At 38.2% G+C, this 215173-nt stretch overlaps 5 protein-coding genes across 9 annotated transcripts; 2 read left to right on the top strand and 3 right to left on the bottom strand.

The window, feature by feature from the left end:
- The first annotated feature begins 23688 nt into the window (after positions 1 to 23688).
- cacna1ha (calcium channel, voltage-dependent, T type, alpha 1H subunit a) lies at positions 23689 to 131585 on the top strand. Of its 3 annotated transcripts, none has more exons than XM_059558310.1 (35): positions 23689 to 23982; positions 25002 to 25335; positions 77661 to 77773; positions 79688 to 79821; positions 80191 to 80288; positions 86219 to 86378; positions 87628 to 87940; positions 94480 to 94572; positions 95518 to 96307; positions 98536 to 98891; positions 106892 to 107043; positions 107531 to 107716; positions 107933 to 108050; positions 109264 to 109419; positions 111101 to 111188; positions 111504 to 111712; positions 112878 to 113255; positions 114624 to 114724; positions 114832 to 114949; positions 115053 to 115121; positions 115206 to 115390; positions 115692 to 115818; positions 115902 to 116027; positions 118196 to 118285; positions 118393 to 118606; positions 122890 to 123041; positions 123412 to 123521; positions 125223 to 125356; positions 125459 to 125529; positions 126331 to 126409; positions 126974 to 127095; positions 127175 to 127480; positions 128145 to 128313; positions 128413 to 128567; positions 128655 to 131585. In XM_059558310.1, exons 2-35 carry the CDS (start codon positions 25026 to 25028, stop codon positions 129642 to 129644), a joined length of 6972 nt encoding a protein of 2323 aa, XP_059414293.1. In that variant the 5' UTR covers positions 23689 to 23982; positions 25002 to 25025; the 3' UTR covers positions 129645 to 131585. The 3 variants fall into 3 exon arrangements, with proteins under 3 accessions (XP_059414293.1, XP_059414303.1, XP_059414312.1); XM_059558320.1 differs by having other exon boundaries at positions 118393 to 118585; XM_059558329.1 differs by lacking the exons at positions 128145 to 128313; positions 128413 to 128567.
- Positions 131586 to 133690: 2105 nt separating this feature from the next.
- ccdc97 (coiled-coil domain containing 97) lies at positions 133691 to 137430 on the top strand. 2 transcript variants are annotated; one of them, XM_059558353.1, is made up of 6 exons: positions 133691 to 133795; positions 134601 to 134750; positions 134817 to 135144; positions 136496 to 136735; positions 136805 to 136928; positions 137162 to 137430. In XM_059558353.1, the coding sequence occupies exons 1-6, from the start codon at positions 133697 to 133699 to the stop codon at positions 137280 to 137282; spliced, it is 1062 nt and encodes a 353-aa protein (XP_059414336.1). In that variant the 5' UTR covers positions 133691 to 133696; the 3' UTR covers positions 137283 to 137430. The 2 variants fall into 2 exon arrangements, with proteins under 2 accessions (XP_059414336.1, XP_059414326.1); XM_059558343.1 differs by having other exon boundaries at positions 133692 to 133795; positions 134598 to 134750.
- A 916-nt stretch (positions 137431 to 138346) lies between these two features.
- On the bottom strand, positions 138347 to 175463 carry llgl1 (LLGL scribble cell polarity complex component 1). The gene is made up of 23 exons (XM_059558366.1): positions 175239 to 175463; positions 173643 to 173740; positions 161201 to 161282; positions 160924 to 161054; positions 160669 to 160812; positions 154303 to 154465; positions 153883 to 154018; positions 152695 to 152749; positions 152458 to 152612; positions 151909 to 152126; positions 151304 to 151371; positions 150920 to 151073; positions 150065 to 150169; positions 148868 to 149160; positions 147416 to 147569; positions 147162 to 147303; positions 143510 to 143793; positions 143163 to 143427; positions 142952 to 143066; positions 141792 to 141868; positions 141374 to 141497; positions 141198 to 141303; positions 138347 to 139914 (listed from the first exon to the last, which is right to left on the bottom strand). Exons 1-22 carry the CDS (start codon positions 175317 to 175319, stop codon positions 141225 to 141227), a joined length of 3123 nt encoding a protein of 1040 aa, XP_059414349.1. The 5' UTR covers positions 175320 to 175463; the 3' UTR covers positions 138347 to 139914; positions 141198 to 141224.
- Positions 175464 to 176204: 741 nt separating this feature from the next.
- On the bottom strand, positions 176205 to 204321 carry myo15aa (myosin XVAa). Of its 2 annotated transcripts, XM_059558380.1 has the most exons (63): positions 204239 to 204321; positions 203945 to 204008; positions 203575 to 203684; positions 203339 to 203413; positions 202519 to 202609; positions 201750 to 201853; positions 201484 to 201547; positions 201266 to 201379; positions 201025 to 201186; positions 200788 to 200901; positions 198290 to 198348; positions 197132 to 197255; positions 196921 to 197016; positions 196691 to 196822; positions 196466 to 196591; positions 196288 to 196365; positions 196049 to 196203; positions 195881 to 195926; positions 195669 to 195793; positions 195485 to 195602; positions 194320 to 194495; positions 194156 to 194240; positions 194014 to 194067; positions 193776 to 193857; positions 192697 to 192827; positions 192426 to 192521; positions 191957 to 192192; positions 191695 to 191873; positions 191085 to 191157; positions 190646 to 190837; positions 189824 to 189930; positions 189623 to 189711; positions 188779 to 188902; positions 187409 to 187609; positions 187227 to 187291; positions 187033 to 187143; positions 186422 to 186500; positions 186191 to 186332; positions 185898 to 185988; positions 185647 to 185797; positions 185446 to 185561; positions 185281 to 185340; positions 184309 to 184384; positions 184095 to 184210; positions 183694 to 183812; positions 183453 to 183594; positions 183261 to 183372; positions 182273 to 182478; positions 182035 to 182177; positions 181846 to 181918; positions 181269 to 181341; positions 181084 to 181157; positions 180869 to 180951; positions 180658 to 180788; positions 180478 to 180572; positions 180312 to 180389; positions 180123 to 180219; positions 179165 to 179325; positions 178874 to 179007; positions 177811 to 177944; positions 177587 to 177720; positions 176910 to 177050; positions 176205 to 176761 (listed from the first exon to the last, which is right to left on the bottom strand). In XM_059558380.1, exons 1-63 carry the CDS (start codon positions 204319 to 204321, stop codon positions 176660 to 176662), a joined length of 7104 nt encoding a protein of 2367 aa, XP_059414363.1. In that variant the 3' UTR covers positions 176205 to 176659. The 2 variants fall into 2 exon arrangements, with proteins under 2 accessions (XP_059414363.1, XP_059414371.1); XM_059558388.1 differs by lacking the exon at positions 187409 to 187609.
- A 798-nt stretch (positions 204322 to 205119) lies between these two features.
- LOC132140904 (uncharacterized) lies at positions 205120 to 206412 on the bottom strand. Its single transcript, XM_059550001.1, has one exon. It carries the CDS (start codon positions 206410 to 206412, stop codon positions 205120 to 205122), a length of 1293 nt encoding a protein of 430 aa, XP_059405984.1.
- Positions 206413 to 215173: the final 8761 nt, after the last annotated feature.

The raw sequence follows: 215173 nt of genomic DNA on the forward strand, positions 1-215173 counted from the left end.
CATTTAATAAAATGAAGAAAGATGTTGAGCGATTTGAAGGTCAGGGAAGAAGCCTCTGACTCCACACAATAAATTTAACGGCACATTTCTGTGTAGGTAGGTAGTCATGACCTCATTTAACTGATGTCCATTTAAATTAGAGCCTGATCTGTACTTTTACTGTCCATTCCTGATGACATTTATGCTCGGCCTACTGAACCGCTTGCCCAGGAGAGCACATGACCGCAGATTACTTGAATAATTTGTGTCCAGTCAAAAAAGTAACATTATGTTCTTAGTAATGATTAGTGATCAGTGACCTGATATTAACCTTAGATACTAATGACATCATAGCTGAGGTGCTTTGCACTAATGTGTGATGAATATGCACATTTATTACACTGAATTAAGCTTAATTAATTTAAAAAAAAAATCTTAATTTTTTTAATGAATCAATTCTAGAAGTTGTGCAGTTACTTCTCATATTGTATTTTCAGAAAGTTTTGGAATATTTGTCCTCTCCCCTAATTTGTCACTACCGAAACACAGTAATAATAATTTAATTAGAAAGGTTATATTAACCTATTAAGATTTTGTTTACATCTAATTTGAATTATTTATTTATTTATTTGCTATTTTATTTAAAAAAATTTCTGAGGTAAATAAAATTTAATGTTAACAATATTTCAATTGTAATTTATGAGATTTGTTCTATTTTGAATCCATTTTTTCTTTGTAAATGGCCAAAAGTTGATCATATTGATTCTGAATTTAAGGATTCATTATTTTGAATATACATTGAACCTAAACTATCATTACATCTTAGTTTATATTTAATATAATATAATTTTGGTAGTGACAGTAATGCTTTGGTAGCGACCACATCACATTACAGAATTTTAACTCTCTACTACTAAAACACAATCAAAACATAATAGAATAAAAAATGAAACAAATTTTATAACCGTACTAAAATTGTTTATTTGTTCCCGTTTGTCACTACCGAAACAGTGATGACATATTTCGGTCGTGACTGTTTCGGTATTGACAGTTCTATGGGATAACACCCAAAAAAACGAAAACAAAGATGTCACTACCGAAACTCCACCAAATGTTTTGGTAGTCACTGTTTCGGTGGTGAATTTTTAGATTTTAAATTAAACTAGCTCAAAGATTCTAATCAGTACACTGTTAGCTAGCACAGTTCTGAACAGTGTTATACATTTAAAAGCTAAATGTTATGGAATAACTCCCAAAAAGTGTGCTTAATTGCAGAAAAAAAGATGTGTGGTAGTGATGTTCCTTAAAGTTACACACAGATTTTTTTAAACTTTTGAACACATTTAACTTAAATTGATGGGATGATGAGAGATAGGGACACTGGAATATATCCTGATCATAAATTTATGGGTTTAGTCAAAGTCTCTTTAAGGCAAGTCATGTCACACGGCGGCCATCTTTGAAACGCCTCTCGGGGATCCAAGTGCAGCTCCTGTCACTTTGAATGGGGAAACATCAAATCCTCTAAAACTGTTCACTAAGTTTAGGATTAAATATTTATATTTGAAATCCCCAAAGAAATCTGACAACAATTGCATCGTAAATGTTGTTACTTTTGCTCAAATAGCATTATAAAAAGCTAATTTCTCAGGTTAGATCAGTCAGTGCGCATGCGCAGTCCTAAGAGCACGTCTCAGAGTGCTCACTGTTTCTATGGCAACCGGGTCACTTCGGCAGCTGCAGTGAGGCGCTGACTTTACCGTTTAGCGATTGGCTCTTTCAATTCAGAAGGCGGGGCTTCCTGCGAATTGAGCGGCCATATTGAGCATTGCATTTTTCCCCATTCAAAACTACACGAGTGACACGTCTTGGGTATTCTATAGTCTTTGGTTTAGTTAAAATCATGCACTGTTTCGGTAGTGACATAAAAAGTGACATAAAATGTGAGACATATTTTTTACATAATTTTTTAACTTCACTTTTTAAGAGAATCAGAAAGATATATATTTTTTAAATACATCATTTTCATAAATTGAAATTAAGGGGTTAGGGTTCGGGACAGCCACCTCCCAACTGAAAGTATGAATTAAATGATGATTTTATACATAGGCAGAGCTTGTGTAAGGCATGGGGAAGGCTAAGCCCTTATTATTCAGTCCCATTAAAAAATCTGGTTCTTGCATAAAAAGACGCATTTATGATGTCTGTAGTTAATAGACTTGGCTGTTTTTAGCCTTAGCCTAGAGTTGGTTCACCCTTCGCCTATGATTTTATATAAATTAAGCTTACTAATATTTTAAATATAATATGTGGGTATAATCTTAATAAACATCTTAGATTTTAACACTTATATGCTTTTAACAAAAAAAATTTTTTTTTTTTTTTTTTTTGGTTGTGGGACATCATTTGGCACCAATTCTGTAGAATGGCCCATATATAGTTCTTTTTATTTTGTATATTTAAATTGATAAAATGCTGTTGTGAAAGTGCACCAATAAGCATTTATTAATATTAAAATGTTGCTTACAAATAAACATCACTGCAGCAGATATTTAGCCCTAAAGATGCTGAAACAACAATAGCCTGTTTTTAAGAAGTGTATAATATAAGAAATGGTAGGCAGAATCCCATAGGCGATGAAATCCATATTTCAGGAACTGCAGTCTACTCCGAACATGGCCTGTCTACTTTGAAGCCTGTATTCATTGGAAGGAGAGCCGCTTTGAGGATGCAGTTGTTTTTTCTAGATTTTTTTCTGCTCTCAGACAGGCCTCAGCTTTTTTCCAGTTTTGAACACTGTGTACACTGCGCTAGCCGCTATTAAGCATTCTCTACAGTGAAGTGCTGGCATGAGAAGGAGTTTGTGAGACTCGCAAACAGACCGCTCTGTCCTGCAGCATTTTGCCTTTGTTAGATAAGACCTCTGAAGAGAATCTGCAAGAGAAAATGAATCACAGCCCCCTTAATCTGAATTGCAAGCACTGGTTTTGTAAAACTGATCATTTGCTGTAGTATAGTGGCAGTGTGCATTGTTTTTGTGCATCTTTGTGTGTGCTCTCACACCAGTAATGCTTTCAGCATAGTCCCTGGCGAAAACAAACCCTGTCAGCATCTACCCCTCTCCTCTTTTCCACACTGAAAAGCCACTGCAAACAAATCCATCTCTCACTGAGTGTTTATCTCCTATAGTACCTGGACAATTCTACTGAAGATCCATGAAAAATCTTCAGGTGTGTTGCTATCATCGTAATAGAAGCAGCATGACAAACGGCATTGAATAAAGATGAAAAGTGAACAACGGGGGGGGGGGGGGGGGGCTTTTACTGGAAGAGTAAATATTTCGGTGAAAACCCAATAATTGTTTTCAAAGGAACGAGGTTGCATCACATCTCAATTTTACAGAACACAATCTAAAAACACACGCGGTTCAAAATACAACAACCGCTTCTGAGGGGACAATCTTATTGGCCTTGAAATGAACGCGATTGGAATCCTTTTGAAAAAACTGTAAGTGGAATGGTTATATAACGGGTCCATTTCAGACAGCCGGTAACAGGGTCAATGCTTTGACACGTCCAGATCGCGGCAGAAAAGAACATGGAGGCAGGTGAGTCTAGAGGAAGGGCTGGGAGTTTTGATGCCCAAGAGTTTTGATTGAAGTCTGCCGCGTGACTTATGTGACTGTTATTTCAAAGATTTCATTCACAGTTGTATATTCGCGACGTGTGATGAAGAGAGTCGGAGGCTGCCAAGCTGCAGTGTCTGGGCTGTGTGAAAAGGTATTGCAGTTGACAAAGGAAATCAATCTCTGTCCCTCGTAGATGTCTAAACTCTCAGTTGAAATTAAATGCCTGCTTTTTTCTTCTTCAGTTCTTCCAGTAGAACTTGGTGACCTTGGTAATGTCTTCACCAAAATGAAAACTCTGTCATCATTTACTAACCTTCATGTCATTCATGTAAGACTTATTTTTTTCTGTTTAACATGAAGATATGTTAAAGATATTTGAAGATATCAAATCTCCCCCTTTCCACCTTACATATGTGTGTGTGTGTGTGTTTTGCACAGTCAGTAGTTTCATTTGGTTTGGAACCCATTAATTTCCCAGCCCTTTCTCACAGGAAAACATAACTATTTTACAAGGTAAAAAAGTATCAACAATATTTTTTATATATTTTTTCTGAGCTATCCCTTTAACCTCTTATCTGTTTAGCACCATATTCATCGAAGGACTTATGCACATTAGGTTAGACAGAAACGCATCCCCAAAAAATAGACTTATTGCAATTTGCTTGGTGCAGTTTCTGAACTTGCGGGTTGGATTGTTAGCATTAGATTGCAAATCTGTAATGAGCCACATTTACATATAAAGGAGGCATGTTCATGCTGTACAGAAAGACAGTGACTTAATTTAAATATTAATGGAGCAGCACTTTTTCAATACATTAGCATGGAATTCATCTGAATTGCGGGTGATGGTTAGTGAATATAACGCATAACCATTTCTTCACTTTTAGACATTTCTGAATTTCCATCCATCACTTTTTGGAATCAAATTTGAGACATTTAATAGGCTATATTTAATATTTTTTTAAATAAAAATAATTTTAGAAAACATTGTAACTGTCTATGTAAATGATGAATTTAGGACCAACCTTTTCCAACAGGGTTTTCTTCAGTGAACAAATATAATTAATACTCATTATCTACCTAATTATTATGTATAAGCTAAACTGATAAAGTTTATAACACTACCTTTCAGATCTTTTCTACTTTCCCCAACAGTTCAGTGAATTCACCCCTGAGGCTTTTTCTTGTCTTTTTGCATCATAACAGGAAGTGAAGCGAAAGCTCACCGAAACCATTGATTCACATCAGTTAATGTTGTGGTTTGGGAGACTGTCAAAAGAGAAACCTGTCTGATGTGGATGTCTTTGTTAGTTCTTAAGGTCCTCTCATGGGAAGAGCGAATAACTGTGACAAACCATACTTGCCTGCCATCTTCACCGCTTGCTCTGATGCGTATTTCAGTTGGGATTTAGACGACGCTTCCAATATTCGCTCTTTATTTGGATCCGTTCAAGATTCATATAAATAATCGCTAATCTTAAGGGTAAAGAGATTCAAAACGCCTGTGTGATCGCTGATCTAGAGCGCCAGTGTTTTCATAGCACCAGGTTCCATTACAGAGAGGATGTTAATGCTTTCATACAGAACTGTCTTGTTGCATAGCAACTAACTTATCAGACTGCCCCCAACCTCCCCCTCCCATGCTAGTTCAACTACAATCTGAAAAAAAATAAAACAATCTTTACCAAAAGCTTTTCTTTAAAGAGAAGAATTGAATGCCATTTGCTACACAAATTTCAGTGTGGGAAGAAAAAAAATTGTTGGTTCAACTCGGCAATGGCTTTTTCCCCACTGAATCCATCAGAGCCCACTTCAAAGCATTCCACAAGAAATGCCAATAAGCGTCTGCAGTAAAGAGGGACGGCGATGGAAAGACAGAGAGAAATCAGGCATTTCAAATTCTGATTTTATTGCACAGCTGATAAGAAACAACACTTCTCTTTCTTAGCATGACCCAAAGCTAAACTGATATGAAAACCTTCCAGATATTTTTTTCACTTCGCTTTGCTGAGATTCTCAGTGGAACATCTGCGCTATGAATTCTGCATGTTGGGATAATCAGTGTTGCGCTGTCATGATTCTTTCCTCCCCCTCCATGGCCTAATTTGGAAATATATCCTCTGCACTCTACCTTCATTTTCTGAGCAACTGCAGTACGCCAGCACATCGTATGTAAATACGGTTCGTGTTGAGCTTCAGGTCTACAGGGGTTACGCTCCTCTTGTTTGTGTAGCGTGCTGCAACTCTGCACTGCTCTAATTGCTGTTTTAAATCAGCATTTGTATTGTATTCACCTCCTTTTGGCAAACTGGTTTTGTTACTCAATCCAGCATATTCAGGAATGGAAATAAGGACAGTTCTTCTCTGCCAAGTGAAATGCAGCAGTGTGATCTAGTGTAAGGCTTTCTTTTAACTGCCAAATATCATTTCGAAGAGTAGTTTATATGGATTGCATTCCTAGAGTTGCGTATTACTTCCCGTGCACAGTGGTTCAGTGGTTCAGTGGTTAAAGCGCTGGGTTCAACACACAAGAGGTAATCCAAATATTATCATCACGTGCCATTGAGCAAGACACCCAGGTTGCTCCAGGGTGACTGTCCTTGTGACTTGGGATAATTTGTCAAGTCAAGTTCTTCATTTTTCAGGTTCACTGGTTCAGTGTACAGTGCAGTTCTTACTTTGTGCTTCCCCCAGATGGGAAATTCATAGATAAAAACATATAAAAATGTATAGAGGAGAGTTAGAAGGAGAAAAATATACAATGTTGACTCTATATAAGCATCTGTATGTACACATATACAATCAGCGAGTTGGCAGTGCATATGAAATATGGATGAGAAAATAACTGAATCACTCATTTTTTCTCCACTTGCATGTTTACGCAGACCAAAAAGTAGGTATGCAATCAGATTGATTGAAAAGCCTTCAAGTAAACACCTCAATCTCAACCTCAAAGGTGTGGTGTAGACATGAAATAATCATATTAACAGAAAAATAAATTAAGCATGCTTGAATCCAAATATTTTTGATTCAATGTTTGCATATGTTTTATGTTTTATGTTTAAAATATATTTATTGCACATCATGTGCACAAATTTGTGAGCTGAGTCCAAAATATTAGGTTTGATATAATCAGAAATTTCAGAAAACTGGACTGCATTCATTTTGAATTGATGAAAATTAGTGCATGTAAACAGAGTGAAATGGCAGGTTGGACACCAGCTAGTAGTACAAAAAAAAAGAAATACTTGCATATCTAAAGCGGTGCAAATAATTTTAAGGGGCATGAACAGAGAAATCAAAATTCCCTTGATCTTTTGAAAAATAAAGAAGTCATTGTGTGATAAACGTTTCCTGTAAGTTTTAGAACTCAAAACGTTCTCGTTAGTCTAAAAACAGCTTATATTGAAGCCAGTCTGCAAAATCATCAGCTTGTGGAATGTTCTACTCTATGATGTAATAGTGAATGAACTTCGCCTCTGCAGAAGATGATCAACGCCTGCTTCTACATCACTGCCTGTTTAGCCCCACCCACTGATTTGCACATGTAGTAGGTAAATGACAAGAGCGGCAAATGCAGGTCAATGTAGAAAACAATTGATAAACTTTTTATATGATGAACTTTAATTTTTAATGAAGTTCCAGACCGCCTCAGTAAGAACTTGGTCCTTTGTTCACTTCACACGGATTCGTTTACAAATGAGGCACAAGTCAACGTGGGATTTTCAGAAAAATTAAAACGAAAAGATGATGCTGGGCCGACTATATTGGATCCAACAGTAATGTTTGTTATTACAGATTGTTTGATATTTAGTGACTATTTATGTGGTTTTAACCTAAATCACAGCAGCATCCATCTATGAAGGATATAGGTGTCAAACATACACAACTGTTAGCCAATCACAGCAGTGTGCGTTTACTTCCAACTCTACAATCTGTCATGTCTATTCAAACAGAGCATTCAGATGAGGGGGTTAAAACAGGACAAAGAATACATTCTAAATTATTTTTTTGATATAAAACTCTTGATAGCATTGTAAGTGGACCTCAGAGAACAGTGCAAAATAAAAAACAAAGACAGTTCATAACCCCTTTAAATCTTTGCAACCAAGGCAATGTGACTTGGTTTTATTACATAGTATATTAATATACACAAAAATATGAATCCCAAAAAATGTAAATGGTTTATTTAAACTATACTATTGCACAAAATGCAGTAGAAGTGTGTGATATACTGTTGCCCTACAGTCCTACAGTAGTGAAGTAGTAAGAAACAATGTGCAATCAGTCTTTGTAGTGCCACAATAAATGCCTGAGCTGAATGATAAATTAGTAATTAGTACAGCATTAGGTCTGTGTATGGCTTGAGTGCTAGTTTTGGACAAAGACTGATCGGTAATAGACTTAACTATGGTGAACTCAGTACAAGGTCACACCTCAGAGCAGAAATGGACATTTCTTCCCAATCAAACCCTCCCCCTCGGTACACGCATCCTCCACAGCACAGCTTTAACTGAGCATGACAAGTACATAGTAGTGCCAGTGAATCTGATCCTCTCACGCTATCAGTTATTCTTAATGCTCACATATAAATATGCAGGTGTTGTCATTTCCTTCTTCCTTGTCAGATAAATGATCCTGTCATCCAGATGGAAGTGGCGTTGTCTAATATATTTTGTGCATGTGATTCCATTCATTTGCATTATTTATTTCAGAATAAGTGAGATGTGTGATAACAGTGTACTACCACTCCAACAGTGCCTCTAGTTGCAGAGAACTGAGCCCAGGATCCTCACCGTCTGGCTTCCAGCCTTTGGCTAGCTCCAAGCACCACTGACTGTGCGTGTCATATTATGTAAGGTCACAGCATAGAACAGAAAGCGCAGTGACACTGGCTCCAGTGTGAAATCATTGTTACGGTAAGCTTTTTAACATGTCTGTATGTAAATAAAATTTCAACTCCATCCAAGTGCCCAACATGCTCTACATTCTGACAGATCTTCTATACGAATGATTTATGTATACAGAACCAAAAGCTACTTAAACGTCCTCAGAGAGGCAATTTCACCTTGAGTGCATACAGGTTCATAAATAAAAGAGAGTTTGTTGTTGGGATTCTAACCCAGGGTTAGTATGTGGCCTTAAGTAACACTGTGAAAAGCAGAAAATCCTCAGACCGCCCTCTCTGGACCTTTGATATCAGCTAGCACCTGTACCGTTCATTGATTTATCTAGCTAATGCAAATGAAGTAATATTGATGTTTGGTCTCTCAAGAGATTGACAACGAGCTGCTGATGTAACGTTCCGTTGGGAAGCAGATGATGATTTGTCTGTCAGCTGTTATCTTCTATAGTGATGATTATTTAGGGAGCGTGTGAAGGGATATCCATTGAAGGCATAGTTCACCTCATCTTTACTTAATGAAAATGAGATTTAACAATAACAACACTGATTTGTCAATGAGCCGTCTGATCTGGTTCTAGAATTAAACTCAACGATTCAAAATCCAGTCTCAGCAGTTCACACTAGAAGAGAATTTGTAGTGAATTATGACACATTTCAGTCTGTTCCTTAGACAAATCTACAGTAAAACATCTGTACGAAGACTTGGAATATAGTGCAGCAGTTAAATGGATCACTTTTTTGAAGAAAGGAGTCATATAAGTTGAGTAAATAATAAAAATTTTGCATTGGGAGGGGGGGGGGGGTGGGGGGGGTTGAACTCTTCCTTTAAAGGTGTGGGTACATTTACTGTAGCTCAGTGAAATTTCACAGACAATCTAAATCTGAGCAATCTTTTTCTTTTCCCCAATGAGAAACTGGTTCAGGTTAGTCAAAAAATGTGTTCACCATCAGAAAGCTGCATGGTTTGAAAGTGACTGTTCTGTTAACTGTGCTTCATTTCCCCATACTATTGACAAATAGACAATGGAATTTTTTTTTAGCCCATAATATTTTGCATAGAAGCACTGCTACAATAAGAAAATTCCCCAAATTGCCATTGATAATTTAAATTTTTTGTACCGTTGATGTTAGCATCTAGTTGGTAAAGAGATAGTAAAATGCTAAATTCTAAATGAAAATTCTGTCATTAATTACTCACCCTCATATCGTTCCAAACCCGGAAGACCCTCGTTCATCTTTGGAACACAAAGATATTTTTGATGATATCCGAGAGCTTTCTGACCCTGCATAGACAGCAATGCAACTGACACGTTCAAGGCCCAGAAAGGTATTAAGGGTATTTTTAATTCGTCCATGTGGCATCAGTGGTTCAACCTTGATTTTATGAAGAATACTTTTTGTGCACAAAGAAAAGAAAATAAAAATAAATATATCTCCCAGGACAGTCTGCCACCATTATTGTGTTCTGGAGATGAATTAAGGTTTTATGGATTTGAAACAACATGTGGGTCAGTTATTAATGACATAATTTAATTTTTTTTGGGAGAACTATCCGTTTAAGTTATCTAAAATAGCAGTTACTGGAAAAGAGTAATGCTGATATTTGCTCTCTGAAGAGATTCCCAGCATGTTACCAATGTAATGTTCCATAGGGATGACAATGCGTCTGTCAACTTTTATCACTGGATATCTTATTAAGGTCTTTTGAACACCATCTGCTCCTTTGAGCTCCATTGGTTGAGGTTTTGCAACAGCAGAGATGTTCCAGTGTGGCACAAATGAAGAGAGGGAGAGATGGTGTTAACAGGGCCCTGTGCTTCACAAGCCTCTAACCCCAGCACACCCACGCACTGTCTTCTCATATCTGACAGGCAATGGCTTCTCTCACTGTGATAAGAATCCTTCTCCATCACTGTGTCCTGTTGCAAGCACAAACCATGTAAACCCTGTAAATACATGGAGCCATTTTATTCTCCATAAAATAAGGAATCAATCTGTTTTCATGTACATTTCCAGACATTCTTATTAAAGCATGTGGTTCATGCAGAGGAATATGTATTTTTTTCCGGTGCTTATGTAAATAGTTGCAGTAATGATGAGCGAGCAGGCTAAATGTATTCACATATTCATTCCCTGTTGGATTTTAAATAAGATATGAATCTTCACATGGCAATCTGGAGGAAAGGGAGAGCCTTTAAGCATTCCAGCAAATGCTGCACGCACGTGCCGCTGGAGCTGCAGGGGTGGGAATGAGCGAGGAGGGGGCTGCTTGACCCATATTGGGTCTGACTGGTGTAAAACAAAAAAAGTCAGGGGCAGCATTGTGCATGGAGAAAATAAAGAATTTCCTGTGGAAATGCAGAAACTCATGCTAATTGCTGACTCTTGTTCACCTGTGTCATCACAGTCTGATGAAATATTTAATCGATGACATGTTTCTGCTGGTGCAACATGAACGCTGCATTTGATGGCATCCTAGCATCCCCCACTTTGGACTCTTGCTTGCGCAATAACTGTATAAAGGAAGGTTAGCAGCAGATATCACGTGTTTAAGTGTGTAGGTGGCTTGGTGACTGATGGTCTTTGTATTTCCAGTGTCATTTCTCGGTATTTCCCATTTTATCCAGGTACAAACGTAAAGAAAAGACGTTGTAATCTGCTCTATTGAGATTCCATGCTGATTTTCACATGCACACTATTTGTTGCATAACATATTTGCATTATGTAAAACTAAGTTTACATTTATAACAATATGCAAAATGTTCAATAAATATATTTATATTTAATATATTAAAATAAATATTTTATATATATATTTAAATATAAGAATTGATATTAAATATGAATACCCTATCCTTTGTTAATAAATACTTTTTAAATTCATATATATTTATATTCTTTTTATTCAATAAATTTAAATAAAAATATTCATATATTTATTTAATGCTTATCGGCATTGATATATTATAAAAAAATTTTTTTTAAATTATTACTTATTTAAAATAAATAAAAATATTTTAACATCTTACTTGTATTTATGTTTACTTAATTTCAACTAATTATATAATAAAATATTAATTTTTTTGTTATTACTATTTAAATAAAACACAAAAGTAGATGTTAAATCTAAATGTATGCTTCTTAAACACTAATAAACAGCCAGTATGTAAATAATAAGCAGTCTAATAAGCAACTATGGTGATATTGGTCCCTATACTAAAGTGTTACCAAATTGATTTGGTATTAATAAATATACAGTATTACATGTACAGTACAAAGTTTGAGAGGAAATTTTGTCAGCGGTGTTCTCTAATTTTACAGTTGTAGGGGGTTTATGATGTGGAATAAAATTGTACCCAAGCTCATGTTGTCGTAGCACTTTGACTTTTTTTTTTTTTGAATCCTGGATTCAACAATCCTAATAAACATTGATTTTCTTTGTCAGCTATATCCAACATGCAACATCTGACACGACTAGCTCTTGTAAACACACACCACACTATTTTTGAAAGCATATAACATATCCTTTCATATATAAACCGAAACATTATAATACAGGCAAAAAGGAAAGATATATCAAGGACAAAGGTTGCTAAGCAACTTTGCTTTCACCTGTCCTGCTTCACCGTAGCACAGTCACAGTTTAGCATGCAGCCTGGCTGAGTATTATTGCACCTTTTCTCCCCGTAACTGAAGCTCTCACTGCTGTTAAACTCTCAACGACATTAGAGCGGCGTTCTTTACACCACTCCACGCTCACTCGTGACCACAACAGATCAGACAGCACTCTGTCGAGGACGCACTTCCAGCTTGAGTCTATACTTTAAAGCTGGATAGTTTATATAAAATAGCCAGATTTGATTGGCCACTTCTGAACACAAAGCATTGGCTGAAAGGAGTCTCTATGGCGATGCAGTATTCCCATAATGCTCGGTGGAGATTTGCAGACGTGTAGATCAGAGAATACTAATTAAAGCAAAGTGAAGAATATTTCACTTCAGTTGTGGCGCGGTGACAGGCAACTACTCATGGCAATGGCATACTGACGAGCGCATTATAGACAGGCCAATAAACTATGTTTCCTAATCACATTCAGGGTCAAGAAGTTCACGAACTGGCCTTTAAAGAGACTGGTTAGCTTTCTGTGTGTGTTATTAAGGGCTGACCTCTTCCTTTGTCAATAAGGGCGTGTTATGAGAGGTCTGAGGGCTGGATAATGTTTCCTCTTGATGTGTACATTTGTGTACGTTTGTATAGGATAATCTCATACCATATTGATATAAAAATACAAAGAGAAAGAATATATATTCCATTTGTTGTTCTTAAAGGGATAGTTCACCCAAAAATGAAAATGAAAACAAAAAAATTTAATGAAAACCAAACCCATAAGATGCAAAATGCATCAGTGAAAGTGCGTAAACAGAAATGGTGATGATACTGTATTGACAGCATTATGCTTTATCAAAGATTTCAATAACGTATCATAAGCGACCCATTTGTTGAACCTGTCACAACTGTTCTTGAAGATAATGCAGGAAGATAAAAGCTGTCACTCCAAGAACAGCTTGAATACTCCCCTCCTCCACAGGCTCAAGCCAAACGGCGTGTTTACATAAAGAAATGCGTGTTTTTCTCACCGATCTCTTTTGCGCAGACATCTCACAGTCTGTGAAATCTCTAAGCCCTGACAGCTCAGGAAGGCAAAGCAGATCAGAGTCTGCCGTATCCCTCTCTCAAATCACCCGGAGTGGACACGGCACACATGCACGAACAGGAAACCACAGGTTTTATTGCGCGTTAGAGAGACGAGAAACCTCTCGGCTGCTGTACGCCATGGTAACCTTGGTGATCATCCTCCGAGGAGGCTCAAATAGGCCATGCTTGATCTCTGTGTAATGACGATTGTTGGACACTCTTGGGCAAGTGGCCCACAAACAGGGGCAGTCCACTGAGTCAACAGCTGATACACCAACCGCAAGACCAGATGCCTGCTTAACTCTGCCAACATAACAGATGCATTTAGTACATATGATCATTGTCGCTGCCTCGCAGTGAATGCGGCACTTCAGAAGGGCCTTCTATAGAAAAACTTTAGCTGGATGAATACATTTTAGATGGTCTATTTTAACTCTGGCTTCATTTTTAGAGGTTTATTTGATGTACATATGAATGGGATTTCACTTAGTCAGCCCAAAGTCGAGCCTGAGTGCCTGTGAGCACAACAGCTCCCTGTGTGTATGTGATTATGAGGAACGCACAAGCATAACCCTAAATGTACAACACTAAATATATTTAATATTAAAATATAAAATATATATATAAATATTTAAAATTAAATTGTATGGAATCCCAATATGTTAATATATTTAAAGTGAGAAATGGGATTGCAACATTACCAGGCCAGACTTGAGTAGGGCTAGGCGATATGAATGACATCTTTTCATTATATGACAAATTTAGTTTCACTGTAGCAATATATATCCTGAAATACTTATTTTTGATTTAAATAAGGTCCATGGATACCATGATACCTTGATACCATGGAAATTTCATTATTCTAGTCACCAGTGTCAATATCACACAAAAAAAGAATACTCACCAATATATATATATATAAACAAAACAATCTCAGTGAAGACAAGTAAACAGTCAGTGAATAAATAAGAATAAGCTATATAGGACAAATACTACAGTAGAATGAATCAAAAAGAAATGCTACATACATTGTATAAAGGAATCAGATATATATAAAACTGCATATTCTTCACTGTCTGAATTAAATATATATTTATTCGGTAAAACTTTATTTTAAAGTATCTTTTTTGCACGTTACATATACTTACTATTATAATAACAGTTAGTTATGCATATTTACGTGTAAGTAACCATAAGCCAAACCCTAATCCTAACAATACAGTAAGTACATGTAGTAAATTAATATTACTCAGTACTTAAATGTATAATAACACTGTAACAAGTACACCTTAAAATAAAGTGTAGAGTGAGAGATTTTCTCTATTTTGTTGTTTGATTAAGCAGGAATATTAGACTGCTGTCACTTTAAGAGCTGACCGGATCCAATATACTACTTGTTTTCTTTCTCAGCTGTTGGCTTTCAATTAATACCTAAATAAATGTATTTATTAGGTTACTCATAGACATTGGCATTTAAACAGATACAAGTGTGTGTGTATATAACTGTCCAAGTTCTATAAAGCATATAGTTACATATAATTATTAGGCTTACATATATTTAAAATGTATAAATATATTTACACTTAGGAATGAAATCACAATATATTTAAATTGAATAATGGGATCACAACATGGAGTGGAAATGGGATTGCAAATTTGGGGAAAGTTGTGGCATAATGGTTAGAGAGTTGGACTCATAATCCAGAGGTTGCGAGTTCGAGTCTCAGGCCGGCAGGAATTGTAGGTGTGGAGGGAGTGAATGTACACTGCTCTCTCCACCCTCAATACCACGACTGAGGTGCCCTTGAGCAAGACACTGAACCCCAATTATAACTGCAGCATAATTGGTTGCCCACTGCTCTGGGTGTGTGTTCATGGTGTTTGTGTGCGTGTGCGTGCGCTTAGGATGGGTTAAGTGCAGAGCACTAATTCTGAGTATGGGTCACCATACTTGGCCACATGTCATGTCACTTTCACTCTAAAAAAAAAAAAAAACAAAAAAAAAAACCTACACATCAACAAGCATCCATAACATAAATAAACAACACTAAAAATATTTATATCACACATATTGTCAATATATTGAATAAGAAATGTATAAATATATTTAAATTATGGAATAAAATTACTGTATGATCCAGCAAGATGAGACTTGAAACATGTGTGCCTGTGAACACAACAACTCCCTGTATGTCGTGAGTATGAGTAACACACAAACATAAACACACTGATAAAAACTGATACAAGTCCCATTGTCTTCATGGTTCTACCCGTCATGCTGTGCTGTAGTCTCATACATACAGTTTCCACTCATCCACCATTTAAATGTGTGTGTCACCATTGCAAATGTATTGCATCACTCGGTCGAGTAGTTTTCATGTGAAACCTACACCTTGTGTGATGCTTCAACACACTGAGCGCATAACCAGAAATCAGAAGGTTTATAGATCTGAAGAAATCCATTAGAAAGCCCTGCTGCTGGAAGTGGGTAGCAGCCCTGGGTTACATTGCTGACCGCAGTGTTTTGTGTCTCTGGTGGACACGGCTCTCTAAACGAGCAGGTAGAATGGGGTTGAACACCTCTACAAATGAACCTGCATTGCATGTATTGCTGATAGCATAGTTTATGTAGACATATTGTCTTCATTGTTTGAACCCAGTCCCTTACAAAACTGGGGGTTTGTCACTGATCTATAATAGAGAACATCTATAGATCAGTGGTGTTTGTTCAACTTTGGCACTTACACTTTTTTCCATTCACAGATTTATTTATCTAATAAATATCCACAGTATTTTACATGTGTTTGAGGAAGTCTCATGCTCACCAAGGCTGCATTTATTTGATCGAAAAATACAGTAAAAACAGTTGTGAATATTATTATAATGTATAATATAAGAAATATAACAAATTGTGAAATAATTTAAAATAACACATTTCTATTTTGATATATATTTTAAAATAAAAATGATTTCAGTGATTGTAAAGCTGATTTTTTTTAGCAGCCATTGCTCCAGTTTTAGTGTCACATGATTCTTCCGAAATCATTCTAATATGATGATTAAGTACAAATCTGTTAATATTGTCAGTGTTAAAAACAACTGTGCTGATTAATAAACCATTACACATTTTTTTTCAAATTCTTTGGTCAATTGAAAATAGAAATCTGAATATTTGCAAGATTACAAATTGCTTTAGTGTTAATACTTTTTAATGCATCCTTGCTGAATAAAATTATATCTTTCCGAGTGGTTGTTTTATTCTAAAATATTTTGAATGTCATTTCCACCCCCTCATTTCCATCACACAATAATATGAGAAGTGAAATGACACGGTGGATTTGGAATATTTTTTTTCATAATACTGAATTGCCTCTTTAAAAATCCATAAATGTGATTGGCTGCATTCTCAGTCTAGATATATGACGGTTATATTATTTAATAAATAACTGTTGCCATGAAGACTAGGAAATGCACATAAACACCTGCTTTCAATCTATAATGAGCATAAGTTACATGGAAAAGAATGGAAACGCCTTAATTTAAATGCTCACAACTCAATGCCGTTTCAGAGGATTTAGTGTCTGGTTAATCTGGATAGTGGATTCTTATAGATTTTTGTGCTACTGTTCCCAGCTGTTCAGTGAATTTGCCTTTCCCAAATTCTTAAATTGTCACTATTCCTGAGATCCACACTGTGGGATTCATTATCACTAAGTCCTGCGCTGGACCTCAGGGCTTGTCATTTTGGCATGCATGCACATATGTTTAATGTGTCAATTTCTCTTCATGTCACTGGTTTTCTGGTAATTCACACAGCTTCATAGATGCCTTTTTTCATGTCTGCATCAGGAGAGGATTTTAACAAGCTGACACGGGAGCCTGCCAGTTGTCTGGGAAACCCTTTTGATCTGTGATGCATATTACAGACATGCACTGGAAGCTGCTGTCGAGTGTGCGTCACATGGAGCTGCAAGTCTGCGTCATAAATCACTGCGTCTCCTTGTCATGATATGAGCCGGGCATAAAATTATCTTGTAAAGTGTTTAAAGGAAGTATAGTGTTGTCCTTTCTCATTACACAGACACTAGACTCGTGCCTAATCCAGGAAACGGCCATCACTCACTCTTGGCAGACAGTGTCTGCTGACAGGCTTTTGTGCGCATTACTCAGATGAGATGAATAGCGGCTTTGTGGATGCCTCTTAACTTGGACAGTTAAATCCTGGGACAAGGGTGGCTCCAGATTTTGGTCAGTCTGGTGGACATATAACATATATATATACACACACACACACACACACAATGAAAAGCTTTCATACAATATAAGAACGATTTGGTTTCAATTTCCAGAGACTGATATGAGAGAGTGGTCTCTGTGGTTTGATTCATGGAGACGGCATGGTGCCTTTTACATTGAGTTTAGCAAACAACTCAGTAAAACACAGTCAGGCCAGTCTGACACAAGTTTAATGAGCATGCTTTCACAAAGAAAACCCCGCTGGAGATCTCAAAGCCTTGGATTACCGCTCAGCACAGTGACTGATTTGCAAATGCTGTCCAACCCTGGCAGTGTGAACTGCTGTGACAGAGGGAAGAGGTGACTCATGTGTCTTCTGACAGATTAGTTTTACAATGATTAAGCGAGATGCTGTCGATATTTAGCCAATAATATTGAATTTAAATAGATATAGCTGTACTTCCACAGAAACGGCAATCACTGACGATCACTTTTTTGCATTTAATTATTTAAATATAAAAAAACTATTCACTTGAATAGTTATTTTGTTTTATAATTTTTTATCAACATTTTGTTTCATTTTTTTTCAATTTGCCCTGGGTCTGCACGCGCAACAAGTGGGCGGGCAATATGCTAATGTTTCATGTTGACGTCAACATGAAACAGCTTGGGATTCGTTTTAAAAACAACTCGTTTCAATGATCCAGTGTCGACATTTATTTATTTTATTTTTTTGAGAAACAATAACTTTATAACATTTGCAGGATGTTTTCGTTCACTTAGAGCTGTTACACACTGCATGAGAGGTCATTTTCAAAAATCCATAATAGGGGCACTTTAAATTTGGTTATTAAATGAGACTGGAAATGGTTATACTCTTATTTGTTCAAACATTTGAGTTAAGTAAGATTTTCTGATGTTTTAGAAATATATTTTAAAATGTAATTTATTATATAAAAAAAGTAAAATCATGCTGAATGTATGTTTAATTAATGGGTCAATGCAAACTAATATCACTTTATTGCTTTTGTCAAGACAATAGTTGAAGTACAGTAATCAAATTCACAGCGGTATTAAGGGTCCAGAAGCTCTTCCTGATCTTCTTACTTACAGTCTAAAGGGCAAACTCATGGGTGACCCTTTCCTGCTATGGTTTGGACATTAGATTACAAGAGGACAGTGAGGCAGTATATTTGATGGAGTCATCCTCAAGTCAAGTACAGTGGACCACCCCAAACCAGGAGAACTCATTCCAGCTCCTGCTACTACTACATGACAGTTCATGATTTAGTTCCATCATAAGAGTGGGTGATAGCTTGTGTATTACACAGCTCCTCAGCTGCTTATCAGTTTCCAACAGCTCCCCCAGAGCCCTGTGCACAGATTCATGATAGCTCTCGCAGTGCCAAAAAATCTGAAATAGGCATTATGATATAAACATGCCTCTGCTATGGAACGTTTAGCATTTGCCCCTCCTGTACTTTGGGGAAATTAGGTGCTAATGTCAAAGGTCAAGAGCTGGGATCTTATGTGCAGATTACATCATGTCTAACTATTCTACCTGAAAGAAAAACATCCTGTACAAATTATTTCCAGCTGAGCCTCCAGCTTCATCTGCAACAAAAAGAAGAAAGGAAATAATATTTACAAGATTTTGAGGTAATGGTGAAAAGGAAAAATGATTCGAGCATGAAATGAAAATTTAGCCAATCTGTTTTGTAAAAGCATGTTAAAGATCTTATTGTGAATAATTCATCCATGCATATGTTTCATTTTTAAACTCGCGTGCATGTTTGAGTGCAAAACCAGCATCTCAAAATCCAGTCAGCATCCAATGAATAGAACCAAGTCACCACATGACATTTTGACTTTTTTGGTAAGTTTCATTTCTCTTGGTTATATGTCACAATATGGAAGAAAAGATCAGAGTCTAATGAAATGAAGGAAAACCTATACATAAATAATAAGTGTTTTGGTAAAATCAGCTATAAACTCATTTACAACTGGTGGATTTGTTCTAATATATTTAATATAATATTGATAAATAATATGGATTTTAATTTGCTGCGTATGCCCAGCAGGCAAGCAACGTCATGAGGCATTGCTATTTGGTTACATTTTGTCAGATGAACAAAATTCAATGTCAATTCAACGTCTAATATCCATTAATGTAATTAAGTTAATTTGATGTCCAATACCGATGTTGATGTTTGTTTTGTTTTTTAGGTTGTGTTACCAAAACCCAATGTTAGTTCAACGTCAAATTGGCAACAAATATACTGACGTCAACCAAATTTTCATTCTCAACCAAAATGCGACATTTGTTCGACGTCAACCTGACGTTATATTGACATCCTGGTTAGTTGGATTTTATAGAACACAGGCGGGAGGGGAAAAAAGTTACTGATGTCAGCGTCCAATCATACTCTCAGTATTTTGGTACAAACTCATCTGTCACTTGTTAGAAGCAGCCAAATCATACAGATGCCAGCATAAACAGGTTTTGTGACATGCCCTCATCCTCAGACATTTAACAAAACCAGACTAGATTAATATGGGTTGGTTGTCACTTAATGGCCCAGTGTCAGACCTGACTCATGAAGCAAAACCTCTGTCTAGAGAACTACTGGCTATGGGTTTTGTGACTACACAATGCTGACAGGGGGCAGTGGCTTGGTGGATGAATATCAGCTTGATTTTTGTCTTCTCTTTTTATTCCAGTTTGTTATTCCAGCCTCAGCTTGTTAGTGAATAGGTGAAGGCCATTCTCATTACCACTGTTTTTCTTTCCATGGATGCTTGAAATGTTTCTGCCATTTCATCCTCAAAAAACTGAACGTAATCACTCTGTCCGCAGATGTTGGCGTTGCAGCTTTATTGTTGATATGTCTGGAAGATCAGTTATCTCTTTCTGTACTGGAGGATTAAAGTGTTCAAGAAGATCAAAACAAAAGAAATCTGCATTATGTCTGTGTAAAGAATTATTATCTGTGTTAATAACTGGCTCTGGATCCACGAGCCATGTTCAGATTGTCGCAGTAAAGAAAATGAAAACATGCAGCTCAATCCTCAACTAAGGAAGAAGAAAACAGGCTATTATACTAAATATCGGCACTGTTGGAGAACCCCTGATTAAGCAGATTAGAAAACCAGTACCTGTTGTATAATAAGGAATTGATGCCCTTTGGATTACTTATTTCCGTTCCATCAATGGCTTTAATAAATGATCTACCGTCTTAAGTCGGCCTCCCTGTATTTATAAGCACAACAGCAGGAAGTGATGACCCTGTCCAGATGGCTCCTCGACCACCGGGATAATGAGATGCGAAGCCTGGAGAAATGAAACTAGAGGGTTAAAGCAGCTTTACAGATCGGAATGTACAGCTGCTATTCAGAAGACACCAGTGACGTGACACGTTTGAGTGGTTGAAGGAGCTGAGTGTTTCGAACACATGATAGAACATTTGGATAAGAGCAATATTTGAGTACCTCCTGGATGAGTGCATAATTTGAGCAGGAAAGAAGGCAGCCCTTGAGATATGCAGTTCAAATCAAGCTGAACCTCCTCTCTGAAAGGTCTCGAAATGAAAAACAGACCTGTTACAGTAAATTGCTTGCAAATATTGACTGTGCATGAACCAGTCAAAACTTATAGAATCCTTAAAATCCAAGAATCTTTTAGAATGACTTGGAATGATGTAAGGGAAGGAATGGAGGAGCAACTGGGGGTGGGACAGGATTAAACCCCCAAGGGATGACTGACAGGTCGAGAGTGCTGCTCGCATCCCCCCATCTGTGAGCGCGCGTCAGATTCTCTCACCACAGATATTGGAGCAGCTTTAGTTGACACAGCACAACTGTTGGATGCTCACCAAACTGTGCAAACCCCTTGGCCCCAGCAATCATCAAATCCATTTCAGTTTAATTTAAGACACACACCTGTTTCCAGACTTGTCAATAGATCTATGATCTTTATCTTCCTCATTTAAACAAGTGATGGTGTAGAGTTCAATATGTCAGTAAGTCCTTAAAGACTAGTAATTAACTGTTCCTTAATACAAACTCTTCCTTATTAGAATATGAGATATGTAATAATGAAAATGCAAAATGAGAAATATACACACACGTACACAGAATGCATAGTATATACGTATAATATAGTGTATTTTTTAAATGTCATGTAATCATATACATATACAAACATTTTTATTGTAATAGCTTAAAAAGCTAAAAAAAAAAAAAAAATTGGATAGGCACATGAATTGATGCCTTGGCTTCATGTCTTATGTCTGATGTTAAGGTACTGTGAATTTCTGCAGTAGCTGGGCTCATGTGATATTCATTATAAGCATTTTTTTTTTCAAATTATGTTTTGCTGTACTCATTTACAAGATAACTTGAGCGTGGAAGGAAAGCATGTAGACTCGCCCACTGCCTCTCAATAATGCATTCAGTCCATGTATATTTCACTGCTGTTTTACAGCACATGTGCAATCTAAATCCAGTAAAACCCCAGTGCTGTTATCAGTAGGGAGCACATGCTTACCCCGAACTTAAGAGGTCATTCTCCTCGGAGCAGGGTATTGATTATCCATGTGAAATAATTGATCTATTGGAGGTGATCTTCTTCAAAATGACAGTTAATTTGCTGAGAGTCTAGATACCATGGAAACAGTGATACTGTCCTGTACAATGCTTTTCTCTGAGATTTTTTACAGAACGTCTAACCCTTTTGGAGGCAGTATTGATTTATACTGAAACAATGGCTTATTATTCATAACCATAGGAAAGCATGCAGGGATTATTAAAGATACTATGCAGAAACATATGAGACTATCAGATATTAATTAAATGCAAGAGCTTTGAATAAATTTTTAATGCCATATTTAACCAGCCTATAGCCAACTCTTATGAAATGTTAAAAACAACAATATCCTCATCCAGTCAATTGAAATTAACATTTTTAAGTTTTTTTTTTTTTTTTGTGTGTGTGTGTGTGTGTGTGTAATGGATATTAACTGATTCTTGGGACACTAGACAAAACATGTGCCCAACTTACACTCTCAGGGGGAAAAAAAAGTGTAAAAATTTTACCTTTACCTTTAGGGGTACCACATCTTGTCACTGGGGCTGTACCCTCAAAGGGACACCTTTACCCCTAAAGAAAGTACAAAGGTAAACCTTTGAGTGCACTGTCGAATAGTCTTCAAGAGTTACAAGATGGTACAACTATTGTAGTTTATGCAATAATAGCAGTATTTCTGATAGAAAGTGTGTTTTTTAACAAGCAATGTTATTTAATTGAATTTTCTCAGCTGATTTCACAGCTGTCTCGTTTTTTTTTTTAAACCAACATATATTTAAAAGCATTTAAAAAATAAATAAAATCAGGTTATATGAAAGTCATTCTTTATCCTGAAGTCTTCTTTACTTCTGCTTTGAGTTCAACAAAGGTCAACCAGCTTCTGATGATTTTGTTATAATAATAATAAAATAATTATTTTAATTCACACCCTGATTAATATTATTTAATACATTTTTTTAACTGTTATTTAATAGCCTAAATATTTAATAAAATGCCAATATTTTCTGTCACAACTGAATTGTCAGTTCCAACACATATTTGTTTTATTAGTTTGCTTCTCTTTAAATAGATTTCAGTAGCAACAAAAACAAAATGGTAATGTGCATTTAATACACGTGGGGAAAATATAGTTATTTTGTCGCCAACATAAAATTGTCTGACTGCGGTGACAATTCAGTAGGTGGAGCTGAAAATCGGTTTAAGTCCATTCTGTAGTCTCAAATCATTCATTAATTGGCGTAAATCTTTTATAAATTTGGTTGGCTATCTGACTGACACATATTGAGTGACTGGCAAGAGAAAAACACGCATTTTATGAGAAGCAGAGACTTGCACCCAAACAAAGGTGAGTATCTCTGAACATGTGCGGATTTATCCTAATTAATTTCTTTATGCGTAAACATTTATTCTTTTCAATAGGCTAACTGTAGGCAGATTTTCCCGTGTGGCTTTTCAGTGGATAGTCTACAGTTATCATCAATGTAATATAAAATTGCACGATTTAATCTCAATCTAAGCATGGTTTCAGCATGTCTGAAGATATCCTGTGTTAATAAGAAAGACAAAAGAGTATCATGTGTGAAGTAATGCGGGTAAAGCCAAAGGAAGCGTCACGTGCTCGCGCGCTCTGCTCACTAGAAGTTTGGCTTGTCACATCAAGGGAGAATCCCGACCAACATAGATGCGCCAAACCCTTTTGCAGTTTTTACTTTGGATAATGGCTTTGCTTGCTACACATCTGAGATACTCTGACATGTTTTGGAATAAATCTCTTAAGATTTGTTCATTTTAAAGAAAATCGAAGGACTTACTCATCGTTAAGAGGCAGAAACTGCATTTGAAAGAGACAAATGGATCGCAGCGAGTCTCAGTCTCTTACCAGAACGGATTTTTCTGCGGAACACTGAAAGTAAAGGAGATGCTTATGGGAACCTCCAATTCCTTATCTATAAGGTAACTTATTTGTTTTGTTTTATAAGTTGTGCTTAAAATCAATTTCCGTCGGGGTATCTTTTTTTGTAGAAAAATAGAAATACTGGAGGCAGATATAAATATTCTTAAAAGCATTGTTTTTTTTTACGGCAGCTGTGCGCAGATTTGTTGAGATATAATTTTAGAAACGCAACTTAATGACTATATGTACTCATGGTCCCTTTTATTTTTGTTTATGTAAAACTATAGGAAATTGTGATGAAGCTTGATATTGATCTATCTGATGCATCTTACAGGCGCTTTTCTCTTCACTGTACAAAACCGTGACAATCTACAATCCTTCATTTAATACATGCATGGCAAGCCGAATTAACATTCAACCCTATGGACTAATATTTTATTAGTACTTAATTTAATATTCATTTTTAATTGCTAATTGCTAATTTTTTACTAGTCACTATTTCACTAATAATTATTAATTTGATGCTATACTTATTTGTTAAACAATAGTTCTTATATCAATAGTGACTATCTGTCAATTGGTCACTATATAGTTCTGCTATAACATTTTTAATTATAGAATAAATGTGTGCTAGTAAAGCTGAAACAAACTAATGACTACAAATAAGTACTAGTACCTAATAGAAGTAAAATGCTACCAGCAACAACGGTTATACATACTAGTTATGAATAGTTGACATCTATAACTATAGATCTCTCTAGAATTCAGTGGCAACCATTTGTTACCATTGTACAGAGAAGTAGTTACTTATTAATGTTGAGATAGTGACTTCTAGCAAATTAAAAATTCCTATTTTTTAACTGAATAGCTAATAGCCGCTACTCTAGTAATTACCCATATCTAATGAATAGTTACTACTGAAATTGAAGAAGATAATAGTTACTGTTAGATCATTACTAGTATTCCAAAATAAATACTGGGAACATAAAAACAAATGCGTTAGTTTTAAGGAATAATTGTTAAATCGGCTTGCCATACAGTCATTGTTCATTGGGCATATTTGTTCTGTTAACTGTAGGATACCATTGTCAGACGCTTTATCATGACTGATGGCGAGGGGAGAGAACACTTTCATTACTTGGAGAGAGGAGAGGTAAGAGTTCCCATTTCAGCCCTGTACCGGGCGCCCGGTCCCAGTGAGGAAATCGGAGATGACGAGGAAAAGAGCAGCACATGGATCCCCGTCCATGAGAGCTCTCAGGCACAGGGGTCCGGGGCCCGGGACCCCACTCCGGATTTGGTCTCGGATGAGGAGGAGCAGCCCCCCTACCCGGCGCTCGCGCCTGTTGTCTTCTTCTGCATCAAACAGACCACTCGTCCACGGAGCTGGTGTCTCAGGATGGTTTGCAACCCATATCCTTTAAATAATGTTCCATCTACTATTTAGAAGTCAAGTATGTGGTTTTTGAAGAGTACGCCGACAACTCCGGCATTAATCATGCACAACAATCAATCAGTTACTATTTTGTTTTTCTTGGACCTCAAAGGACTTCGGTATCAATTAAGATCTGTAGGTGTATGCTGAATTCCTGGCTGGTTGCCGTGGCAGCTTGCAGCTTCCTGCATGTATTTTGACAGGAAACTTCAGCAAATAAGAGCTGATCTCGTTCTCCCAACGGTGCAGGCTTCCCAAAGATGCGTCCTTTTGGCAGTGTAGCAATTAAGAGCACTATTTTATAAATAGCTTCATTAGCTGTAGGGGTGGCTCAAGCTCTCTGCTGAAGTGATGCACAAAATGCAGCCTGGCACTTTGTAGATATTGCTTTATGATCTAGATTATATACAGGGCTTATGGTTTCTCATTTTTAATGATGAATTGGACTTGCTGGCCTCATTTGTGCCCTGCACTTCCTTCCATTTTGTGGTTTGCTTTTTGCTGCTTAGCCATAAAATAAATTACTTTTGGGCTGAAATTGTTTTCTTATTACATTTATGATGGCCACATTGTGGTCTGAAGTGCATTATGTATTTCATCACTTCTTGACTGACAGCTGTAAAGTGTGCAATTAGACCCATGATTAGTGTGGATACACTTAATGGATTTGTTGTCATGTTGTTCTGCTACAGAAAGCACTCTGTGGGATATTTGGAGGTTATGGAAAACCTTTTTTATTATTTCCATGATTGTTTTGCAAACTACTAAGTGTCGTGTGCAAATGCATTTTCCGTTGAAATCTTGTTTATGTTAGTTGTTAACATTTTTCATGGTGGGGCACTTTGCATATAATGCACATAAATGGCAGCTTTCGTTGCTCAAATGTATGTTGGATTATTATAATCTCCATTAGGATCTATGCACCAAGTATGCAGTTCTGAAACATTACAGAAATGGCAATGTGCCTCACTGCATCATTCCAATGACTATTTAGACAAATGTACTGAAACAACAAAAATTGAAATGTCGAGATCATCAGACATTTGTCGGCCCACATCAAGACACAAAAGGAAATTTTGATTTTTAAAATGGCTGGTTATTATATTTGTTTATTATTCATAAGTTTGGGTCATTTATATATTGTTCTGTCTTTCGATCTCTCTTCTGCTTTACTGAGCCTTCTAACCAAAAAAAAAGGGAGTTTTTTTGTGTGGCTGATTTTGGGTCAGTTTAATACGCTAGCATTAGTGTAGCAGAGCAGAATGAAGGCTTCAAATAAGCATGCTTGTCAGATGAAAGTATGCATCATCTTTATTTTGATTAGTCATACATGAGCTTTCCCGCCCTCAGGCACGTGTTGCAAGGCCATAACACTGAGGTGATGATTAATTGGTATTCTGACATATTGTAGACATCAATGGCAGAACTGGGACTGTGTGTGTGTGTGTGTGTGTGTGTGTGTGTGTGTGTGTGTGTTTTAAATCAGTGCCAAATCTTCTCCAAAAAAATTTATGTGAAATATTACTTTAATTAAACACAATTCCACTTATTTATATTATCATTATTGCCTAGTTTTTTTTTTTTTTTTTGTAAAATGTCAGCCTGAATAGCTCAAAATAGCTGCTCTCAAAACACACAATTGAATTTGCAGTCCTGTTTGCAGGGGCACTTGCCCTTCAAGCAAGAAGGCATAACTGTGTTTTTGTGAATTCAGATATAGATCATGTGTGCAATGTTCATGTTGCCATGCGAGTATCCTGTTGAGGAGTACACCTGGACCACAATGACAACATTCAGTCTGTTCAGAGCAGGCATGTTGCCATATGCGTGTGCACGCTGCATCCAAAGTCACATACTCTTAAGTAAATTTCTCTCTCTTTTACATTTCTGAAAATATGTTCTGTATAGTATTAATGTGTATAGCATGAGGGCAGTCCAGACATAGTGCATCAGTCATGTGATCTACCAGTGCCAGTTGCATCACGTCACAGGGGTAGTAAAGTGTCCATCAGAATCTTACAGGAACTAGTAAGTTATTTTTCACCTACTGTTTTATGAATACTGTGAATTCGGACATACTGCTTTTTTCACATTGTTTTATCACCTACTGTAGGGAAGCATGCAGTTTCAGGTGGGGAATGTATTAAATGGATATTTCACTCAAAAATCTAAATTATGTCTTCTTGTTCTAAATCTGTGTGGCTTTCTTCCTTTTGTGGAACACAGAGATTTTTTTGAATAATGCTTTCACTTTTTTTATACATTAAAAAGTCAACAGGGTCCAAAACAATACTACTTTTACTTTTTTGGATAGACAGAAAAACAGATGTTTTTCAGGATACAGGTTTAAAACGACATTTTCATTACTGAATGAACTGAATGTCTCTTTAAGAAAAGATGTGCTAATTGAGAAAGACTGTTTAACTGGGTGCAACTGGATTAAAACTAGATTAATTTCATGAGCTTCTGTGTTCATATGGAAACAAATATCATCAAGAGGCTTCATAGTGTTATATAATCCCAGATTTTGCTCAGCATCACACAAGGTGCAGAATGATTACCAATGTTTTCCTGTACACTAGCACAAAACCAGCTTGTCTTGCTGCAGGCTTTTATCTTTTTCCCCTTAGAGCAACTTCTCACCATTAAATGGAAGCATGTGTTCACGGTGTGCATCATTCGGTTTGATGGTGAAGCTCAGCGCAGTGGGATAGGTCATGGGTTGTGCATCACAAAAGAAACAAAGAAAGTCTGTGCTGGCAGAGAAGGGATGAGAGACAGAGAAAACACAGAGAGTTTGCAGTCTCTCAGCATGTTCTTGTTTTTGAAACCCCACTCAGGGCACACAAGGAACACAGACAGGAACAAATGCACTTATAGCTTCGAGTCATAAGCCTACCGTAAGATCTGATTTAGGACGATCATATTGCATCTGCATTGTGTTTAAAGGATTAAATTGGAGTGGACATTTGGAGATCTAATGCTGTTTTGGTTGAAGATGGGGACCGGTGCTTGTGTTACCTCTAGACTTTGAATGTAGTTATAGGAAAAGAAGCTGAATGATTTATTGGTCTAGGGCTTATGGAGAAGAGGAGTCAGTCACAGCCAAAGCATGCTGATTAGAGTAGCGTTTGAGGATTAATATCAGTTCAGCTGGATTTCTGTATATCCTTAGGCCTGCGGCTCGCAGAGTGTTTAGCGCAATGGTGTTGAACTAACAAGGTCCGTACAAATCTGCTGTCGAAGTCTTCTCGCTGTTTTATGACTTCAAATGTACAGAAGTGATAAAGGCACGGACGTCTGTTCCTTTAAAGGACAGCCTGTACACACGACGCAAATTTATGAACTGTTTTGGATCTGCAGCACTTGCAAGCTTCATGGGTCAGGTCACAAATATAAACATCAATGCAAATTTAAACTTTCATACTGATCCTCAGGGGTGGTAAAAGCTCTGGATGGCATTTTTATGATACTGTGTGTTTGTGTCTAGATAATGGTAATGGGTCTCAAACTTAACAATGATAGAAAAACAGTTACTTGTGCCAAAGTCACTGAGGGGTGACGATCAGGATGTGCAGGTTAGACTTGGCTTCAAGATTACAAATGATACAGTAGGTGGCAGCCTGTTCCCCAAAAGCAATTTGGACAAGTTTAACATGTTGGGGTTAGGATGGCCAATACTGTTCAGACTGCTGTTAAAATGCTGCTTGCTGGAACATCATTCTCTTGAGTGATTTAAAGCTTCTTAATTTAAAATCAGAGACAGAGTATGTAAGAAAATGTGTATCTTAGCAACAGTTCTCTATATTGATATGTGTGCAGAATTTTAATCAAAGTAAAATGCGAAACTGCTGTAATCAGTGCTCATCAATTTCATCAATAAAGACAAAGGTGCATGATAATAATTAGAGATTTTAATTCAGCTCTATTGACGATGAAAATAAGGTGATGTATTAGCTATTAGATTAGATTAACAATGCATTAGCAGTTAAAAAAGAAACACATAAAAACAACTGTTTTAGTTAAGAGCTAGTAAACTGAATCGCTTAGCTAGCTGGTTAGCATACTCAAACACATTAATGTAAGAGATTAATCAGCTGTTTTTGCACAGACAATGAACCAAATGGAGTCCCAGTCACAGCCTTTGCCAACTGAGTTTATCAACAAAGATGTTAGCGGTTATGCTAACATGACTAGAACCTACTCACCTGTTTTTCATCAAATCAGGGCACTTATCACATCACATAATTAATAAACAAGAGCCAAGCTTATATGCCCCTACTTTACTATCACATAATTAATATTCATTAGCAAAGAACATATGTTTTTGTTTTGTAATATTCCCCCTAGTTTTTTGATGCTGCGCCTCTGGTTAAATAGGCAATTCCTCTTGACTATGAAAACATATTTATGTATTTAAAAACCTAAAGTCCACCTGTGCATTCAGTTCTTATATTTTATTTGTTTATGGATATTGTATAATCTATTGTGTATAGCATGTGAAGTGAATAACCATCTAGCAAAAAAGTTCACTTTACTGGCATTTTTCTAAAGTAGATCAATCCCTATTATGACTAGCATCTCCTTACCTGCTTTTTAGCAAATCAAGACGCATATCACATCACGTAATTAATATTTATGAGTCAAGCATATAGATTTTAATGTATCCTCTTGATTGAGAATATGCAAATCCTAATGACTAGGTAAAACGGTTTAAGTATTTAATAGCCTGTTGCATATTAACATATTTATGAGTGAGCTTGTAGCACTGGGGCCAACAGGTCCCACAACAAGTCAAAATCCTCTCTACTCATTCACTCAATGTATATATCCTACATGTCACAAAAACTCCAAGGTGTTGTTGATCTCAGCGGTTATTGATTTGGTCATGTAAGGTGTGGTGCAATAGACTCGTGTGATTTATTCTCAACAGACGGTTATAAACAAAAGGCAAAGGGCATAATTGAAAAACTAAGTGGCAATCGATTTTGAAGGCTGCCATGGACGGGTCCCTCTGGTGAACCTCAAATCCACCTGGCTCTGTGAAGTGTTTATACGAGGTGAGAACTGAAAGGATGATATTTGAGTGGCTGGTGGGAGGTGGATGTTTAGGTCGCAATGGACCTCCCTGGGGAGCGGCGGCCAACTGGAACCCGCTCCATTTGAGGGGGACAGATATATTCCAGGCTCATGAAAGAGCCAACAGTAGCATGGAAAAATTTCCCATCTGTGGAATTGAAAGCGAGTTTTAAAAAGCGAGCAAAACCATGCTTTTCTCAATGGCACTCCTACTTTTTATTATCTGAGGGGCTGTGTCTGTATTTGAGTTTCTGTGAGTCTTGCTTATAAGCACTTCTGAGCTTCTGAAGCATGCATTCTCAAATCGCAGCATGCTGTGGGGCCGGGCTCCTCTCTGACAGAAGTGTTTCACTATTGTGTTGATTCAGCTGCCATCTCACACTTTGAATGTAGACCACACACAAATGACAGTGTGTTAAAAGCTACGGATCAGGTGTTGATGCCAGTTTGAAACGTACATTGAGAGTGACAATTGGACACAAGGAGGGCAAGGCTCAGTTGATTGAAAATGACAATAAAGCAATGTTTTATGTTTCTGGTTCAGCAGATGTTGAATGCACTCAAGAGTAAATTCTGATGTGAATTGAATTTAGTTGTTACATTGTCACCCTTCTCCTTCTGTTTGTCTTGGGATTTCTGTGAGGATAGTGAATAATGCCCTTTTTATGCAAGAGATCTCTTTAAGAGACTTGACTTCTAAATATTCAGTCTTATGGTGTCAAGCTTATGAAAATAATATTAATTTTTAAACAAGTTTTGGAGTCGCTTTGTGCAGCATTAAATCTACTGCCAGACATATCAGGATAAAAAGTAGTGCATGCTGATCTTTCCTGTTGTGATGAAATATCTGTCCATCTGATATCATTTCCTTTGGCCTTATCCAGAAATTAAATTATTAAAGATTACTGCACTGCTTGTATGGGAAGGAATGATTTTCCTGGGTGTGCAACATATTGGTCTCGCTCAAATCTTCACTTTAGCATCATTCTCTTATCTGCATCAAAATTACATCAATCTCTTGTTATTTCTTTTTTATATCAAACATAAAAGAAGATATTTTAAAATAATGTCTCAGTCAGTGAAAGTCCCCTAGTAAAAAATTAATACTTGTACAATAATTTTATTTCAAACAAAGTATAGGTCAAATCTATTAACATATTTACTGACATATCACTCAAGACCTACTGATATAAAAATGATGATTCGGAGTACTACTTTTGCACAATGCTCATTTCATAATATTAAGCCTAAAATGTGTTTTGATGTCACTATTGACGAGGACCGTATGATCTTTGAATAATATCCATCTTTAAATGCTAGATATTTAAAGTGTGCTTGCAATAGTTCTACTTTAAAACGATCAAATATACTTCAGTATATCTTAAGTTGGACTTCAGTACTACTTTCGCACAGTTAAAGTGCGTTAAGCACAAAATTATCTGTTCCAATTTAACAGACTAAACTATTACCAGTTTAGTGTACCAACAATACAATTGCAGGGTATGAGTACATAAATGTTCATTCGTTCGTTTCACTTAGCATGAAATACATTTATTTCCAATACATTTTAATATATTTATTTTCCACTAGGGTCAAAAGAGTCCAGTGTTGTTTTGGACCGCATTGGCTTTCACTGTATGGATGAAAACAATTGAAACATTCTTCAAAATATATATGTTATGAACAACAACAGGGTGAACAAATGATGACAGAATGTAAATTTTTTGGGGTGAAATATCCTTTTAAATAAGTCATAAGTTGAAAAGAAGTGCATTTTCTTACTCTTACTATAAGAAAAGCCTAGTGATTTCGTAGTCAGATAGAAACTATGAATAATGTTCTTTGTTGGGCACCGTTCCCCACATCTGCACACCTGCCTTAACTGGTCTTGCTGTTTTATGTAAGCTACAGCTCCTGCTTGGCTGTCAATCATGTGAGTTTGTGCACTGCATTCTCTGTGCACGATGAAAGCAAAAACTGATGAATAAATAAAAACTGCATTGCAAAAACTGGTGCTAACGGCAAGGTCTTTGTACGCCACACTGAGGTTGTCATGGCAATGTGGACCATTAGTTTATACAGGGCTTATGAGGCGTGTTCTCAGCACAGCATCGTATTTTGCCACATGACAGAAAGACAATGTCCGTTCTGTATTTAGATCAGATTTAAAACTGGGCTTTTATGGGATGACACATGGATACGTGAAATTCAGGGCATCCCATTACAGTGAAAACATTCAGATTGCACCTGCGTGCATTATTTGCACTGGTAATGAACTATTACTGTATGTAGTTTCATCAAAGGTAAGTTGGGAGGGGCATGTGGGCTGCACTTTGGGCTTTCACTGCATTATAGTATGAGGGGATTTCTCTGAGGAGAAGCACTTACTAGGAACAACCTGGTTGCCAGGCAACAGACGAGCTCATGCCTCACACTTCAAGATAAAGTACAGCACCCCTTCATCCCGAAAGCAAGGGCTTTGCTGAGTCAATATTATACATTATTAATGACCTGGGTTATGAAATGGTGTGGAGAGGGGGCAAAGGGGAATTGGGGTGGGAGAGGAAAAGATGCAAAAATAAAAATTCCATTTGGACCAATTTATACCCGCCGTGTTCTTTTGTGTCGGTCAAGCAAACAATAAACTACGATAGATCCTTCTGCTCTGAAGTCTTAAGGGGCTCACAAAAGGTCTCTGGAGTCGTGTTAGGTACCTCAGTTTAATCACTGATGTGATCATGTGTTGTTTTACTCCAAATGCTAGTTATCAGAATTTAGACTTACCACTTTTTCAGCAGCCTTGATTCCGGAGGTATTTTTCCCATTTGTTTTCTCCATAGGGATGTCAGGTAATTTCTTAATAAAGAGTTTAAGTCATGCATCAAATCAACCAGTTCTGAAATGATCACATTACAAATGTTGAATCAGAGCAAAAAGCCAAGGTTTCAAGACTGAATTATTAATACCTTTTATGAAGGAATGAACTATGGATTGGAAATAAAGCATTTGTTTCAAGAATAATGTATTTGGAAATAATAATGTACTTACACAAATACACAAAATAATGTATTTGAAATATATTCCTAAATATTAAAATATACAACTATATAAATAGTTTAACCTTGATTACATTCAAAATGCTTCATGCGATTTGGAGGTCATTGCTTTTTTAGCTTAGTTTTCGTTTTGTGTTTAGTTCTTTACTGGAAAATTGGCAATTAGTTAGATTTGATTTATGACTTTTACAAAAAACAAATATCATCACTTAATCTCTGTGCTGATCTGTGCTGATCTAGGGCTGTCTTGAAAGGTTAATGCATTATCGTAAAAAAGAAATCTATTTCTCTACACTCATAAAAATAATGTTTCTTTTTTGGAATCTTTGGTTCTATGAAGAACATTTAACATCTGAGGAAACTCTCCATTCCACAAAGGTTCTTTATTGTGGTAAACATTATTAAAATGTTCCAAAATATTGTTCTTTTAAGGACTGTTTGCTGAAAGGTTCTTTAGGGAGCCCAAAATGGTTCTTGTATATGGCATTACTGCAAAAACTCCTTTTTGGACTAATAACTCCTTTATTTTTTAAAGTTTATAGTGAAAGCCAATGGGACTTTTTATGTTGACTGTTGAATTTGACTGTTATACTCTACCGTCAGACTTGCAGCAGTCTGACATGTTGATAGATAAGAGCTTATACATAGATAATGAGGCTAACAAAATCTGAGTTGTTAACCAAGTTGCAGGTTCAAACCACAAATGAAGTGGTCATTGAGCTAGAGAACCCATTTTGACCTTGAGCAAGGCACTTAATCGAAGGCTACTCCAGGGACGAATCTCTACATTACTCGACTACATCTTGAAAAGTAATTCCAGTAATCATAGAGTGTTAAAAATTGTAGTAAATAGAATTCTATTATTTTTCTTGAAGTTCTATGTTCATTCCAAAGTGTTGTTTTAATGCAACGTAATTGCTTTTGACCTTGTAAATTAGCAAGCTGCTTCAGTGAAGCAAATCCAACATTTAGCCAGAAATCTGTGTAGTTTGGCTCCACATATATGAAATATAATGCAGCACTTATGCAGGGTAGGCCTCCCCACAGAGAGACTTGTAATGGCTAGCATTTTGTGGTAACTCAATGGTGTTTAAATTGCCATTTAAAAGCACATTAGCTAATGTCAATGATGTAATGAAAACATTTTTGATACTCATTAGCCTTCCCACTAGGCCAGATGGAGCCTTATTATTACTGTATAAAAGAGCTCACATTTGCTAGCTCGGTCTACCATGATCCACTTGTATATGATAAAAAGCTTTTTTGAAATGGCCCAAAAAGCAACCAGCATTTGTAAAATAAATGGCTTATTTTAGCTGAAGTGGCTACTAAGTTGCTGATAGCGATATGTTTGAAGAGGCAGATGCGGTCGTCTTATCTGTGGAAGCGCTTGAGAGAGCTGTGCTAATGTTTCGGGTAGCCATGAGGTACAGCTACATGCCACAGAGCATATATTAGCTTATCTGACAGGACGCCTACGCTTATGCCCTGATCTTGTTTGTTCCATTTCATGGCCCTGAAGTCAGTCCAGTGCTAACACTTCCTGTCTTGACCGTGTGCCGCCCATCTCTTTGTTTAGCTCAGAGAGACGGCCAAAGTTAATGATTTCTCATTATATGCAACAAGGAAAACTTGACTATTTCTGTCTGACCCCCTTGGCCACATGTCTCTGTTTGTTATGCTCTAAGGATATCAGATATTACTACCTTCTATTTTAAAGTACAGTGTTAAACAAAGAAGTTGTTCATGAAACATAAAAAAAATAAAGCTACAGTTTGCATGGATTTTTTATGGAAACCAATTTCTGACACTAGAAAGAAAGAAAAAACCCAAGTCGTTGTAATAAAAAAATAAAAATTTAAAAACTTAAATTATGACTTGCTAAGATAAAAAAAAGATGTAATTATGATATGAGTCAAAGTATCACATACTAAGTCATAATTATGAGATTAAAAGTCGAAATTATGAAACTTGAAAGTCATTTATTTCCATAAGTTACATTTTTATGTACGTAATGATTATGATTATTTTATGTCAGTTTTTCTATATACATGACTTATGTCATAATTTTTACTTTATAATTTTGTTTTTATAAAATGTATTATTTATAAATGTTTTATAATAATAATAATTATTATTATTATTATGTGGTGGAAATGGGCTTCCATACTTTTTTGAGTAAATTTTTTGTAGATATCTTAAAATGTCAAAAGTTGTGTTGATCTGCTATAATGATAACAATTATTTATATTAAGATAACAACTATTTAGATTAACAAATATTTAGATAGATTTAAGCGATTCCAGTTGTGTCAGTGTAAAGTCCTTAGCAAATAGTTCCCTCTGTTTACATGATTTTAAATTGTTCAGTTTGATTTGTTTCAGCCCATGTTTAGAGTTTTAATTACTATTAAATTTTTAATTAAATCATCACAAGACAGTCATTTACTAAATATAACAAAATTGTAACATTTACATAAAAATGTAAATAAACCAAGAAAAAAACACTATTAAATATAATACAATTTTATGTTTGAATCTATTTGCATTTATATTTTTAATTACATTTTATGTCATAGTGAACGTTGGACAGGGCCAAGGGGTAAAAGGGATTGAACCAGTTAAGTGTTGACCTCTTTGAAAAAAGGAATATATTCCATTTAGCTGCTATGCTTGTTGATTTGATATTTAAAATCAGAAGATATTGTAACAGAGATGAAAGTTTTATGAAAGTTGTATGCTGGAAAACATACTAAAATTAAAACTACAATAAACATTATATACTGTATGTGATCAGAGACTCAAGTTTTACAGGGTAGAGTCTCTAGATTATATCGGTTACACGTGGCACCACAGCAGTGGACGTTTGTTAACATGATTATGAGGGCAGAAAAGAAATACCCTGTGAAGCCATGTCACAATTCATCTTAGTGGTGCGAGTAACAGAAATGTCCTATGGCAGTGAGTGCTATTTTAATACAGCTGTCATATTTGCTCATATTTAACGATGTGCTTGCTGTGCCTCCCTGTGCTTTACCTTATTATTAGCTGAACTATCTCTATCTGAGTTTTCTGCACCTCCGTGTGCCACAGCCAAATTAGAGCGTATGACCTTACCATTATGTATAAATAGCTCACATTTGGCCTATTCATAATCACAGGTTAATGACGAATGGGAGATTTATGGAGGTTGACTTTAAAATCAAGACTCTGAGAGGCCACACAGGTGGATGGTCCTTAGCTGGCACCCTCACTAGACGGCCCTATAGCGTAACTCACCCGGTTTACAACGAGACCACCCGGGGGGCTCCAGAAAAAACAGACAAACGGCTCAGGCTGCTTGTTTTGCAGTTGCTCAGCATCAGGGCTATATTTACACACGTGTGTTTGTTGTTTTTCATTCGGCGCGGCTGGATGTTTGCATGACGCTCAGGATTCAATTCCTAATTAGGTAAATTATCAGAGCGTGTTAGCGTGTTCTAAATGTAAAATGGCAAGGTATCAGAAAATAAATCTTCCCTTACTCTAAACGCCACATTCCTTTGTCTGTGCTGAGTATAGAGTGTTACTGTTTGTAAGCATTCCTCCCCCAAGCGCTCTGGCAGACTGTCCAAGGAAGGAAGGATGAGGGGTTTCCATGCGGCTCTGCATACATGCGACTTTCACACAGCTGCTGAAATATGACGTGCCCTCATGTGTTGTTTATGATTCTCGATTTAAGCCCACCTTATTCACTTACCTTTCAAGAGCTCTCTCAAGTTTAGAGTGTATGTCATGCTCAGTTTAGTCTCACATGATTGAGAGGAGTCATCTGAGGGCCAGTGCTCGAAACTTGTGAAACTCCATGAGAGAAGACAGAGGAACATTCCCACTGTGTTTATATCCTGTGAAGTACAGTTTGTTAATCCTCGCTGTGAAGAATCTCTCCGTTAGGGCCTAATGTTTATGTGCTTGTATTGTTTTACACGGACGACTGTAAAAAAGGCATTGACCGACAATTAGGACTGAGATTTATCCTTACGTACTTTTGAGTAGCGTTCCCACGGTTTGATTACCTTGTAATTGAATCCTTGAAAAAATAATGAGAAGCTTGAATGATTTTTCATAGTTGCAGTGACGGCTGGATTGTAGCCCAGACGGGCCCCTGATAGTCCCAGATTGATCTGAACACGCTCTTTAAGAATTGTTCCCGATACTCCTGTCATTAATGGAATCTCAACAGCAAACCCAGTTTTCAGGGTGAAAATAGTGTTTGAGGCATGTGAGGCAAGGATTCAGCAGGTCAGTCTTTGTGAAAACAGACTTTCTCTGTGGACTAAAAAAGCCCAGTTGTATGAAAAAATCTTGATTACTGTTGGGTTTTCTCTTTTTAGCATAGAGCAAGATCTAAAAGTAAAGATTAGTATATATATATATGCCCTTACATAGACTATTTGGACTTTTTGTTAGTTTGAAAGTTTTCTTGCACTTCTTGCCATTTAAAAAAAAATAAAGCGTGCAATGTGTTAGAATTGGTTTTGGTATCTAAAACTGAGTAACTGACCAGTCGTTGGTAACTTTATAAGGACAAAATACAATGTTTATGAATTATAGAAAAGGGTAACGTACATTTCACAGAGAGATGGAGACATGCATATTTTAATTACAGTATATATACAGTATGTGTGTGTGTGTGTGTGTGTGTGTGTGCATGCGTGTGTGTGAAAAAGTCCAAGATGATTATGTATGTAAAACTGTATTTTGCATTATTTCTGTCACTATTGGTCAATTTAATGCCTCTGTGCTGAATAGTATCAATTTAAAAAACAATTATTGAATGCTAGTGCAGTAACATAAAATAAATGATTCATTTTGGACTCTGTAGAGATATTGGAGATAGCTTTGAAAAATGTATAGTATTAGGATGGTAATACAAGGAAGACTTGAAACAATGAGGAGTCAAGAGGGACCAGAATCAGAAAATATCTAAATCTGGACTCAAACTTTTATCACCCATATGAGCACCATGGCTCAATGCGTTACACTTAACACTAGACTGTTTCTCCAACAAAGATGTTTTTCATTGTGGGTGCTGCTGCCTTTATCTTTAAATATCTCCAAATAGCTCCTATCGCTCTGAAGAAGAATCTAGTCTATTCTGGGATGACCTGTGCCTCTAGACACAGAGCAATGAGCCGCTTCTTCACAGACAAAAGCAGACAGCACTTCCTGTTCTTCCAGGTATTAAAAATGCTGGCATTATTGAGATCCGTATTCTGCCATATAAGGTTTGCCAAGTAATGGAACTCAGAAACAGCTTCCAAACCACTCACAGTTCAACCTTGGGATGCGTGATAATAAAAGTTCCCTATAGAGATGGAGCAGAATGCTTTCATCCGTTTTCTGTCCCAAGCATGATGTGCAGTATTTGGCTCTGTGTCAGCTCTCATTTCTCAAACGCTGCCTCAGTTATGATAAGATATACACACCTGTCAAAAACAAAGCTGTAACTGTGTCAACGCTGAACGGTGGTCTCTAAGTTTTATCATGGCTGGATTTCTGTGCCCTCGTGTTGACTTACACATTGTTGGCCAGTAATGGTTATGGAAGTGTTGTTGAGGGTAGAAAGATAGGTGCACTTACAGAGCACTGAAATTAACAAAGGAATGGTTGGAAATCCCTAGATACTCCTCATTTAATATAATAATGTGCAGCGCAGTGGAACGTCTGAGCAGCACCATTTCTCCTTCTGAGGAAATGTAATTAAGAGGCCAGACTCTGCTGCCATGGCTTCTCACACACTCACAGCTCTATTTCATGCTCAGGTAGTCAAAAGCATTTGTTTCCTGATGGTTAGGGCCAGTTGGGTAATGAACACGTTGTATCATTTCCAGTCTTGGTTCTGTTTATGTTTATGTTGTTGTAATTATCCAGAGGACACAGCAAGTTAAATGAAGTACACAAGTTTGTTGTAACTTCCCTTCCTCGGAGGGTAATTTGACTTTTATAATGTATGCATCATTACATGTAGGGCTGGGAATCGTTAGAAATTTTCTGGTTCCGGTTCTGCCTAACAGTTCCGGTTCTGGTGCCATTAAAATCATTAAACAACTATTAAAAAAATAGTGGTAAGAAAAAATGCACAATATTCAACTACTCAATGCTAAATACTGTTTATTACTTACTGTCAACTTAATTTAAAGGATAGCAATGTCTAAATTCAGCATGTAATACAGTATACAGATCTTCATAAGTAGGGTTGGGCATAGTTAGAAATATTCCATTTCTTGTTCCATGTAAATTAAGTATTATTATACTTTTTTACTATTTTACCTTCATTGAAAGTAGTGCTGCTGGAAGGTAGTAAGTAATGTTGAGTAATGCTAGTCCATCAATCAGCATGTGTTTCAAAGTTAATTTTTTTTACACTATCAATAACGTCTCAAGGTTACGTATGTAACCCTAGTTCCTTGAAGGAACGAGACGCTGCGTCGAAATGCTTTTGGGGAACGTCCCTGACGAGACCGGCTCTGAATATCGTGTGCAATCAGTCCATCGGAAAGGCGTGACGTCACGGGCGGGGTGACGTAGCGACCAGGAAGCTATAAAAGCACGTGCCGTGCAGCTGGCTTCAGCTTCGAGTAGGGAAGCAAGCGCCGGCAGGGGTGCCGGGAGTATGGCTCTGCGACGCAGCGTCTCGTTCCTTCAAGGAACTAGGGTTACATACGTAACCTTGAGACGTTCCTTTTCAGGAACTCGAGCTGCGTCGAAACGCTTTTGGGGAACGATGTGCCCACGCTGCCAGACTTCCAAATCCCTGCCTAGTGTGTAGTCAAAAGAGCACAGCTAAGACGAGAGAACAGAAGAGCCCGGCGTGGCTCGCATGTCAAGATCGTAAAATCGGACAAATGTGGAGGGCGTGGACCACCCCGCAGCGTTGCAGATGTCCAAGAGGGACACACCTGCTGAGAAGGCCTTGGAGGCCGCCATACTCCGAGTAGAGTGAGCCTTGGCCCCCAAAGGAGGGGGAAGACCAGAGGACTCATAGGAGACGTTGATAGCCTCGACTATCCAACGACTAAGGGTCTGCTTGGTGGCAGGAGAACCCTTGTTAGAAGGACCGTAGCAAACAAGCAATTGGTCTGACTTTCTCCACAGGGCAGCTCTGTGGACGTATGCGTCCAGTGCTCGCACTGGACACATACAGTTTAGCTTCTCTTGGTCTGGCTCCCGAAAGGGAGGAGGACAGAAGGCCTGCAGTACGATAGGTTGTGGTGTAACAGAGGGAACCTTCGGAACGTAACCCGCTCGAGGGTATAAGAATGCTTTGGCCATACCAGGGGCAAAGTCTAAGTAGGTAGGGGCCACCGAAAGGGCCTGAAGATCTCCAACTCTCCTTAGTGAGGTGATTGCCAGTAACAGGGCAGTTTTAAATGTCAGATGTCTATCTGAGATATCTTGTATTGGCTCGAATGGAGCTTTACAAAGAGCCTCTAGAACCACAACCAAATCCCAGGGGGGAACACGGGATCGTACTGGAGGTCTCAGCCTCAGCGCACCGCGGAGGAAACGTGTAACTAGGGGGTGTCTACCCACTGACTGACCATTGAAAGGGACGTGGAAAGCAGCTATGGCCGCCACGTAAACCTTTAAGGTGGAGTGGGATAACCCCGCAGAGAGCCTGGCTTGTAAAAACTCCAGAACTGTACCAACTGGGCAGTCTGCTGGGTCAAGCTGGCGGTCGCTGCACCATGAAGTGAAGAGCTTCCACTTCAGGGCGTACAGTTTCCTCGTAGAGGGAGCTCTGGATTGGAGTAGGGTCTCAACAACCTCGGTTGAGAGACCAGCTGCTAACAGCTGTGCCCCCTCAGGGGCCACACCCACAGCTTCCACAACTCCGGGCGAGGGTGAATTATCGTGCCCTGCGCCTGTGAGAGTAGGTCTGTCCTGATCGGTATCTCCCACGGAGAGCCGTCGAGGAGCGAGACTAGATCTGAGAACCATACTCGGCCCGGCCAGAACGGGGCTACTAGTAGTAGACGGGCCCCGTCCCGGCGTACTCTCGCCAGAACTCCCGGGAGCAGAGCGATAGGGGGAAAAGCGTACAGACGAAGCCTCGGCCAGGTCTGTACCATAGCGTCCAGTCCCAGAGGAGCTGGATGAACTAGAGAGAACCAGAGGGGACATTGCGATGTCTCCTGAGTCGCAAAGAGGTCCACCTGGGCTGTACCAAATACTCTCCATATCTGCTTCACCACCTCGGGGTGAAGCATCCATTCCCCGGGCCTCGGCCCCTGTCTCGACAGTATGTCTGCTCCCACATTCAATCTCCCAGGAATATACGCTGCTCTGATCGAGAGGAGTTTGCCCTGGGACCACAGAAGGATCTGGTGTGCCAGCTTGTACAAGGGGCGCGAACGCAGACCCCCCTGGTGATTGATATAAGAGACCACTGATGTGTTGTCGGTGCGCACCAACACATGGTGACCTCTCAGGTCTGGGAGGAAATATTTCAATACTCGATAGACCGCTAGTATCTCTAGGCAATTGATGTGCCATGTTAGATGGCGACCACTCCACAGACCGCGGGCAGGGTGGCCGCTCATGACCGCACCCCAACCGGTGAGGGACGCATCTGTCGCTAGCGTTACACGGCGACAAGGAACTCCCAGCACCGGGCCCTGATTCAAGAACCAAGGTTTCCTCCACATGTCTAAGGCACGAAGGCACCGCCGCGTGACCTTGATAACTCGACGTGGATTTCCCCTCGGGGAAAAGCCCTTGGACTTGAGCCACCACTGTAGGGGTCTCATGTACAGCAGGCCAAAAGGTATCACGTTGGACGCAGCTGCCATCAGCCCTAACAATCTCTGGAATTGTTTGACAGTGAGTGACTGGCCTTCTTTGACTCTCTCGACTGATGTGAGGATCGACTCGATCCGAGCAGGAGACAAGCGTGCCTGCATCGTGGTCGAATTCCATACTACGCCTAGATAGGTGGTTCTCTGAACTGGAGAAAGTACACTCTTCTTGGCGTTTAGTCTCAAACCCAGCTCCCCCATGTGTGCGAGAACGACATCTCGATGTCGAGCCGCCATCTGCTCTGATTGAGCTAGGATCAACCAATCGTCGATATGATTTAAAATGCGGATGCCCTGCATACGGAGGGATACCAGAGCCGCATCCATACATTTCGTGAACGTGCGGGGTGAGAGTGCGAGGCCAAAGGGAAGTACTCGATATTGATAAGCTTTGCCCCCGAAAGCGAACCTCAGAAACTTCCTGTGTTGTGGAAGGATGGATATGTGGAAGTATGCGTCTTTGAGATCTATTGTGACAAACCAGTCCTCGGATCTGATTTGAGCTACAACCTGGTTGACAGTGAGCATCTTGAACTTCAGTGACATAACTGAGCGGTTCAGGAGACGCAAGTCTAGGATCGGACGCAACCCCCCATCCTTCTTTGGAACTATGAAATACCGGCTGTAAAATCCGGATTCCCTGTCTAGAGGAGGGACCACCTCGATGGCCTCCTTCCTTAATAGGGTATTCACTTCTTGTTCCATAACCAGAGCCTGCTGGGGGCCGACCACAGTCGGTGTAACCCCGTTGAACTTCGGTGGTGGATGACCGAACTGAATGCAATAGCCTCTTTCTATTGTACGCAGGACCCATTGAGATACATTTGGCAGTAGCTTCCACGCTGCTAAATAATCTACTAAGGGAATCAGTCTCTCGAGACTGACCTCTGGTGTAAGAGGCCCCCGAAGGGGCGGCGAGCATCCCAGCTCCGCTACGCTGACGGGCGGAAGTAACTGGGGGTGGCGCTCGCTGGAGGCCGCTGCGCCCTGAAGCTCTGGCAGGGTTGGCAGACCGACCTCCTGAGGGTACTGAGGTGAGACGGGCACCGTGTAATGAGGTGAACCGCGCTCTACCCCAGCAGGGGCTACCCTCTGGATCCTGGCGTCAGGATCTTTTCGTCTAGGACTTCCGGGCTTCGATGACAGATCTTAAATCGGTTTTCGCCCTAGAAGCCCCCGACTCAGAGCGTCGTTGCCCTCGGTCCCGACGTGGGGGAGCACGAGTGGCGACGCTCTGCTTTTGCGCTTCCCGGTGTGAGGAGCCGGTATGTGGCGTGGTCATCTCCCGCCCAGATGCACCACGAGAGCGACGAGGGAGGAAACTCTGGAACGCCGCCGCCTGCTTGTGCGCCTCCTGGAACCTGTCGACGACAGTATTAACTGTGTCGCCGAACAGGCCCGAGGCTTGAAGCGGGGCGTCCAGGAGGCAGACCCTGTCTCGTTCTTTAATTTCTGACAGGGTCAGCCACAAATGCCTCTCCGCGGCCACTAAGGCTGCCATAGACCGCCCAATTGCGCGAGCGGTCTCCTTAGTGGCGCGGAGGGAGAGATCAGCGGTCTTTCTGAGTTCTTCAATATCTTCAGACTTAATCCCCTCCCCCTCATCGACATCTCTCAGCAGGTCAGCCTGATAAGCTTGCAGGACTGCCATAGTATGAAGGCACGCCCCAGCCTGACCTGCTGCCACATAACCTTTGCCCACTAGCGATGATGTAACTCGAAGCGGCTTAGTGGGCAATGTCGGAGCCTTTAGAGACGAGGCCGAACCGGGTGACAGATAGCCCGCGAGCGTCTGTTCAACCCGTGGCATCGCTCTATAACCACGCTCTCCCAGCCCCATCACGTTGCCATAATATAGTGAATCAGGGCCAAAGAGGCGGGTCGAATACGGGTGATTCCACGATCTCGATAACTCATCATGGAGATCGGGAAAATACGGAAGGCTCCGACGTGGAGGTGGTTGCTTCGGCCGCAGAAAGCGTTCGTCTAATTTGCTTCTCTGCGGCTCAGTCTGTTTTTCAGCAGGCCAGTCGATTTTTAATTTATCTACTGCACGCGTGACCACCTCCAAAAGCTCCTCATACTGGGGCGACAGGGGTGGCGAATCCCCAGCAACAGTCTCCACATCGACCTCCTCGGAGGACGAGAGGTGAAGAGCTGATCCCTCACCCTGGGGGGAAGAAACCGACAAGCGTGCTTCCGAACCCAGGGCTTGGGCACCGGATCTGGCAGATGAGGAAGGAGATAAGAACTGGCCCGTCTCCATTCCTTCTGACAGATCCACCTGCGAACCCCACGAGTGCAGCAGCCGCTCTGCCTCGGCAGAAGCGGGGCCAGCACCGCGAGGAACGCTGGTGAAGGCTCCCTCCTCGAAGAGAGCCCTCCGGGATCGAAGCGTCCGCATTGGCAAACGTTCGCAATGCGGGCAGTCGGCCCCCTCGAGAGCCGACTCAGCGTGCTTCGATCCCAGGCAAGCCACGCACAGCCTGTGTGTATCCCCGCTCGTAATGTAGCGAGTGCAGGGAGGAACACAGAGTCTGTAACGCGGCTTGGAATCGCCCTTCAAATGTTTGGTCTTTTGCTTCTGCTTAGGCATATTGAGCTGTTTTAGCGATCTTTTTAAGCTAAGGGACAGACAACAATAAATAGGACCAACAGGACAGACTTTTGCACATGCACACACAGAGCGCTTGCTGACAGATTCGAAGCTGAAGCCAGCTGCACGGCACGTGCTTTTATAGCTTCCTGGTCGCTACGTCACCCCGCCCGTGACGTCACGCCTTTCCGATGGACTGATTGCACACGATATTCAGAGCCGGTTTCGTCAGGGACGTTCCCCAAAAGCGTTTCGACGCAGCTCGAGTTCCTGAAAAGGAACATTGGAATAAGCTGGTTTGCAAAATAGTCCCTTGAGGTCTAAGACACTTGTTAATTTCCCTATATTAGTGAAATATAAACTGTTATACTTATAACCATGTATACACACACCATAAACCCCATGTTTTACAAATAATAATGCAGTCAGGAGATGGTGTGATGCAATGAGTAGTTTCCACATTGTTTCACCTGTATATTAAATAATCGAACCCTCATACTTACATAACAATAGCAGTCTATTTATTTAGTCGTCCAAGTTGAAGTTGAAGTGTAATTTAGTGGTGGCTGGTGCTGTACGCTGCCGGTACATGCACAGTCAGACAAAACGATGTGCACAGTTATCAAAGGAACGAGAGATGGTACAGTTTTGGAAAAAAATGTGTTTGGCAGTTAAAGACACGACGCGTCATTGCAAACAACATGATTAATTCATTCATTAAAGAGGCAGTTCTGCATTTCGGTTATTGGGCTTGTGACATCTTTTACAGGAAATGCCGGCAAAAGGTTTCTCACAGCCGTTTTCAGAACCGAAACTTGAATCTTGCTCACGGTTCCGGTTCTTTTCCAAAAACAGAAATGGTTCTGAATAAGAACCAGTTTTTGGTTCCCAACCCTAATTACATGTCACAGTGGCTTGGAAGACTTCAGGTGATAACACTTGGAATGCCTACGTGGATAATATATAAATATTTTTTTAAAGAAATATGGCATGAAAGTCCTTTAATTTTGTGTGCTACTCAACACAATGTCAGAGGCCTTCTGCTCACTACTTCCTGCTGTGCTTTAAAGGGCTTGAGAGGAGTCTAGGGATTCTCATTTGTCATTTTACTCAAATTTTTGTTGTCCGTCGAGGCGTGGAGTGGAGTAAAAATCACAGGCAGCTTGTAATTTGAGTGTCTTTAATCTCTAAGGACTTTAAAGTTGAAGAGTTTTATGAACAGTCACATTCTGAAAACATTCTGCTCATGCCCATATTTAGGCACTAGAATAAAACTTTAAATAAAAAAAGGGAATTTATTACCACAAAAATCTGGATCTTTATCCTACTTCTTTGCTGCATTCTTGCAGTAAAAAAGAAAAGAAAAAGTTATCCATAAAACAAGATTAAAATTTACTTGAGACTTCCACAGAGCAAAATCGCATAATATATTAAAACTTATGTTCTAACAGCCATTTTACAGTAACGAAATTTTTAATTTTTTCAGATGGTATAGTAAAGATAATACATGTTACACTTTTGGAGCATTTTAGTTGTCCCCTCGAAGTTCAATAACTACACTAATCATGCTAGTTAAAATAACCTTTAAGAGTTGATTTCTGTTTTGATTATCTGACAAGGCAAAATCCATAAAATCCATCCTTTAATAATCCATATAAGAAAACAAGCGCAATCAAACACAGAGGAGAACACAGGGCTTAATTACTGGAAAAGGTTTTTAAGAAAAACTTAACGTTACATAAAACATAAAGCCAAACGAAAACAGAACATAAATGTGACACATAGCTATTACTGTCACGACACACACACTCTGGATGGTAACCGGAACTAAGGAGCGAGGAGACGAGGAATATACAAACAGTCTTTAATCCATGAGGCACAGGGTACATCAACACTGGAGACAATAGGAAACACATCCACGTAACGAGTAGACCTGACCGAGATAGATATACAGTGGATAATTAATAAACAGGTAACAGGAATCATAATTAAACTAAACGAGAAAAGGAACATGACCAAATAAGGAAGCACAGGAAGGCACATGGAGCACAACACACACAAAACACAGACAAGACTCTGACATTACCCACCCCCTAATATCCAAAATGGGGGGGGGCTCTCTGGAGCCCTCTAAGAGCAGGGTTACTAAACAGAAGTAGTAATCGGAGCATAGCTGTAATCATGGGCGGGCCTTGGCCAATGAAAGCTGCCATGAATTCCAGACCTTCAGCAGTCAGTCTGTAGGTCTGGCTACTCGAGACCATGGTGGATCTGGCAGCTCTGGGCTCTATGGCATTAATTGTTAAACAACAAATATTAATCAGAAATTAGCATGTCATTTTTCCTATATTCTATTCTATTCTACTGAATATAAATTAGCATAGCTGTTAAGGGAATTAAAAAAAATAATGTTAAACAACAAATAATATTCACAGAAACTAGAGTGTTATTTCTATTATATTATATTATATTATATTATATTATATTATATTATATTATATTATATTATATTATATTATATTATATTATATTATATTATATTATATTATATTATATTGAATATACATTAGCATAGCTACTACGGGAATTTAACAAATTGAAGCTGCATTAATAATTTTTAACATATTAAACAACAAATAATCTAAAATTAACATGTTATTTTTCCTCTGTTCTATTCTATTCTAGCTGTTATGTAAATATGGAAAGTCATATGTGCTCATGGTTGTGAAGTTAATGCCTGTTATAAGAGCTAGTTCAAGTTCATTTTACTGTATGTCTGTGTCGTGCTTCTTTTATTTCTAAAGAGAAGGGAAAATCCTGTTGTCCATGTTACAGTATGTCAGCTTTGAATAATGCAGTAATAGTGTTTAGTAATGAACATAACATGTGTGTATGTGTTGAATGGTAGCTGCAGCACTCTGAGCCCCTTATCCTTGTAGAATGTGTGTGTCTTCCAGCTGCTACTCTGTGCTACTCTCTGACAGGCTTGTCAGGCTATGGACACCAGCAGCTCTAATGTGGACTGGGGGAATTCTTCGCTCCCCTGGAACCTCAAAGAAAGCTGCCTTAATTGGACCCTAGGCAGGAGTAGCCAGATTTGCCCTGATACAAACACGCCGAATCAGGCACCGCTGCCGCAGTCTGCAAAGCTTGTAACCAAGGCAACGTTGGGATTAAAGTTAGCGTATATACAGATTTGGCTTCGGCCATGATAGTAACGAGTTCTGCTTTAACTGCAGGCCATTTCTGTAGTTCACCTGGGCTTGTGCAGACCATCGAGAGCTGATCGCAGTACACTAGTGTGTGTCGCCACGTCTGCTGTGGATGCATGCCAGAGAAGAGTCTGTAATGAGTTAAACTCACAGTGGATCACAGACTTCAGATCAGCCACATTATCTTTTACCTCTAATAAAAGGAAAAAAGCACCAGATCTCAGCCAAGAGGCCTGCCTGTCTCTATTTGTTCTGGAAGCGCTCATGCTCAGATAAAATATGCATAAACAGCTCCTCAAGTGCGGTTTCGTTTTAGATCCACGAGCTTTGGATGAGGAGGCTCCTCACAGCATCCTCCTCAATCTGCATGTGCCCTTACTTGGAGGACAGTGTGAGCACAGGAAGTGAGAAAATATCACTTTCTGAGAAGTATGGGGGTTGCTCTGAAATGCTTCACTGGCAAGTTACATCTGGTTGACAGAGAGAGATGTATTTGCTGAACCTCTGTGAATGGATCCGGCAGCAAACTATTATAACCATGCAAGTCTATGGCATCCCTCAGCTCAGAGACGGGATGAATCCGAGAATGAAGCTTTCTGTAGTCCCTTCAAGATGCGTTTTGCACTTGAAAAGTGTAAGTGACCCCGTGGTTGTGTGAAAGATCAGGACTGTGAACACAGCAATCAATAGCAGCCCCGTTTCAATCCCTGAGACGGTAGTTTTTTACAGCAAAAACAAAACTTTTCACAGGCTGTCATATCATTTTATAGGATTTGTTCACTTCAAGAATAAAAATGTTCTGATAATTTACTCTCCCGCATGTCATCCAAGATGCTCATGTCTTTCTTTCTTCAGTCAAAAAGAAATTAAAGAAAAAAATTCAGGATTTTTCTCCACATAGTGGACTTAAAAAGGAGCCAATGAGTTGAAGTTGAATAAGGGTTTTATCTAGTGAAACAATTGGTCATGTTCTAAAAAAAGTGCACTAGTTCTGCAATGCGCATGTGCAACGCCAAGTATTACAAAATCATATTGGAAAGGTCACGCGTGGTTTGTTCTTCGTCTGTGTACTTCGGTTAAAAATGCTAGTGTTGGGCAAAAAATTCCATCTCCTTTTCTCCTCCAACATTTTAAAGTCATCCAACATCCTTGTTTTGACTGTTTGTAGTGGCCGTTTTACTTTCTTTGCATTTTCGCCTTGTAAACCCTGGGACAGTATTTCCACCTATGTCACTTGTGACCTTTTCAACGTGATTACGTAATGTGTGAGGTCAAGCTAGTACAAGATGAGCATTTATGGTTAAAAAGTACATACAGTTGTTTTTTTTTTTAGAAAATGGATGATAGTTTAGCTAGATAAGACCCTTGTTCCTTGGCTGTGATTTGAAGATCCACTGAAATTGCAATTTGAACCTTGTCTCCCATTGAAGTCCGCTATAAGGAGGAAAATCTTGAAATGTTTTCCTTAAAAACTTTCATTTCTTTTCGACTGAAGAAAGATAGACATGAACATCTTGGATGTAAATTATCAGGACATTTTAATTCAGGAGTGAACTAATCTTTTAATGGTGGTCCACGTTTGGTCCGCGGTCCATGTTATTCAATAAAAGTGCCATAAAATCAAGTGTGCAGCTTTCTGTGTTTTTGCTTGTATTGAATTACATATTTATGCTTTTATATTTTCAGTAAGGCACTAAAGGGAACAACAAACAAATGCTGTCAAGTGGAAATGATTAGGCCAGCTAAAAGCTGTTGAGTAATGAATGCAGCAGTATACGTCTTGCACTGTGAGTATTATGGTGTACACTGCTGGCTGAAAAAGAAAAATAAGTTGATACATATTTATTGGTGCTGAACAAGGTGATGTAAAATGCTTTGAGAGAGAATTTCCATTCATCTCAATGGCAGTTGTAGCCCCCTTTGGAAGCATAGAATTTGTAATCTCATCAGTGTCATGTGACTAATCACTCTGGGGCTATGGACAAATGATGACATGAAAACACTGATTGGCTATTAGTTCCCTTCAGTAAAAAACTCTTCATTAGCGACAGTGCTGAGCGAAAAAGGAGTAGAAAATTTAGGAATTACAGTATGTATGTATGTCCATTTCACACTTTTAGGGATGTAGAATATGGTCATGCAGAATATGTGCTTTGTAAGTACTACTAAGCAGTCAATATGTTAATAGGCATGCTAATAAGCAACTAGTTAATAGTGAGAATTGGTCCCTGCATTAAAGTGTTACTGAAATATACACTTTTTTTAGTTTGACCTGCTCTGTGTAATTTTGTTTTGGTGAGACTGGCAGATATTCAACCAGCTTAGTATTGTTACAGTGTGTGTAGTACATGTAAATAAACAATGTGTACTCTTTCTTCACCTAGATACCCCATTTATTTGTCAGCAAAAGTACATTGACATGTCATAAAATGTCTTTTGAGAGCTCCAGGGCTTTTGTTAAAACTACAGATCAACTACTGGTTTTTTTTTTCACCCACGAAATATTCAGGTCAACAGCAATGCAGAGCCAATATTAGAAGTGAATTACTGTACGGGAGTTTTGGCAGAAGTGAACACCATAGCAATTTTTTCTGTTTTCTGAAATCACATAGCACCAATTTTATATGTTTTTGGATTTTTTACTGCATATACAGACAAGTTTTATTAAAATCCTGTCTTGCCAGCAATGAATTACCCCTTTAAGCAGGTACCTTAAGCTCCTGTGGTAGGAAAATTAATTATTGTGGAAATTACCTACAGGTCAGGGCCCATGAAACATTTAGTTTTTTTATCAGATAATTTTTTTTAAAAGTATTAATCACTCTAAATTAGCAGGTAAATTTGACAGTTAAATTATTATGCAATGGCTTGGCCTGCAGACAAGCATTTCATATTTGAAAGAACGTTTTTTGGGGGTGTTTTTTTGGAGAGGTGCACAGAGACATGTCCGCTCTGATTAATCACAACATGTTTGGGGCTGTCTGGCAGGACTGACCTTTCAGCGTACTACACTGATGTTTTGCGCCGAAGGGAGTCTGTTTGCTGGGGGTTGGGAGATGGGTGGTGTTGAAGAGAGAAAACGTAATTGTTTCCAAGACTGATGTGGTCCTTGTGTGACAGCTGAAATGGGAGAGGAGTGGGCCTTCTAGGCATCAATCACGCTCTGCACATGCTTGCATACCTGTGATTAACTGAGAGTACCTGTGAGAGCTGGTTCAGTACAGCACACACACCATCGAGAACACAAAGACATCATCCGACTCATCTGTTCTGGGAACATTAGTGCTCAGTGATGCTACACCTTATACAATGACCATTACTATTCCAGCACAGTGAACAACACAGCTGGCTACAGTACCTCACCGAAACAAATATATCGGATATGCATAATAAAAAAAAAAAACATATAAATAGATACAAATGAATATATATTATAAATACACTCTCATATGGGATCAAAAATATTTTAATTCCTTTGTTGTTGTTTTTATGTATTATTAGTTCCCTAGTGAAATATAAGTATACTAAAATGTATTTGAAATACATTTATCAAATACATTTACATATTTAAGTGCTGAATAAAATACCCTGCAATTGTTCTTTCAGTATACTAAACTGGTATACAGTACTTAAAAGTCTGCTATATTGGAACAACTAATTTTGATCTTAATGCACTTTAATTGAGGGAAAGCAGTTGCGACCAGTGGTGATACTGAATTGACTCAGGTTAAGACGTTCATCGGCATCACGTTGCTTGTGTGATATCCATTGGCTCGCCTTTATGGTTTAAAACTGAAATATTTCCAATGTTGTGACATATTAATCAACCCCAGTGATTTTACACTTCGCCACTGGTGCTTAAGTCCAACTAAAGATATACTGAAGTATGTTTGATTGTGCTAAAGTGGAACTATTGCAAATATACTTCAGGTCCACTTTAAATATCTTGCATTTAAAGATGGGTATTATTCTAAGATCATACAATCCTCATCAATTAAAACACATTTTAGGCTTAAAGGATAGTTCATTCAAAAATGAAAATGTGATGTTTATCTGCCTACCCCCAGGGCATCCAAGATCTAGATGACTTTGTTTCTTCAGTAGAACACAAACTAAGATTTTTAACTCAAACCGTTGCAGTCTATCAGTCTTATAATGTAAGTGGATGGGAATCATGGCTAAAACATACAATAAAACAGAAAAAACATACACAAACAAAACCAAATTAAACCCTGCAGCTCGTGATGATACATTGATGTGTAAAGACACAAAATGATCGGTCTGTGCAAGAAACTGAACAGTATTTATGTTGTTTTTTACCTCTGATTCACGCAATGTCCGAACTGTTGGAATTCTGTTGGCATTAAGAATGTCTTGTTGTGCGTGTTCTCAAGCAGGAGTATGAGGCGTCTTCTTCTTCTTCTTACTTTACAATATATTAATGTTGATTTCTGAAGGATCATGTGACACTGAAGACATTTGAAAATAGAAAATGCTTATTTTAAATTGTAATAATATTTCACATTATTTTTGGTTTGCTGTATTTTAATCAAATAAATTTAGCCTTGGTGAGCATTAGAGACATCTTTTTAAATAAATAAATAAATCTTGCCTACACTCTAAAAAATGCTGCGTTATTTCAACCCATTTTTGTATCAAATTTGGACTAACCCAACTGTAAAAATTTAACCCAACTGTTCGGTTAGTCCATATTTGAACCAAATTTTGGTTGAAACAACCCAGCATTTTTTAAAGTGTAGCCCAAATAGTAGTAATATATAAATTTACATACTATTTCTATACTATAAGTAATAGAAAATAGCACTGCAAAATGTATACAAAAGATGCATACAAAAATTTCTTCAGTTTTCATTTCAGATATCTGGTCACCTTAATAAAAACATACTGAGCACGAGGCAGACAGTACTGAAAAAGCAGTGCCAGCTTTTGAATAAGAAAGTCATAGAGCAAAAGAGATTAGCAGGGTTAGCACAGATATACACAGCACATTCACACGCTTTTCTCTGCCCAGACTGAGCTTCTCTGTGTCAGAGCGGCGTTATCTAACCGTGCACCAGATCTCCACAGGTGATCCTCTCTGAATCTCAGGTCCTGCGCATGGTGCCGCTGAGTGTGGAGGTGGCATTGGCACCGCCGCTGTGCCACACACCCATAATTAGCCTTGCAAACTGCATGAGCAATCTTGACCACCCATAATATTTTGTGTGGGCTTTATTGGTTGCAATGTCTAGGGGAAAAACAAGGTTTTGTTACACCATCATACAGGAAGTTCCTAATTGGCTGCAGAAATCATAGTGCTAGCATTGCATAATGTCTGCCACAGTGCAGTCTCTACAGAGGACGAGTGTGTCTATCAGGATTCGAGATTACATTGTGACAGCCGCGTCACTTTAAACGTATACTGGTTTCATACAGTCATGAATTTGCATAAGCCTTAGAGGAAGCTTGCAGGATTTTGTGTATTATGAACTGTTGTACAGAAACCGATTGTACAGTACTACATTAATTTGAATCTCCTTTGTATGAGTTTATTGGTCTACCTTAAAGGTTTTACACACCGGAGGACCCCTGCTGCTAAAATGCAAATGAAAACTCTTGTGTGATTCAGACCGCAGGAATATGTTAATGGCAATCCTTTAGCACCTCTTGTAGGGTGTTTTGCGAGCTAGCTTTGTGACAGCTATAATGAGTTTTAAGATCCTCTGTGATTATGGAAAAGTGACTTTGATCGCATGCAAACGTGGGTAAATCCATGAAGTGGGGCTTGACAATCTGCAGTGACGCACTTTTGGAGTCCTGTCAATAGAGTAATCAGAAAAATAGAGCCCTGGGAAACCCTGTCCATTTGAATGCATGGCAGTGTCTGTCTTTGGTTTGAGCTGCAGGATGTGACACCCATGTGTCTTGGCCTCTGTCATAAGAAAGAATGTGACAAAACACAGACCACTGAACACACCACATACTTAGAGCTAATGCTTTACTTCATCTGTGCCTAAAGGGGGAAATCAAATCATAATATTGCCCGTTGCTGTCAAATAAAGGATGACAAACAATATTATCAATTAGAAGCCGGGCAAATTCAGTTTGTAAAATGTAATCAGTGTCAATTAATGTTGCCCAGAGCAATGTGTAGCAGTAATATTGCTAAGATTAATAAGTAGCCTATATACTGTTGTGTTGCTGTTTCGTGTTTAATAATGTGTTTTATAATTGTGAAACTGTCCCAAAACAATATACATCTGAATATATTTAATATAAATAATATAATATAAATAAAATTATACTGAAGCATCTATTTTGTTAAAATTGATAATTTGTAAAGTTTAATATATATATATATATATATATATATATATGTGTGTGTGTGTGTGTGTGTGTGTGTGTGTGTGTGTGTATATATATATATATATATATATATATATATATATATATATATAAGTATATATATATATATATATATATAAATTATTATACATGTTGTTTTATGAGAGAAGCCAACACAATCCTGCAGCTCAAAGCAAAGACGGACACTGTTAGTATACATAATAACAATAATATTTTTTTACAGCAAGATAAAAGGTGCACTCTTTGCACGCTTACAAATTAAAAGTACCCTTGAGATTTAAAGGGGTCATCGGATGCCCATTTTCCACAAGTTGATATGATTCTTTAGGATCTTAATGAAACATCTGTAACATGGTTTGGTTAAAATCACCCAGTGGTTGTGTAAAACAACACCCTTTTTTACCCTGTCAAAAACAGCTCTTTTCAGAGCAAGCCTTTTTGTAGCAGTTTCCTTTAAATGTTAATGAGCTATGCTGACCCCGCCCCTCTCTTCTGAATAGCTCACTGAGGGATTGTTTACTTTAAGCTGCATTCATTGTGAAACTTGCTAATTAGCACATTATTAGGAAAGGTGATTTGCAAAGATTCATTAAAAAACCTTCCATTCACTTCTTCTGTTGGTGAAGCTGGATCACGAATTGCACAAACACAGATGCATTTAGGTAGATCGGGGGCGCAGTCCCTTCAGAAACAAGTGTAATCCACTGCGTCTTCAGCTGAGACGCTACTGTCAATCAAACTATCGTGGGAGGGGCCTGCTTTTGTGATGTCACACAGACAGGAATCTGAGGATTGTTCGATTTGAGAAAGGGCTAAAAGCTAAAGTTTAAAAAAAAAAAAACACTGGGTGGATTTTTATCATTATAGGGTGGTTGTGTACACACACTGCCAACTCACATCTCAGTTCAAACTGTTGTAAAAGTGCATGTAGCATCCGATGACCCCTTTAAAGTCATATACAAAATCATATCATATAGAAAAAAAAATTAAGTAATTATTTACTAGCCCCCCCCCCCCCCCCCCAAAAAAAACAATGTAACAGTACCCTTGAATTTTTTTTAAATCATGTACAACACAATGTAATATAGGTTAAATATATTTAGTTACACCAGTACACTAAAAAAGGTGCAAAACTTTATTTTACATGGAGAAGGTTGGCTCAGCATCTTAACATCACATGACTGTCTGACTGTCACTCTGTAACTTGTTGCAATTGGTCACTTTTACACAGAGGAAAAAATAAATAATGTCTGACAGTGAATAGATGTAACAATGGAATCAATAACTAAAACATTCATGTTCATGTGAAGATGCATCCACTCTTCTAGGAGTCATATGACTGCTATATCGATCAGCACAACATAAATAAAAAAAACTGCAGAGCAAGCCTTTTAACTAATCATAAACACTTTTAGCACTTGAACGCAGCGATGAAACAAGTTAAAAATATTACTGCAAGCATCAAAGTAAAAGACAGAGACGTATCTGTGCTGACAAGCTCAGTGGATTTCGTCTACTCTGCCTTTTAAGTCTTTACCTCATCAGCATTCTGACAGAGTTAATAATATCAGCATTTTCCGGTTACCTGTCTTCCTCTTTGTTTTTTGAGACACCTTAAAGTGTCTCTTTTAACATCGTGACAAATTATGCAATCTTGTTCTAATGGAGTGTATTTCCTCCCACCAGTCCACAGCCGAAAAGTTCTGCGGCGGCATCAGGAAAGCGAGTGTGTTGCTGAACACACACTCTCATACATGCCTCATACAGCATCTTCCAGTCATGACACATTCGTTACCAGCATGTAACTATATCATTTGACAGTCTAGGCCATGAGAAAAGTAAACAGTATTCACAGTGAAGTATCATTGTCACATTTTACTTGCACACCGATTCCATATCTTCATATTAGCATCATATTGCTGCTTTGGTGCAATGAACTAATCGCCTGAGATAAAGTGGCTGGGCAAAGAGATGGAGATAAAAAAAACATCAATGATGTACTGGAGGCTGTTTGAGCACAATTTTTTTATTAAAGCTGTAAGTTATTTATTAAGCTTGTTTCGTGGCACCTTGGAACCCACATCATTCTGAGGCTCATTACAGCTGAGCTGTGCAGTAGATTGACTGTAGAGATGGCAGATAGTCCCCCCACAGAACCAGACCTGAGACCTGTGTTCATTTTGACAAAGCATTGGTACCTTTCTTTTTCTTTCACAAGCTGAGGGAGTACCCAAACATGCTTATGTTTTTACGTACCCACTATTTATTGATTGATTGATTGATCGATTTTTTATTTTAATTGTATTTATTTATTTTTTGTGAAGCAGTATTGTCTTAGTTGGTGCCCTAGGCAAGAAAACACATGACGAAAGGTGGAAAAAAATCGTAGCAGTTGACTGTATGTAGGATGTGTTAGTGTTAGTATACAGTTAGAATAAAGAAGGCACCTAAAGACCCTCATGACAAAACTCCAAACTTAAATGATCAGATAATTTGACATTTGATGTCCTGTGACTTTCCAAAAAACCAAATTATATTAGTGAATTTATAATATATATTTACAAATATATAATTTAAAAAATAAAAAAGAATCATAAAATAACTTCCTTTTAAAATATATTTTAATTCTATTTCCAAAAAGTATACTGAAATCTATCTATCTATCTTATTTTGAAAAGATACCACCCCAGTGACAGCTTTTCTACCTTTATTTCTGCGAGCGTCTGAGTTCCATAGGAAAAGATGCGTAGGAAAAGGAGTGAATTAGAATGAATTCAGACAAGTGAATGGTTGATTCCTACCACAGTGTTTTAGAGAACCACTTCTTACTATAAGGCAGCTTAATTATCAAAGATACAATTTTTGGGTTTTCGCAGCAGGCTGCATTCAAAATCCACTCAGAAATTGGAGGAGGCACGTACCCTCTCTGTTGGAATGATCATGATGATTTGCCCAAGTGGGGTGTCTTTTTTTTTTTTATCAGCTCGGCTTGAAACTCAACCCACTGCGGGCTCCGGTCTCCCTCAGCAGTCTTCAGAGCCTGAAAGGGTAGCACGCAGGGTGATGATGCCTTTATTTGAAAGCCCACGCAGGTTCCTCTGTCCTCTCTTCCTCTGGTGTGGCTTACAGCTGGGATTGACCGCAGAAGCCCATTCATCCCGACAGGCATAAAAGGATGAGATCTTGCCTGGGACATCAAGGCAGAACAGTATAAAGAGTGTCTGCTGTGTAACACAGCTGCCCTTAAACATATTTAGGAGGGGGAAATTCAGCATTTTACATCCATATTTCCTGCCGTATACACATGTGTATACGTTTTCATATGTGTGAGCTCCCTGTAGAGAGAGGGGATTTGTTGGCTTAACTCGATCTAGGGTGTATCATTGCTAAGTCAGAGGTTGGGGCAGTACATTAAGGAAATCAAACCATCGCAAATTACATTCTTAAAGCTGTAAAATGAAGGAGAAATGGAGGAGAACGTTTTGGCAGACTCCATAGCCTGGGTTTCATAATCTGTACGAGTACAGTTGTAGATCTGGACACCATTTTGGAGATTATGTAGGAGTGTGAGACGTGACAGCACCTGCCAAATGTCTCCCCTGTTCAATCGACACGTGTGCATCCATTGGAAGAGAAACCCCAAGCCACGCTTCGTGATTAATACAGTCTGAGTCTCCGCAAACCGTTTTCCTCTTCTCCCTTGATGTATATGTGACTGAACGACCAAAAAATAAAAAGTTCTGCAGTTGTGAAAAGGAGTTAGACTGCGTCGCAGCGACACAGACTTTGTGGATCTGTCAGCATGCTCAAATATGCAGGGGAGCTTTCGAACAGCTCAAACGATACGTGGGCGTTTTAACGGACTGTGGAAACGGAATTTCTCATTCAAGCAGATGCACAGTCACATATCTCCATGGCAACCAGGAGTCGTGCTAATTGCGTCTATGTGATTCCCATCCACTGCGCTAGTGCACAAACATAGCCTCGGACCAATCGGATTCTGTGCTGAAGATGCGCTGGTATTGATCCAGTGCATCTGTTTAAATGTCTATTTACTGAGTAAAACTTTTGAAGAAGCTGTTGGGGCACTTAGTTTTAAAGATGAATGCATGTTTTATTTACACGACTTTTAGCAGTAAGCGAGGCATGGAAGTTAATGGAAGAGTGTTGATGTGATTCATTCAAGCTGGAAACATAAGCAGAAGTAGAAAGCCACATAAATACGTCTGAATTGATAATGTTGAAAACTATTTATTTCCATCACTTATTTACACATGGTAAGCTATCAAAACGAAATATTTCCAAATCATGAAAATCAAGTGGATATCTTATTGTCTGTTAGCTGTTTCGCACATCACTCCTTTAAAGAAATGGTTTAGCCAAAAATTAAAATTGGCTGAAAATTTACTCTGAGGCTGAGATCTGAACAACAGATTTGGAGAAATAAAGCATTGCATCACTTGCTCACCAACAGGTCCTCTGCAGTGAATGGGTGCCGTCAGATTAAGAGTCGAAACAGCTAAAAAAAAAAACACAATAATCCACAATTAAGCTGTTTGTTTGCATGAAACTAATACATCATGACATTTTAACCATCGCTTCTCAACAAAATGAATCCGTAGTCAAAAATAACTCTTCCTCCAGTGAAAAAATCCATCTCCCATTGTCCACTCACATCAGAATTATAAATTTCCTAAGATGTTAATTGATGAACTAAAGTTGTGTGGATAACTTGTGGATTATTGTGGTGTATTTATCAGATGTTTGGACCCTCATTCTGACGACGCCCATTCACTACAGAGGATCCATTGGTGAGTTAGTGATGTAATGCTAAATTTATCCAAATCTGTTCAGATGAAAAAACAAAATAATTTACACTTTAAACTGCCGAAGTGTAGGTACATTTTCAGCAAATGTTTTCAGGATTTCTAGGTGAATAATTCTTAATATTAAAAGAACTTGCAGAATCATTCATTATAATTAGCTACAGACTTGCTTTTTGATTACTGATCTCTATAGATAATAGATATAATATAAAAATCATCTACTCTAGATCAGTGTTGTTCTAGCTATGTTTCAAAATAACATGCTTCTTCCACAAGACATATGGGCAACTCTTGTATTATCTAGAATTCAGAGTTTCCCATTTGAAAATATGACTTCATTTAGTCATTCATGTGTAGTTACGAATATACCAACTCCACTTGAAGAGTGCATTAATTCCTGCTTTTAGTACCCTTGGTGCCGGTTTTTTCTAAATGTTGCGTGTTTATGGAAAGCGTCAGCTGATGAGCTTACTAGTGTACATGGGCTGTAATATTTGTGATTGATATCTGCACCTGCTTCTTTTTTTCATCATTGGTAGTGTCATACTGTATTATGCACACTGGTCCATGGCATGTTACTTCTGAAATGCTTGAATTAATGGTGCACAATAATTAGGCTGTCCTTTCCATCTCTGAACCATTTGTAATTATGTTACATAAGTTGCTAATTTCCACACACAAATCAGGCAAGGGACATATGGAAATATTGTTTATCATCAACAGATGTGGGACAAAATATAGAGAGCGCTTTCATCTCACACAGGCTTTCTACACCACTGTTGTGCCTGTCCCACTTTTAAAAGACTCCTAAAGAGCACAAGCCAGAATGTGACAAATCTTTTGTCTGGCTAAAATTCAATCTGCTGCACAAAATGGATCTCACTCTCTCTTTCAGAGGGGTTACATTTATAGTCACAGAAGCTGGTTGCTGAGGAAATCATAGTGTGCAAAAAATGTGATCACTTGCCATAAGCATCATTCACTTAGGCCAGTTTATCAACACTGGATTTTATTGCTAATCTATGAATATATCCACTCACTTCAAAATCCCTAGACAGGGAGTTGCAGATGTAGATATGTATAAGTATTTTACAAATTTATTTCTGTCAGGACCAGAATTATCAAAGATCTTAAAATTAAATGTAAATTTATGCATTTAGCAGACGCTTTTATCCAAAGCGACTGACATTGCATCCAGGCTATCAATTTTCTCCTATCATGCGTTCCCCGGGATTCAACCCCCCCCAACCTTGCGCTTGTTAACACAATGCTCTACCACTTGAGCTACAGGAACACTCTTGGCAAACGCATCCTGCCCAACCATGCAGCCTATCGTGGGTAAAAAGAACAGAACCAAATATAGCAGATATCATTAATGTTCCCCTCTCAGAGAACCATGGTTACAAGCATAACTCAAGCCATTCCCCTTTAAGTGTGTCACTCATAGTGTCCACGAGAGGACGCAGTGTCTCGTTCCCTCTCAGCAAAACAATGTGTACATGCATAACCTGAGACATTTTTAATGACAATTTAATTTACCAACATGATTCAAAATAAGGGAGTATGATTCGGGGAAACAAGGAATATGAAAAGGCCAAGTCCTGACTGTGAATGAAAGGAGGAACTGGGGATGGAGAAGGGTAATTAGCTGCTGAGCAAAATGGTAAAGCTGCTGGATAGTACAACATTTTAAAGGGATATTTAAGTGTTTAAAAATTTGGAATCTGAGGGTGCAAAAAAAAAATTACTGATAAAATAGCTACTGATATAGTAAGTACTGATATATTTACTGTAAGAAATTTACAAAATATCTTTAAGGAGCATGATCTTTATCGATATCCTTATGATTTTTGGCATAAAAGGAAAATCTATCATTTTGATCCATACAATTTATTGTTGTCTATTGCTACAAATATATCTGTGCCACTTACACGGGGGCAGTCATGGCCTAATGGATAATGAGTTGGACTTGTAACCCAAAGGGTTCGAGTCTCAGGTCTGGCAGGAATTGTAGGTGGGGGCAGTGAATATCCAGCGCTCTCTCCACCTTCAATTCCACGACTGAGGTGAGACCATTGAGCAAGACACCGAATCCCGGGCGCCACAGCATTGGCTGCCCACTGCTCTCGATGTGAGTTCACGGTGTGTGTGTGTGTGTGTATGTGTGTGTGTGTGTGTGTGTTTGATCGTTCACTACTCACTGCTGTGTGTGTGTGTGCACTTAGATGGGTTAAATGCAGAACACAAATTTCAAGTATGGGTCACCATCCTTGGCCACACGTCCTTTCCTTTACTTTTCCTTTATGACTGGTTTTGTGGTCAAGCGTCACATATAAGGATGCCATGATAGGCGTAGTATACCTAGATATGAATGATTTGTTCTCAAATTCTGATCTGATTCCTGGTTTAACTCAGTGATTCAGTTATCCGGTTGCAGAGGTTAACAGCTCACTGGAAGATTATTAGTGATTAATGACTTAAATGTCAGTCTGTTAATCAAACAATGCTTAAAAATTTAACTTTTTTGGTGCTTTCGTCATTTTTGAAGCTTGAAAGCTGGAGAAGAGCAAAGAGTGAAGTCAAGAAATTCATACAGGTTTGTAACATGAAAGTGTGTAAATGATGACAGCCCTGATGATATCCCTTTAAAATGTTGTGCCAAACCACCCTGCCACTTTTTAAAAGGTGATGTCCATACTCGCACTATCATTCAGTTGTTGAGATTCTTATCTCTGCATTTATTGTCTTTTTGAATAGAGCACTGACAGAGGAACAGTATAAAGGACATTAGACAGTAAAGCGCTCAGGGTGCAGAAGATTATAGGCCTGTTTTGTGAAATTACAGCGTTGGAGATATCACACACCATTGTTTACACTGTATAGATATAATTTGTTGATTTAATTATTAATACAGGCGAGCTGCAGGGTCTGCATATGATAATAGACAAATAACCACCAATGAACTTGCTGAACAATGCCAGCAGGGATGAGGTTGCGTTTACCTTGTTTAATGCAATAAACAACTTAAACCACGCGGCGCTTTTACAGAGCACTGTTTGTAATTATGTGTGTGTAATGGATACTAGAATGGAGTAACAGAAGATAGACACATTAAAGACAAGAACATTGTAATATCTCGAAAGGTGTTTAGCTCTCCATCTTGGATGTTTTTTTTTCGGTCTGGACTAATCCAATATTAGACAGCATGGATTTGTAAGAAGGGAAGCAGCTGACCACTTAGTGTGTTCCTGTGGAGACAACCAAAGAGGAAGCAAATTTGATTATTTTTCTCTGCGCTCCCTCTCTGTGGCTCCTCCTTATATCTTTTCTTCTCTTGTATGAGAGGGGGGTAATTTCAATGTTCTTTTCCTTGCTGCAAAAAGCATGAGATTATTGAATCTGGGGCGGTATTTAAAAGTGCAGAAAAGTGAGTCGGATCAAAGGAAATTTTTAATGTTCCATTACTTACTGTTGGTGTCGACATCTTTAAGACAGCTTCATTATGAATATAATCCTGCGATGAGAATTGAACAATATCCACGGCTTTTATTTTTAAATACCATAGATATATTGCATTGGCATTACCTGAAACAGCAGATTATGAATCCCAAATTGGATTACAATAGACTGTCAAATTTTTTAATTTTTTTCTTATTTACAGAGTTGGAAAGAGATTTTCTTTTTCGAGTTCACTCACTATGATATCTTTCCTGAACTAATCTTGCTATTTAAATAAATCTAGCATTGCCAAACTCTCAGCTAACAGGCCTGTTCAGAGAACATTCAAAAATAATGTTTTCATGATTTAATGGGAACGTTATAAAAATTTTCTTGGGACATATTTTGTTTGGTAGGAAATATGTTAATTCAACATTACAGTACTCACAGTATGATTATATTTAAAAAGAAGTAAAATAATAAAAGTTAGTAGTAACGGATTTGTTATAGCTAAGAACTGGATCCAAATACTCTATATGTTCAAAAAAAAAAAAAAAAAAAAAAAGGTTGAGTCAGAAACGTTGTTTGGATTTTGTAACTATAATCACATTAATGCGAGATTAAGCAGCTGCTTTTAAAAGGATTGCCAGTAAATGTATATTTCATTTAGCTTATGTCAATGAAAGCAAAGCCACATTTAATTTACTTTTTTTATGTTTGTAGTGCCTCACACCATATGTGACCCTGGACAACAAAACCAGTCTTAAGTCGCTGGGGTATATTTGTAGCAAAAGCCAAAAATACATTGTATGGGTCAAAATGATAGATTTTTCATGTTCCATGAAGATATTTTCTATATTTCTTATCGTAAATATATTAAAACTTAATTTTTGATTAGTAATATGCATTGTTAAGAATTAGTTTGGACAAATTTAAAGGCCATTTTCTCAATATTTCGATTTTTTGCACCCTCAGATTCCAGAATTTCAAATATTTGTATCTCGGCCAAATATTGTCCTATCCAAACAAAAAGCTTATTTATTCAGCTTTCAGATAATGTATAAATCTCAGTTTTGAAAATTTTACACTTAAGACTGGTAATGTGGTCCAGCGTCAAATTTGCTGCTTACTACTTTTTATTTCATATATATAGTCAATCAGCAATATTCATTTATGCAATAAATTAATCTTGCGCAGAAGACATAAAACAACAGCACTGAAGCTTCCCACTCTCTCGAGTGGTAGTCTAGGTGGGCTGGATCTCAGATGCCGATCGAGGACTTTAATGATAAAGTGTCAGTCTGTGATTCCACTCTCTGTTCCTGTATAAATCATTTCTCTGTTTGTGTGTCACACCGCAGATGGCCTGTCCCAGTCAACGGCTGCTCCTGCTGTTACCAAGCAACCAGAAAACTATAAAACGTTGTAGTCGGAAAGCCTTTTTTTATAAGCAGTGTAATCGGTGCAATCAACAAGAAGTATGTTGGATGTCTCTGTTGTCTCTGTTCCTGATAGCCTTTTTCATTTGCTGCACAAAAAGGGGCATCATGCACCCTTTTTTTTCTAGGTTGCACAAGCGGCACTCCTAAAGATAACACATGTCCAACTGAGAAGTAAAAAACAGTACTTAGTAGTGATTTACATTAGTGTAATACACAACAGTATAGTGAAACACTTTATTTGTTATTTTAGAAGTGTACTTGTGTGCCAGCCACTGTCCACTTGCATTATCCATGAAGTTAGAACATTGGAAAACTCGATAACCTTTTATTTAACGTCACTGCTGTGCCTGTTTCTTCTCCTGTTTGGCAGGGGAGTAATACTGTAATCCAGATTACTATGCACACAGCTGGCAGCGTCTGCGATGGTTCAGCTGAAATAAACGGCATCTCAGCTCAAGGACACAGTGGAGGGGCACCACACGGGGCTTGTTTAATTGCCGCTGCACGTCCTCTGTAAACAGACTTTGGTTTAGCAGAGAGGACAATCGGTACGTTAGCGAAGCCAGCGGTCGACTCAGGGGTCTGCTATAATTCCAGATGCTTGACTATTCCTGGATAGCCCAGGGCTCTCGCACACGTCACACATGTGCGTCGAGTGCTCTGACTTTCACCTTGGCCTGCTCTCTAGATCATTCGCACTAATGTGAACCTACACATGATGTATATAGGTGTAGAGTAGCACATGCCCAAAGGGAACGTCATGATAGCTTCAGCGCTGCACATAACAATTTCAATTCTCTTTTGGAAAAATGAGAAATGTGAACCTTTCGTGAATAATATTCCCTGACTCTCAGATGTACGCTGCATTCAGCTGAACGCTTTACCATGGAAGATGTGAGTGCTCATCATCTGTTTTGAGACAAATGTTTCAGCCAAAAAAAACTTCAGGGAAACAACAAGGTGCTAGTTGTTCTCCTTTGGTAGAATAAAATCACTTCTTTCAGGGAATGATGGTCTGGACCTTTTTGCGCAAGCTTTGAGTATAGCATGATTTTTGTATTACAGTATTGTTATGCTGGATAGGAGCCACAGTAATTGATTTTTAAAGACTGAAAATGTCATTTCAAGAATCATGGGCGCTGTGGTAATTGATCTGTTTTTGTCCATATAGGAAGGCCTTTTATTCAGTTGAAGACGTTTTCAAAAGGGTTGCCAGGTTTTGTAATTTATAGACCCTGGAGAAAGTGTGTAGATGGCAGCACTGGCTGAAATTTGCAGTGGTTCCTGTAAAAGGTTTTAAAAGGGTCATGACATGAGAAACATCCTTGAAGTTTCATGTCTTAAAACGTCCTTCTCGATATAAACAAAGTATTTATTTAATCAAGCTCCAAAAATAGCTAGTTTGGATCCGAGGTGAAAGGTGCCTCCACAGCAAGACATTGACGAATAGACTTTTTCTCACCATAAGCCCTGCCCACTGGCGTTTGGTCACCTAACGGCTTGACACTTGATTGCGCTGAATGTGAGTGTCACGTCGCATCAAAAGCAAGTAGAAATTACAAACACTGTCACTGTCTTGCTAAACTGAATAGAGTAAAGATACGCATTCGCTTTCTGTCACAGTCCACACGCTTGAGTCTGTAGTTAATTTTTTATTTGTTGTTAAAAATTATATTAATAAAAAAAAATTGAAAATGGCTGATTGTTTCGTTAGATATGACCCTTACTTCTTGGCTGTGGATCGTGCAGAGCCCTTTGAAACTACAACTTGGACCTTCGCCCCAATGATCCCTGTTGAAGTTCACTATATGGAGAAAAATCCTGGAATGTTTTCCTCAAAAAACATTTTTTTTTAATGCAATGGAAGAAAGAAAGAGATATTAGATGACATAGGAGTGAGTAAATTGTCAGGAAATTTTAATTCAAGAGTGAATTAATCCTTTAATACCAAATAATGCATGAATTGACCTTTTGCCCTTATTGCATATATTGCTCTATATATGCTGTATCAGTGCAATTTGTTAAGAAACTTGAGTTTTTGTTTCACTTTACTATGTTAGGAGTGACTTTGCCTGTCAATCAAACACGGGGACCTCTATTTTCTGCACACAAAAGCATTCACGGATTCTGGTTCACCAGTGGCTGATAATTTGAGTTCATCTGTGCTCCTGGGAGCGTTTCACCTTATTGTTCCAGCAGATGAAAGTATTTAGCAGCATGTTGTGGAGACTAAGAGGAGTGATGATGGTTTGGATGTGATCAGCAGGTTTTCTTGCAGTACAGCTGGCCTGGTGCTGTTCTCAGATCCGCTGGATCTCTTGTGGGAATTCAGCCACCTGACAATGATAAATGCCTCGTTTCTTGCAACTGCATTCTGTAAACCTTTTCTTATCCAGATCTATGATCATTAAAAGCCACTCAGCTTGTGGAATCTGGTACTTTATCACACGCCAAGCTGAAAAAGCCAGCTTAGAGGGAGTTTCTGTACTAGTTTATGCTGGTTTGTGATGGCTTATACTGGTTACTGCTGACATCTGGCAGTTGGCTAATTCCACCGCTGGAGAAACGGATAATAAAGAGGTCAGACCTTCAGCAGTATTTAATGTAAAGGATTAATGACGTTAAGTGGTGGTGCATGGAGAGCACAGGAAATGAGAATGAGATTATCTTATTTCTAAGAAGCCGCTTACAATATCACAGCCTGATACAGTATATCTATTAAAGCAGGAAGGCTTTATTGTATTTCAAGGCCGGGACCCATTCCCTCCCATCTTTATAGTGTCACAGTTCATGAATAGTATGCTGAATCAGTGTTTTTAAGGCATGGGGTTTGCTGTCTCCATTAAAGTCTCCCCAAAGTCCCTTTAAGGCAAGTCATTTCACTCAGCGGCCATCTTGCTAATGACCTTGACGGCTATTTTCTGTGTAGGTAATAGACATACATGTACAGTTCATATATACTTAAATGGAAACTGTAATCTTGACAAATAGTTTTGCAGAGTACTGTACATACATTCCATTAGCATAAATGAAAATTCCTACAGCTGCCATAATTGAGCAGTACAATTTCACTGATTAGATTTTCTATAGTGGTATATATATATATGTATGTATGTATGTATGTATATCAAGGGAGGCAGTGCCTCTAAATTATTGGATGAGAAAAAAAAATCTGTAATAGCCTACAAAATAAAACAACACCACTATTACAAAATATAACATTAAAAAGTGTATAAATCAAGGAATTTACCATGTATTGTGGAAAAACAATAGCTCATACATGAATAAATATATAGCCATGATTGTAATGTGTTTTGTGATGTTTTGTGGTATCCTGTTTGACAAAAATATTTTTATCTACATTAATTTCCAGTTGTCACCCTTGTGCAAGCTACTGTAACTCTCATTCTCTTTAACTTCAGCTCATTATTTACATCCAATTTTGTACCCTGTCAGTGTTTTCGCCATTGTGTAAATCAAGTTAAACTCAATAATTAATAAGCCTTAAGTGCCTGAGTTTGACAAGAGAATAATTCTGTCTGGTGCATTTTTGAATAAATACAATACATTTTGAATTACAACACAAGGATATTCTTAATATTCATATACTGTAAGTCACAGAGTTCGAAAGGTACTGCATAACAGGAAGAGTGCAACCATATTGTGTCTGTCTCTAGGGTTTAGACCCTCTGACCCTGCTGTAAAATATTATTACAGACTGCCTTGATTGAATTTGCTCTCTGCTAATGAACGCACAGCGGAGGGGAGAATTGTAATGATGAGCCAGAGACGTTCGAATCCAAATGCAGCGCTTTATTAAAGAATGGTCAAACAGGCAGAAATCAGGAATGGCGTCAGGTGTGTCAGGGATAACCAGAGTCGAAACCAGAAACAAGCAGAGATCGGGGCAGGCAGCAGAGAATCAGAGTCGGAGTAATCAGTCCAAAGATCAAACACGGGAATGACAAACACAGGGAGAAATGCTCGGAAATGTTAGACAGGCTAAACAAGACTTCGCAGTGAGTGAGAGTGAGTGTGCTGCTTTTATGTGTGTGTAAATGAGGTGCAGGTGTGGCAAGGAAATTGGCTGATGAATGAGGTGCAGGTGTGGCAGGGTGATTGTGATGCAGTGACTCATGGGGAATGTAGTTCGGGTGTGGTGCAACAGTATGAGAGGTGCTATTGTCCAAGTGACATCTGGTGGTTGATGGGTGTAATGGTCCTGAGTGGAGTGCCCTCTACTGAAGTTCATGGGCACTCCATCTAATGATCATGACAAGAACTGCATCTCAAGAACTGCATGAGTTGACTGAATCAGGAGAACCCGGTCAACCTTGTGTCAGTGAGGCCATTAGTCTAGGTGGCAGGCTGTGATGTTCCTCTTGGCTTAATCAGTGTGAGGGCTTCATCAATCCTTTTCTCCTAAATTAGCAACAAGCAAATAATCCAATTGTTAGCAGTGACACTGAATAGTGAGGCTTCCCATTTCTGTTGCTCAGAGTCCCTTTTTTTTAAATCATCATGATAGTGCCAAGTAAAGGTGAAACCAGCGCCCAGAAAAAGCCCATTTGTCATTGTTAAAGGTTTCACAGAAAAGGAAACCTCAGTTTAAGCTTTAGCATTGTAGGATATATTTATTAATAAAAAGGATGTTTTTTTCTGTATAGGTTGATTCCTTTTACTGTGCCATTATTAAAAAAGCATTAATCTTTTTTTTTTTTTTTTTTTTTTTAAGATAAAGATATTTCAGTTGCACTTTATTTTACAGTACATGTACTTACAGTGTACTTAAAGTGTATTACTTAAGAAAGTACTGGTAATATATGGTAACTAAACTGGGTAGGGTTAGGATTAGGGGTTCAGGGTTAGTACCTAGTTATTACCTAGTTATTGTAATTACATTAATAAGTAGTATGTACACGAGGAACAGGACTGTAAAATAAAACTGGTATTTCTGTTGTGAACAAATCTGTTTGGTCAGTATTTTCTCTTCATATTAATTTGTAGATTTTAAATTGACTGACATTGCATCTATTCTAGTTTTATGCAACAACGATTATAAACCAAAAATTCTAATATTTTGATATTTAAACTGTCACTTTTGAAATGTAAGACTAATTTTGGAATGTATCCAAATTCAGTCTTGCTTATTGCCACCTATTAGGGCTGTAAAAATGGCTGAAAAACTGAAATCGAATTTTGTACTTAAGTATTATCAAAATGAAAATTATTTTCACATTTAAAATGCATAATTTCAACTAGGGTGAAGAAAAGCTTTTGGCTTCTCTTCTGAGGCCACTAGAGGGTGCATTGAGCAAAATATTACTAATGCACATTTATTCAAAGGTATTTGAAGATAACGACTATCTGTGAAAAAAGTGCATAATGTCTAAAATAATTTTTATACACCAATTATAATTAATTAAGTTGCTTAAACAACTATAAACAAAACAGTATCATGTATGTATGCATCGTTTAATACAATGGTCGGAAAGTCAGTTACACAGAGTACATTTTTCATTTAAAAACATGAGATGCAGTGGAATGGGGAAAAAAACTACCATAAAGTCTCTCTTTTTTTTCAAAGTTAAACTTGCATTATTTTTGCATGGCTTCCTAAACATGCAGCTCCTTTGTGCGAGACGTGAGTGCAACGCTGATAGATGTCTGTCTAGAAAATGCGTGAAATATGCATTCTGTGTGAATGGCTTGGTTTCAGTTTTTATGTAAACAAGATCTTCTCCGCATTGATGTTCTCTTTTTTCACAATATTTTAATGAACGACGCAGCAGTGTTGCATCTAGTAGCTTCAACTGGATAGGCTAATAGAAACATTATAATGCAATGAAACTTACATCGTCATTGTATCTCGTGCGCCACTGATTAGGCTGCCTTCTTAACGTATGTCTAAAAAAAACTTTTTTGCATTCGAATGTCAATTTTTATTTGAAATATCGACGAATATTTAAAAACATTTCCGACAGCCCTACCACCTACTGGTTCAATAATTTAATATGCAGTTCACTGAACAAATCTCTTTTTTGTGAACAGATTCAAAATATTAACTGGGAGAAATCAAAAGTGAAGCAAAAATTACTCACCTCTGCCAGAATAATCTTTTCTGTATTTTTTACCAAACTGTTATAATATCAGCAGCTATCAGAGAAAATAAATAAAGGAACTTCTGCTGATAATCTGAACAGCAGTGCCAAAAACCCACATTAGCACCTAGAATATGTAATTGAACACCTCTGTTAATTATGTCTTATTACTATTACTTACTAATTGCCAACTAAATGCCTTATTTATTCAGCGACATGATGCCAACTGCTAGAATAACAGGAATTTAAGTTCAAAGTGTGATTTCCAAACTCAGTAGTTTTCCAGTGAGTCATGCATTTGCATGTTAGTGGGTTTCAATCAGGGCGGTAGCTGCAGCTTCCACAGAAAGGCAATGCTGAAGGTTTGTTCTAACACAGAGACATATTTTGCAACGCAGCCATATGGCAGATGTTCACAAGAGAACGTGATAAAGGAGCCAGTCTGCCGTGACTGTGTCCCACTTAGTTGGCAGGATGAGTACTTCAAGGACAGACAATCTCTTGCACAAACACTGTTCCATCTAGCCATCAAAGTCACGCAACTTTCCTGTGATGTTGCAGAAAGCCCAGTAAATTACTGCCATAAGCCCCATTACTAGAGCTGATCTGAAAACAACAACTGGAGGCTTTAGGTAAAAAAAAAAAAACACTTGAGACGAGCCAGGTTTTCTGTGTTACTGCTGTATAGAGAACAAGTAAAAAGTAATGTAATGCCCCATTCCCAGTGATAGCAGTTTTATCACTGCAGGTCACCAGATGGCTGTATTGTTGGTCGCTAGTAGGCGTTCATGCTGCTGGATGCCCTAATACTCATAATAAGATCCATTTTGACATATTATTACAATTGAAATATGGATATTTTTCTGACAAAAATGCACGGATTCGCTACAGGAGGCCTTCATTCACCCCCCAGAGCTGTGTGAGGTTTTATTATGGATGCGCGCACTTTATTTAACAGTTTTTGGACTGTTTTGGACAACTAGAATTGCCTGTGATAGACTGTTACAGTGTTTTTTGTAACTGGTATTGAGCTGTTACTCTGTGATAAATCCTGTAGTAGGGCGGTCATTAACAAAAAGTCAAATTTGTGTCATGGTGTTCGGGTTTATGTCTGAGTAGTGACACGCAACCTGGCAAGTATCTTCATTTACCAACTTGAAATACGCCTTGCTAAAACACACGTATGTGGGAGATGCGGAATGGATAAAAATGAGTCAAAAAATAAAAGAGGACTTGAAGTAGCCCATTAATGGCATGTTTGAGTCATGCTCTTAACGAACTATTTTATTTCCTCTTTCCATATTGTGAATAATAAATGTGTATCATTTTAAAGCCTAACTTACTGTAATAATTATTTGACGTAGCTTACTTTTACACAGAATTATTCCTTGGCATCCTCACGTACTAAACTGCGTTTTTTTTTTTTACATACTGGAGGTGCGCTATTAAGTTGTGAGCAGAGTAACTAAGCTAGCCGGTGAGAGAATATAATAGACTCTTTTGAACTTTTCAAAATAAAAGCTCTTAATTCATCTCAAAATAAAATCACTAAAGATGAAGTGATTGTGAGTAATCATGACAGACCTACTGTATTTCAGAAGCTAAATAATCTGACTGCCTCGTGGGCCAGATATTATTGCTGGCGGGACAGTTTTGGCTTTTGCTGTTGCCGACCACTGCTTTAAGGGGATGGATAGACCGTAGAGCTGGAAAACTGGCTAGTTCCTTTCATGAGAACAGACCATTATTTATAAAGTGACAGATTATCAATTTAAGCCGCTCAGACTGTAGACCGTAAGTGGGAACTGTAGCGTGTCTTTCACCATGAGTTACCCTAACTGCTCTGTGTGCCATTCAGGTCTCTTAACCTCTGGCATAACTTATTAAAGTCCGCTCCATTTCCCGCCTTTCCCTGGAGAGCGTAAACATCTTTGAGCAAGTCAGAAAGGCCTGTGAAGTGGGATTTGGGACCTGGATCTGTTTGGAAGAATGGCTGAAATCAAGAAACACTAATCAAAGCATTCCACATCCTGATTTATCACGGACCCCAGGGTGGCCACTGTCCATCTTGGGAAATCACGTCCAAGCCTAATTTTTACTACATTGTGTGCCAGCTGAATAGAAAATCTTCAAAGAGTGTTTTTAGAGATTTAGAGTGCTTTCTTCGTTACACCTTTTCTGTTGTTTGTGAAGCTCCGACAGAGTTGATGACTTAAAGATCCTCAGGGTTCATCATCAGCACATGATTTTCAGTCCCCTCTCCATTGTGAGGGAACACAACGTTTCAACGCCCACAATCCAAAGCTCTGTGATGGCTTATGGAAATGAGCATTATTCAAATTTCTCATTTGTGTGTCGCATAGCAAGTGCCAGTCTTTTGCCCCATTTAGATGAGCAGACCTGCATAAAACATGAGGTGCGAAGCCCTTGGTGTAACAAGGCTGCCGTTTTTAAACCCTAAGAAAGCTGATTGTCTCCTTGCAGGGTTCAAGCTCAGATGTTTTAAAGATTGTGTATGACTGGGGCCAGATGATTAGAGATGATCTGGAGAACATGGCATCCGGAAGGGTTTGTGGGTGTTGTTGGTGCTGATTTGGGCGTGCGTGATGTGTGACGGCCGCTGGTCATGATGGACACTTTGGTCGTGATCTTCAGTGTAACGGACAGCGCCGACGGAGGTGCTAATGGGTCGTGCTTGTTTCGGCCTCATCGCTGACAGCTCTTATGCCATCTGACATCTCAGACAGCGCTGGAACCAGCATAACCCTGTTCCTGTTGTACTCTCTAAATATTTCAGCAGTTAAGTAGTGAGAAGAAAATTTTTTGCCTGCTTGGATGCTGGACATGGCTGCTGTGGCCGTATAGTCTATTGATATATTAAGCATTAGTCCTCCACTCGTGATAAAATGAGGGGAAAGTATTACTGTTACTCATTTGAAAAAGAGTCTCGTATACACTACTGTATGGGGTCAGTACAATTTCTTTTTCATTTGTTTGTTTTTGAAAGAAATGAATGCTTTAATTTAGTAAGGATGCACTGAATTAATTGATAGTTAAAGGAAAGATATTTGTAATAGTTTTAAATGCTGTCATTTTGAACTTTCTGTCCATTAAAGAATCCTGAAAGAGGACTTCCGGCTTAACGATCTATGGAGTAGGACGCAACTTTCGGAGCTCCTGCAGTTAGCGTTAAATTACGTTCATTGGCACATTTTCACGTTATTTTTCTTGGTGTGTGCTCTATCTAACACTTCTTCTTTAACTATTGCTGAGTAAAATGCCTGCTAAACCCAAATCTGGCAATGCTCCATCTGCTGCGCTTCAGCGGCCTGCTGCACACGCTTCACAAACTTCCCCGCCTGGTAGTGATTCCTCCTCCCCTTGCGACAGTGCTGTAATGCCCGCTGCCCCACCCGTTTTCAAGGAGGAGCTGCTCTCATCACTTCGTAAAGACATGGCGGCTATTTTCAAAACCGAGCTCCAGGCTGCCCTAAGCGAACATTTTACGTCTATCAAGACGGAGCTGCAGGCAGTTAAATCTGAATTAACTGGTTCTATAACAAACATCCAGGCTAAAGTGAGTGCCCTGGAGAGCACTGTAGTTGAAATAGAAACTTCACTCTCCACCTACAGTGATGACATTGCTTCGCTACAGTCTAAAGTGGAACATCTGTCTGCCGAGCTGCTAAGAGTGGACAACAAATGTGAGGATCTTGAGGCCAGATCGCGTCACAATAATATTAGGATCATAGGTGTACCCGAAGACTCAACCAGCTCTTCCATGATGTCGGCTGTCTCCATTCTGCTCAAAGAGGCCTTTCAGCTGGATAAAGAGCCCATTTTGGATCGCACTCACCGCACCCAGCAGGCCAAGCCCAAACCCGAGGAAAGCCCACGGCCACGTCCCATAATCGCCCGGCTGCACTATCATACAGACTGTGTGGACATTTTGCAGCGAGCTAGAGCCCAACAAAGAATAAAAATCGGTGATATGGCTATACATATCTTCCCTGACCATGCCGCGAAGACTGCCCGTGCCCGTGCTGCCTTCAATGACATTCGCCGCCAGCTCTGTGAAATAACGTTGCCTGGGTTACGGTATTGCCTTCTTTACCCGGCTTGCCTCCGTGTTACATATGACGGTACCGAGAGAGTGTTCGAATCACCGGAGGACGCCAGAGCATACATTAAGACATTAACCAAGTAAGAGATCTGGTTTCTTTTCAGGCAGTTTTACCATCGTGGAAGTGGTTTGGACAATTACGATCTTTTTACTTAACACACTAAGTGCTTTGTTACAGCTGATGTTCATCACGTGTGCCTTGTTCTTATTTGTTGTAAGTTGCGGGAGCCCGTCTGAAGCTTAACTGTTTCCATTAGGCAAAAGCCGGTAGCCTTATCCTTAGGGAATTTACTCCTAGTGGAGTTAGCACTGGGTTCTCCATCGTTTGGGGATGGGGTCGATGTAAGTGCTTTGGTGAGGGTGGGAGGGGTGTGGCTAATGTTCAGCCTGTTTGGCCATCCAGTTTGTGTGTGTGTGTGTGTGTGTGTTGCCCCCCCCCCCCCTCTCTCTCTCTGGGGTGGTGTTCTTCATTCATCTACGGCTCTTAGTTAATAGTCCATAAATGTCTACTAACACTGGCAATTCAGGACCCACCATTAGAGGTTCACATATTAGGTTTGTGAGTTGGAACATCAAGGGTTTGGGAAGCCCCATAAAAAGATCTAGGGTATTTACTCACTTGAAAAGGCTTAATGCGGACATAGTGTTTCTACAAGAAACCCACATGCGCACCTCAGACCAGATCAGGCTAAAATGCCCGTGGGTCTCTGAGGTGTTTCACTCCAACTTTAACTCTAAAGCCAGAGGAGTTGCTATTTTAATTGTTAAATCAGTTAAATTTTCTACTTCTAAATTGATTTCTGACAAAAATGGCAGATATTTAATCATTTGAGGCACACTGTCGCACATTCCTGTATTACTAGTCAATATCTATGCTCCAAATTTTGATAACCTAGATTTTATGAATAAGGTATTTGAACGTCTCCCTTCTCTGCATGATAACCTCCTCATCTTTGGAGGGGACATGAACTGTGTTATTGATCCTAGGTTAGGACGCTCCTCTCCCAAAAGCTTGACCCCATCATTAATGTCCAGATCGCTCTCTGACTTCATGGCTAAAAATGGTTGCATTGATCCCTGGAGATTCTATAACACTACCATCAAGGAGTATTCTTTTTTTTCTCATATGCATAAATCCTTTTCTCGGATTGATTATTTTTTCATTGATGCTAAACTTATCTCCAAGGTGTCAACGATTAAATATCATCCTATAGTTATCTTTGACCATGCCCCGCTCTCTTTGGATATTCAGCTCTCTCCGCAATCCCGATACTCCTCACCATGGAGGTTAAATACTCTGCTCTTATCAGATGATAAATTTAACTCTTTTATTGTATCTTCAATTGATGATTTTATCATGATCAATCAAAACAAGGCTGATCCTATTTCTTGTTCACTGCTATGGGAATCACTCAAAGCATACTTGTGTGGTCAAATAATTTCCTACTCTACACATTTAAATAAAACTCGAATAGCTAAACTTCAAGAGCTTTCAACTAGATAGGACAAATTAGATCAACAGCTAGCCACTTGCCCCTCCCCTAACTTGCTCAAACCGTGTTGATTTACAAACTGAATTTGACCTTGTTACGACTACTGAGGCAGAGCGCCTTCTTTTGCGCTCGTGTTCCACATATTATGAGCATGGCGATAAGGCAAGCCGGCTCAAAGCCCATCAGTTGCGTCGCCAGGCTGCCTCATGTATGATTCTTCAAATCAAGGATCCCTCAGGCACACTGCATACTGACCCTACTGATATCCCCTTCAAATTGAGCCCCTTAGGTTTTAAGTATTTAGGAGTAAATGTAACCAGAAAGCTAACCTCTCTTTTTTCTGCCAATTTCTCCCCTTTAGTGTCTAAAATTAAGTCTGACTTTCAAAGATGGAAAGGCTTGCCTTATCGCTTATAGGTAGGATCAACACAGTTAAAATTAACATTTTACCCAAGTTCTTGTTTCTATTCCAAAGTCTCCCTCTATTCCTATTTAAGCGCTTTTTTAAAACTATTGATCAGGATATATCTAGCTTTTTATGGTGTGGAAAGGCATCCAGAATAAGTAAATCAATTCTTCAGAGATGTAAACTTAATGCCGGACTCTCTCTCCCACATATCCAATTATACTACTGGGCAACACATATTCATAAAATCTCATTTTGGTCCAAATGCACACATCCCCCATGGTGCAAGTTAGAGATACATTTATGCTGCTCATCCTCTTTGCCTGCTTTGCTCACCTCCTCTATCCCTACCAACTTCTCTGGCTTTACAGATAACCCAGTGGTAATTTCAACTCTAAAAATCTAAAAAAATTTAAATTTTAATAAAAATTTAACCTATCCGAAATGCACACACACAGAGCAGTGAACACACACACACACACTGTGAGCACACACCCAGAGCAGTGGGCAGCCATTTATGCTGCGGCGCCCGGGGAGCAGTTGGGGGATCGATGCCTTGCTCAAGGGCACCTAAGTCGTGGTATTGAAGGTGGAGAGAGAACTGTACATGCACTCCCCCCCACCCACAATTCCGTTTGAAAATTCTGTTTTACTAACACAGGAATAAATTAATTCATAAATTCTGCTTTTAAAAGTTAATATTAACATTGTTATTTTAATAATATTGTAATAATATTTCACAGTGTTAATATTTTTAATGAATTTTTGATCAAATGAATGCACCCTTGGTGAGCATGAGAATTGTCTTTCAAAAACTGTAACGTTGATTTCTTAAAATGCAAGCTATTTTTTTTCTTGAAATATGAATTATTCCCTTTCTTTTCATTAGTGCCTGTGGTTTGTTAAACTTTTAAGACACCCCCAGACCTTTAACAGTTGTCTTGTACCTTATTTTCATTTAATTTTACCTCTGTGTTTGTGTTTTGGCCTTGAGGAAACCAAGCAACTCAAATTAAAAGAGAAAAACATAAAACTTAATTTATTTAATCTGTGTATAATAGGCTTTGCACTTGTTAATCGTGTTTTAGAAGTTTAATTAAAATTCAGTCAGAAGGAAGGAATTTTTTGCAATAATGTCCTTGAATTTTTTTGTTTGCTTCGTCCGGATTGTTAAAATCATTTGCTCTGAGCTAAGTATAAGGGATCAACAAAATCAATATTATCTATGTATCTTTATGTTTTGTGGATTGACAGTGCTTTGCAATTGACAGAGCACAATCCAGAAACAATGAATCTCTGTGATATATTCCCTTGACTCTTGTGCACATGGTTTGAGCATGTGAGCATGCTGGTGATTCTGTTGAACTGTGTGACTCTGGGCATGTTCCAGCCATGTGAGGACCTCAAGTGCCAGTCGGAGTGGTGTGTCGTCCTACAGGTAAGTCTCGCTCCATTATGTAACGAGAGAAAGCTTGTTATGTGATGATGTTTTTTCAAACCTCATTCCAAGATACAGTATTCCAGAAAAGCATTTGGACACTTAAAACTGGAATTTATTTGCATTGCATTAAACAACATCAAACCATCAAAAGCTCCTAGAGCTTTTCTGGGTACTTACTTCTCTTCTCTGATGCATTACTTCAAAACAAACTAGTTTCAAGGTGATTTTTTTTGTGAAATTAATAAGTTCAAGCAGGTGTACTTGCATAATACTAGGTGTGCTTCATAACATGTTCCACTATGTTCCACGTTTCTGTTTTATCATTTGAAACCTAAAGGCATTTATGCATTTTAAGAGTGGATCATGGTTGTTATAGTTAAGTTAAACTGATGCTAAAACCATAAAAATATTTTTGTTACTAGAAAATAATTAAATATTAACCGAAGTAAAAGAAAATATTAAAAAATAAAATAAAAAAGAATAAAAAACAGCTACATTAAGTTTAAAATTGAAAATAAAAAAGTTATTTATTAAATCTTTCAAATGAATTTAAAATATAAATTGTATCTGAATAAAAATAAAATAAAATTGGTGTGGATTAGATCTCCAAGTACTTTTTTGGGGCCTCTGTACATCAGAATTCACATCATCTGCATTGGTCCTAAAATTTATTTCTTACCCTTTATTTTATTTGTTTATTTTATTATTATTGTGTCCAATATCTGTTTTTAGGACTGTCTCAGCACTGAGTTGGCTTTTGGCCCATGTTTTGTGGCACGCACGCACTGGAACCTTTGCCAGATATCAGAGACTGAGGCATTTTTTCTCTAGTTTAGTAATTCTCTGTAATCCTGCCCACGCTCCCACCAAAGTGAACTGGGTTTTATATATGGTACTGTGGGAAATTTTTATGTCCAGAAGAGCCTGACATCAGCATCAGCAGGATTTAGGAGATCGGGTCGGCTGAGGCCAGAGCTGAAAATACTACACAAAATGAATCATAGCTGATCTTCTCACTCTCTCCCTGTAAACTGCTCAAATGGTGCCTAAATTTATATACGCACATTTAAAGTTCTCTGCCCATTTTTAACTTTTCCAGCAACAGAAACAGAAATCTGTACAGAACCAATAAAAGGACATAGTGATGATGGGGGGGGGGGGAGAAAAAGTATACGTCAGTGCTTTTGTATTTTCTCAAAATGTTGCGTTCACCGAAATAACCTTACATCTGAAACATTTTTGTGATGAAAATAATATGAGGTGGGAGGAAAATCTATTTTTTTTGTTCGAGGGAATTAGTAAAAAAAAAGCAGTACTTAGAGAGAACAATAACCTTTTGCAAGAAATGCCTATTTTTTTTTAGGGGAAAGCTAATTTTTTCTAAGAAAAATCTTGTTTTTGGGGGAAAAATTTATTTTGCAATAGAGAGCAAAAGATATGTGTGTGAAAGCAGCATTTATTGAGGGAAGCAAATGCAAAAGCATGTATACAGTGTTGGGGAGTAAGTAGTTATATGTAATGGAATTCATGTAATTTAATTACAAAATAAATGTAACTAATCTGTTACAGTTGCTGAAAAAAATTGGATTATTTTCACATACATATGGATTTGATTGATTTCTTTCCCAAATTGCATCGACTGCTCTAAAATGTGAGACACCAATGTTTCAGGAGTTTAGGACACAGAATAGTACACATGCTGATTTAATAACTGTTTTTCTTCCTATTTTATATATGCAAATGCTTTATTTTTTAAGATTAACGGTTTTTGCCAAGGCATTGTTAGATGCCAGTATTTCCTGTTAAAGCTGTATCATAGTAACCTTCACAACACTGTTGATACATAATTGTTTAATGTAGTAAAATGTCTGTTCTACTTTGTAATTATATGAATGTGATCTGTGTCCACAGGCGTTTGATGACTGCATCTTCGCCTTCTTTGCTGTGGAGATGGTCATCAAAATGATAGCCTTGGGGATTTTTGGATCAAAGTGTTACCTTGGTGACACATGGAACCGCCTGGACTTCTTCATTGTCATGGCAGGGTGAGGAATCCCGCCTTTTTTCTCACTTGTCACTCATGCATTCAACCATTATCACCATGGTAAAGCTGGTCAAGTGGGACCCACCACTCGATTTTTAGACTATGAGTTGGGAAATAGAATTACTGACAGATTTAGATTGAAGAAATAGATTTCCCAGTGCTCTGATTCATTAACCATTTAATAAAACATTCCCCTTGTTGTTTAAAATGACCTTTAAATTGACAAGAGTGATGAATGCATAAAGACTTCACTTTTAAAACCTCTATTCTTTCATTATCCTCATGTAAGATCGACAGAAAGAAAGGCTATAGAGATTGACCTTTAGTGTCTGATGCTTGCAGTATGTTTCCTCTGCTCTGCTTTCTTCAGGATGATGGAGTATTCACTGGACGGTCATAACGCCAGCCTGTCAGCCATCCGGACTGTGCGAGTGCTCAGGCCCCTGCGAGCCATCAACAGAGTTCCTAGTAAGTGTCTGTCATGCTGGGAAATCCAGATAAAATGGGCTATTTATGGTGATTAATTGGTTCAAGATGGTTTATGTGCTTTAAGCTTCTGGTGGTGTTCGGGTCATTTTGACCCGGGGAGGATTTTCTTTTTCCAAAAAATAATATCATCACACTGAGCTAAAACTTGGCTAAAACTGACCCTGTTCACACAGGGTATTACAACTTCCCAATGTTTTTCCACCTTGTTACATTTGTGGTATTCACAGTCAAAAATGACCAGCATACAGAAAAGTTCATAAAATTCTCATTATGCTATTTTATCACCAAATATTGGATTCAATCTGGCAGCTTTTTTTCTTTCAGTTAGGACAGGTTTTGCATTTCTTTTTAGAAATGGATTGATCATAGGCCTCATTAATCTAAAAAATTAGCAGTTTATCACACCATTGTCCTTTAATGTTTAAACAGGAATTTTATTTTGAAATGCTTTTATCATAAAATGGAACAAAGCCATACTTCCCCAAATGGCCAATGACCAGGAAAAACTTAAGTGCTGTAGGGTTTTCAACATAGCAGGGTTAAACATATTTATCAACCAGGTTAAAGGGCTCATGAACTGAGAAATCAAAAGTCCCTTGATCTTTATATATATATATATAAAGGAGGTCATTGTACTATAAAACCTTCTGTAAGTTTCAGATCTCAGTAGTCTAAAAACAGCTTATACTGAAGCCAATTTTCCAAAACGAGAGAAGATCTACGCCTGCTTCTAAATCACTGCCTGTTTTGTCCCACCCACCAATTTGCGCACAACCGCTCATAGAGCCCTTTTTTAATTCTACAGTAAGCATGTGGACTAAAAGCGCATGGCGCAAGTGCACTCAGGGCATGTCCAAATACACTTTTGCTAGTTTAACGACGGGAAAATGGTCGGCGTGCCCGGCCGCATGGTCTAAACAGGTTTTCCCTATTCTCTTAATGAGAAATGGGTGTTTTTTGGGCATAATGTTCAGTAAACCAATCAGAGTCTCACCTCCAGTCCCCTTTAAAAGCCAGTTCCACTTGTGCCATAGTGGGTTCACTATTTACATGGCGGAATGTAATTTTTCATTCTTAAAAATGTTTGTGTGCCCTGTGTGTGTTATAAGTAAAGTGTACACAAAGTGTATGCGCATTGTGCACCTGCCTAGGCACATATTACTAATGCGCTTTTAAATAACAAATAAAAAAATATTGAAAATATTTAGAAACATATTTAGACCAGGTTTGAGTTGGTATATGGTGCAGTTTATTTTCAGTTTCTCAAAATAGCAATGTGCCAAACAATGCTCCTGAACACACCGATTGGCGCACAAATAGGCACAAATGCATATGCTATTTAAACAACGCAGCGCATGACGGGAAAATGATAACTGCATCGAGCTGAAATTAGCTAAATCACTTGTGCCGCATTGCGCCGGATGTATGATAGGGCCCATAGTAGGTAAATGACAAGAGCACAATTTTCACAAAGACAGATTAAAAGATGATGATGTACGGACTATATTGGATCCGATGTCACGCTACACAAGTGTGACTATTAGCCAGTCATAGCAGTGGGTGTTTTCTTCTGAGTCTACAATGAGCCACACCTGTTCAAGCGTTCTGATGAGGGGGCTCAAAAACTGGACGGTTTTTGATAGCATTCTAAGTGTACCTCAGAGAACAGTACAAAATAAAAAACTAAGGCAGTTGATGACCCCTTTAAGTCAACTATGTCACGTAAGCTAAGTTCCTGGAGATCCACTGAATAGTCTTATGATTAGTCACATGGCATTAACTCTTTAGTCGATTGGCTTAAAATGTTGCATATTTCAAATCGTACATTTCCAGGAAAATATTTTTCTCTGCTATAAATTTTCTTGTCGGCAACAAACCAGCTACCATGTTACAAAAATCAGCTTCAGCAACCTAAAGGCTGGTTAGACCTGGTGTTTCCAGCAGGGTGATCTTTAGTTGTGGATGCTGCCTGCCACTCAGGGATGTTATTATGTGTCCTTTCATCTGTGATGAAAGGAGAAAACAGCTGCCTGATCTATGACTTGTGAAGCAGAGATCATTTCAGCCAATCACGTGATGAGCCTGTGTGCAGTAAAGACAACTTACAGAACACACTAGTCCATAAATTACCCAGAAGAACATGCCCCACAAACTGAGAGAGGCATATTTCTTCCAGTAATGAGCCTCTGTATGGTGGACTGACAGTTATATTTGATCTCTAGATCCTTGTCTGTTAGAAAAACAACAAGCTAACATGTCCCATAAGTCAAAGACCATATAACATTATCATAGTGTCCCCTCTCATTACTGTTAACAGACTTCTACACAAACAAAGGTCTGCTCGAAAGTTTGTTCTTTTCTTTCTGCATTTGATTAACAATACAGTAAACGGTAATATTGTAAAATATTACAATTTAGCATAAATATTTTCTACTGCAATATATTTTAAACTGTAATTTATTCCTGTGCTGCACGTTACTACACTCTTCAATGTCACATGATCCTTTAGAAATCATTCTAATATGCTGATTTTGTGCTCAAGAAACACTCTTTATTATTATCAATGTTGAAAACTGTTGTTCTGCTTAACATTTTTGTGGAAGCCATAGTAAATTTACATTGAATAGAAAGTTCAAAAGAAAAGCATTCCCTAATATTTAAAAGTTTTGTAAAACTATAAATGTCTTTATAATGTTTCTCTTTTGTTCAATTTAATGAATCTTTGCTGAATCAAAGTACTAATTTCTTGAAAACATACACCGTATACGTACATAGATTTTTAAATGTAGATGTTGGTAGTGTATATAGAAGTGTACTGTACACAGTTAATTTCCCATTTGTTTTGTAACATTTTGGAGAGCAAACATTTTAGTGCACTTGAATTTCGACAGCCATAGAAATAGCAGAATCCCTGGTTAGTGCACTTACTACACAAGATGGAGTAAGACACATCCCTGGAGTGCGTTGGAAATTTAAAGTATGAGTAATTCTGCCCCACCACATCAGCTTTAATGACTCTGCTGTTGCCCAGATGGAGGACGAGATACCGTGATGTATTTGTCTTGGTGGAGTGTTGCCGCCAGCAGAAGTGCTTTTAGTATGGAATGATATTACGATTCTCTGGAGTGAATTGTGGATGTTAGTTGGAGTGTACTGTATGTCTGTGTCTATGTTATTTTGTTATTGCCGACATGTCATTTCACACCTGAAGCTGTAATTCAAATACCAAGCTAGAAAATCTCTATCTCTCATCTATCTGTTTACACAAGAGTGAGTTAGTGTGTTCATCCACTTCCACTGTGTGACCACACGTATCTCTAGGGGGCTCATTAAAAGTGTCCAAGCGATGCTGTGGCTCCACACTGTCTTTGGAGGGAGGGCTACAGGCCATCGAGGGGATATCCACACTCAGACAGGCCCATTTAAGGCCTCTTCTCTCCATATCATATACTTTCATTACATCAGCCACACACCCACCTCAAGCACATTAGTCACTCGGATCCACCGGATGCATCACTCCTCTCTGGGGGCACTTCTCACGTTGATGTTTGCCGATGTTTTTATGCTTTTTCAGTGGGTGTCTTTGTGCAGTTTTTTACCATTGTTGTGTCATCTCAAGAAAGTAGAGAGACAGGACTGATTCATCTGAAATAAGTATGAGTATCTGTAGGAAAACAGGCATTCATTCCGCTTGAGATATCCTGAACGCTGATGCTCTCGGGCATATACATTCTGACAGTTTTAGTGTGTCACTGAACACAGTTCACGCCGGTCTGTCTTGATCACTGGGCCATGTGACAGTGACACATGCAGCTGATTTACATATGCATCCATGACTTTTCTTTTGCTCTATTTTGTTTGTTTTCTAGGACTCAACTGACTAAAATGTTTTTGTGATCCATTTCACATAATCTCAAAAGTGAACAGCAGAATTTTATAGCAGATTCTATTTTCTTCAAACTAAAATCAAAACATGTATATCTTTAAATAATAAAATAACTTTATGGACTCCCCACATCCTGTCACATGCTTCAGAGAATTTTGAAAAATTATTTCCTGCTGTCCAATACCAACATTGGAAAACATGCTTCTAGCTGTTAAGTTTCCAGCTGAAACAAACAATCGTTGCAATAAAACACCAACAACATGTATTCCTTTTCACACAAATTTTGATTACAAGGGCAGATGAAAAATGAATGAAGACTTATTTCCTGTAACAATGCTCTATTGTGACCTCAAAACACTTTTAATTTAATTTGTAAACTGATACATTGATGTAGTAAACTTGCTCGTTAGCCCACCTGGTACAGCGTTATACTTGCATTGTGTTGAATTCAGATAAAAGTCCTGTGAAACATGAGTCATGACACTTAATAAAAGAGCTCATAGACTTTTAGAAGCACACTAAAATGTCCTGTTCTCTTCAGCAAATGTGTTTTATATCACTTTTGCTTTTGTAAACAATACCGGTTTAGGGATCCCTCGTATGGTCTTCTCGTTAATTTTTGTCCAAATGACATTTCACTTCTACCGCCAGGAATATTTTTTTTTTTTGACATTTCACATTGACAATGTACTGTACACGTGAGACCAAATTATACCCATTCATAATAATTTTTATATCAATATAAATATATTCTAACATAAAAGAGTGCAAACAGTTGTTTTAGCAATACCACGGAAAAGTATAAAGCAGTTTTAGTCAAATTTAATGTGTTAGCTGTTAAAAAATAACAGCATTAGACTAAATCATTGAATCACATACATTAATATGATAACTTTAAAAGGCGTTTTTGTATTCTTTAGAATAGTATCATTTTTAGCTGCCTGAAAGTTCTGATGTGAGTTTATATTAGCATGTGAAATACACTCCTTAAGCTTTTGCTATTATTTTAGTTTTCAGTTGTACACAAGAATTCTGTATCCACTCAAAATGTGAGGGTTTCTCTCACTTCCACAGTGCTACTGTAGGGTGTTGCCAGGGCCTTGTTATGTGGTTGATAGAGTGATTGTTAGCACATTGCTGTGTGGTTGCTAGGGTCTTGCTGTATGGTTGCTATGGTGTTCTGAGTGGTGGTTAGCTTTTATCAGTGGTAGTGGAAACCTGCAGTGAGGGATAATGGGAATGGACATTTGTTCAGTGGTTAAAGTCTTATATTTCCATTAAAGTCTGACCCAGTGAGTCCCTGTGATCCATCAGCAGTCCATTTAAAATATGCGATTTCTGTGCTCTGTCAAGCATTATGACAAGTGGGACCGATTTAAGTTAAAGGTGTCGTTCTACAGTGTAACCTAAGATTTGCCATTTCACCATATACACTGTTAAAAGGAATATTTGTTAAGACAACAAGAGTCGATGCGACATGATGCATTCAGATTTGGGGGTTTTCTCAACTATTGTTGTAAAATGTGCCTTAAGTAAAATTAGTTTATGTTTTAATTTGTTCATTCACTAAATGTAAAATGACACATTCAGAGAACAACATCAACATCAAGGCAACTACAGATTTTTTGTTCAATAAATTTTCAGTTAGGAACTAAATAAACTGATCTATGGTTTTGGTAGCAAAAGTATCTGAAATATCGTTTTTTTTTAATAATTTTTTTATGTTTGACTAATCTGGAGAATTCTGTTGGTCTAACATGTTTTTTTTTATGTAGTTTCAAGTAATTCACAGTTCAACTTGGCGATTGGTAGATTTTAATATAAATACAACACTGTTATTGGTCAGCAGTTATCAGTCGAGTATGATAACCTTAAAATATTGACTCGTTAATCTGTATACTTGTCTGTCAGCTGTTTATACTGGTACTTAAAAAAATTAAGCATGTTATGCAAACCCTAAAAGCAGTATGGAGTAAGCACACAACAACTAAAACGGTGTTGCGTCTGTGTTTCTGTATTTCAGGTATGAGGATACTGGTGACTCTGCTTCTTGATACTCTGCCTATGTTAGGCAACGTCCTCCTGCTGTGCTTTTTTGTCTTCTTTATATTCGGCATAGTTGGGGTGCAGCTGTGGGCTGGTCTTCTTAGGAATCGGTGTTTCATGCCAGATAACGTGAAAGCGTAAGTACAGTCCTGCTCTTATCTAACCGGCAGCTTTCTTCCCCTCTTCTCCTCCTTTACCCTCTCTCCGCTGGGAGCATGTCAGCGCTGTCGATATGATCCAAAGTGGCAGCCAACTGTTGCCAGAAGCAATGGCATTTCAGCCGCTGACAGTCTTGTAAACTGAACATTGCACCCTGGCATAAAATCAGTGCTGAGCATCGGTCCCTGAGCACTGAAGGTACTCACACCTCCAACAAAGGTATATGGGTAAAAGCATATTAAATTTAAAAAAAGCCTTGAGAGGCTTTGATGAGTGCAGACTGCAGTCGTCAAAATGAGTTGAATTATAAGTCATATATTTTGACGTAATGGGACAAATTACTGCTCTCAGAATGCATGTGTTTTGATTCTAGAGCAACAGCATTTTCACCTGTCAGGTCTTATTTAGAAATATGAGCCAGTGAAATGCCCCATTCTGAAGTGTTTTCATGAAAGTTATTTTTTTGAGTTTAAAATTATATTAGTATATCATATTGACCTGGATCAGCCTTTACATACATACAGTTGATTTCATTTTTTGTGTCACTTAGCAGTACCATTTGTGATATGATATTCCCAAACTCTCTGTGGCTCTCTGTGGTATTTGTTGATTTAATAAAAATGTTTAACCCTTATGTTCTATTTTGAATTAATGCCCCAGTTACCCCAGTTGTGAAATTTCCCTCTGAAACATCATTCTGACCTGATTATAACCAATTAGACAGATGAATCAGTTATGAGTAAGAGTTTCCATGAAAAAGAAAAGGAAACATCTTTTAAAAAAACTAGTTTAAAGCTAGTGCAATTACAAAACTAGTTTTTTTTTTGGTTTTGAAAAACATTAGTACCATTTTTAATCTTAAATTAATGACTCTAAACATGTCATGTGGTGTAACCGTAATAAACTGCAATTTTCTTCACGTCATGAGTACATGTGAATGTTTACATCAATATCATTTATAAAAATGTATAGATGTCCACTTTTAGGGGAGTGGCACCACTTGACATTTTACAACCTGCACCAACCTTGCCTTGTCATAAAAAGGGTCAAATTATCTGATATTTTAAGACACTTACTGGCCTTGACACACAGTCATGGGGGTCCTCTCATGTACATGACTCATGTAAAGATAAGGAACATGCTGTGTGGTCTCTGAGCATATAATGTGTGTCTTATTTAATAAGTACATGCCATATATTCCACATTGTTTTCCATGTGTTTCCACAGCCTTTATAATCTGTCACACATGAGTCCGTACTACATGAATGAAGAAGGTGAGGACAACCCCTTCATCTGCTCCGCCAATAAAGAGAACGGCATGTTGCGCTGTAATCAGGTGCCCCACCTCAAGGAGGGTGTCGAGTGCACTTTAAATGCATCTCCACCGGGACATGCCTACTCTGGCCTGGATGGGACAGGCAACAGCAGCTGTGTTAACTGGAACCAGTATTACAATGTGTGCAAGCCCGGGGAGCTCAACCCTCACAAAGGGGCAGTGAACTTCGATAATATTGGATATGCCTGGATTGCGATATTCCAGGTAGGTTCCTCTTTGAATGTTGTTTGTAATCCAGATTATTTCCATGTCGCCGATGGTCTTTTTGTTGAGCGCTGTCGAAATGGAAATGCGTTAGTAAGCATCATTGTACTTTTCCCTAAAGTCAAAGGCCCTAGTTATTCCAAAGATAGATGAGGCTAAAAACCTTTTATTACTCGATTTTCATCTTGAAAGGACAAAGTCTTGTTAAGCACGCTTCAACCATACCAAATAATTGAATCTTCTGTGAGCAAATGTCTGTTTTAGTCATTTCTGCCCCTTGCTCAGGAGGAGCTCTGCAAAGTGATGAGATTTTTCGATGGTAATGTGATATCTTATATCACATGCCTGTGGAAATTAAATCAGAAAAGAAAAAGCTTCCCGTCACATATTAACTCGTCTGTACTTTCAATCCATCCTCATCAGCAGAGTTGAATCACCACAGACGGACTGGTGGCACAAACCCTGTTTAAGCATATTTAATATGTGCAGTCATGCCCTTGTTGGAGGGGTGCATTGGGCCCGTCATACGGACATACAATGAGACCTGTGCTCCATTCTGTTGGAAATGAATGTCAGTCTCATTTGTCCAATCGTAACAAGTGGGTCAGTCACATGATGTCCCTTTTGGCTGGGTTATAATGACATTACAGGATATGCAATTATAAAAGAGGGCCTGAAGGGTTTTCACCTGTGTCAACATAAGACCTTAATAGGATCTGGATTGTACTTATAAGATGACACCTCCGAGAGCAGGTCATTCTAAAATAATGTTTCTTTTGGCACTTTTATGGCCAGATCTTTTTTCTTTTTGTTCTATAGTGGTTACTTTAAAAAATAAACTTTATACCATGCCATCATTTATTTTTGATTATTTTACAAGTTGTCCCAGATCCAGACTTTTAGTCTTAAAAAAGAAAATCCATTTTACAGCCTTTTACATTTTAAAACAAAGAGTAAAAATTATGTTGTTAATAATATTGTAGGGTTTAATGATATTTTGTGAAAATGTATTTATTTCATCATCTACACAAATTATTAGCATTTTGTCACCGATGAAGTTAATGTACTTGGTGAGAAGCATGTTTGAAATGAAATAAGACATTGTGTGTTTGAAGAAAATGAATTAAAATCAAGGTCAGTTTGACTTCTGTGCAGAATATTTTTATGAATCATTTTAGATCAGGTAATTTTTTTAATTATGTTAAGAGTTTGAAAATATTAATTTATTGACCCTTCATCTGGAGTTTGATTGACAGGTGACCTGACCAATCATAGCGCCACATTGTCTGACAAACAAATAAGACCAAAGAGTAGTGTGACGAGCGTCCCGAGGACAGATCAGCGTTGCCCTGGAAATGAACACCTTGCACCAGCAGAGCCTCATCACGAGCTGATCGGCCACACCTGAAGCTCATTTGCCGCCAGCCAGATAAGCCGTACTCGGCACAACAATGGGGAGACTGATACCTTCACTGCGGCTGAGACCTAACCTGTGTTTACTCCTTTCTCTGCAGACACCAGCGTGTGACCGATCAGCACCCGCGAAGACTGCACAGACGAGCACCCAGCACCGGGAGACTCGCATGGAGAGCACTAGAACACTCAGCACGCCCAATATTCACCTTTACTGCATGTTTGTGAATAAATCCAACCTCCGGGGTATTTATTTTGAGCTCTCCTTGTCGTGTGTTCCTTCCACCCCGTGACAGTTGGTGGAGAATGCGGGCATAGCAAGTGGAAGTACACCAGGGACAACAAGTGATCTCCGTTGACTCAATTATTGCAAATGTTCGAGAACACGGCAACCCTGGAGGGGTGGGAGCGCGATGACTGGGCGCGAGGCCTCGCTCCCCTGCTCACGGGAGAAGCGCAGCAGACCGTCTTCAGCATGCCCGCGGCCCTGGCAGACCGCTACGACGACGTCAAGCAAGAAACACTGGTTGATGGAGGGAGACCCCACGGCCGCCCAAGTGCTGGAATGCATGGTGATTGACAATCTCCTGCGTGCCCTGCCCCGTGTCCATCGTCAGGTGGTCGCCATGAGGAACCCGAGGACGACCCTGGAGCTGGTGGAGGCGGTTGAGCTGGCCGAGGCGGCCCGGAGCCGGGAAGTGGGAGAGCGAGTGCCGCCGTTTCCCCGGAGGGTGGTCCAGGGACAATGCGCGCCGGAGGGCCTCCTTCAACCCCTAAGTTTGGCTAAGCTCAGCGTGAGGACGACAGACTGAAACACTGCTGGGCCCAAGTGTGCACGCTAGAAGGCCAAAATGTCCAGCCAAAACCCCATCCTCTCCCGCACTTCATTGTGGAGAACAGCCTGCTCTTTTGGGTTGCCCAGCGGAGGGGGAAGGAGAAACGGTTACTGGTGGTGCCCCTGTCGAAGACGGAGGTGGTTCTGCAGCTGGCCCACACACACCCCCTGGCTGGACACCTGGGGGCAGCAAACACTGCGCAGCGCATTTGCGACCGGTTCCATTGGCCAGGGTTGGACGCCGAAGTCAAGCAGTTTTGTCAAGCCTGTCCCGTGTGCCAGAAGACTTCACCTAAGCCACCTCCCCCCACCCCGCTCATTCCGCTGCCGATCATAGGAGTGCCCTTCGAGTGCATCAGGATGGATCTGGTGGGGCCGTTGCCGAAGTCAGCCCGGGGACACGAACACATCCTGGTGATTGTCGACTATGCCACCAGATATCCAGAAGCCGTACCCTTTCGAAAGGCCACGGCCAAGAACATCGCGCACGAGCTGTTCCTGTTCTTCAGCCGAGTCGGCATCCCAGCAGAGATACTGACTGATCAGGGGACCCCTTTCATTTCCCGGCTAATGGCCGACCTCTGCCGGTTGCTCCGGGTGAAGCAACTAAGGACATCAGTGTACCACCCCCAGACGGATGGACTGACCGAGCGCTTTAATAAGACCCTCAAGCAAATGCTGGGACGGGTGGCAGCAGAAGACAAGCGCGACTGGGATGTAATGCTACCGTACGTCCTTTTCGGAGTCCGAGAAGTCCCCCAGGCGTCCACCGGCTTCACCCCATTTGAGTTACTGTTCGGCCGACAGCCAAGGGGGCTACTGGATGTCGCCAAGGAAGCTTGAGAGAAACAGCAGCCTTCTCCCCAACGTTCCGTCGTCGAACATGTCACCGTAATGCGGCAGAGGATCGATCGCATAATGCCATTAGTCCGGGACCACATGACCAAAGCACAACGGGCTCAACAACGACATTATGACCGGCCGGCCCAGCCGAGAGAGTTCCAGACGGGGGATCGGGTGATGGTGCTTGTACCCACAGCGGCGTGTAAGTTTCTGGCCACCTGGCAAGGGCCCTACACGGTCATAGAAAAGGTGGGACCGGTGACGTATCGGGTACGCCAACCTGGAAAACGAAACCCCACACAGTTGTATCATATTAACCTGCTCAAGCGATGGGTAGGAACCCGAGACCAAGCCGCTGCCTTCGCCCCTGTGGAACCAGTGACCGTGGACATGAACCCTGATCTGTCGGCCGGACAGAAAGCGGAGTTGCAGCACCTGGTCGGTCAGTTCTCCGATGTGTTCTCCGACCTCCCCGGGTGGACCAGTGTCCTCCAACATGACATCAAGACACCACCAGGAGTCATCGTTAGGCAGCGGCCCTACCGAATCCCAGAGGCTCGCCGGCACGCTATTGAGCAAGAGATTCAACTTCTCTTCCATAGCCGCCCCTCTGACAGACCTGACTAGGAAGGGGCAGCCCGAGCGAGTGATATGGAGCCACGAGGCAGACGAGGCGTTTAGACGGAATAAAACAGGTGCTGACCTCCGAACCGGTCCTCCGCGCCCCGGATTTCAGCTGCCCCTTCCTATTGCAAACAGATGCCTCAGAATCAGGATTGGGAGCCGTCCTGTCCCAGCTCCAGGTTAGTGAGGAACATCCTGTTTTGTTCATTAGCAGGAAGCTGACGGCGGCCGAGAAGAACTACGAGGCCGTGGAAAGGGAAGCGCTCGCCGAGAAGTGGGCTATCCTGGGGCTTTGCTACTACCTGTTAGGAAGGAAATTCACACTGTTCACCGACCATGCGGCCCTACAATGGATGTCCAGAGCCAAAGAAACCAACGCCCGGGTGACCCGGTGGTTCCTGGCGCTCCAGGATTTCCACTTCACAGTTCACCACCGCGCTGGCACCACCAACGGCAATGCCGACGGACTATCCCGGATCTGGTCAGCTTTCTCAGGTCTGTCAGGGGTCTCTCCCCTACCACCCCCAATTTCCCCCTTGTTACTGTCGCATCTCTCCACCAGGACCAGGTCAACGCCAAAGGGGGGGGGGGGGTTGGGGGGTGACGAGCGTCCCGAGGACAGATCAGCGTTGCCCTGGAAATTAACACCTTGCACCTGCAGAGCCTCATCACGAGCTGATCGGCCACACCTGAAGCTCGTTTGCCGCCGGCCACAACAACGGGGAGACTGATACCTCCAATTCGGCTGAGACCTAACCTGTGTTTCTCTGCAGACACCAGTGTGTGACCAATCAGCACCCGCGAAGACTGCACAGACAAGCACCCAGCACCGGGAGACTCGCACGAAGAGCACTAGAACACTCAGCACGCCCACTTCTCACCTTTACAGCACGTTTGTGAATAAATCCACTTGTCTCCTTGTCGTGTGTTCCTTCCACCCTGTGACAGTAGATTAATGTGGTGGACTTAAACTTTAGAAACGAATTGACGTCTTTTTCTGTGGTTGAAACAAGATACCTTCTGATGTTCATTCATGTTTATTTCAGAACTAACAAATATTGCTATAAGTGTGATTGCATCATATAATAATTGCTGTTAATAGTGTTTATCGTCTGGTTGACTATGTCTTGTATTAATTTTTCTGAAAATTCCTGTCATATGCACATAAACTGATAGTCACCACTAAAAAGCTACGGCTAAATATTGTAGAAACTTAATTTTTTGTTAAGTTGCTTTGCAATGATTTGTATCGTAAAAAGCGCTATACAAATAAACTTGAATTGAACTGAATTAAATTTAATTTTGCGATATAACTAGTAAAAAGAAAGAGATGATCGGTTCATGTGCCGCTTGAACTGAGGCGCTACAGCGATCTGTCATGACACATAAATAAAGAGCCACAAAATGGTATTTATTGTTTGAATTTCTTACAAAATGGCAAAATTTGGGGGCAGGTCTTTTGAAGGGTCAATTGTGTGGCTGGCCATTCTCAAAGTGTTAAAATTGAATTTTCATTCAATTTTCCATCATAGAATGCTATAAAGTATACTGTAATGCATTATTTGAGGTGTGGTGGAAACAGCGCTGTGATGGGCATGTTCATGACTGTCAGAAAACATGACAAAAGTTACAGAATTCTCCAGTGATGCAGGTTTGTTGGACTTTTAAGTGGACAAGTTAAACTAGTGAGAGAGTTTATTTTCTAAAATTCCACTTGGCCAAAAGTGCCAGTAGCTGAAGAAACACCCACATAAGGAAATATTCAAGAATATTACTGCTGTAACCAGCTGAAAACAATCCAACTCACAAGTTTTTGTTAGTCTGACATCCATTAAAAACTAAACCCAACTGGACTCTTAAGCAATATTTTGAAATTATGCTTGGTATGGCTGTAAAGTAGGCTAAATCCATAATAAATTATGTAAAAATGTGTGTCTAGCAGTAGTTGCATTTGCAAAATGTAAATGTGGATACGTTTTGAATCGGCTGTTTTAAAGCCAACTGTGTGGATGCACTGCGGAAATCTAAAAAAAGAAGACTCATGTTTTTGTTTTTATCTGAACAACAGAAAATTATCTCTTTAAATACCAAAATGTTTATTTTCTACAAGCAGATAATGAATCTAGTAGACAGCATAGAAAGAACTGGGGTTCAAACATGAGGTCTAATGCTAAATGATACAGCTGGATTAGAATGAAATGCAGTGCTGCAGGCGCAGAGCTTCCAAAACAAATTACTCAATGCTAACAGACTTAACCCTGCAATACTACTACTACTGCGATCAAACTAACAATCAGACCTCTGGCATCACTCTGTGCCATGAACTGTAAGACTATATATGTCATTAGTACTTTGTGTTCACTGGAGAGTATTTATCTCCTAAAAACATTTCAAAATAAATCTGTAGATGATGGGAAGAAGCAGTGCAATTACAAGTGCTTTAGTGTCTAACTCTTTGTGTTCAAGATACAAATTAGAGACGCCTTTGATCTGAGTGTCTAAACTCATGTAACTGATTGAAACTTTACCTCAGGTCAAGGTGCATTAGCAGTGCTCTACATTTGAATGTGTTTAACTCATTTATCATTTATTATTCAAAAACCTGCAGAAAAACAATATGCTAAACTTGCAAGGCTTTTCATTCCCCAGACGAACTCTCAAAACTCAGTGTTTGAGCCACCAGCCATCTGCACAGTTAGAAATGTGAGCCAGGCACCTGAGACTGCTATTCTTCTTGGCCAAGATCAAGATAATGATCATTTGGATCTTCTGTCTCGCAGCATTTTATCTTCATTTGATCTCTATTTCTCTTCTGTTTTTGCAGGTTATTACTTTGGAAGGATGGGTGGACATCATGTATTACGTTATGGATGCCCACTCCTTTTACAATTTTATATATTTTATATTGCTTATTATAGTAAGTATACGCTAATTGAAAGTATTTAATGTTTTTAGCCTGTTTCACACCACATACATGAGTAGAGTAGAGCAGCAGCTGGCAATTGCAACATGCAGAGTCATGTCTGTGAACTTAATATCAGGGTTAGACATAATTCACTCTTTGATTCAGTTTATGGGTTTGAAACGAAATCGCTCAGAAATTTAAATTGTAATTACAGGAAATGGTAATTATCAGATTACAATTGAGACAGATATGGCATTCTAGGGAATAAAATGTTCCTCAGCCCTGCTCTGTTAATATATATATATAGGTGAAATATTTATATTTATATATATGTGAAATTACAAATAGATCTGTTTGTCATTGTGCCATATTATTTAAAATTCAGAATTGAGAATGCCTTTTAAATTACAGCTTGATTGCTGAATTGAGCAAAATATACCTAAATATACACTACCATTAAATGTTTAGGGTAGGTAAGATTAAAATTTGTTTTAATTAAAATTCAGCAAGGATGGATTAAAACAGACATTTATAATGGTGCAAAAGATTAAATTAATACTGTTCTTTTGAATCTTATATTCATCAAAGAATCATGAAAAAATAAAAAAATGTTAAGCATCACAACTATTTTTGACATTGATAATAATGAGAAATGTTTCTACATTAGCATGTTAGAATGATTTCTTAAGGAAAGGATGGTGTGAGATTGAAGACTGGAGTATGCTCAAAATGCTTAAAATTCAGCTTTGTCATCATATTTTTAAATTAGGCTATATTACATTTAAAACTATTTTCAAATCTAAATTTAAAATTGTAACAATATTTCAGAATATAACGTTAGTGTATACAGTATGCGGCAATTACATGTACGGTGTAAAACAGGCATTGAAGAGATTCTTTAAAGACTTCTTACTTTAGCTCATGATGATAAACTAAAGTGGCTTCTGTGTGTCCCAGGTGGGTTCCTTCTTCATGATCAACCTGTGCCTGGTTGTAATAGCAACCCAGTTCTCAGAAACAAAGCAGCGTGAGAACCAGCTGATGCAGGAGCAGCGAGCACGTTACCTCTCCAACGACAGCACCCTCGCCAGCTACTCTGAGCCAGGGAGCTGCTACGAGGAGATGCTCAGGTACATCAGCCACCTGTACCGCAAGGTGAAGCGTCGCACGTCCCGCATTTACAGCGGCTGGCAGAGCAAGCGCAGAAAGAAGGTGAACCCCAACAGCGGGCTGAGTGGGGGAGGAGGAGGAGGAGGAGGTGGCGGTGGGGGGGTCAATGGTCACAGCAGGCACAGAGGTGGCGGTCACTGGCTTCGCTCCATCCACAGCCTCATCCAACAGCACCAACGGCAGCACTGTCATCTCAGCAATGGCAGTCCCAGTCCTGTGACCGCTACAGGGCCCGGTGAGGCTCTGGAAATGAGGTCCATCGCAACGGGGTCGCAACTGACCGTGTCTTCACAGCCAACCGGCATGCACAATCTTTCTTCCAGGACTCAGTCAGTGCACAGCATTTATCAAGGTGACTTTCAGGAGGCCCCGCAAGGGCAAACAAGCACCGCGGTGGGTGTGCCAGCGCTCGGGCGACTAAACGGCGGGATGAATTATCCGACTATCTTGCCCTCCTTCATTTGCAGCTATACAGGCAGCAGTTCTGCAGGAAAAGGAAGTAGAGGGTCAGATGCAAATATGGGATGTGATGCAACTGATCCCTTTGAGAAGCTGCACCAGCTCATGGGAGAACATAGTGAGTTTTTCATAGCCATGGTTTCCACTTCATATCAGATCTAGTTGTAGTCACTTCACATAGCCTGTTTCAGGATAATGAAAGGCGTTCTGAGAAGTGATTGTTAGGCAAGCCCTTTACCAATGTGACAGAAAATCAGTACTTCAAATGTTAAAGTCATTAACAATCTTTAAAGGAGTGAGGCGACTGCCAGCACTCCACTACTGACTGTGGCTAGCAAGCACTTTGAAATCTTATGCCAGCGTTTGATTTCTCTGGTCAGACGGATAGGCAGTAAGCTTACACTGTGATTGGAGGGAAAATATCAGTTGGTTTCCAATGATCTTATCTTCTGGGAATTCTAGTTTCTAGCAGTAACCAGAAACCCAAATATAAAAAGCCTCATTCTTAACCCATAGAACTTTTTTTTATTATTAGTTAATTCACCTTTGCATACAATCAATTATGTGGTCTTAGGGCATCAGTGATGCCAAATGTCACTTGCTGGATATCTATACAACTATTTAAACTTGAATGGAAATATTCTCTCAAAGTGTTATGCACTAGACTGAGGATCTTAATGCCAGAGAAATCAAAATGCACATTCAAGGTTTTTTTATTTATGTATTTTTTTTATGTATTGTATAACGGATGGGTTTTTGGGCACAGAATATGAGGCAAGATGCTGGACATGGAACAAAAATGAGTTAACAGTTTTCTTTTTTTACCCCAAAAGTCAGAAGTTATATGTCAATTAGTGGCATTCATTATGTGAGCTGTTTTACTCATTATAATTTTTTTATTTTTTTTTTGTCATTCTTTATTTACTCAGAAATACGCTTCAAAAATTTGAAAAACTTGGTTGGAGGCAGCAACTGGCTCTTGTGCATTTTGTAACCAATTGTGACATGTAGATAATATGACTATAAAGAATGGTTTACTCAGAAACTTTTCATCAATTACGCAACCTCATGCTCTAAGATTTTATGACTTCTGTGGAACATAAAATTATATATGTTTTATATACAATACATTCCATACAATAAAAATGTTAACCATTTAGTTTCAAGTATAATTTATAATCTCCTTTTGTGTTCTGCAAAAGAACAAAAGTCATTAAGGTTTAGAATGTCATGATGATGAATAAATGATGACAGAATTTTCATTTTTGAGTGAATTATCCCTTTAAAACACGGCCTGTTCCTCACATGAAGTTGTTTCTCACATAAAAGCTTCAGAAGTTGTGGAAGATTATTATAGATTATAAAACAGAAAATTAATTTGTTCTATTATCCCTTTAAATGTGTAACACTTTAAGGCATTACAGTGATCAAATGTACCACAGGGTCCCAGTACTGTATATGTTTGGAATGAAAGAGTAGAATTTAGTGCATTTGGTTTTGCGTTATGTTGTTTGTTCAGCCTCAGATAACCAAGGCATTTCTTTCATGCTCAAGCCAGTTTTCATTTCTATATCAGTCTGTTACAGAATGACTATTTGTGGGTTTCCATCAACAGGAATATATACTGCATGTTTACTTCAAACTCACTGCCTCTGCCAACAGTAATTTTTGATTGCAGCTTGAGTCACCTCCACTTCAGCTCATTACCACAGGCTAAAGAGGGCCACTGTGTATGATTATGTCTTCAGGAAACACATTAGTATGAGAGTACAGCCACAGACATCCTCTGATTAGACCGATTAGTTTTATTTAAGATTGTGAGATCATAGGACCAAGAGAGGGTGAAGCACTTGGATAGAACACATAGAGCACTGCCTATTTTTCATGACCATGGCAAGATAAGCAATCTACTAGACTAATAAATTAGCTGAAGTAACTGGTTTTATTGGTTTGACTGCTAAAATTGAACCAATTAAGTGTGTCATAATTCAAATAAGCAACCTTGCAATAAACATTCAGTTGGTTGTGGCTGTTAGACACTAGGTAGAATAAATCATGTGAATGATTTAGACATCATGAACAATCAGTCCCTCCTGAGAGATGTCCTCAATCCAGAAGGAAGTAATGCACAAGAGGAACAGACAAATAAGCGTTCAGTGTTGGGGAATGTTACTTTTTATGCAAAAGTACCATTTGGCAAATGCTTCATTAACATTTTAGTTAAAAAATAAATCAGTGGAAGATATGACCCTTGTACAAAAAATGCATCATAAAGCAAATGCAATACTTTTGCATTTCCTAATTGCATTGACTAATTGTTGACCAACTGTGTTTTTTTCTATGTAGGCCACAGTCGTGTGCTGCTGCAGGTGGCTGGTGTGGTGCCCAGTCCATTGCTTCTTGAGCTACTGAGCTGCCCATACTGTGCAAGGGCCCTGGAGACAATGGATGGGGAGCTCGGTGATTCAGACTACTCCAGATCAGAAGGGGACGTGGTTTACGAGTTCTCCCATGGAGCAGAGTTCAAACCCTGCCGTGCATCCCATCATAAAATCCTGGAGGAGCGTAACCGCCTGGCTCAGTACTGGGATGACTTCCGGGACAGATTGAGACGCATAGTGGATAGCAAATACTTTAATCGAGGAATTATGATTGCAATCCTCATCAACACCTTGAGTATGGGGATTGAATACCATGAGCAGGTGAGTGCAAGTGTGGCTTCTTTAATGATCATAACAATCCATGTGTTTTTCATCTGCTACTGTCAGACAGGACTAATATTACTTTAATTTTGATTGGTGGTCAGGAAAAACAAAAGGATGTTTTTTGTAATGACTGTTTATACGGAAACAAAGCAATAAAAAAAGACTATATAATAACATAGTCCTTATCAAAATTTTGTTGGTGGTATGTGCTGGGATAAGCTTGCTATTTATTTTTCATTCATAAGCAGTGATGAGGATTCATAGCTTTATTGGGTGAACAGATCTCCTGGTTATATAACCGTGTTGTCCTGCAGTGCATCGGACTGCACTTCTATCTCTCCTTGCTGTGTTGTTTCGAGTTGCGATGTTACCACTCTTGGTTTCATACCTAATCCTGTGGTTTGACATTTAGCCAATCAGATAGAGATCTCACAGTAAGCAATGTGTGTGGATGCTTGATATCATATAAAGTGGTTACAGTACTGACATTTTATGTGCTGGTATTGTGTAGAGGAGTATTGTATATAAACTGAATACTTTTTATGAGGGGAAATTAAACATTTACTGACATTGTTGTATAATAAATAAAATAAATACTCAATCTTGGATTAACAGTAAGAGTGGCCCGATGACCTACTTCCAGGATTTCAGCCAGTTGATTCAAGTGCCAAGAAACATGCATTTTATGTCTTGAAAACGTGAACATTTGGTATTCTGTAATGTAGTAATTGTTCGAAATTCTGCTCATTTAAACGTCAACAAAATTTCTGACACAAATGAGGCTGTCAAAGGAGCTGACAAAGACTTAGAAGAATCAACTGGGAATAGCTGACAATTTTCCAAAAAGTGAGAATTTGTACAGTATACTATGGGCCAGATGTACCAGAGCGCAATTACATAAAAACGTCAATGGAAAATTCTGCGTGTGATTTACTGAAAATGCGCACATTAAAGAACACTGACACAACATCTCATTTCCATAATGACCAGCGCAATTTACCAAGAGCAGCACAAATTACCACCTGCTTTAAGGCATGTTTTTTTCTGCAATAAATAATGCCGCAAAGTACCAGTAAATTTACCAGTAAATTGACAAATGCAAATCTTAGTAAATCGCGTTGTGTGATCCATTTAAATACGCTCCCCCCATAAATTTACAGATTGAAAGAGAAACTCCTACAAATGCATATTCAATAAGGTGAGTCGCAAAAATAACGCCTTTTCAGTGCTAATTTTCTTACTGCATGTCTTTAGTAAAAAACAGTTGTTTTTTAATCCCAAGTAAGGGTTTGCACTGTCGCAAACTGATAGTAAATCTGGCCCTATATTTCATTGTTTCCAGTAAAATGTTTTTATAAATTTTGAGCTGTAGACTAGAAACCTGCTAAATTAAACATTTGGAAATTATTTTTATTTTCAATTACTGTTATTCATTTATATATTGTAAATGTATTTTCACCATTCAAAAAAACTGTATTTTTGACACACAGACACAGATGCATATATTATGGTGGGCCAACTTGAAAATGGGAAAAAAAAAAAAACTTGCTCAACATGGCCAGCAGAAAAAAAAACATTTCTGCTCAATGTAAATTGCACTTGATTTGAAAACTCCACTGTGGGTAGTACTTGTATGAAATTAAATATTGTAACTTTGCTAAAAGGCCGTTTGGAGAGCTATTGTTGTTAAAGTAATGTTTAGCAGCTCTGGTAGAAATAAGGTTCAGCCTGCACCTTGCGGTGTCGCACTTGACTTTACATCATTGAAAGAGCAATATTCACAATTGGAGGTAAGTGCGCTAATAATAGATCTGAACAAACCCTTTATCCTACATATAATTATGTGTGATTATAAATAATTGATTGGTTGCTCTTTAGCTTATTGAATACCAATGTGGGTCCTAGATAGCACGTCTGCTTCTGAAGTAAAATCTTTAATCATTATGTTACTTTAAAGAGCAGTTCATGTTGTCTAATTAAGCCAAGACACGTAATAAGGATCTTTTAATCCTTATTTCAGAAGCAGAGGTGAAAAGAGTTAGCAGACATTTGTTATGGTGATTTGGGGATTTGGAGACCTTACATATAAATTCTTAGGTCTGTTTTAAATAATTAACATAACGTCTACAGTAAAATGATTATTATTGAAGCTGTAAAGTGTCTTTTGAGGTGAGTCTACTTTTATAGGTGGAAGAACTTCTTGTGATTGTGTTGTCAATTTAATTTCTGTGGGTAAGATTTGCAGAGTTCCTGTAAACAGTGTTTTTGAGTTATGGTTGTTTTTTTTAGTATGTCTGATAGTTTTAAGCATCTGTTTGTGATGCTGCTTGCTTGTTGGCTAGTCTTTCATTGTATATTTATTTACTCTAAATGTGTTTCTCGTGTGAAATTGTCGCCATGACACAAATACGGTCCATTATGGAAAGCTGTTTCCATTTCAGAGCAAACCAAAAAGGTTATTGCAACTTTATACAGTATATCAAAACCAACTACTTGACATTTTAACTTTATTTCTTGTTATTGCAAAATAATCTTTTTCCCATTGTGGCTTTATATCTCACAATATAACTTTATCTCAAAATGTTGCTTTATTTCTGACAATATAACTTTAAATTTCCCATTTGTGACTTTGTTTCTCTATGATCCTTTTTATTGTTTCCTCTGATTTGGAAACAGGCTTTTATAGTCCACAAGCTCTAAATAAAAAAAATAATAATGTAACTGCAAGAAGTTTCCTACAGTTAATACAATGCACAATGTGATAGACAGATTGTTTACAGAGTAATTGCCATTTACTTAAAATCAAATGGTTCAAGGCTTATCCATATACTGTACAGTAGGTGTTTGTTCAGTACTGCTAGCAACTGGAATACACTGTTTCCATCGTATAGTTGCACTTTATTTTACAGTACGTGTACTTACATGTACTTATAGTGTACTTACAGTGTATTTATCTAAGAAAGTTCTGGTAATACAAGGTAACTACATGGGGTAGGGTTAGGTTTAGGGGTAGGTTCAGGGTTAGTACATAGTTATTACATAGTTATTGTAATTACTATAATAAGTACATAGTATGTACATGAGGAACAGGACTATGCTACCCATAGTATTTATTGAGGGAGGATAACAGTAATGAGATAAAGCTGGCTGCATTGATCTATATACTGAATGCTCTTAGCATAGCGGGAGAAAGATCAGCAACTCGGCAGAGTCTGCACTCTTGAGTCAATCAGCCACCTAATCGGATTTACATGGGGCCAGTGACAGTCTTCATTACTGCATCAGTCAAAGTCACTTCACAGAGCCTACGCCACTGTTCACCCCTTCACCGAAGACACACACATGTCTCCACTGCACAAACAGTTATTTCACTTTGATAAATTATAGACATGTTCACTACCTCTGAGGCTGAATAGCTCACATGAAATACTTTTGAGAAGTCGACGCATCTTTGCATTGAGATGTACTGTTCTCCTTCTAAAAGTATTTTGAAACCATTTGTATGCCATTTGTTGGCTGATCTCTTGAAGGTGTAAACACAACGACTCTGTGAGTTTATCAAAACATGTCTCTGCTTTGTTTGAACATCCCGACCAGCACAACATTGTAACAGTGGCATGAATTTAGGGTGGAGCTGTTTGTTTCAGTGACCAACAATGGCAAAGTGATCGTTTTTAACTGGCAATAGTTTTTTTATTGTTAATTATTTTGCCAAAGTGCAGTATGTATCACCAAAAAGTTTCCAAACTTCATTAGTTCCCACTCTTCATTAATTGGTTAAACCCTTAGCCCTTAAGACTTTTTGTTAAGCCAGTCTTATTATGTCTAATCAATTTAGCTGAATAATAAACTAATTTCAAGTGAATAATGTATTCTGTAGTATGGAAACCGGTTTCCTCCACTGAATAAAAAAAATAAAGGTAATTGCTGCTTTTTATCTCATAATTCTTATGTTTTTCCTTGCGATTGCGGGTTTATGTCTTGCAGTTCTTTTTTTTTACTACGAATTGTGAGAAACTTGCATTTGCATGTTATAAAGTCAGAATTGTGAGTTATAAAGTCAGAATACTCAAAATTCTTACTTTTTCTCGCAAATACCAGTTTTTGTCTTGCATTTCTGACTTTTTTTTCTCACAATGCTGACTTTTTTTTCTCAGAATTGTGAGATAAATAACTTCCAATTGTGAGTTAGAAAGTCCAGTTGTGGAGAGAATTTTTTTAAAATTCAAAATACAGTCATGCAATACTGACTTTATAACCCACAGCAGTCAGTTTATATCTCACAATTAAAAAAAAAAAAAAGTCGTATGGAGCTAAATTTGTGCCCAATATTCATTAAACAAATCCAGTGTTTTGCAAAAACAACACAATCTGCTTTGCAAAGAAAAACTTGACTTTTGAACAAACACAAAGTGATTTGCAAATACAAAACTCTGTTTGAGAGAAAATGCTGAGATATGGACGAATATATGTATTGTGTTACAATTGTGAGACTCATTTGCCTTTTTATAAGGAAACTTGGCTTGATTTTCTCAAATGCGTGCAGGCAGATTTTTTCACAAATGCATGCAGGCAGCTTCTCCCATATCTCTCTCCCAGAGTTTTGTATTTGCAAATCACTTTGTGTTTGTTTGAAAGTCCGTTTATTTGATGAATATTGGCACAAAATTCAATTCAATTCAATTCAACTTGATGCCACTAGAGTCATCAAAAATTAAACGCTTTAAAAGAAGTGTTGACACTTTACAGCAGTATGTAAGATAGACATTCATTGATACATTATGCATCAATTACTCATTTATTTACAAAGCACATCTGTGTATAGCTTCACTCAGATTCTCATCAAAATCATACATGTATTTATCAAACACATCATGCTTTGTTTATCTTTGTGCTGGTCATTGAAAGGTTTAGAGCTGTAAAATGATGAACATGATTTCAAATAGCCATGAAAGTCACAGACAGTGTAGTTTTTTTTCATTCCGTTTGCCTTTTCTGAGTTGCTCTGCTTTCTGAGGTACATAAATAATTAATGGGGGATGTGTGTTATGTATCATGGGATACGATGGAGGAATGGGGCAGCAGCTGACTCCCTCTGGAGAAGTGCAGCCGTTCTCTGCAAACATCACTCTCCTGTAGTCTGCCATGTTGCAGCCACTGAAAGCTCAGTGTCCCAAAATGCATTTTCACTGTCGTTGCTTTTCCATTGCTCTGTCCAGTAAATGTGCTTGATGCAGCCGCAGTGGGAATTTGTACCTTTCACTCAGACAGACCATGTTCAGGAAAGCTGGGATGGATATTAGATTTGTGTGTAGTGTGAATGACTCAGTCGAAAAAAAAAAGCCATAATTTACTCACCCTCATGAAAAGTAGGGATGCACAATAAATATCGCCCGATATCTCATGTGCATCTTGTCAGTCATGTCAGTTCTGTAAATGTCTACACGTGCGTGATTTCACGTGGAGCAGCATTTACTATACAGAGCTGCTGTTCACTGACAAGCTGCGCAAATCCACGATCATATTTTGCACGTTTTGCACAGCTTGTCAGTGAACAATGGCTCTGTATAGTAAATGCTGCTCCACGTGAAATCACGCACATGTAGAGTTTTACTGCTGATTACAGAACTGCCTTTACTGACAAGATGCGCATTAAATATCGGGCAATATTAATCGTGCATACCTAATGAAAAGGGCTTAACAAAGCACTATAAAAGTATCATAAAAATAGTCCATACACCATATTCCTCTTCCAACCACATACAATAGATTTGTGTAAGAAATATTTTTACAAATTTTCAAACACATTTACGTATACGCAGTGTCTGTATTGTTGAATCAGTGACTTCAAGAATCTGATTTGTGAACAAATTCTTAATTATTAAATATTTAATGATCTAAAGAGCTTTTTTTCCAGTATAAAGAAGCTTTTGTGGAATGTGGAAAGTTTCCATGGATGTTAAAGTTTCTAATGCTAATAAAGAGCGTTTATTTCTAATAGTGGAAGAGTGGTCAAAATAATGTCACATTTAGCTTTGGAGGAGAAAAAAGTCATGCAAATTTGAAATGACATGATGGTGAGTACATAATGACAGAATTTTAGTTTTTTGGTTGTGAGGAATGTTTGTGTGTTTGTTAGTTTGTGAACTATTCCTATTTGTTTTTGTTTGTAGATGAGCTAGATTGTCTGGTTAGGATGTATCATAGGCACAAAGTGCAATTGTATAACGTATAACGAAGATTGTGTTTAGAATTCATCACGAGTGGGCTCAGTCTGTGGCACTGCACAATGGCATGTGTCTCACTTTATGAGGAAAATTACACTAAACAATGTTTTTGCCCCATGGTATGTTTTTGAATATGTTGCTTCAGAGTTGTTCTGGCAAATTAGCATCATATTTTTATTTCAAACCATATTACAGTTAACACACTTCAGCTATCTTGGCACCTGTCCGCTGCTGGAATAATGATTCATAAAGCCACCTGTTGGACACCACACACAAGCACATCTGTTTATGTATATATGCTGGATAAATTGTAAGCTTTAACTGGAAGTTTGCCCACTGAAAATGTGACTACCATCTGTTTAATGTTGACACTGCTAGCATGTTTCTCTTGTTTGGTTTATCTTGTTTTCTTTCATTACCAATGTACAAATGGCCTACTAAACTGATGATGCTAAAATTGTTTAGAACCAATGATTGATGCCCGTAAAGCCGAAAATTCTTGTCTAATCTAACATTGCAGCCAAAAGAGGCTATAATGAAGGGTTTTCATTATTCTTTTACTAATCTGTTGTTCCTGGGTAACAAGCAGTCTGGGGAAGTGGCATATAAATATTCATGAAGTATGTTGATTAATGTCTGTAGATCAATGCAGGCAGCAGAGGCCGTGGAGCCCCCTAGTGGTGACCTGTCAGCGCAGTTTTACCTCAGTTATTTGCTGGATATGTGGTTTATATACCGGCAAAGGTTTGTTTCAAATATGAGATATGTATAGATAGCTTCTATTTTAATAGAATCATATTTCATTGGTAACAATTAACAATAAAGTTCTCTGTTAATTCACGTTTGTTAATAATACATTCATGTTCATTTATACAACTTGTGTATGTAGAAATTACATTTACATTATGAAATACTGTAAAAGAATTGTTAGGCTACTTAATGATATCTAATGCACCAATGCAGGTTTATGCGTCTTTAAAAAACTGATAAGACAAGAGCAGTGAAACCCTATAGGCTCAAATACTGTACACTGGTTTTTTCTTTCTAAACGGACATGTTTAACACAGTGACGCTTGCCAGTAGCGATGGCGATTGTCTAACAGTTTGACGAATTGGTTTTATAACCGTGTGTTAATGTGAGCAGTATCCAGGTGAGGGTTGCTGCTCTTATTATGGCCAACAGAAGCAAGAGGCTCATACAGTATCATTGTGCTTCCTTTAAAATGTGTTTATTGATTTGCACTATGCTAAATAACTGAAGTGTTCAGCAGTAATTCTTCAGTTCTTCAGCTGGTATAGTCTGCATCAGCAAATGTAAAGAAACTAATTCTCTGGTCCTGAAACTGCTTATGATGGATAGGTTTTAGAGGTAATGTCCGTCTGATTGATCTGCATTGCTTTGCTCTCAAGAAAAGAGCTGATAATGCTTTGGGTTTTATTTTGCTTGTTTAACCTCAGCCCTGGAGCGGTCTGTGTGAAGATGAACAATCGTAACTGCTTGGAAATATCTTTATTATTTGGCCCAGAGGTATTGTGTTACATAAACTGTTCATTTATAATTCGAGTGTGCTGCAGATCTCTGTATTTATATACAGTAGTCTGACTCCCACCCTCGGGTGTTTCATGTGATGTTGTGAAAGTAAAGGTGTGTGAAGGTGCCATTATGAGGGTCAGTGATTAAGGTGTCTCATATGTTATATTCCCAGCAGTATCTTGGCATGACTTTGGCTTGCAGAAGGTAATGAGGTGTGGCTCTGTTTCCTCTCACAGCCTGAGGAGCTGACAAACATTCTGGAGATTAGCAACATCGTCTTCACTAGCATGTTTGTCCTCGAAATGCTCTTCAAACTGCTGGCCTTTGGCATCTTTGGCTACATCAAGAACCCCTACAACATCTTTGATGGGATCATTGTAGTCATAAGGTAAGACCTGTTATTTATCTATATGTGTCTATATATTATATAATACTTATTAAAATACTAAGCTTACTAAATATGCAATGCATTTTAAATGTTTTTTAATGTTTTTGAAATAAATCAAAGCTGGATGTATTTGGATAATAATACTGTAAAAACAGTCATGTGAAATATCATTACAATTTTGGCCCCACATATTTAGTGTATGCTTAAAATATGCTTTAAAAATATATATATATTGCAATTATGAAATGAAAAATATGGACTGTCAAAATTATATATTTGAATGACCTAAAATTTTTGTAATTAAAAAAAATGGATGTTATGTTTATACATTGTTATGCACCCATAAACTACTATGGAGGATAGTGGGAAATTATTTTTCATGCATTTAAACATATGTAAGCATTGTTGAGGTTATTATTCTTTTTATTTTATCTGAACTATTATATGTAGGAATGCAATTACATATAAGCATGTGTTTCTGTGACAGTGTGTGGGAGATCATAGGGCAGGCAGATGGGGGTCTGTCAGTGCTGAGGACGTTTCGTCTCCTGCGTGTGCTCAAACTGGTGCGCTTCCTCCCTGCTCTGCGCAGACAGCTGGTGGTCCTGATGAAGACCATGGACAATGTGGCTACATTCTGCATGCTGCTCATGCTCTTCATCTTCACATTCAGGTGCAGACCACACCCACAACTCACTCAGCCAATTAGAACCGAGCTTGGTGTGCAGTGTCACTAAGACTATAATCTTGACTTAAGAAAACACTCTGCAACATTAATCTGTGTTTGTGAGTAGTAATGTGCTAAAAAATGTGTTGTCTTGTCATCAGCATAATTCTGGAATTAGCACTAATGTTTATACATTGCATTTTTCTTTTACTGTCAATACAGCATTCTTGGAATGCATCTCTTTGGATGCAAATTCAGCCTGAAAACGGAGAATGGAGACACTATTCCAGACAGGAAAAACTTTGATTCCCTGCTGTGGGCCATTGTCACTGTGTTTCAGGTCAGAAGGGAGACTGTACTGGCTGTGCTGGGGTTAGGCAATGCATACACTGGGGAAAAAATGGCTATAGAAACAGTTTTCTAAGAAATTGCTTGTAAATTTTTTCAATAATAATAATAAAGAAATTAAAAAAAACAAGTAACCGTGATAAAAATTTTACAAACACAGTGTTGGCAAGGTTACTTTTGAAATGTAACAGGGTACAGATTATAAGTTACCCTACTTAAAATGTATTAAGTTGTGTAACTATTTCAGTTACTTTATTAATGTAGCTGATTACATTGTGATTACTTATCTAAATTTCTAGCAAATGTTTTAAACTGTTAATCAGTTAAGCAACTTTCAGACAGGTTGTGGATTGATATACAATAACTGACAGAAGTGGTGCACTGCAGATTCAAACAAGAGAACCAATCAAAAGCATCGAAATAGCATCACTTTACTAAATGGCCTTTAAAAACATTGTGGACATCAAAACAGGCTAAGCAACAAATTAATATTATTTAACATATCCCACTTTAAAAAAAAAAAAAAAACATTCCGCTGTAACCTCCTTTGTAATCATTATCATATAAGTAACTGTAATTTAATTAAAAAAAAAAAATCAGTAAATGTAATGGATTACTTTTATTTCGTAATCAAATTACGTAACACTGTTATGTAACTAGTTACTCCCCAACACTGGCCATAAATAATTCAACTGCTTATGTCTCTTAGGTTAGGATTATTTATGATATTATACATATTTGTATATCCCTTAAATCTATAAACTCCATATCAATATCCTGAGCTATATAGTAGCTACTATGTAGCTGACTGCAGTGGAAGGCCTTTGTGTGGATTATTTCCTGTGATGAAGCTGAACCTGCGCTGTATCTGTATAATGCTGTACTGCAGCTACTCTCATTAGATTATCACAACATTATTTTGCAGTTAAAAAAGACTAGACTGGGACAGGCAATTACTTTTACTTCAGTAAGTAACTTTGAATAGTTTTTTACAGTATCATCACAAAAAAAATACTCAAATTGGACCTACGGCATCAAATTCTGTATTTATGTCCCCCACTATATACTTCAGATGCAGAAAATTACATGTAAAAAAAAAACACACTACACTATTGCACATGTAATTGATACATCACAGATTTTGTATTTACTCAGCCGTTCTCTGTGCTCTTCTGTTTCTCAAACTGCTTACGTTTGTATTTCAGATCCTGACTCAGGAAGACTGGAACGTGGTCCTCTATAATGGAATGGCTTCCACCACGCCATGGGCAGCTCTTTACTTTGTGGCTCTGATGACTTTTGGGAATTATGTGCTCTTTAACCTACTGGTGGCCATCTTAGTGGAGGGATTTCAGGCAGAGGTAACAAAAAAAAATAACACATCTATTTCAGCTGGCTCAGTATCAGAAGTGTTTATTTTCTAAAGATATGTACACAAAGCAGTTGTTTTCTCCAGATAGTCTGGGGAGTTAAACTTCGTTGCTCACTGCAGTCAACATAATATTTTGGCAGTCAATATGTGTGTCTTCTGTCAGCGGTTGAGAATCCAAATGAAAAAGAACAATTTTTGCAAATGAATGACTCTTTCGATTTAATCAGTCAAACTTTACAATTGTTCGTGATTCAGTTTGATTCATTTGAACAGTTCACTCAGGCACTGAATCATTTGCACTGGTTTCCTATACCAAATGTCAATGGGATACTTTATAAGACAGACAAAAATGTTGGACAAGATGGATATTTACCTTAAATGCACTGTAGGAAAGAAAACTTTGTAAATGTCTTCTATTGTTTGTTATAGTGACAAAGCAGTTTTTATTGCACTTATAGCTAGTGAACAACTGTAATCTGTGTGGGAAGTCGTGGCCTAATGGTTAGAGAGTCGGACTCCCAATTGAAAGGTTGTGGGTTCGAGTCCCGGGCCGGCAGGAATTGTGGGTGGGGGGAGTGCATGTACAGTTCTCTCTCCACCTTCAATACCACGACTTAGGTGCCCTTGAGCAAGGCATCGAACCCCCAACTGCTACCCGGGCTCCGCAGCATAAATGGCTGCCCACTGCTCCGGGTGTGTGCTCACAGTGTGTGTGTGTGTGTGTTCACTGCTCTGTGTGTGTGCATTTCGGATGGGTTAGAGCACAAAGTCTGAGTATGAGTCACCATACTTGGCTGAATGTCACTTCACTTTCACTCACTTACAGGTAAAGCCAATTTATATCCAAACATCCAAAATACTGTCAAAATATTGGGACACTTTAAATAAATTAATAAATACAGCATCAAATGTAAAACAAAAAAAAAAAGTAAAGAATATGCTTCAATTAACTGCTATTTTTTGACACCACAAATGTATACAAATAAATACAAAACATCAAAATATACATCTTATAAACCAATAAATCAACTCTACAGCTAAAATTAATGTCTACAGCTAAAATTAATATTTGATTAAAATAGAAATTAAATAAATATCGAATAGGAATTAAATTTAACATACTGTACATTATATATGTTAATTCAAAATCTAAATATGTAGCTAATATGTAAATGTGGTCGCTCCTTGAAGAAGGTAAACCTGTGCCACACAAGTTGAACTTGTGCTTCAGGGATTTACAGAACTTGGCTTCTTAAGCATGCAGATCTGTGCACAAACAAAGTAGCTGCTTTCTCCAGATAGTCTGGGGAGTTAAACTGCTTTGCTGATACAGTGCTGCAGTGTTTGGCCCATCTGTCATGCTGGGGACTGTGTGAATTGTGCACTTGTTATTAGTCTTAGGCTAAAACAAACACCAACTTTGCACAACCCTTACCGCAATCGAGGTCTAACAGGGTAGCAGAGTAGTGATAATATAGGCACCACAGCTGTCTGTATGCACAGCAGGCTGTGACTGAGTGAAGGGCAGTGTGTTGTTGATGCCAGAGGGCCGACGTCCTCGGAGAGAACGACTCCTGTTTGGCTTCTCTGCATCCTGAATAACACTTTAGTAGGCTGAGCGGTTACTGAAATACTGGGAGCTGTCCACATAAAGCTCTTGTGCTTTACAGGGAGATGCTAACAAGTCAGATGTGGATGAGGAAAAGCACTCGGTGAACTTTGAAGAGGAAGAGAAGATGGGGGAGTTACGAGCTACAGGTTACTTTCTTTGACACATAAAACGTTTTTGCCGGCTAACATGTAAAATGCACACTTTTTACACAACATAGATTTCTCCTGTTCTTAGCCTGTTCATTCAGGCATATAGTTAAGTTCATTTCAGACCCCATTAAAGAGGACAGTGGTCCTCTAGAGCCACATCACCATTAAACATATATGAATCTCCTGGGGGCCTTTTATGTGTCCTTCTTCCATTTACTTTACTACTTTGTCATTCATGGGTAATCATTTTTTATTTTATTTACTGGATGGTGATGATTTTCTTTGAATAACCCCTTTTACTTCCAATAACAGAGTTGAAGATGTACTCTCTGATGATGTCAGCGAATGGGCATGTGGATATTCGAGGCACTTTGCCCCCTCCAATCATCATGCGCACTGCCGCCACCCCCATGCCCACTCCGAAGAGCTCGCTCGGCCCCGAGTCAGTGTTTGGTTTGACTGAGTCCAGACGGGGAAGTGGCATCTCAATAGATCCAAGTGCTTTTGATCAAAAGTCCCTGGTAAGAAAAAACAGCTATTAAAAAACAATTAGTTGTCCATTACAGTGACATCCCAGATTGCTTGAGCATACAGTACAACAGTTGTGAAAAGAACATAAAACAGGAAGTGATGTCTTAATTTGTCATTATGACATACGTAGGTTAGTTCAGGTTTCTATATAATGTCATGTTCTACGCCCAAATAAAAAAGATAATTATTAATTACAAATTAATTTTACCTAGACAAAGTAATGTAGAATATATTTAATATATATTTTAAAACATGATTAATATGTGTACACTTGGTGTATAGACAACATGACATCACTTTCTGTTTAATAGTTGCACCACATGATATTTTTATATTTATTCAATTTACACCTTAAACTTTAAAGTGGTATGCTTTTTTAAAATAGAATGAAACAAACATAAATATGAAGAACACATTTTTTTTTTTACAAATATGGCACATTTCATACTATTTTCTTTTTTTTTTCTTTTTTTTTCACTGACTTTTAATGTAATGTCTCTTTAAAAGTGTCTGTCAAATGCAGAAATGTCATTTTGTGTTTTTTTTTGCTATTTTGCAACTGTTCATTGCTATTTATTTGACTGTAGTCAGGGGCATTGCTAGACACAGGGCCATGAGCCTGAGTAAAGTACTGCTGTTCCCCATTAAAATATTATTAATAAAACTTTATTCGTTTTTTTTATCAGCTGCTTAGAATCAGAACGATGCCATTTTTACAAAGGAATGACACTTTTAATCTAATCAGTAAAATGTTTTAATTGTTCATGATTCACTTTGCTTCATTCGGACAGTTCACTCATGCAATTAACCATTAGCAACTGTTTCTTTCACCAAAAGGGATTACTTTATGAGACAGAAAACATACAATCAAAGAATAGATGAGGTGTACCTTAAATCCACTGTAGGAAACAAAACTTGCAAATGTCTTCTATTGTTTGTCAGTGACATAGCAGCTTTTTATTGCGTTTACAGCTTATAAACAACTCTCTTCTGCAGGTAAAGCCAATTAATATGCAAAACATCATCAAAAAAATATAAAAGTATGGGGACACTTTTCGATGTGCCCCAGAACTAATGAACTGATAGAAATGCCCTTGACTGTAGTACAGGAACAAGCAATATGTCTAACGTAGGCATATTCCTTTACTATCCCAGACTAGCCCAAGAAGATCTCCATGCCACCCCCGTGGCTCAGGTAGTAACTGGGGCAGCCGCCGGTCAAGCTGGAACAGCTTAGGACGGGCGCCGAGTTTGAAAAGGAAGGACACGTCTGGGGAGAGAGAGTCTCTGCTGTCTGGGGACGGCAGGGGCAGCTTTGAGGACGAAGACTTGGAGGGGGAGAAGCTGGCCAATATCAGTGGGGGCTCACTGCAGCATCCCAGCTCTCTAGATATCCCTGAGCTGCCCCAAACCCCCAGCTTCAGCTCAATGGGAGACTACCACGACTGCAATGGAAGAAGCCTGCACCTGCCCACTGACCTGTCCGCCAACCTCAGCAAGGAAGACTCCATTGCAGAGGAGGACATGGATGATGTAAGTTATGGTTAAATGCTGTGTTGTTTGTTATAGTCAGGCAGTGCTTATGACTTGCTTTTCGAAGATGTCTTCCCAGGGTTTTTTTTCTTGTGAGGAGACTAATTGTCATGCTGTGATTGATTCAGCACCGTAGTCTGAAGGCAGTAATTGTTTTTCTTGGTGGGTGAAAAGTGACCTTTACTGGTGTTAGAGTGATGATATCTTCTCACTCAAGAGGCCTCGTCTTGAAATTGTGTTTCAAGTGCTGTGAAATAAACAGAAACCAACAGGGCTACAATACAGGCTTACATACAACTAACATACACAACCAGTCAAAAGTCTGGACATGCACAACTTATAGTTTTTTTTTATTACTTATTTTAGGATAGTAGTAATCGTCAAAACGTTTGGATTCTTTTAAAAGAAAATACCTAAAGTTAATCTTGCAACGTTATATATTATATATCAGACTATATAATACTGATTTCTGAAGGATCATGTGCCACTGAAGACTGAAGTAATGATTGCTTAAAAAGTCACTTTTAACATTTAGAAAAATATTAAAATAGAAAGTAATATAGAAAGTAGATTTTTATTTTAAATTGTAATAATATTTGACAATATCATTGTTTTTACCGTTTATGTTTAATCAAGTGTATCCTTGGTAAGAGTATAAGAGACTTTATTTAAAAACATAAAACATATTTCCAAACTAATGAATGATAAGTTGCTTTGAAAAAAGCATGTGCTAAATGAATAAAGCAAAAAATAAGTACAAAATTAAGTCTTTTATGTTCCTGATTTTTTTTCTTGCTAAATAAATTTGAGTTATGCATCATAGAGCCACTACTATTGAAAAATACTTTCAGTTGTTGAAAGCTGCTGCATGGCGTTAACTGAAACAACATCATTGAATGAGTACAGTACATGGAAAAAAGTCCATAAAAACTGCATTAAAGTGTCAGTGCTTTATATGAACAATTGGAAGATAGTTGGAAATGTTATTATAATGATTTCCAACAATTGTATTACCATCTGCATAATTACAGCTTCTTCATAGTGTCATTTCTTCAAGTTAATCCATCTTTTAGCCAAGTACCTGGCATCAATTAGACATTTAGACAAAAAGGATTTTAATTGTGCAAAATGTATATCGCAGAAAACACATTTGGAAAATAAACTCATCACATTTGAACAAGCATCCATTTGAATCCCTCTTTACCGATATATTGAATCAAGACCATTAGCGTAATGTTTATAACCGGAGGTTCTTCTCTACACTAAACACTTTAAACTCCTGACAATGCTGTAGTTAGTGTTTAGAGCTGTAGTAATTAGCTATAGTTCTTGTTCAATTTGCTTATACATCTCTCTTGTGGGTTACAGAGCTTCTGTTTCCGTCTCAAGAGGACATTTGAGGCATATAAACCTAAGTGGTGTAAAGATCATGAAGAGTGGTCCCTTTACCTGTTCTCTCCTCAGAACAAGTAAGCCTTTGCCATCTCCAACAACAACTGATTACCAATTACAGCTTTCCTTTCAAAGTTTCACATTCAAATTTGAAATGTAATATTGTTATACAATTGTGTCCTAGGTTTCGGGTGATGTGTCAAAGGTTAATTTCTCACAAGTTGTTTGATCATGTAGTCTTGGTATTCATCTTTTTAAACTGCATTACCATTGCTCTGGAAAGACCCTCTATTCAGCCATCCGTAAGTCTGCTTAAGTGCAGTCTTGGCCATTTTCATCTAATATTTGGTGTTGTCATGCTTGCTGGTTGTACGATACAGTATGTCCTTTTGTTCTTCATTTCAGGAGCGAAAGTTCCTCAGTATCTCCAATTATGTTTTCACTGTGATTTTTGTTGCTGAAATGACTGTGAAGGTATGGTAAAGGTTTTGTCTCTATAATTAAGGAGTATTCATTCCACAAAACCTTCTTACAGATGTGATATGGCTTGTGTTAAAGGTGGTGGCCCTCGGCTTCTGCGCCGGGAAGCACAGTTATCTGCAGAGCACCTGGAATGTTCTGGATGGGGTGCTGGTCTCTGTATCTCTCATTGACATTCTGGTCTCTCTGGCCTATACTAGTGGAAACCGAATCCTTGGCATCCTGAGGGTTCTTCGTCTGCTGAGAACTCTGCGGCCGCTGAGGTTAGTCAGTGAAAGGTCACAACGCGCCTGTCTGAGACTCAAGCAATCAATGAAATCCGCTACATGGTCATTGCTCCTGTTAAGGAATGAACTGAAGGTTAATTATGTGGTTGCACGCTAAAAGCCCCTTCTCACTTACCGATTCAACTAAAGCGTTGCAAAGTTAAGTCTATTATCCTTGTATTATTTTAGAGGTAAGACTAAGCTGAGGTTTATCGATCTTAAGGGTTTGCACCAGACAATTGTACCATTATATAAATGTTCCTGGAATATAAACGTCTTTGTTTTTTCACATAAATAGAGTGATTAGTCGCGCTCCTGGACTGAAGCTGGTGGTGGAAACGCTAATAACGTCGCTGAGGCCCATTGGGAACATTGTGCTGATCTGCTGTGCTTTCTTTATTGTCTTTGGCATTCTTGGAGTTCAGGTAATTACTTCAAATGCTACATGCTTTTCAAAAGAAATGTGAGGGATTCTCAGATAACGCAGATGCGATATTATCAATTACAGCTCTTCAAAGGAAAGTTTTACCATTGTGAAGGTGGCGACACCAAAAACATCACCAATAAGTCTGATTGTCTTCACGCAAACTACAAATGGATTCGGAGAAAGTACAATTTTGACAACTTGGTACAGGTACGTGTTATTCATTGGTTTGCACACATTTAAAGCGATAGTTCACCGTCATGTTGTTCTAAACCTGTAAGACGTTTGCTCATCTTCAGAACACAAATTAAGATATTTTTGATGAAATCCGAGAGCTTTCTGACCCTGCATAGACAGTAACACAACTACCACATTCAAGGCCAAGAAAGGTAGTAAGGACATCATTAAAATAGTCCATGGGACATCAGTGGTTAAACTGTAACATTATGAAGCTATGAGAATACTTTTTAAGGCAATGAAAATAAAAATTACTACTTTATTCAACAGTTTCTTCTCTTTCCTGTCAGCCTTAGATGCACGTTCACAAGAGTAGCACAACGCATGGGTGCATCATGGTACTCTTGTGAATGTGCATCAAGGACTGTCACAGAAGTTACTTTATTTTTTTATTTTTTGGGATGCACAATATTTATCAGAGAGATAAATTATCAAGCAATATGGGTGAAGATTATAATTTTTATTGCTCCAATAAATAAATTATATCTGATAACTAAATCCAATAAAGTACTCTTGCTGGTAAATGAATCAATCAGTCTGATTTGTATGAGATTCATCCGTTTTCCGAGTGTAAGTGACTGCAGCTTTAAAACTGTGTCGCGCTCATTACGTCATCACCTGTGAACGTGTCTTTTTCTCTGTGGCAGTGGAGGACAGTACCATTGCTATTTGCAAAGCTTGTTCAGCAAATATATCGAGAGGAGGAAAAAGGCTTTAAGTTTTAATACAACAAATCTTATATCTCAATTGAAAGGTCGTCATCACGGCAAAGCTGTTCTAAAATAATATGTAATGTGAAGCAGCTGTGGCAGCAGCTACTAGCGCTAAGCCTAAGTCAAATAAATCCCAGTTCTCAGACCTTGTCTCACTTGCACGGAAATACCTGTCAGCCCCTTGTCCCAGTATAGACAGTGAACTGCTGCTGCAAATGTTATGGATGAAAAACACAGAATTGAGTGTGAGAAGTCAGAGATGCTTCTGTTTATCAAGAATCTCCCACTAATGCCCTCATATAACAAATAGACATTAAACAGAGACAAGTGAAAAGATATATACTTTAGAGGAGGGTAAGACATGTTGAGTAGTGCAAACTGGAAATAATTTTAAGTTGATTATTATTTATTTTATGTTCAACTATATAATTTCAGAGAACTCTCTATGCCCTATGCACTTTTGAGGATGCACTTTTGTTTTTCTTTTTTTCGAGGTTGACAAATGTCAGTGCATTTGATTTATTATGTATTTGAAAATCATGACTTCATCCTCATGCACTAAAGGTTGAATAGATGCATTTCTTTGTTATGCATGAAATACTTGAATATAAATTTGCTTTTAATAAGTTGTTTATTGCAGATAAACCATAGTTCTGTCATAGTTCTGTTAAACTCTTTCTGTTACTGAGTATTGTGGTGCCTTACACAAAAAATAAACACATTTGAAGAGTTTGCCATTATTTGTTTGCCACTATAGTTAGACTAGAGCTACTAAAATATCAGTTTAATCAGTGCTTCTTAGATTTTCTATTCTCCTGTGTGCACAAACTGTAGATTATATGAAAATCATAATATCAAAATATGAACTTATGAACTTATTGATTATCGGAATCAGTATTGGCCATGAGAATGATCAGTTATTGGTATCGGTTAAAAAAATTTATTTTTTTTATTTTTGTCCCAATTATTTTTGTATTCTTTGCACACAAAAAGTATTCTAGTAGAGTCATAACATTAAGGTTGAACCACTGATGCCACATGGGCTTTTTTAACAATGTCCTTACTACCTTTCCGGACCTTGAACGGGGTAGTTGCGTTGCTGTCTATTGAAAGTCTGAGAGCTCTCAGATTTCATAATAAATCTTGATTTGTGTCTGATGATGAACGAAGGTCTTATGGGTTTGGAATGACATGAGGGTGAGTAATTAATGACAGAAAATTAATTTATGGGTGAACTGTCCCTTTAAGCATAATAAAGCGATCAGCTGAGTGAAAAAGTGAGGTCATGTTGCTTTTTCATTTTTATATGACTTTCGGCAAATGTTGTCTGCAGTAATATGGTTGAAATGATTCCCAGATTGTCATTTCAAGCTCTGTAACTGCACTGAATGAATGATGGTCTTGTCGGCATGTCTCTCTCTTCTGCAGGCTCTCATGTCGCTGTTCGTGCTTTCCTGTAAGGACGGGTGGGTCAATATAATGTATGATGGGTTGGACGCTGTTGGGGTGGACATGCAGGTTTGGATCCGCTTTGCTCATTCTGGCACATGGCTTTAATCTAATAACTTTCCATATTTGTAAAATGATGGATGTGTCCTCTATCTTCCTGTCCTTCACGCCTGCAGCCTGAGCGCAATCACAACCCTTGGATGCTCCTCTACTTCATCTCTTTTCTACTGATCGTCAGCTTCTTTGTGCTGAACATGTTTGTGGGAGTGGTGGTGGAGAACTTCCACAAGTGTCGTCAGGACCAGGAGGAAGAGGAGGCGCGACTGCGTGAGGAGAAGAGGCAGAGACTGCTGGAGAAAAAGCGCAGGAGTAAGGCGAATTGCGTGTCTGGTCGGTAGTCTATTTTTCTGAGCACTGCCTGCTTCCAGAGCCTGAGAGAGAAAGCTAGAGCAAGATTTTTTATTTAAATTTTTAAAATGACAGAAGCAGTCAAAAGGCTGAGGACATTCAAAAACAATGCACAATTTGGCATTGATCTGATGTCAGCCTTGGATTGTGATGGACTGCAGCATGTTCCTGCATGAGATGCCCGCAACACAAAATGCTGCATGACAAGCCAACAGGGGAAGTTTGCAAAGTGAATATGGGGTCAGCATCATGGCCAAAGCAGCAGAGCTTCTTTTCTATGAATACTCTATATACTGTAGTGTGGTCAATTAATATAAGTTTGTACTAGTACTAATTAGGACTGTTAGTTAAGTGTTCGTTTTCCTACCATCAGAACAACCATCAGGTATTAATGCACCTTGCTAAAAAACACTTACTAATAACAGGCTGTTTGCCCATTCTTGCATGTAATAATGGTTTTCAAAGACTTTTAAGCTTGAAAAAGTTGCTTTTAATATATTATGATCATGGCACGATACGTAGCGCAATGGCCAAATATGTCAGTCTGCATGTGTACTTGGACCAAGAGTGCATCCTCTGTGAATGACCACCAAGTTTACAGTACCGTTCAAAAGTTTAAGGTCTGTAAGTTTTTATTTATTTATGTTTTTAAGTCTCAAAAACAAAGTCTCTTATGCTCACCAAAGCTGCATTTATTTGATCAAGAATAAAGTAAAAATGTAATTTATTCCTGTGATGTATCCCATTACTCCAGTCTTCAGTGTCACACGATCCTTCAGAAAGTGACATTACATTCAGCCAAGTATAGTGACCCATACTCAGAATTCGTGCTCTGCATTTAACCCATCCAAAGCGCGCGCACGCACACACACACACACAACAGTGGGCAGCCATTTATGCTGCAGCACCCAGGGAGCAGATGGGGATTCAAAGTCTTGCTCAAGGGCACCTAAGTCATGGTATTGCTGGTCCAAGATTTGAACCCACAGCCCTAAGGTTAGAAGTCAAACCCTCTAACCACTAGGCCACGACTCCCCATCCGAAAATCATTCTAATGTGCTGATTTGCTGCTTAAGAAACATTTATTATTATCATCAGTGTTGAAAACAGTTGTGCTGCTTAATATTTTTGTAGAAACCATGAGAAATTATTTCCTCCTGATTCAAAAGAACAGAATTTATTTGAAATAGAAGTCTTTTGTAACAAGTTTTTACTGTGATTTGTTCACTTTAATGCTTCCTTGGTGAATAAAAGTATATAGTTTCTTAAAAAAATCTAACTCACCCCAAATTTTGAACAAATGTATATATCAGACAGATACAAACTCCAATGCAAAATGGATTGCTATAGACCGTAGGGCAGTGATAGGCTTATGATCATTGATGCTGAAATGAATTTAACAATGTACTGGCTTCTAAAGCCACTTTTTATATTCAAGGATTCAGTCCTCTCCTGTTGTGTCTTTGGTTTATCTTCATTTGGGGATTTGCTAAGAAAAACTGATAAATGCATTTAATTTAAGTAATCAGCAAAGTTAAATGATTACAATTTTGAATTGATTGAAACCCCTAGTAGTATTGCATCCAAAGGGGTAAGAAACTCAGGAGAGAGTGGATGCTGGGAAACAATGATGTGAGAGGAGGCAGTTGCTCCCCAGACAGCAACATAGTGTTGAAATCCATGCGGGCCGGATCTGGGCCGAAACTTGCTGCTTCCTGTCTGGGAGTTTGGGGGGAGGGGGTGAATTATATTAATTCTAGAGTGCTGAATTCAAACATATGTTATATTACATCAAGGAAAGTTACATCAGGTTAGTTGCCTGTGGTCTGGCTGTCTAAGTCAGTTTGGTACATTGAGGGCACTATTAGGGTTGTCTGGTTGTGACCATTAAGGAATCTAAAAATGCCGGCCATGATTTTAAGTTACTAAACGAATAAATGTGAAGAAGTGTGTTCTTTGTTTAAGCACCTCGCCTGCCAGGGCAAAGCTTCCTGATAACTGATCTTTAGCATAAAAGCTGACAGTTTTATCAATGTTTGTCACACTTGGCTCCTTCAGCCTTTACAGCAGTCAAGGGATTAATCGTGTATGTGACTGTGACTTATAGTACTCATAGCCGAGTCCTTAGCTGTTGAGTTTTGTTTTATTTCCCTGGATTTATTCAAATAACCCCTCAAGGCATTCATTTGGGATAGATCGAAGGACGTTTAAAAAACTGTTCTCAATGTAGAGTGCATTTAGCAGGACAGGGAAGAAAAGTAGGGCAAATATTCATATAAATTAGGGAAGTCCCAAGCCTATCTCAAGGATCTGGATCAGGGGTCGATCAAGCATTTTTTTAACTGATCGGTATCAGCTCTCCTTAGCCCGATCAGTATTTAACGTAAGCTGTAATTCCAGTGATGTGCAGTAGGTGGCAGTATTCATGTACTAAGTAGATTTGCCAACCACCATTAAAAGGAAATGAAGACGCTCAAATGTGCATGCTTAACTGCCATTAAAACAAAAAAAAGTATATTTTATGCACACTTCTGTAATGATCACTCATTCATTTATCATTTACTTTTATCTGAGACGTCGTTGTCATAACGTATTGCTATGGGTTGCGTCTTGCTTCGGATTTGACTGACAGACGAAAGCTTCATGCTTTCTAAATATATGTCCACTTTTTTTCCTTTATGTTGTAATAATTCTGCTTATTGTATATATAAAATGCAAGAAATTTACATCAGTAGTCCCATATTCTACAACTGTCTTTATACAGTGTGCAGATACATAGAGTATATATCTTATATATGTAATTACACACACACACACACACATACATATATATCTTTTACTCTCTGCACAACTCTGTATACTGTATACTGTATTCCTATAACACTAGGAATATACAAGTATCAGATCAGAACTTGGTATCGACAAATACTCAATGAGGCAAATCCAGATCAGGACATCCCTAGTATAGAAAGGTGTTTCTTCAACTGTGGCCATGTGGACTTTAAGAAAATATTTTCGTAGCACACATTTTTCATACATCACAGGAGAAATGTTATGAAAATTCACATCACATCTCAGATTGTGTATTGTGCTGAATAGTATTCCAGTTGAAATCATGATGATAAAATATTATGTTTACAACAACTTAAGGAGACCTTAATCTTAATTTTCAGGTTCACAGACACACATCACTCTATTAACGAAAATGACGCCATAAGTGAGGGACATAATTTTGAACAAAAACAATTGCATGCATTAAATACCTCAGCTGTTCATTTCACATTTGTTTAGATGATAGTAGTCGGGACATAAACAACAAAAACCCCTTTGGACACACAGGTACCTGAAGTTGAAGAAACATTTCTATATACAACATGTCCAAATCACCAATCTGTGGATCTGTTCATGATTCAGACCCACACGGAATCTGCACCCAAAGAAAGCTCAGCGGATTTCCTCAAAATTAAAATAAAATGCTCTACCCTTGAGCTCATCCATTAAACATTTGGACTAATTTGCTAATAAATCTTTCAGCTATTACTAAGAGTACATAATTAACCAGATATTCCCCAAATTCAGATTAGAACATGTCGAAAACGTCAACAGATTCCATCTGGGCCTGCCATTACCCCATCATACTGAATGACAGGCTGTTTCTGTGTGCAACTACGTACGACTTTCAGGGTGGCCATGACTGTGGTATCTGCTAGGGAGAAATGTTTCATTTAATGCTCGTGCTGTACCTGCATGTTTAATATCTCTATCAGATATTCAGTAGCTCAAAGGCTTCTCTCTTGGCATACAGTATTTACCTGTAAACATGCTTTTATGGCAGACTCAGAAAGATGGATTCAAACTCAAATCAGTTTTATGGTTGCTGTCATGTCCAATATATCACACACCGTACAACTAATCGATAAACAGTCACCTCTAAGCTCTCCTTGAGAAACACTCAATATGTTCCCGTAACCTGTGCTACTCACAGAAGTCCTTTCATATGTTCTCCCACATACTGCCATGTTTACAACGGCATGTTCACCAAAGCAGCATGCTTGAAACCCATTAAGGCACAAGTGCTGCATGAGAGGACTTTAAACAGATAGTTTAGCAATAATATCCCAATGGTGGCAAGATAAGTAGCGTTCCTCTCTGCAGCAGTCGTCCCCACAAACTAGTGCCTTTTTCCTATGCATCAGTGATTTGGTTTATCCGTGTTTACCCTGCACTGACTCTTCTGCTGTCTGTCTGTATGACTGTATCAACAGAGGCCCAGCAGAGACCGTACTATGCAGATTACTCTCCAGCCCGGCTCTACATCCACACACTGTGTACCAACCACTACCTGGATCTCTTCATCACCTGCATCATCGGCATCAATGTGGTCACTATGTCTATTGAGCATTTCAATCAGCCTCACGTGAGTCTACCAACACTTTGAATCTCAATTTGTTTGATCTAGTGATCTACAGTTGCATAAAGCTGCATTTCACCATTTGAAACCTACAGTAACAAACTTTAAATTAAATGACACCCGGGCCAGATTCAAATCATTCTTAAGAATAAAGTTACAAATATTTTGCATTCTAATAAATGTTCTTATATTCTTTTTTTAAGATTGTTCTAAAGACAATTAAAAATAATTACCTTGAGATTTCCCCCTAGTTTGATATTTTTATGTAATGCAAAGACATATATGCATTATTAAATGTGGTTTAAGTGTCAAAATACTATTTTCCTGTTAATTGCAGCAATAAAACGGCTGAAATCATTGTTTCTATCTCACACAGTACCTTGAAGAGGGACTGAAATACTGTAACTATGTCTTTACCATCGTCTTCATAATTGAGGCTTTACTCAAGCTTGTGGCATTTGGTTTTCGGAGATTCTTCAAAGACAGGTATTCTGACCTAATGTATGGCTCTATAGATGTCTAATGTGAATGTGAGTACACTGTAAATAAGATAAACAATATACAAATATTGCACTGAAACATTTCTGGAAAGAAAATCCATTTTATACTCATATTATGAAACAATGTCCTACAATGATTATATATTCACTTACAAAACAGTTATGGATTCAAGTGTTTGTTACTGTGCACTTTAGATGGTATTAGGGTATTACACTTGCTATATACATTACATTCTCATTACTAATTTATTTTTAACCAAGCCTTCTTATTCTAATTCTAATCCTGATACTAAAGTCTCTCTAAGAAGGTCTATGGGGAGTCTTTTCGGTCCCCAACCTCTCAGTGACCTTGTCCCTTATCTCATGCTCTCTTTGTGCATTGGATATACGTGTATTCTTAGATATCTGTAGTCATGCATTAATTTCCAAATGCTTAAGCCAATAAAGTTCATTAAAGACCCCATCAGCTTTGTGTGCAGCATAATATATTTTATCTCCATTCAGAGATGCTGTGCACTGATTGATTATTCAAGCCAACAAAGACATGAGATCAAAGCATGACTGACTCTCACTTAGATCAGACAGAAAAAAATAATTCACAGTAATTAATGAAGAACTACAATCAAAATGTGTATTCTTAAGGGATAAAAGAGGGTGGGAGAGATTAAAAGGAGGATTATCTAAATGACTTTTATGCTTCAGACTTTTGTTCTTTTGGCAATATTATAAATATAACTGAAATTAACAAAAGACTGTTGAGAAGTGCATAAAAGGTATCTTTTCCATGTTAATCAGTGTTTTTGTTCTAACCAGCCGTGAAGGTGATACACGATGAGTGACAGTAGAGTCTATTTTAGAAATGTTTCTATTTTTTTATTTGCGACATTGTGGCTACAACAACATAGAGTACACACTATGACAATGACGATCTGAGGTACTGATTATGTGCTTTATTTAATGTTTAAAGGGTCTAAATATGAGATCGAACACCATTTAGTGTGACCTTTATTACCATACTGAAAGCAACAGTGGATAATTTACCTCAGATCTTGAAAATGAATGAAAGGAAACAAACTTCCATACCAAAGATGGCATCAGTCACCCTTTTTTGTTAAAAGTGCAGTGCGCTTGCAGAGAGAGCCCGCCCATGTGCTCTTCTGATTGGCTGTGATTTGATCGTTGATTTATTTTGTTGCATGGCGTAGCTAGGATGAGTCTGGTGTGGACAGATGAATTGCTTGTTGCTTGAATCTTATCGCAGTGTGTTTGGTTCGGACGTAATCAAGCACTTGAATCCTTAAATGAATTATGTATATTATCACAGGGCAACTTCACTATCCTCAGTAACACATTGTAAAACACTTTTGTAATTAAGTGTGACCGTGTGATTAAGTCAGTTTTTAATATGTGGCGTCTATCATGCATAGGGAACGAGATTAATCATTTGTTTCAGTAACATGAAACCTGCTAAATTAAAAGGAGTCACGATCCCTGTTGCTTATCATTAATCCCACAATGGCACATGTACAGGTGCAATCAACAGTATGTTGTTCTATTTCCAATATGCTCATAAATCTGTGTACGGTTTGTTTGCTCAGCTTGCCTAATGCTCAAAAACCAATTAGCTAAACGATGCTCGTTGCTGGATGCTGTATTTTAAGTGTATGATGTTGTAATGTGCTGGCAGATGGAACCAGCTGGATCTAGCCATAGTCCTGCTCTCTATCATGGGCATCACTCTGGAGGAGATCAAGATGAACGCAGCACTGCCAATCAACCCCACTATAATCCGCATTATGAGGGTGCTGAGAATAGCCAGAGGTACTCTAATTTTGGCTAGTTAACAAAAAAGTTTATTTGCATGTTCTATTAAAAATAGATTTGTGGGGTTCGATTTGTGCCTCTTTGTGCTTTTGCCCACAGTACTGAAGCTTTTGAAGATGGCTACAGGCATGAGATCCCTGCTAGACACAGTTATGCAAGCTTTACCACAGGTAACTACTGTTGTGTCTTTTTACATTAAGTCATTCATGTATTTATTTAATAATAAACATATTTTTTATACAAATATTTATATTATTTTTTTATGTGATATTGTATTTATATTTGTTATATTACATTTATATGTTTATACATAACTTGTTAAAAATATTTTTTTATATATTTTTGACTTTGACATTAATTTTTATTATATTTTATTTAACATGGCCAAATACATTAGGTTAGACTAATGTGCTTTTAAAACATTATGATGTAGACATTTTATTTTATGCTCCAATTCTCGCTATTAAGTAACTCTTAACTGTGACTTTTGCCTCAGTTAACTCCTAAATACTTTAATAGTTTACTTATTGAGACAAATTTAGGGATGTAGAATATGGTCATGCAAAATATGTTTTTTATAAGTACAAATAAACAGCCAGTATGCTAGTAATATGCATGCAAAAAGTATTTAGTTAATAGTGAGATTTGGTCCCTAAACTAAAGTGTTACAGAGAATAATATTGTAACAGCTAAAGTAACTCTAATATATATTGCATAGTGTATTATAGACAAAACATTACCTGACAAAACATTTTTATAATGTATACCATATGCTGTGTGTGTGATTTTGCTTTAAAGAGATATAGATGTACTGCGCAATTGCATTAGTTTTTTGTCTTTGTGTGGATATGTAAGACAGACAATGGGGGAGGACAGAGAGAAAGCTGGAGATAAAATATCTATAACACGATGTTACCCCCCATGATTGATTGTTTAATAACATACTGTGATAATGCGCTTCCTCTCTTTAGGTGGGAAATCTGGGCTTGCTGTTTATGCTCCTCTTCTTCATTTATGCGGCGCTTGGCGTGGAGCTTTTTGGGAAACTAGGTCAGTGCTGCAATCCTGCTCACTGTTCATACTGAGCTCTCCATTTCACAGTTCTAGCGGCTTTCTCTACCTTAGCTGCCACTCTCATTTTTGGCTCAGAAATGCTTAAATTTGGTCCCCAAAGGCACGCTTCTCTTATAGTTTGAGAGCTCTTCTAATAATACAGTGCTGTGATAATTGGAGAAGAACCTAAATTAGCTCTGTTGATCTTTGGAGCTTGTTCCTGCAATGGCAGCGCTTTTGTGCTTCAAGGCTCAAATAGACATTTCTATGCTACTTATATCCCTGCGAGAGGCCTCTGGAACACGAATGACAAGATTATGCTTTCTATTAAAGGGCAAGCACTCTAATTACTTTCATTAGCCTTCAGCTTTAAAATCAATGCTTATTATTGTGTCAGATGTGTCTGGGGGTAACAGCTCATTTGCTTCTTTAATGGTTACACAGGAGACGTCAGGTTATCTCCATTTTTAGCAACACATTCAGTGAAAGTCTAGCTATGCTTTTTGTGTATAAAAGTATTTGACTGTCATCAAACTATTATTTACCTATATTTTAACTTAGAATGCAATGACAACAACCCATGCGAAGGATTAAGCAGACATGCTACATTTGAGAACTTTGGAATGGCCTTTTTAACGTTATTCAGAGTATCGACGGGGGACAACTGGAATGGCATAATGAAGGTATACAGTGCTTTTTCTAATTGCATTGAGAGTGTTTTATAGGTGCAGTTTTATGCATTAACGTGTTGCATATTTGCAGGACACTCTGCGAGAGTGCCTTCCAAATGAAAGTAACTGCTTCAGCTATCTGCCCCTGGTTTCCCCCATCTACTTCGTCACCTTTGTGCTAATGGCTCAGTTTGTGCTGGTTAACGTGGTGGTGGCCGTACTGATGAAACACCTAGAGGAGAGCAATAAGGAGGCTAAAGAAGATGCAGAAATGGACGCTGAGATTGAGATGGAGATGGAAATGGCTCGGCGTCTCAGCAATGTCTCAGCGGGGAGCTCTTCAGGGCCTGAAGGAAGGGCAACTTATGTAGGACCACATCCAGATTCACCTGGACAGGTATACATGCCACAGTTTGCCCATTTACATGCCAAGTCATTAAAAAAACAAGAAAAAAGAAAGACTCTTTTTAGTTAAACCATGGTTTTATGACATATAAGTATAATGAAGGGTTTTCAAACTGGGATCTGTGAAACTCCAGGGGGCTGCAACAGAGTACTAGGGTATATAACACTTAATATTTTTCTTTATATATGAAAATATATACCTGATTTTATATTTTAGTACTTTCATTGGGGGATCATCATATTTTGGGGACCTTGACAAAAAAAAAGTGGTATAATGAACTAGCCATAGTGTACTTTAACCCATTTGTTTTCTTAGTTTAGTTCTGCACTTATTTAGCACCATTAACTCTATAAGGAGCAGCCCGAGTTAGCTGCGGGCAACAAAATTGCATTTGTGTTTTATTGGGTGCTGAGTTGTCACAATACACAGAAAATATGCTAAGGGTATGTGGACAGTGAGAAGTGAGGCTCTGCGGGGATGCCAGGAACATTTGTTACCCCTCATGGGCTGCTCTGGCAATGAGTGTATTTGCTTTGTCAGCTGCAGCGAGCTGGTGAATGGACCTAGCAAGCTTGGCTCTAGGTGTTTATAGCTTTGTGAGTTTATGTGCAAAGGCAAAAGCACAAAAGCAGTAGAATACATTTCTCTTCCGCAGGATGATAGGATGCAAAGAACACAGGAGAATTTGCCCTCTCCGCGGAAAATGTCTGTGTCGAGGATGCACTCTTTGCCCAATGACAGCTACATGTTTCGCCCTGTGAGGCCAGCCAGTGCTCCTTATCCACTAGAAGAAGTGGAAGCCAGTCAAGGGTACCTTGAATTAGGTATAAAGAATCAGAGTACATGACTTTGTGTATTAATATTTACTGATATCGAAAGAGGGGAAAAAACTTATGAAAAGTCTTCATTAACCTTTCCTGTAGGCTCTATCACCTCAGTCCACTCCCAGCCATGCGAAAGCCATTCCCTGCTCCAGGTCCCCGGTGTTCCTCCCCATTCCCAGTTCAACTACCTCCCCAAGATTCCCCCTCCCATGCCCTCTCCAACCCACAGCATAGGCAGGACTTTACACAGACAGGTATACTCTCCCTCGTCCCATCCGTATTAAGTGCTTCACTGCTATTCAATGCATGCAGTTCACGTTGTCCTTTGTTTATTCTTTCAGGAGGCAATTAAAAATGACAATGTCAATGTGCAAAGTTTCGACTCCAAAGACAACCCCAACAGACAGGCAGGAATATCTACAGGCAGCTTCAAGCTGCGTGTTCCTCGGATCGCCGGACCCAGCATCCCTCAGGGGTCACCTTTGCTGCCCCCACGTGGACATGCCTCCAGTGTCTGTACCTTCCAGCTGCCCCATAGCAAGCACAATATCCCTTCTCCACCTCCCAGCCTGGCCAGCAGCAGCAGAAGCACCAGTCCCAGTGGCTCCATGTTCGATTCTGCTGATCCAACGGACGAGGAGGTCCGCCACATCAACAGTACAGCACGGCTGTGGGTAGGGATTCAGGCAGAAGCCCGGAGTCACTCCCTGTCTCCTTACACTAACTCAGGGACGCTGCTTCCCGTCCCCGTGAAGAACTGCAGCAGTGCTGCCAACTTAAGCGTCAAAGACCCGAAGAAGTGCTTCAGCGTGGACACGGAGGGTTTTCTGGAAAAACCCTTTGGTACCGATGACCATCGCAGGCACTCAATTGAGATTTGCTCTTCAGTAGATGAAGGGCTGTTTGGTCAAGAACTTAGTGAGAAGAGGCACGTTCCCATGCGTGGACAGTCGTTGCATATTCCCCGGAAGAAAAAGATGAGCCCTCCTTGTATCTCCATCGAGCCCCCGTTTGAAACAGGGGCTCCCGCTTCTCTCGCATCCATGAAAAAGCTGTCGGAGAGCAGCATGCTACTACGGAGGAGGACGCCATCTTACGACCGGGCCCTGCAGCGGGACTCTCTGGACTTACTGGAGAACCAGCAATCTACCCAGCCGCTCATCAAAGTAGAGCGGCACCCCTCTCACTGTGCCGAGTATCTGTCCCTGCCGCACCCCACCCCAATGGGTGGACTGGCAGGCATTCTGTGTGAAAGCACACAGCCGCCCCCCTTTGACACCCGGTTCGAAGAATCCACGGACTTCAGCTCTGTAAACAGGACAGCCCAATGAGGGACATCGGCTTTAGCCAAATTTTACCGTCCTAGTTGAATGGGGGATGTCGACCTCTTTCTGTAGCCAAAGTTTTCTTTGTTTCTTTTTCAGATGTAATATCATCATGAAAGCCAGCCAGGAATGGCAAGCGATCCTAGCGGGAACAGTGTTTGATCTGACTGTGTTGAACATGGGATATGCAATTTCAGGTTTCCAAATGGAACTCTGGTTCTTATTTTAATCCCAGTGCTCAATCACATTGATTTGAGTTCAGGATGTGTAGTGTTGTGTATCATCTGTATCATATCTGTCAGTCTCTCCTCTCTTTGTCATGAGCATCGGTAATGTTTTCTGTAAAGACAAGAGTAAACAGATTAAAAGACTAATAAGAACTGTACATGTTATGTATTTTATTGACTCATGATGTGTAAATAGAGAACATATTGTATTAGTGGAGAAATGAGCTCTATTCATATGCACATATTTTTTATAGAGATCTATAATGTTTTTGCACATATCAATTTGAATTGTCCTCTGTTGTCTTCTTGTGAATGTAAATTTTTTAATCAGATAGCTGTGGGATCAATTCTAGTCTGTTTAGGCCTACTGATATTGAGATGATTTTTATTTTTCTATTGGGAGGACGGGGTGTGTCGTATAATATAGATCCAATGAGAACCAAACTACAAATGATCTGTAGCCTGAGTGCAATACACTATTATTGTTTCTGTAAGTTTACCCAGTTAGATTACTCACTTTTTAAGCAAACATAGCCAGTAACGTGCATCTCACATACACAACCCTTTACCATGCTCAGGTTCATCTCAAAATGTATATTACGATTTCTGTTACACTCTACGTTGTGAACTAATTTAACCACAACAGAACATATTTTAACACTTTGTGGCCCTTGGCTGTGGCACAAGTTGCATGTGAAGGATGGAGTAATTCAAATGTAAATGTGACCTTGTTCTGTTTCTCCCGATGTTCAAACTTTATAACTGTCAAAGCAGAAGACTGAGGGAGTTTATATCAGCAGACGTCTGATCTTTTTTTTGATCTGCTCTGCTTTGAAATGGCACCTGTGAAACAATGAGACAACTGTTTAATGAAAGGAATACAAAGGAATGTTTTTATTTATTTATTTTTTAGAAGTGATAATTGTGATTTATGTATAGTTAAACTAAGCCATGTTTTTGGGAAAAATTACAGGTAAATGACACCTGCAAATCCTGCTCTTCAAATTATATAACTCACACAACTACATATCCAGTGTCATAAATGTATCACCTGATATTTAAAATAGTTGATGCAGCTTTTGTGCTGTGCTAATATTTACTTTTTTCCTCCATTTATGATTCTCCTCAAAAGATGGAGAGGGAAAATCAGTTGCATGTTATTGCGAGATGTAGAAATACAGACATCTGGTTGTTTTTGAAGTTTTTTGATATTTCAATTTTCAGATATTTTCCATTTGTAGACTAATCTAATTGCACTGAGATGTAATTACAAGGTACTCCTCTTTGTAGAAATGAGTAAACCCACTTATTGTTGTCTCATGCAATATTTTATGATAGCCTACGTTGAGTTGAGGGCAAGAGGTTTAGAAGTAAGAAAATATCATGGATGATTACAATTGATAAAAGTATGTACTCATAACCGGCAACATAATCGGACATCAATTTAACATTGGACTTTGAGACAAATGTGTGCAGTGTTTCATGCATCTTACGGTTCTAGATCCATGTTTTTGCAAGAGGATTGTTGAGAGTTTAAAAATTTTTTTTTGCTATTTAGTAAATGATAGAACTGTATGGAAGGAGTAGTAAATAACTGCTTAAAGTGTTTTAATCACTTTGGGGAGATGGATATTCTTAGCTGTTTTTTTATATGAGCTTTTGCCATCAAGCAGCCTAATGTCCTTAACCCTTCAATAAATAATCAAAGCATTTTCCTCAAGCTTTTGTGATGGTAGTCATTTCTCTGTCCTTCTCTCTCGTTATTGCAACTAAAACTTCTTTATGTAATGCAAAATGTCTGAAATTATTATTATTATTATGGTTTTTATATGACTTGACTGAAGAAGTGTTTAAAAAGCTATATACAATTGTATTTTTTACATTTCTACACAATCTGAGGGATATTCATTTACAGATAAACATTTTCTAGCAAAAGGAAATGCTTAATTTGTTTTTAAATGTATATACACAGTTCAAATAGTGTTAATATATTAAACTTTCCCTAAAAATGTTTTTTTCAAACAGATGCAATTTGTCTTGTGTTTTTAACGAGGGGCAAACAAGCAAAGATAAGATCAAAAATGGAGTCAGTTCAGACCCGCCAGTTTGAATTACACTATTCTAAACTATATCTCCACAATGAAATCTCAGATGGCTAGACAGCGATTCATCTTTTATTAATGGTTAAAATGGTGTCCAAGAGGCTGTGAACCTATGAACTATAGCATAACTCATAAACAGCTGTTGAGATAATATTCTCAGTTGAAACAATTAGAGACTTGAACTCAGAAGCAGTATTCCTTACATCATGACTCAACCAGTGGATATGATCATAGTAAAAGATCTGTTGACTCCCAAATTTCATCTGTATGCAGACATACATTGTCAGGATCCCTGTAGACGCAAATGTAGTAACCATACCATCTGGCAAAATGCATCTATAAAAAGTTTTTTTTTTTTTTTTTTTGCAAAGGTGGCTGAGTATTCATGGACACATTACATTTTACGTAAAATGGATGTGAGTAACATTTTGCAGACTGCAAATCTTTAATATTAAAGTAGAGTAGGCCTACCCAGCTGAAATGAACAGCCTGTCTGCTGTCTTTCTTATTTTAGGATAGTCACTATTAAAGGGTTTAGTCATTATTATTGTTGTTATTATTATGATTTATGTCTGAGGTTACTGATACATTAAATGTGGCTGCAGAACTGAGTGCCAATGATCAGAGGTGCCATAACAGGGGAAAGTTAGGATGATTCCAAGAACGTGATTGTGGTGGGCTCAAGTCAACATGCTATTCAGGGGTCCAGAAACCATAATGGCCCCCTTACCCATTATTCAAGATAATTAACTTCTGGGGATCCTACAGTATGTCAACCGAGCAGCTGTCATCAAAATGAATGAGAATGCGAACGGTATAACGGAAAGCTGTCCAGATATTATGGACCCCTTTGTGATTCACTCATTCGATTCAAATCAGTATCTTTTAAAGAATTTACTCACACTGTTACTTTCCAGTCGTCGAAGTTAAAGTAAGGTAACGTTAAAGTAGGCTTACTTACATGTATCAAGTCAAGCATACCAACGGAAAAAAGTATCAAAAAGTCTCATAAACCTCGTCCAAAAAGTCGAAGTTGACTGAAATTCGCTGCTTACCTTACTTAAAGGTTTTTTTAACTTATAATAAAAGAATATGAGATAACAAAGTTACCACCGATTTATTATCAGCAACACCATTTGTTGGCGGCAAATGTTAATGTTTTTTGATGCGCTGTTCTCTACTTAAGTTACCTGACTGGATGATTTAAAAAAAAAAAAAAAACTAAAATCCTATAAGATGCAGCATTTTAATTTTCATTTTAATGATCCTTTATCTCTGCCGCTATAATCATTATTTTAGGACTGGTCAAAAGCAGAAGAATTAGAACAGTGTTCTGTCGTTTGTCGCCATCTACCGGACAGTTCTTACACACGTTGGAATAAATGGAACCAACAGTTAGCGATGAAAGTGTTCCACACGGAACTAATAGTGTGGCTACACTGACGGTCACAGAACGTAAAACGCCGTTTTGGCCGTTTTAGTTGTTGTTTTGAATTCAGGATAAGAAAACGGACTGATGTAAAATGATTAAATTAATTAAGTGGTACGAGTGTCTGTCATATATCCTCCTACTACAAATTTAGCCAAGTGTTACTGATACAGTACAGTAAGTTACACATTTAGTAGGATTAGCGTTGGTATTTTTTGGTAGAATAACACAACGACAGACAGAAACATCGAGGGGATATATCAACAGCAGTTAGCGCTAAAACTGTCATCTGAACCAGAAATGTGGGGAGAAATCGAGCCATGTGTCAAACCCCAGGAGGGAGAAAACATGAGCAGCTGTGGGACAAGACAGAGATGTCCAGACTCTGCACCTGTACAGGTGAGATGTGTGTGAGGAGGGAGCGTCGTTTATGAAATGCATGCTTTATGAAAAGTATAGTTTTGCAAGATCTGATACATGGATGGTTAAGTTATAACGCACAACTAGAACATTATTTATTAAGTAAAATTAAAACCTTTCATGAAATGGAAATTCTCTTTTCTAAAAGCTTGCTATTGATCTTGGTGCGAATGATTCATCTGCATATGTGGATGAATATTTTAGTCCAAATGTCTCTGTCTCGAGCCGTCAGTGAAATTGCAAACTCTTCACTGGCAATGAATGAAGGAAGGCTTTTCCAATCATTCAGTCTGCTTAAACTCCAACTCTTCCTAAAAAAATCAAACTTTCATCACGACTTAAAAAAATAGGAAGTGAAAGAAAAGTGACAGTAAAGACAAAATTCTTGCTTTTCCCTGTAGATGTAGATAATATCTAGTCATTTTGTAAGATACGTGACATACAGCCAAGTATGGTGACCCATAGTCAGAATTCGTCCTCTGCATTTAACCCATCCAAAGTGCACACACACACACACACACACACACACACCGTGTGAACACACACCGTGTGAACACACACCCGGAGCAGTGGGCAGCCATTTATGCTTCAGCTCCCGGGGAGCAGTTGGGGGTTCGGTGCCTTGCTCATGGACACCTCAGTCGAACCCACAACCCTAGCGTTAGGAATCAAACTCTTTAACCACTAGGCCACGACTTCCCCCAAAGCCATGTGGGGGATGGCTTTACAATTACCAAATGATACTGACCTCTTGAATCTCTGTTGACTCTGCTCTCTAAAGCAGAAAACAGCACTTTGGGGAGAAATCGAGCCATGCCCTGAACCCAACACATCTGAGAGCTGCACTGAACCTGCAGCTCAAGACAGATGTCCTGCTCCTGAGACAGATGTCAAGGAGGCACACAACACAACAAGCAGCTCTCTAAATCTAAAGGTGAGGTTTCATCTGTGTTCATGCAGTATAATTCTACACACGAGTCTAACCGTGCGGCGCTTACAGGAGGAGCCACCCAGCTGTCTCAGCTCGATGGTCGCGGCTATAGCAGCCAGTGGGAGTCCAGTGAAAAGCCAGCAGCTGGGAGAGCCAGACTTAACTCTGGAGGAGAAGAAGGAGCTTTTAATGGATCAGTACCGATCCAAGCCCTTGGTGTTCCTGGAGCGCTATCAGGCCCATCTGAAGCCGGAGCACATGGAGGCTTTCTCAAAGCTGAGCAGTGACTGCAGAGCGCAGTATTACTGTAAGGAGATTCAGAGACGGGCATCCAGCACAGCCGACCGCAAACGCGTCCGCAACCATCGTTATGCAGCACTTTGTGCTCTTCAGAAGGGTGAGCACTCTTTCTTTGTTTTTGTTTTTTTTCAAACACCAGCCGGAGTTTTAATCTGATGCGCTGTTTTTCATATCAGTTCGTCACCTGTTGAGTTTCTAAATAGTTTTTTCTTTTATGTATTAATTAGTTAGTTATTAATAGATTGTACCAGCATAGTTCATACTGTCGTTCATTAGACTGGCACAAGTTGCTGAGTATTGAATATGTACTTTATGATTGTTAGAACATGGCCGTGTCTCATTTCAGAGATGGTTTGTTCCCAGGTTGTGTTTGTCAGCTGCATGCATCGAGTAACTGTTAGATTACAGAGTAAGAAAGAAATCAAGAGTAGTTTTTTTTGTCAGCTCTTAAGGCTAGAATACACTACACACAACTGTTCCGATGGCCGATTTTCCACTGATTCACAGTCTGGAGAAGTTCACAGTAGTTGTCTAAGAGATCAGAGCCAGTCTGCAGATTTGAATCTATAGAAAATCGATTAGCTTAACGTTTAAACCATCACTTATTATTTAAAGTTTGTTTATGAAGTATTAACATAAACGTTCAGTGGGGAAGAGCTTAAAGAGAGCACACTGAGCTTAATGGAAGCAGAAACTATTTCGAATAAGTTTTTATGTAATATTTATTAAAATGACAAGATTTTGCAAAATAAATCATCTAAGTCATCTGTAAAGTTCATACATATTGTATTATGAACCACTACTATTAACTATGAAATTATACTTTTTCTTATTGATGTCAAACTGAAGCTGTGTGATTTTCATAGTAGTGTATGTCCTTTTAGCTCACCTTACAATAATATGAAATCTTAAAAAATTACAGCAGTCAAACCACACAGCAGCAATAATCTGTCGATTGCTAATATTATTGATGTGAGAGTACAAGCCAGTGATGCCTGTGAAGTCATATATTGAAGTCGTACAGCTAGTCAGCTAACTGTGTTCTCTAGCATCTGCACTGTGTTGCTAAAACTATCTTTTGGATCGAACTGTAATTATTTCCCACATCCAAGTTCCAGGGTATACTCTGCAAAAGTCTAAACATTAATCTCTTAATGTTACAGTAAATTGTGAAACCTACCTAAAATAGACTGCTCAAGAAACATTTCTTATTATCAATGTTGAAAACAGTTGAGCTGCTTAATATTTTTGTCGGAACTTGATACATTTTCTTCAGGATTCTTTGATGAATAGAAAAATATCTAACATTATAAATGTCTTCACTCTCAGTTTGATATAATGCATCCTTGTTAAATAAAATTATTCATCAAAGCAAGGGAAGAAAATCCATCAAATACCCCCCCTGCCCCTTGCTAGAAGAGCACTTTGATAAGTTTGTCTCTGTGCAGAGGGCCAGTACTTCAGCGAGGAGCAGATGCGTGTGCGAGACCCGCTTCTGTACGAGCAGTACATCGGACAGTACCTCAGCGAAGACGAGATCCTGCAGCGCTCCGAGGAGGCCATGAGGAGCGGCCCGGGGGGACTCTCTGACCTGCTTATCAACTCCTACCAGGAGAAGCTGATCCAGAGCCGCCTGGAGGAGGAGCAGGAGAGAGAGCAGTGTGCAGCGGAGGAGTCTGAGGAGGAAGGTGCGAGATCCCACTGACTGACTCATGATGGCGTTTCTTTATGGATGATTGTGTTTTTGTGTGCTTTAGAAAGCAACGAGCCCGGACAGGCAGAGTGGGAGCCAAATGCAGAAGAGAAAGCCATGCTGAGAGAGGAGTTCCTCAGTCAAATGCATCAGCGCTTCCTGGATGGCAAAGATGACTTCAACTACAGGTCAAATCAAAGTGTTTGCGCACATAGGGCTCAGATTTTGAATCTCGAAATCACGAATTTTGCATTACAAGGGTGTATTTCTTTTCAAATCAGTTGTTGCTATTTATTGAACTATAGTGTAGAGAGCTAATTGCCCATATTTTAGTTCTTACATAACCTTGTCTCTTAATGTTAAAATATTAATATGTACAGTATCTTAATTACAGTGGCAATAACTGATATTTTCATTGCAGTGAAGTGGATGAGAATCCAGATTATGATAACCTGGATATTGTAAGCCATGATGCAGAGGAGCGCTACTTTGATGAAGATGATGAAGAGGAGGAAGAAGAAGAGGAGGATATGATGCAATAGCCCTTAATGTATAGATTGTTCTGACACCAGAAAAAAGAATTTAAATTTTTGTACATTATTGATCATATATCTACTGCTTGATATTTGTTTTTGTAGGTTAAATGTGATGATCAGCACTTTGTTGTCTTTAATAAAAGAGTACGGTTTTTCAAGATGATGTTGTGGTCATGTTTAAAGAATTCTTTGAAAATCAAAAAACAATAAAGTCTTTTAGGTCTGACCTTAGAAGACTTTGTTTTCATTTTAAAAGGCTTTTGCTGTTTAGCGTATCTAAAAAACATGCAGAATGTAGGAATCACATTTTTTCATGATGGTTAATAATAAAACACATGGGCATGACAGCAGTGTTCCAGACTCACTTTTTCATGTTCATCTATATAACTATGCATGCAGTCTCTTGCAATCCCAATGATCAATCCCACATTAACTGAAAGACTACATGGACTATTTGCACCATTAATAACAATGAATATATACTGCAGCAATTTAAATAAACTAACTTTTTGATTAAATTATTAAAAACTTAATTTAAAGCATCTAATAAGATACAATATTCCCATATACATTAGAACTAAATCTTTGTTCATGTAACCTGTCAACTACCAAATTTCAGTGAACACAAGTGCATTAATTGCTACATTGAGATTCAACTTTTTTTTTTTTTTTTCAATTTCAGTACAATTTAAAAGATTTACTGAATGTTTGTTACATGGGCAAGTATGATATTAAGACAATTTGCATTTCAATTAAATGCCTGACTGACAGTGAAACCTTTCAAGTCGAGTCAGCAACTGAACTTTCATTTGAACTCATTTTTATAGAATCTGTTTCTAGTTAAATCTCACATAACTTGGTTGAAATTGGTTTACTTTGATGCATTAAAGTAATGGAAAAATGTATGTTGTCATAACCATCTATCTGCAAGTATAAATGGTTGTTTTATTTAATTTAGTTTTTTTATAGCCATTTATTACAAGATATATTAAAGTATATTCATAGGCTGTAAATACCAGAAACTATGCCAAATAAATAACTTGAGCACAGACCACACTGAAGATTCAATAAAATGTGGAGTAAATACTTTATTAACATTCAAGATTTCATTAGCATTGCTATATCTCAAAATAAAATTCTACACAAGAAAAATACAAATTAAATACATGTTCACAGGATAGGTGCTGGATGGAAAGTAAAGATTATGCTAGGCAAATATACAAACAAAAATTCAACAACTACAATTAGTGAGGTCCCTTTGACATATAACCAAAAAACAGAAAATGCAAGGAGAAAATGTGACAATGCGTCAATGCCAAGCAATGTGCAGTTATGTTATGCAAATGTTATGTGCAGTTTTCTTTGTAATTACAATGTAAATAGAGCCTTTCACTTTAAAACTCATACTTCACTTCTAAAAGCAATCGGACTAACATCTGCATTATCTGACCCAAGGAGCCAGTTGTGTCTCATTCAAATGTCTGTGCAACACGTTTCCTATTCCCTCAATGTCTCTTATTCCCTCTATTAGCTACATTTATGCCTATAATACAGTCATTTCTTGTAATACTATACAACTGTTGAAACTTTCTCCACAAAATGCAATGTTAGAAATGTCTAATACAAAATACGAACCCTTATAAGCCATATAAAATTATTCTAAAGATTACTGTGTAAATAGAAAAAGTCGTTAGCTCCTTCATACCGTGTTAATAACACTGTGCCAAAAACTGGTTAGGATTACTGCGGCGAATACACAAAGGTTACATACCATGTTCCTTCAAATGACACACTTCACAGTTCACTGCCAGAATTACTTACAATGGCAAGTGGTTAAGGGACATTATTTAAAAACAATAATAAAGACGACTGAATGAGAGGAAAATATCTCTATCAAACCCACAGGGTCCATAAACTTAAACTTTTCAATAGACTACTGATTTGAGGTCAGAAACCATCACAGTATCATAGATATAGTTGAAAAGGCTGTCAGGAGGAAAAAAGCAAACACTTTTCTTACAGAAAGAATATACCTTCATAAATGAGCAGGGCACTTATTTTTTTCATAATTAAGCTTGAATAGTTATTTTCTGTTGTGCAGTTGGTTGCCCCAAAATCCCCTTAGAGATTCATGAACTGTAGCAGCGATGTGATCTAAATGTAGGAATTTTGATTTGATTTAGCATAAACTTATGAATGGCACACAGTGAGAGGAGAGATGGCGTGACAAAAGAGGAATGTTAAAAGACAAACGAAGCAGAAAAACTTCATGGGCTCAGTGCAAGTAGCCCACTGACTGCATACAGACATTGTACAGCAACTCGGCTGTTTTAGTGCCGGTTCCCTTTAAAAGTCACCTCTCAAATGTACAATTTTGTGGCCTTCAGTCCAAAGGAACCAACGGTTGATGGAGAGAGAGGTAAAAAAGAAGAAGAAAACTGGAGGAAAGGTGAAGAAAAAAAAGAAGATAACAGAATGAATCATTCAGTCTTTTGGCACAGGGGAAAAAATGCAACATTCCCATTGTTAAAACATCATGAACAATGTATGGTGCAACTTTCGGAGTCACAAACTGCTCTGTCAAGATCCAGTCAGAAGTAACGAGTTCAGCTGATGAGTCTTCACCCAATAACTGCTCCTAAAAAAAGACAACATCTCCATTAAGGCTTAAATACTGATGCAATGACATGTAATCACAGGCACTCGTCCAAACACACGGTTTGATTTTATAACCAAACCATTCTGCACTGACAAACATGTCCACAAGGAGGCAAAGCTGACTTTTTTTCCTTCCAATAAACAACGTAAAATGTCCGAGGATAAATGAAAACACTGGAAATTGTGTGGTCTGTTCTTAATTTTCTGTGCATAAGCAGTTCAGATAATAATGCCTCGGGCCTTACGAGGGAAGATAAGAGAAGCAGATGCCCTTCTGAGCATCAGCTTGCAGGATATGGACCGCAGAAATCACAAGAGTACACTCCGTCAACATCTACATTTACAACATACAACATTTACCAAGTCATTTCAATTATCTGAAACTCCAGCATTACAAGCTATGTAAGCTAACTAGTTACACTACAGTGATGCTACCCTTTTAAGAAAGTTAATACTACCAGAAAGTAGTTCAAAAAATACATTCAGCATGCATGCATACTTCAGTATCTTTTAAAACAAACTATCTGCAAGCATTTACTTTTTACAAACAAAGCAGGCTTCACCGGACTCAAAAACAATACAAATCTCAGCAACAGAATGTACCCGAGTACACTAATAAAAAAAATTAGATAAAAAAAAAAAAAACCTAATCTAACATGTACATGAAAACAGAATAATGCTGAGTAATGGCAGAATTTAACCAAATCATGCATTAAACCATGAAAATTAAGGGCTATACATGGATCTGTAATAAATACATTAATGAATTAATTGAACATAAGCTGATTCATTTGAGACTATGCTCATAAAAAACAACTAAACTTACTTAACTGAATTCACTTGTCTGCAATGAATCAGACTTCCCAATACTAAATTGTCTTTAACTAGAAACACTGATTCATATTGGTGCATACACAACATAAAATTGTAGCCTCCGTCTGCTTAGATACAAAAAAAAAAAAAAAAAAAAAATGTGTATATATATATATATATATATATATATATATATATATATATATATATATATATATATATATATATATATATAACACTATACTGCTACTTGTACTACTTTCACACTACTGATCACTACTGTGGTTTCATCAGTACTTTTTGTTCCTCCTCACCAAAACAAAAAGCACATCCTAAATTCTACCAAACAGATGTCTAGCACGAATCTCCACATTAAGCAGGGTCCATTTGGTCAGTCAGGTCTACTCTCAACAGGCCACAGTGTCTGCTGGTGCTGTAAATGCTCCTCACCTCCAGCGCAGTGTCTGCCGGCTCGCCTCAGTTGATGAGGATTCCAGGAGGCCTCCCGTCCTCTTCAGTCATGTTCCTGTAGTTATTCTCAGCTTCATCCACACTCCTAAAGAGGCAAATCATCGAGGGGAGCCCAAAATAAACAACTCTATTAGACCAGAGTAAAGAGCGCTCACATTAAGAAGTCCTTGACGTCCTCAACGGTGAGCTCGCCAGTGGTGTCCAGCGTGACGTCAGCACTGCTGTTTGGAGAATCCAGGACGGGCGAGGACAAGGCGCTCCGCATTTCATCCAAGAGCCCTGAGAGAATGGCCACACAGTACCCTGTTTTATCTCTTTTTTTTTCAGCCTAAGCAATGAGCTCATTGCATTTCTTAAAATACGTGTTCTGACAGTGTGATTTGTGTTGTCACAAAAGGGGTGAGATCATAGTTTTAGAAAAATGAACTGCTGTATGAGACATTAAACATCAAGTACATAAATTAGACTTCAGTCATAAAAATTATAATTTCCAGTAAAAGTAAACCGCACAAATGCTGGTAACTTCAGCTAGCTGGGTGAAGAATGACATTTATTTTCCATCAGAATTGTTACCTTCAGTTACAGCAGCCTTGCTCTCCGCTTGAGTCTTGTGTGTTCCATTAGCCTGTGCTGGGAGCGGCGTGCTGGAACTGCTAAAAACAAACAAAAAAAAAAGATTCAAATGTGCTGAAAATGCAGAATTATTATTCTCCCCAAATGTCTGGGAATGATTAATTTCTTCAACATGATCATCCACCAAAATTATCCATCTGTACACTACCATTCAAACCTTTGTTTTCTATGTTTTGAAAGAAGTCTCTTCTGCTCACCAAGGCTGCATTCATTTGATCAGAAAAACAGTAAAAACAGTTATATTGTGTAATATTTTTATAATCTAATTTAAAAATGTAATTTATTCCTGCAACGTTAAAGCTGTATTTTCAGCATCATTGCTCCAGTCTTCAGTGTTACATGATCCTTCAGAAAGCATTCTGATATGCTGATTTGCTGCATTGAAACATTTATTATTATCATCAATGTTGAAAACTGCTGAATATTTCATGGAAACCATGATACTTTTTTCAATAATTCCTCAATGAATATAAATTTCAAGAGAGAAGCATTTATTCGAAAAAGAAATCTTTTGTAACATTACAAAATGGCTTTACTGTCACTTTTGATAAATTTGTGTGTTCTTGCTGATTACAAGTATTCTGGAAAATGTTTTTGTATATGGTACTTTCATAAGGAATATTAAGGTCTGACTGCCAAAACATGCGTGCATGTAATTAAATTCAATGACTTTATAAAATTTTCCATTTCATTATTTTTAATGGACTGTTAATCTTGACAGTGTATATTCTTATTATTTTGCTGCCAATTAATTTTTTTTTTGCCTTCCAACTGTCACTTTTACTTCAACAAAAGTTTTAAAAATCAGTGTAAAAGCAAATAAACTTAATCCCAACACACGTCATATATCATCAAAAACCAAAGTAGAAAAAAACCCAATTGAATGAGAAATAAAGTCTAGGTTACACAATAAATTTTACCCATTGGATGATGATTTTACAAGAATCGCTTGAGTAGCTCCATCAGTAAAATATCCCTTATACAAAACAACAGCATATTAAATCAAATATCTAATTTGCTGCAACTTTGATGCTCGAGGAATTTCACATCCAGACTTGACAGGACCTGGTCAGAACCCTGTTAGACTCTCTCTGGTTTACCTGTGAGCAGAGAGATCGTGAGGTCGCTCCACATCCACTCGGCACAGCGGCTCTGTGATCACACGAGCTGACAGAGAGAAGCGCTCGTACTCCGAAGGGGAAATCAAGTAGAACCCTAATCATATTGAAGACAACATAGTTGAATCTCATTGATGTGGAAAAGCTCAATGCTAGAAATGACTTAAATGCTGTTTGAGAATTAACTACTAACCTTGTCCAGTCTTGGTGAACATGCAGGAAGCAATGCCACTGATGTCTTCTTTGCGGATGCAGTCGTAGTGTACTTGCGGTCTCAGTGCTGGCACACTGAACACGTGGATGTCACCCAGATTGGTAAGGCACATTAGAGCGTTCTCAGAGTACTCTTCAGAGCTAACGCTGGTGAAGTTCGACAGCGCCACCTTTCGTACTCGACAGCCTTCATGGGCGGTCAACTTGAACTTGGTCTTCGCGCTTACTTTAGGCAGCATGAAAACCTACGCAAAGCAAAAGAAAGGTTGTTCACTTCCAATCAATTTTTTGTAATGTTCCAGTTTATTTAGTTGCGAATAACCCAACCTTAAACTGCTCCTCAGAAACAATGAGAACAGAGTGGCTGCCCTGCATGTCTGGGGCCTTGGCCAGATCTCTGGAGACTTCATACGGCTCCGGCAGAGGGTTCCCTCGGCCATCCAGCACAGCGATGGACACCACTGGAGCTCTGTGCATGAGCTGGATCTCCTTCCCCAGCAGCGCCTCCACGCTCTGCTCAGAGAACTTCTCCTGCGAGGGGACGTCCAGAGCGTATGCGTACACGGAGCCAGAGTTCATGCCGGCCCACATTGTAGGTCCGTGATGCGTTCCTGAGTAACAAAGGAAAAGTAATGCTGTCAACCAGGTGGCCTGCAGCCATTACAATAAATGTTAAAGGGTTGGTTCATCCAGAACCATGTTGTTCCAAACCCGTAAGACCTCCTTTTATCAAAAATAAACGGAGGCCTTACGGGTTTGGAACATAACTAGGGTAAGTTATTAATGACATAATTTTGCTATCTGGGTGAACTAACCCTTTAAGATCCTGGAGTCTCATTTACAAAACTCATGCATGCCAGTTCTATAGATTTGGTCTTACTTTTTTAAAAAATCCTGATTTGTCAACGTCATTTTTAACTGACATACTCTTATATAGAGGGGTACATCTCAGTGTTCAAGTGTCGACCGATTGTAAAACTTTTAAATTTAGTTCAACATTTGGCAAGTGCAAAGTGCATTTAATAATTACTGGACTATGTCTTACAATTCAGCTTTCAGTTCATCTTTTCAATTCATCTTTTTACTATTGATGATGACAAAATGAAATGAATGAATGGAACTTAAGTATTCAAATGTAGTGTAAAAGGCAAAAAAACTGAACAGACTAAGCATGAATGGGCATGTCATTATTAGGATATTAAGAGCATTAACATGATGACTGAGGTCAGTAATTGATTTTAAGAAATTAACTTTTATTCATGGAACATATTAGACTGATCCGAAAGGCATTCAGAGAAAAGACATTTAAAATGTTAGAAAAAACTATTTTTTTACTTAATGCTGGTCTTTTGAAAACACATTGCAGATTTTATGAAACAATTATTTAACACCAAATTTAAAATGATTTCTTAAGGATCATGCAGCGTAACAGCTACTAAAAATTCAGCTTTGCCGTCAACTGAATAAATAACATTTTAAAATGTATTAAAATACTCATCTTTTATTTTAAATTATAATTGCAATAGTCACATTATTATGGGTTCTTACTGCATTTATGATCAAATGAATGCTTGGTGAGCAAGAAGAGACTGCTTTCAAAAATGTAAAAAATAAAATAAAATATTGTACCGACCCCAAACTATGGAGTAAGCAAGCATCGTTTTGAAATAAAGTTTTGAAAAGAATATTAATCTTGATCTTCCAGCAAGCGTTTCCCAATCCTGCTCCATGTGTCCACCCTAGCTCTGGATCTGTTTTCTAACATCTGAATCAACTTACCAGCTTATTAGTAGCACTCTCCATGACCTGATTTGGTGGCCTAAGTATTTTGTGAGCACATTTTTTAGTTTTCTCTCTTCAGTCAGCACAGCTGTTTCACACAATAGTGACCTAACCTGACCCTATTATTACGTTCCAATAGCAAACCACTCACACTCATAACTGCACAGTACAAATGTATAGTTATTCCCCCATGACTGTAAACCATTTAAATATACTGCACTAATAAAACAATACTACTTTGTTCAGAACTCCCTCATGGAAAATTCAGCTCTCCCAAAACACGATTGGATCACTATTGTGCAAGAGTCTGCTTGAGTCACGAGGTCACATACTAGAAGATGAGGGAAATGGGGCTTCCTCGTGCCTGTGACCCAGGCAAGGTAATATAAAGTGACAGCCTAAATCATTTCAACACACAAACGTAGGCGAGTGTACAGCAGCCTTGATCAGGTTAAACAATATAAAGCCCACACATTTCAGACAGGACAGACAAAACTCAGATTTGGAATCGGATTAAAAATAAAGATTTAATACAAAAACGTATACAATTGATAAAGTCAAACTATTAATTCAACCAGAATAATTCACAAATAATGTTCAGTATATTTGCACATTTTTAAAACATCCCAGTTGGGTTTAATTTATAGGATGGATTTTATTTACAGGTGCTTCTCAATAAATTAGAATGTCAAGTAAAAGTTAATTTCAGTAATTCAACTCAAATTCAATGCACACAGACTGAAGTAGTTTAGGTTTCTCAATTTAAGTCTTTGGTTCTTTTAATTGAGATGATTTTGGCTTACATTTAACAAAAAAAACACCAATTCACTCAACAAATTAGAATACTTCATAAAACCAATAAAAAAAATATTTAGTGAATTGTTGGCCTTCTGGAAAGTATGTTCATTTACTATACATGTACTCAATATTTGACAGAGGCTCCTTTTGCTTTAATTACTGCCTCAATTCGGCGTGGCATGGAGGTGATCAGTTTGTGGCACTGCTGAGGTGGTCTGGAAGCCCAGGTTTCTTTGACAGTGACCTTCAGCTCATCTACATTTTTTGGTCTCTTGTTTCTCATTTTCCTCTTGACAATAGCCCATAGATTCTCTCTGGGGTTCAGGTCTGGTGAGTTTGCTGGCCAGTCAAGCACACCAACACCTTGGTCATTTAACCAACTTTTGGTGCTTTTGGCATTGTGGGCAGGTGCCAAATCCTGCTGGAAAATGAAATGCAAAAGGAAGCATAAAGTGCTCCAAGATTTATTGGTAAACGGGTGCAGTGACTTTGGTTGGACCAACACCGGCAGATGATATTGTACCCCAAATCATCACAGACTGTGGACACTTAACACTGGACTTCAAGAAACTTGGGCTATGAGCTTCTCCACCCTTCATCCAGACTCAAGGACCTTGGTTTCCAAATGGTTTCATCTGAAAAAAGGACTTGGACCAATGGCAACAGTCCATTTCTTCTCCTTAGCCCAGATAAGACGCCTCTGATGTTGTCTGTGGTTCAGGAGTGGCTTAACAAGAGGAATACGACAACTGTAGCCAAATTCCTTGACACGTCTGTGTGTGGTGGCTCTTGATGTCTTGAACAAGCCTCAGTCCATTCATTGTGAAGTTCACTCCAATTCTTGAATCAGTTTTGCTTGACAGTCCTCATAAGGCTGAGGTTCTCTCGGGTTGTTTGTGCATCTTTTTCTTCTGCTCAACTTTCTGTTAACATGCTTGGATACAGCACTCTGTGAACAGCCAGCTTATTGGCAATGAATGTTTTTGACTTACCCTCCTTGTGAAGGGAGTCAATGATTGTCAGAGACCATTTTGAAGGCTCAGGAAACCTATACAGTTGTTTTGAGTTGATTAGCTGATTGGCATGTCATCATATTCTAATTTGTTGAGATTGTGAATTGGTGGGTTTTTGTTAAATGTCAGAAAATCATCACAATTAAAATAACTAAAGACAAACTTCTTCAGCCTGTGTGCATTGAATTTATTTACTACATGAGTTTCACAATTTGAGTTTAATTAATGAAATAAATGAACTTTTCCTCGACATACAAATTTATTGAGAAGCACCTGTAGAGTCGTAATGTCAAATTAAGTTACATGGAAACTAGTTACTAGTCAAGTAGTCACACTGCCTGAACTGTGCCATATTTTAACCCCCCCCCCCCCCCCCCAGGTCTCACCATCTCTGAGGAAAGTGTCAGCAAAGCAGAGGCAGCGCACCACTCCAGACAGCGAGTCGTCTGCAGAGCGGGGCTCAATCCGTCTCTGCACTGGCGTCACCTCAGCATCATGCTCCGCCAACTGAGCGTTGGCCTCCTGCACCTGAGGAACACAAGATGAGCTTCTTAAAGGAGACTAATAACCAACATCCCCTTCAAACACAAGAACCTGTAAGATAGTAATGCATATATGTGGGGTTTCTTTAGACACTCACTTTACTGGTGGGACTATTAACCACAACGCGTTTCTTCCCCGAGACTCTACTCTTCCGGATTCTTCTGAAGGACTGGCGCAGGGATTTCTTCAGAGACTTCACTCGAGACAGCGGGCCCTCCATAGCCAGAGAGTCATTGGGGTGCAGAGTGCACCTATGGAAAAATGCAAAACTTTCTTTTACAGCAAAGTACAGTCAAACAAATGTCAGATTTTTAATAATATCCTATGAGGTTATTTTTGCACTGTATCTTTACTGTTACTATAAATATAAACATTCATAAAATTATAGTTTTATATAGTTATTTTATACAGTTCTTACTATTAAAAAATACTTCTAATAAAACTGATTACTATATTATTAATTATCACTTATAAATTAATTGAATTCATTTAACACTTAATATATTAATAATTATAAATTAAATTAGCAGTAAATTACTTTAATAATAGTAATATAATTATAAAAATATATTTTGTATTTAATAAGTTTCTTTTAAATAACATTTCTGTATTACTTATTAACTTTTATTAAAGTAATTTAAATGTATGAAATTATTATTGTTAGTGTTGTAAATAATTTATAATAATAATAATAATAATCATATCAGTTGATTGTTTTAAATAAATGTATTTAAAAATTTATTTATTATTATTATTATTATTATTATCATCATTAATAATAATAATAATAATACTTCTATTAAAGTGATTAAATGTATAAAATTATATCTTTGTTGTTGTTAATAATACATTTCTTTAAAACAATAACTTGTATTATTATTAATACTTTTATTAAAGTAATTTAAATGTATAAAATTATATTATTGTTGTGGTGGTTATATTATGATGGTAATAATAATACATACATTTAAATAATTATACATAATTTCCTTAAAACAATAACTTAAATAATTATTATTATTATTAATAATAATAATTATTATTTATTGTTGTTAATAATAATTTAATATGTTTAAACTACTTTAACAAAAGTATTAATGATAAATACAAAAATTGTTTTTTTTTTAAGAAATGTGTTATAATCATCATTATAATATTATTGTTTTTGTTGTTAACAATACATTTATAATTGGGCTGGTTATTATAAGCAGATGCTGTGTATGCAAGAATATTATATAATAACAATTAATGGAATATACATGCAATACATTTCCATTTTCTTGTTTATTTTTAATGTTTGTGTCATTAAATATTTGTCAAATTTAGTTGGAAATGCAGCTACGTATGAGACATGCTCACCGAGACAATCATGTGTTAATTAATTCTGCTATTAAATAGCGTTCATTTAAAAAAGGAATCGAGCCAACCCCAATTCAGATAACTTGAATCTCTTTATAGCAAAGGAGATAAATCTCTTTCAATTTGAAGCACTGATTAAACAAGCATTTGGCAAAGTAACACAGCAGCTTTGAATGGCACCACGAGTTACCTCGCCAGCACTAGACTTCGCCGATGATAATCAAAGAGGCCAAAGCCATGACTGGTGCCAAAGGCGATGAGGTTCCACTCTGCGTGCAGGGTTACTGCAGTAACGGCCGCAGGGGGCATGCACTGCACCAGGACAACCGGCTGGAATCCAGGAGCAAACACTACTGAGCCGCTCTTAGGAGGCAGCCGGTCATGACCCTTCCACGTGAAACCCTCTCGGTCCTGGAGCAGGTCCGCCGTGGCCACATCAATCATGTGATCAGACTTCTCATCGCTAAGAACCAGAACTATAACCTGTGAACACAGTATGGGTTACAACATGATCACTTATTTTTGAGAAGCCAACAGCCATTTGAAAGCCTACAGCCTAAAGTTGTTTTCTTTGTACACAAAAAGTATTCTTGTAGCTTCATATAATTACTGCTGAACCACTGATGTCACATTGACTATTTTAATGATGTCTTTACCTTTCGGGGTCTTAAATGTGGTAGTTGTGTTGCTGTCTTTCTCTCAAATATCTTAATTTCTGTCTGAAGATGAACAAAGTTCGTACGGGTTTAAGTCATTAATAAGAGAATTTTAATTTTTGGGTGAACGGTCACTTTAAGAGGCTATGAGGATTCATTATGGTTAGGTTGTAGCATTTTTAGACAACACACATCAAAAACGGCTAAAGCTAACGCTTCCGGTCTAGCAGTATGTGGGAAAGGAGACCAGAGGCAACTTTTTTTTTTTATGGATGTTAATAGAGGAGAGGCTTCATGACGCTAAATAAACAGCTTTTTAGAGGAAACTTAGCTTATCGTTTAATAAATCGACATCCTATCTGCTAATCTTCAACATGTTTTACACCAAACAATACTTTTAGATTGAACTATTTTTAGAGTTTACCACAAAAAAATTTTTATTTGATAAGAGAAGATACTGACTTTTTGCTACAGGTGAGATACAGCTTACGCCACTTTTCCCATTCATTCCTATGGGATCCGTAAACGGCGAATGAGTGTCGCACAATTGAAATAATGTCAAGGCTGTAATATGATGGTTATTAAGGGACACTGGATCCAAGTTAGCCATTACACTTTCTCCAATAGTAAGTAATAAAGACCCTCTCATCTCCCTATAGTAAAACAATCTCTGACAAAGCTACCCAACTAAAAATATATTTGCATTAATCATTAAAAACTGGTCATCCTACTTGTCCGGCAGTTCCAGCCACCACCAGTTTTCCGCTGTATTTACAGATGCTGATCTTCTGGATTGCTAGTCTGGGATCATCACTGTATGGGTCAAAACAGCCCACCTGGAAATAAATGAAAAGCAAACACGGACTGTTATTCTTCTTCATCGATTCTTACAGCTGCACAAACAGAGCTGCAATATCCCTTTTATGAGGGGACGTTTAGTACAAAAACACACCCGAGCCAAAGAAAAGTAAAAATACCATCTATACAGTCTTAAAGAAAAAAGCTTCAGCCATATAGCTCCACACATTATGAGCAATATAATGCAATCTGTAACAATATAAGACTGCATTTCCTTCCCCTCTAGACACATTGACCCTCAATAACGTCTGATCCCAGCCAAACAGCTGCGGACAAAGACTAGAACAAAGAAAAGAAGAATGTGCATGTTATGAAAAAAAAAAAAAAAAAAACAGTAAAAACAAAAGCAACGCAGAAGTGCCATCCAGATCAGCAATGTGCTTCATCTTCGGCAAAGTATTTCAGTCGTCAGACAGGCAGTCTGCTTTAAATTAAGGTGCATAAGGAATCGAGTCCAGTGTGAATCCCAAATGCTAAAGTGGGCCACGCGCCAGACTGCATTTGGTGTTTTATGGAGAAGCTGAAGAAGAGGAAAAGGAATTAAGAAAACAAAAAGAAGGGAGAACAGAAGGGAGAGGTCAAGAATGTTGCTAAAGCTTCCCTTGTTGTGAAAGAAAACAGTGAGTAAAGTAAAACAAAATAAAATAATGTCCCGGTGTTCACATGATGTGATTTAAGCTTTGTTTTAAAAGTCAAAGAAATCATCAGATCTCCCATAAATCCCTGACCTTTCTGAAAGGAGGCCATTCCTCCTCCCCGGCCTGCGTCAGGCTGTCGTTGTGGTCGCAGTCCGTCTGAAAGATGTTGGCTGTGCTCAGTTTGTACAGCGGTTTGAGCGACACTCCTGACGCATCCCAGAAACGCACTGTACCATCCTCATGACTGACAAAAGAAAACAAATACAAGCAGACATCATCCTGACAACTGATCCAAATAAACACAAATGTCTTCATTCAAACCTGTGGGACGTTTTATCAAAACACTGAAGACAAATGTAAGAAGCTGTTCAGATAACTTAATTTTGATTCTCATTAGTGATGGGAAGAATAAAACAAAATACATTTAAATTAAAAAATAATAATTATTAAAAAAAAATTATAATAAAAACTCACCCAGTTAACAGCAGTTCTTTCTGCTTTGGATCAGCTGCCAAGTTTTTCCCTCCACATATTGGCCAATTCTGTCAAAACACAGAGGGGAAAAAAGCACTCAGGGCGGCCACTTTAACAAACAAAAAAAACATCTGGCAAACTTTAAATTCTCTAATGAAATAACATTAAATAAGATCTTTGATGCTGGTTTGTGTCTTACTGGTGGTGGTTAAGTAAAATCCATTTCAGAAAGACTAAGCTATTAAATCCAAAAATACAACACGAGCGTGCTGTATTAAATCAGTTCATTTATATAACCGTGACAAAAAAAATGAAGGGTGGTGTTTGTTTTATGATGATAATGTTATACACATAACAGATGTTATACTAAATACAAATATTTAGTATTCTGCTGAAGTGAAAGAAAAACAATCCGCATGTAAAAGCATGAAAGCCAGCTATATGTCAGTTATGGAAATGTCAACACATCATTTTAACATTCTCCAGAATTTGCAAGTCGATTTTAAATCCATTCTGACAAATTTGCTGTTAAACCAACAGAGGACAGAGGTGGGGGAAAAAAGTGCAGTTTTGCGTTTCTGTATGGGGTCTTTTAATTCAGCCACCTCATAGTCCTGCAGTGGACACTGCTGCTGGCCCGCACTGACCACTCTCTCCCACAGTTTGGGCGGCACATTTGAGATGTGACATGAACAGGTGACGGCGGAGGAGTGCAGAGGAGCCAGATAGGGAGCAGGGACAGTGGGCCAGCCAGCCATCTGAAGATCAATCACTACCAGCTCCTCTTCCAGAAGAACCACAAGCGCTGATGGGTCATCAAATTCTGTGAGGCACAAAAATAACTGAAGTCCATGCACAACAACAACAACAAAAAAACATTTAGCATACACATGTAGCATCAGTGATTTATAGGACACTTGTTACATGAACAGCTGTTATTGATACTTAGAGATTATTTAAAATCCCTAGGTAGATCATGTTGTATAATAAAACAGTTTGGAGTAGAACTTTCAGCAAAATGAATCTTATTACGATCAATCCTGAAGTTTGATGTTATGAGCTCAAAATAAGAGTTAGGGCAAACCACCCACCTGTCTTTTCAGTTATCAGCCCAAATCTTTAAACATTAAAGGCCCCATGGGCGGCCGGCTCACCCTTCTCTTTGTCTGTGCAGTGAATGGTGAAGAAGTCTATGACACGCGAGGTGAAGTCCAGGGTGACGTGGCTGCTGTCCTGGAGGATGGTCAAGCAGTGTCTGTCTCCATAGCTGGCTCTGGGCATACCGCCACTAAACAACACTAGAGGAGCTCTACAGACACAGAGGAGACCCTCCTGAGAGAACGAAAACATGTCATCATGGGATTTCATTTCCCACACATTACAGCACGCACCCGGATTCGGTTGTCCTCCACAGGATCTTGTTCACGGCTTTGCAGGGAAAGGGGCCTGAGATGAACAACACAAAAATGAGGAAAACAGAAAGACAAACCGAGTTTAAGGGAAACCACCAAAACTACAGAAATCTTGGAAGAGTACAGGGCAAAAACTGGAAAATATCCGTAGTTCCCCCAAGCGATTAGCATCAACAAACCATCAGCTAATAGTGAAGAGTGCATTTGAGGTTTACGATCCCTTTAATAGGTCTGGAGAAGGATTTTAATGGCCTATTACAAAAGTTGAACGGACTCTAAGCTTTGGTATAGAACAACTTTTACTGGCATTGTGCAAGTTAAGCAAACTTTACAGCATGACCAGTCGTCGATGAGCTTATGGCTACTGGAATTACTGTACCTCCATTAAAAACAGCCCAAAATATGAGGTGCATTTACAAGCATGTTAAATGTTTCATTTCGGCCATAATAAAACGATAGCGAGTCTTAAATTTAAACACTTTAGTCTGACTGATATAGTAATAGCGATTACAGCTTTGCTTTGTCCAACATGTTTTTCCATTAATCGGACAACAATAAGCCTCAAAAGTTTGGGGTAGTAAGATTTGTCTTAAGGTTTATGAAAGATAACTCTTACACCCACCAACACTCCATTTATTTGGACGCTACTACAGTAAAAAACAATATACAGTAATAGTGTGAAATATTACAAAAATATGTGAAAAAATCATCTTATTTAATCAAGATTTTAAAATGTAATTCATTCCTGTGATGTTCAGCATCATTTCTCCAGTCTTCAGCATCACATGATCCTTCAGAAATCATACTAATGTGATGACTGTCGTTGTTGAAAACTGTTGTGCTGGTTAATATTTTTTGCGACAACTAATTAATTTTTTTCAGGATTCAAGTTCAAAGGAACAGCATTTATATGAAAAAAATGCTTTAACGGTCACTTTTGATCAATTTAATGCATCCTTGAATAAAAGTAGACATTTAAAAAAATTTAAATTTTATCTGAGCCCAAACTTATGAATGATAGTTTACACTTGGACAGACAGATGGATAACGTAACTTGACCATTGTAATTGCACATGTAAACAAGCTTACTGCTAACAAACAATCTGTGTGTGTGAGAACCAAAGAGAAAAAGGGAAGGGTGTGTAACTGGCATGTGTTATGGCTCACCATATGGTATGGAGGATGAGATGGGGTCATGAGTGCAGGGATTGCTGGTGCTGACAGCCCACACCATGTATCCGCCATCACTATGAGAACTAACAAAGCTGTTTCCGGACCGTTCCCAGACCAAACTCTCCAGCTGCTGCAAGAGTGACAGTCCCACACAATACACAGCGTCAAAGAAGGACCAAAGACGATGAAGGGAAGTCAAAAGATCCAAGTTAAACCATCTGGACATCTTAACTTTTAAGCACTGATGATTTGAAGATGGAATTAAAGGAGTTTTTATGAATCGTGAACAGATCTCTTGACCTGATCATTTTTGATGTTTATGATTCCATTTAAATTCAATGCATTTCAACCACAAACCAAACAAGTGTTGAAAACCATTTGAGAAACATCAAACAAACTCGCACACAAACCCACCTGCTTTCCCAGGAACAGGTTGTCTACATGCCGACAGTTGAGGTCCCAGAGTACAACCAGACCTCTGCTGTAACCAATGAGGATTTTATCAGAGTCTTGTGGATGTTCCTGCAGGGACTCCACGGGCCCCAATGATTTTCCACACTTGTACTCCTCTGGAACGCTGAAAAGGGAAATAACCAGACATGTGAATGACATTACAAATAACAAGCTTTTATTCAGAAGATTCAGGAAACCTACAGACTGATGATAAAACCAAGCACGTCGCTGCACATAGGAACATTGGGAAGATGTATTCTCTTTTGTAGTCCCACCCAACTGCACTTCTATTTGGAGAAAAACCCAAATCTGAGGACATACTACTTTGTACCAAACCACACTTCCAAACACAGAGCACTACTGAAGTACAGAAAACCTTTACTGCAAAACTTCACTCGGCACTCTTTTTCTCATCCGAATCAAATGCAGGCTTGTGTGGAAAAGCATTTTGCATGGAAAAATTTGCAGGTCTCAGGGTTCAGCGAATGATGAATAAACAATGTATCGAACATTTGGTAACAATTACTCTTGATTCATGTTTGCAAAGTCTAACGGGGTGAACGGAAAGAAAACACAAAGTTCAATAAACAAGTCCAAAAAAAAAATATACCAGTGGTTTCAATGCAAAAATAACACGGCAGAAGTTGACAACATTATCAGACGCCGACATGCCTAAATTCAGTTTGAAAGTCAGACAAACGATGACCAATCAAAAGCCACAATCCGGGATTCCTCCGTGGCTGTGGCATGGATTCAAGAGCTGGAATGTGCATGGTACACCCACAGAGTAAGGATGAGATGCAGCAATGAAGGGAAAGAGGAAGAGAGGAAGGCGCTTGGAAAAGAAGGACTGGAGTAGTCCTCTGGTGGCTTGGCTTCGGATAAGAACAGCCAAAAGAAACAAAACTTTCACACAAACAACATGAGGGTTTTACAAGAAAATCACTGAAATGGCATTAATGCTTCAGAAGGTTGAACATTGTCAAAGTTAATGGAAGATCTTGCGATTTTAGATCTTAGATAATTTTATAAAAACTGAAAATGTGCAGGACAAGGCTCTAAGGTTCTAATGAGCTGAACTATGATTTTCAAATTATCTTTGCATGATTTTTCTAGTTATTCATAATTACTGGATACGGATTTTATAGAAACTGAAATCACAGAGACATTTCTAAAAAAAAAAAAAAAAAAGAATTCTAATTTACAATTCTGACCATATTTATTAAAAATACATAAAACAACCATCATCATACTGTTATATAATTACATCAATCATATAACTCATATTACATACATATACACACACACACACACACACACACACTATTAAAAATAAAAGGCAGTCCTAGTATTAAATACAAATACATTTATTTTATAGTAAACTTAAAAATAAAATGCTAGTATTTACCACTACTTTCTTTGTTTGCCTCTTTAAGAAGAATCGCTTTATGTATTCACCAATTTTAAGTCGCTTTGGATAAAAGTGTCTAAAAATAAATAAATAAAAGCGCTAATCATCATATTCAAACTTAAAATCAGCCGTCTTTTATTTTGGCAGTTTGCCGGCAAGTAAGTATACGCGCTTCCGGATTTAGCGCTGCTGCTGATTAAAGCGCGTCAGTGGATGAATGTCACAGTTGTGCATTGTGCTTTGAAAACAGCATGGCCTAGCCAAGATTTATGTTTTCAGGTTGAAATTAAAACTTATATAGTACAGTTTGTGATCTAAAAAGGTAATTGTGTATTAATAGCTGTCAACCATGTCGGTATGCAAATGCGCTGTCAGAACATATTTATATAACGCATTTCTTTTATTTTGGTCGCGCATGCGGACCACTTATGTTCACCCCTGTATGTGTGTATGTATATATATACACAGTACAGACCAAAAGTTTGGACACACCTTCTCATTCAAAGAGTTTTCTTTATTTTAATGACTGTGAAAATTGTAGATTCACACTGAAGGCATTAAAACTATGAATTAACACATGTGGAATTATATATGGAATTATATACATAACAAAAAAGTGTGAAACAACTGAAAATATATCATATTCTAGGTTCTTCAAAGTAGCCATCTTTTGCTTTGATTACTGCTTTGCACACTCTTGGCATTCTCTTGATGAGCTTCAAGAGGTAGTCACCTGAAATGGTCTTCCAACAGTCTTGAAGGAGTTCCCCGAGAGATGCTTAGCACTTGTTGGCCCTTTTGCCTTCTGTCTGCGGTCCAGCTCACCCCTAAACCATCTCGATTGGGTTCAGGTCCGGTGACTGTGGAGGCCAGGTCATCTGGCGCAGCACCCCATCACTCTCCTTCTTGGTCAAATAGCCCTTACACAGCCTGGAGGTGTGTTTGGGGTCATTGTCCTGTTAAAAAATAAATGGTCCAACTAAACGCAAACCGGATGGAATAGCATGCCGCTGCAAGATGCTGTGGTAGCCATGCTGGTTCAGTATGCCTTCAATTTTGAATAAATCCCCAACAGTGTCACCAGCATAGCACCCCCACACCATCACACCTCCTCCTCCATGCTTCACGGTGGGAACCAGGCATGTAGAGTCCATCCGTTCACCTTTTCTGCGTCGCACAAAGACACGGTGGTTGGAACCAAAGATCTCAAATTTGGACTCATCAGACCAAAGCACAGATTTCCACTAGTCTAATGTCCATTCCTTGTGTTCTTTAGCCCAAACAAGTCTCTTCTGCTTGTTGCCTTTCTTTAGCAGTGTTTTCCTAGCAGATATTCTACCATGAAGGCCTGATTCACACAGTCTCCTCTTAACAGTTGTTCTAGAGATGTGTCTGCTGCTAGAACTCTGTGTGCCATTGACCTGGTCTCTAATCTGAGCTGCTGTTAACCTGCGATTTCTGAGGCTGCTGACTCGGATGAACTTATCCTCCGCAGCAGAGGTTACTCCTGGTCTTCCTTTCCTGGGGCGGTCCGCATGTGAGCCAGTTTCTTTGTAGCGCTTGATGGTTTTTGTGACTGCACTTGGGGACTCAAAGTTTTCCCAATTTTTCGGACTGACTGACCTTCATTTCTTAAAGTAATGATGGCCACTCGTTTTCCTGTACTTAGCTGCTTTTTTCTTGCCATAATAAAAATTCTAACAGTCTATTTTAGTAGGAGTATGAGCTGTGTATCCACCTGACTTCTGCACAACACAACTGTTGTACAATATGACATTTTCCGTTGTTTCACACTTTTTTGTTAGGTATATAATTCCACATGTGTTAATTCATAGTTTTGATGCCTTCAGTGTGACTCTACAATTTTCATAGTCGTGAAAATAAAGAAAACTCTTTGAACGAGAAGGTGTGTCCAAACTTTTGGTCTGTACTGTGTGTATATAAATATATAAATTATGTATATGTATATGTATATGTATATGTACGTACGTACGTACACACACACACACACACACACATATATATATATACACAGTACAGACCAAAAGTTTGGAAACATTACTATTTTTAATGTTTTTGAAAGAAGTTTCTTCTGCTCATCAAGCCTGCATTTATTTGATCAAAAATACAGAAAAAAACTGTAATATTGTGAAATATTATTACAACTTAAAATAATAGTTTTCTATTTGAATATACTTTAAAAAAATAATTTATTCCTTTGATGCAAAGCTGAATATTCATTATCATTACTCCAGCCTTCAGTGTCACATGTAACATCCAGTCTATCCCATGATCATTTAGAAATCATTCTAATATTCTGATTTATTATGAGTGTTGGAAACAGTTCTGCTGTCTAATATATTTGATGAATAAAAGGTTAAAAAGAACTGCATTTATTCAAAAAAAAAAAAAATTCTAATAATATATTTTCTTTACTATCACTTTTTATCAATTTAACACATCCTTGCTGAATAAAAGTATAAAATATAAATCTATATATTACACACACACACACACACACACACGTTAATACAATCATTATGAAATAATATATAAAATAATTTGTTAAATAATCTGAATATTAAATTCTCTCAAACATAATAATAATAATAATAAAAAAAAAACAATATACCCCGGTTTTTCATGAATTTACAAAAAAATACATCTACAAAAATCAATCTACAAAAATGATATAGTAAGATAGTTTTTTCAAACGAGATTTCAGCGAGGTTAGTAGAGGATGGCCACACCACAGTGGATGCCTATTAGATGCCTATTAGATGCCTATAAAACTCATATACATGCCAAGCTAAAGTAGTCAACATTTGAAGTGGATCAAAACCTTTCATCAAAGTTGTCCTAAAACCAAAACAATACCCATTCTTGTCTTAGGACAAGTTTGATGGACTTTTCTGATTCACTTCAATTGTAGACTACAGTAGATGCCCCCATGTCTTATGAAAAACAAATCGCCACAAAACACAACGCTTTTTTTCTACTGAGCCACAAACTATATTTTGGCATTCCAGATCCTGCTGATTCCCAAAGATGAGTGTGCAAAGCTCATATCCCCCATTTTAAACACCTCCTCGGCTGGGGCCCAAGAGATTTGGCACTTGCTACAAAAGCATTTTGTTCAGTAGTTTCCTGGCTGACACATACTTATTACCAGTGGCTCAGATAGGATGCCCATTAGCCTAAATTGTGCTCAGTTAATGAGCAGTTCAAGGTCTCTCAGAAGCAGATGAACCACCCAGGCTATATCTGCAAAAGAACACGCCGGGAAAGCTGTAATTTATCTCAGAGTTAAATAACGTCTTTAAAGAGTAAGATGAATAGTTAGTGTGATTTCCTGCCTAGTAGCAGAAATAAACACAGCCTTTAGGAAAAACAAGTTTCCTCTTAACAAACAGTGTATTATCCTTACAATAACAAATGGATAGCAGCAGCTTAAAAGATCCCATCAGATCACGGGGATCGAGGTCTTTCTGAACTCCAAACGTCTAACTGTTGCGGTGAGAAGTCTGGGCCTTGGCAGTGGGACAGGAAAGCTCAAGCTGCATATAACCTACTGACAGAGTAACAGACAGCCACAGCTGGGGGCTAGAAGGGGCGCATCAGGAACTTTGATTCGTTCCCAGTTCAAAGTGTATGAGAGAAGTGTGACAAAAGCGGCTCGGATGGGGCCAAAGGAGGGAAAGAAAATAAACAAAAGGTCTTGCTGCAGCTTCATTAACCTCAAGCACAGTCCTCTCAGATGGGGTGGGAGCCCCCAAATGCTTATTTTATGAGGTAAGTGTTGTGGAATCTGCCTGCACAGCCATCTTTATTAGAGTCCAGTGTAGACGTCCTGAGTCACAGAGGCTTAAAAAAATACCCACGACATTCAGAAAATCCTTTTCAGAGAGGCTGCAGACAGGGTTAGGGTTATACTAATAAATGAGTTTATTCTGCAAGGATGCATTGAACTGATCAAAAATTAAAGTGAAGATATATAAAGACATTATACTTTTACTAAATTTGAATTCAAAGAATCATGAAAAAAAAATGTATTACAGTTTATCATATCAAAATATTAAGCAGCACAACGGTTTTGTTGCATACGTGACCCTGGACCACAAAACCAGTCAGAAGGGTCAATTCTTTGAAATTGAGTTTTATACATTCATACATACATCTGAAAGCTGAACAAACAAGCTTTTTATTGGCTTATTAGGACAGGACAATATTTGGCCGAGATGCAACCATTTGAAAATCTGGAATCTGAGGGTGCAAACAAATCAAAATACTGAGAAAATCACCTTTAAAGTTGTCCAAATGAATTCTTAGCAATGCATATTACTAATCAGAAATGAAGTCTTTATATAGGTCCTGTAGGAAATTTATACAACATCGTCGTTGAACAAGATCTTTACTTAATATCCTATTGTTTTTTTACATTAAAAAAAATAGATAATTTTGACCTATACAATGTATTGTTGGCTATTGCTACAATTATACCCCCCCCCCACTGACTTAAGACATGTTCACATATCAGAATGATTTCTGAAGGATCATGTGACACTGAAGACCGGAGTAATGATGCTGAAATTTCAGCTTTGCCAAAGGAATAAATTACATTACATATATGATAAACAGATAGACAGAAAAGTTATTTTAAAATTATTTCACAATACTGTAGTTTTTACTGTATTATTTGTATTTTTGTATTATTTTTTTACAAATAAATAAAGCCTTGGAGGGCGTAAGAGACTTTTAAAAGTCTTAAGTGTAATATAACTGAGATTTCAGTTTTACACATGCACATTTGAACAGAGCCCCCCAAAAAACCTTGCCTTTTCATACTCCGGCAGCTATAGTAAAGTGGTAACATCTGGATGACGTGACAAGGTCATCACTGGAAGGGCGGCTCTCACCTCTGCATGATCTCATCCTGGAACAGTGACTTGTTCATCAAGGTGAGGGTGGGCAGTTTCAGGAAGTGCACCCCACCACCTTCAGTGCCCAGAGCAAGAAGTTCACAGCTCAGCTTCAACAGCATGACGGTCACACGTGTCGCACTACACAGGAGAAGGAAGCAGCATAAAGGTCATAGTTTGGACAAGACGATAAAGGGCATCATACGAAGCAAATGTGAAGAAATGCAACCAGAATAAGGATCAAAACCTTACCTGGTGCTCTCGATGCCTGGCCTGCCAGGCAGGTTGAAGCTGTGAACCTCCACCAAATGTGATCGGTTTTCTCTCTGCACAATCTCCCATAGGTGAATGGTGTTATCATCCAGCAAAGAAAGTATCCTCCCCTATAAATAGAAAAAAAAAAAACCATCTCATATGGTTTAAAGACACAACTGTTCAAATTGCAACTTTCAAAATAAAAGCCCTCTACAACGTCAATAAAACACACACAAACACCTAATAAGCTACAATGACTGAAACATGGTCTTACCTGTCCATAGAGAAAGTGTATCTGAGTGACGGCAGCGGTGTCTTTATGAAGGCCAGTCATCTCCACCCCAGGAGCCCCATATCTTAATGCGCAGTCAAAGGAAAAATCTTCAGACTAGGCTTTCATAATCGATTATGGAGTCAATTATATTTTCAATTGATCAAATATTAATTCTTACTCTCTTTAAAAAAAAAAAAAAAAAACAACAACATGCAAACTTAAGTCTTTAGAAATGCTCGCTATACACTGTGCTTTTGAAGTAATGACTTTACTGTAATAGTGTTGTGAAGTAAGTGGCTGTTAGGTTACAGTTTACAAGAAATATGCCTTGCATAAGATTAAAAACCTAAATTTAATGTCTAGCATTTGATACTGTATGATACTGTCACAATATATCATGCAGGCCCATACTTTTATTTTTGTTTCTTTCAAAGGGAAACCAAGCCAAATCAAAGCTAAATGTGAATGTGGTGAAAAATTCATGAAGCAACACTGTGTAATGACTTCAACTCAGGAAACAGAGGCTTCTCTGAGGGAATTAATTATAGTCGTATAATGCTCATTAAACAGCCCACTGAACTAAATACTAAGAACGGAGCCAAAATCTAATCAAAAGGATTGGCCCACACTCAATCTGATCATAAAGGTCTCCAGAATAAGCAGATATCTCCCACTTCTCTTTTTCAGCTTGACATCAACAGCAGCTGGCAAAGCTGATCGTGATTTTCTTGAAGAGACGGTCGCTCAAATGATTTCTGGACTGCTATTGTAGTCTGCTTTTCATTACAAAACTACACAGCCTTCCACTCTCATAACAAAAGAGTGGATATCTAGGTCAAATCTGATCCACGTAAAATGATCCAAACTCTGCAGGAAGAAAGAGACATCCTCAGAATAACTAAATTCAGCAGGCCTTTAAAGGAAATCTTTTGTTTTGTTTTTTTTTAAGAGCATGAGTGCACTATGCATATTGCATACCATTTAATAGTATGTACCATGCAAAGCATGCACTTAATAAGATGACCAACCATACTGTCAAAAATGTGCAGTATACATCCCCAACAACACATTTTGAACACAGGCCATTTCTCTCTGCAGACTTGCACGTGAGGCAGGGTAGGTACATCTGATTCAGATTAATGAGAAGAGATGCAGTCACAGTGTGAGGGGAGCACAGGACACACTGTCAGCTCCATTGAGTCCAGAACAAAAGCTCAGACTGTGTGGCACTGCCGCACGTCACCCAGCCACCTCACACGCAGCGCTCTGAGAGCCACTTCAGCTGATGCCTAATCAAGCCCATAATGTCTTACACAACCAGGCTCTTGAAACAGCACCCCAGACGAACTGCTCCATTCTGAAGTCCCCTTGGTTGCCATGGCAGCATCTCGATTATGTCACACAGGAACAGGCATACTGTTATTTGCAGAAGGGGCTCGTATACCCCAAAAAACGCAACACTATGAAAAGGTCAAAAGTTGGAAAACATGTAACATCTCACACCAATTATGCATAACCCGACAACATGAAATGTCATGTTAACATCTCAGACAATGTTGTTCATCAGATAATGATCATAAATGGTTTTTGCCTGCATAAAACCTCTTTACCCAAAAAAACAAAATATAAAAAAATAAAAAAGTAATGCAAATGTGGTTTTTGCATGTTTTTTTTTAAAGGGTTAGTTCACCCAAAAATAATTAATAATTAATTACTCACCCTATTGTCGTTCCAAACCCCTAAAACCTTCCTTCATCTTATGAAACACAAATGAAGATATTCTTGTTGAAATCCAAGAGCAACTGACACATTCAAGGCACAGAAAGATAGTAAGAACATCATTAAAATAGTCCATGTAACAAATACGTGGACAATTTTAACAAAGTACCTTTCTGGGCCTTGAACGTGGTAGTCACATTGCTGTCTATGCAGGGTCAGAAAGTTCTCAGATTTCAACACAGATTTGGAATGACATGAGTGTAAGAGTAGTAAGAGTAATTAATGATAGTAGTAAGATAAAGTAGACGGTAGCAAAATAATGTTTTATAAATAATATAAATGCACTCCTGAAGTAAAGCTTCCTGTAAGTTCTATTAATGCATTACGCATTTTCATTTTCATTTAATCAGCAGTTCTTGTCTTCCCTGGGAATCAAACCCATGACCTTGGTGTTGCAAGTACTATGAAGTAGCACTTGAGCTAAAGAATAATTAAAATAATAATAAATTACTACTACTGTTAATATTCTTATTATTATAAAGGATAATACAAAAACAACCTCTAACGGAAGAGGCAATATACAATATGAGTTGGACTGCACTGGATAAAGTCCATAGAATGGCAGTTAAGTAGGATGTGTCCCTTTGATCAGCTCCACTCCATTAAGGATTACGTCATGCTTCTGCACAATAGGCAGAGAAAAAGGGAAGACAGAGAAAGAAGTGGCGGAGATGATCAAAAGGGGGAAAATGGATACAATAATGGAGGTGGAAAAAAAAAATCGTACATCACCAAAACAAGGTCCAAGCATAGAGCACAGAAAGATGTGGGAAGCATGTTGGGAGAGCAGGGCCTCTGTGTTGAGTGTGTGAATTAAACTGAGAAGTAGAAACATCTGTGAAGTTCTCACACTAAGCTCCGATTACTCTACAGGTCATTAACATGAGCAGAGAGCCCTTGTCATTTCCCCCCCCCCGCAAAAACTCCCCCTACAGTCAATAAAACAAGAATTAAACCCTCCTTTCTGAACCAACCGAACTCAGTGCATTGCTAATGGTGCGCAGAGATTACAAACCACGAGATGGCTGCTTTTTGAGCAGGCACAGCATGGTTTTGGTTCGTTGACATGAGGAAAGAAAGGGATTTCCTGTTTGTGGTGAACCATTTTTTAAGATTCATCATGACCCGTTTGACAACTCTGACACATGCAGGTTTTTGTGTGTTGGACAAGCTAATTTGAGAGACCTTCACATCCTCGCTAACAGCGTCTTTCAAACATGCTCTGAATTCTGCATTCAGAATTAATTTCCTTCAGCTACATGTCTCCCATGAATACTAGTGTTTCCACTGGAAGTAACAAGCAGACACTAAAAACAGAACCTGATATTCTGTGACGGCATCCAGAACGGCTCAAAAACATTCTAAAAATCTTTTTTTTTTTCTCAAATAAACCATTAAGGGTCAAACTAGTATTAGATGCCAATAAGACTCCGCAATAGGGGTGTAACGGTACACAAAAATCACGGTTCGGTACGTACCTCGGTTTTAAAGTCACGGTTCGGTTCATTTTCGGTACAGTAAGGGAAAGAAATGCAAATATTAAACTGCAGGTTGTTTATTACTATAAACTTTTTTTTAACAATTTGTTTACACTTTTTTTTAAAATACTTTTTAATAAAATAGAAAATAAAAAAAGAATAGGAAATAAATATACTGCTGCAAAGTTCTCCACTAAATAAAATACTCTCAGTCTCAAACCAATATCATATAATAAAATATAATGAAAAATAAAAATAAATAACTAAGATTACAGTGCAGCATTACCAATCCCAGCTTGTAGGCCTGCTCATATTTAAAAATTTATATAACTAAGTGTAAAGTGCAGCATGAACAGTTTCAGTTTTTAGACCTGCTTAGATTTCTTATTGTGTTGGACCGATCGGAATTAAGAGCAAAGGTCTGTTTAAATGCCGACGGGAGCTGCATTTGAATTACAATCATTTTTTTCCTAGTTGTAGTGATGTTCACACTCGCGTGATGCCTTTTGAAAACATTAGGCCGGTGACACACTGGCATATTGCACCTGTCAAACATAGTCTATTTTGCTGTCAATACTGTTGACGGTGTCCTTTATCAGTAGGCTTTATATTTATGCTCAACATGAAGTATAGATATTGTTGTCGTGAAGACAAAATCCTGGTCTGTCAGCGGTCTCCCTCTATGTCACCTACAGTAGCAGCAGCGTGCCAGCGTCAGGCACGATTCTGGTGTGTAAAGACACAGAAAACGCAAAGCAGCCGTCACGCAACTGACACTCATTTGCGCTGAACGCGGAGACTTCCGCCACTTAATATGTTCGTTTGGAAACACGAAAATGTATATGTTCCGCATACAAAATATTGCATTCGGTCATTCGGTACACACGTGCACCATACCGAAAGCCCTGTACCGAAACGGTCCGGTACGAAAACACGTACCGTTACACCCCTACTCCGCAATGCAAATTAATTTTATCAAAATTATCAATATTATAGCCAAAGAAGACAGTTTACAGTTATGTAAACAGAAACAGATCCTAGTCTTTACAAACCTGAAAACGTTCCCTTTAAATTGCTAATCTGGATATCGAGTACCTGCGCAGGTGTTCGGGTTTAGAGATATAAGAGAAACTTTATTCTATAGAAAAAAAAAATTTACATTTTACATTAACATTCTTCCTAAACATCTCGATTTGTGTTCTACAACAATATTCAGGAGTTCAGAATAACATAAGTGTGAGCAAACAACAAATTTAATTTGGCATAACTCTTGTGAAAATGAAACTCTTACTTGAACAAAAAAAAAAACACTACTCAAAAGAATTTAAAGGGATAAGCAACCCTAAAAAATGTTTTATCATTAATCACTTACCCCCATGTCGTTCCAAACCCATAAAAGCTTCGTTCTTCTTTGGAACACAATTTAAGATATTTTGGATGAAAACCCGGAGGCTTGTGACTGTCCGATAGACTGCCAAGTAAGTGCACCTCAGTCGTGGTATTGCTGGCCCGAGACTCGAACCCAGAACCCACAACCTTAGGGTTAGGAGTCAAACTCTCTAACCACTAGGCCACGACTTCCCCTTTATGTCCCCACTGGGGATTTCCGTCACACCCTTGAGGTATTCGTCCAATCACCACGTACTGGATAACTGACCTATCAGAGCACACCTCACTTTTCAGACCAATGAGCTTTGTAAAATATGACGTCTTTCAGAAAGGTGGGGCATAGAGGAGCAACAATAATGTACAGTATTTGGAAAATAATGTGTTTCTTGAACCCCAAACAGCGTAAACACATTTCATTACACCAGATACACAAAATAATATTCTTTTTAGCAACATCATAAGACACCTTTAACATTAATTTTAATTTTAATTTTGACATTTTAAACAGCACTTAAGTGAAAGTGGTCATGAAAGTACACTTTAAGTATACACTTAAGTGGCCTTTCATTTCAGTAACATTATTACATTCACATCATCTTATCTGCAAGTAAGACTTATAATCAGAAGTACACAAGCGCACATTCAATGCAATTAGGCATACATTTCCCATAGGAAACAACACATTCAAAATAAATTACGTAAATTCATCATTATCCAAATAATATAAATATTTAGCCACACTATAGCTACTCTCCACCCTCTCCATTACCACAAAAGAGTTTTAAACATCTCAAAGTCATGTAACAATCAGAACTCCCTTCCAGGGCCCCAGACAACATAAGCCAAACACACTCTTGGAGGTCCTACGCTGACCATCTCCTCTCCACATAGTCCCAACAATGCTCAGCAATTACTCACTCAAGCGCTAACAACTAGTTAGAAAAGGATAATGCAATTTCACGGTCTGAATAGTGACAAACAGCAGACACTGTGTCCAAAGTCTAATGCTGTAAAAAACATATGTTGTCCTATATTGAAGAGACAAACCTAAGTAATTATGTGGGTTTTCTCTAAACAAGAAAAAAACAATTATAAGTGATGCCTGTTGTATGAGTCATTGAATGATGGACGAAAACTAAACCGGTTTATGCTAAAACGCAGTATCCACCATTTCTGAAATACAAAGTCACTTGTTAACCTTGTATAACATTGCGTAAAAGTATAATCTGATTTGACATACATGAACGCAATCTAAAATTCATTCTAAAAATAAAGAAAAAGCAGCAAATGATGAAATGCTTGACATACAGCAGCTCCAGCTGAACTTTGGCTTAGCAAGCAGTTCTAGAAACTGTAGTTTTTGCAACAAAGACTGAACCGTGAACTTTGTGTTACCCATAGTGCATGGCCATTTTCAGTTCATGTCACAACTGATTAGACTGACTGGAAGGAGATTCCTGCGCCTGTTCTGCTTATTTCTAAAACAGGCAAAGGTCCTTAAAAGAAACCACAGGCGAACCCTTTCCCATCCAGTAACTTGCCACAATTGTAAATAAATTGAGGCCCTTTAAGTAGAAAGGTTTGGCAGCAATGAGCATAAAACAGAATTCAATGAGTCTTCTTCACTATTCGAGTTTCCAAAGGTCTATAGATTGCTTACTGGCCGCTGAAGTGCACTACAGGGGGGAAGGGGACTGATTTTGAGCTCCCTGTGCGTGTCCGTGAGGCTCACAACAGAATACTAATGGCTTTAGGCTGAGACACATGAGAGAAAAGATATGCAAAAAGACATTTAAACTTCCCTCAGCAGCACCATCTAAAACCATCGGGAAGAAACGGCTCCAGCAACCGATAGAGCAGTTATGAATGAACCTATGAAGAGGCGTTGGAGTGTTTCCTCAGCTGTGTTCAATCAGAAGAGAGGACATCCCTATGCGAGAATGTGAAATGTGAGAGCATCAGTCTTTCATGAGGCAATCTTCCAAACTAAAAGTTGTGATAAGGCTATGCCTCTAGACCAGACAAATGTCTGAGTGTTTGCAGTGGCATAGATGCAAACTTACTGGCTCAGATCAGAGAGCTGCAGTAATGCCGCCGGGAGAGGAAAACAGATAGCTAGCGCTCTAGGATAAGAGTCCATGCATACAGATCCACTTATCGCTTGATTGAGAAGACAACCGATGATAGGAAAGATGACTGACATTTTGAAGATCTACCAAGAATTATATGAACACAGTACATTAGTGGCACAATTAACACAGAAGAGCAACTCTAGACATTAGTGTGTGTTTAGTAATATTCTTGGCAGATGCTTCATACCAAATACAAAGAAATGCATTAAATTAGGAGGCAGAAAAACTCTGTAAGGGTTGTTCTGACTAGTCAATTAATTTTCCCACTTATGTTTTTTGGTGCTGGTCGTGACAACCCTGGGCTTGTTGTTTCACACATGAAAGCAGCTTGCATTTATTTGGCATGCATACAGATTTAATAGCTTACATTATTCGCATCAGCCCACCTCAGCAGCTACATAAGGTAAGGGTGAGATAGTAGTCTACATTGCTAAAGATTGTGTTGATAAACTGGTCTATAGTTTATAAGAGGAAAATGTAAAAAAAAAAAAAAAAAAGGATGGTGGATTAATTTACTCTTCGCAGCGAGTTTGATTGACAGGTGATCTGACCAATCATAATGCCGAATTGGCCATTTTGTCTGAAAATGGTGTGTATATTGGAGTCTTTCTGTGGTTGAAATAAGATACCTTCCGGTGTTCATTCAGGTTTATTTTGTGCTATAATAATTAGTAAAGAGGAAGAAATGATCGGTTATCAGGCAAGAGACAAAATTTGAAAAGCATAGACTTTGTTTCGTACCAAAAGTAAGCTGCTCTGTCTTGTCTGTCTGCTTGTTGTCACTTTCCTCTTTGCTTTGTGATTATTTTTCACTGCGTGAGAACCAGAGGTGTGTGTGAGAGCACCATGGCTTGTCGGATGTAGGGGCAGGTCTTTGCGTAGGGTCAGTTAACAGTGGGATGTAGATATGCTGCTCCTCCGTAGATTAGATTTCATAAAATGCATGACTCTAATAATTTCCTTCTGGCAGACTAACTATTTAATACTTTACAGCTGTTGTTTGAAGAAATAAACATACTGCCAAATACATTGCCTTTTATAAAAACTTGCCATTCTCACAATGAAACAAGCCATCCATCCGATTCTTACAAATCCGAGGACTCTGGGAATTTATATGAATGCATCTGTGAAGGGAAATAAATTTGCAAGTCTTTACAATTTTGACTGAAAATGGTTTAAAGGCTGAAATGTAATGGTATCATTTTATAAAGACTTGTCAAAACTTTAATTATAGGAGCTATAAAGTTGTTTAAATCATCGTTTTTAATAGTCATTTTATGGTTTAGCATATTACCACAGACATTGGAATGGTTTCAAAACCACACAGATATCTAAACATGTAATTCTATTCCAAAATCAAAATATTTTCAACTACTGATCCAAAAAACTCAAAGTAATTACTGTACTAAAGATACACTCTGTAGTGTTTTTAGCTCACGTTATCATTGCTGTTCTTTGTGTGCTATAAATACTGATACCACAGTGGTGTTAGACGCTGCACTGCCATCTATTGATGTGGATCAGCACATTTTAAATTACAATTTAAATAGTAAATTATACTGAGTTTTTAGAGAACAGCTTACACAATTTTCCTTACTTGTCCAACAAAAATAGAAACAACTTGGACATCACTACTTAGGGATTTTCTCTTTTTATCTTGTGTATACAATACCAACAAATGCTATACACGTGACCTCTTTTTGTTGCAGCCGATGATCATTCATATCCATTGTGATATCGGAGTATAAATGGCGTCTGTTAGATAAGGTTAATGAGCTCTAATGCGCACTGAACAAATGAGGGGGGTGCCATAGTAATGACAAAAATTCATTTTTAGGGCCAGACCGCACCTCATTTTAGAACAGCCACAACCGACAACAGAAGCAGCATTTCTGACAGTTACATGGCTCAGCCTGCCAGACACCATCAATCACGAAAGCTGTCACTTCTAAAATCTGAAGCACATCCTGATTACAAGCCTGCTCCAGCGGTGGCCAGGGAAACCATTTCAAAAGACGTCTTTGAGATGAGGACCAGCAACAAAAGTGCAGAGGAATGTCTTCTGTCAGCAGAGAGTGAACTTAGGGCACAGCCACATGCATTCTTTAGGAGTGAACCCGACACTTCCAACAGCTCCTCTGTCCCAGCAGTCCCATTACTTTCCACTTCGCCTTGCTAAAACCCCCTCGTCTGTCCTCCCCTTTAGCTTTAAAATATAGTACCCACCCTTGCACCTCAATTTGTGGTGGCAGCGGAGACACATTTACGATCAGACAGGCTCCTATTTCATTGAATGCTCACTAAACTGAGGTCAAGAAACAAAAGGCAACAGTAAACATCTCATTTAGAGGCAAGCTTTCAAAAGGTCAGCAAATGTTTAATTTAAAAAATTGATATATAGGCTCATAAAAATGGTTGGATTTTAAAATTTATTCAAAATGCCCATAGCAGTAATAGCATAAAAATACTTAATTTCATAACCCACCCTGATTTCCATTTTTTAGTTAAACAAGAATGTTTGCCTACAAATGGCTTGCTAATATCTATCTGGACCTTAAAATACAATGGGAGAAACAATTTGATCATTTTATCAAGTACACACCTCAGCTTCAGGTACTTTAATGGAACAGTTAATGGCTTTGTCGCATAATAAATGAATCCAGAGCTTCTGCTAATGTCTTTGAACAAACTCTGATGACAGCACCCTTGATCAGACACAACTCAGACTTGGCCGTTCTGGCATCTGACGTAGAGATGACCCGGGCTGTAGAGCTATGCACATCACAGCAAACTAGCCTTTGATGTGCAAACCACACATCTGGAGCTGGAACCAATCCAGATAAAATGGAGATTTATCAAACCACAGCAGCGTTCCAGTTTTCTCAAAACTAATGAAGGAAGCACTGACAGCTTAATCAAATAATTCCGCAGGAACTGATAAAATGCTGTACGACTGTATGCTGTGTTCAATTTATAAGCTTTTCATAAAGAACTTGCTAGTTTTTTCATCCAGCCAGATATGGCTATTGATTCAGCCCAAGTTAACGCATGACCCATAGGAAAAGAGTGAGTCTCCTGCACTTAATGAATTAAAGACAGGAGAGCAGAAAGACATAAGCAGGCCAACATGGAATCAACACACATATAATTCAGCATATACACACAGAACTGGAAAGACCTTAATTTCACAATGTAGTGCTCATCCCCCACCGATTGCATGAATGTTAATTAAACGCAAAGTGTGAGAATAGCTCATGTGTAAATGTCAGCTCATGTCAAATTAACAAGTTTGTTGGTGGGCAAAACTTACGTGTCCCGCATCGCTTTTCAGCTTTGACGCACTTCAAAGACTGCATGTAAACACAAATAGCACAACTTGTCTGTTAGACTCAGACGTACGTCACAATACAGAAAACATCTATCGCAACTTTAATGAGGTGTTCAAAAAGAGTCAGTGTTTCAAATCAGTCTGACAAATCCTTATTTGAATGAACTCACTAAATCCAGCTACTGAACCAACATATGACTCACTTACTAATGTTCCATGTCAATGATTTATTCATTTAAAAAAAAAAGTATATATTCCTGTTTATCTGTATAGCTCAAAGTCAAGTCTATAGGTTTATCCTTATTTTCATAGATTACTAAAAGCCTTATAACAGGGAAAATAATATATATATGTTTAAATAACTTTAGTTTTCTTTAGTTAACTTTAGTAAAACATTTTCAGCAAGTCTTGAGATTGATCATATTGCTCTAGCAGGATCCTAAATTAAAAAGCTCTGGGATCTCTTGGATTATTAAATATGTTGGCTAATTTGATTATGCTTTAGCATAATTTTACCATGTTTAAATGCATTACGCAGAATTTCTCTCAAAACAAGCTAGCGTGAAACCAAGTCATTTAGCTTTCCTTGTTAAAAAATAATGAGCAAACATCTGAACTTAAAAGTCTCTCAAAGAGAACTCTTAATGACAGAAGAGAGACATCCACCAACACTGAACTAATACTATATTCCCAAATGTTATTCAAAGACATCCAGTTTTCAAAAGGATGGAGTCAGACTGGGTAAACCAAACTTTGATCTCTCATCACACCCCCTCCAACACCCAATCAGAGGAAATTCTTTCAAAGCCAAACCTCTCATTACTCAACCACAGAACACCCTCTTTATATACACCGACCAGTCCCTGTCCTCTCTCCATCATGAGTTTTCTCGTCTGATGGATGAGGTATTAGTTTGTAGGTGCTGACAGATAATCACTCAGATCTTGTGAGTGGCAGGTTGTCAGATTGGGCAGTCCCACAGCTAGCACCCTCCCCCTGACCCCGCCCCGTCCCGAGTGAGTCAAGGCTCCAGATTGAGCGTCTCTCAGCTGGGCTGTGCCTGACACTACCAGCCTCTCAAAGCTCAAAGACCTGTACTGTACCACCACAATCATTATATCATCACTGATTCTGCCCGTATCTCAGCTTCCATCACAGAAAAAAAAAAAGCAAGCGAGACTGTGGAAGAATGTTGGATGTATTCCATGATACTAGGCCTGTCTGACCCGTCCGGTTCAGAAGGACTAGATAATAACACTTCACTCTGATGGTATCCTCCTTAACATTCCTTCGACCCACTACAGACTCAAAGATTCAGGCCTGGACAGTGTCGACTGTAATTATGACAATTTAGAAAAGTGTGTTTTTTGAAAGTACCAAGTTTTAGAGGACCAGCATCACATGTAATGAGTCGCATTGTGTACAAACGCAGATGACTCAAGTCTTCAACACAACAGAGCCATACATCCAGAGTAATTAATCACAATCAGTGAACCATAAACTAGGACATTCACTCAATTGTATTGACCGAAATCAAAATGACCAAATCTTTCAACATTTTATGAAGGATGTACAAATTGTAATATTATAACACTTAAGAAGCTGGTGTTGCCAGTAGTTCTTACAAAAGTTTGGAGACACTATCATACAGACAAGTAGAAATTGCACCTATAAATGAATTTGTTTAAAAACTTGTTTTAATGGATGATTTGGAGTGAATACTCAAGGAACACAGATGCAGCTCACAAAGCAAATTAAGAGACTCACTATAGTCCACACAAACGGTTCGTTATCAAAATAAATACATAATTTTGATTTCTCTTAATTTTTGGTTTCATTTAAATGTTTGATTTATTATTTGAATGGGGAAGATAAACAACCGAGAAGGTGTGTACACACTTTTGAGTAGATATAGATTTCAGTTCAAGAGTTTGGGGTCAGTAAGATTATTTAGCTAATGTTTTTGAATGAAGCCTCTTTTGCTTACAATTTAAAAACAGCTTTTCTAAAATGTGATTTATTCCTGTGATGCAAAGCTGAATTTTCAGCAGTCATCACTTCAGTCTGTCACATGATTTCTCTGAAATCATTACAATATGCTGATTTGCGGCTCAAAAACATTTTCTATTATTATAACAGTTAAAAACAGTAGAGCCGATTCATATTTTTGTGGAAACTGTGAGACATTTTTAAGATGAATAGATAATTCTGCATAGCCAATGTAAACGTCTTAACTGTGACTTTAACTGACCCCAAACATTTCAACAGTAGAGTATATTAACAAAACAATTAAACTACATTCACTCTATTTGAGGAAAGCATTCACAAAAGGATACATTTTGATGGCCCCTGATTTAGTTCCAATGGCCATAAGCTGCAGTTTGGGATCATAGGCCAAAGCACTTGGCTGGTTTGGGAATCCATGTTCAACTGTCTGAGTAAAAGAGAAGAAAAAAAAAAAAAAAGAAAAAAAAAAAAAATCACACATTCAGAACTCAAAATTCATATGTAATGTACATTATATAGACTTTTGAAATCCCTCTTTTTATGCTAAGCTTAAAAAAAAAGAAACTAATTCATACTTCATTGACTTCTAATGAGCCCTGATGCTACAATTAACAATACAGGAGATCAATTCAGTAGTCTTGTCAGGAAAAGGATTTCCTTGTTTTTACAAAAAATAAATAAATAAATAAATAAAAATACAATGCAGAACCAAAAATAGCAAGGAAGGAACTCTAGTAGATCTGACAGACAATGCCAAACTCATCTTCACAAGCCTTCAAAAGTGATTTGCAGAAACAGGTTTTTGGGCAATTCTAAAAATGTCCCCTTAAATCAACACACAAATTTAAACAAAACAAAAAAAAGGCTTGAAGTTGGCCAAATGATGCAGATCACTTTTCACAGGTTGACAAAGTGTGACATGATAAATAACAGGACCTTCCTGTAACATTACACACAGTGTCATGACACTTCATCAGCATGACACCGCCGCTCTGTTTTTCCTAAACCATCTGTGAATAAATGTCATCAGCAGCATTTGAGAGATGGAACGAAAGTGGGCACTTCGAATAGGCTACTCTAAAAACATGCATAATATCAGATCTCTCATTTCCTCCTGTTTTCCTTTACACAGAGGAGGAGGAGGAGGGAAGAAATGTTTGATTGTGCTGTAATGGTGCCAGAGTTGGGTCATCAGTAAAGAGCCTACAATCAAACACTTTCTATGTTTTTGGCAGGAGAGCAGTTACATGTTCATTATGATTTAAGAGCTCTAGAAATCCACACAATCACCCTAAATCTGCCAGCACCACTGCAGAATACATTCAAGGCTCAATAACAAACAGAAATACACACACATCATTTATTTTTCAACAAGACAAACCACTCATTGAGCTAAATAAATTGCGCTTTTAGTAGAAATACTAAAAATAAATAACCATAAATGATAATATTATATATCTATGTGTGTTAGTCAATCGATAATCAGTCGTGCGTAACGGTTAAAGTCGCAATCATTAGAAAACTTTGAGGTCACTCACAACAGACAACACGCTCGATCTAATTTAATGAGCTCCATTGACGAAGATATTCAATATTATTACAATTACACTCAAACACAACATATTTGTCATTCTCTGGAAGCCATTAAAAGTCCAACTGTTCACTAACAAAAAGAAAAGCTACTGTTTCAAACAACTTTCATTGTCAAATCTGGCCATGATAGTTGTAAACCATTGTCATATTATCGAATGCATGTTAATACAGAGAAAGTAAATGAAATAGAGCACGTTCACAATAAGTCAAGTGTGAATGCATTTGCTTGAATTAAATGTTTTCAATGCAACCCGAAACCGCATGCATGCTCGAGAGAGACAGAGATAGAGAGAGAGAGAGAGGGGAGAGACAACGCTATATATCCCACATACCTTATTGAATGCAAACAGATCCTGTTTGATTTTCTCACGATGAGGGTCGTTTCCCTGCCGTCTGAACCTAAACTTCATCATCCTGAAGCCGAATCAGAGATAGATCACAGCGCGCGCCGTCTCAGATTGATATAAATGCCGTCAGGCGTGAATCGGTGCAGAGAAACAATGTGATCCTTCATGCAAGCTCCGGTTTCTTTCGTATCCACTCCTGAAGCCATGCAAGTTTTAACTCTGCGTTAATGCAGTTTGACCACAGGGCAATTCAGAGGAACCACGACTTGGGAGAGCCAATCAGAATGCAAGAATCTGTGACCAATTCACCAAACCACGCCCACCGCCAGCGTGCGTGTGGAAAACACGGATCAGGATTCCGCTGAGTTAGCTTTACTTACTCACACGTTTGAATTGGCTGGCAGCGATTCAATTTCGTTTGCATGGAGAAACCAGCCAATCAAATCATGTTATTTTAGTATTATTTACATCCAATAAAGGTTTTTATTACAATTTTTAATGAACTTTTATTTTTTTCATTTCCTTTTAATTTTAATTAAAATGTAAATTATATGTGTTTTGTCATTTATTATAATTTATTTAAAATCTTACTGTTTAATTTTTTTGGTAATTTATTTATTATTTTTTTTTATGAGTTTCAGTTTTATTTCACTTTTGAATTTTTTCAGTGTTGCTTTAATTTATAACCAACTAGTAATTTTAGTGCTTCAGCCTAAACGTATTCCAGGCCACATTTGCAATGTTTTAGTTTTTCAAGTAATATTTATATATTTTTATTTTATAATTTACTGTTATTTAAGCATTGTTTCAATTCACAAAAACGTTTTTTTTATAATAATTTAATATAATAATAATTTAATTTTAATAATTTAATAGTAGTGCTTTTTAAAATATATCACTCAATGTATGATTCCTCAAATTGTGCATCTACTGTAAATAAATAATATGCAATTGGGGGTAAACACAGGTCAATTGTGATGTTTTTAATTATTTAGTATAAAGACTTCATATTACACTTACATTCATTGTGCATATAGTTCATTTCCCATTCAAATCCACATGACATATAAATGCAAACAATATATAAATATTGAAAACATACAATAGTCTCAAGTAGTGCAAATCAGTATTTAAGAGAGGAACTCTCTCATACAAAAATAAAGTCTTGCTGATCACATGTCCAGAACTAGAGGTAGTACTATACTGTTTTCAATTATAGGCCCATATGTTCAACCTAACAGAATGCATGCAAATTACTGTGCATAACAAGTTAATCTTGGAACTTGGTTTTGAAATTGCAAACAGGCATATTGCACTATCAATAATGACAGCTGGCTTTAGACGTGTAGGAGTTTAATAGTGTCTGATTGCAATTATTGCAATAAAAGTAATATAAATATAATTTGCTAGAGCAGAGTGATTTCACTGGGCGGCAGAGTAAGTCTCTTCTCTCGTACGGACAGCAGGTTCTCCATATGCATGGCGATAACACGACACAGCTCAAGACTCTGTAAATTCAAACACACAGGAATAAGCTCCGCCCACACAGGCCCAGTGAAAATTTACACAACACACCTTAAAAGTGCATTAAAATGAGCAGATATTGCACGATTAGATTATGTGATGGTTTGTAATCATATACTCCAAAGTCCATACCTGGTCCAGCTGTAACTGTGTAATGCGTTGAGACATTAGGTCACCCAGCATTATCTCCACATATGGGTAACTAGAGCCAGCTGTGGGCCTCTGTGTACGGGTGGACTGGACCTCCTTCAGCGGAAACTTCACCATCGGCTCCTGAAGAACATTGAAAACAGCTGGGATGTCTATATGTGACCATTATATAATATCATGGGAGGAAATGCAGATAAATTGGAAAATCTTTGGAAATATACAGTAAAATGGACACTTTAGCAGTTTCAAAGCAGATGACATTTAATTACTGAATCACTGCAAACCTCATCATTGAAAAATATAATAATAATGTAGATAATGAGGAGAAAGTTTTCTTAACCATCAAATCAGCATGTTAAAAAGGCCTCTGGAGGATCATGTGACACTGAAGCCTGGAGTAATGGCTGCTTTCACAATATTACTGTTCTTACTGTATTTGTTATCAAATAAATGCAGCCTTGATGGCCTGAAGACTGAAGACTTATTTACACGCCCTCAAGTCATTTCAAGCATATGACTTTCTAAATTGTGACTGAATTCAAATTTTTAGGTCAGCTATTATTTTAAAATATGCTGTCGTTTTAGAAATACAGCCTAAAAACACTTGCCAAGGAGGCTTGGCATTTAGTAAGCATTGGAAATAAAGGGGTTAAACTTACATGAGTATCTTTTCTTAGAAAGTTCAGACCATTTTGGTTGACAGCCAGAATGCAGGGGGTGTCGATAGCACTATTACTGCTGCTCTGTATGTAGAAGAACGACGAGCCAAACATGGGGAAAGCACTCACGAGCCCTGAAACAGAGACACAAGCAAAACAATCAGTGTTTGGAATAATAGGCAGTGCGTCTTCTCACTGGCTGTTCTCCCAGATCAAGACCTCACCCAGAAATTGTGCTTTGGCCTGATGAGGAGTGAGGGCCTGCACCTGCTGCATGTGCTGGGTCACCATGTTTAACCACTGCTGGTGCCGCTGGAGACCAAAGAGCTGAGAGGGGATATACTCCTGAACCTCATGACTGACGGCAGAGAACAAGAGAATGTTAGTCTATAGAAGAGGTAACTTATATTAGCTGAGGGACATCAGACAGGCGCTGTTCTCCATCAGGGGCCAACTAAACAATTACAAGCACAACACTGTGTTTTTATAACTGTGAATTTGACCTATATACAATTATTGGCACAGTAATTAACATGAGGACAGATCTATTCAAAGTGACTCATTTCTCCCTCATAGTAATGATCCCTGGGATTGTATTTCCCTGCAAGTTTCTTTTTGAAGTGAAGGTAATTAGCGAACTCATTAAGAGAGCAGAATGATGGCAACCAAGCTTGATACAGTATATATATATATATATATATATATATATATATATATCAAATTACTGTTCAGAGTTTAGGGGCTTTGAAAGAAGTCTCTTATACCCACCAAGGCTGCATTTATTTGATCAAAAACACATTAATAATATAACAATGTAGAATATTTTCAGTGTAAAAAGACTGTTCTATTATATGTTAAAATGCAATTTATTCCTGTGATGGTAAAGCTGAATTATCAGCATCATTACTCCAGTCTTCAGAGTCACATGATGCTTTAGAAATCATTCTGATATGGTGATTTGGTGCTGAAGAAACATTTCTCATGATTATCAATGTTGAAAACAGTTGTGCTGTTTAATATTAATATTTCTGAGGATACCATTTTTTTCTCTGATATACACAAAATAAAAAGAACCATTTATTTGGAAAAAAAAACATTATAAATGTATTTTTTTCTAACACTAGCTTGCTCTATTTTTTTTCTATTCTATTTTCTTTTGATTTATCATGGTAATTTGGTTCAGTGGGGTAAATGTGCCCTTTTTTAAGTTTTTCATTGATACACAAGTCAGTTATTTCTTTGGTTGATAAATTCAGGATATGATATCAGTCAGATTAATTGCATTACAAGGTTGGCAGGTGGATCGAATCCTTGGCACGATGTTGCAGAGCTGCCAGTTTTGACACTTGCTGAAGCTGCTGCTCACTGGCTTTACCCTGTGGGACAACATTGAGCAGCCCTTTCAAGTAGTCAGGGGACACCTGTAAAATGTGAATGAAGATCAGATTAGTATAGCCTGAACAGAGAAAACTTAGAACGAATCGAGAACAAATGCCTCAGATCTTTGTAACTTGTGCAATAAGCAGCACAGGACATGAAAGGAATGTCTGAGAAATTGAATCAGTCTGGCTGATGTACCTGATTGTAATGCATAGTGACTCCGAGCTCATTGTCAAACTTCAGTGGCTGCGTCCAGATCACTCTTCGAAACCACAGACTGTAGTTGCTGTCAACATGTTCAGCTTCTGTAGCAACATCCAAGATGTACTCCCTTTTGTTTAGAGGGCAAACATTCTGACCTGGAGAAAAATTGACAACACATGAGAATACAGCTTTCAATCCCCACATGGAAATAACCTATATAAACATTAATGTTTTAATATAGGTTTTGATATAGGTTTTTAATATATGTGACATATATAAAATTGGCCGTTTTACTATATTATATGTACATATATGCAGCATATATGTGCATATAAACTGCATATAGGTTTCATATAAACTGCATATATCCTCATATAGGTTCTTTCCATGTAGGTCTTTGTTCACCCAACGAAAGAGTTCACCCAAAACTGGAAATTTGCTGAAAAATGTACTCACCCCCAGAGCATTCAGCATGTAGATTAATTTGATTCTTCGTCATGGGAACAGATTTGGAGAAATTTAGCATTACATCATTTGCTCACCAATGGATGGATGCACTGTAGTGATTGATTACGAACAGTTGATAAAAAAACGTTTAATTTCACAAGATATTCACTGAGGAAGTCATGTGAATTAATTTTGGATTATTGTGGTGTTTTTATCAGCTGTTCGGACTCTAATTCTGACAGCACCCATTCACTACAGTGCATCCATCCATTGGTGAGTAAGCGATGTAATACTAAATTTCTCCAAATCTGTTCCCATGACGAAGAAACAAATTTAATTTACTTCTTGGATGACCTGAGGGTGAATTCATTTTTATCTTTAGGTGAACTATTCCTAAAGTAAAAATGACCCTTTCGTTTCATAAGATAAGTGAACTACCATATCAGCTACTACAAACCATCCGATATTAGATTTTGATTATGTATTTTCCTTTTTGTCATCTCACCTCTGTTTGTGACCACAAATATAGCATATTCATCCAAGGCTTCAAGTTTATGTAGACCCATCTCATAGCACAGCTCTTCAATGGCATCCAAAGCAACCTCCAAAGTAACAAAAGTGAATTAGAATCACATTTTTCCTACTAAATGAATTACATGGTTGATCGAGTTTCGAATAAATAGAGTCAACATACTGAGCAGGTTTTGATCTTTAGATGGCGTTCAATTCCACCAGGAAGAAGAAACAACTGGCGTTTGGAGCTCCTTCCAGCCTTGAAAACGTTGGATTGTGCATGTTTAAGCAGAAATTGCTGAAAATGTCACTAAAATTTGCATTAAAATTGTTTATGTGCAACTAACCAGCATAGCTTTCAATTCCATCCCATTAGGATGTTCAACACGTCCACCATACTGGAACGTCTTCCTTAGGTTTTGCTCACAAGCCTTGGAAATACCTGTCAATATATAATGTTTGTGTAACCATCAGTCAGTATTTTCTCTGTGTAGCAGCTGTGACATGTAGCTAAAAAAGCAGTATACCTTGAAAGTGCACCCCTGGACTTGCACAGACGTCTAGAAGGTACTTCAGTAGGTAAGGTTTAAGCGCCTCTGAACACTTGTAGTATGCAGTGAGGATGTACAGCAGCCTCCAGCCCCTCTGACAACTCTCCCTGTGAAATACAGAAAAGATCATATAAGACCCTGTAAGACTCTGTTTGGTTTCATCATTCAGAAAGAAAAAGGCTCTTACGTCTTGGAGCTGGTGTTCGCTGTGATCTGCTTGAGGACTTGGCAGTACGCTTCATCCCTCATTAGTCCATACTCACCACTCAGCTGGAACAGAGGTTATTCATATTGCATATTGCAGTGGCATTAAATACATTAAGCACATTCCTGTCCTGTTATCTTAATAATTCATGATGGGAATTCTTGTCTAATTCTCGCGCTATTTGAAGAGCTGCGTACCCTTAGTATGGTGCTCACAATCTCCTGCTCCGTCTGGCCTTTCATAGGGTAGTCTCCCATAAACTTCATTATAGCTGCAAGATAAGAATTATTGAAGTTGTATTATATAGTAAACACAACATTTTTATAGATGACATTAAAAAATATCTGTCCCTTAATTAGTTCACACTGAACATTCTGCTTACCAAGAAAAATCTCTGCAGCTACTTTGTTCATGTTTTCGTCAGTGAACTCGATTAGGGACTCTTGAATGGGTGACTACATGACCAAAGCAAAAATGATGAAAGAACATGCATCAGAAATATGGATCATTTTGCAAGGTCTTGCTTAATTTTCTTTAAACTTACAGGAATAGTTAAACTAAAAAAATTATTTTGTCATCATTTATTCACCCTCATGTACTACTACAACAACAAAAAAAGTATTTAAATAGTAGTCATTACTCACTGAAAGAAATGACATTATATTCACCAATATACATTCATCAATCTCATTCTTTTAGAGTTATTCAATTTTGTGAACTACAACCTAAAATTCAATTTGTCTGTCAAACAAAGCTGTCATTTGACTTCAGTAGACTTGCAATATAGTGCACAAGATGTATAGACCACTTTTATAGTCGTTTTTTATCCTTTAAACCCCCATCTCCATTCCTTATAATAGAATATTGAGTAAAGAATGTTAGAATATGGATTTCAAATCAACTTTTTTTTTTGGGGGGGGGGGGGGAATAAAAGTGATGGTATGGTACGCAATCTATACCTTGGAAAATTTCACCATTTCTGATGGTTCCCTGGATTCCTTTGTTTTCTTTGACTTTTTCTTATATGAATCGCTGCAAAATAGAGGCTTGTATCAGTGTTTCACTTACACATTTTCTTTTAATTCAACTATGCAACTGAAAACACGAGTTCGCACTTCGCAGTTTCCCCTGTGATGTAATCAACTGACCCATTTTTTCTCTGGGCCCCTCTGAAATATTTCTTCGCAAACTCCACCATGTTGTATTGGCTGTCTTGCAAGATCCTCTCATCGATGTCCATATCAGCGCCGTCTGCGTAGGCCTCTGTATACTCACTGACAGAAGACGCCACCTAGAGGTGAGGTGCAGCAGCACAACGCCACTCAGAAGGGTCTATGATACATGTAAATCTGAATTTCAGATGATGTGCCTGTTAAACACATATACCTCAATAGACCGGTCGAGTTCATGGGCTGCGGCGGCAGAACCTACAGCCACTGCCACAGCTGCTGAGGCGGCCACGCGACCCTGCTTATTTTTGGGTTCCTCTTTCTTGTCCACAGGAATGTTAATGAAGTCAGGAGCAGCCACTGGCTGAACAAACTCCACAGGAAAAACCCCAGATCGCCCATGAATGGCCCCAAACTTCCAGCCTTAGTACGATACAAGAAATGGTGTGTGAAAGTGTGCGTGACAGTAGTATGGCATTTTAAGAGCAGACTGAAGCGCCTGTATAAAAAGCAGCAGTGAAACCATAATGCTTGGGGAAGGAAGACAGGTTCTGTACATGCAAATAGGGACACAGATTTTCAGATGTGTCTGCACGCAAGCAATTCAACAGCAATGACACTGCTAAGTGAAACAGCACACGAAGAAAGCACAAAACAGCACTCCATTCAAGTGTCCACACACGACCCACCAAAATCAGGTGTGTCTCTTTTTAATTCCTCCAGGAGAATCACCTTCTTTTTCACTATGCAACCATAACACTGGCCTGTGAAACAGCCACAGAGCTTAGATGAACACGTTATTGTGCCTTTTACAACGTATTTTGAATCCCCAATATACTATTTGTCTATATCAATAAACAAATGATCAAAAGAAATTTTTTTTGTAAATAAATGAATATTTTCATTCAGCAAGGACACATCCAAATGACCAAAACTGATCAAAAGTGACAGTATGACATTAGAAATGATTCTTTTTCACATGTAGGCTTTTCTTTTTAATTTTCTTTTTTTTTTAAGAATTTAATTTAATTTAAGAATTAAATTTTTAAAGAATTATTTTTCAATAAATTAATAGATTACATTCTTGACCCATGTGTGTCTTCAAGTGTTATATTTCAGAGCTCCTGTCCTAATCATTAAGTCTCTTTTCCCCCAAATGTGAAGAGTAATGTCAGGTCTTCATGACTGGTTAAAAGTAGTCTCACCTGCATCTAGGCCTTCCATTTTCTGCAAGCGCATGATGTCTCCTTTGTGGAAACTCAGCAGCATTCTGTCATCTGTAATGTAATTACGCACAGCAACGACATAGTCTGAGTCCTAGAGCGAGAGAGAGAGAGCACAATTAACGCACAGCACCACATCATCTCCGAAGCAAACCAATGTGTGCGAGAACGGACCTTTTTCAGCTCTGTGATAAAGTAGTCAATCATGGTTTTGACCTGAGGAGCTTTGGCAGAGAACAGAATCAGTTTCTCATTGGTGAGGTTGAACTCCAGCATGTTTTTGGAAGGAATGGTGACGAACATGATGTCTGTGTAGCTGTAAGACATTAACAATGATCCCAATACAGCCACAACTAAAAATATCCATGGCGTGATGGCAGTGTCATTACTTGAAGTCATTAAAAGTCTCTGGTACCTGTAGGGTCGCAGAACTCTGAAGTAGTCTGGAGCTACTGCACTGCTCCTGACCATTTTCAAAAGCTTGATCCCTCTATGAGATACAGACAGCACCTGGACTCCTGTGCCAACACTGCCCTGTTCAGGAAGATTTTGACTTGGGTTTGTTTTAAATAGCATTATGATGCAGCAAATGCCTGTTTAAAACATCAGTGTTTTTAGATGCTGACATGCAAGACATGACTTTGTTCATTTCAACCAGCTTCACCAGAAGCATGCTTAATAATTTTGACAGTGTGCTATGCTGGTCCACCCACTAAACCAACTCCGTCCAACATAAACCAGCTTGGACCAGGACCGAAATGCATTTTGGTCTACATAGGTTTTTTCAGCGAGGATAATCTGAGAGGGATTCCTTACAGATGCTGGGAAGAGGCGTGAGAAGTAGATGTCCCACGTGTCTCTTGCAGCAACCACAATCTTCTTCTTCACATTCTCATCCTGGATTGTGGCATTCGTGTCAATGTTGTGCTCCACTGTCACAATACAGAAGACAAAATGTTCCTCTCAGCAGGAAGTGCTCACATATAACACGAGACAAATGTGTGTGTAAGATAATGAACATAAATCATACCAAAAAGGGATTTCATCTTCTGCCTTTCTTCTGTTGTAATGCGAATGCAAGCCTCTGAGAAAGTGTCATGGACAATCTAAGATGAAAGTTTTATAGTAAATATGGTTAATAAGAGTAAAACCAACACAAATCCCTTTACAAACACTACAGTTAAATAAATCTGAAAGAAATTAAAGTGCCCCTATTATGGATTTTTCAAAATTGACATGACAACCTGTTGTTGGGAACCCCTAAAACCAAAATATGAACCTTTCATTATCCATAATTGGGGCACTTTAATACTTTTATTCAACAAGTGTATATTGATCGACAGTAAAGTCAAAGTTCAAATAAATGCTGTTTAAAAAAAAAAAACCTTTAAATGTTTCCACAAAAATAATAAGCAGCACAACATTGATAATAATCAGAAATGTTTCTTAAGCAGCAAATCAACATATCAAAAGATTTCTGAAGGATCACGTGACACTGATGCTTAATATTCAGCTTTGCCAACAAAGGAATAAATTACATTTTTAAAAATATTTAAAATTGCCATAATGTGTCGCAAATTACTGTTTTGGTGTATTTTTGAGCAATGAGGACTTGCTGTCTTCTTTCAAAAACATAAACAAAATGTACTGATCCCAATAATTTTAATAGTAGCGTGCTTAATTATGGCTGTTAAATAAATATCAAATATCTCTTTATACAGATTATGTCCCTAAAGTGGGGACTTTCATACTTTATTATGGGGTGTTAATTTATTATTTATTATTGCTGTATTATTATTTATTGTTGTAAGACAAGTAAAGAGCACTGTTGCATATAGTTATGCCTCACGTTTCATGCACACTTCATCCATCCAAACAAAATTACGTTCACCTATTATTTAATTTTCAGGAACTGTTTTATTTTTAACTATAAAATGACAAATTTTTACATAATTGACTGACAGCCCTAATACCAAAGTGAACTGAAAAAAACGTATCAAACCTGCTTGAACAACAGGTCTAACATCAGCGGGTGGTTGAAGCTGTCTTTGGGATAAAAAACCTAAAAACAGATGACACAAATTTCATGTTTCATAATCAATCACTTCCATATTTCCGAGCAAAGGCACTGTGTCCATTAACCCATCCCAACACAAATGACACTGGCCTCTTTCCTCAAGTAGATCTTCCATGGTACATTGGTGTAGGTGTAGTGCTCTTCACTGCTCCTCCTGTGCAGCTGAGTCTGAATATTCTCCTCTTCTACCGGAAGTTCCCTAGATACTGTAATGCAACATAACAGCCATGCTAATACGGCCTCTACGTTGAACGGAAATTAAATGACATACTGTAGATGGACTGAGTTTACCAGGTGCAGGTGCCGGGAATCTCTGACTAACAGCTGGCACAGGAGGTGAGCGCTGCATCTTGATGCTCTTTGCTGGTTTCAGTGCCCCACCATCATAATCAAACTCCTTAGCAGATGATGAGGGAGAGACTGGCGTGTAGGTTTTCTTTCGCTGGTTGTGTGGGATACCAACATACTAAGCATTACCCGCAATGGCAACACTAAAACATATGACTTTATCATTATCTGTAAACAATCTATAAGTGATCTACCTGTGGAGGTGGAGCACTCATCTGGTCCTTAAGAATCATCATAGCTTGATCATGGGGGTCTGGTTTCTTCAGAAACACTTTGGCTTCCCTCCTGCATTGAAGTCCAGCACACATTTAGAGCTTTGGCCTTTGTTCCATTCTAATTTAAAGATCTCTTTTGGTTAATATTTTATGAATGTTTTGTTGCGAGGTCAAGGAGAACATTGGTTAGCTGTGGATCGGTTTTCAGTTCGGGTCATTCATTATTAAAGACGTGGAACTGGCTTTTGGATCTGAAAATGTGGATTTCTCACCTGGCTGTCTCGGCGTGTTTTACAGGGTTTGTTTGGTACTGCTTGATAATGTCTTTGATGTTGTGACTTGGCTCTAAGTGTTCAGAGTTTGAGACAGTGGCTCGCACCACATCTCCGGCTGGTGGATCCCTTCTAGTCGGGCCTTCGGAAACATATCAACATACTAATGAAATAGTCATTTTAATGAGTAAAATTAAGCAAGAAGGTATGTAGATTGATGTAATGACATACTGTACTGTCGCTGTGAAGATTTCTGTGGTGGAGAAGCCGGGGTTGGTTTGTAGGAAACAGGTCCAGTTTCTTGTTTAATCTTCAAAATAAAAGACATGTCATGATTAAAAATGATGACAACCAGTTTTTGAATTTTCTAACTGTACATTTTAAAAGAACTGTTCACTACTGATAAAAATTTTTTGGTCAGTTATTTTTTTTAAATAAATGAATACTTTTATTTAGCAAGAATGCATTACCTGACGACAAATTTATAATATTACGAAAGGTTTCAATTCAAATAAATGCTGTTCTTTTTAACTTTCTATTCAGAATCCTGAAAACAAATGCCAACTTCAACATTGTTATTTTAAATTGCAATTTTGGCTCACAATTATACTGTTTTACAGTATTTTTTTTTTAATAAATCCAGTCTTGGAGACCATAACAGACGTCTTTAAAAAATAAACAAAATCTTGCCAACCTCAAACCTTTGAACAGTAGTGTATGTGGGAACTTAGTGCTAATATGGCTTCTATAGTATATACCATTATAATGTAATTTTAAAAAAAGTACACTTCATATCTAATCATTTATCAACTATATTGTAATCAGTTCTCAGAGATACTCACAGGGCTGTACTGGCTGGAACGGGGAGCTGGCACATGCTCGCTGTGTGTGTGCTGCGCTGAATTATACATCTGCTGCTGGAGGGCCATGGCTTGCATTGTCATCTGCTGAGCCTGTGGTACATCACATTAGCTCAGTAGTCAAACGCATTTAGCTGTAGCTAACTACAAGTTTAAGTCATGCTGTATGTGCTCACCAGTATAATCGCTTGCTGGTTGATGATGGCTTGCTGCTGCTGTGCTAACACAGCTGGATCTACACCTTTAGAGATAAAGCAGATGTACTCCAATAACTGTGATTATAATAACAGCGCTGTCTTTCACAAAATGATCCCAGAGAATAAATCAGCAGAAAGCGTCATTTATGCAGCATTCATACCTGACATATCAGGCAATGGTGGCACATTAGGCACAGCCGGCAAAGGTGGCATAGCAGGGAAAGCTGGCATAGAAGGCATAGCTGGCATTGAGGGTACTGAAGGTACGGCGGTAGAGGCGTGTGCATGAGGCACAGAAGACATAGCTGGCATAGGTATAGGTGGCATCATTGTTCCTCCCATAACAGGTAGAACTGGCACCGCTGAGGATAGTAAATATGGCTAAGGATCAGTACGTAATTACCGCTTTAACATGTCTTGATCAAACGAGTTGATGCAAGGATTGGCTTGGCTATAAAGTTTTGAGGTCAGACAAAGCCCAATTAGCTGTGCCAACCCCTATTAAAAATAAATATGACAAGTATAGCTGAAAGTGAACTGAACACCTTGCAACATTGTTCATTAACAGGATGGATGTGCTAAAAATACTCTGTATTTTATTTTACTATTTCAAAAGGTGTTTGAATTCAATTAAGTTGCACAAATGTATGTATATACTGTATATACAATCACACAGAACAGACTCTCAACAATATGCACAGTTAAGTATCACTGACTCTGCATGATACTGTTATAAATATTGTTTATTTTTTTATTAATTATATTTTCTGTTTTAGTCATTTTGTTGTGCTTTTTTTGTAATGATATTTTTATTACGTTTTGATATTTTTATATGTCTATACTATCTTTAGTCATTTTTATTTATTTTAAGTTTTAGTTTATTATTTAGTTTTAGGTTTTTTTAGTACTTCCAATTAAACTAAGCAACAATGACAAATGTTGCTAAAAATATAATACGTTTTTATATTTTATTTCAATTAGCATTTATTTGATTCAAATAACACAAATGGGAAACATATGACATAATTATGTCTTCAGAAAAGTAACAGTATTGACAATTTTACAGTTGAATTAGTAAAACAAAACAAACCTCAAGGTAACTAAAAAACTTTTAATCTTAATATAAGTTAATAATCATATTTATAAATAAAGCTTCTGGAATTTTTGTTAATTTAATTAGAAAAATGTACAAGTAGCAAAAGATGCCATCAGCTTTTAATAGTTTTTTTTTTTTTTATATACATACAAATTTAAGGAACACAAATAGCACCCATCATGTAGAATGACTCATGGAACACCCATCACCAAAAGCCACAGTCCCTTAAAATCACCAAAGCATTAAATCAATCTAAATGGTACATTGATCGTTTATCATGCAAAGCATTTGCTAATGTGCGGTTTACAATAATTTGCAAGTCTGAATGTTTATCCGGCAATTGATTGCTTTCAGGTACCAATTGACCCTAGGGTACCCATGCATCATTGATGTGTGGTAAGGAGAGAGCAGAAAGAAAACAGATGCAGAGCTCACCACCGGGCTGCAGTCCGGGGGGATAAGGCCTGTTGGAGAGGGGCTTCTCTATGTCCCCATCCTGCCCTCCAATCCCACCGGCTCCCTTCATACGGCTGGACATGCTGGATGACTTCTCAAAATCCTGCAGAAGAGATAAGGCAAAGCAAAACAGGCTCTCAACTCAGGGCTGGATCATTCCCAGCTCAGTCATACGAGAAATCAATCTCCCCATGGGAGTACCTTATACTCTCTGAGAGGGGCATGGCCCATTTAATAGTGCAACTGAGACAGAACCATGCTTACCTAGACCACAGGAGTCTTGTTTAGCAATACCAATCTAGGATCTTTAAGTGAGCAAAGAATTATTATTTTTAAACTACCTAGTACCTTTGACGGAAAAATTACCATGCTTATTTTTTTTTACAAGGGCCCTCAATCCAAGTTTCTTTTTATGCCCCTCCCCCATAAAAAAACAAACAAACAAAAGGTAATATATATATATATATATATATATATATATATATATATATATATATATATATATATATATATATATATATATATAAACACCAAAATGATAAAGCTAAAGGCAAAAAATAAAGTATGCTCAATGCTGTGAGAAATACGGTAAAGTGGTAACTTAATCACCTCCAGTGCAGGGGACCTGGCGCCCACAGAGCAAATGTGATACACTCAATCACTTACACTATGAGGATCAAGTGGCCAGTTATTTTCTTCATGATTTCATGTTATATTTTTAAGCTTCTTTCCATAAATAGCTACATTTAACTTCCAAATGATATCGTTTATTATTACATTTACACTTATCTGAATTAGGCATAAAAAAACATGAGACACTTACCCCATTACCATCAGACAGAACTGGGTCAAACAAGCTGTCGAGGTATCTGTCCATGCCTTTCTGAGTGGGTGCTTCACTGAAGTCTGTTTCTATATATGTTTGACAGTTATTGGGGGGGGGGGGGGGGTCAGAACAGAATATGTAAAAGCAGCTTAAAAACTAGCCAACAAAACACACACACAAAAAAAATATACCGCTGACCGTGGCTGTAAAATCCATCTAAATCTGGCAGACTGGAGCTTGGCATTGTCTGGGGGAGCAGAAGTGAGCTGTCATCATCAGAATCAAACCCGCTTCCAAACAGAGCCCTGTGAAAGTTCATATTGAGGACAAAATATTAAAAAACAATACAATAACACTGCAAAAATATTTCCCCTGAAAATAACTATGTACATAAAACATACTTAGCCTATTACTTTACTAGAAAAAAAAGTCATTTTTGCTCATTAAAAAAAGTTAATGAAAAAGAATGACTTTTAAAATATTTATTATTCAAAATGATGTACATGAAATCAGTGGAATATACTGTACAAAGCTTTTTAATTCTACATGGAGCAGGTTGTTTCTAAGATAGCACACTGACAGTATATTAGGACCACAGGATGCTGAGCTATGAATAATATTCACTGTATCCCAAAATTCTCCCTGTTATTGGACAATTTTACTAGGGGAATTAATAACTCATTGCTTTGAATTTCTACTATGGCATCTGTAACTAAAAACCTTTGTTTTTGCAGGAAGTGCCATCCACTGAATGTCATTATAAAGTCCAAGACGACTGACAAATCAGCTAGCAAAGCAACAGAAATTATTTAAACTAATCATAATATAAATATCTACTAAACAAACTTTTTTTAAGCACTGTTAAGTCATTAGCCACTAATGCCACATAAATTACACACTCACTTTTAAACTACATGCAAAACAGATCTATTAAAATATCATTCATATTAGCATACATAATCCATTTCTAAAGTAAACCGAATTACAGTAAACATGCAAGAATATCATATAGATACTGACAGGCTGGCATTGGGCCTAGTTCTGGTGGGACTCTCAGCAGAGATGATGAAGTAGGATTTTTGCTTGGGAAAATTTCTCATCAGTTCCATGTCTGCGATCAAATCCATTACATAATCATGCCCTGCGAGCTCCGCCCACTGTCCGTGCTCCTTCATGATGACAGAACACCCCTTCCAGGCCTCCGTCACACCCCTGCGGATCCAATTAATGGGACTATTCATTTCAGGCAAATTACAGATGGCAGAGATAATGAAGGCCTCATTATAGACTGTACATATCCCAACACGCTTGAAAGAAAGAGCCATGCACTAATGACATGGCATACAGCATATTAAAAATCTCCTTGTGATGAATAGATGGTAAGATTACAACACATGCATTGACTGAAACCAAGCAAAGTGAAACAACAGATGGAACATAATACGGATAGTTTGGGTACCTGTGCTGTAGAATATCTCCAGCCAGCTCCTCCCCACTCGTCCAGGAGTGCACAGGGCAAAGAAAAGATGTCCCTGTCAATACAACATGACTCTTAAGAGCTGTGGTTTGACAGGCATGCATGAGTAAGGACTACACACAAATGACTGCTATATTCTGCACATCACTACAGATCAGGTATCACCTGATATACTGTAGATGCGCTTTGCACAATTGTCTCTAGAGGGTTTAAAGAAACAAAGGAACCTGCCTGGCTGATTTAAGGGATTACGATGATGGAAGAGCCTGTCAGGTGTTGTAAGCTATCTATTGAGTTTGTCTTATATAAGTGTGCCCATTACTCATTAAGAGAATAGAGACAACTCGTTGAGACCATGCGCTCGTGTGCGCTGACCATTTTCCCGTCGTTAAACTAGCAAAAGTGGATTCAGACACACCCTGAGTGCACCTGCGCCATGCACTTTAGACATGTGCTAAGATCGTTAAAATAGGGCCTTTAAAGTTTGGTCAAGGTTTAAAGGTAAATGCAACTGAAATGGGATGATAAGGGTTTTAACTGGCCAACACTGATTCAAGGTTGCAGGAACAATGCAAGTGAAACTGACACTCACCATCAAAACAGTGCACTTGCAAAACCATGTTTGCTTTCTTCCTATTGGCTGTCCATTCCAGAAGGGACAATGGGTAAGTCCTAGCTGTCTCCGGTCCATACAGGGACTTTTGCATGGCTTGAATGAGCTTGTGTTGGCCAACAGCTTTGAATCCATTATAGGCATGATCTGAGACAAACCTAAAAAATACAAAGCCAAAACGCAGTGAAGGCTTAAATGTAGTTTGTGACATGTTCAATGTAAATATTGGTGTGTTGCTTACTTCAGAAGGTATTTCTCCATTTTGGCTGATGGTGCAAACGCACTCAGGCAGGCTAGCAGCAGCAGCCAGCCTCTCTCTGAGTTATCTGGATTGGAGTTTCTCCAAACCTGATTAGCAGTTTGACATAAGATTTCATCCCGCAAGCCAGGGTTGCTAAGCCCCTTCTGGATGATGTAGTTTCCAAATAAATTCTCCTGAGCACCATTTAAAAGTGGGTCACCCATAAACCTCAAGATCTACAAAGTGAAAGATACAACAATGCTAATAAAGTTTAAATCACTCTTACTTATGGCACATAACAATCTAATGCTTATAGTAGGTCTCTGTGTTGAAAGGTTTACTGTTAAAAATCTGTTACACAATAGAGAAAACATATGGTATTTTCACATCCAGAACTAACATTCGAGCTTTACAGCATGCACTATAGATGACAATGGCAAAATCTTCAGCAAAATATAATGCAGTGTACCATGATAAAGACATCTAGAGCGTCATGTGTAAGATCCTCATCGATGTGGGTTAGTGGTGTCTTCAAAGGTGCAGTTAACATTCCAAACTTTGCCTCCTATTTATTAATACAAATATAAAAACATACTTAATATACAGTTTATAAATTAATCCAGTTAGTTAGTCCAGAAAAAAATAAAAAGTCTTGGGGAAAAAAAGTGCTTATTTTATTAATTGTCTGCTTATAGTAGCTTATTTGTGATTTTGGAATATATTGCTTAGGCAGGTCTTACTTTGAAGTGAATCTGGACAAATTTGGAGATGGTGTAGTTGTTGATATCAAGAGGTAGCGTGAGCTGTGACTCCACCTGAACTGTGGGAGCCTGCACTAAAGCCAAGCAATCAGAATGGAACTCTCTACCACCTAAAAGAACAAAACACAGAGGTGAGAAGTGAGACAGGCTATGTACGTATATTGATTTTCAGTGTTGCAAAAACTACTGACATGAAACAGAGTTAAGTAATTTAATTACTTAATAGATGCATCTATAAATAGATGCTAATTAAATTGCAGTTAATTATGAAAATGTCAGCGATTACAAAGGTCAACGGTAACATCTGAATATTTTCACACAATAATAATCTTAATTCACATAAATAATGTTAATTCAAGTGATGAAGGATTTTGAAAGTCTGACAGTAGTCAGTGTTGAGCACTACTGTAAGGTTAACCCTGGCTGCTTTAAATCTTTCAAAATGAGTAACAGTTGAAAAGTAATCAATGAGTAATCAAATGTAATCAGTTACATGGCAGTATACAATAGTTACACTACTTATAACATTTAAAATTACATTTGACATGTTACTGCATTTTAAAAAGGGTATCTTGTAATCTGTAACCTATTACATTTCCAAAGTAACCTTCACAAAACTGCACACTACTGTTCAGTGCTGTAAGTTTGGGTTCTGTAAGAGTTTTTATGTTTTATGCTCAAAAAAGCTGTTTCTATTTGATAAAAAAAATACAGTAAAAACAGCATAAATAGTGAAATATTATTAGAGTTTAAAATAGCTGTTTCTATTTTTATACATTTTAAAATACATTTTAATCATGTGATGGCAAAGCTTAATTTTCAGCATCATTACCCCAGCCTTTACAGTCACATGCTCTGTAAGAAATCATTCTATCATGCTGGTTTGATGCTAAAGAAACATTTCTTATTATTATCAATGTTGAAAACAGTTTTTGCTGTTTAAGATTTTATGTGGAAACCTTGATATATTTTTAGGATTCTTTGATAAGAGAAAGTTCAATATCATTTATGTTATATAATATTATATTATTGTATCTCAGCGTGAGAAAAGGCAGTACCGGCAGCTGCTTGCAGCAATGCTCCGAGTTCAGCTGGAATGACCAGATGAGTGACGTTGACCACTTCCCGCTTAGACAGCTCCTGCAAATAAAATATATAATGTAATATTCAGAACAGATTTTGATCAGTATTAAGTTTTTTCTGTGAAAATAATTTTAGACTAATTTCCCCTATATACTGTAGGCATAAGAAATACACTAAAATGTGGTCCATTTAGACAGTGATAATCATTATAACCATTTCTATTCTCCTTTGCTCCTCTTCTGCCTTTCTCCTGGCCTCATATCTCAGCTAAAACAAAAGAGAAAGAAGTAAAATTATTAAATGTGGGATTGTTGCTCAGCCTGATCACTGCGCACTAAAACTGCATTGTTCTTACCTTGATGTATCTCTTGCGATCAACGTACATATGGATCAGAGAGCGGAATTTGACCAGGCTAGCTCTCATTTTCACGTACCGTTTCCTGTGCAAAGCATGTCAAATTAATATTTTTACAAAAGGGGCAGCCCTAAGCATTTTGAGTGATTTATGATAGCTTGTACCTTGTGAGAAAGCCTCGGCAGTGGGCCTGTAGGCGTATGATCTTCATGCGGAAGGCCGTATAACGTTTTCTCACAAAGAACATCCTGACGTAACGCTGCAGAGTCAGGGCAGCTACATGCCTTACTCGGTCCCTCTTGCTCTCCAACAGGAAGTATATGTCCTCTTTCATGAAGAACTAATGTGCAATGTGCAAAAAAACAAAGATTTAGAGTAGCCTCATGTAACCAGACCTTTTCCTCATGTAACCAGTCTGGTGTACAATGTAAAATACCTTGGCCAAGAACTACCTGAGGGTGGTCTGTCCAAAATTGCATCCCTTATGAGTAGGTACTTATTCTGAATTAGTACCTACTTTACAGCTTCACTGACATTCATAACTCATCTACCATAATAATAATAATTCATTACATTTATATAGCGCTTTTCTAGACACTCAAAGCGCTTTACATTGTCAGGGGGCATCTCCTCATACACCACTAGTGTGCAGCATCCACCTGGATGATGCGACGGCAGCCATAGTGCGCCAGAACGCCCACCACACACCAGCTTACTGGTGGAGAGGAGACAGAGTGATGAAGCCAATCAGCAGATATGGGGAGTGTTAGGAGGCCATGACGGTCAGAGGCCAATGGGCAGATTTAGCCAGGATGCCGAGGTCACACTCTACTCTTTTTGAATGACATCCTGGGATTTTTAATGACCACAGAGAGTCAGGACCTCGGTTTACCATCTCATCCGAAGGACGGTGCTTGTTGACAGTATAGTGTCCCCATCACTACACTGGGGCACTAGGACCCACACAGACCACGGGGTAAGCACCCCCTGCTGGCTTCACTAGCACCTCTTCCAGCAGCAACCTAGTTTTCTCAGGAGGTCTCCCATCCAGGTACTGACCAGGCTCAGCCCTGCTTAGCTTCAGTAGGAAACCGGTCTTGGGCTCCAGGGTGATATGGCTGCTGGCCATGGCCTCGTGGGATGTTAAAGTGTCCACCAGATATGCAGAATCTCACCAGAAATAGCAAGTTATCCAGGTACTTTTCGCCCAGTGTTTTATGAACACAATACTCTTTTCAAATACAGATTTAACCCTACTATATAGTACTAGGGAAGTATGCGATTTCAGATGCAGCTGAGACTAGGTGTGCTTATCATAACCATGCTCACCTTGGTGACACCAACTTGAAATGCTCCTGGTCTAACGGGACAAAGCTTCCCCAACATGATGACACAGTTTTCACCATTGGCAGGAGGAGGCTGTTTGAGGCCTAGCAGGGACTTGTATCTAAACACAAATTCATTCAATTTGAGTCAAACTGCCTCATTTTATTTTGAAAACCCTAGCTCTTACCTGAAAAGGAAGACATCAAATGGTATTCTGATCGGATAGCCCTCTCTCCTGATTCGAATTGTTTCCAGAATCCCCGAATAGTTAAGTTGGGAACTGACCAGCTCCATGTCAAACACACCAGGCTCCTGCAGGGTTATACACATTCTCTCAGTCAATTTCAATTCCTGCCAAGATGCAAATAGCTTAATACCTCTGTGATTGCTGTTCCTTACCTTGTTTTGGTTTGGCTTTATGCACCTCACAAAATATGGGTTGGCTCTGTCAGTACAAAAGGAGAAGGAAGTACTTGGTGATGAATAACTTACATGGGTCTGGAACCAATCAAAGACAACAAGAAGAGATTCATATAGACAGCGTAATGCACAGTTTAGGTGGTCTACCTTTCCATCTTTTCAATGAGCTCCATGAGGGAAAGCTGGAACTTGGCCGCCACCGTTGAGGCCTGATGGCGCCTCGTTACTGTGCTGTTCTTCCCAACATGGGATTTCTGTTGGTTGAGGGCCTCAGCATAGCTCATAAAGAGATATGCAACCATCTAAAACCACAGTGAGGCAAGGTTCATAAGGTTTATTATGGTCATGTAATTCCTAGCTAATGTTAGCTGAATCATTTCCCTCACCTTGTTTTTGCTCTGAATAAAAAGGTCAAGAACATCCTGGCGAACTTGATCGTAATTCTTATCCAGAAATTTATGAACCTGTGAAGCATCACAGAAAGTTTGGTCCTTTCCTCCACTAATACTTTATTAGAGAATAATTCAAATACTCGATGGCTCAAGGCAAGTAGTTTAAATGCACCTGATATGTGACCTTCCCAGCATAATGCTTGATAGTAAATTCAGGGAGAGGCATTTTTGGCTTGGAATAAAGTGGATTGTTGCCATGGTGGTAGTGGCATTTCTGAAGGAAGGTATGGTCTGTAGCCTAGAGGAAATGCATTCAAAAGCAGGACAATTCAAATGCAAATGATGCAAACTAGTAGTGATGAAGAAATAAACACTGAACTTAAAGAAGAAACGACACCTGTGGAAACCCGCTCTGGTCATCGAGAATTCGGAGTATCCCATGTGGCTTTGCTGCAATGAGGTCAATACAGGCCTGGTTGTCAGAGAAAGGCACATCTTCCCAGCTGATTTGCTCTCTGTTATATTCCTCCTTGGATATTCAAAAGAAAATGGTTTTTCAGATGCATACCGCAGACAATTTACTCATCTACAGTTCTCAGAGGATTAGAGTGAATAAAGACAGCTTACTTGTTCTTCTTTGAAAATGACCCTGTTGAAAAAGAACTGAAGGTACTCATTTGCATAATTTATGCAAAGCTGTTCAAAGCTGTTGAAGGTAAGGTCCTAGAAAGCACAAAAAAAGGTGTAATTCAGTCAAACTAAATTCACATTTTACAGCAACATAGAGTATTAGCAAACCCTTTTACTGGGGCGAGCAAACCAGTTTACAGCGGCATACCTCAAATCCATAGATATCAAGGATGGAGATAGAAAGTGCTTCATTCCGAGGATAAACCTGTGTATTTATTCTGTCTGTTAGCCAGCTGAACAGAAGGGAATACAGGATCTTGGCAACAGCATCTCTGTTGTTTGAGAGGGAAAATTACCATCATTTGTTTACCTCAGTGCTCAGTAGTTAGACAATACAATCTGAAGATCACTACATGCAGTTTGTCCATTTCATCTCTAAGCATGACGCTCTCTGAAAATCTGCCTGAAGGGAACTTTTCATGACAGCGATGCTAAAACTAATACATCTGTTCAGTACTCTCTCTCAGTTATTCAATTACATATTTCTTATTTCTTCATAGCCTTTAGTTAATGAATTCCCTTTATTATTTATTAAACCCTTTTTTTTCTCTAAATTGCATTCTTTTTCATTTTTATTTAATTTTAGTAACTGTGCCTTCACACACAACTTCACTTAAAATTGCTTTAAGTGATTTTATGCAGAAAATGATCATGTCATATCACGAGACGCTATCTGTGATGGCCCTATAGTCTCATGTAGCCAATCAGAAGGTTTGTAGAGGGATTTCTGCCTGTCAATCATTTGGGGGTCCCCCGGTAAAATTTGCGTTCCGGGGGTAAAATACACTGGTTTTGTTTTTTTTGCAGGGTTCCCCTGGTAAAATTCACATTATGAAACGATAGTTCCGGTCCTTGATTCTGATTGGTTGAGCCGTGCTCAAAGCTGTTGTAAATTACACTATAAAAGCAATAAGCCCTGTGAAGCCATGATTTACAGTGAATTTATATAACGCCCCTTAGCTGTTATAAATTCACTGTAAACCATGCCTTCACGGAGCTTATTGCTTTATTCCAGGGGCTAAATATAACATTACTGAGGTCGCTTCAACCTTGGACTTGGCAACACTGTACCCCGGATACGCCAAGGCGATTTATGGAAAGAGGGGCATGGCATATTCCATGACTGAAAGAAGTTGTAAAATCATTATAAAGCCAATTGTTTCATATGTAAGGAATTGGCTGAAGCTTTAGATAATATACAACTAATAAATAAATAATAAGTAAATAAATAAATAAAGCAATATTTTATTTATGGCAAGTAGGAATGTCTAGGCTAGCATATAGAAATGCATTGTAGTTTTTCTACCTGGCATCAATTGCACTCTCAACAGTCAAGGGAGTGAAGATCTTTTCCCTCATTGTTTCCTATAAAAAAATACAAATAAAAAAGTACAGAATAATCAGAAATACTTGTAGCAAAGTCTCTGAAAGAAGTAAACTTACAGTATAACTTTCTGTTATACTAAAACACACCACTTCATCGGAGACCAGCTTTATTCAAATGTTGCTGATCTCTTTGAGATGAAATGTTACTAAGGCACTATCATCAGTAGGCAGGTGAAATTGATATGGCCGTTACGAGGAGCAGCCAACAGCGCTAGTGTCGGTAAATGTAAACACACCCCGGCATCTGTGGCAAGACAATACTAATCCCTTTCAACTGATGACATTAAGGCCTTTAAATAAAAATCCTTCCTTAAATAGTTTAACGTCGTGGTAGAAAAATTCTCCTTCTCGTTCACTTTACTTGGATATATCTGTCTCTTAGCGGGATAAAATTCTGGTGTCGATGTCTGAAAGCAGGGCTTTAATGGTTTCATCAGATAAGAAAACCCGGTAGCGTGAGATCACCGAGCAGTTCAGTTGGACAAAGCGAAATGACTTTGAGTATGGTCCTCTCCTGTTACATAGGTAGTACCTGTTTCTCTAATGAAAAGAATTAGCTAAATTACTATGAGGAGCTTTTAGAGGTGTCACAGTAGCAGACATGAGTAGTAGTCTAAATGACTTCGCACATTTCAACATGGCAGTGGGACTGTGAACATTGATGAGCACTGGCTCTATCCAAGACCAACTGAGACAAAGGCCGATCTGAAACAAGATGCTGTGTGAAGGATCATATGAAAGGTTTTTCGATGATACATCTGAAATCAGGAACTGATGTGGCTCTGATGTGAGGAAAGATGCTGAAACAAAATACTTATATGTTGATGGTCTCCATCAGAGGAAGGTGGAAGAAACAACTCTAGATACCTCAGATGGAAAATAATATATGGAGTTCATAAGGGAACAACTTGTTATTTTAAAAAACTTGGATGCTCCTTCATTTCCAGACCCTATACTGGATAAGGAACGCTGGAACTTCAAAGACTTTTCCTTTTGTCGGTGCGGAACTTTGGATAGTTTCAAACACATTATTTCAACATATTTAAATAATAATGTTCAAAAGCAGAGTTTCTGATGAAAAACAACATTACCCATGATTCTTCAGAGAAATTTCAATTCAACAGCCCAGTCCCATGAAGCACTGCAAATGATGATGGATGATGAGACATTTTCCTCATGCTCTAAAAGTATTTAAATATTTCTATGCATAATATGCATATTTTGCAATGAATGTAAAGCATATTCTTTATCTTTGAATCAATTTTTGTTTCTTCATAGTTTTTTATTTGATTATGTCAATCGCAATGCTTCATGGGATTGTATTTTTTCTTCATCAAAGCTATTTAGTACAGTCTTATACTTTTGTCTTTTTGTCAGATTTTAACACTTTTTTTTTTTGCTTCAAAACAAAGTTTATGTTATAATTGTTATGTTGTTATTCACAGCTTGTTTTCTGGCTTGTAACTTTAACTTATGTAACGTAGTTATAACAAAGCCTCATTTAAAAACCTTATGGGGAAAAAATGAATGAGAACAATACTTCTGAAACTAAGTCTGCTGAAAAAGTGGGTGAGCACTGTTGCATTCTAGAAAGTAAAACTGTGTGCGCAGCCCTTTTGATCACAGTAGAACAGCCTTTTAGGTTTTGGAGATGCTGTAATTCCTGTACAAGCACTAAGCTGCATGTGTTTGTGGTGGCTGGTCTGGCAGGGTTAATACTGCTTCAGACCTCTTGATGGCACCCCTGCAGAGGTTTGGATGGTATTTGCTACACACAGGACTGTAACACAGTCTATGATGGGAGGCTGATGTGGCGTAAGGGCCCCTTGTCTGTTTCTGCCCAGGGTTTTCCCTGACTGGGTTACACCGGTTCCCACAGTAGTGATATGGCCTGCATAATCAACTTGGCACGTTATACTATCTGAGGGATTAAGGGCTTATACGCACCATTTGCGGCTTTCTCTTGGTGTCTTGTGTTGCTACCTAATTGAACAGTCTCGGCATTTGGATGATTTTGTTTCCATGAAAAAAATGATGTAATGATAAATCCTTGACTAACAGTATGTTGATACTTGGTACGGGACCTTGACGTAAGGTCTGCCTGGAGTTCATGTAAGGTCTAGAGCTGAGTCACTGACTCTTCCTGTTTCTAAAGAAACACATATATATTGCATTCATATGCTTCTTTATACATAAGAGATATTAATATGCATTGGATTTTGCAATTTACATACAGTATATCAAATAGGGTTCAAACCTTTACATCAGTTTTTTAGTGCCAAGGATGAATGGATATCATGCAGAAATTATAATTAAGTATAAAGCATATCCAAAAACAGAAACTAGCACCTGTGTTATATAACAGGTGATAATGTTTTGTTTAGTACTGAATCCATTACCAAGCAGGTTTTTTCTTACCGTGACTTTAAAAGTAATGGACTTCTGTAGACCCTCGGGGGAAATCTGTAGAATTTCAGCCACCACTCGGATCTCCTGAGCGCTCACAACTGATGCCACTTCCTGAGATTCAGTCTGCCAAGATATGGAGTAAAAAAAAAAATTCAACTTAATTCATGGCACCACTGAAAAAGAGCATCATAACACAGCTCCATGAGGGAAATCCAACTGGACACATTAGACTGAATTTCATTGTACCTCATATCTCTCAAAGAAGACATTTCCTAAGTGGAGGATGGAAGACAGGATCCTGAAGATAGCGCTCTGGTCTTCGGCACTGAAGTGAAGTATTTCCATGGCGCTGAGGAGCCTGCGGAAGTCCTCGCCATCATTTTTGCCAACAATCTCACAGTCTCCACCCTTGCAACCAAAAAGAGCAATCAAACAGCAGCACTTTTGAATTTCTGAGGCTTTTATTGCTACAATGATCAGGCCTCACTTGATTGAGGTAATAATACGTCTCTGCGTCTTGAAGGTATAAAGACTGTTTCTGCTGTGAAGGAAGGCCAGCAAGCATCTCATAAAAAATGTGATAGTTTCTTTCATCTTTGGCCTAAGAGATAAAAATTAAGGAAATTAACGTTTCAGATTTCTGCAAAGAATTGGTTTATTGAATGATGAATTTTTAAATGTTCATAAGAGCATTATGAAGAATACCTGAAACACAATCCTGGACTTTTCAAGTAGATACTGTGAGGTTATGGCACCGCTGATTACCCCTCTGTTTGAAGCAGGAAAATCAGACAACCATTAAAATGTCATTTGTAACTCAACCCATGTACGCCAACATACAGGCCTTTTAACTAGCCTCATGTTAATCTTGACCCCGTTTTCCTCTTTCAGTTGTAAAGGCACTCCAAAGAAGTGCTTCCTCTTAGGTGTATCCATAACACAGTAAAGAAATGTGATGTTGATGAACTTACTCTTCCATAAATATTTCCATGTATTTCCCAAATCGACTGGAGTTATCGTTCCGTACGGTTTTGGCATTTCCAAAAGACTCTAAAAGAGGAGTTGCTTCAAGAATCTGTAAGCCATAAATTCATAACTGCGTGAAGGTTGTAGCAATAAACTGCTGTAGTTTGTACACCATTGCAAAGTACTATCCTGTTAATTCCTGTTAAACTATCTAAAATACAAGATCAGTTTACTCCAAAGAGCAACAATGCTTGAGACATGCTTTGCTAGATTATATCTTGAATCTGAGTGTATTTTGTATTACTGCATACTGCATTTTTCACTTGTTTTTTAACTTGTTTATAACATGTCAAAAAATCTGCTAGTGCGATAAGACAAAATACACTTTTTTTTAAAGATACAATCTTTTTGACAAGGCTTAATATTTACTGTTTCTATATAGCAAAATTTGCATATGATGACTTGAACAATATGAACAACACACGTTTTCCTGTTGCGTTGTCCTTTTGATTAAATTTCTATAAATGATTCACAACTTCTGTTACATTGTTCATCCTTTTTTAATACTCTATAACAATTGCACGTTGCATATCACAAAGTGCAACAACCCATGTGACATATAGGGTGCAAACAACAGAAGGCCATACAGAAGTACAATACCTCAATCTGTATTGTTGCATAAAAGTAAAAAAAAAGAAAGAAGAAAAGATGAGTTATAAATTGTATATGAACAGTTTTAATAGTTTTAAAAGAGTTTATAAGCATGACTCATACCTGCTGTGTGATGTTCTGTTTGTGATGTATTGCGGCTAAGTACCGGAGAACTAGCTTCGTTGTCTCTGTTTTACCAGAGCCACTCTCCCCACTGAAAGGCAATAAGCACATTTTAACCACATGATGACTGTAACCCCCCTAAATTACAAGTTTAAATACTTAATTGCACTTTAAATTGGCACTGAATGCGGCTTGGCACATGAGGAACGAATTTCCTTGTCTTTTGCTATGCACTTAAGTAATGAGCTAGGTGTCTGATCATCAGACAGAGGTGAAATCGAATGCTTGAGTTTGACTGTCGTTCCAGCTACTCTGAACAGCCATGGGTGCATTTCACAGAGACATGATCTGCTGGTGCAATCATGGCCTAGACATCAGTAGTCTTTCCTTACAGCTGTCTCCGTCAGAGCTAGGTTTAAAGTGTTCCAGGCGATCAGTTGTGTCAAGTAGGACTGACACTGATGGATTCATCAGTGTAAAAGACTACTTGAGGTGACAGGACATACATTGCATGCATTTGCATTTAGCAGACGCTTTTATCCAAAGCGACTTACAGCGCATTCAGGCTAACTTTTTTTTGTTTTTTTTTACCTAACAGGTGTTCCCTGGGAATCAAACCCACAACATTGTGCTGCTAATGCAATGCTCTACCACTTGAGCCACAGGAACACTGTGACATAGATTAGCCATTTCTGACAGTTCCTTTAATTCTGACAGTTCCTTTATTTGATCTTAACATACCAGATTATTATGAGTTAGGTTAGTTGAACAGTGTTCACTTACATTCTGTACGGTAATCAAATGTGTACCTAAATCCTACCTGATAATAATGCACTGGTTTTCTTTGGCATCCATCATTTTTGTGTATGAGGCATTTGCAATAGCAAATAGATGTCTGCAGACACAAATTGGAGAAGCACAAAACATTAAAGAAAAAAGTACAATATAACAAACTAGTCTAGCATTGATAAGAAATTTCATTTTATAAAAGTGGTGCAAAAAATATAAATTAATTAATTTGTTCAGTTTCTATTGTGAATAAATGAATGAACTTACGGAGGATTCTCTCCAAGTGCATGTCCTTTGTGTTGCAGAACCATGTCTGTTCCATAGATGTTGAACATCTTGTATGGGTTAACAGACACCAGGATGCTTCCAATGTAAGTCTTGGAAGAAATCAAAATTATTTGTTTATAATCTGTTTTTGATAACAGTTCATTAATTAATTTAATAAGAATTTTATTTACTTTAAATTTCTTTTTTTTAGCAATAAACATTTTACAGTATAATAGCATTTTAATTTTATTTAACCAGTGGTTTTAATAAACATACTTCATAGTTCTAACGAAACACATGAATAGTACATTTATGTGTTTCTTTATAACTAAGATATGCAAATATGCAGTGGACTTCGCAAGTTACTTACATATATCAAATTGCGGTCAAACCTTTTCTTCAAATTTAGTAACACAGCACCTTCGTGTAGCTCCCTGGAAAGAGATTTATTCTTAATGGAAGCATTTTCTTTTAAAGATGAACACAAAATTTCAGTTATCATATATACTGTATGTGTGTGTGTGTGTGTGTGTGTGTGTGTGTGTGTGTGTGTGTGTGTGTGTGTGTGTGTGTGTGTGTGTGTGTGTGTATATATATATATATATATATATATATATATATATATATAGTTAAATAGCATTCATCATATTCAGTAATTTCATACTCAAGCTGTGTCATGTCCTCAAAGCCATCCTCCTCTGCACATTCACGGTACAACATTGTGGGCAGGCTTCGAATTGAGTACATCTAAAAAGGATTCCAGTAAAAGACAAATATTGTGTAAACAATGTGTAAACCAATCATGATATAAGGCCAATATTTCTCACTATATTTCCTTACCCTATATTTCAGGGTTGATGTCATATTGAATTTTTCACAAAGATGAAAATAAAGTTGTGAGTTACAGGCTTACAAGTTTTATAGTCTTTGCAAGGGCATGCATGGATTTATTGAGGTTTTTGTCTACTGAAAGATTTTTTGTAAGATATTTCATCAACAACTGGCATGCACAATCAATTGAACACACTGTATTTCTGTCTCTCGTAGCATTGTTTTTATTCCCGTCAAAAAAATATAATATGCTGCTAAGGTCAGACTAAGGTCTGTTGAAATGATACCTGTATGCTGTTGTAATATAGCTGGCATAGCAGGTGTATTTTGGTACATTGTGGTTATTGTTTTGAGTTTGCCCAGTCATTTATATTTTATGTTGATTTCTTTATATTAAAAAAATATCCATCCATCTATCCATGCAGTCATCCATAGTCTATATTGCCTAATATCCAGTAAATAAACAAGTCATAATATTTTTGATATTTGACATTGCCTGGCATAATTTTTGACCCATAGTTTTAAACCATAATTTCAGTCTTTCTAATCTAATAATTTAATCTGAAGCTTTAAATCAGTCATCCTATAGCATCACTTTAATGGCACAGATATTTTTCTAATGAATTTATTCCTAGCATACAACAATTTCGCAGGTAAAGTCTAGATAGCAACAAAAAAATAACAAAATAGGCAACAATTTCTTATAAACAGCAACTATATGTCTGTTGTTACCTTGTCATACCAGTTCCCTTGAGGTTCACCTTCTCTATCTGGGAGCCATGCTGGTTCAGTGCTATCTGTCTCTTGGCCAGGAAACACAGGGATGACAAAATTCTCCAGTTCTTCATCCCTATACATGGACCATTTTGTGAGGTTCTGAACAGTATGATGAGGGAGGACTCTTTCTGAAGACCAGACATCATCTGGCTCATGAAGATCTAGTATTTGATTTTGAGCCCAGTGTTCACCAGACTGGCCCTGAATCTGAGGGGTCACTACTGCATACCTTGAGTCCTCTGGAGAATGTCCCATTGACGACGGCAACTTGTAGGATGCTTTGCGTAAGTTAATATTCGTCAAGGCATTTCCCAGAAAGGGTGATGTGGGAGATTCACTTTGAGCTGGTTGACCTCTTGTCATGATTGATCCATCAGGCAATCTGTAAGATGCTTTACGAAGGTTTTGGTTCTGAAGGGCACTGGACAGCATTGAAGGGGGAGCTTGCTCTTGTTTTGGATTTCTAAACAGGCCAGCGGTACTAGGTAAGCGATAGTTGGCCTTACCAACATTTTGTAGTGCACTAGACAAATTAGATGAAATTGATTTCTCTGGTTCTTGTTCAGAGCTCTTAGTCAAAAAGGTTCCATCAGGAAGTCTGTAGGAAGCTTTACGAAGGTTTGAATTCAGAAAAGCACTTGAAAGACGTGGAGAGGATGACTGTTCTGCTGGTTGGTTTCGAGAAAAGAGAGAGCCATCAGGTAGTTTATAGGATGCTTTACGTAGGTTAATATTCTGTAGAGCACTTCCCAGGTATGGTGAGGACTTTGTTGTGTCCGCAGCTTCATCAGTGCTGGAGGATACAAGTGTTCCATCTGGAAGCCTGTAACTTGCTTTTCGAATGTTAGGATTCTGAAGAGCATTGGATAACAGTGAGGAAGATGGAGCTGGTTGTGCTGGCTCATTTCTTGATATTATTGTACCATCTGGGAGCCTATAAGTTGCTTTCCGGAGACTAGGGTTTTGCAAAGCATTTGACAGAACAGATGTAGTAGTTTCCTCTTTTTTGCCTCCAAAACTCCTATTTATTATTGATGTATCGGGTAGTCGAAAGGAGGCACCTTGAAGGCTTGGATTCTTTAATGCATTTGACAAAGGAGAAGAATAATCCTGTGCTTGCTGGAAAGGAGAAGGACTTCTCTTTAAAGGAGAGGAATAGGATGCATTTCTTAAGTTAGGATTCTTAAGGGCATTTGATAAAACGGATGCTTGCTGTTCGGGTTGTGACATCACTGGAGCATATAAAGATGTATTCCGCTGAAGAGGTGAGATGTATGATGCACTGCGTAACTGAGGATTTTTTAGTGCATTGGTTAGCGCTGAAGATGACTGCAAAATGTTTTGCGGTTCCGGCTGAGCAGCCGCAGAAGAATAAGGAGATGTGCTTCTTTGCAGTGGGGAAATGAGAGACGCATTACGTAGGTAAGGGTTTTGCAGTGCATTAGAGAGCATTGGAGAAGAAATCTGACTGGTTACCTGAACCTCCTGAGGTGCCACTATAGAATAAGGAGATGCAGACATTTGTAGAGGTGAGCGGTAAGTGGCATTACGGAGAAGTGGATTTTGCAATGCATTTGTTAAGGCTGGAGAAGATCTCTGAGATAAATTTTGGTTAACCTGCGACATTGGAGATTTAAATCTTGGAAGAGGTGAACTGAATGAAGCAGCAGCAAGATTTGGGTTCTGTAAAGCATTTGTTAGTAGAGGAGATGACCCTTGTTGAACTGTCTGGGCAAATTCATTTATTACTTGAGGCTGAGGAATGATACTCGAAGAAAATTGTGATCTGAGTGAGGCACGATTGATTAATTCATTATGCAGAGCATTTCTCTGTATAGAGGATGAGAGGATCGGCGATGGAGATCGTACAGACATTGGTGAACGTACAGACATTGGTGAACCAGCTCTCATTGAAAGCTGAGGTGATGGACATGGGGTTGGAACATGTCTCACAGAGAGTTGCGGTGAAGGTATTCCAGGCTGTTTTATTGGAACCCGTTGAGGAAAAGATGGTTGAGCATTCATTACAAGAGGATGGCTCTGGCCTCTTATTGATTGCCTGAAAGAAACAGGACTTATTGGTACTCTCACAACAGGACGCCCTCTCCCAACAGGTCTATGAAAAACCCTTTGTGGATTTGGTGTTCCAGGTAGAAAGTATCTCTTCGAGTCTTGAAACCCTGCTGGTCTGGAACCTTGTCTTGCCAACATGATGGGGGAGGATCTAGCACTTTGATTCAAAGCTCCTGAACCCATGGATGCATTGTGGATGGATGATCTCAATGGAGTGACATTTTGCATTTGAATAGTACCATGATGACCTTTTCTTTGAAAAATTGGATTGACAGGAGATGGCTTAACGGTTCCCATTGGCACTTTGTTCCCACCAAATCCTCTGAATCTACGTGTGGATGAACGAGTAGGCAGATGTTGTGGGTCATGTTGAATTCTGCCAGAAAATGCTGAGGGTGATGGTGAAAGAGGTCTCTGAGGTCTAGAAGAGAATGGAGATATTGGTCTTGGAGACAGGGGTCTTTGGATGGGAGATGTGGCTCTGCGATGTGGGTATGGAGACCTCTCCTCTGGTGACTGTCGGTCTATTGTTGGAGACAGTGGAGGGCTCCTCCTCCGTAGTGATGGTTGTGGTGAAAGAGAGCTTTTCCTGATAGATCTTGATGATATGAAAGACTCCTGATTGCTTCTACCAATAGGCCTGAAACGAGATTTTATTGGAGGGGTAGGACTAGCACTTTTCCTCAGGGTTGCTCTAGGTGAAGAAGGAGGACTTCTTCTTCTCATTGAGCCTCGTGGAGACATTGGAGGGCTCTCTCTTCCATTAACAAGAGGGGATGGTGCTCTAGAACCAAATGGCTTTCTCTGGGGAGTTGGAGATTTTCCCCTTACAGAAGCTAATGGTGATGGCGCTCTTCTGGATGGTTGTGGAGAAGAAGGGGGGCTAAATTTTCTCCTTTGGATAGGAGAGAACTGCCTTTGTGCATTATTATTGTATGATGGTGGGCCAAACATTCTAGACTGCCTTGGTGAGAACCTCGGACTCATTTCCTCAAACATATCAGATCTTTGGTGAGGTATAGGGCTGCTTCGAGTTGAAAAATTGCTTTGTCTTAAGGAGAGCTGTGGTGAGGGGAGATGATTAAATTGTCTCATTGTTACTGGTTGAATATTTTCATGTGGAAAATCAAGTCTCTGAAACATGGGATCTGTATAGACTAAATAGGGAGAGACTGGATCACCCATAGTTGGATCAAATCTCCTTGCGGACAGAACTGGAGAGGCTGGTGTTGAGAGTGGTATGGTTCCAACAGGTCCAAAAGAATGTCTACTTAGGACAGGTGACACTGGCATTGTAGACGAAAAAGGTCTTGCTTGAAGAACAGGCGAGGATGGTATTTGGAGTGATCGGGTTAAAATGGGACTATTAGGTGGTATAATTTGTGCTGGTACTTGCTGAATTAATATAGGGGTGGGAGATAATGACCTTTGTACAGCTTCCGGTTGCTGTTGAGTGTATAGAGGAAAGCTCATAGGTGAAACAAGTGGCTGGTGTTCAAATTGGTCTGGAAACATCTCATGGTCACTCCTGGGAATCTGAGAAACTGGACTTGAAATTTCAAGTTTTTCCTTTCCAAAAAGTCTTACTTGTGGTCTTGGAAATCTGAATGAATCCTCAGTCAATATACCCTGGGTTGGTATTTGAACATATTCATTACTGTACATTTCTGGGGGTTCTGTTTGTTCCATGACATCCTCCACCGTGTACATAAATGGCTGGTTAACAGCCATCTGAGGATCAATGTAAACTGCAGCGGTTTCTCCACTGTACATGTACTGGTTTGGATTGTATGCATTTTGATAACCTGGATAGATCATGTAGGCATCTGAAACACCATCATAGTGACTATAATAATTTTGTTGATCACCATAATAGTCAAACTGTTCTGGATAGTATCCATAGTCATAATATTCCACATCATTACCAAGGTAGCCAATTTCATCTTCCATAGCATAACCCATTTCATCATAGTATTCCATACCATCAACAGGGTATCCAAATTCATCCATTCTATGTTGCCTGTAACCATAGTCAATTCTATCATCATAATAACCATAAGGTTGTCTTCCGTCATACTGATACTGATCATAATAATCTTCATCAGGATACACATCTCCATACTCATCCTCATACACTGGATCATAGTATTCATTCTCCTCATCATAGAATCCATACTCATCTTCAGGATAATCATAATACTCCTCGTCATCTTCGAAGTAGTCATACTGATGTGGTCCTCTGATGTAGCGCCCCTGACCATAGCTGTCATGATTTCTGCTTCTATATCGTCCCCGGGGATTATTTCTGCTATAACTGCTTTGAACATAGTCATCTTCCTCATAGCTGAACTCATCTTCATCATATTCATAACCTCCATTCTGATAGCCGTGATATTGCCCCACACTTGACCTGTCATAACGAACAGAGCGACCTAGTCGTTTAGATGCTTTGGATGAGATGAATTTGTTGGTTAGCCAGTTTGTTGCTCCTGCTATCTTCCCCAGAGCCCATCCTTTACTCTTGAATTGTGCAGCCCCAGTTTTCTTTTTACCAAAAAAGCCTTTGAATTTGCCTCCCAGTCCAGATGTGGCTGCTGCATTTTTATTTGCCTTTCCACCAATACTGAGTAATAAGAGTGTTCTTCCTCCCTCCTCTTTTTTATCTTCTGTAGCTTTGGACTTTCCGAAACCTGAAAACAACTTTGATGTACTTTGTAATGCCTTTGGTGTCATACCTTTTTTCTTCTTGCTGCCAGATAGTCCCATGAAAAGCCTAGATGTGCTTTTTAGCTTTTTAGACTGTTTTGGGGCAGGCTTTGAAAAAAATGGGGACTTTCCTGTCAGACCTGAGAGAACTTTAGAAGCACCTTTTAAATGAGCTTTTGCATCCTCTGTCTTTTGAACATTCTGCTGACCCTGAACAGCAAAGCCCATCATAGCTGAAGAGGCCCCTTTCAGGTTTATGTCCTTCATTTTACCTAGCTGAAGTTGTGGCTTCTTCTCTTCAGGTTGGAATCCTGTCACAGCTTTGGATGCAGCCTTAATATTGGCACGCTTACCAGTTTTTGGATCAACACCTTCCTCTGCTGCCTGGCCACGCTTTGGCTTAGCTACAGCCTTTACTGCAATAGCTTTGGACGCTCCCTTCAGAGCAGCTTTTCCTTTTCCCTTTTTACCACCATCATCCTCACTTTGCACATCCTCTTCATCCACTGCTTCACTGTCCTCAGCCTCACTCCTTTCCACCTCAGAGGCCTCCTCAGATTCACTAGGAGCTTGTTTGCCCTTTCCTTTTCCTTTCTTTGGATCCTCTTTCCCTTTGCCTCCCTTACCCCCTTTCTTTTCATCTTTTGCTGCCTTTGTATCTTCCTTTGCACCTTTCTTAGGTGCAGCTTTGTCTGCTTTCTTTGGTGGCATTTTGTCCTTCTCCAAAAATCATGCAATATATGCCACTTTGCCAAAAATGGGTGGCCAGTGACAGAAAACTCAAACTGTTATACAAATGTGTCATACAGCTTCAACATAGCGTAAATGCGTATGAAGTGCAAGTAGATCACTTACATCACAAAAAAAGTTACTAATTATATGTCTAATTTTGTCTTTTGAGTATAAGAAAAAGCATTGCCACTTAACACAAAAGCCATTTTGTGGCCAACACAAATGCTGATAGCTCTTTTGTTCAGGACTCTACCTTACAGGTGAATTCCTCACATTTCAGAAATGTCCAACAGAGTTGTGTCCTTGGCTGTAGTGCTAATTTTGGCAAGAGATTTCCCACAGACGAAACAGGCATCCGTGAATGTCATGTGCTACAAGCTTTTTCATGCCTTGGGAAAAGTACTCCAGTTACACTTTTTGTCCTTTTGAGTTTTGCAGGTCGTGTCCTTCAAGAGCTCCAGATGCATGTCTCTGAAAGTATGCGAGGGCTCCCCATGATAGTTGTGAAGGGCACCTTAAATGTATCAACTACACTGACTTAGGGTAACATTATCTGTTTGGCTCATTCCTATATAAATAATGCACGTTGGCTGAGCTGTTACTAAACTGTGTCTGAGGACATTTCCAAATAGAACCTAAGTATGGTAATGATACTGACCGAAGTGGAATGTCTCCTCCATCATATCTGAGGTGGGTTAAATGTTTAATATTATTAGAGTACCAAACAAATTTCAATTTTACCTTGTAATTTTTTATTGTTGTGCCAGACAAGTTTTATTTTCAGTTTTTTGATTGAGCAGTGACTTGCAGAATGTTATTTTAATTTAAAGCAAAATTACCAACCATCCAACAGAACTATTGGAGATGGAAATCAGTTTGAATGAACTGATTATTTAGAATAAATAAAATTGAGCAAAAGTATATTATATGTGCAAAGTATATTTTCGCTTGCATGTCTAGACAGACATGATATGTTTTTTAATGTTGCACTTTATTGACTGGATGACTTTTTAGAGAGTAATTAGCACATCTAAATATATTTTTTGAGCAGGAGAAAATTCAAACGAGTATCAGCATACATTATTATGATGCGATCAACTGTCTGGTACATATGTACCTTTATATGTCCACTCTTAGAAAATGCAGTTTTTATCATGGACTAAAATCACAAATTTACATACTAAACTGAAGAATATTTCTCTGTTGAACACTTAATATTCCAGAGTTCATGACACTGGTAGGGATTAATTCTTAATGGCTGGACTGTATTCAGTTCACTAAGAAATAATGAAATATTAATCGGAAAAGTTCTAAATATAGAGTGACCCCAGTCATTGTTAACTTCATACATTCACTATCCCATGCAATTATTGCATATGTTTATGATATTACATGTAGGTGATATATCTGCACTTAACATATTTTTTCATGATTTAATTTGGTTGTCATTTTCCTTGCTAGAAGAGATGGTTATCAGTGTAATTTAAGTTGAGTAATTTGGCCTCTTACAGTGCATCAGCTATTCAGTGGTTATGCATTGAAACAAGTCCAAGAAGAGGTTATGAGCTGCTTTTCCAATCCATTTTCAATGCACAACAGTTATGACAATCAATGTAATTAATAACATGCAAAATAAAGATATAACAAGTTGATTTGTTTTGTTTCATTATTAAACGGCACTCCTAAAAGTCAGATTATTTTTCAGCAGGATATATACAGCATTACTTTCATTAGGAACTATATAAGGGTAAATATAAAGAGAAGCTAAACAAAATATTGGTGTAGTCGCATAGCTTAGTCTCTCTGACGAGACGTAATGCATACCACAAACCCTAAATGAACCGGTTTAAATCGAAGCCTAGGGTAAGTGCTGGGTAAGGTTACAATCAAGAGGCTCAGGGGAGGACTAGATTAAATTTCAGTGTTGTTATAAATGGTTAGAAACAAGTTATCTAAGTGACTAAATCTATGCATTGTCTCACACCAAACAGATAAATGCCAAACATCATCTTTTTCACCTGAAATGACTGCAACAACAGCCTCTAAAATATGCCAGTATCTACTGTAAAATCCACAAACCTTTAAATTGCTGTTCATTTTAATGTTCAATTGATTATTGATTGCCTTGTGGTAATTGACACTTCAGAGTCACTGAAGAAAATATATATATATATATATATATATATTTTACTCTGTAATAGTAAAAGCAACAACAATAAACTATGGCTTTTTAAACTGTCTTATTATTGTGTCAGTGATTTATCTAAATTAGTGCAATAAAGCTACACCACACAAGTGCAGTTTTGTCATGCACAAGCAAACAAAGTGTTAGATTAGCGTAATGAACCTCCTCCTGCTTGGCAATACCAGCCATTAATCAATAAATAATGAAGGGAAATCCTAAAGAGGGCATCTGGGGTCTATAGAATAGTGGTCAAATGTCCAAGATATATTGTTTGTATAAAGTTTGTATAAAGACATAATGAAAGTAATATATAAGTATATATAAAAATATAAAGGCTTTATAAAGGCTTTTTTTCTGGACATGCTGCACAACTCCTTGTTCAAGCTCTTGTTCTGTCCAGGCTGGACTATTGCAATGCCTTCTTGGCAGGTCTTCCAGCCAATTCTATCAAACCTTTACAATTAATTCAGAACGCGGCAGCAAGATTAATTTTTAATGAGCCAAAAAGAATACACGTCACACCTATGTTTATCAATTTGCACTGGCTTCCAATGGCTGCTCGCAAAAAATTCAAGGCATTGATGTTTGCCTACAAAACTACCACTGGCTCTGCACCCATTTACCTAAATTTGTTACTTCAGACTTATGTGCCTTCTAGAAGCTTGCGTTCTGCAAGTGAACGTCGCTTGATTGTGCCATCCCAAAGAAGCACAAAAAAAAACTCTACATTTTTTATGTATATTTATTATATTTTAGTAAAGTAAATTGTAGTCCAAACTACCATTTAACAAGAAACATAGATCATGAAAGCATAAAAAGTCTCAAAAAAGTATTTTCATGATTATGCCAATAGCTGCAACACTTACCTTAAAAATTGCTTTCAACAATTATTACATCCGAACCCTTTTCCAAAAGAGGTGCTCAAAGTTATCCATAGCAATATAATGTTCTGACATATAAGATCCATTCTCAGTGTGCTGCGTTTAACTATGCTTGACTAACTCATTGTGTGTTCATATAAAGCCTGATCTATTATGTGGTCCCTCTCCCTAATTGCCCTCTTTCAGATGTAAAAACTGCCCGCATACAAACAGTCATCTTCTCAAAGTGCTGTGACGGAACAAAAGCAATGGTAATCCAACTTGCGTGTTTCCTGATTTGGACAAAATGCATTACATGACAAAAAAAGCATCATTATATACATCTAAGAAGCTGGCAGGTATACAGTTTCTATTATTCTAGAAACCAAAGGTCTGGCTCTGTATGTAAACAAACCACCTGACCCCAATTACAAGCTAATGGCTTGTAATTTTGGCCAGCTGCCTCAGGTGAAAGAAACTTGATTTCACGACAGACCTGATCTGGCTCTCAAGTTTAAAATCGGGGTCCATCTTCACCCCAAGGTTTGTAATTGTGGGTTTCATGTACTGTGTTAGGGGACCAAGATCTGGCAGGGGGGTTCCAGTGGATCCATTAAAAACCATCACCTCTGTTTTATCATGATTAAAATTTAAAAAGTTAAAAGACATCCAGGCCTTGATGTCATCCAGACATTTCAGTAATGCAGTAACAGAGCTGGTGTCATTTTTCTTAAGAGGTACATAAATTTGGCTGTCGTCCGCATAACAGTGGAATAGAATCCCATGCTTCCTAATTATGGAGCCAAGCGGGAGTAGGTAAAGAGAGAAGAGGAGAGGGCCAAGCACTGAGCCCTGTGGATGTGAAACCCAGCATGTAAAATGAACAGCAAATGAAAAGCTACATGTTTTTATATGTGTCTTTGCTTTGTTGTAAATATGAGTTCTCTATGCATATTGCGTTCTCCATTAAAAAAGTCTTGTCTGAATCAGGAGAGAAATATGCACAGATCAATAAGCAAGTTATAAGCAATTATATCAGTGGATTTTGATGTGAGAGCACAACAGTAGACATACTTTTTCACTGGAAAAAGCACTATTATGGATTATGGACTAAGCTATTTTGGCCAGAAATTTGAGTTTAAAGTTGAAACATTTTAATGATCGATTTCTCTGTTGCATATTCTGCTCAGGTATGTTTTGAAGCATGGCAGCTGCTTTGAACTGGTTTAAGATGGTCCGTTGTTGGTCCTGAGCTGGTTATAAACTGTTTATGAGCTGGTCCTGAGCAGGAGCTAGTGGTTTAGGACCAGCACATGACCAGCTTATAACCATCTTGGGACCAGCTCATAACCAGCTTATAACCAGCTCAGGACCATCTTAAACTAGCTCATGAGAAAATAAGGACCAGCTTAAACTAGCTGCCATGCTTCAAAAC

Source organism: Carassius carassius, chromosome 1 (genome assembly GCF_963082965.1).
Source record: "Carassius carassius chromosome 1, fCarCar2.1, whole genome shotgun sequence".
Lineage (NCBI taxonomy): Eukaryota > Metazoa > Chordata > Actinopteri > Cypriniformes > Cyprinidae > Carassius > Carassius carassius.

Coding starts and splice junctions, on each gene's coding strand:
- cacna1ha (XM_059558310.1), top strand. CDS start 25,026: ATGACTGATGGCGAGGGGAGAGAACACTTTCATTACTTGGAGAGAGGA. Junction 80,289..86,218: donor AGCCATCAACAGAGTTCCTA/GTAAGTGTCTGT, acceptor TCTGTATTTCAG/GTATGAGGATACTGGTGACT. Junction 115,819..115,901: donor TTGGCATTCTTGGAGTTCAG/GTAATTACTTCA, acceptor TATCAATTACAG/CTCTTCAAAGGAAAGTTTTA.
- ccdc97 (XM_059558343.1), top strand. CDS start 133,697: ATGTGGGGAGAAATCGAGCCATGTGTCAAACCCCAGGAGGGAGAAAAC. Junction 134,751..134,816: donor GCAGCTCTCTAAATCTAAAG/GTGAGGTTTCAT, acceptor CGGCGCTTACAG/GAGGAGCCACCCAGCTGTCT. Junction 136,929..137,161: donor AAAGATGACTTCAACTACAG/GTCAAATCAAAG, acceptor TTTTCATTGCAG/TGAAGTGGATGAGAATCCAG.
- llgl1 (XM_059558366.1), bottom strand. CDS start 175,319: ATGATGAAGTTTAGGTTCAGACGGCAGGGAAACGACCCTCATCGTGAG. Junction 161,055..161,200: donor TACACTTTCTCTATGGACAG/GTAAGACCATGT, acceptor TTCTATTTATAG/GGGAGGATACTTTCTTTGCT. Junction 150,170..150,919: donor AATGGCCTCCTTTCAGAAAG/GTCAGGGATTTA, acceptor ATTTATTTCCAG/GTGGGCTGTTTTGACCCATA.
- myo15aa (XM_059558380.1), bottom strand. CDS start 204,321: ATGTACTCAATTCGAAGCCTGCCCACAATGTTGTACCGTGAATGTGCA. Junction 191,874..191,956: donor ATGGAGAAATACCTTCTGAA/GTAAGCAACACA, acceptor TGTATTTTTTAG/GTTTGTCTCAGATCATGCCT. Junction 184,385..185,280: donor TAGACCTGTTGTTCAAGCAG/GTTTGATACGTT, acceptor CTTTCATCTTAG/ATTGTCCATGACACTTTCTC.
- LOC132140904 (XM_059550001.1), bottom strand. CDS start 206,412: ATGTCACAACCCGAACAGCAAGCATCCGTTTTATCAAATGCCCTTAAG.